At 42.1% G+C, this 261143-nt stretch overlaps 1 protein-coding gene across 1 annotated transcript; it reads left to right on the top strand.

Moving 5' to 3' along the window:
- The first annotated feature begins 20945 nt into the window (after window positions 1-20945).
- Window positions 20946-258571, top strand: LOC139368300 (cadherin-23-like). The gene is made up of 51 exons (XM_071107046.1): window positions 20946-21124; window positions 34136-34208; window positions 50003-50119; window positions 52957-53069; window positions 53265-53372; window positions 69209-69398; window positions 70348-70493; window positions 70901-71120; window positions 71493-71645; window positions 71849-71962; window positions 73093-73241; window positions 76708-76768; window positions 77323-77471; window positions 82423-82558; window positions 82919-83307; window positions 83600-83701; window positions 84108-84257; window positions 84371-84499; window positions 119340-119468; window positions 139346-139573; window positions 141251-141472; window positions 153932-154051; window positions 162446-162626; window positions 162899-163032; window positions 163225-163434; window positions 164448-164555; window positions 165319-165436; window positions 171688-171813; window positions 172074-172277; window positions 177130-177588; window positions 187628-187744; window positions 188025-188249; window positions 210116-210285; window positions 211145-211282; window positions 216679-216798; window positions 217963-218140; window positions 218490-218701; window positions 218997-219191; window positions 219389-219502; window positions 220477-220606; window positions 220808-221071; window positions 221184-221345; window positions 221696-221952; window positions 222098-222195; window positions 226142-226342; window positions 229718-229758; window positions 229908-229968; window positions 230195-230324; window positions 256544-256663; window positions 256853-256963; window positions 257381-258571. The coding sequence occupies exons 1-51, from the start codon at window positions 21089-21091 to the stop codon at window positions 257726-257728; spliced, it is 8166 nt and encodes a 2721-aa protein (XP_070963147.1). The 5' UTR covers window positions 20946-21088; the 3' UTR covers window positions 257729-258571.
- Window positions 258572-261143: the final 2572 nt, after the last annotated feature.

Below are 261143 nucleotides of genomic sequence, written 5' to 3'. Positions count from 1 at the left end.
TTCTGTGAAATCAAACTGTCCACTTAGGAAGCAACACTGATTGACAATACATTTCACATGCTGTTGTGCAAATTGAATAGACAACAGGTGGACATTATAGGCAATTAGCAAGACACCCCCAATAAAGGAGTGGTTCTGCAGGTGATAACCACAGACCACTTCTCAGTTCCTATGCTTCCTGGCTGATGTTTTGGTCACTTTTGAATGCTGGCGGTGCTGTCACTCTAGTGGTAGCATGAGACGGAGTCTACAACACACACAAGTGGCTCAGGTAGTGCAGCTCATCCAGGATGGCACATCAATGCGAGCTGTGGCAAGATGGTTTGCTGTGTCTGTCAGCGTAGTGTCCAGAGAATGGAGGCGCTACCAGGAGACAGGCCAGTACATCAGGAGACGTGGAGGAGGCCGTAGGAGGGCAACAACCCAGCAGCAGGACCGCTACCTCCGCCTTTGTGCAAGGAGGAGCAGGAGGAGCACTGCCAGAGCCCTGCAAAATGACCTCCAGCAGGCCACAAATGTGCATGTGTCTGCTCAAACGGTCAGAAACAGACTCCATGCGGGTGGTATGAGGGCCCGACGTCCACAGGTGGGGGTTGTGCTTACAGCCCAACACCGTGCAGGACGTTTGGCATTTGCCAGAGAACACCAAGATTGGCAAATTCGCCACTGGCGCCCTGTGCTCTTCACAGATGAAAGCAGGTTCACACTGAGCACATGTGACAGACGTGACAGTCTGGAGACGCCGTGGAGAACGTTCTGCTGCCTGCAACATCCTCCAGCATGACCGGTTTGGCGGTGGGTCAGTCATGGTGTGGGATGGCATTTCTTTGGGGGGCCGCACAGCCCTCCATGTGCTCGCCAGAGGTAGCCTGACTGCCATTAGATACCGAGATGAGATCCTCAGACCCCTTGTGAGACCATATGCTGGTGTGGTTGGCCCTGGGTTCCTCCTACTGCAAGACAATGCTAGACTGCATGTGGCTGGAGTGTGTCAGCAGTTCCTGCAAGAGGAAGATATTGATGCTATGGACTGGCCCACCCGTTCCCAAGACCTGAATCCAATTGAGCACATCTGGGACATCATGTCTCATCCACCAACGCCATGTTGCACCACAGACTGTCCAGGAGATGGCGGATGCTTTAGTCCAGGTCTGGGAGGAGATCCCTCAGGAGACCATCTGCCACCTCATCAGGAGCATGCCCAGGCGTTGTAGGGAGGTCATACAGGCACGTGGAGGCCACACACACTACTGAGCCTCATTTTGACTTGTTTTAAGGACATTACATCAAAGTTGGATCAGCTTGTAGTGTGGTTTTCACTTTAATTTAAGACTCCAAATCCAGACCTCCATGGGTTGATACATTTGATTTCCATTGATCATTTTTGTGTGATTTTGTTGTCAGCACATTCAACTATGTAAAGAAAAAATGATTTAATAGGAATATTTAATTCAGATCTAGGATGTGTTACTTTAGTGTTCCCTTTATTTTTTGAGCAGCGTACAGTATATACACACAAAGATGACAAATTTAATATGCTTTAATGGCATGAATAACAAGGTCAATGTTGACAAAGCAAAATAAAATAATATATATATATATATTTTTTTTTTCAATTCTAAACGTTGACCATTATTTTTTGTTTTTAAATATAGCTACTATTTTTATTGCTGTCAATGTTACTGTCATCTTTGTGTGTATCACTTTGCTTTGTCAACATTGACCTTGTTATTCATGCCATTAAAGCATATTCAATTTGGATATGAATTTCAATTTGAGAGAGAAAGATGGACTGCTCTGTTGGCTGCATCTTCGTCACAGCTGTGTGCTCTCCACCACACTGCTTGACAGATACTGGACATCTTTACTGGTGTGTATACGTGTGCTCCCACGCGTGCGTATGTTGGTATTGGTGCATTTTACGTAGTTGCGAAGCTATTGACTCTATATTACGGACATGATGGTGTGTGCATGTGCGTGTGAATTGCTGTTTGTGTGGAGGTGTTTAGATGTGTAGGGCCGGGAGGAGAGGGGATTGTCTGTGTTTGGAGGGTAGTGTCTGCTTGACAGCAGGCCTGGTAGACCATAATTGGTTTCCCTTTCCACAGAGCCCAGCAGAAAAGTAATTTTAGGAGCTCTGTAATTCAAATTCCAGGTCATATAAGCCATAAAAGCAACGCTCCTCGACCTGAGATGGTATGGCCTGATTATCTGTGTTCCTCTCTAACTCTCTGTCATCACTGAGTGGAAGCTTTCACCTCCAAATATTTTAAAAACCGACCTACACAAACGGAGGACGAAGAACTAGGAAGTGTGAATGTGAGATTTTATGCGTGAAAGACATTAGCGTTAGAGGAATGGTTCAACCATGACTGGAGATTATGTTGGAGGGTCTCGCTTGAGATGTTTGATTCTTTGAGGGGTAGATCAACTACGCAAATAGCAGGTGGATTTGTGTGGAGGAACCGCAAACACAATCACTTAGATGTATATATAGATGTTTATATCTTTATGTTTGAAGCCTGAAATGTGGCAAAAGGTCGCAAAGTTCAAGGGGGCCGAATACTTTCGCAAGGCACTGTATGTATCTCTACTGTGGTCAGACATTTGGCTGGAGGTTAGGAAGCTCAGATTCCATCTCATTTTGTGGGCAGTGTGCACATTCTCTCGATGGCCAGGTCTACCTATGACGACTTCTCTACATAGCAAGACTAGGCCACTAAGTCTGTACATAGTTAGTCACACTGGTCAGGTATTCTGCCACTGTGTAATCTCTGTTTTGGGCCATATAGCATTCCAATTTGCTCTGTTTTTTGGTTGATTCATTCCAGTGTGTCAAATAGTTATCTTTTTGCTTCATCATAATTTGGTTGGGTCTAATTGTGTTGCTGTCCTGGGGCTCTTAAATTCTCTCTATCTCTCTCTGTCACTCTCCCACCTTTCTAGACATCTATGTTGAGGTTTGATATGCTCTTAGCATGCTTGCCAACAAATAAAGGGTCAGAGAGAGAGAGAGCGAGAGAGAACTGAGAAAAGCACAATGTACAGACTCAGTGAACACGTTGGACATAGAGACCGGCCGTCACAAGCTGATCAGGCTACCCAGAGAGGACAGGCTGTGCACTCTGCCCCCAGAGAAAGTTTGAGATAGATCTGCATTTCCTCTTACACTGTGAGAAATATGCAGACATATGGGCAATTTTATTCCCCAAAACGTAAAACAGATACATGCCACACCCGTAGGGACAGCCTGTGGACCTGCCAACCAGAGCAATAACATTGCTACCTGTGTCTTTATCAATACTTAATTATTGTCCTCATTCATTGTTACTGTGTTGTCCTGTTAATCATTAAGGATAGTTTTTTTTCAATTATGTGCACACATAATCATAGAGCATGAGGGGCAATCTGCAATTCAAACAATAACAAAGCGGCTACCCGCCTCTGTTGTAGTAAATAGATGGGGACGGAGAAATTTAACCACTCATCTTCATAGAAAGAGCTATGGATGCAAGGACTGACAAACAATGATTTCAAAATTATAGTTTTAATAATGTTTTGAGGCTATACAGTGTTTGTTTACGATTGCATTGTTACAAACAATTGAGTAAAACAAGCTTATTTGGGGTTCTGGTGGGGTATGACAGTTGAACTAGGCTCACGAGGCATTTATAGTTATTAAAGTTATATATTCTACAAGAATCAATCGGTATAAGTCATTATTTTAAAAGCTCACAAATTGAAATAGCAATCACAGATGGCCCCTTTTAATAAAATCTAACAATGAAATAAATTGGGATTTTTTTCTCCTTACTTTTGAATTGAAAGTAGGAGTGGAGACTTAAATTAGAACTGACAGCATTTTAGCAACATCAAATCTGTTCATATACACCCCCAGGAAGAATATGAGATTTGTTTTTATTCTGACAAGTGAGCACTTAGATATGGTCATTTTCACATTTTCATAAATTCATAGAATGTTTGGGAATGACATATAGTATGGCATTTGTGAAAATTCTATAGCATTATAGTGGGAAAGCGGCCATGCGTTTGAGCAATTAATAGACAGTGCAGTAAATAAAACCTAATAAAAACATCTGTCTAGTCCAGGACCGGAGTCTTCACAGATGGGTGAGCCATAGTCAATCAGAGCTATAGTAGGCATTTATGCAAATAAGCCATTTGCCTCATGGGCCTTCCATAATTCACTTCGAACTGGACTGTGTTTTCAGGCAGTAGCAACAGCACAACGTTGCCAATAGAACGCATTAGCCAAAAGCCACAAAATACACCTGAATGGATTTCTGCAAATATGTAAATACCAGGGGAGGCTCTTACATTTGGGAACTTTACAGTCCTGTCTATTGATCAAACAACCATGAAAAGGTAGGCTCTCTCCCTCAGTTAGGCACATCAACAACAACAAGATCAACAACTAAAGCTATCCAGAGCGAGATGAGCCAAAATCTAAATAGGGAACATTAGATAAACTCTCTCAAACTTTTTCAGCGAGTTAGCCCTCAAAATTGCACTGATAAACAATGGAGGAATAGTAGCCTGCTCTTCCTACAGTTTACCTGCCAGTGCATGCTTGTCCCAACCCTCGTTTTGGCAACTGAATGGGAACTTGCCTGCCCGTCCATTTGATCGCTGCCAAATACATTTGATTGACAACTAAGGGTGCGTTCGTAAATTGCCTTCAGTGTGTCAGAGTGCGCTCTGCGTCGTTCGTAAATTCAGAGCATTGTCAGATTGTCTGTTCGTAAGCGCACACTGCACCATTGACACTGGATGCGCTGCTCTGGCGGAGGAGTAGGGTTGATCAACTAGCTAACCAAATGACACCTGCATCTCTAGCTGTAGCCACCGATAAACGATATGAGGGGGGAAAAAGTGTCACTCACCTACTTCTCCAATGACTTGACTGCGGTCAAATAATGACATGACATCCTCCCAACAGCTTAAGCTCTGTTTTTAGCTTGCTAAATAAATGTATATATAAATAGATAGGCTAGACTATTAGCCACATTATGACTGACTTGTGATCATTAACTTTGCTAGTATGATTGTATTGTAGCGACCCGCACAGACAGCTGTGTGTTGTGTTAGGCTAGTAGGTGGTTTTGTTGTACTTACCAGTACCCAGTGTTCACAGGGTCCGACATGCCAATCAACCTGCTATCTTCCAATCACGGGAATGCCTGGAATGTTCTGATGCCGGGCATCCTGGCGGTTGGCGGAGTGGCGTGGAAGTTAAGACCAGGTTTAGCCTTTGTTCTCTCTCTTTCGTCTGGGCTTCACAAGAGAAGGTCACGATTGGCTTGTGGGTTATCTTTCATTTATTTGGCGTGGGCTACGGCCAAACAGTAGCCTGTGTAAAGTTGGTTTAATAATCCGTCGATTCGTAAACTCAAACCTCTGTCTGGACAGTTGTTCCTTTATGATCTAGTCAGGCCATTACATTGGTGTCAGAAGTAAAAACGTTGATAAAAGTTAGTCAGCTAGCTAGCTAGCTGAATTATGTGGCTAGCTACCGCAGGTGAGAACGGGGGTTGAAAATGCTTAGAGGGAATAGAAAAGGGAAGGTAGGGAACGATTATGGCCAAGGAGGTGCACGTGCATGGATGTCGGAGGATCTGGCTGAGGAGCCCAGAGGCCGCTTGAGGGAGGACGTTAGAGTGATGGCGGCTGAAGCGGGCATGAGTCCTTCGTCGACTGTGTTTCGCGCGGATTCTAGTGGGTGGACCGAAGGGGTGACGTCGACCCGGCGGGGCGAGGAATCTGGGGCTCAGGATGTAAACAAACATGGCTTCGCCCAGTTACCGGCTGCGTCCGTATCTGTTAAGATTCCGGTAAGGCGGATTGGGAAGCTTTTCATGCTCAGTTTGAACTGTTAGCTCATTTTTGGGGGTGGTCGGGTGAAGAAAGGGCACTGCAGTTGGCTTTATGCCTCACGGATGAAGCTCTGGCCTGTTTGATATTGATTAGCCCCGAGGACAGACATGATTATGGTGCTTTATAGCGGGAGCACTGAGGAGGCGCTATGGACAGTTGTGTACAGCCCGGGCTACTGCGCTCCGAACTGAGTAATAGACGCAGGCAGCCGGTGGCTGGTGGCTGAATGAGGTAACCAGGAAGGACTCATACCCCATACCACGTATCGATGAGTCGCTGGACCTGGTTTAGGTGGTCCTCCTGGTTTTCCTCACTAGACCTCCGCAGTGGCTACTGACAGGTCACTCTCCCCAGTGGCCAGTGCCAAAGCTGCATTCTCCACTAACAGAGGACACTGGCAGTTCAAGGTCCTGTGCTTCGGCCTGTGCAACGTCCCAGCTACTTTTGAGCATTTGATGGACAGGGTGCTGGATGGCATCCCCCGACAGCAGTGTCTGGTATACCTCGACGACATCCTGGCCCATGGCAGCTCCTTCCAGTCAGCCCTGGGGGCGCTACGGCGTGTGCTGAAGAGGGTGGCTGCCGCCACTGTGAGTGGAGAGAGTGACGGGAGAGAGAGCTGTGTGCAGAGGAGGTCTGTGCCACAGTGTGTCGGGCGAGCGGGCCTGTCTGCTGTGAGCTGCAGACTGTCGACGTGGCTGAATGGGGGCAGCAGCAGCAGGGACGGGACACAGACCTACAGCCAGTGCTACAGTGGGTAGAGGCGCAGATGAGGCCACTATGGGAAGAGGTGACAGCGCTCTTACTCGCGACCAAAGGGTTGTGGTCAAAGTTTGAGAGACTGCAGCTGGCTGGTGGTGTGCTACAGCGGGCATGGAAGGAGTCAGCTATGGGAGAGGAGAGGTGGCAGGTGGTGGTCCCAAAAGCATTGTGGGAGGCTGTGCTTCAGAGTACTCATGGGGGGGTGGAGACTGGACACTTTGGGGTCACAAAAACACTCTGCCGCTCAGCCCACTCAGGGCTTTTACTGGGGGCAACACAAGAGGGATGTGGAGGACTTTTGTCGCCGCTGTGACAACTGCACAGTGAGAAAGGTCCCCCCAGGCCGCTCTCATGCTCAGCTCCAACAGTTCCCAGTGGGGGCACCCATGGAGAGGGTGGGAGTGGATGTAATTGGGCCGTTCCCCACCACAGACAGTGGAAACCGCTGGGTGCTGACGGCCATGGACTATTTCACAAAATGGCCTATTGCCAAAAAATATATTTTATTACTAAATTGTAAATAATGTAAAGAAACTATGTATAGCTTCCAAATATTTTTAAACTAGTATGTGGATGTCATGGACTGTCAGTGAATCTGAATTGGAGAGAGGTAACATTTCTTGGTCACATCCCTCAGCTATATACCAAACATGCTGTTTTTTATGTATATTTTTTTGCATTCACAGCTGCTTCACCAGAAAGTGTAAACACCCTACTTGCATAGTGGTGGTTTGATTTGCACCTTCTTGTTCTTCTACTTGTTTTGAGGGAATCCAATGCCACAGTCAAATGGCACCCTATTCACACAGCACTATGTAGGAAATTGGGTGTCATTTGGGATTCAGCCTTAGCGTTTTTAGGGGGTGTACTGTAGGACCATCCATTGAATATCCAGTGGGGTGTTATGCTTAAATGTGTTCCTTGGTCTGTCATGTGTCCCTGTGTGTGTCATTGTCACCCAAAGACTGCTGGTGCCTTTCCCTTCTCCTCTCTCTTCAATCTGCATACATGCATACAAACATTGAATAATATCACTTTCTTCCCTCTCCTCAGGCTATAGACGGTGACTTTGGCACGTTTGGGACAGTGCGGTATTACTTCAGTGATGAGCCTGACCAGTAAGACACACCTAAATACACAGACTGAGAAACCATATAAATGAACTCTCCTACCTTTTATCAAAGGGCATGATAGTATTTTTATTTAAATAAGTCTAATTTGTTAAATGCTGTGTATTGTTATTGTCCTGTCACATGCCTCTCCCCCAGGTTTTCATTGGACCCTGAGACAGGCTGGGTGCATCTGTGGGGCAATCTGGACTATGAGCTGATGCGTCGATTCACTCTGACCGTGCTGGCCCGGGACGGGGGTGGAGAGGAGACCACGGGCAGGCTGTGGGTCAACGTTCTGGATATCAATGACAACACACCCCTTTTCCAGAAGGAGGCCTACATGGGCTCACTGAGAGAGAACGAACAGGCCGCGCAACAGGTGGCCCGAGTCAGGGTAGGTGAAGACACACACATAAAACCACACAGACACACATAGACAGATGGACACAAGCACACACGGACACACACACATAGATAGACAGATAGACATAAACACACACACACACACCAGGGCAGGAGGAGGAGGGGGAGGTCTAAGTTGTGACACAAAGGATACACCCTGAGACCCATATCAAGTTGACTTTTGCTTTGATGTAATTTTTCTCTTCATTTTTACCCAAGCCGATTGCCCTCTTCGATTTCAGATACACAGTTTAAGTGGAGCTTGTCTATGTGTGTGTGCATGTGCGTGTGTGTGTGTGTGTGTGTGTACATGTGTCCATGCACACATACTGTGCCTTCGGAAAATATTCAGAACCCTTAACTTTATCTACATTTTGTTATGTTACAGCCTTATTCTAAAATTGATCACATAGTTGTTTTCCCTCATCAATCTACATACAATTCCCCATAATGACAAAGCAAAAACAGGTTTTCAGACATTTTTTCTAATTTATTACAAATAAAACCCGGAAATATCACAGTTTGTCCTTTAAAAGTTGCAGCTTGCGGCACCGGAGCTTGCGTGGTGCCGCGGAATCCTATGGCACATTATTTAAGTGCTAACCACTGGTACCATTAATGCTATTTAGTGCTAGTTTGACCACCAGAGAGCTTCTTTGAGAAGCATTTGATAGCCTTCAATAGTGTCTGTACTAGAGAATTGAGAAAAAAAAAACATTTTTGTAAGAACATAGTAGATGGGACAATTTTAATCATTTTTGCTCATTAATTGTATTAATATTATGGTGTTTCTATTCCAATTGTATAATTGTAGTCTAACCAATACAAAACGGAGATTCGGTCAAAATAAAAATGTCCAGTCACCATGCTTGTCTCAGAGCTGTGCAAAACGGAGCTAAATAGTTGTAGGCTATTGCTTCAAATCTTATTGCTTCTGACTTCAATATACTCTTTAAATAATTAAGACCTACAGCACTTTTAACAGCATATTACTCAACACTAGTGAGATTCAAGTTGCCTACAGTATATCGAAAAATCTGACATGACTCTCCGTCAATAATTACATATAGAGGATTGGAGGATATTTCTGTAATTCAGTGATTTGTGGCGGCAGGTAGCCAAGTGGTTAGAAATTTGGGCCAATAACCGAAAGGTTACTAAGATCGAATCCCCGAGCTGACAAGGTAAAAAACTGTTGTTCTGCCCCTGAACAAGGCAGTTAACCCACTGTTCCTAGGCCATCATTGTAAATAAGAATTTGTTCTTAACTGACTTGCCTAATTAAATAAAAAAATAGAATCAAAATTATTCCATAGTAATTTGTTATGGATCCTTAACTAAATAAACATCGGCATTTTGAAATACTATTTTTATAATTATTTTATTAACGAAAGCGGAAAGATGCCTCTCTTAGTTACATTGTTTTAGTTTGAATGTGCAGACTGGCACTAAGAACAGTGGGAACGTTTCCCTCGTCAGCGCTTTATTAGTGCAATTCCCCTTAAAGTGTTAAAGTGCTTCCCAGTGTGGCGGGACCCCCCCCCCCCCCCCCTTTCCCTTCCTCCTCCTCCCTTCCCCATGGGCTAGGTCTTGTCTTCTGTGCGCGGCTCTGCAGCCCATCCCATGCCCCCTGCTCTCGTGCCTTGAACCTCACGCACTTTCAGTGGATACAGCTGGAGATCTGCAAGGCAATCCCATTGTGCGCCACTCGGGAGCCATGACCAATATGACCAATATATAATCTCCTGCTAATAACAGGGTTAATAACATATCTGTGAGAATATCCAAGGGGCTTTTATATCATTCTAAATTAACAATAAAATTAATAATAATCGCTTTGTGTAAAAAATAATATTTTGGAGATGTTTTTGTTTTCAAATCACGTAAAATGAGCGAGAAAAGTGCCATTCTTGAACATGGGGTAAGACAATGTTACTAATTTGTAAATAAAGCCAGTTTGTTATTTCAAATGCTTTATTTATATTTTTAGAGGGGGAGAAACCAAAACCTACAGTCATCTCAGGGGTCTCCCAGTTGAGGCCAGCACAGGTATTGAACCAGCATCTGTAGCAACACAGCTTGTACGGCTATGCAGTGTCTTAGACCGTTGCACCATTCAGGCGCTGTACAATGTGATGGGTCAGGAGTGGGCTACACTAGAGCAAAATAATCCTAACACAATTAAATAATAAAAACTAGTGTAACAACAGTGTAACAACAGTTTTAGTAAGTAATACTGAAATTGTGCACAACTATCAGTTTCTATTTAGGTTTATGTCGCCCATTCATTGTCAGTTAGAGACACAAAAGCATAATCAGTGCTCTATCTCCCCCTTGCCCTGGTCTGTAGCAATGAAGTGGTGACGCAGGGTACAGTACTAAACCACAAATGACCTCTAAATACCGCAGCATAATCGCAAAACTTTTATAGGAGCAACCACTGGAAGTATTCAGACACTTTACTCAGTACTTTGTTGAAGCACCTTTGTCAGCGATTACTGCATTGAGTATTCTTGGGTATGACGCTGCAAGTTTGGCACATCTGTATGGGAGTTTTTCCCATTCTTTTCTGCAGATCCTTAAGCTCTGTCAGGTTGGATGGGGAGCGATGCTGCACAGCAATTTTCAGTTCTCTCCAGAGATGTTCGATTGGGTTCAATTCCGGGCTCTGGCTGGGCCACTCAAGGACATTCAGAGACTTCTGTGTTGTCTTGGCTGTGTGCTTAGGGTCGTGGTCCTGTTGGAAGGTCAACCTTCGCCCCAGTCCAAGGTCCTGAGCACTCTGGAGTATCCCACATCCCACAGCATGATGCTGCCACCACCATGCTTCACCGTAGGGATTGTTCCCGGTTTCCTCCAGATGTGGCTCTTGGCATTCAGGCCAAAGAGTTTGATCGTGGTTTCATATGACCAGAGAATCTTGTTTCTCGTGGTCTGAGAGTCCTTTAGGTGCCTTTTGGCAAACTCCAAGCATGCTGTCATGCACCTTTTACAAAGGAGTGGCTTCCGTCTGGCCACACTACCATAAAGGCCTGATTGTTGGAGTGCTGCAGAGATGGTTGTCCTTCTGGAAGGTTCTCCCATCTCCACAGAGGAACTCTAGAGCTCTGTCAGAGTGGCCATCGAATTTTTGGTCACCTCCCTGACCAAGGCCCTTCTCCCCCGATTGCTCAGTTTGGCCGGGCAGCCAGCTTGGTGGTGCCAAACTTCTTTCATTTAAGAATGATGGAGGCCACTGTGTTCTTAGGGACCTTCAATGCTGCAGACATATTTTGTAACATTCCCTAGATTTGTGCCCCGACACAATCCTGTTTCGGAGCTCTACGGACAATTCCTTAGACCTCATGGCTTGGATTTTGCTCTGACATGCACTCTTAATTGAACTGTGGGACCTAATATAGACTGGTGTGTGCCTTTTCAAATCATGTCCAATCATTTGAATTTACCCAAGGTGGACTCTAATCGAGTTGTAGAAACATCTCATGGATGATCAATGGAAACAGGATGTACCTGAGCCCAAATTCGAGTGTACATTTTCAGCCTATTCCCCATTTAGTGCTTTACCTTTGGGTCATCCTATTCCCTATTTAGTGCACTACTTTTGACCTTGGTTAAAAGTAGTGCACTAAATAGGGAGTAGGATAGCATGTTTCAGCTCAGCATGTTTCAGGGTCTCCCGCCGTGCTTTATTTGCCGTGTGTGTGTGTGTGTGTGTGTGTGTGTGTGTGTGTGTGTGTGTGTGTGTGTGTGTGTGTGTGTGTGTGTGTGTGCACGTGCGGGAATGTGTATGTGAGCTGGGACTGAACGGTCTATTTGCTGTATTTGATTAGACGGAGCTAACCTTAAACACTGGCTATTAATATGATGCCTGAGAGAAATAAGGAAGCCAGCAAGTGGAAATTGTGCGTGTCAGCGACTATGGATTTGCCAATGACCAGACACCTAAGCCTCTGAAAACCCTGGATCTAAGAGAGAGAGAGAGCAAGGGGTACTGTGAACCCAAAAGGAAAGGAGTGAGAGATGATGGGGAAGGGGATACTCTGACACAAAGCACACAAAATATTTTCTTCCTTTCAGCCCCACACACATAATCCCTTTCTCAGTACAAATAATGCCTTTTCTTTGCCTCCCAGAGTCTCTGTTTCCCTGCTTCCATCTCTCCTTTACTCTCCCTATCTTTTCCTCCTCCTCCTCTCTTTGTTTATCTTTCACCCCTCTCAGTTGGTTGGAGGGTTATGCCTTATCATAAAGTATTTGAAGAGAGAGTGAGCAAGAGAGCGAGAGAGAGGTGTGAAGGTGAGCAAGATAGATTAAGAGATATAGAGATGGGCCCTAGGAAGCTCCAATGACTGTTAATGCCTCAGGATTAATATTATATCCATTCCAGCTGTAGTTCTGAGTGTTATTGTTGTTTGGATTCATTTAGAATGGGACACAGAGAGAGAGAGAGAGAGAGAGAGAGATAGACACACACACACATTGGCATGGGACATTCACACTTCTGGCTGTTCTCTGTTTGCTCTGCTGCTTCGCTGGTGTACATTCAATATTAAATATGCAGTCCAGGATCTTAAGAACAACGTAACGTATAGTTCAGATTGGATTCCTAACATATCATGCGAATTGCACCCCAAAAAGTTGATGACGTAGTATACAATTTGATGGCATAGTACACATAAAACAGGGACCACTTTTGGCTTGTGAGCACCACTCTCAAAACTACTGGCTGAAATTATACAAAGTTTGAGAGTTCATCTTTAACACTGGTATGCTAATAATGGGCCTAAATTCTAATCTACCCAATAACACACTGACTGACAGCCTGCTGTCTTATCCACAGGCTTTAACACTGTAACACTGATACTGTACCATCTGTGCATCCAAACTCCTACAAACATTGTCTGTCTCATTCAAGTGTAATAATTTTATCGCTGACTCACTCACTCACTCACTCACTCACTCACTCACTCACTCACTCGTTCTCTACCTCCCTCTCCAAACCCCCTCGCCCTCTCCTCTCCACCGCTCCTCTTCCTCTATCCCCCCTCTCTTTTCCCCCTGTCAAATTGAAATAGAAACGGCTTTATTGGCATGACAAACATTGAGTAAATATTGCCAACACATCAATGTTACAACTGCACTTGAGTTAAATACATTGTAATAACAAAATTCTAAAAATAATAACTTGTAATCACTATCTTTCTCTCTCAGGCAACAGATGAGGACTCTCCCCCTAACAACTTCCTGACCTACACCATCACATCAGTGTCTGCGTTCCGTGGTTACTTCAGAATCACCATGGTGGAGGGCTACGCTGGTCAGCATACACACACAGGCACACGCATACACGCAAATAAACACACAGACACATGCACACATTGAATTTATATTTGTTTTGAGTAATCTCAATACCTTCAACAAAACCTTTACAAATTTATATTTTTGTCTGGCCATAATGCACATTTACATTTTACATTTTAGTCATTGTCCAAAGCGACATACACTTAGTGCATTTATCCTAAGATGTCTAGGTGGGACAACCACATATCTAGGCTTCCATCCAATTGGGACAGATTTTAATGTGAATACTCTAGATTCCTCATAAAGAAAATATGAAAATTTTCCCACTCGTGATGTATTTCCACCAAATTGATTTTCTTGTGGATAAAAATCAGTGCGTGATGATGTAGTGCACACAAAATGCAATTTTTCACTTACAGTGGGGCAAAAAAGTATTTAGTCAGCCACCAATTGTGCAAGTTCTCCCACTTAAAAAGACGAGAGAGGCCTGTAATTTTCATCATAGGTACACTTCAACTATGACAGACAAAATGAGAAAAATTCCAGAAAATCACATTGTAGGTCTGTTAATGAATTTATTTGCAAATTATGGTGGAAAATAAGTATTTTGCACAATTGGTGGCTGACTAAATACTTTTTTGCCCCACTGTAAGTTTTCATGTACCTAATAAAAATCTAAATTTCAATAGTTTTCCATCTCATTTTTAACTCTAACAATAGTTTTGTCACAACAACTTTTGCCTTAAATTTGTATTTACCTTTAGTTAACTAGGCAAGTCAGTTAGAACAAATTCTTATTTTCAATGACGGTCTAGGAACAGTGAGTTAACCTGTTGCGACGACCAAACCCGGATCCGGGATTCTATTTATAGACCTAAGCTCATTACCATAACGCAACGTTAACTATTCATGAAAATCGCAAATGAAATGAAATAAATATGCTAGCTCTCAAGCTTAGCCTTTTGTTAACAACACTGTCATCTCAGATTTTCAAAATATGCTTTTCAACCATAGGAAAACAATAATTTGTGTAACAGTAGCTAGCTAGCGTAGCATTTAGCGTTAGCATTAGCGTTAGCATTAGCGTTAGCATTTAGCAGGCAACTATCACAAAAACAAGTAAAGCCTTCAAATAAAATAACTTACCTTTGAAGAACTTCTGATGTTTTCAATGAGGAGACTCTCAGTTAGATAGCAGATGCTCCGTTTTTCCAAAAAGATTCTTTGTGTATTAGAAATAGCTCCGTTTTGTACATCACATTTGGCTACCAAAAAAAAAAAAAAAAAAAAAAAAAAAAAAAAAATTCAGCCCTCAAAATGCGAACTTTTTTCCAAATTAACTCCATAATATTGACTGAAACATGGCAAACGTGGTTTAGAATCAATCCTCAAGGTATTTTTCCACATATCTCTTCAATGATATATCCTTCGTGGAAGCCTGGTTTCTCCTTGCTCTCAAATGGAAAAATAATTGCACCTGGCTTTACGCTCCAATTTCGACGCAGGGACACCAGGCGGACACTTGGAAAATGTAGTCTCTTATGGTCAATCTTCCAATGATATGCCTACAAATACGTCACAATGCTGCTAACACTTTGGGGGAACGACAGAAAGTGTAGGCTCATTCCTTGCGCAATCACAGCCATATAAGGAGACAATGGAAAACAGAGCTTCAGAAATTCTGCTCATTTCCTGGTTGATGCATCATCTTGGTTTCGCCTGTAGAATGAGTTCTGGGGCACTTACAGACAATATCTTTGCAGATTCTGAAACTTCAGAGTGTTTTCTTTCAAAAACTGTCAAGAATATGCATAGTCGAGCATCTTTTCGTGACAAAATATCGCGCTTAAAACGGGAACGTTTTTTATCCAAAAATGAAATAGCGCCCCTAGAGATCAAAGAGGTTAACTACCTGTTCAGGGGCAGAATGACCTTGTCACCTCGGGGATTCGAACTTGTAACCTTTCGGTTACTAGTCCAATGCTCTAACCACTAGGCACAAATGTGCCTACTCTGTCTGGTCTTGGGTCTTATTCTGTAAGGGTCTTATTCTGTTGACATAATGATAGATTCTTGACTGCCATTGTGCGGGTATGATGAAATTATTGTCGATTAGAGTGAGAATATTTTTATTTGTCAAATGGCAGTCAAGAATCTATCATTATGTCAGCAGAATAAGACCCTCAATATTTATTGGAAAGGAGCATCAAGATCAAAGCGCACTTTCACCATCCTGTGAAGTTCATCTTATTTCATCTGTAGCCTAATAAACTGCTTGCTTTCCAAGTCATAGTGGGAGGACCACACACCATATCATTGCGTGACTCCAAGTGTAAGGGGTGCGTAATCAGTGGCAGGGAAGTCAGATGTATGAGAGCAGAACTTGGTTATAGCCAGAGCAGTTTAATAGCAAAACCCACGGCATAAAAATAACAAGAATAATTGGGTACAAAAACCTGTCACGCACCGAACAACACGTGCACAAGCACTTACAATAAACAATCCCACACAAAGACATGGGGGGAGCAGAGGGTTAAATACACAACAAATGATTGAGGGAATTAAAACCAGGTGTGAGGAAAAACAAGACAAAACACATGGAAAATGAAAAGTGGATGGAAACGTGGTTAGTGTAAGTACATTTTTCTTAAATAAAGCAGCTCTCAGCTTTGGGTTTTTTTTAAATACTATTTGAAGATGTTGGTTTTCGGAAGATGGGCAGGGACTCTGCTGTCCTAGCTTCAGGGGGAAGCTGGTTCCATCATTGGGGTGCACGGACAGAAAATAGTTTTCCCTGGGCTTAGTATGGTTGGGAGAGCCAAGAAACCAGAAGTGGCAGAACGGAGTACTCAGGTTGGGGTGTACGGTTTGAGCATAGCATGAAGGTAGGGTGGAGCAGTTCCTCTTGCTGCTCTGTAGTCAAGTACAGTGGTCGTGTAGTGGATGCAAGCTTTGATTGGAAGCTAGTAGATTGTGCAGAGGAGAGGAGTGACATGGAAGAACTTGGGAATGATGAACACCAGGTGGCTTGTGACGTTCTGGATAAGTTTTGGGTATCTCAGACGATACGAAAGAGAGGTTAAACAGGCTAGTAATAGGGGTTGCAACAATTTCGGCAGATAATTTTAAAAAGAGAGGGTCCAGATTGTCTAGCCCGGCTGATTTGTATGGTTCCAGGTTTTGCAGTTCTTTAAGAACATCAGCTATCTGGATTTGGGTGAAAGGGAAATGGGGCCGCTTGGGCGAGTTGCTGTGGGGAGTGCAGGGCTGTTGACCGGGCTAAGGGTAGCCAGGTGGAAAGCATGGTCAGCCTTACAAAAATGCCTTTTGAAATGCTCAATTATAGTGGATTTATCGTTGGTGACAGTGTTTCCTAGCCTCAGTGCAGTGGGCAGCTGGGAGGAGGTGCTCATATTCTCCATGGACTTTACAGTGTCCCAGAACTTTGAGTTTGTGCTACAGGATGCACATTTCTGCTTGAAAAAGCTAGCCTTAGCTTTCCTAACTGCCTGTGTATATTTGTTCCTGACTTCCCTGAAAAGTTGCATATCATGCTAATTCGATGCTATCATTCGATGCTATCAGGCTATTCAATGCTAATGCACAATGCCACAGGATGTGTTTGTGTTGGTCAAGGGCATTCAGGTCTGGAGAGAACCAAGGGCTATACTTGTTCCTGTTCTACACTTTTTGAAAGGAGCATGCTTTATTTATGATGGTGAGGAAGGCACTTTTAAAGAATGACCAGGCATCCTCTACTGACGGGATGAGGTCAATATCCTTCCAGGATACCTGGGCCAGGTCGATTAGGAAGGCCTGCATGCTGAAGTGTTTTAGGGAGCGTTTGACAGTGATGAGGGGTGGTCGTTTGACTGGAGACCCATTACGGATGCAGTCAATGAGGCAGTGATCGCTGAGATCTTGGTTGAAAATAGGTGTATTTGGAGGGCAAGTTGGTTATGATGATATCTATGAGTGTGCCCATGTTTACCAATTTGGTGTTGTACCTGGTGGGTTCATTGATCATTTGTGAGAGATTGAGGGCATCAAGCTTAGATTGTAGGATGGCCGGGGTGTTAAGCATGTCCCAGTTTAGGTCACCTAGCAGCACTAGCTCTGAAGATAGATGGGGGGCAATCAGTTCACATATGGTGTCCAGGCCACAGCTGGAGGCAGAGGGTGGTCTATAGCAAGTGGCAACGGTGAAAGACTTGTTTCTGGAAAGGTGGATTTTTAAAAGCAGAAGCTTGAATTGTTTGGGTACAGACCTGGATAGTAAGACAGAACTCTGCAGGGTATCTCTGCAGTAGATTGCATCACCGTCCCCTCTGGCAGTTCTCTCTTGTCGGAAAATGTTATAGTAAGGGATGTAAATTTCATGGTTTTTGGTGGTTTTCCTTAGCCAGGGTTCAGACACGGCTAGGACATCCGGGTTGGCAGAGTGTGCTAGGGCAGTGAATAAAACAAACTTAGGGAGGAGGCTTCTAATGTTAATATGCATGAAACCAAGGCTTTTATGGTTACAGAAGTCAGCAAATGATTGCGCCTGGGGAATGGGAGTGGAGCTAGGCACTGCAGGGCCTGGATTAACCTCCACATCACCAGAGGAACAGAGGAGGAGTATTATAAGGGTACGGCTAAAGGCTAAAATGACTGGTCATCTAGTATGTTCAGATCAGAGAGTAAAAGTAGCAGATTTTTGGGCACTGTAGAATAGATTCAAGACATAATGTACAGACAAAAAGGTATGGTAGGATGTGGATACAGTGAGGGTAAACCTGTGCATAGAGTGACGATGAAAGAGATATTGTCCCTAGAAATATCATTTAAACCAGGTGATGTCACCGCATGTGTGGTAGGTGGAACTAAGGTGTTAAATGAGGTGTACTGAGCAGTGCTAGAGGCTCTACAGTGAAATACGACAATAAATACTAACCAAAACAGCAATGGACAAGGCATATTGACATTAGCGAGAGGCATGCGTAGCCGAGTAATCATAGGAGTCCAGTGAGTGGCTTCAGGCAGCTTGCGGGCCGGGGCTAGCAAGCTAACAGAAGGGCCTTGGAAGGATGTCGTGACGGAAGAAAGTCTGTTGTGGCCCCCTCGTGCTATGACATCGGCAGACAGATCTGCAGGGCTCTGTGTGGTAAACAAGTCCAATTGGCAGAATAGGTATAGTTGCCAAAGAATTTGTCTGGTGGACCTCTTAAGCTAACAGTCCGCTGTGCTCTGGACAGCTAGCAGGCCGTGGCTAGCATGCTCGCGGGTGGGATTTCAGGGGCGAATCCCCATTGGGCGAATCATGTCGGTGTTCCAGTCGTGATGAGTCGGCGGGGGTCCAAGCCAGTTGGCAAAAAGAGGTGTTGTAGCCCAAGTAGTGGCTGGTGGACCTCTTTGGCTAGCCGGGAGATGGGGCTTGCAATGATAGCTCCAGGCTAATTGGTTATTGCTTCGGGACAGTGACGTTATCCAGGAGTGGCCACTAGCTAGCTGCGATGATCCAGGTGAAGAAAAAAAGGTTCAGAGCTTGTGGTAGGAATCCGGAGATATGGAGAAAAATAAGTCTGATTTGCTCTGGTTTGAGTCGCGCTGTTAGAGGTGGCTGATGACCACTAGCAGTGTCTAGCTGACTACTAGCTAGTTAGCTGGCTAGCATCTGTTGGGGTTTCCATTCAGGCGATGGTTCAGACGACGGATCAGCAGGGCTCCTCCGTATGGTGGGTATAGTAGCCAAAGTATGGTGCTGTACAACGTGAGCGGTCGGGAGTAGGCCTAGGCTACTAAGTGATTGCGAGTGAAGAGCAAACATGATGTGGAGTTCCAGAGCTCACAGGTGTGCCTGGCATGGATCTCATTCCGCTCCCTCTTCAACGCTTCATTCTCGCCCTGACTCGCTCCGACAATGACGAGTGACTCGCTGGACCAATACATCAGCTGTCGCACGTATCTCTGCCCTCAGAGAATGTTTCTCTTTCTGCTGGTCTGCCTTCAGTGACTTGAATCTCGGTCTTCAAAGTTTGAATCTGATCCATGTGCATCAGAACAAAATATTCCTAACATTTCCAAATAAAAATCTGATTGATTTATCAAGACTCGTCCCCATGCTCTGTCATTCAGTGATATTCCCATAGTAATTTGTTATGGATCCATCCAGATGTGGTTAGAAAACAGTGCATTTGGTGGGCTATGCAAAATAGATGAGAGAAGTGACATGCCTCACAAACATCCATTAATACATTTCAAGTCCCTAAACTCAGCAAGAGTCTATTTTCCTGCTGATAGTTGAAATAAACAACTGCATTTTGAAAGTGTTTTTATCATTATTTTATTAACGAAAGCATGTTGAAGCATGTTGATGAACAAATACTGTATGCTTTATCTGACATTGTGCAGGTTGCATAAGGTTTGGAGTTAGAAATGTAAAACTTTATAGTACTTAATACATTTTAAGTCGGGATGATTTGTTTCACACATCTAGCCGAGCTATTAGACTATCCTTTTGTAAAGGTATGACAAGTCTATTGTCCTGCTAATAGCCCATCATGGAAACGTTGTTTGCAGAATTCACAGCCTGCTGAACTTGTGAAAAACAAAATGCCTCCAGCTGTCTATCACTACTGTACATATAAACACACTGATTCAGACTCTCTAGTTCAACTGTAAATCATGGTGAACCCTGTACGCAGCACCAACTGTTAGGTTCTAAATAAACGGAGTAAAAACTGACGGACGACTAATAAAGCTGAAACCAAGTTTATTCACCCACTGTGTCACACAGCTGCATAAGACAAATACATGTTCCCACCAGCACAAGGATTTATACCCCCTTTAGGTGGAGTCGTCTCCTTTTCTCTAAACATTACATATTTGTTGCTAGGCAGGAAGTTATGTGATGTGGGTAATAAACTGTTTCTTCTCCTTTCATGAGACCTGACCTGACCTCGGCCCCCATTCTTCTCTAATCCACAGCTGTCCACCCTTATCAGTGACCGCAACCATGTGATTGCCTTTTCCCTTACTTAGTAACTCTCCAAGCTTATGGCTTCTGGTGTAGCATGTATTTCAAATTACAACCCAACACATTGTATAGAGAGAATAGGAGAGGTCCTAGTACCGAGTTCTGGGGGACACCTGTAGTGAGATAATGTTGTGCAGACACATATCGTCTCCACGAGCAGACAGCAGTTCACACACCAAGTAGGCTACTGGGAAGACAGCCACTTAAAGTAGATGGCCCTAGCTAGCAAAAAGACAGTACTAGGCAACAACAGATAAGACAGAAAGTATACTTATCACTCCAGGAGTCCTCTAGCTATAGATTGAAGCACATTCATTTTTATATTTGGCAATTAACATTATTAGCAGTTCTACATTAGGAGTTGTACATTGTTTTAATGTAACCAAAATATAAAGTTGCTATATTATCTCTATCTCTCTCTCTCTCGTCCTGTCCTCAGTGATCAGTGTGAACAGCCCTCTGGACTACGAGATGGTCCCTGAAGGAATGATCTACCTGACTGTGATGGCTAAAGACGGCGGGAACCCATCCCTTAACAGCAGTGTCTCTGTCACCGTCGAGCTGTTTGTCAGTACATCACCCAACTTTATGCTTTCTAATGGTTTCAACCAACACTCATGCATGCAACAATCATGTAGGTTTCATCCAACACTCACTGACTTCACTTTGAATTGATCTCAATCCTGTCATGTACTACTGTTGCAAACAGGTTAAGGATTAGCTATTTTTTTTCAATTTTCACCTAAAATGACATACCCAAATCTAACTGCCTGTAGCTCAGGCCCTGAAGCAAGGATATGCATATTCTTGGTACCATTTGAAGTTTATGGAAATATGAAAGGAATGTAGTAGTGTATATAACACAATAGAGCTGGTAAAAGATAATACAGGAAACCCTGTGTCTGTTCGAAAATGTAGGTGCCTGCCTTTTGCGACAAGCATGCCTTTTCCTTTTGGACAAAAATGATATGAATATTCACAGTTATTAAGTTATGAAAACTGGTTGTTTTGCAAATGTTGAACTTATAATATGGCTACTAATACTGGAAAAGCTAAATCACAGTCCAAGTATACAGATTTTACGATATTCTTGCAGAAAAATGTAATATGAATGCAAATGTCTCTTTCACGATTTGCCCATATGTACCTGGGTTACTTCACACTAAATGTCCTGTAGCTTGCTCATACTTCAAGTTAACCATCTGAAATGGACATACACTGCTCCCATCTTGTGGACATCATCGGAATTACAAGCAGAGTGATGGCTGGGAGAAAAAAAGGTTGTTTTTTTCTTTGTATTTTCTTCTACCAGATCTATTGTGTTATATTATCCTACATTCAATTCACATTTCCACAAACTTAAGTGTTTCCTTTCAAATGGTATCAAGAATATGCATATCCTTGCTTCAGGGCCTGAGCTATAGGCAGTTAGATTTGGGTATGTCATTGAGGCGAAAATTGAAAAAAAGGGAGCTATCCCTAAGAAGATAATTTCAACCAGGACATTTGTCGTATTATACACTTCTGAGAAAAGGGTGGTCCAGGAAGCCGATGTAATGTCTATGCTCACGTGGGCATGGCCACTGATTTAGTTAACTTTATGTGAAAACCCATATTTTCTCATTTAGAAGGTTAACATCACATTACATCTTTTCACAAATAGTTTCATGTTTAACTTCTCTGCGCACGGAACCCGCTAGCGGGCTGAAATTCCACAACATACGGTGATCGCTACATAAATAGTCATATTAAACATTCATTAAAATACAAGTGTCTCACATGTATCGAAAGCCTAGAATCTTGCTAATCAAACTGCGTTGTCAGATTTAAAAAAAAGATTTACTGCGAAAGAATACGATGTGATTATCTGAGCATAGAGCCAAAGAAACAATTTTAACCAGCACAGGCGTAACATAATCACAAACTGCATTCAAATAAATTGTTTACCTTTGACGATCTTCGTCTGTTTGCAATTCCAATGCTCATTGTTCCACAATGAATGACATTTTGTTTGATAAAATCCATTTTTATAGCCTAACACGAAACATTTTGTGAACCGCTTGTGTCGTGAATTCCGTCTCATTCCATTTTCGACGACACATTCCAGGTAAATAACCCACACAGAACGTGACTTTTCCATTCATGTTTGGTTTCACTGCAATCAACTGGTTTGTTTGTAACACAATCACGGGACGTATTGACTGAAAGAAACCGATTTGAAGAACAAGTCATGACATCATTGTGCACCAATGATTTGCCCGCTGTTTCGTTGATTGACTGTATTTTAACCCAATGACCACTGATCGTCTTGAAATCTAGCTGGGTAGATAGCCAATGAGCTGAGGTAAACGGCAATAGGTCATGTTTATGGTTTGCAAGACCAACCTATGTAGTAAGCTCCAGTTTAAAGAGAGTCATTCGCTATTGAAGTTTCATACCAGAAGGAGAAACACATATTACGCACTGCATTGTTTGGTAAACACGCAGATTCAGCTGTTTATATATCAATCAGTATGGCGACTAAGTCAGGGAAAGCTAAATCTAAGTCTAGATATACAGATGTACACACAATTTTAGAATACATTGATTGGGAAAGTGAGACAGAGATTGCTGTGGGACGATTCATTTAGCGATTGTGGAGGAATATTTTTTGAACGGGAGAGGACATCGTTTTGGACTGGTAAGTTCTTATCATGCTAATGCCCTTGTTTGAAATTAATAATATAAAATATTTGTGATTTTTTTATTTTTTATTTTAGAAGCAATATATAAACATGTAATGTCATGAAATGTGAGATGCGTGTGTCTGCCGCCCCACCCCAACCCACATGAAATAGCCTATTTGAGGCTGTTGAGGGGAGGGCAGGCCCACAACAATGGCCAAAGTGAAATGGAGACAGTAGATACAGCTGGTCTGTTGTAATATAATAAAGACAGTATATTTAGCTGGTCTGTCATAATATAATAGAGACAGTAGATCTAGCTGAAATGTCATAATATAAAAGAGACAGTAGATCTAGCAGGTCATAATAATATATTCAACCTTATGTCCCCTGTACTCTGTATATATATATATATGTTTATTATACCTGTTGATACAGGGCTCATATGTGAAACTATTCTAACTGAACATTTTCTTTCACAGTGACACTGTCAGCCCCCAGGGCCAAGGTTTCCGTCCCCCACTGAATCTGGTTCATCCAGCTCCTGCCACAAGTCGTGTTCATCTGCCCAAATGTATTTCTGCAGGCATGGATGTGCCTCAGGGCCAAAAGGTCACAGCATGGAGGCGTCGCTTTGTTCTTTGCAAAATTAAGTCCCCCATCCCCTGCGCCACATGCTTGGTGACCCTCTGCTTTACAGCAGAAGTGGGTGGGGTTATATCCTTTCTGTTTGGCCCTGTCCGGGTGTCTCATCGGATGGGGTAACAGTGTCCCCTGACCCCTCCTGTCTCAGCCTCCAGTACTTATGCTGCAGTAGTTTGTGTCGGGGGGCTAGGGTCAGTTTGTTATATCTGGAGTACTTCTTCTGTCTTATCCGGTGTCATGTGTCCTTTTTTTTCTCTTTTTTTTCCCACATTTTTTTTGTGGGGGGTGTGTTAGAATACCATTTTGGTATTTTTTATATAGTTATTTGTTTCAAAATGTATACCTTCACCAATTTGGCCACTTGGGTATATTTGGGCTACTTGTGTGGGACACCTGGGTGACTTCATGATAAATGTCATGTAAGCACACTCATTTTGGAAGTTATCATTCTGAAACTTTGCACAAGAACTGTTGCCCTCTTATATTTTTCACTGAAATTGTCTCCATCATCCTATCTGAATGTTTGTTTTATCTTGTTCATTTTAAAGATGATGATACAAAAATATAAATAAAAAACGTATGTTTTTTTTTTCATTGTTTTATCTAAACCATATCTATTGTGTTTTATTCTCCTACATTCAATTCACATTTACACAAACATCAGAGTGTTTTCTTTCAAATGGTACCAATAATATGCATATCCTTGGTTCTGTGCCTGAGCTACAGGCTGTTAGATTTGGGTATGTCTTCAGGCAGAAATTGCACAAAGTAGGGGGGTAGCTGTAAGAGGTTTTAATCACATACGTTTCACAATATTTAGATGTAAACCCCATAATTAACAAGTGTACACAACCAATGACACAGTAATGAGTGTTTCTTGTCCTTCATGAAATCACCAAATGAAACACATTCGTCATGACTGTCCCTTAAGTGTTGTTTAATTATTCAAGCTTTTGATGTTCAAAGGTTTCTCTGTGTTCAAGTTTATCCTCCAATCTTGAACACTACAGAGAATAGAGGCAGCGTATTTTATGACCGCCATAAAACAGCCGACTTCCTGCTCTCGCCATCTACGAGAGAGAGCGGACCCATTGTCACCTGATCCTTCAGATCGACACAAGAGAGTTATGACAACACTAACTGACAGGAACTGTCATTGCTAGTTGCAATGACTTACATTAACTCTTATATTTAACATTTGTAATTGTATTTATTATGGATCCCCATTAGCTGCTGCCATTAGCTACTCTTCCTGGGGTCCAGCAAAATTAAGGTAGTTATAATACATTAAGTGGGGGCAATTCAAATTTTCCTAAGTTTATCTTTATTTAACTAGGCAAATCAGTTAAGAACAAATTGTTATTTTCAATAGCCTAGGAACTGTGTGTTAACTGCCTGTTCAGGGGCAGAATGACAGATTTGTACCTTGTCAGCTCGGGGATTCGAACTTGCAACCTTTCAGTTACTAGTCCAACGCTCTAACCACTAGGCTACCCTTTCGCTCCTTTGTGGCACCTGACCACAATAATAGGGCCTGTAGGACCTGCCTTGTTGATAGAGTTGTTAAGAAGGCAGAAAAGGGGTTTATTATGGACAGACCTCTCCCCATTTTATTTACTGCATCAATTGTTTTTTAAAATGACAATTTACAACCCAGGGTTACTCCAAGCAGTTTAGTCTCCTCAACTTGCTCAATTTCAACATTATCCATTACATGATTTAGTTGAGGTTCAGGGTTTAGGGAATGATTTGTCCCAAATACAATGCTTTTCGTGTTTAACCTATTTCTTGCCACCTGTTCTGAAACAGACTGCAGATCTTTTGTTACGTTTTGCTGCGGTAGCTCACGTGTATAGTGTTCAGTCATTAGCATACATAGACTTTACTCAGAGCCAGTAAAGGTCCCGGTCTTTTGTAAATATTGAAAAAAGTAAGGGGCCTAGACACCTGCTTTGAGGAATGCCTGACTCTACCTAGATTATGTTGGAGAGGCTTCCATTACAGAACACCCTTTTGTTTAAGTGTCATTCTTGTTGAATGCCCTTCCCTATAAGCATGTTGAAAATCTGTTGTTCATTTTTTACTGTGATATAGAATTATAGAATGATATAACATTTCCTATTTTGTTGCATTACAACCTGTAATTTAACTTCTTGCTCCTACTTGAGACGCATATGTCCCAAGTAGGCACCTGGAAATGCAAATGCGCTACGCTAAATGCTAAATGTACTCGTTAAAACTCAAACCTTGATCAAAATTCACAAGCAGGGTATTAAATTAAAGCTACACTCGTTGTGAACCTAGCCAGCAAGTCAGATTTTTAAAATGCTTTTCGGCGAAAGCATCAGAAGCTATTATCTGATAGCATGCACCCCCCAAAATGCCAGCTCGACACGTAAACAACAGATTTTGCGATAGACGGCGCTACCCAAAACGCAGAAATAAAATATAAAACATTCATTACCTTAGACGAGCTTCTTTCTTGGCACTCCTATATGCCCCATAAACATCACTATTGGGTCTTTTTTTCGTTTAAATCGGTCCATATATACCCAAAATAGCTTTGTATAGAAGTAGTGTCATTCAGAAAAATTCATCGTTTTTAAACGCTGCGTAATTTTTTAAAATTAAAAAAGTCGACGATAAACTTTCACAAAACACTTCGAAATCCTTTTGTAATCCAACTTTAGGTATTAGTAAACGTTTATAATCTATCTAAATGATTACAGGGCGATGTCTCTTCAATAGGTCCTCACTTCAAAAACAATGCAATCTGATCTCTCCCTAAACTGCTTCCGGGTGAAGACTGGAAAACTTGGGGTCAGACAGATGGATTTTCCAACAATTAATTCGATTGAAAATTAGTACAATGGCGCCATCGTGCGGAATTTGTAGACGGTGCAGGCAAATTCCCATTAAATTCTGTTCTCCTTTAACAACTGGTGGAAGTGACTTATGGAAATTATTTTTTGCTTTCAGAGAGCAGTTTTTCTTGCGTTTTTCAATGAAACACACGCTCTGTTATAGTCACAGCCGTGATTTAACCAGTTTTATAAACTTCAGAGTGTTTTCTATCCACACATACTAATCATATGCATATACTATATTCCTGGCATGAGTAGCAGGACGCTGAAAAGTTGCGCGATTTTTAACAGAATGTTCGAAAAAGGAGGGGGTAGGATGAAGAGGTTTAAATGTACATTTATTTGGATTTCATGTAATGGACATACACAAAATAGTCCAAATTGGTGTAGTAAAATGAAAAAAATAGAAAAATGGAAAAGTGTTGTGTGCATATGTATTCACCCCCTTTGCTATGAAGCCCCTAAATAAGATCTGGGGCAAACAATTAGCAATTAGCATTTATTTACGTGTCACAGGATCTGAGTATATATACAGTGCCTTGCGAAAGTATTCGGCCCCCTTGAACTTTGCGACCTTTTGCCACATTTCAGGCTTCAAACATAAAGATATAAAACTGTATTTTTTTGTGAAGAATCAACAACAAGTGGGACACAATCATGAAGTGGAACGACATTTATTGGATATTTCAAACTTTGTTAACAAATCAAAAACTGAAAAATTGGGAGTGCAAAATTATTCAGCCCCCTTAAGTTAATACTTTGTAGCGCCACCTTTTGCTGCGATTACAGCTGTAAGTCGCTTGGGGTATGTCTCTATCAGTTTTGCACATCGAGAGACTGAACATTTTTCCCATTCCTCCTTGCAAAACAGCTCGAGCTCAGTGAGGTTGGATGGAGAGCATTTGTGAACAGCAGTTTTCAGTTCTTTCCACAGATTCTCGATTGGATTCAGGTCTGGACTTTGACTTGGCCATTCTAACACCTGGATATGTTTATTTTTGAACCATTCCATTGTAGATTTTGCTTTATGTTTTGGATCATTGTCTTGTTGGAAGAAAAAATCTCCTTCCCAGTCTCAGGTCTTTTGCAGACTCCATCAGGTTTTCTTCCAGAATGGTACTGTATTTGGCTCCATCCATCTTCCCATCAATTTTAACCATCTTCCCTGTCCCTGCTGAAGAAAAGCCGGCCCAAACCATGATGCTGCCACCACCATGTTTGACAGTGGGGATGGTGTGTTCAGCTGTGTTGCTTTTACGCCAAACATAACGTTTTGCATTGTTGCCAAAAAGTTCAATTTTGGTTTCATCTGACTAGAGCACTTTCTTCCACATGTTTGGTGTGTCTCCCAGGTGGCTTGTGGCAAACTTTAAACGACATTTGTTATGGATATCTTTAAGAAATGGCTTTCTTCTTGCCACTCTTCCATAAAGGCCAGATTTGTGCAATATACGACTGATTGTTGTCCTATGGACAGAGTCTCCCACCTCAGCTGTAGATCTCTGCAGTTCATCCAGAGTGATCATGGGCCTCTTGGCTGCATCTCTGATCAGTCTTCTCCGTGTATGAGCTGAAAGTTTAGAGGGACGGCCAGGTCTTGGTAGATTTGCACACCTCGGGACTGAGGCAGCTCGGGACTGAGGGGAAGCTCGAGAATGAGAGAAAGCTCGGGAGTGAGAGAAAGCTCGGGAGTGAGAGAAAGCTCGGGAGTGAGAGGAAGCTCGGGAGTGAGAGGAAGCTCGGAGTGAGAGGAAGCTCAGGAGTGAGAGGAAGCTCAGGCAGGTAGATAGATCTACCAGATCCTGGCTGGCTGGTGGTTTCAGCATATCCTGGCTGACTGGCAGATCCTGGCCGACTGGCAGTTCTGGCAGATCCCGGCTGACTGGCGGATCTGGAAGAGTCTGGTTGACTGGCAGATCTGGAAGAGTCTGGTTGACTGGCAGATCTGGAAGAGTCTGGTTGACTGGCAGATCTGGAAGAGTCTGGTTGACTGGCAGATCTGGAAGAGTCTGGTTGACTGGCAGATCTGGAAGAGTCTGGTTGACTGGCGGATCTGGAAGAGTCTGGCTGACTGGCGGATCTGGAAGAGTCTGGCTGACTGGCAGATCTGGAAGAGTCTGGCTGACTGGCGGATCCTGGCAGACTGAAAGATCTGGCTGCTCCATTCTGACTGGCGGCTCTGGCTGCTCCACGCTGACTGGCGGCTCTGGCTGCTCCATGTAGGCTGACAGCTCTGGCGGCTTCTTACAGACTGGCTGCTCCTTGCAGACTGGCAGCTCCTTACAGACTGGCAGCTCATTGCAGACTGGCAGCTCCTTGCAGACTGACAGCTCCGTGCAGACTGGCAGCTCCTTGCAGACTGGCTGCTCCATGCAGACTGACAGCTCTGGCTGCTCCATGCAGACTGACAGCTCTGGCTGCTCCATGCAGACTGACATCTCTGGCTGCTCCATGCAGACTGACAGCTCTGGCTGCTCCATGCAGACTGACAGCTCTGGCTGCTCCATGCAGACTGACAGCTCTGGCTGCTCCATGCAGGCTGGCAGCTCTGGCTGCGCTGAACAAGCGGGAGACTCCGGCAGCGCTGTAGAGGAGAAAGGCTCTGGCTGCGCTGAACAGGCGGGAGACTCCGGCAGCGCTGTAGAGGCGGAAGGCTCTGGCAGCGCTAAACAGGCGGGAGACTCCGGCAGCGCTGAAGAGGAGGAAGGCTCTGGCAGCGCTGAACAGGCGACGCGCACTGTAGGCCTGATGCGTGGTGCTGGCACTGGTGGTACTGGGCAGAGGACACGCACAGGAAGCCTGGTGCGGGGAGCTGCTACCGGAGGGCTGGGGTGTGGAGGTGGTACTGGGTAGACCGGACCGTGCAGGCGCACTGGAGCTCTTGACCACCGAGCCTGCCCAACCTTACCTGGTTGAATGCTCGCGGTCGCCCTGCCAGTGCGGCGAGGTGGAATAGCCCGCACTGGGCTATGCAGGCGAACCGGAGACACCGAGCGCAAGGCTGGTTCCATGTAAGCCGGCCCAAGGAGACGCACTGGGGACCAGATGCGTAGAGCCGGCTTCATGGCACTTGGCTCGATGCTCACTCTAGCCCGGCCAATACGCGGAGCTGGAATGTACCGCACCGGGCTATGCACCCGCACTGGAGACACCGTGTGCACCACAGCATAACACGGTGCCTGCCCGGTCTCTCTAGCCCCCCGGTAAGCACAGGGAGTTTGCGCAGGTCTCCTACCTGGCGTAGCCATACTCCCTGTTAGCCCCCCCCCCCCCAATACATTTTTGGGGCTGACTCTCGGGCTTCCGTCCGCGCCGCCGTGCTTGCTTTGCCAACTCCATTCTCCGATAACCTTCCGCGCACTGCTCCATCGAATCCCAGGCGGGCTCCGGCACTCTCCCTGGGTCGACCGCCCACCTGTCTATCTCCTCCCAAGAAGTATAGTCCATACTGTCCTCCTCTTTGGGCTGCTCCTGTTGCCTCTTCTCCTGCTGCACCTTTGGGCGGCTACACTCCCCTGGTTTAGCCCAGGGTCCTCTCCCGTCGAGGATTTCCTCCCATGTCCAGAAATCCTTATTGCGCATCTCCTCTTTGGGCTGCTCCTGCCTGTTGACACGCTGCTTGGTCCTTTTGTGGTGGGTGATTCTGTAACGGCTTTCTTCGGTAGAAGGAGAGTCGGACCAAAATGCAGCGTGTAGATTTCGATCCATGTTTAATAACACAACGTAAACACGAATCAATACAAAAACTACAAAACAATAAACGTAACGAAAACAGCCTAATTCTCGTGCTCATAAACACGGAACACGGACATAAGGACACTAAGGACAATCACCCACGACAAACTCAAAGAATATGGCTGCCTAAATATGGTTCCCAATCAGAGACAACGATAAACACCTGCCTCTGATTGAGAACCACTCCAGACAGCCATAGACTTTGCTAGATCACCCCACTAGCTGCAATCCCAATACACACACACCAAAACCCCAAGACAAAACACACCACAATACAAAAACCCCATGCCACACCCTGGCCTGACCCAATACATGAAGATAAACACAAAATACTTCGACCAGGGCGTGGCAGCTCCTCATTACACACCACAGAACAGCAACTATTGTCTAAATACTCAATATAGGAATCACTACAAAACATATTGTTTGACCTCCTATATTAGGCCCAGCCTTTGGAACTTTGGTTTTCATTGATATGGCTACTATATTATGATCACTACATCTGCTGGATTTGGATACTGCTTTTGAGCAGATTTCTGCAGCATTAGTAAAGATGTGATCAATACATGTGGATCATTTCATTCCTGTGCTATTTGTAAATAACCTGGTAGGTTGACTGATAAGCTGAACCAGGTTGCAAGCACTGGTTACATTTTGAAGCTTTTTCTTGAGTGGGCAGCTTGATGAAGGCCAGTATATATTTAGCTTATCCAGAAAATATACCTCTGATGATATCACATACATTATCAAGCATTTCACACATATTATCCAGATACTGACCGTTAGCACTTGGTCTATAGCAGCTTTCCACAAGAATGGGCTTTAGGTAAGGCAGGTGAAAATCTGTAGCCATATTTCTTCAATAGCATTTGATATGAGATCGTATCTAAGCTTTACAGGAATATGACTCTGAACATAAATGGCAACACCTCCACCATTGGCATTCCTGTATTTTCTGAAGATGTTGAAACCATGTATTACTGCCACTGAATCATCAGTTATTATCTAAGTGAGTTTCAGAGAGTCAGTATATGAATGTTATCTGTTACTAGCAAGTTATTAATTCCATGAACCTTGTTTTTTAGGCTACATATGTTAATGTGGGCTATATTTTTTACCTTTCTGAGAGATTTTAATGTTTTTTATTTGCTTTACTAGGAGGCTTATCAGAGGTATTAGACATGACAATTATATTTATGTTTGAGCTGAGCTGCACACAGTGGTCTTCCTACTAGGGCAAACATATTCCTACTCTGGTGAACTAGCATCAGTGCTAACATATAACTCAGGTTCATAGGTGCATGAGTACTGCATACAATAGCTGTAGGATTGGCAGAGGCTTTCAGGGGAGTTAGAGGGACATAAATTATGTTACTTCATTATGACAGCCAATGCCCCTGGGAAAATGTACATTTTCATGAGCACAGCAACACAATGGTAGGGATTATCTGGGTTGGGTCACTGACAAGTAACTTTTTCAACGCAACCTTGAAATGCGTGGACATGGTCCAGAAGCCAAGATGATTTGGATGGACTCTGTCATTCCTGTAGAGCGTCTACTGTTTCCATAAGGTGTCAAAGTTATCTATAAAAGTAATGCCAACAGAGCAACAGTAATCTTTTAGCCAGGTGTGTAATGCCAGTAGCTTGCTGAGTCTTTCACAGCCACAGCCCAGCAATGGTAACAGGCCTGAAATAATTGACCGCTTTTTGGAATCTTTCAGAGCTCAAATCAGTTCTTTATAATTCAGTTTTAGCAGTTCCGAGCTAGCCCCTATAATGTAGTTTGACCCCACATGGACTATGACAGCGTCAGTCCCCGGCAGTTGTTGTAGAATGGTAGGAAGCAGCCTTGTAATGTCCTGTATTCGTGCTCCAGGATAGCACATAGTTTCTCACCATAGAGCTGGTGATGACGACAGCAGGTGAAATGGCTGAGGAGGTCCGGCCGTTCTTTCGCCTCGAGTGGTTTAGAAGACCGATGGGAGGTGTGTCCCGGATTCTACGGCTGGACCCGAGCAAGCCGTAGAATCCATCGTGGCTAATGAAGGGGCCAGAGTCTTATACACCCTCACGATCCGATGAGGGGGAGCTCTGAAGATCTGAACCTGAGGTAGAAGCCACCGGAGATGGAGACAGAACAAAGGATGTAGGTACCTCAGGATCCGATGTCGAAGTGGAAGCCCCCAAGGATGAAGGTGCCGGAACCTCTGGATCCAGGGCGGCAAGATTTTTGAAGTCTGTATCCGGTCCGGCCTTCTCATCGCAAAGGATTGCCCCTATTGCCAAAGGCCGCTGCTTTCGAATTCCATTGCGAGTGACGTGCCTCCACGGCTGGTTGGTAGGGTCAAGAATAGGATCATCTACTAAGTCATCCAGAAGCAACCTACTAACTCCATTATCCAGGGAAGAGGGAGACATCTTCTGGGAAGGATCCCTGCAGAGCAGTGGCCAGTCGGCTGTGGAGAGACAAGACGGCGGTGACACTCCCACCAGACCAGAGCAGCATCCAGCTACTGGAGTAAGCAGCATCCAGCTACTGGAGTAAAAGAGAAAGAGAAAGTAGGCAGGCATAGATTCCCCAGTAGCTTGTGTAAGTTTGCCAGTTATTTAAATTCCCAAGATTAGTCCTCTGCAAGCAAACAGTTGTTACATTGAAAGCCCAGACGGTCGACATTGTCCTAGAATACAACAAAATAAACACAGCGCCTGCAGCGTTGAAAACGTTTGTTAGTTACCTCCATTTAAACTACAGGCTAGCTAGGCTGGCTGGGCTTCGGTGTCTCTGTTCTTGACAGGAAGTGTTGTAGAAACAAGCAGTACATTGCAGTGAGCCAAAACACCGGTCAAGAAGTTAGGGGGCATACTTCCTTACATAGAGAAACACATTAGAGAAAAACATATAGAAGTGTTTAACCCCGTACATAAACAGTTAATAAACCATAGCTACATAGACAATTAACCACAAACACTTTCATATCTGTCACTACAAAGCCCTGTGTGTGATGCTTCCACACAGTGATAACCCCACGTGGTCGTCGGTTTGTGTGTGTGTGTGACTCCCTCTCTTCCACTGAATGACAGACAGACAGACAGAGCGAAGGGGGATACTTAGTCAGTCGTACAACTGAATGCATTCAACTGAAATGTGTCTTCTGCATTTAACCCAACCCCTCTGAGTCAGAGAGGTGCGGGTGGCTGCCTTAATCGACATCCACGTCATCGGTGCCTGGGGATAGCCGAACAGCTCTGGACTTCACTCTCTCTGTGCATCTCATCACATGGATTCTCCCATTATGTCACATGCAGATGCTACTGCTGGGATTCATACCTCATCTTGTATCAGAGACTTTTCAAATAGATTAATACATAGTATACCTACACACTAACAAATACACACACAAACACTGTAAGCTAGGTGTCTAAATCCCTGCTGGTACAATATGTTGGTAATCAGAACCATAATAAAGAAACAGAGAAGTGTCACAGCAAAATATGAATGTCTGGATAAAGACACTATCCCTCTAGAATCTATACAGACCCCAGAGAGAACTACAATAAATCAACAACATCCTACTACTACTACTACTGAGCAAGAGACTCAGAATGCTAAAACAAATAGACTTCCACACAATACATATACACACAAAGAAACAGACTATATATCGTAATGCGTTTGTGTATTGTGTTTAAGTGTTATACTTTTTGTTGTATGTCTTTGCTCGCCTTCTCCCATAGGATGAGAATGACAACCCGCCAAAGTTCAGCAAGCCGTCCTACCTCGTCAAGATCCCTGAGAACATAATTGCAGGTGAGTTGGAGTTATATAAATATAATAACTTTATTAGGTAACAATTTATTATGACTACATATCCATAGTGCTTTTATTACACATATATAAGCATTTCATGAACGTATTTTAACAGATCCCAACCGCATTATTAAAGGTTAATGTATATCCATTGCATATCTATAGAGCAGTCATGCTATGCAATAGCTCATATTTAGGTATCTTAATTGGTGCATCATTACAATGACAGTGTAGTGTCATCATTATGGCTGTTCTCAAAATGTGTGCTTCTGCCATACCAGTGTTGGTGAATATGTGAAAAGATGTGGCTACACAGTAGTACTTACAATCTTTAACTCTGTAATTACAATGTTGTTAAAGGGACAATAATTTATTTACAATGTACTTACCCAGGAGCAAGCAACTTAATGTGAAGTGGAGTGACATTTTTAATTACTTTGTAGTTACAATGCAACAACCTTTGCAGAGACAATAGGCTAACCAGGAGAAATAAGGAAACAGGAGAAAACATTTCAGTGTGAATTTTCTTTAATTGATTTGACTCATATTCAAACCATTAAAATTAAATTCCCAATTTTGTCATGGTCTATGGACCCCCTGAAGTAGCCTTGGACACCCCCTGGCGTCCCCATGTATAAAACTCTAGTACCGCCTTTGCCTGCTGCATGACCCAGCTGCGCTTCAGCTTCAGCTCACAGAAAGATGGCCTGACATTTTCCTGTAGAAATTCTCTGATACAGAGCAGAATTTCTGGTTCCTTCTATTAAGGAAAGTCGTCCAGGTCCTGAGGCACCAAAGCATCCACACACCATCACACTACCACCACCATGCTTTACTGTTGGTATAAGGTTCTTAGTATGGAATACAGTGTTTGGTTTTCACCAGGCATAATGGGACGCATGTCATCCAAAAATATATATACGGTTGATTTGTGCATGATTTTTTTATTATGTTACTTGGATTGACGCACCGGTGCATCAATCAACTCTAGGGGGTTAAAGTCGTGTATAGTAACCCCAGGTGTAAAATAGTAAATAATGGCTATTTCTCAGAAAGTATTAAACTGTCAAGAGGAGTAAAAAAAGGTTGTCCACTATCAGCATATCTATTTATTATGGCCATCGCAATGTTCGCTATTAAAATCAGATCCAACAATAATATCAATGGGCCAGAAATCCAGGGCTTAAAAATAAAGGTGTCATTGTACGCTGATGATTCATTTTTCATTTAAAACTGACAATTTAATCCCTGCACATTCTCATAGAGGATCTAGATCATTTTTCTAACCTATCTGGATTATGCTCAATGCACAAAGCAGATGTCCTAACCGTGCACAAAGTAGATGTCCTAACCTACTTGCCAAAACTATAGTTTGTTAACAAGATATTGGTGGAGTGGTTGAACAAGTAGTATTAAGGACTCCAACCTAAGTGTATGTAAACTTGCGACTTCAACTGAATGTTATGTCAGAAAAAGTATGTTTTAAATTATTCTGTCTTTGTTAAAAACAAGTTGTCATTCAATAGGCTCTGATTAAATTTCCAATATCCTCACCATGGTGGAAATTCTGTAATTCTGTATTCTAAAATGTATTAAATAGTTGTGTTCCCCTCATCAATCTACACACAATACCCAATAATAACAAAGAAAAACATTTTTGGGAAGTTTTTGCAAATTAAATTCCAAAACTGAAATATCACATTTACATGCATGATGCTGCCACCTCCATGATTCACCATAGTGATGGTGCCAAGATACTCTTGTTTCTCATGGTCTGAGAGTATTTAGGTGCCTTTTTGCAAACTCCAAGCGGGCTGACATGTGCCTTTTACTGAGATGTGGCTTCCGTCTGGCCACTCTACCATAAAGGCCTGCTTGGTGGAGTGCTGCAGATCCAGTTCCGGTTGTCTTTCTGGAAGGTCATCCCATCTTCACACAGGAGCTCTGGAACCTTGTCAGAGTGACCACTGGGTTCTTGGTCAACTCCCTGACCAAGGCCCTTCTCCCCCGATTGCTCAGTTTGGCTGGGTGGCCAGATGTAGAAAAATTCTTGGTGGTTCCAAACTTCTTCCATTTAAGAATGATGGATGGCACTGTGTTCTTGGGGACCTTCAATGTTTGGTATCATGTTTGGTACCCTTCCCCAGATCTGTGCCTCGACACAATCCTGTCTCAGATCTCTACGGACAATTCCTTCGACCTCGTGGCTTGGTTTTTGCTCTGACATGCACTGTCAACTGTGGGACCTTATATAGACAGGTGTATGCCTTTCCAAATCATGTGCAATCACTTGAATTTACCACAGATGGACTCCAATCAAGTTGTAGAAGCGTATCAAGGATAAATATTTATGTAAAAGTATTTTTTTATTTAGTATTCAAAAAAATGAAAGTCCATTTTAGAATAAGGCTGTAATCTAACAAAATGTGGAAGAAGACAAGGGGTCTGAATGTCTTTCAAAGGCACTGTATATGCCATTTATTTGACGGTCCTACTGCATTCTGTCCACTATCAAGTATTTGTTTTACTTTTGGTGCCAACAAGAATGACAACAAGATAGTACCCAATAAAACTAGCTTGATTGAGCCTCCGCCATGTATATCTCTATAAGTCAGGATATTGAAGCCTCCATATTTGTACTAGTTCCAAAATATCCATAATATTCGTGATTTCCTTAACCCTCCTGCTGTGTTCTGGTCAAATTGGACCGATTTACAAGTTCTCTCTCTGAAAAATGTAGTTCATTTAATCTGATTGTCATAAAATTTGATGACTTTGTCTACACAGGGCATCTGAACACACAAAATACAGTTTGATGATTTTTATTACATTTTGGGTGTTTTATTTAACTTTTATACACCTGTAGTGTTCCCGGTCAATAATGACCAGTCATTAGAAATAAATGGGTGTGACTACAATTTGTGTATACAATTGAGTTCAGGCACATGCCCATTCATCAGATGGATACACTTGCTCTCCCAGACCCCCACATGCATGTGTGTTCGAGCACAATAACACACACACACACACACACACACACACACACACACACACACACACACACACACACACACACACACACACACACACCCCTCACCCCCCTTCTTGGCTTCCATGGCAACCGCCATGGGAACCTTTAGAATGGAATAGAATCTTTCCACCATGGGAACCACACCTTTTGGCATTCTCACAATCTATCGCCAAATTGTTTCAATAATATATAGAACTTATCTTGTAGCTCTGTTATATAAAGATTTTTTGAGGCCCAATTTATTCTGTGGCAGCACAATGACCAAACGATATACTGTATGTGAGGCTCTTATTATAAATATTTTATCATGACACTGGTGAGGAGGAGAGAGTACTTGTTAACCTCTAGCGTCGAGCAATCCCGTATCCGGGTCGTAATCATAGCCTCAAGCTCATTACCATAACGCAATGTTTCCTATTCATGAAAATCGCAAATTAAATGAAATAAATATATTGAAACACAAGCTTAGCCTTTTGTTAACAACACTGTCATCTCAGATTTTCAAAATATGCTTTAACCAAAGCTACACAAGCATTTGTGTAAGAGTATTGATAGCCTAGCATAGCATTAAGCCTAGCATTCAGCAGGCAACATTTTCACAAAAACAAGAAAAGCATTCAAATAAAATAATTTACCTTTGAATAACTTCGGATGTTTTCAATGACGAGACTCTCAGTTAGATAGCAAATGTTAATTTTTTCCAAAAATATTATTTGTGTAAGAGAAATAGCTCCGTTTTGTTCATCACGTTTGGCTAAGAAAAAAAAAGAAAATGCAGTCACTTACAACGCCAAACTTTTTTTCCAAATTAGCTCCATAATATCGACAGAAACAGAAAACGTGGTTTAGAATCAATCCTCAAGGTGTTTTTCACAATTCTATTCGATGAAAAATCATTCCTGGCAGTAGGTTTCTCATCAGAGCCAAACGGAAAAATACTGCAGCTGGAGATTACGCAATAATTGCGACGGAGGACACCAAGCGACCACCTGGTAAATGTAGTCTCTTATGGTCAATCTTCCAATGATATGCCTACAAATACGTCACAATGCTGCAGACACCTTGGGTAAAACGTGGAAAAGGTAAGCTGACTCCTAGCTCCATTGATTTCAGTAATCCACTCGCTCAACATGCAGACAAAGGAGTCCAAAAACCTACCACTAAACTTTGTTCAAACAAGTCAAACTATGTTTCTATTTAATCCTCAGGTATCCTAAAATGTAAATAAACTATAACATTTCATAAAGAAATAAGTATGTTCAATAGAAAAGTCAAATTAGTAAGCACGCGTCCTCTTCCTCGCTCGCCAACAAACTGATATTGTACCTGGAGTCTTTGTACAAACACTCAAAATTCTTGCTCGTTTTTGAAGAAACAAGCCTGAAACCTTAAACAGACTGTTGACATCTAGTGGAAGTCATAAGAATTGCCATCTCGGAGCTGGAATTGCATAGGATTATAAGAGCCTGGGACCTCAAAAACAAAATATTTCTGGTTGGTTTTTCTTTGGAATTTCACCTACCATATCAATTGTGTTATAGTCTAGCTCTAAGAAGTTAAACTTTGACATAAAGTAGTCTGTGATAAATAGCACAATATCCTGTTATGGATGATGCGAATTTTCACAGCTTTTTGTAAAAAATCGCTTAACATTTCAAAGTCCTGCTACTCATGCCAGGAATATAGTATATGCATATCTATGTGTGTATAGAAAACACTCTGAAGTCTCTAAAACTGGTTAAATCGGGTCTGTGGCTATAACAGAACTTGTTTAGGAGTAAAAATCCCTGGTAAAACTGTTTACCAAAAACACAAAAAAAGTATTCGTCCGCCATTCAATGTATTGTTTAAGGCGACAGAAAATATACGAATCCCCTGTAAACGCCTACAGCTTCCACACGATGTCGCCATTGCTGTCAATTTCTGACTCATTTATCCTGGTTACAACACGGATAGACCCCTCCTTTCTTGAGGCGCACCACAGTATGTTGTGAAACTGAAAAAATGGACGATGATTTCCAGACTTGCTGCTATCGAATACAGATCGCCTCGTGATCAATTTGATACATCATTAACGTTTATTAATACCTAAAGTTGGTTTAGAAAAGTCGTTTGAAGTGATTTGTAAAAGTTTATAGGCGACTTTTGTAATTTTAAAAAGTGACGTTGCGTCTTGTAAATGGGCTTTTTGCAGCATTAGACTGGCCTTCAGCAAATTACATTTTGGGTATACAATGACGGATTTAATCGGGAAAAAGACCCAATTGTGATGTTTATGGGACATATAGGAGTGCCAACAAAGAAGCTCGTCCAAGGTAATGAATGTTTTATATTTTATTTCTGTGTTTTGGGTAGCGCCGGCTACCGCAAAATCTGTTGTTTACGTGTCGTGCTGGTATTTTGGGGGGGTGCATGCTATCAGATAATAGCTTCTCATGCTTTCGCCGAAAAGCATTTTACAAATCTGACTTGGTGGCTAGATTCACAACGAGTGTAGCTTTAATTCAGTACCTTGCATGTGTATTTTTATGAAAGTTTGAGATTTATCGAGTACTATACTCGAGTACTATAGGTGGCGCTCTGAAATTTCCGCTGAGCTGTCCCTGTGCAGGGACCACCTCCGTAACAAGATATGTTCCATCTGAGTATTTGTTATTGTCAAAGTAATCTATACATTATGCTTTTTTTTTACTCATAAATGAGTTGTCAATGAGCTCAGGTCAATGAGGCCTACTGGCCATAAATAGCAATTAGAAGTTCAAAACTTGTAATGTTAACAAGAACTTAAGTTGATAAAAAGATCTAACACAACATTAGGTGATAATATATGTATTATTATGGATTTATAATCAGCTATAATGGGGCAGTCATTTTGGACTGGGAACACATCATTAATTAACATGAAAGTAACACAAAAGGAAGTGCATGAGGATGATAGTTCTTGAGTGGTTTCCTTTACGGTCCATTGAGTTATTTAAAACCGTATTATAATTTCCCACCATAATAATTGAGTCGATTATTGTTTGTAGGCTTGATAAATTGTTATATATATTTTTAAAGAAGCGTGGATCCTAATTTTTTGCACTGTATAGATTAATGAGCCAAATCTGTTTATGGTCCAATAACATAATTTAAAGGATCAATGTTCATTGCGGATCTGTTGTGACAAATTTCAGGTTTGGATCAAAATTGTTGTTAATTAATATCATCACCCCTTTTGAGTTATTTTGTCCATGGGAGAAGTATCTCCAAAGTTGTTGAATGAGTTTCCTGTAGTAAACAGTATATATTTATATTCCTTCTCTTTTAGCCAGGTAAATACTGATCCTCTTTTCTTATTATCTGCTAAGCCAGTACAATTATAACTGGCTATACTTATTTTACCACTTACCATAAAGAGATATACGTTTCAATTCTATTTATCCTAATATATAGTACCAGTCAAAAGTTTGGACACACCTACTCATTCAAGGGTTTTACTTTATTTCTACTATTTTCTACATTGTGGGAAAATAATGCAGACATCAAAACTATGAAATAACACATGAAATCATAAAGTAACCAAAAAAGTGTTTAAAAAATATTTGAGATTCTTCAAAGTAACCATCCTTTGCCTTGAGGACAGCTTTGCATTCTCTCAACCTGCTTCACCTGGAATGCTTTTACAACATTCTTGAAGGAGTTCCCACATATGCTGAGCACTTGTTGGCTGCTTTTCCATCACTCAGGGGTCCAACTCATCCCAAACCATCTCAACTGGGTTGAGGTTGGGTGATTGTGGAGGCAAGGTCATCTGATGCAACACTCCATCAATCTCCTTCTTGGTCAAATAGCCCCTACACAGCCTGGAGGTGTGTTGGGTCAATGTCCTGTTGAAAAACAAATGATAGTCCCACTAAGAACAAACCATATGGAATTGCGTATAGCTGCAGTATGTTGTGGTAGCAATGCTGGTTAAGTGTGCCTTACGTTCTAAATAAATCACTGTCAGTGTCACCAGCAAAGCACCCCCATACCATCACACTTCCTCCTCCATGCTTCACGATGGGAACCACACATGCAGAGATCCTCCATTCCCAAATTTGGGTTCATCAGACCAAAGGACAGATTTCCACCAATCTAATGTCCATTGCTCGTGTTTCTTTGCCCAAGCAAGTCTCTTCTTATTGATGTACTTTACTAGTGGTTTATATTCATAAATTCAACCATGAAGGCCTGATTCACACAGTCTCCTCTGAACGGTTGATGTTGAGATGTGTCTGTTACTTGAACTCCAACTGTGAAGCATTTATTTTGGGTGCAATCTGAGCTGCTGGTAACTCCAATGAACTTATCATCTGCAGCAGAGGTAACTTTGGGTCATCCTTTCCTGTGGCGATCCTCATGAGAGCCAGTTTCATCATAGCGCTTGATGGTTTTTCGACTGCACTTTCAACTTTAAAAGTTCTTGAAATGTTATGTATTGACTGACCTTCATGTCTTAAAATAAAGATGGACTGTCATTTCTCTTTGCTTATTTGAGCCGTTCTCGCCATAACATGGACTTGGTCTTTTAACAAATAAGGCTATCCTCTGTATACCACCCCTTCCTTGTCTGGTTGAGAGAAAGCCAAGACTGTGCAAAGTTGTCATCAAGGCAAAAGGTGGCTACTTTGAAAAATGAGGAAAATAGGGCAAATGGTGGTCACATCGGATACATACTGTATCTGTATTCCCAGTCATGTGAAATACATAGATTAGGGTGTAATGCATTTATTTCAATTGACTGATTTCCGCATATGAACTGTAACACACTAAAATCTTTGAAGTTGTTGCCTTTTGCGTTCATATTTTTGCTCAGTCTCTTATACAGTGAAAAGCTATTGCCGCTTCGGCGACATCATTTTGACTATTTTGACTAAAAAAAGTTTAAAATGTCAGATTTGATTAAACCCTGTTTCTGGTTGATGACAACAGCCACGTACATACGACAACAGGTTGTTAGAAAGGTATTGACACGGGTTATTATTATTAGGAATACAAGGCTGTTTGCGGATGCTATAGAAAGGCAGTCGACAACCGCTAAGGTTTCTAAAGGGTTTTTAACAATGTTATTTCATTATTTTAAGACATACGTTGCACCTTTGCACATTACAAACCTTTATAAACACAACAAGTCTTAACACAGTGGCGCTAGAGCAAATAACGCACATTTTACGGGTTCAAATCAAATCTCATTTGTCACATGCACCGAATACAACAGGTGTATACCTACAGTGAAATGTTTACTTACAAGCCCTTAACCAACAATGCAGTTTTAAGAAAAATAAGTGTTAAGTAAAAACCTGAGAAGTAAAAAAAATGGTACAAATAAAATGGTACAAATAATTAACGAGCAGCAGAAAAAAAACAATTGTGACGCTATATACGGGGGGTACCGGAACAGAGTCAATGTGCTGGGGCATTGGTTAGCTGAGGTAATTGAGGTAATATGTAAATGTAGGTATAGTTAAAGTGACTATGCATAGATGATAAACAGAGAGTAGCAGCAGTGTAAAAGGGGGGGGGGGCAAATAGTCTGGGTAGCCATTTGATTAGATGTTCAGGAGTCTTATGGCTTGGGGGTAGAAGCTGTTAAGAAGTCTTTTGGACCTAGACTTGGCGCTCCGATAACGCTTGCCATGTGGTAGCAGAGAGAACAGTCTATGATTAGGGAGTCTGGAGTCTTTGACAATTTTTAGGGCCTTCCTCTGACACTGCCTGGTTTACGGTCCTGGATGGCAGGAAGCTTGGCCCCACTGATGTACTGGGCCATACACACTACCCTCTGTTATGCCTTGCAGACGGAGGCCGAGCATGTGCCATACCAGGCAGTGATGCAACCAGTCAGGATGCTCTCGATAGTGCAGCTGTATAACTTTTTGAGGATCTGAGGACTCATGCAAAATATTTTCAGTCTCCTGAGGGGGAATAGGTTTTGTCGTGCCCTCTTAACGACTGTCTTGGTGTGTTTGGACCATTATAGTTTGTTGTTTATGTGGACACCAAGGAACTTGAAGCTCTCAACCTGCTCCACTACAGCCCTGTCGATGAGAATGGGGGCATGCTCAGTCCTCCTTTTCCTGTAGTGCACAATCATCTCATTTGTGTTGATCACGTTGAGGGAGAGGTTGTTGTTCTTGCACCACACGGCCAGGTCTCTGACCTCCTCCCTATAGGCTGTCTCATCATTGTTGGTGATCAGGCCTACCACTGTTGTGTCATCGGCAAACTTAATGATGGTGTTGGAGTCGTGCCTGGCCATGCGTTCATCAGTGAATAGGGAGTACAGGAGCGGACTGAGCACACACCCCTGAGGGGCCCCTGTTTTGAGGATCAACGTGGCAGATGAGTTGTTACCTACCCTTACCACCTTGGGGCGGCCCATCAGGAAGTCTAGGTTTCAGTTGCAGATGGAGGTGTTTAGGCCCATGTTCCTTAACTTAGTGATGCGTTTTGAGGGCACTATGGTGTTGAACTGTAGTCAATGAACAGCATTCTCACATAGGTGTTTGTTTTGTCCAGGTGGGAAAGGGCAGTGTGGAGTGCAATTGAGATTGTGTCATCTGTGGATCTTTTGGGACGGTATGCAAATTGGAGTGGGTCTTGGGTTTCTGGGAGTAGATGTAGATGTGAGCCATGACCAGCTTTTCAGCGTGAGTGTTACGGGGCAGTAGTCATTTAGGCAGGTTACCTTCACTTTCTTGGGCACAGGTGTGTCTTATAATGTATCTTTAAGTTACCAATAACCTCCATCACATCACGAGGATCAAATTAAAACATAGAAGGGAAATGTATCTTAATGTAATTCAAGGGATTTCCATACATTTTCTCAAATTCCTTTGACAGAGAGGAACCCACATTCATCAGAAAAATATTTAAATTCACATGAAATAACATCAGGATCACTCTAGGTCTTATTTCCAACAATACATTGAGATGAGATAGTTGAATATGCCTTTTTCTTACTCAACAGTTGATTGATGATTGTCCAAGTTGACGTTGTATTATTTAAGGATTCTTGGAATATGTTAGTAAAATATATTTTTATGGATATCCGAAGTAGGTGAGTACATTTGTGAGAAACATTTTATACAACTAGTTTTTTTTACTGAGGATTATTTAGACCGGTGGTAAACCAAGGTTTCCAGAACCCTTCCGCTGTTCTCATACATGGTTTAATTAAGGGTAAGCAGTGAAATACAGATTTGAAAGATGTGAGAAAAGTTTGGTAAGCAGACTCCACATCGGCTTGATTAGCAACATTTTCCGATGAAATATAATCAATCAACATCTTAAAGTGCTCACAATATTAAATATTCTACATGTAATGCTACTAATCATTCCCGTCTGTTCATTTCCAGCTGCTAAAAATAAGTGGAAAATTAGAAAGAGAACAAAAATGTCAGTATAAAGTATACCTATATTAGCCACATTATTCAAAGAATTTGTAAAAATATTGCCAGTAAGGGTGGCAGATGAACTGGTCACTGTTGTGGGCTTGCAGATGAGGGGATACAGATAGCTGGACTATAAAGTATTCAAAAAGTCAGATGCCAGTGAGTGGTTCACACTTTGCCAGTGAGTGGTTCTCACCTCTGTCCAGTATCTGTGTTCTTTTACACGTCATAATATTTTCATTTTATTGGCCAGTCAGAGACATGGCTTTTTCTTTGCAACTCTGCCTAGAAGGCCAGAATCCTGAAGTCACCTCTTCACTGTTGACGTTGAGACTGGTGTTTTGTGATTACTATTTAATGAAGCTGCCAGTTCATGCCAGCTGTTTAATGAAGCTGCCAGCTGTTTTCAGCAGTTTTCAGTTTTCAGCTTGCAAAATATTTTTCTAGTGATCAATTAGCCTTTTAAAATGATTAACTTGGATAAGCTAACACAACGTGCCATTGGAACACAGGCGTGATAGTTGCTGATAATGGGCCTCTGTACGTCTATGTAGATATTCCATTAAAAATCAGCCGTTTCCAGCTACAATAGTAATTTACAACATTGCAGTTCTGATCAATTTTATGTTATTTTAATGGACCAAAAATGTGCTTTTCTTTCAATAACAAGCACATTTCTAAGTGACCCGAAATACAATTAAACTCAGATTTTCACAATTCCTGACATTTAATCCTAATAAACATTCCCTGCATTAGGTCAATTAGGATCACCACTTTCTTTTAAGAGTGTGAAATGTAAGAATAACAGTAGAGAGAATGATTTATTTCAGCTTGTATTTATTTCATCACATTCCCAGTGGGTCAGAAGTTTACACACACTCAAATAGTATTTGGTAGCATTAAATTATTTTCCTTGGTCAAATGTTTCAGGTAGCCTTCCACAAGCTTCCCACAATAAGTTGGCTGAATTTTGGCCCATTCCTCCTGACAGAGCTGGTGTAACTGAGTCAGGTTTGTAGGCCTCCTTGCTCTCACACGCTTTTTCAGTTCTGCCCACACATTTTCTATGGGATTGAGGTCAGGGCTTTGTGATGGCCACCAGTACGTACAAAAATGATATGGTAATACAAGATTGAACCTTTCTGGCACAGGCGTTCCGCTAGCAACCTCGACCATATCCGGTGAAATTGCAGAGCGCGAAATTAAAATGACAGAAATAGAAATATTTAACATTCATGAAAATACAAGTGTCATACATCAAAATAAAGTTTAACTTCTTGTTTATCCAGCTGCTGTGTCGGATTTCAAAAAGGCTTTACGGCGAAATCAAACCATGCGATTATCTGAGGACAGCGCCCCGCACACAAAACCATGAAAAACATTTGTCAACCAGGCAGGTGCGTCACGAAAGTCAGAAATAGCGCTATAATAAAAGCCTTATCTTCTTCTGTTGGCACTCCAAAAGGTCCCAGCTACATCACAAATTGTCCTTTTGTTTGATAAAGTCCTTCTTTATCCTTCTTTATCTCTAAAACTCAGTTTAGCTGACGCGCTTCATTCAATAATCCAACAGTTTCCCTAATTCAAAATGTATACAAAATGAATCCCAAACGTTACCAATAAAATTCTCCATACAAGTCAAACAACGTTCATAATCAAGCCTCAGGTACCCTAATACGTAAATAAAGGATACAATTTAAGACGGGGAATTGGTATTGTCTTCATCGGAGATAAACAAAGAACATTCTCTCATCCACGCGCATGAAAACACTACAGCCAAAATGGGTGCCACTTAAAAAAACTAAAATTCTAGCTCATTTTTCCAAAAACAAGCCTGAAACTCTTTCTAAAGACTGTTGACATCTAGTGGAAGCCCTAGGAACTACAATCTGGGAGTATTTAGCCTCATAATAAACATGACAGCCATTGAAAACAGTGGTAGGCTGAATTTATTTTGGGGGGAGATGGTTTGTCCTCTGGGTTTCACCTGCCATATCAATTATGTTATACTCACAGACATTATTTTTACAGTTTTAGAAACTTTAGAGTGTTCTGTATCCAAATCTACCAATTATATGCATATCCTAGCCTGAGTAACAGGCAGTTTACTTTGGGCACGCTTTTCATCCTGATGTCAAAATACTGCCCCCTATCCCAAAGAGGTTTTAAAAGCACAGTCAACTCAGTGTATGTAAACGTCTGACCCACTGGAAGTGATACAGTGAATTATAAGTGAAATAATCTGTCTGTAAACTATTGTTGGAAAAATTACTTGTGTCATGCACAAAGTAGATGTCCTAACCATCTTGCCAAAACTATAGTTTTTAAAAAGATATTTGTGGAGTGGTTGAAAAACTAGTTTTAATGACTCCAACCTAAGTATATGTAAACTTCCGACTTCAACTCTATGTATCCTGTAGGTTCTAAACATGCCTTTTAATGACAGAAAAATGTGGAAGAAATGTTCCAGTATGCTTCAGTTTGAAACGTGTTTAAATGTCACTGGGCTATTGGCGCCACTTTTCTTTGTTACAATGGGTATCATGGCCAGACTCCCCTTCTCCTGAAATTCACATTCCTGGCTGTTAAAGATGGTTGTAAGAGTTGTAAAAGATGATCAGCTGATCGCCAGAGCATCTGTCTTTTGTCTCCTGACCTACCTCAGGGCCACTCAGAGTCCTAAAAGGAGAAAGGGAGAGCAGTTTATTTGTTAGAACACAAAGAACAAATAAACTCTCATGGACGGGGCTGTAGTGGAGCAGGTTGAGAGCTTCAAGTTCCTTGGCGTCCACAACACCAACAAACTAACATGGTTCAAGCTCACCAAGACAGTCGTGAAAATGGCACGACAAAACCTATTCCCCCTCAGGAGACTGAAAAGATTTGTCATGGGTCGTCAGATCCTCAAAAGGTTTTACAGCTGCACCATCGAAGGCATCCTGACGGGTTGTATCACTGCCTGGTATGGCAACAAGCTTCCTGCTATCCAGGACCTCTATACCAGGCGATGACAGAGGAAGGCCCTAAAAGTGGTCAAAGACTCCAGCCACCCTAGTCATAGACTGTTTTCCCTGCTACCGCACCGCAAGAGCGCCAAGTCTAGGTCCAAGAGGCTTCTAAACAGATTCTAACCCCAAGCCATAAGACTCCTGAACATCTAATCAAATGGCTACCCAGACTATTTGCATTGCCCATTCTCCTCTTCTACGCTGCTGCTACTCTCTGTTATTATCTATGCATAGTCACTTTCATAACTCTACCTAAATGTACATATTACCTCAATTACCTCGACACCGGTGCCCCCACACATTGACTCTGTACCGGTACCCCCTGTATATAGCCCAGCTATTGTTTTTTTTTTACTGCTGCTCTTTAATTATTTGTTATATTCACCTCTTACTTTTTTTGGTATGGGCTTGTAAGTTAGCATTTCACTGTTAGGGCTACACCTGTTGTATTCGGCGCATGTGACGAATATAACTTGATTTGGTTTTGATAGTCTCTAACAATGGGTGTCATTGTCCCAAAGGCAGGAAGGCAGGTGGTCTGCTTATCAGTATGCTTATCGTGGACAGATTTTGAACGGGGGAGGTTATACAGACACACCTGGTTCCCAATTTGATGATGGATGTCTTGCAGTGAGAGTCGATTGGATACAAACGGATTTACTTCAATCAGTTCAGTCAGTAGTCCCGATGATCTCTTCCAAATCTAGCTAGTTTATGCTTGTAGCTAGAAACTTCAGGGAGAATTTGAAACTTGTCTGTCCAAGTTGGGACTTGGGAGAGTGTTCAGAATAATTTGTTGGTTATTTTTAAAATCTAAACAGTAATGGCGTAGTTGCACATTTTCAGTGAAAATCACTACAATAAATGTGCTTTAGCTGTCACCCTGGCCTGATATTGGCTACACTATCTAGCTATTTCTCTCTACCAATATTGTATACACTATCTAGCTACTTCCCTCTCCTTAGCGAGAGTGAAGGACACTGTGCCCCGTGTTGTTGTGTTGCCGCAAGCTGGTTTCAAGATGGTTTCTACCAATATTACAAGTTATTTGTCGTGTAGGCTGCTAGCCTACTCAAAATGAAGTCAAGTGGGAAAGAACAAGTTGAACACGTTAGCTCCTGCTAACGACATGTGACAGCCTACAGCTGCCCGGTGGGAAGCAATTGCTGACCAGTGGGAAGAAACTCACGTTGGTAACCACCTCGATACAATACTGTTGCATGGATCATTTGCATTTATTTTGCAATGGATTGTCGTTACGTTAGCTAATTGACATGTTACGGTGACATCCAGATGGTGTCCAATACTACAAGTTATTTCACCCTCGCCCACCGAAATAATCATAATTTTATGTCATGAATGCATTACGTAGTCAAATTAAGCTGGGTTGTGTCTAAAAACTACCCTTCAAAAACCCTGCTTCCTCCATCCTCCAATGCGCTTTGGGATTGAGGCCAGGAGTGGTGGAAACAAAGACAATAAGTCACATTTTCAGACTGGTGTTACACTTAGGTCAATGGCTAAAACTGGGTGTCCATTCATTCCTTCCGTTCATTTCAAACAGCTTTGACATACTGTAGATCATTACAATGGCCTTGTACAATAGACTAGTTTAATGGCCAAACCTCACCCTATCACTTCTTATCGTTTACCTTGAGTTTCAATGATATTCCTTTCTTTGCTTTGGGTCGTTTTTTATGTTTTTTATGTCACAACTTGTATCCCCTCTTGTCTCATATTTTCTTATGTAGTTCTATATATTATTTTTGCATGTATTCAGAGTATACAATAGTTTTGTTTCCAATCACTGGATGAATTGAGATAAGTGACTATTCCCTCGTCCGCCAGAGCTGCTGCAGAGCTTGGCAAATGTGTCAGACACACACACACACACACACACACACACACACACACACACACACACACACACACACACACACACACACACACACACACACACACACACACATACACACACACACACACACATTGAAGTGCCAATTTGAAAGCAAAGTGGACTGTGGGGGTGGACCGTGGAGCTAACTTAACTAGCTAACCATGGGGCTCTGAACCTAGCCTCTCATCACCTTCCCTGGATATTTATCAGGGCTCTTCCATGCATGGATCATAATACCAAACAAGCTGCTGATAATCCACTAATCCATAAACCGACTCAGTGCCAGCTGAGTGTGAGAGAGTGGAGGTTGAAAGATGCCTCTCTCACTGATCCCCCCCTCTCTTTCACTCCTCATATACATTTGTACACCTGACTCTTGATATCCCTTCCTCTTTCTTCCCCTCTTTCTCACTCACTCCTTCACTCTCTCTCTTCCTCAGGGGCGACGGTTGTGTTTGTGAATGCCACTGATCTGGACGCCTCCCGGGAGTTTGGACAGGCCTCACTCATCTACTCCCTACAGGGCTCCTCCCAGTTCCGCCTCAACACACGCTCAGGTGAGTGTAACTTTGTGTTGGATATTGTGGTGATAAGGGTCAATGGGTTCCGGTGTCAACACCCCTCTCAGAAGTTTTGGTAACAGCTGTGAAATTGTTATTTCTGGTGAATTCTGAGGGGAAAATGTATCAAAAAATGTCCTGATAAATTGGTCAGTCACAACTGAAACCCCATATTTTTTCTATATTACTTAAAACCGTGTTCATAATGTTAACTGTTCAGAAAGTCACCACCACACTCCATCTTTACTTACATTTAAATAGATGGGTTGGCTGACAACGTCACAAAAACGTTGTGAGCGTTTCCATGGGGCAGTAGTCTGTGTGTTGTTGTGATTCTGGATGGCCAGATTGATAGCAAGAATGACAAGAAACTGCCATGTGGGGAATTGTACGTGGCTCGTTTCAGCTTGTTTCATATTGTTATTGATACCATGTCTTGTTTTGAGGTGTTTTTTTTATGTCAATGCTAATATGGCTAAGCTAGCTAACCAACAACTGTAACGATGTATTTGAGAGACAACAAGTGCTCATTGTGCAAATATATTCATGTCTGCAATAAACCTTGGAGACGAAATATGGCTTACAGTGGTCAAACATCTAAGCCAACCCCGTCTGTTTTGCCCCATAGTTGCGTACATCTCAGTTTTGTTGATAAACAATCAACCAGTATATGCCAAAACCCATTATTCTATTGGTGTACCCTTCACCACGCTTGGCTAGTAACTTGTATGGTCTTGAATAACTAATTTCTTATACGAAATTAACTTAAAAGGAGTCAAGGCAATCTGACTCCAGAAATGTCTTACTTGGTTACACAATTTAATTGCAGTATTAATTAATACAATACAATAATGAGTGAGAGTCAAAATATAACTCTTCAATATGGATCAAGCAATATACTTTAAAATAAACCAATCAGTATGGCATCATACAAAAAATACGTAGCAAAAAATGTGTCATTCACCATCAACCTTATACAAAGATAGTGGAACAGAAAGGGGTCAGATCTACAGTCTCAATTCACTTAAATGCACCAAATACATTTTGGGCATATTGTTTTCCTATCTTTGGTATCCAGCTTCACCTGGTGGATATGATATGATATATCATAATTCAATCTGCTTTGCGCCATTGTTAAGCACAGCCATGTCTTCTACCTCCATGACAACCAAATTAAATCCAAATTCAGGCAACAACATTTGCTATAGCAAATGGGCTACACTCAGCAAAGATGAGAAGTTGAACCGATAGTTCGAATCTGTGTGCGATATAAATTGCTGTGCAAAGTGCTTTACCAGACAGCCTTATAACTACAATTCCAAATTGTCACATGATGATCTGTTCTTCCTCTCCCTGTGCCTCAACATGGTTGTGCTCTCCCTCTCTCTACTGACTGTCTCTGACCCCTGCCATGACAACCAAATTAAATCAGAAGGCAGGCAACAACTGTTTTGTTATAGCACTTGGGCTACAGTCAGCAAAGATGAGGAGTTGAACAGATAGTGCCTTATTACATGTTAGTCCTCTGCCTGCCTCAACATGGGTGGTGCTCTCTCTATCACTCTTTCTATTGCCTATCTTTGAATCCTGCAATATGACCAAATACCATTATCATATGACAAAGATGGCTGGCCATAATAATGATGGGGTTAGCTTATTAACATGAATTAAATTCTGTTTTTCTTAGCTGAACTATTTATTTACTTTCTGGCAATAGGTATAGCTAGCTATCTGACTGCATAGTGCCAGTCTATTATGAATTGTAGAGTGTAGTGAGCTAGCTAGCTATGTAGCCATTCATTCATTTACTTAAAATCCTCTGCACTCCCCACAAAAATTGTATGTCCTGCACTTCCATCCTCATTTTATGAGGCATGTCTTACCTTGTTTCAAAGTAGCCTTGCCAAAATCAGGTCATAGAAATGTTAAGGGGATTTATTTTATAAACACTTCCTTACGCAATTGAAACCAGCATTTCTTTCATATTGTATTGGTTTTCAAATCAACATAATTTCATTGTCCAGCAGCTAAAGATGCAATCCTAGTCATATTAGCAACCCATGCTAATGTTTGCGTCTTTTAGATATCCCCTCTTTCTACATTTGTAACAGATGTTTTAATTTCTGTCACATAAAATCGCTCACATGTGCAGTGCGCTTTTTAGAACAGTGTGTTCCCGCTAATTGCATTATGGAATATCCGTGCATATCCTACTGCCGTGTGTGCATTTCTGCGCTTATAATATGAAGAAGTTAATCAACAATTTAAGCTAAAGGGTCTGATCTGTTGCATCAGCCTCATTGCTTTAAAAAAAAATAATGTAGTGGTTCTATGAATTTTGGATCCAGAGTCTGTTTTGAATCATCTCAGACAGGCGATTAATTTCGAGCCCTGTAGCTACATCTCCTCAGCTAACACTACAAAGAGAAAGAGAGAGAGAGCGTAGTGTGTGCTGCAGAACTGTTACTTCAGACCAAAGCAATGCATTGGCTGGCTGCCTCTGGGAACCGGGCGCAACCAAAAGCGGCAGGGGATCCGATCGTAAAATGAGGAACGGAGTCACTGTGGTGCAAAGCAATTAAGAACGTGCCATAAGCTCACTCCACAGCTAGCTTGAAATGTTGCGGATGGAGCCATCCAATCAGTACCTTTGGGTGGCTCAAACCGTTGGTCCGTTTGAGGAAGCAAAGCTGTTAGCAGAACACTTAACCCTGTTACACTAGAGAGCGAGTGTGTATGTTTGTATGTGACTAGTCATGCGCGTCTGTGTGTTTCTGTACATGCTGTGGTGTGTCTGATGTGTGTTTGACCTATGCATTACCTGTGCATTTCAGGAGAGATAACCACTACAGCCTTACTGGACAGAGAGCTGAAGTCAGAGTACATCCTGATTGTCAGAGCTGTGGATGGAGGGGTGGGGCCACTGCAAAAGACTGGCATTGCCACGGTAACCACCTCCATTCTCACAATCTTCATGCTTCTTATTGCTCTCAGATCATTTAGATGCTTCTCTCTCTCTTTCTCTCTCTTTTTCTCTCCCTTTCTGTCTCTCTCCATTTCTCTCTCTCTCCCCCTCTTCTCTATCTCGAAGACTTTAACTGAACTCAGAACAGTCATTAACCCTTTCTACTCCTCCCTCCAGGTGAACATCACCATCCTGGACATAAATGACAATTCCCCCATGTGGCGAGACGAGCCCTACCACGCCAACGTGGTGGAGATGAGCCCCATCGACACTGACGTCATCTCTGTGAGTTCAGCTTGCCTTGATCTTTGACATTTGATGCCCTGACCCCCAGAAATGAACTATGGCTTGTACAGTAGATATGAAGAAATTAGAAAGTTTTTTTTGTGGTGAGCAGATTCCATGAGACAGACAGACCGCTGCCTTGTCCATAGCAATTCAATTGAAAGTACGATTTTTCAACCACTTTACACTTTTTTTTGTGGATAGGATTTATTCCTGTTCTCTTTCATCTGTGGTTTGGCAGGTAGCCTAGTGGTTAGAGCGTTGGACTAGTAACCGCAAAGTTGCAAGATTGAATCCCTGAGCTGACAAGGTAAAAATATGTTGTTCTGCCCCTGAACAAGGCAGTTCCTAGGCTGTCATTGAAAATAAGAATTTGTTCGTAACTGACTTGCCTAGTTAATTGAAAGTAAATTGGAACCTTAAACAAATTTAAATTATTATACCTTTGATTGGATATGACTGCAGGGTATTTTGGAGGAAATAAATTGACTGTGCTGTACAATGTGTAGCCAGAGGAAACATACTAAATGGATAAGGGATAAAGAGACACTTCTACAGGTAGTGCAGAGTCTGCTGACAGACAAATAAATACTTGATACAGCCTAACCTACTGTGCTCGAACAGAAAGACGACAACTCAACTGTGAGACATACAATACAGGAGGTTTAGAATTTGGGGTCGAGTGACATTTCTACATGTAGTACATTTGGGTAACGGAAAGACTTGATTGCAGTGAGCATATGTTTACCTAACCCGCTATGTTCTGACACTAAGTGGAAAAATACAACAAGTGTCCAACAGTGCAAATTAACTCCTGGACATACAGTACCAGTCAAACATTTGGACACACCTACTCATTCAAGGGTCTTTCTTTATTTTAATATTTTCTACATTGTAGAATAATAGTGAAACCATCAAAATTATGTAACCAAAAAAGTGTTAAACAAATCAAAATATATTTCAGATTTTAGATTCTTCAAAGTAGCCACCCGTTGCCTTGATGACAGCTTTGCACACACTTGGCATTCTCTCAACCAGCTTCACCTGGAATGCTCTTCCAACAGTCTTGAATGAGTTCCCACATATGATGAGCACCTGTTGGCTGCTTTTCCATAACTCTGTTGTCCAACTCATCTCAAACCATCTCAATTGGGTGATTGTGGAGGCCAGGTCATCTGATGCATCACTCTTCTTCTTGGTCAAATAGCCCTTACACAGCCTGGAAGTGTGTTGGGTCATTGTCCTGTTGAAAAACTGAGGAAGCAAACCAGCATATCGCTGCAGAATCCTGTGGTAGCCATGTTGAATTCTAAATAAATCACTGGCAGTGTCACCAGCAAAGCACCCCCACACCATCACACCTCAACCTCCATGCTTCACGGTGGGAACCACACATGTGGAGATCATCCTACTCCTTGTCTCACAAAGACACAGTCAAATTTGGACTCATCAGACCAAAGGACAGATTTCCACTGGTCTAATGTCCATTGATGGTGTTTCTTGGCCAAAGCAAGTTTTTTATTCTTATTGGTGTCCTTTAGTAGTGGTTTCTTTGCAGCAAAAAGGCCGGATTCATGCAGTCTCCTCTGAAAAGTTGATGTTGAGATGTGTCTGTTACTTGAACTCCATGAAGCATTTATTTGGGCAGCAATCGGAGGTGTATTTAACTCTAATGAACTTATCCTCTGCAGCAGATGTAACTCTGGGTCCTCCTTTCCTGTGGCGTTCCTCATGAGAGCCAGTTTCATTATAGGGCTTGTATCACGCCCTGACCTTAGAGAGCCTTTTTTATGTCTCTTTTTGGTTTGGTCAGGGTGTGATTTGGGTGGGCATTCTATGTTTTTTTTTCAATGATTTGTGTTTCTATGTGTTGGCCGGGTATGGTCCTCAATCGGGGACAGCTGTCTATCGTTGTCTCTGATTGGGAATCATACTTAGGTAGCCCTTTTTCCCTCCTTTCAGTGTGGGTAGTTATCTTTGTTAGTGGCACTTAGCCCTGTAAGGGAACTTCCCCCCTGAAATTGACAAAAATGAATGGGAACATATTTGCACTGTAACAACAATATACAACAAACAACAATACAAACAACAAACAACAATATACACGGAGTATGCACGGTGTCCAATGCCATATGGCAAATGCCAAGTGTAACACTGCAAAATGAACATACTTTTGTAATATTTGATTATCATAATTTGTTTTTTGCTTGTCCATAAGGCATATGTTTTGTCCATTTGCAATATGATTTCATAGGTAGTCAAAAGTCACTTTTTGGGGGGCCAAATGACATAAGAAATGTCCAAATGCATTATGAAAGATTTGAAAGTGCCAAATCAGGATGTTATGCCCATTTGCCATGTTCCATCACAAATTTGACAAGCTCAAAAATACTGCAGAAATGCTAAATTGACTGGCCTGATGAACTCGGGATGGCCGGGCAGTGATAGTGGTTCCTCTCCATTGCTCGTGTTGATTTCATCATGTCCATTTGGTGATGTTTTTCACTGTTGAATCATATTGCAAATGCACTGTGCATTTGCACTGTGCAACCAAGGGTTCTGGTCCAGAAAGTGTGGTTCGGCCTCCAGTTACATCTGGGTCGAAGAGGAAAAGAGGGGAACAGACAACTAAAGCCCAACTCATTCCTTGTAAAAACAGATGAGAACAGTCTATGGTATATTGTTTGTTGTGTTATTTCTAAGTTGCACACGTAATTAGGTTACTGGAAAACAACATTATAACAATGCATTCTTGCTCTCAGATACGCCACTCTTGCATATAACAAGGCCACAAAGAATCATCTGGACCCAAGGGAGATGGACATGGAGTCCAAGAGGGGATGTATGTTCGAGCAGCCAGGGAACCCACTATGCCCGGTGGCATCACTGGAGAAATATCTATTGAAATGCCCGGAGAATGCCCTTACATTTTATCTCCACCCACTTCTACCCAAGATCTGCACTGCAGCGGGAACAGCTACATACACAAATCACAGCATCAGGACCACGACAGTCCAGAAACTGGCCAATTCTGGTTTGTAAGCAAGGGAGAATATGTCAGTGAGTGGGCATTGTTTGCGAAAGTTCGCTCCATAGCTTCTGGCGTCCGTCACTGACAGACAGAAAACGTTGGAGCAACATCCTGGCTGAAAACAAAGACAACACTGCAGCACCATCAACACCCAAAAGGCTGAAGCAAGGCAGCAGAAGTAGTAGCACAGACTCCAACAGATATTTCAACCAATGCACAATCCAGGGGAATGTACAGATAAATGTGACACACAATAAGTCGCTATAGCTATGTCAGCTGTGATGGATAACAAAGAGAGTGTATGGATTGATTTATCAATATCAGCTCAAATGAATGTCATGGATTGTCTTGACAAGAGAGCACATTTTCTCTGCCAGGCAAAGTCACGCATCATAAGCTCATTGTTATGGATATATTGAAATAAATCTAACTAGAAAACAGCTTAAACAAGTGCAAATGCAGCTATTTTGCTGATATTCTGGCTGCACTTTTTGACGTGAATGTAAATGAGCTGTAGTTGGCTAGCTAGCAAGGAAGGGATAAGAAAGTTGCCAGTCAGTATGGCAATGGAACATTTAGACCGAACGACTGGGTCGCGTTTATAGATGCAGGACAAAAAGACTGAACGACTGGGTCGCGTCCAAAGATACAGAACAAAAAGAACAAAAGATTGGGTCGTGTCTCCAGCATCCCTAGATTTGTGTCGGGACTATATTTTGTGGAAGGATGAAATAGTATGAATACATTTATCAAAATAACGTTTTTTTTTAAATTAAAATATGTTGAGCATTATTTTATGTTGGTAACCCATTGTATAAAAGTGATAATGATCGAGAAGCCGGTGTTTGTTGGATATATTGGCACATTATTATCCCTCCCTCATTGTCCTGCTGGTGTCTTTGGCAACGTGTTGTCACTGCTGAACACCTGATTGTCCATTATTATCAAGGTGCCGGTCAGTGTAATTAAGGGAGTCCGATTGCTAATTAAAATGTAGCCTGCAGTCAAATGCATTGCAAATTACCCTGCTGCTGGGCTGGTAGGGAAGAGAGGAACGTAATCACAGTGGAACGAGAGATGAAGAGAAAAAGAGACTGGTGGTTGGCAATGAAATGTTTATCTTTCTGCTTTTCCCTCTCTCTTCACCCCCTCCATTATGGTGGAACTGGAGAAAATAGAGAGATGGAGAGGAAGAGAAAGAGAACAAGTGGTAGTACAGTGGTTCTCTCTGTAAAAGTTGTGTCATACTGCAACACACCTTGCGGGCTGCAGCAGAATTCTATAAGACGTTATTTAATTGTCAGCCATTGTTGCTATTAATGCTACTTAGTGCTAGTTTGACCACCAGAGGCCATCTTTGAGAAACATTTGACTTTTTGTAGTGTTGACTGTACTAGAGCAGTGGTTTCCAAAAAAGTCCTGTACCCCTTCAAACATTCAACCTCCAGCTACATACCCACTCTAGCGCCAGGTCAGCGCACTCTCAAATGTTGTTTTTTGCCATCATCGTAAGTCTACCACACACACACATGTATTAAACATGAGAATGGGTGAGGTTGTCACAACCCGGCTCGTGGGAAGTGACAAAGCGCTCTTACAGGACCAGGGGACAAATAACAACATAATAATAATCAATAATTTTACTCTTTATTTAGCCATCTTACATATAACACCTTATGTGTTAATAAAAAAATATTGAATAACTCACCACAGGTTAATGAGAAGGGTGTGCTTGAAAGGATGCACATAAATCTGCAATGTTGTGTTGTAATGTCCTTGAAATGTCCTTGATTTAGAAAGAAAAGCACATTCTTTTGTCCATTAAATTAACATCAGATTGATCAGAAATACAGTGTTGTAGTGAGGTGCGTACTGGCGGCAGAGAAGTCAGGCGCAGGAGAGCGAAAACTGATTGACAACGGTGTCGTTTTAATATCCATAAACCACCGTCAACAGAACAATACATAAATGGGTCAAACAAAACCTGGTAAATACCAGCATACCGTGCATAAGCACTACAAGAAACAATTACCGACAAGGACATGAGGGGGAACAGAGGGTTAAATACACAACATGTAATTGATGGAATTGGAACCAGGTGTGATGGAAGACAAGACAAAATCAATAGAAAATGAAAAGTGGGTCAGCAGTGGCTAGAAGGTCGGTGACTTCAACCGCCGAACGCCATCCGAACAAGGAGAGGGACCAACTTCATCAGAAGTCGTGACAAGTGTAGACATTGTTAAGGTTGTAAATGACTATTGTAGCTGAAACGGCAGATTTTTAATAGAATATCTACAGTACATACAGAGGCCCATTATCAGCAACCATCACTCCTGTGTTCCAATGGCACGTTGTGTTAGCTAATCCAAGTTTAGAATTTTAAAAGGCTAATTTATCATTAGAAAACCATTTTGCAATTATGTTAGCATAGCTGAAAATGGTTGTGCTGATTAAAGATGCAATACAACTGGCCTTCTTTAGACTAGTTGAGTATCTGGATCATCTGCATTTGTGGGTTCGATTACAGGCTCAAAATGTCCAGATACAAAAACCTTTCTTCTGAAACTCGTCAGTCTATTCTTGTTCTTAGAAATATTCCATGCAAGAAATTACCAAGAAACTTAAGATCTCCTACAACGCTGTGGACTACTCCTTTCACAGAACAGCGCAAACTGGCCCTAACCGGAATAGAAAGAGGAATGGGAGGTCCGGTGCACAACTGAGCAAGAGGACAAGTGCATTAGAGTGTCTAGTTTGAGAAACAGACACCTCACAAGTCCTCAACTGGCAGCTTCATTAAATAGTACCCACAAAACATCGGTCTCAACGTCAACAGTGAAGAGGCGACTGGGATGCTGGCCTTCTAGGCAGAATTCCTCTTATCCAGTGTCTGTGTTTTTTGCCCATTTTAATATTTTATTTTTATTGGCCATTCTGAGATACGTATTTTTCTTTGCAACTCTGCTTAGAAGGCCAGCAACACGGAGTCGCCGCTTCACTGTTGACGCTGTGACTGATGTTTTGCGTGAGCAACTGCTTGCACACGCGTTGCCACTCCACTCTATCTCCCTGTCATGTCTTTTGCACCATCAGTACAGATACCAAAACATCTTGACCACCAAAATCCATTTGATGTCGCAAAGCTGTCCAGTACTTTAACAATATCCTCTCATGTTGTCCTGGTTTCCAGAAGAGGATGTCTTCCTTAGCCACTCTAATTGTAGGCTAACCAATACCCAAATGGAGATTCAGTGAAAATAAGATAAAAGACCAGTCCCCATGCTTATCTCAAATCAGCGCAAAACTGTATAGTTGACCACACACGGGTGAGCTATTGCTTCAAATCCTATTATAACAATTGGATGATGGCGGGCCAGAACATAATACGTATATAATATTAGCACAATTAATTGGCCTACACTACAAATGTAACATGTTTAACACATATGATTAGTTCATAATACATTCTAAGCATAGAACTTTCAGTGGCCTTCTCGCCCCATATAGGGGCCCGATGCAGAAACATTGAATCGTTAACTGCAAGCTGAACACACATCTTTTTTATGGACATGTTCTGTTACTTGAACGGGTTCAATCTGCAGTTACAAGGAACATGGAAACAGTCGTGGACAAGGTGGAGGAATTTGAGGCCTTTACTAGGAAGCTTGAGTTGTTCTATTTGGACTGTCACGCCCTGGTCTTAGTTATCTTTGTTTTCTTTATTATTTTGGTTAGGTCAGGGTGTGACATGGGGGATTTATGTGTTTTTTCTGGTCTAGGAGTTTTGTATGTTTATGGGGCTGGTCCCCTTTCTAGGTAGTTTTGTATGTCTATGGTTGCCTAGATTGGTTCTCAATTAGAGGCAGCTGTCTGTCATTGTCTCTGATTGGGAACCATATTTAGGCAGCCATGTTCTTTGGTATTTTGTGGGTGATTGTCTTCTGTCTTTGTGTCATTGCACCAGATAGGACTGTTTCGGGTTTCACATTTGTTGTTTTGTATTTTGTAGTGTTCTTGGTTATCGTCTATATTAAACATGTTGAACACTAACCATGCTGCATTTTGGTCCTCCTCTCCTTCAACGGAAGAAAACCGGTACAGAACCACTCACCAAAACAGGACCAAGCAGCATGGTGACAGGCAGCGGCAGGAAGAGCATCGCAATCAGGACTATTGGACTTGGGAGGAGATCCTAGACGGGAAAGGACCCTGGGCACAGCCAGGAGAATCTCGCCGCCCCAAAGAAGAGCTGGAGGCAGCTCGGCGGAGCGGATGGAAGCCCGAGAGTCAGACCCAAAAATTTGCCACCTACATGCACCAGCCCTCCGGTGGCAGCCCCCCGCACCAGGCTTCCTGTGCGTGTCCAGAGCCCAGTACTCCCTGTTCTTCCTCCCAGCACTCGCCCTGAGGTGCGTGTCCTTGGCCCAGTGCCGGCAGTCTCCCGCCTGTCCAGAGCTGCCAGAGTTTCCCGCCTGTCCAGAGCTGCCAGAGTCTCCCGCCTGTCCAGAGCTGCCAGAGTCTCCCGCCTGTCCAGAGCTGCCAGAGTCTCCCGCCTGTCCAGAGCTGCCAGAGTCTCCCGCCTGTCCAGAGCTGCCAGAGTCTCCCGCCTGTCCAGAGCTGCCAGAGTCTCCCGCCTGTCCAGAGCTGCCAGAGTCTCCCGCCTGTCCAGAGCTGCCAGAGTCTCCCGCCTGTCCAGAGCTGCCCGACTCCGCCAGAGCCGCCATTCAGCCAGGATCCGCCAGACCAGCCATTCAGCCTACGATGTGGCCCAGAAGTTAATTGACAGCATGTCAGGGCAGATTGCACAGGTCTTGAAAAAGAAGGATCAGCACTGCAAATATTCACTCTTTGCATCAACTTCATGTAATTGTCAATAAAAGCCTTAGACACTTATGAAATGCTTGTAATTATACTTCAGTATTCCATAGTAACATCTGACAAAAATATCTAAAGACACTGAAGCAGCAGACTTTGTGAAAACGTTTGGCCACGACTGTACGTACATAGGGAGGAAGTGAAGAGGAGAAAGACAAACAAAATTCAAATTTCCAACACCACCACTCGTTCTTTCCTCGCCTCTTTATCGTCGTTCCACGATGATGGATAAAGTGCTCAAATTAAAGACAGATACACATGGAGGGAGTGAAGAGAGGGAGAGCATCCAAGAAAGACTACTACAGTGGTTGCTCAACTAAAAGTTTTGAGATTTATGCTGCGGGACATATTATTCATTTGTGGTTAAGTACAGTGCTCTGTCACTGATTCACTGCTCCAGACCAGTGCAAGGGGGAGTTAGAACACTGATTATGCTTACTGGAAAATACAATACAAGAGGCAAGTGGAAGGGAGAAAACACAGCATTCAGAGGTCAAGACAGAGCTTGATAAATCAATGAGATTTTTATTTTCACTGAATCCCCATTTGTGTTTTGGTTAGACTACAATTACGGTGTGGAAATGTTAGGATTATTTTGCTCTTACTGTATCTGGTACTGTAGCCTACTCCCGGCCGGTCACGTTGAACAGAGCCATTATGGGCTATTAGCAGGACAATAGATACTTTGTGCAAGGAAATTGATCAGCATTAAAAACATTATAGATGGGGCCTCCCAAGTGGAGCAGTGGTCCAGTGCATCGGAGTGCAAACTGCATTACTACAGATGCTGGTTCAATACCCATGCCGGCTGCGATCAATGAGGCGACGGTAGGCTATTGGTTTCTCTCCCTCTAAAACAGAAATAAATTAACAAACTGACTTTATTTGCGAATTGGTAAAAACATCTCACCCCATGTTCAAGAATGGCCTTTTTCTCGCTCACTTTTGGTTATTTGAAAACATAACAATCTCCAAAATATAGTTGTTTTTTAATCAGTTGGATTTAGGGGGAGCTATTTAAATTTTTGGATGAAAAACTTTCCCGTTTTAACCTCTAGCGACGAGCAATCCCGAATCCGGGAGCGTAATCATAGCCTCAAGTGCATTACCATAATTTTCCTATTCATGAAAATCGCAAATGAAATGAAATAAATATATTCAAACACAAGCTTAGCCTTTTGTTAACAACACTGTCATCTCAGATTTTCAAAATATGCGTTACAGCCAACGCTAGACAAGCATTTGTGTAAGTTTAGCACGGCATAATGCTATGCTAGGCTGTGCTGGCAGCAGGCAACATTTTCACAAAAATAAGAAAAGCAACCAAATTAAATAATTTACCTTTGAAGAACTTCAGATGTTTTCACTCAGGAGACTCCCAGTTAGATAGCAAATGTTCCTTTTTTCCAGGCGAAAAACGTCATGTTTGTTCATCCTGCTTGGCTGAGAAATCGACAGAAAAATACTTCAACTATAATGCATTAGCATAACGCAACTTTTTCTAATTCATGAAAATCGCAAATGAAATGAAATAAATATATTGAAACACAAGCTTAGCCTTTTGTTAACAACATTGTTGGATGAAAAAAGTTCCCTATTTAAACAAGATATTTTGTCACGAAAAGATGCTTGACTATGCATATAATTGACAGCTTTGGAAAGAAGACACTCTGACGTTTCCAAAACTGCAAAGATATTGTCTGTGAGTGCCACATAATTGATGTTACAGATAAAAATCCAACAAGGAAGTGCCGCATTTTTTGAATCCGCCTCATGCCAATGACTCCATATATGGCTGTGAATGAGCTACGAATGAGCTTACATTTTCTACGTTTTCCCCAAGGTGCATTGTGACGTCTTTTTAGGCATTTCCCTTGAAGAATGGCTGTAAGGGACCATACAGTGCCTTGCGAAAGTATTCGGCCCCCTTGAACTTTGCGACCTTTTGCCACATTTCAGGCTTCAAACATAAAGATATAAAACTGTATTTTTTTTGTGAAGAATCAACAACAAGTGGGACACAATCATGAAGTGGAACGACATTTATTGGATATTTCAAACTTTTTTAACAAATCAAAAACTGAAAAATTGGGCGTGCAAAATTATTCAGCCCCTTTACTTTCAGTGCAGCAAACTCTCTCCAGAAGTTCAGTGAGGATCTCTGAATGATCCAATGTTGACCTAAATGACTAATGATGATAAATACAATCCACCTGTGTGTAATCAAGTCTCCGTATAAATGCACCTGCACTGTGATAGTCTCAGAGGTCCGTCAAAAGCGCAGAGAGCATCATGAAGAACAAGGAACACACCAGGCAGGTCCGAGATACTGTTGTGAAGAATTTTAAAGCCGGATTTGGATACAAAAAGATTTCCCAAGCTTTAAACATCCCAAGGAGCACTGTGCAAGCGATAATATTGAAATGGAAGGAGTATCAGACCACTGCAAATCTACCAAGACCTGGCCGTCCCTCTAAACTTTCAGCTCATACAAGGAGAAGACTGATCAGAGATGCAGCCAAGAGGCCCATGATCACTCTGGATGAACTGCAGAGATCTACAGCTGAGGTGGGAGACTCTGTCCATAGGACAACAATCAGTCGTATATTGCACAAATCTGGCCTTTATGGAAGAGTGGCAAGAAGAAAGCCATTTCTTAAAGATATCCATAAAAAGTGTTGTTTAAAGTTTGCCACAAGCCACCTGGGAGACACACCAAACATGTGGAAGAAGGTGCTCTGGTCAGATGAAACCAAAATTGAATTTTTTGGCAACAATGCAAAACGTTATGTTTGGCGTAAAAGCAACACAGCTGAACACACCATCCCCACTGTCAAACATGGTGGTGGCAGCATCATGGTTTGGGCCTGCTTTTCTTCAGCAGGGACAGGGAAGATGGTTAAAATTGATGGGAAGATGGATGGAGCCAAATACAGGACCATTCTGGAAGAAAACCTGATGGAGTCTGCAAAAGACCTGAGACTGGGACGGAGATTTGTCTTCCAACAAGACAATGATCCAAAACATAAAGCAAAATCTACAATGGAATGATTCAAAAATAAACATCCAGGTGTTAGAATGGCCAAGTCAAAGTCCAGACCTGAATCCAATCAAGAATCTGTGGAAAGAACTGAAAACTGCTGTTCACAAATGCTCTCCATCCAACCTCACTGAGCTCCAGCTGTTTTGCAAGGAGGAATGGGAAAAAATGTCAGTCTCTCGATGTGCAAAACTGATAGAGACGTACCCCAAGCGACTTACAGCTGTAATCGCAGCAAAAGGTGGCACTACAAAGTATTAACTTAAGGGGGCTGAATAATTTTGCACACCCAATTTTTCAGTTTTTGATTTGTTAAAAAAGTTTGAAATATCCAATAAATGTCGTTCCACTTCATGATTGTGTCCCACTTGTTGTTGATTCTTCACAAAAAAAATACAGTTTTATATCTTTATGTTTGAAGCCTGAAATGTGGCAAAAGGTCGCAAAGTTCAAGGGGGCCGAATACTTTCGCAAGGCACTGTAAGTGTTACATTTCTAACTCAAGACCTCATGCAACAAATAATATAACAAATAAAATAATACAACAAATATTGTGGTTAAACTTAAATATACTAATTGGTTTAAAAAACTTTATCAAAAACTTTATCAATCACGTGCAAACGCAATGATATCCTTGCGCATGCTGTAGTCTTCAAATAAGGTGGATATATTGTCCCTCAGCTGCTTGATGAAATCTTCCATCACTTCTGTGACAATGCTGCGGCCTGGTCCCTCTGCCTGTTGTTTCTTCAGTGTGCTGAAGTGCAGTAGCCTTCCAGATGACAAGTCCATGTAACGGTTTTCTTCCGTTGAATGAGAGGAGGACCAAAATGCAGCGTGGTTAGTGTTCAACATGTTTAATATAGACGATAACCGAGAAACAGTCCTATCTGGTGCAATGACACAAAGACAGAAGACAATCACCCACAAAATACCCAAAGAACATGGCTACCTAAATATGGTTCCCAATCAGAGACAACGACAGACAGCTGCCTCTTATTGAGAACCAAGCTAGGCAGCCATAGACATACAAAACTACCTAGGAAGGGGCCAGCCCCATAAACATACAAATCCCCTAGACCAGGCAAAACACATAAATCCCACATGTCACACCCTGACCTAACCAAAATAATAAAGAAAACAAAGATAACTAAGGCCAGGGCGTGACAGTACCCCCCCCCCCCCCCCCCAAAGGTGCGGACTCCCGGCCGCACACCTAAATCCATAGGGGAGGGTCTGGGTGGGTGTCTGTCCACGGTGGCGGCTCTGGCGCGGGACGTGGACCCCACTCCACCAGAGTCTTTGTCCGCTTTAGTCTCTTCCTAGGAACGGCGACCCTCGCCACCGACCTAGGATTGGCAACCCTACTAAAGGGCCCCACTCCACTAAACAAACTCCTCCGGACTGGGGGGCAGCTCAGGACTGAGGGGTAGCCCAGGACTGAGGGGTAGCCCAGGACTGAGGGGGAGGCCAGGACTGAGGGGTAGCTCAGGACTGAGAGGTAGCTCAGGACTGAGAGGTAGGTCAGGCTGGTTGATGGCTCTGGCAGCTCCTGGCTGACATAGATATTTTTGTCAGATGTTACTATGGAATAATGAAGTATAATTACAAGCATTTCATAAGTGTCAAAGGCATTTATTGACAATTACATGAAGTTGTTGCAAAGAGTGAATATTTGCAGTGTTGATCCTTCTTTTTCAAGACCTGTGCAATCTGCCCTGGCATGCTGTCAATTAACTTCTGGGCCACATCGTAGGCTGAATGGCTGGTCTGGCAGGCCATTCTTGCATAATCAATGCTTGGAGTTGTCAGAATTTGTGGGGTCTTGAGGATTGACCACAAGTTCCCATTGGGATTAAGGTCTGGGGAGCTTCCTGGCCATGGACCCAAAATATAGATGTTTTGTTCCCCGGGCCACTTAGTTATCACTTTTTCCTTATGGCAAGGTGCTCCATCATGCTAGAAAAGGCATTGTTCATCACCAAACTGTTCCTGGATGGTTGGGAGAAGTTGCTCTCGGAGGATGTGTTGGTACCATTCTTTATTCATGGCTGTATTCTTAGGCAAATTGTGAGTGAGCCCACTCCCTTGGCTGAGAAGCAACCCCACACATGAATGGTCTCAGGATGCTTTACTGTTGGCATGACACAGGACTGATGGTAGCACTCACCTTGTCTTCTCCGGACAAGCTTTTTACCGGATGCCCTAAACAATCGGAAAGGGGATTCACCAGAGAAAATTACTTTACCCCAGTCCTCAGCAGTCCAATCCCTGTACCCTTTGCAGAATATCAGTCTGTCTCTGATGTTTTTCCTGGAGAGAAGTAGCTTCTTTGCTGCCCTTCTTGACACCAGGCCATCCTCCAAAAGGTTTCGCCTCATTGTGCGTGCAGATGCACTCACACCTGCCTGCTGCCATTCCTGAGCAATCTCTGTACTGGTGGTGCCCCGATCCTGCAGCTGAATCAACTTTAGGAGACGGTCCAGGCGCTTGCTGGACTTTATTGGGCGCCCTGAAGCCTTCTTCAAAACAATTGAACCACTCTCCTTGAAGTTCTTGATGATCCGATACATGGTTGATTTAGGTGCAATCTTACTGGCAGCAATATCCTTGCCTGTGAAGCCTTTTTTGTGCAAAGCAATGATGACAGCATGTGTTTCCATGCAGGTAACCATGTTTGACAGAACAATGATTCCAAGCACCACCCTCCTTTTGAAGCTTCCAGACTGTTATTCAAACTCAACCAGCATGACAGAGTGATCTCCAGCCTTGTTCTCATCAACACTCACACCTGTGTTAATGAGAGAATCACTGACATGATGTCAGCTGGTCCTTTTGTGGCAAGGCTGAAATGCAGTGAAAATGTTTTTGGGGGATTCAGTTCATTTGCATGGCAAAGAGGGACTTTGCAATTAATTGCAATTCATCTAATCACTCTTTATAACATTCTGGACTATTTGCAAATTGCCATCATACAAACAGAGGCAGCAGACTTTTCCCTTTTGTTGGATGCACTTTTTCATAGTGTTGGATTTCCCTTACGTTGGTGCTCTGGCGGTACTCACCCTCGTCCCCCTTGCCCCCCCCCTCTGACCAAAGGGTTGATGTGTGCCACCTGCTGAGCGCAGTGAGCAGATGAATTTAGTCGCAGTGCCCTGGGGAAAGGCTAGAGCCCTACAACACACACACACACACACACACACACACACACACACACACACTCAGTCTGACGGTTTTCACCCCCCCTCCCACACACGTGCACACACATACTCACACACACAATTGGTCATCTAATCTCTATTGAGGTTACTTAACCTAATTAAAAAACAAAATTATATTTCCTGCTGATATCTATGTAAGTGGAGGCCACAGTTCAATAGACAAGGCTAATGTTATAATTGTATGTTCTCTCCTAAGACTTAGGTTGATTAATTTAAATGGACTTTGGGGCTACCTATGAATAAGTTTCCCCTCACCCTTAAATCTCCTTCCACTACTGTCCACTATTTTTTTCTTTCTCTTTTTCTCTCTCTCCCTCTCTCGCTCCTCTCTTTCTAATTGTTTTTATAATTCTTATGACGTGAATGATGTGCCCAAAGTAAACTGCCTGTTGCTCAGGCCCTGATGCCAGGATATGCATATAATTGGTAGCATTGGAAATAAAACACTTTGAAGTTTGTTGAAATGTTAAAATAATGTAGGAGAATATAACACAATACGTATGGTAGGAGAAAATCCAAAGAAAAACCAACCGGAATTGTTTTTTCTTTGAGAGACCATCCTCTTAGGGCATACTGGAAATAGCTCCCTGGATGCAATTCCTATGGCTTCCACAGGGTGGCAGAAGTCTATGTTCAAGGTTTCAGGCTTGTAACTACCAAAACTAATAAGAAATATCAGTTTTTGTACAGAGACAAAGTCTTGGAAATTTGTGTTTGTGCGCGCCATGAAGACAAGATGCACCTGCTAAAATTGGTTCCCTATTGAACATACTTATTTCCGTAAGAAATATTATAGTGTGATTACATGTTAGGGTATCTGAGGAGTGAGTAGAAACATATTTTGACTTGTTGAAACAAAGTTTTGGGGTAGATTTTCGGATTCCTTTCTCTGCATGTTGAACGAGTGGATTACTCAAATCGATGGCGCCAATTAAACTGACTTTTTGGGATATAAAGAAGGATATCTAACAAAATGACACTACATGTTATAGCTGGGACCTTTTGGATGACAAATCATAGGAAGATTTTCAAAATGTAAGTAAATATTTAATCGTTATTTGTGAATTTATGAAACCTGTGCAGGTGGAAAAATATTTTGAAGTGGGGCGCCGTCTTCAAACAATCGCATGACATGTTTTTGTTGTAATAGCTACTGTAAATCGGACAGTGCAGTTAGATTAACATGAATGTAAGCTTTCAACCGATAATAGACACTTATATGTACCTAAATGTTTAATATCCATCATTGTTATGATTATTTATTTGAATTGCACGCCCTCCAGTTTCACTGGAAGTTGTCCTGATAGCGGGATGCCTCGGCTTAATTAACCAATGTACGGCTCAGAGATGTCTATCTACCTAGTCCTTTAATAATTCAAGACCTGCAAAACCTTTGTTCCTCTATTGACCAATTAACTAGTTTCCAGCGTTTTCTTCGTCAGTGCGGTGAATAATTTATCAGCTCTTTAAAAAAATAATGCCGCAATCTCGGCCCAGCGTATACATTACCTATCACGTTAGATATTAGGTTGTTGTGCGGTGCTGGTGGTGATTGTCAGATTTTCCCCCACTAAGACTCATTCCTTCTTTCTTTCATCATTCCTCCTCTCTCCCCTCCCTCCTCCTTTCTATCATCTCCCTCCTCTCCCCCCATACATCCCTCCAGGTGCTAGCGATAGACCCAGATGTTGGGGACAATGGGACAGTGGTGTACAGCATCAGCCCAGAGAACCCCTTCTACACCATCAACAGCAGTACAGGCAAGATCAGGACCAGCGGGGCCGTGCTGGACAGAGAGAGGTCCAACCCAAAAGACAGCCTGCTCATGAGGACCATCATCGTGTCTGCTGTCGATCGTGAGTCCCACACCAGGCCAGAACTCTGCCTGTTGGTTGGTCGGTTGGTTTGTTGTTCTGTGTGTCTGGCTGGCTAGCTGTTTATCTGGGACTGAGACCGTGTGTGTGTGTGTGTGTGTGTGTGTGTGTGTGTGTGTGTGTGTGTGTGTGTGTGTGTGTGTGTGTGTGTGTGCGCGACTGTCTGGGGCTGAAGAGTCTGTCAGTCTCTCAGCCTGTACTATCTAAATTATAATGTGCGTTCATATATGAGTCTCTACTTTAAAGAGTAACTGCCCCAAAAAGCCACTTCTCATTTAGAAAAAGGCTTATGTGGCATCGATATGAGTCAGAAACATGTATTCTAATTTCAAAATTGACTACAAAGTTTAAATAGGATAATTTTGGTTATAAAGTCATTCTCGTCCAAAACTGAGATTTACGAAATGATAGGCAAAAATGCTATGTCAAGGAATGAAGGGAACCGTTTATTTCAATCAGGCCCAAATGCCCACAGCTGGCAGCACCAAAGTAATCATCAATTCGGAGTGCAGCTGCATGTGACCCGATCGTAATGACCATGGTCAATTTGGTTGACATTCGATATCCCCATGGGGCTATTAGGGACCATCAGTAAATTACACAATATTTTGAATGTCAATGGCTCCAAATTTATGTGACTTAAAAAACTCAAACCAACTATAAATTGTAGAAATTAAAATATTAAACGCATTTAATGTAGCCCCAAAAAAGTTAAATATGAACTTTGTCCCATTTACATTGGGTATTTTAATGATGGTCCCTAACTATCCCCAGGCTATCCAATGTCAAACCAATTTTGCCACGGTTGCACACCAGCCGGCTGAAGCTAAGTTGGCTATCACTAGCTAGTCTAGGCCACCTCTGGTAAAACTTTTATTGGAGTTTTGTGCTCCTGTAAATGCTGTGTTTGTACCTCTGGCGCCCACTCCAGTTGGCAGACCTCCACTGCGTTCCTCAGTCAGCACCACGGTGTACGTCAACTTGCTGGACCTTAATGACAATGATCCCATCTTCCTTAACCTGCCCTTTGTGGCCGAGGTGCCAGAGGGCCTGCCTAGTGGATCCTCTGTGTTCAAGGTCAGTACACCATTACAATATGTCATTAGAGTTAGATGCTTGTGTAATTGTATCAGATGAATCAGATGGAAGTGTGTGAGGGCTAATTGTTTCTTTGTTTCTGTTTTCCCCTGTCTGTCATGTCCTCCTCTCACTTCTATTCTCCCCACCACTTCCATATCTTTGTCCCGCTCTGTCCCCTCTATCTCTTATCCCCACATCTCATCTTACTCTTCCCCTCTCCCTTCTCCCCTTTCCTCTCCTTTCCTTTACTCTCCTATCCTTCCCTTCCATCCTTTCATCTGCTCCTCCTCCTCGCCTCTCTCCCTCTCCTCTTCCTTCCTCTCTCTCTTCTCTCTCTCTCTCTCCCTCTCCACTCCCTTCCTCCTCTCTCTCTCTCTCAATTCCTATCTCCTCTCCTTCATCAGATCCAGGTGGAGGACCCTGATCAGGAGGAGAATGGTATGGTTACCATGGGGCTACTGGTGGGCATCCCACGCGTTGATTTTTATCTCAACACCACCACAGGTGTGCTGTACTCAACGGCAACTCTGGACCGCGAGCGGATTAGCCTGTACCACCTGAGGATCGTGGCGTACGACCAAGGGCAGAACCCACGCACCTCCACCAGCACCCTTACCATCACAGGTTTGCAAGCATCAGGGCCTGTAATCACTTACTGTCTCAGAGTTTGTGTGCTGATCTAGGATCAGTTTTGCCCTTCAGATCATAATGACTAAGACAGGGGGGACCTGATCCTAAATCACCACTCCTACTTTGAGACGCTTTGTGAATACAGGTCATGGCTGGTCCAACATTCAAATTTTGCTTAGTATAGCACTACCTGCTGGTCAGAAGCATATATTTTAGAAGCGCTGGGAGAAGAATGACCATCTGTTAAATGTGTTGCTTGTCGTGTCTGCCTATTGAGCATGATAAAAGTTATTTTACAAGAGACAATGTGTCTCTCTGTCTCTCTTTGTCTGTCTGTCTGCTTGCCTGTCACTCTGTGTCCCTCAGTCCTAGATGCCAACGACGAGACCCCCACCTTCTTCCCCAAGGTGTACAACGTGTCCCTGCAGGAGAGCGTCGCCAGGGACCATGTGGTGGCTCGCCTCAACTGCTCCGACAATGACGCTGGCCTTAACGCCGAGCTCAGCTACTTCATCACAGGTCAGAGGTCAAACTAAGGCCATGGCAGACTGTGTGTGCGTGTGTGTGTGAGTGGTTGGGCAAGACGTAGAGTTGTATTATGTGAATGTGCTACTACTTGTTTATGTGTATGTGTGTGTGCATGCATTCATTCATGTGTATAAGTGAATAGCCGAGATATAGGTACATGTAATACTCCACCATCTGTGTGTTGTGTTCTGCAGGTGGTAACCAGGATGGTAAATTCAGTGTTGGCTTCAGAGATGGTGTGGTTCGGACTGTGGTTGGCTTGGACAGAGAGACACAGGCTACATACTCACTGGTCATAGAGGCTATCGGTAAGTCCTAGCCCGATAAGAGCATTTTTCATCTTTCTTTCTACTCTGTGTATTTAGACCTTTTGTACATCTGTGAGATTGAGAAGTGAGAAGTGATGCATGCAAGTCTTGTTGTGCAACGGTCTCTGTTCCTTTTTATAATCGTTAAACTATTGAAGTAAAGAAAGTCACACACTCCATGTGTAATCTCCCAGCAATTTGCAATTTCTCCCAGCAATGTACTTAGTGAAAAAGACAGTTGCTTTTCATGGTCTTATCAAAGAGAGACCAAGAAGGCTTGCATCCCACATGCCAACCTATTCCCTATTTAGTGCACTACTTTTGACCAGGGTACATAAAGCTCTAGTTAAAAGTAGTGGACTTTTCTATGGAATAGGATGTCATTTAGGATGCTGCCAACGTCTGAGGTTTCGTGTTGTTGCTGAAACTGTTGAGTTTATCTGAGTTGTTCTGGGATGACCATGTGTGTGCTGATAGGGCCGTTCAGACCCCTCACTGTGAGTATGTATTTAGAGGGGGGGGGGGGATTCAGAGAAGAGACTACTCATGTATACTTTGAGTATCCCACTGGTATGTTCTAAAAAATAGATATAAATGTCGTAAATAGACAAGATATTGAGTTTCTTAAACAAAGGTGCAGATGGAGCTATGTAATTAGAGGAGTTGGCTAGCCTTGCACATTTACTTTGTATGATGAGTAATTTGTGTAGGTAGGAGGCATATGTACTGGCCTAGACAATTTTACAGTAAATTAGATATGTGTAAATTAAGCTATAGTAAAGTGTTAGGAAGCAAGCCTGATTAACCAAACCACTAATCTTTCTGATAATACCAACAGATTTCATCACTTTTCTACAGACAAATTGAATATGATCTTTCCATGACAACTTTTCATCAATTGGAACTCAGAGGAATCTAGAGGATGTGACTTGCTCCATTTCATTCGCACCAATTGATTGGATTATAGTTAGTTTTACTTGCAAAGATTGCAAAGATCTTGACTTACTTACTTAATTAGTCCACTGTTGATACACATATTCAAAGTATGTTCACGACCAAGTTTCTCTCAAACTGACTGACATATACACACAGTGTTAGTTTTGTAATGTGTAAATGTGTGTATCCCTCAGACAATGGTCCAGCAGGCAGCAGGAGGACAGGCACAGCCACAGTGTTTGTAGAAGTACTGGACGTGAACGACAACAGACCCATCTTCCTCCAGAACAGCTACGAGACCAGCATACTGGAGAATGTCCCCATAGGATCCAGCATCCTGCAGGTACACAGCCAGGCTGGCACACACGCGGCTCATATATACACGTGCACATGATTGCAGGTACGCACGCACACACACTCATGCATGCATGCACACAGACACACACAAACACGTGCACACATAGACATACATATACACACAAGCATACACATGGTTACACACATGGATATACCTACACACACACACAATATTATGCACTTCAGGAAATCAAACTTGAGAAAGCTTTTAATTTTCTTAAACAAACTACATTTTAATACAATAAAATAATAACACAAACTGTTCTACACTCTTAGAAAAAAAGGTGCTATCTAGAACCTTAAAAGGTTCTTTGGGTGTCCCCATAGGATAACCCTTTGAATAACCCTTTTTGGTTCAAGGTAGAACCCTTTTGGTTCCATGTAAAACTCTATTTTGTTCCAGGTAGAACCCTTTCCACAGAGCGTTCAACTTGGAACCCAAAAAGTTTCTACTTGGGAACAATCGAATAACACTTTTTGAACCCTTTTTTTGTAAGATTGTAGCTAATACAACAATCAAAATGTACGAAACAATTCACATCATCCACCTAGGCTGTTATCCCTTTTGGAAGAACCTTGGGCTTGCACCTGCTTCTCTTGTCATTAACAACATGGCCCAAACAACCTTTACTCCACCAGTCCATGTGGTTATCTTGAAGTGGCGGTTTGATCAGAAGTTAGTGTCATTGTTTAGTTAGCAGTACATCCATGGACATGCAGGACTGTGGTCAAGTCTAAGTGCTTTGGTCAAGTTACAGTCAAAGCGGTCATCTCCATGACCGGGCCTGCATTCATCTCACGGTCAGAGCGTAGTCATATCTCTGTAACATAGTCAAACAGGCAGGGCATGGTAAGGTGGGTAAGCTGCTGTGGTCAGGTTGCTGTCTGGTTGGGGAGCAGTGGGTGCTGCACTGGGGCCTGCGCTGGGGCGGTCGTCTGAATGAGGAGGTGAACGACCGCTGTACAGAGCCCAGTCGCTTCCACAGCTTGAGCTGGGGCTCCGATGACAGAGAAGGCCCGCAGACCAGGGACTCGCCTGAACTACAACCCCAAACTGAGTCCTCCTCTGTCTGGGCTGACGACCCACAACACACGGCCAGGAAGATAGCACAGACAGCCAGGAGCAGGGAGAGGCCTAACACCACCATGATGGTCAGCAATGGGTTGTGAGGCTCTGATGGCAGGGGGGAGGAAGAGAGGGAGGTGGGCAGGCTGGATAGGTTGAAAAGTAGTGGTGATTTTGTAAAAGAAAGGGTGGAAGAGATGTTGACCGCTAGATCACTGGTGGTGTTCATAGTCGCCATGTTCTGGAATGGAGAGAAGTCATGACAAAGGAGGTTAGATGAGAAGTGTGTGGACATCTGTGTGTGTGGGTGCGGTCTGTGTGTGAGTGTGTGCGTGCGTGCGTGTACACCAGTCTCTTTCAGAGTGCCACAGCAGCTTTCTTAATATGGGAAGTCTTGCCTTATTGTCCAAGCTAAACCAAGCTGACTTAGGCTTTTTTAGGAGGGGTTATTACCATCATACCCTGAAGGATATGCAACACACACACACAAATGTCATAGTCTTTAATTCGGTAGAGACAACGCGTGCCTTGTCGGTTTAGGGGAAAACACATCGGGACGTGAAATTAGTTTTAAGACCAAATGCCAGCAAATCTGTGTGGAAAGGCCACTGGAGCAGCCATCATCTCGTTAGTCACCAACACCCAACACACACTCGCTCACACATTCACACTCAAACACACACTCTCAGACGCAAAATATTGAATACAAAATATATTACAGTATATGCACGTCCACAAACAAACCACAAACTCCAGAGAGTTCAGACATCTCTCACTGTCCAACATCCACTTACTCTCTCACACTGACTGTGACTCCATACTTAGATGCATGCACTGATACTGACCCAAACACACATTGTGGGCATAACACATATAAGCATATGTCAGCAAACACACATACAATTTACACACACACACACACACACACACACACACACACACACACACACACACACACACACACACACACACACACACACACACACACACACACACACACACACACACACACACACACACACACACTTTACCTTTTTCAGTCACATCCAGCATCTGTGAGTAAAACTTTTTCCTTTCTTCCACGTTCCTTTTCTCCCTCACACTGCTTTTTCAAGAGAGCGTTAGGGAATGCACAGAGAAGAAGAGGGGACAAGGGGGTAACAGGACAGTGGTCAAAACGTAGTCTCTTTGTTTTCCACTGGGAGAGCCTAAAACAATGGTCCATTTCCAACACCGTCTAAGAGCTTAGAAAATTATCTCCCAATACTAACACTGTAAATGCTTAAATTTACAACATCTGGGCTTAGTAACACAAACTGGGAAGCTATGCACCCCTTTTATAGCCAAAGTGGTGCAGTCCACTGTGTGATACCCTACTCATCAATCTGACCCTCTACTCTCTTGTCCCCCGTGTCACCCCTTCTCCCCCCCTTTCTCTTCTCCTCTAAATCTCTTTATAAAGCTAATGAAACTGAAACAGGGCCCCTCTTTTCACACAGGGAGCAAGAGAGAGAGGAAGGGTGGGTGGGTGCGTGGGTGCGTGGGTGGGTGGGTGGGTGGTTAGTTAGTGTGCGTGTGTGTGTGTGTGTTTGTGAACATGTTTTGTGTATGGGTGTGGGTGTGCATGCATGCTTGTGCACGCATCTGTCAAGGAATATCCACAGGTCCTACAAGCAGGGTAAGATCAGGGTCTGCTCAGTCTCATCATGCTTCAACATCTCTGTGCCTATTTTAGTTCAGAACTCCAGTCAGAAGTCATGGTTGGATTCAGTATATTCTACTCAGCTCAGCATGCCTCACTAGTTATCTCTGTTGAGCCATGCTGTCTCTGATGTGTTTTTGTCTTTGGCTGCTCTGGCTCCATGCCTGCCTTTCAGAGAGAGAGAGAACAAGAGAGGGGATGTAGACTGTTAGAGGGGGAGAGAGAGATGGGGTAGGGAGGGTGTGAGAGGGAGAAAGAGACAAGAAAGAGACGAAGAGAGTGAGTTAGGGAGATTGAGAGTGAGGGAGAGAGAAGTGAAAGAGAGAGAGAAAGGGAGAAAGAGGGAGAGAGAAGGGGGGAGAAAGAGAGAGACATCTCCATTGTGGACTCGTTGCCAGGGCCATGGTGCAGTTGTTGTGTCAACCATGGGACTACACAAAATTTGGAGGGGGTGGGGTGGGTCACTTACATATTAATATGTGTGTGTGTATATGAATGTCAGCATCTGTGTGTGTCTGTGTGCATGCCTGTGTTCGCGCACATGTATGTGTGTGTACATATGTGTAAATGTTTATGTACTGTAGCTATGTAGGCCTATTGGTGTGTGGTTTCAAGTCACTGTGGTTGTAAATGAGTATAATGGCTGCATATGTCTGTGCTATTAACATGTGTTTGTGTCTGCAGGTGCAGGCCACAGATTCAGACCAGGGGGAGAACGGCAGGGTTCTGTACAGGATCCTCTCTGGTGAGTACAACTTCTTCCATCCTTTTCCCAGTTGCCAGTTCACACCTACTCTCAGGCCTCACTGCACACAAACAACTAAACACAAAAGACTGTCAACATTGCAAGCTAATTATAACCTTCATGCATAATCATAACTTTATTTGTATAAGTTATACGGTATTAGATATTTAACTGCTCAATGACTCATTTGAAAGATGCAGTGTCAAGTGGGTAACACTTGATTTGGATAGATTCATTTTAAAATGTTGGTGATTCATTTTACAATGTTGGTGATATTCTAGTATTAATATTTGAATGTACTTTATATCAATACCCTCATGACCATCCTGCATGCAATCACTCTCAACCCCCAGCTAACCTCTCCATTTCTCCCTCTCTCACAACCCCTCCCTCTCTGTCTCTCTCTTCCCCTCTCTCTATCTCTCTCCCCCATCTCCCTCTCTCTCTCTCTCTGCCTCTCTCTCCACCCCCCCCCCCCCGCTCTCCCCCCACCCCAATCTCTCTCTCTCTGTTTCTATCTGTGTGTGTCTCCCTATCTCTCTCTGCATGTGTAGGCAACAGTAAGGGTCTGTTCAGAATTAATGAGCTGTCGGGGCTTGTGATGCGGGGCCAGAGGGCTCTTGACAGAGAGAGCAGCAGCTCCCACGTGCTGGAGGTGGAGGCCTACAACAGTGACCAGGGCAGGATGAGGAGCTCCGTACGGGTAAGGAGAGTAGGAGGGATGATGAGGGAGGAGATGGAGAGGGTGGACAGGGATCGATGAGAGACAACAATCAAGGGAGGGAGGGAGGGAGAGGGGACAGGGCTGGACATGGAGGTCTACAACAGTGACCAGGGCAGGATAATGAGCTGCGTGTAAGTGAGGAAGGGACAGGGGAGGGTAATGGGAGACTGGGGAGAGAACATAGGATGGGACAGGGCTGGAGGTGAGGAGCTCTATACTGTTGAGAAGGGAGAGGGACAAGGCAGGGGAAGGGAGAGGGGATAGGGCTGGAGGAGTCTTGGATCGTTCTACCAATTTGGTACCTTTTGAGAAGTGTAACTTGGTAAAAAAAAATGCCTGTGGAACTGGATCCTGGACTTCCTGACGGGCCGACCCCATGTGGTGAGAGTAGGTAACAACACCTCCGCCACACTGATCTTGAATACAGTGCCTTGCAAAAAATGTATTTGGATTTCATGTAATGTAACACAAAATAGTCTCAATCGGTAAAGTGAAATTAGATTTTTTATTTTTTTTTAAGGATGGAAAAGTGGTGCATTCATATGTATTCACCCCTTTGCCATGAAGCCCCAAAATAAGATCTGGTGCAACCAATTACCTTCAGAACTCACATAATTAGTTAAATAAAGTCCACCTGTGTGCAATCTAAGTGTCACATGATCTGTCACATGATCTCAGTACCTGTTCTGAAAGGCCGCAGAGTCAGCAACACCACTAAGCAAGGGGCACCACCAAGCAAGGGGCACCATGAAGACCAAGGAGCTCTCCAAACAGGTCAGGGAAAAAGTTGTGGAAATGTACAGATCTGGGATGGGTTATAAAAAAATATCTGAAACTTTGAACATCCCACGGAGCACCATTTAAATAATTGATTAAAACAATGGAAAGAATATGGCACCTCAACAAACCTGCTAAGAGAAGGCCACCCACCAAAACTCACAGACCAGGCAAGGAGGGCATTAATCGGAGAGGCAACAAAGAGACCAAAGATAAGCGGAGATTGGAGTATCTGTCCATAGGAGCACTTTAAGCCGTACACTCCACAGAGCTGGGCTTCACGGAAGAGTGACCAGAGAAATGCCATTGCTTAAAGAAAAAAATAAGCAAACATGTTTGGTGTTTGCCAAAAGAGGGAGACTCCCCAAACATATGGAAGAAGGTACACTGGTCAGACAAGACTAAAATTGAGCTTCATGGCCATCAAGAAAGACGCTATGTCTGGCGCAACCCCAACACCTCTCATCACCCCAAGACACCATCCCCACAATGAAGCATGGTGCGGGCAGCATCGTGCTGTGGGGATGTTTTTCATCGGCAGGGACTGAGAAACGGGTCAGAACTGAAGGAAACATGGATGGCACTAAATAAAGGATTTTTGAGGGGTACCTGTTTCAGTCTTCCAGAGATTTGAGACTGGGACTGAGGTTCACCTTCCAACAGGACAATGACCCTAAGCATACTGCTAAAGCAACTCTCATGTGGTTTAAGGGGAAACATTAAAATGTTTTGGAATGGCCTAGTCAAAGCCCAGACCTCAATCCAATTGAGAATCTGTGGTAGGACTTAAAGATTGCTGTACACCAGCGGAACCCATCCAACTTGAAGAAGCTGGAGCAGTTGTGCCTTGAAGAATGGGAAAAATGTCCCAGGGGCTAGATGTGCCAAGCTTATAGAGACATACCCCAAGAGACTTGTAGCTGTAATTGCTGCAATAGGTGGTCTACAAACTTTGGGGGGGGGGGGGGGGGGAATAGTTATGCCCGCTAAAGTTTTCTGTTTTTTTTGTCTTATTTCTTGATTGTTTCACAATAAAAAATATTTTGCATCTTCAAAGTGGTAGGCATATTGTGTAAATCAAATGCTACAAACCCACCCAAAATATATTTTCATTACAGATTGTAAGGCAACAAAATAGGAAAAATGCCAAGTGGGGTGAATACTTTTGCAAGCCACTGTATGGGGGACCCCCAGGGGTATGTGCTTAGCCCCCTCTTGTACTCCCTGTTTACCCCACAGCTGTGTGGCCACTCACGACTCTAACTCCATCATAAAGTTTGCTGATGACATAACGGTGTTAGGCCTGATCACTAACGGGAATAAGACAGCCTGTAGCCAATGTGTCAAACTCATTCCGTGGAGGGCCGAGTGTCTGCAGGTTTCACTCCTCTCTTGGCTTGATTGATAAAAAGGTCACTGATTAGTAAGGAACTCCCCCTCGTTTTCTAGGTCTTAATTGAAAGGAAAAAAACAGCAGAAACTTGGCCCTCCATGGAATGAGTTTGACATTCCTTGCCAACAGAGAGGAGGTCAGAGACCTGGCAGTGTGGTGCCAGGACAACAACCTCTAACTCAACGTCAGCAAGACCAAGGAGCAGATCGTGGACTACAGGAAACATGGGGGTGCACACCCCCATCCACATCGACAGGGACACAGTAGAGAGGGTGATGAGTTTCAAGTTCTTCTGTGTCCACATCACTGAGGACTTAACATGCACTCTCACACCAGCACAGTTATGAAGAAGGCACAGCAGTGCCTCTGCTCCCTCAAGAAGCTGAAACGATTTGGCATGGCCCTACAGATCTTCAGGAACTTTTACAACTGCACAATCGAGAGCATCCTGACTGGTTGTATCAGAATCTGGAATGGCAACTGCACCACCCAGTGCATCACTGGGGGCGAGTTCCCAGCCATCCAGGATGTACATGCCAGGCGGTGTCTGAGAAAGGCCCGGAAAATTGCTAAAGAGTCTTCTCCATGCTCCCAGAGTGGTCTTGTTAAGTGGAGTGTGCCAAAATATTTTTGCCCGATTCTTCCTTGACTAGACTACTGTTACACAAAATTCAAAAGGCAGGAAGGCACATTTCCACGTGACCAAATTCAACGTTTATTTACCGTTTTATAAACATCTATGTGCTTTTACAAAGAAAGAAAACATGTAGGGAATAAGTTTTATATGTATATATCCATAGCTACATCTATCGTAACTAGAATTGGATGATAATGGTGATCATATCAACTAGTTATCTTTTCCAACTGATTGATTGGTGGCGCAGTCCACTAAGACATTTGGTTCATAGTTCTGGTTGTGAATTCTAATCCCACATGGGGTAAATCCTTTATTTACAATATTCATCCCGTGAACACACACTTCTTATTCTGAAAGTGAAAGCATATCTGTGAGAGGGGTCTCCCTGGTAGTAGTTGTAGGTTTTTATACAGTACCCAAGACAAATTTTACCTATCGGAAAAATACCTACTGTGTAAATACTGCAATGTGGTTTGGATTTAATTGAGCCTCTAATTTTCCTTTTCACGATGGTTAATGCAGTTTTTTGCACCCCATGGGGGATTCAAATTTACACCGCAAGTGGCAATCGATGTCAGGAATTCAGCGCCTTATCACTGTGAACTAACTGTCTAGAGCTGTATTTGCTCGTGATCCATGTAAGTGTATTATTAGAGCATGCCTGCAAACTTCTGGTAAGTATAATTTAGTGATAAAGTGTTGGGATCAGGTGCAACAATGTTTTCCACCCCCATAATTAATATTTATTAATAAAAATGTACTGGGGGGGAGGGGCAGTTAAATCTCAAAACAAAATGCACCCCTCTCCCCAAAGTAGAAAATATTTTCACATGACCCTTCTCTTGCACTGTAAAATAAATGTAACCCCCCCCCTCATAGAATTAATTCAAAATTAACTCAAAATGTTTAAGACCACAAATAACAATAACTGTAGCGACCTTGTGTTTATAAACTTGGATATTGACTTTGCCACTACAGCATGCTATTGTGGCACATTCAATGCCACGCAGGGCTGCGGGTCAGAACGTTGAGGGTTTGCCGACCACCAAAGACGAGTTCGCTCTCCCTGCCTGTTTTATTACTTTGTGATCAGAGCCGGCTGGAGACAATGATCAGCTTGGGGGAAATCAGATATTCTACAGCCAGCGTCATCAATACACAAGGGATGTCGGCCAAATGAGACACATTGTATTTGGTACAAATCATTCCCTAAGTTCTCGACCTCAGCTGAATCAGCTGTTGAACAAGTTGAGGAGACTAAATTACTTGGTGTTACCTTAGATTGTAAACTGTCATGGTCAAAACATTTTGATTCAATGGTTGTAATGACAGGGAGAGATCAGTCTGTAATAAAGAGATGCCCTTCTTTTTTGACACCACTGTCCACAAAGCAAGTCGTGCTGGCTCTAGTTTTATCTTAAGGTATCTTGATTATATATATCATATATGGTCAAGTGCTGCATATGAAGACCTAGTTAAGCTGAAGCTGGCCCAGAACAGAGCCGCACATCTTGCTCTTCATTGTAATCAGAGGCCTAATATTAATACTATGCATGCCAGTCTCTCTTGGCTAAGAGTTGACCCTCTTAAAACAATTCCATATGTTAGCTTAGTAGAAACCCAGCCCCCGGCCCTTAGGTCTTTTTAAGGGCACTTGATTTAATATAACTGGCTTTTAAAATTCAATATTAGTGCTCAATTTCGTCTTAAAATATCAACGGGATGCAAAAGGCACTCATTTTGTGTAACAATAAAAGTGACCAAGGCAAGATGAGGAGCTCTGTACGGGTGAGGCGGGGAGAGGGAGGATATAAATATAGGGAATAGCGATAGAGGGGAGGGGAGTGGGGACATGGCAGAACATAGAAGATGAGACTGTAAGGGTCATACATAGGGCATGAAAAAGGAGAGAATGTGAGGTAGGATTTAGAAAATAACAGAGGAGAAGGTAGTGTATTGGGAGAGAAGAGGGTGTGGGACAGGACATACAGTATAGTGCTAGGGTAGAGTCTTTTGCAAAAGGGAAAGGGCTGTAGTGGGCAGTAAGGAGGACACCTGTGAGCATCTTGTGAGCAGTTGTCAAGCTACCCTCTGACTCCCAGTGTCTCTGTCTCCCACTACAGGTGATAGTGTATGTGGAGGATGCCAATGACGAGGCACCAGTGTTCACCCAGCAGCAGTACAACCGCCTGGGTCTGAGGGAGACCGCTGGCATTGGCACCTCTGTCATCGTAGTACGAGCTACAGACCCCGACACTGGTGAGTGTTGTAGTGTAACACGATGTACTATAGTACCCATAACCCTCTGTACAAGCTGGTTTTATTGATAATATATGCATTATAATGTACACTGTATATTGATAAGGAAACGGAACAACAATATGTTAGCTTTATTTACTAAAATAAAACAGAATATTCTGTATAGAGCATTATGGGTACTGTAGTACATAGATCGGTATGTGTAGCAATGCATGACTACATACTTAAAAAAATGTTTTTACATGTATCTTTTTTTGTCTTCTCTCTCTTGTTTTGCCTCCCTTTGCCCAACCTCCTTCCCTCTATGATTTCCCCTGTCTCTCCCACTCCTCCCCTCTATCCTGCCATTCCTTCATCCAGGTGACGGCGGGGCGGTGGCCTACGCCCTGGACTCCGGCTCCGACCGTAAGTTTGATGTGGATGTGAGCACGGGCCTGGTGACCACTGTAGACTATCTAGACTACGAGACCAAGACCAGCTACCTGATGAACGTGTCGGCTACCGACCAGGCGCCACCGTTCCACCGTGGCTTCTGCATGGTCTATGTGACCTTACTTAATGAGCTGGACGAGGCGGTGGCGTTCTTCTCTGCGGGCTACGAGGTGTCACTCCTGGAGAACATTGCCACAGGAACGGAGGTGGTGCAGGTGCAGGCACAGTCGGCGGACAACCTCAACCAGCTGTCGTATCGCTTTGACCCGGACACATCGCCAGCCGCCCTTGCCCTCTTCAAGATCGACAGTATCACGGTGAGTCGGTGGACAGCCTGGGGTGTAACACCGTATTAGCATGTCTCACTCTTATTGGACAGTTGGGTTAAGGTCAATTCCATTTCAATTCAGGAAGTAAAAAGCAAATCCAATTAGGATTTTCCCTTGAAAATATTCTTCTTGAATTGACATGGAATTTAAACCCAACCCTGTTGGATAATATACACTGCTCAGCATATATATTTAAAACTAGGATAAATCAGGTTGTTTGTTAATTTGTTTTACTCCTTTCTCCCTCTCTTGCTCTCTCCTTCTCCCTGTCCATCCCCAGGGCCGTATCACAGTCACAGGGCTGCTGGACAGGGAGAAGGGGGACCTCTACACCCTGACTGTAGTGGCTGACGATGGGGGACCCAAAAAAGACTCCACTGTGGTATGGCAGTCGCTTCTTTTTTTCTTAATTTCTTTTTCTTCTTATTTGGACAGTAGTTGCTTTCAATTCCCGGTTGTCAGGTCTCATCTGTTTTCAATAATAAACCGCGACACGATGTTGTTATCTGTTTTGTTGTAGAAATGGTCAGTTAATGACAATCTGTATTTTCACCTCGTTACTGCTATCTCATGGGGAAATTGCAGAAGGTAGGTGTTGCTTAGGATTACTGTTTTAATTCAAAGTTTTAATTCAAAGCTTAATGAAGTGTATGTATATGTCACAAAAGTATTTTTCTATTATTTTTCAAAAGCATACCATGTAAATCAAATTCAATTCAAAGTTTTGTAGCATCTTGGCCCTCTTGTCAATGCCAATCCCTCATTGGCTTTGTCTATACATGTGACAGGTGTCAATCACCATACAGGATGAGAATGACAACAGTCCAGAGTTTGATATCACATCTGATTCATTGGTGGAGATTCCAGAGAACACACCCATCGGGAAGAGAGTGGCTGTGGTGCTTGGGCGCGACAAAGATGCCGGGAAAAATGGACTGGTGAGGAGAGAGAGAGAGAAGAGAAGAGAGAGAGAGAGGGAGAAGCTCTTCACCTGCTCTCCCTGCTGTCTTTCAACTCACTCCATCCCCTCCTCTTTGTCTCGCTCTCTAAGGTGTACTTCAGGCTGGTGGCAGGGAACATGCAGGATGTGTTTGAGATCCGGACAGTGAATCACACCTATGGAGAGATCTACGTCAACTCCCCTCTGGACCGAGAGTCTGTTGACCGCTACCTGCTCAAGGTTAGACACATGGGTCAGATTCTATAACCATGTTTCCAAAGTCATACCATTTAAAAAAAAATCATGACAGCTCTGATGGAAACAGGCATTTCGGTACAATTTTGTAAATGCCGACAGATCATTTGTTCATTTGACGTGATCTTTTTGTGTTGGTAAAATTAATTATGCGAGAAATGCCGATGGAAATGCCTTTATGAGCAAATATTGATATGTTAGTCATCATATCACAAGAACCTTGGAGTCACGTGATGATATGGTGTGTGGTCCTCCCACTACGACTCTGGAAACCATGCAGTTTATTAGGCTACAGATTAAACCAATTACGATGACCTTCACAGGGTGGTGAAAGTGCATGGTGATCTTGATCATCTTTTCCGATAAATATTGAGGGTCTTATTCTGGTGACATGATGATCGATGCTTGATTACCATTTGACAAATACAAATATTCTTGCTCTTATCCATAATAATCTCATGTAGACTAGCCTACCCGCACAACCAGCACAGGCACTCCAGATTGAATTTAACTAGGCAAATTGGTTAAGAACAAATTCTTATTTACAAGGACAGCCCACTCCTTCCTCCCCATCAGGGTTTTGAAACCCGGTCTCCAATGTGCCCTGCCCACATGACACAGGGATTCTTTCGCTAAATAGCCCAGTACTGTACTGCCGACCGTCACATTGTACAGCGCCATATTTTCCGTTCCATCGTAACAGAAACCCAGAGAGTTTTTCTTGGAAGAGAAACACCATAATATTAATCAAATTAATTAAGCAAGTACCAGTCAAAAGTTCGGACACACCTACTCATTCCAGGGTTTCTCTTTGTTTTTACTATTTTATATATTGTAGAATAATAGTGAAGACATCACAACTATGAAATAACACATATGGAATCAGTTAAGAACACATCTTATTTAGAAGGACAGCCTACTCCTTCCTCTCCATCTGGGAATTGAACCCCAGTCTCCCACGTGCCCGAATTCTGTAGTACAGACATGGCCTCATGTAAGGAATTAGGCACTTTCGCATGTTTACTACAGTATGTATTGTAGGCTATGTTTACTTGTTGGACTGCACAATAGCCTAAAAACAAACGCAGGTGGCTTATAGTACTGTATTTTGTCATCAGCATCTTTATGCTTTCGTAATGACAAATCATATTTAAAAATGCAGATGTTGATTTAGTTATGGATCGGTAACGAATTACTATGGGAATAAATATAACTGATTTACAGAAATATTGGAACAAAGTTGTCTAATGAAGTTAAACAATTTACAATCCTTTTATGCTGTAGCCTATGACCGTCACGTTGTACAGAGCCATACTTTCCGTTCCATCCTAATGGAAACCCTGAGTATTTCGCTTTTCATGGAATAGAAACACCAGAATATTTATCAAATGAATTAAGCCAAATTTCTTAAAATCAATCCCATATACTATGTTATTTTAAAAAATGTTTGAAATTCTCTGGTAATGCCAATATGGAAGACTATCAAATAGGCTTCTCAAAGATGCCCTCTGGTGGTCAAACTAGCACTAACTCCCATTAACAGAAAAAAGGGCTGACAATTAGATAATGTGACACAGAATGCTGCATCAGCCTCAAGGTGTGCTGCAGTATGATGCAACTTTTAAAGGAGCATCCACTGTACCTGTACTGTAACTGCTAGCTGTTGACTAGAGCACACGTGTCAAGACCAGAGAAGGCATATTTGCTATTCAGCGCAACAGTTTTTATGACAAAACTTTCGGTAGAGTTGAAAATACAATGGAAACACATTGAAATACATGTATTCAGTGCATGATAACTTAAGCGGAAAAAGTACATTTTGTGTGCACTACGCATTTATCCACCAGTGGTGTTTCCAAAAAATGTAGTTTCACTTAAGTTTTCATGTCTTTATGCAGATTCTACAAAATTTGCATGACAATCTGTCGCCAATTAGATGGAAACCTAGCTATGAAGGCACAAGGTAGCAAAACATTATGTAGTGGAAAATGTAATGATAGCTTCTTATTAGACAACTTGAGATTGTCCCTTCCTGTTTGAGTCTATTTTCTTCCATTTCGTGCCTAATGAACGCTACCCCTTGCTGTTAAAATGCCACATTCTGGCTTCTCATATCACAATTATATGTGCTCAAGCTACATAGGATGAATATCAAATATTATTATAAGCATGTCAGCACATGAGCATGTTTTCATTTTGAAATGAATGTTTTGCCGGTGGGTGTGCATCCATACGTTGTGTACACATAACATACAGTAATCCCATTGCAGTGTACTGTATATCCATATGTTTATTAATACAAACATTGTTTTAAGCTGAAAAATATAGGAAATTCAAAGCTAATTTGACCTACGCAATAACATTGTTTTTCAGCATACGCAGCTTAGATACCTTCTAGAGGACAGTATGTTTATTGATCTACTGTACTTCAACAACAGATGTACTCACATTGGATTGGTTGATTAGGATTCCAAACTTCTCTCAAACCGCTTTATGCTCTTAGAGTAGATTTATCCCATTAACCTGTTATGGCTGCAATCCTGATATCGGGATCGATATGACAACTACCAGTGAAAATAGAGGGCGCCAAATTCAAACCAAAGAAATCTCATAATTACAATTCCTAAAACATACATGTCTTATATCATTTTAAAGCTATTCTCGTTGTTAATCCCACCAAAGTGTACGATTTCCAATAGGCTTTTCAGCGAAAGCACTACAAAAGATTATGTTAGGTCTCCACCAAACCACAATAAGCACAGCCATTTTCCAGCAAAATATAGCTATCACAAAAAGCATAAATAAAGATAAAATGAATCACTAACCTTGAATTATCTTCATCAGATGACACTCATAGGACTTCATGTTACACAATACATGCATGTTTTGTTTGATAAAGTTCATATTTACATTTAAATCTGAGTTTACATTGGCTATTTAGATTCACTAGTTCCAAAAACATCAAGTGATTTTGCATAGCCACATCGTTTCAACAGAAATACCCATCATAAATGTAGATGATAATACAAGTTATACACATGGAATTATGCATATACCTCTCCTCAATGCAACCGCTGTGTCAGATTTTTTTTTAAGTTCACAGAAAAAGCAACCCATGCAATAATCTGAGACGGCACTCAGAACAGTAGCCAAATTAGCCTCCATGTTGGAGTCAACATAAACCAGAAAATACATAAATGTTTCCTTACCTTTGATGAACTTCATCAGAATGCAGTCCTATAAATCCCAGGTCCACAATAAATGCTTGATTTGTTTGAAATGTCCAAAAGTTCCATAACAGTCAGTAGAAACATGTAAAACAATATACTGAATCAATCTTTAGAATGTTGTTTACACATATCTTGAATAACGTTCCAACCGGAGAATTAGAATGACTTCAGATGAGCGATGGAACGCAGGTCCTTCATCTGTGAACGCGCCTGGTGAAAACATGGTCCACTCATGGCTGTGGTGACTATTTCCTGTGTCAATCGACCTCCCTTCACATTAGTCATCAGACAAAGTTTTATTGACTGCTGACATCTAGTGGAAGGCGTAGGAAATCAAAACTTATCCATATCTCACTGTAATTTCAATGAGACAGGAAGTGGAATTTCTCAGGTTTTTGCCTGCTATATGAGTTCTGTTATACTCACATACATAATTCAAACAGTTTTAGAAACTTCAGAGTATGTTCTATCCAATACTAATGAAAATATGCAAATATTAGCAACTATGACTGAGGAGCAGGCCGTTTGATATGGGACCTTTCATCCAAGCTACTTTTCATCCAAGCTACTTTTTATGGCTAATGTACTTGGTAATGTAAACTTATTTTTGATGTAAGACACACATGCAATCTGGGAATCTTGACGTATACCCATTGGTTCTTGAAGGGGCAATCTAGACTTCAAAACAATAACAAACCCAACACTGTGCCACTCTTTCAGTCAAAAGCTGAGGAACATGGGTAATGAAATGTAACCACCTCAAATTCACCAATAGAGCTACGGATACAAAAAATACAATTTTAACCATATTCAGAGGCTAAACAGTGTTTATTTGTTTAAAATTAATTAATTGTACAAACAATTGAGTAGAACAAGCATACAGTGCCTTTGGAAAGTAAAGTGGATTGCGAAAGTATTCACCCCCTTGGCATTTTTCCTATTTTGTTGCCTTACAACCTGGAATTAAAATAAATATTTTTGGGGGTTTGAATCATTTGATTTACACAACATGCCTACCACTTTGAAGATGCAAAATCGTTTTCTTGTGAAACAAACAAGAACTAAGACAAAAAAACAGAAACCTTGAGCGTGCAAAAAGTCAATACTTTGTAGACCCACCCTTTGCAGCAATTACAGCTGCAAGTCTCTTGGGGTATGTCTCTTTAAGCTTGGCACATCTAGTCACTGGGATTTTTGCCCATCCTTCAAGACAAAACTGCTCCAACTCCTTCAAGTTGGATGGGTTCAGCTGGTGTACAGCACTCTTTAAGTCATACCAGAGATTCTCAATTCGATTGAGGAATGGGCTTTGACTAGGCCATTCAAAGACATTTAAATGTTTCCCCTTAAAACATGCGAGTGTTGCTTTAGCAGTATGCTTAGGGTCATTGTCCTGCTGGAAGGTGAACCTCCGTCCCAGTCTCAGATCTCTGGAAGACTGAAACAGGTATCCCTCAAGAATTTCCCTGTATTTAACGCCATCCATCATTTCTTCAATTCTGACCAGTTTCCCAGTCCCTGCAAATGAAAAATATTCCCACAGGATGATGCTGCCACCACCATACTTCACTGTGGGGATGGTGTTCTAGGGAGATGTGAGACGTTGGGTTTGCGCCAGACATAGCATTTTCCTTGATGGCCAAAAAGCTCAATTTTAGTCTCATCTGACCAGAGTACCTTCTTCCATATGTTTGGGGAGTCTCCCACATGCCTTTTGTCGAACACCAAACGTGTTTGCTTATTTTTTTCTTTAAGCAATGGTTTTTTTCTGGCCACTCTTCAGTAAAGCCCAGCTCTGTGGAGTGTAGTACGGCTTAGAATGGTTCTGTGGACAGATACTCCAATCCCCACTGTGGCGCTTTGCAGCTCCTTCGAGGTTATCTTTGGTCTCTTTGTTGCCTCTCTGATTAATGCTCTCCTTGCCTGGTCCGTGAGATTTGGTGGGCGGCCCTCTCTTGGCAGGTCTGTTGTGGTGCCATATTCTTTCCATTTTTTAATCATGGATTTAATGGTGCTCAGTAGGATGTTCAAAGTTTCTGATATTTTTTTATAACCCAACCCTGATCTGTACTTCTCCACAACTTTGTCCCTGACCTGTTTGGAGCACTCCTTGGTCTTCATGGTGCCGCTTGCTTGGTGGTTCCCCTTGCTTGGTAGTGCCCCTTGCTTAGTGGTGTTGCTGACTCTGCTGCCTTTCAGAACAGGTGTATATATACTGAGATCATGTGACAGATCATGTGACACTTAGATTGCACACAGGTGGACTTTATTTTACATATGCATATGCACCCACCACTTTTCTGTTTTTTTAGGGGGGGGATTTTTTGAAACAGGTATTTTTTTAAATTTCACTTCACCAATTTTTACTATTTTGTGTATGTCCATTAAATTATATCCAAATAAAAATCAATTTAAATTACAGGTTGTAATTCAACAAAAAAGGAAAAACTCCAAGGAGGATTAATTATTTTGCGAGACACCAATCAGACCCCTTGACGTTTTTCACATTTTGTTAGGTGACAGCCTTATTCTAAAATTGAAAACATGTTTTTTCCCCTCATCAATCTACACAGAATACCTTATAATGACAAAGCAAAAACAGGTTGTTAGAAATGTTTGCTAATTTATATAAGATATAAATGAAATATCACATTCGTATTACTTTTCAGGCCCTTTACTCAGTACTTTCTTGAAGCACCTTTGGCAGCAATTACATTCTCAAGTCTTCTTGGGTATGACGCTACAAACTTGGCACTCCCTATATTTGGGGAGTTTCTCCCATTCTTCTCTGCATATCCTCTCAAGCTCTGTTTGGTTTGGTGGCGAGCCTTGCTTCACAGCTATTTTCAGGTCTCTCCAGAGATGTTCAATCAGGTTCAAGTCCAGGCTCTGGCTGGGCCACTCAATGACATTCAGAGACTTGTCCCGATGCCACTGTTGCGTTGTCTTGGCAGTGTGCTTAGGGTCATTGTCCTTTTGGAAGGTGAACCTTCGCCCCAGTCTGAGTTCCCGAGAACTCTGGAACAGGTTTCATCAAGGATCTCTCTGTACTTCGCTCCGTTCATCTTTGGCTTGATCCTGACTAATCTCCCAGTCCCTTACACTTAAAAACACCCCCACAGCATGATGCTACCACCACCGTGCTTCACCGTACGAATGGTGCCATGTTTACTCCAGATGTGACGCTTGGCAATCTTGGTTTCATCAGACCAGAGAATCTTGTTTCTCATGGTCTGAGAGTCTTTAGCTGCCTTTTGGCAAACTCCAAGCAGGCTGTTTTACTGAGGAGTGGCTTCCATCTGGCAACTCTACCATAAAGGCCTGATTTGTGGAGTGCTGCAGAGATGGTTGTCCTTCTGGAAGGTTCTCCCATCTCCACAGAGAAACTCTAGAGCTCTGTCAGAGTGACCATCGGGTTCTTGGTCACCTCCCTGACCAAGGCCCTTCTCCCCCAATTGCTCAGTTTGGCCGTGCAGCCAGCACGTAGGAATAGTCTTGGTGGTGCCAAACTTCTTGCATTTAAGAATGATGGAGGCTGCTGTGTTCTTTGGGACCTTCAAATGCTGCAAAACATTTTTGGTATCCCTTCGCCAGATCTGTGCCTCGACACAATTCTGTCTCCGAGCTCAACGGAAAATTCCTTCGACTTCATGGCTTGGTTCTTTCTCTGACATGCACTGTCAATTGTTGGACCTTATCTTGACAGGTGTGTGCCTACCCAAATCATGTCCAATCAATTGGATTTACCACAGGTGGACTCTAATCAAGTTGTAGAAACATCTCAATGATGATCAATGGAAACAGGATGCACATGAGCCCAAATTTGAGTCTCATAACAAAGGGTCTGAATACTTATGTAAAAGATTTATGTTTTTTTATTTGTAATACATTTGAAAAATATTCTAAAAACCTGTTTTCACTTCGTGATTATGGGGTATTGTGTGAAGACTTCTGAGGATTGAAAATGATTTAATACATTTTAGATTAAGGCTGTAACGTAACAAAATGTGGAAAAATTCAAGGGGTCTGAATACTCACTGTATATTTTGGATTTATTTTGTATTTATTATATACAGTGCCTTACGAAAGTATTCGCCCGCCTTGAACTTTGCGACCTTTTGCCACATTTCAGGCTTCAAACATAAAGATATAAAACTGTATTTTTATGTGAAGAATCAACAACAAGTGGGACACAATCATGAAGTGGAACGACATTTATTGGATATTTCAAACTTTTTTAACAAATCAAAAACTGAAAAATTGGGCGTGCAAAATTATTCAGCCCCTTTACTTTCAGTGCAGCAAACTCTCTCCAAAGGTTCAGTGAGGATCTCTGAATAATCCAAAGTTGACCTAAATGACTAATGATGATAAATACAATCCACCTGTGTGTAATCAAGTCTCCGTATAAATGCACCTGCACTGTGATAGTCTCAGAGGTCCGTCAAAAGCGCAGAAGAACAAGGAACACACCAGGCAGGTCCGAGATACTGTTGCGAAGAAGTTTAAAGCCGGATTTGGATACAAAAAGATTTCCCAAGCTTTAAACATCCCAAGGAGCACTGTGCAAGCGATAATATTGAAATGGAAGGAGTATCAGACCACTGCAAATCTACCAAGACCTGGCCGTCCCTCTAAACTTTCAGCTCATACAAGGAGAAGACTGATCAGAGATGCAGCCAAGAGGCCCATGATCACTATGGATGAACTGCAGAGATCTACAGCTGAGGTGGGAGACTCTGTCCATAGGACAACAATCAGTCGTATATTGCACAAATCTGGCCTTTATGGAAGAGTGGCAAGAAGAAAGCCATTTCTTAAAGATATCCATAAAAAGTGTTGTTTAAAGTTTGCCACAAGCCACCTGGGAGACACACCAAACATGTGGAAGAAGGTGCTCTGGTCAGATGAAACCAAAATTGAACTTTCTGGCAACAATGCAAAACGTTATGTTTGGCGTAAAAGCAACACAGCTGAACACACCATCCCCACTGTCAAACATGGTGGTGGCAGCATCATGGTTTGGGCCTGCTTTTCTGCAGCAGGGACAGGGAAGATGGTTAAAATTGATGGGAAGATGGATGGAGCCAAATACAGTACCATTCTGGAAGAAAACCTGATGGAGTCTGCAAAAGACCTGAGACTGGGATGGAGATTTGTCTTCCAACAAGACAATGATCCAAAACATAAAGCAAAATCTACAATGGAATGGTTCAAAAATAAACATATCCAGGTGTTAGAATGGCCAAGTCAAAGTCCAGACCTGAATCCAATCGAGAATCTGTGGAAAGAACTGAAAACTGCTGTTCACAAATGCTCTCCTTCCAACCTCACTGAGCTCGAGCTGTTTTGCAAGGAGGAATGGGAAAACATTTCAGTCTCTCGATGTGCAAAACTGATAGAGACATACCCCAAGCGACTTACAGCTGTAATCGCAGCAAAAGGTGGCGCTACAAAGTATTAACTTAAGGGGGCTGAATAATTTTGCACGCCCAATTTTTCAGTTTTTGATTTGTTAAAAAAGTTTGAAATATCCAATAAATGTCGTTCCTCTTCATGATTGTGTCCCACTTGTTGTTGATTCTTCACAAAAAAAATACAGTTTTATATCTTTATGTTTGAAGCCTGAAATGTGGCAAAAGGTCGCAAAGTTCAAGGGGGCCGAATACTTTCGCAAGGCACTGTATACACATACAAAAGTTTTATAACACCCACTCAGTTTTTTCTATATTTTTACTATTTTCTACATTGTAGCTGGTTGAGAGAATGCCACAAGAGTGTGCAAAGCTGTCATCAAGGCAAAGGGTGGCTATTTGAAGAATCTCAAATATAACATATATTAGGGTTTGTTACTACCTGATTCCATACAGTATGTGTTATTTAATTGTTTTGATGTCATGGAAACGGAGGGGGCACAAGTTTGAACTGTGGGGCCCCATTTAGCCCTCTCGTGGAGCCGGGTACGCATCCAGATTGTTACTACCAATATTACAATCAATGTTTTGTGTAGTCTGCTGTTTTTCTCCAAATAAAATAGAGATGGGTGAAATCTATTGCCGGCGGCATGTGATAGGCTACAGCTGCGGGAAGCAACTGACTTTGGCATTCACACCTATGTGAAGATAGCCACAATAATGGAATTTGCAGTTCTCCTTCAAAATAAAGGTTCCCCATTGAAAGTGGAGCAAACAAATACAAATAGTGGAATCATGCCATATTTGGACTAGATAATACTAAACAAGGTTGGAATGTTGTTATATAAATTAAATAAAATACAAAAATTGGTTCAATTTACACAAAAAAAGAAAATAGCTATTCAAATTTTAGCAGCATAGCTCATATTAGGGAGCTTAGTTCCCTCCTGTACCTCTCCATTAATGTGATCAAGGAGGGCTGAGCATGCCCCCATTCTCATTGATGGGGATGTAGGGGAGCAGGTTGAAAGCTTTAAGTTCCTCAGTGTCCACATCACCAACAAACTATCATGGTCCAAACATACCAAGGCAGTCGTGAAGAGGGCACGACAACGCTTATTCCCCCTCAGGAGTGAAAGGATTTGACATGGGTCCCCAGATCCTCAAAAAGTACTACAGCTGCAGCATCGAGAGTATCCTGTCCATGTTGCATCACCGCCTTGTATGGCAACTGCTCGGGCCTCCGCCCACAAGGCGCTACAGAGGGTAGTGCGTACAGCCCAGTACATCACTGGGACCAAGCTTCCTGCCATCCAGGACCTCTATACCAGGCGGTGTCAGAGGAAGACCTTCAAATTTCCAAAGACTCCAGCCACCCTAGTCATAGATTTTTCTCTCTGCTACCACACTGCAAGCAGTACCGGAGTGACAAGTCTAGGTCCAAAAGGCTTCTTAACAGCTTCTATCCCCAGGCCATAAGATTGCTGAACAGCTAATCAAATGGCTACCCTGACTATTTGCGCTGCTTCTGCTCCTCGCTGTTTATTATCTATACATAGTCACTTTACCCCTACCTACATGTACATATTACCTCAATTACCTTGACTAACCTGTACCCCCCTCACATCGACTCAGTACCGGTACCCCCTGTATAGAGAGCCTCATTATAGTTTCTCTTTTATTTTTTACTTTAGTTTATTTAGTAAATATTTTCTTATTTTCCTTAAAACTGCATTGTTGGTTAAGGGCTTGTAAGTAATCATTTTACGGGATGCAATCAGAACAACAGCTTTCAGTTGTGATAGCATAATGCAAAAGGGTTTTCTAATGATCAATTCACCTTTTAAAATGATAAACTTGGATTAGCAAACACAACGTGCCATTGGAACACAGGAGTGATGGTTGCTGATTATAGGCCTCTACGCCTATGTAGACATTCCATTAAGAAATTTGCCATTTCCACCTACAATAGTCATGACCCCAAACTTTTGAACAGTAGTGTACAGCGGAGAACTATGCTCATGGAAATGTGAATTCTTTGCACATGGATGGCCGCTTATTCGAAATAATTGTAGTGTACATATTTATTTTTGTATGTCTTTGCTGTCTTTCCATTGAAAACACTTGATCCGTCTGGGGAGTATTGGATAGAAAGTCTCTGGTTTGTGTCGTGGAAATTTCCTCTATTTACCAACTCATGAGAGCAAACCACACACAAGTCGGAGTTAGTTATCACAAAGTCCATTTTTAATTATATGAGCTCTATCACAACCCTGTGACTCTCAGATCAATTCAGTGTCTATCAATGAATTCTCTGAGAGTCCCTTACACATTGCAGCTGAGATCCTTTAATAGCAAAAAACACACATAGTCAGACAGCATAGACATAATAAATCGTTCAGCTTTGTCTCCTAAACTATGTTATTTTCTCAAACTCAGAACCATAAACCAATCCTCCATATCAACAGGCATATATCAAATCCATCCTATCTTGACAAGATCACAGAGACACACTGACTGGCACACAGACAGTGTGTAGCCAAGAGATACACGCTTGACCTCTCCCCTCTCTCCGGCCCAAGCAACTTAGTCTTGACATAGAACAGATACTGCAACCCCGCCACAGTATTATACAAACATAACATTCTGATGAGAAGTAACTTATGATATGTATATATGATGAATATAACACATCTTACCTATGTTACCAATAAATTATGATTATTCCCCAACATTTGTCCCCCAGAGATCAAAGTATTTTTTAGTTGTAGCTCTGTTACATGGATATGTCAGATGTACCAATGGTCGTTTGATATGGAAAAGTCCTTTAGATTGGATCTTTCAGAGTGCCACCCGGTGGTTCTTGGTAATAACTTCAACAGCTACAGACGGAATATTTCTGTGTAGTCTTTATCTTCTTAACTCAAGAACATTTCAGTGTTTAAATGTGTATTAACCATTCATGACGTCCGGGTCACACCATTTGCCTGCTTGGTCTCTAGTTTTAAATAATTTCTCAGCCATGTAGCCACCGCTTCACGCTGTATGGGTCTAATGTAAATTTTGTCACGATTCATTTTTATGCATTCTGGGAAAAAGTGGCGTTCCCTCCTTTTTGTCGTAATGTCTGTGTTCACGTGGAAGTGGCCACTGACTTGGTTAAGACAGTTAGAAGGCTAACATCACATTACATCTTCTCACAAATAGTTTAATATTTAATCATACAAGTTTCACAACATCTAGATGTGAATGTGATTACTAGGAAATATACAGTGGGTCAAAAAAGTATTTAGTCAGCCACCAATTGTGCAAGTTCTCCCACTTAAAAAGATGAGAGAGGCATGTAATTTTCAAACAGAAGAATGAAAAAAAATCCGGAAAATCACATTGTAGGATTTTTTATGAATTTATTTGCAAATTATGGTGGAAAATAAGTATTTGGTCACCTTCAAACAAACAAGATTTCTGGCTTTAAGAGGCTCCTCTGTCCTCCACTCATTACCTGTATTAATGGCACCTGTTTGAACTTGTTATCAGTATAAAAGACACCTGTCCACAACCTAAAACAGTCACACTCCAAACTCCACTATGGCCAAGACCAAAGAGCAGTCAAAGGACACCAGAAACAAAATTGTAGACCTGAATCTGCAATAGGTAAGCAGCTTGGTTTGAAGAAATCAACTTTGGGAGCAATTATTAGGAAATGGAAGACATACAAGACCACTGATAATCTCGCCTGATCTGGGGCTCCACGCAAAATCTCACCCCGTGGGGTCAAAATGATCACAAGAACGGTGAGCAAAAATCCCAGAACCACACGGGAGGACCTAGTGAATGACCTGCAGAGAGCTGGGACCAAAGTAACGAAGCCTACCATCAGTAACACACTACGCTGCCAGGTACTCAAATCCTGCAGTGCCAGACGTGTCCCCCTGCTTAAGCCAATTCAAGTTTGAGTTTGTATTGTCTTTTTGCGTCCCTAATGGATTTACGGAGCTCGTACCTGCTTGCCTTGAACGGGTCACACGCCGCCGAGTCATCGGGGTTCCAGGGTTTTGGTTGGGGTATGTCCAGATTGTCATTGAGGGTAAAACGTCACCAACACATTTCTTAATGAAGCCTGTGACTGACAATGTATAGTCCTCAATGTTGCTAGATGAGTGCTGGTTGGGTGGATTAAAAAAAATAATCCAATCAGTATTCCTAAACAATCATACAGCATTGAGTCTGCCTCCTCTGTCCAGCACCTTACTAATCTTCTTTGTTGGTAACTTGCTGATTGTAGGCGGGGAGTAGGAACAAAGAGATGTGATCTGATTGGCCGAAGTGTGAGAGGGGAATGGCTTTGTGTATACATGGCCGATCATCTTTGTGGGGAAAGATTCATGTTGGTGATTACTTGGAGAAAATGTGTTTTAGACGGGCTTGGTTAACCTTTCTAGGGCAGGCGTTCTGCACGCGGAACCCCTCGACAACATTCCGCTGAAAAGGCAACGCATGAAATTCAAAAATATTTTTTAGAAATATGTAACTTTCACACATTAACAAGTCCAATACAGCAAATGAAAGATAAACATCTTGTTAATCTACTTATCATGTCCGATTTCAAAAATGCTTTACAGCGAAAGCACAACATATGATTATGTTAGGTCATAGCCAAGTCAAAATAACACACAGCCATTTTTCCAGCCAAAGATAGGAGTCACAAAAAGCAGAAATATAGATAAAATTAATCTCTAACCTTTGATGATCTTCATCAGATGACACTCATAGGACATCATGTTACACAATACATGTATGTTTTGTTAGATAATGTGCATATTGATATCCAACAATCTCAGTTTACATTGGCGCCTTATGGCCAGCAATGTTTTGATTCCAAAACATCCAGTGATTTTGCAGAAATACTCATAATAAATATTGATAAAAGATAAAACTGTTATTCACAGAATTAAAGATAGATGTCTCCTTAACTTTTTATGGCTGCAGGAGCAGTGTTGAGTAGTTTGGATGAAAAGGTGCCCATTGTAAACGGCCAGCTCCTCAGTCTCAGTTGCTAATATATGCATATTATTATTAGTATTGGATAGAAAACACTCTAACGTTTCCAAAACTGTCAAAATATTGTCTGTGAGTATAACAGAACTGATATTGCAGGCGAAACCCTGAGGAAAATCAAAACAGGAAGTGGCTTCTATTTTGAATGTTCCATGTTTCATAGCCTCCCTTTGCTCCATTTAAAGGGATATGAACTAGATTATTTTTCCTATCGCTTCCTGAAGGTGTCAAAAGTTTTCAGACATAGTTTCAGGCTTTTATTTTGAAAAATGAGCCAGAACGATAACATCGCGTCAAGTGGTCACATGGGTTTTGCCCGCGCAACAGAGTATGGATAGGTATTGCTTTTCCCTCTCCTACTGTGAAAGACATTTGCGGTTGATATATTAGCGATTATATATTTTAAAAACAACCTGAGGATTGATTATAAAAAACGTTTGACATGTTTCTGTAGACATTATGGAAACTATTTGGAATTTGTCTGCGTTGTCGTGATCACTCTTTCCTGTGGATTTCTGAACATAACGCAACAAACAAACGGAGGTATTTTGGATCTAAAAATAATCTTTATGGAACAAAAGGAACATTTGTTGTGTAACTGGGAGTCTCGTGAGTGAAAACATCTGAAGATCATCAAAGGTAAACAAATCATTTGATTGCTTTTCTGATTTTCGTGACCGAGCTACCTGATGCTAAGTGTACTTAATGTTTTATCGTGCGATTGATAAACTTTCGCTGTAAAGCATAATTTCAAAAACTGCACTTGTCATTTCATGAATATAAATATTTATAGTAATATTGTATGTGCAGCCATAACAAGTTAATGCAACCGCTGTGTCAGATTTAAAAAAAACTTTACGGAAAAAGCATAATCTGAGAACGGCGCTCAGAGCCCAATCCAGCCAGAGAAATATCCACCATTTTGGAGTCAACAGAAGTTAGAAATAACGCTATAAATTTTCACTTACCTTTGATGATCTTCATCAGAAGGAACTCCCAGGATTTCCAGTTCGACAATAAATTACTGATTTGTTCCATAAAGTTCCATAAAGTCCATCATTTATGTCCAAATAGCCACTTGTTTTTAGCGTGTTCAGCCCAGTAATCCATCTTCATGAGGTGCAGGCACTTCATCCAGACAAAAACTCGAAAAGTTCCGTTACAGTCCTTTAGAAACATGTCAAACGATGTATGGAATCAATCTTTAGGATGTTTTTAACATAAAACATCAATAACGTTCCAACCGGAGAATTCCTATATCTGAAGAGAAGCACTGGAACGAGAGGTAACTCTGTCGGGAGCGCGCGTCATGAGACCAAGGCACTATGCCAGACCACTGACTCAAACAGGTCTCATGAGCCCCTCCTTTATAGTAGAATCCTCATTCAAGTTTCTAAAGACGGTTGACATCTAGTGGAAGCCGTAGGAAGTGCAACTTGACGCCATAGACACTGTATATTTGGTAGGCCAAGCTTTGAGAAACTACAAACCTCAGATGTCCCACTTCCTGGTTGGACTTTTCTCAGGTTTTCGCCTGCCATATGAGTTCATAGACATCATTCAAACAGTTTTAGAAACTTCAGAGTGTTTTCTATCCAATACTACTAATAATATGCATATATTAGCATCTGGGACAGAGTAGGAGGCAGTTCACTCTGGGCACGCTATTTATCCAAAAGTGAAAATGCTGCCTCCTATCCCAAAAGAGTTAAAGTCACCCGGGACAATAAAAACTGCTTCCGGGCAAGAGGATTCTTGTACAAATTCTCGAGTGCCCCTTGGTGTTTGCTTGTGGCGGTATGTACACAGCTGTGATAATAACACACATGAATTCTATCGGCATATAGTGGGGAGGCAGTTCACTCTGGGCACGCTAATTATCCAAAAGTGAAAATGCTGCCCCCTATCCCAAAAGAGTTAAAGTCACCCGGGACAATAAAAACTGCTTCCGGGCAAGAGGATTCTTGTACAAATCCTTGAGTGCCACCTTGGTGTTTGCTTGTGGCGGTATGTACACAGCTGTGATAATAACACACATGAATTCTATCGGCATATAGTGGGGAGGCTCATGGTTCTCACCTCCTTCCATAGACTTACACAGTAATTATAACAACTTCTGGAGGACATCCTCCAGCCTATCAGAGCTCTTGCAGCATAACAGATGCTTGGCAAAGACACAACATTCCCTACATAAGGGACTCTTGTGGCAGCAAATGGACGGTCACTTACTAGACATCTGCGGGTGCTATTTAAATAGGCCGATGGCCTCAGGCCACCCCCCAAGGCCTGGTCTTCTGGGAAGTCAAAAAATAATGTTTCCAGGACACTCAGTTTTTGAGATATATATATGTAAACTTTTTTTTGCTGTAACGGGAATTCCACCAGATGGCAACTGACTGTATATGGCAAATGAACATTTCATAACCAAATGGACATGGCCGTTTCTCGTAAACGGAACAGACTTCAAAGACGAAACTCAGTGAGCACAGGGGTGGCTAAATGTACTTTTAACTCAGAGACAAGTTAGCGTCGAGGCCACAACGCTCCTAATGTACATTTTGTAGGATTAAAGGTCGAAAATGGCAATACTGAGCTAATTTGACCACTTCAGGTCAAATTATATAAACCTACTGTGAAAGGAAGAATAGAACCAGAAACGTATCTATCGTAGTTCATGAGAAATCATACATTTCATGATGCTAAAACATATTTTTTTGCTAAAACAAGTTTTATTTTGTTATAGATCCAGTTGAGGCGCGTTAAGGCGGGTTTTTGTGATTTTCTGTACTCACACACACACAGCCAAGATGGAGTGACACAGTGTGGGGCTTACAGACACACAGAGCCTGCAATAGTTACCGCCGTTCGAACCATCAAAGAACCATCAGACCTAGAACTCTGAAACTTTATATACCTGTTCTAAAGCTTATGTCGGGAGTGCACAATGAGTTATGTGGCTCTAAAAGGTTGAGAAACAGGCCGAGAAACAGCCTCGTCCATTTGCAATATCTTCAATTAATTTTTAACTTCTCAAAAATGACAACATTTAGAAAAGTCCAAGAATCACAAGACTAGGTGCATTGAAACCGCCTCAGCCCATAGAGACGGAACCTACAAGTTTCTGTCCGAAAGCTCTTTCAGGGACCCCATAGCAACGCTGGAAAAAGTGCATTTTCAGCACTAATTAACATCGCTGCTCGGGCCAAAACTCGGGATTCGGGGTCGCCTCAGCTAGGCCTACACATAATGTCAGAACTCGACCCACAGCTAGAACGTAACTGCGTGTTTTAACAGAAGGCGCTGTGAATTTAGGGCCGGCTCTGAAATATATGATTGTTGGCTTCTAAATGAGTTGGACAAAGTAGATTTGGTATCAGTATGTACAAGTATCTGTTTGGTGTCAGTATGATATCTTATTGACTGATGGATGGCTGACTTAATGGCTGACTATCCATTTCCAATAAGTTTAAATAGTGACTTACCATCACCAAGTGGACAGGCTGAAATCAACACTCAAAGTGTTGGCAAATGGCATCACCGTAGACCCTAGGTCGTGCCGAGTTTAACGAGTAGCCCCACTTGACCGTAGCTTGCTAGGTCTGACCGCAGCGACCGTGCAAATAGTATCAATCTGACATCAATGACAATCCATCAGGCCACTATTATGATTACCTGTGTTCATTTTAAGCTTCCTGGTAACATCGGAAGTTGTTAAATTGACCCTAAAATATTATTTTTTTCACTCAGTGAATAACAGTTAGTGAAAAACACTGCATTAAAAGTGTGCCTTAACTTTAGGTCATAGGGGCAGTATCTATTTCCAATAAGTTTAAAACAGTGATTTACCATCACCAAATGGACAGGCTGAAATCAACACCAACAAGAGATGGAGAGGAACCACTATCACTACTCGGCCATCCCAAGTTCAACGAGCCAGACAATTTGACATTTCAGCAATATATTAGGGAATGTCCAATTCGTGATGGTAAATGCCCATTGTAAAGTATTGCTAATGGACAGTGTACATTTCCAATACAGTTAATTTGGGATTTACCATCACGAATTGAACAGGCCCTAATGACATGCTGAAATCAACACCAACGAGCGATGGAGAGGAACCACTCTCATTGCTAGGCCATCTCGAGTTCAATGATCCAGACAATTGGGCATTTCAGCAATATATTAGAGCATGTGCAATTCATGACGGTAAATGCCCATTGTAACAGATTGCTAATGGACTGTGTCCAATACACATAATACATTGCCAGTCTTAACACGTTATAGTGCAGTTGGACAGTGTCCATTGCCAATATATAGCTATTTTACAGTGTCCATTACGTATATGCTATATTGTCAGTGTGAACATGCTCTTCTGAAAGTTGACAGTGTCCATTGCCAAGGACTTCCCATTATGAAATGAACATGCTGAATCAACACCAATGACACATTCTGACTTCCTATGATCAAACATAACAAATAGACCTTCTAGGCCTTATGGACAAACTCGCATAAAATAAGACAAATGTATGTTCATACGGTTCCTACATATGGAAGATTTTGAATATTTCACCCTTGAGACCTGACTTTCTGACCATTTCGCATATGAAATCCTACGGTGGAGCGCTCGACACCTTTTGGATTTTTGATTTATTACACCCAGCATTTGACATGTTCCGCTTCCAATATGTTTTTAACCAACTGCCACCCAATTGAGTAGTATTTGCGATTGTGTATATAGTTGGCCCAATGCCAATAAGATGCCATTAATTTTTGTCCATTTCATGGGGCTCGTCCCTTACCTGAAGTCTTTTGTGCAATTGAAGCCTTGCTCTGAGTTCACCAAGTTTATTTTCCAGCGATTGTCCAAAGAAAGCCATCAGAACGAATCCGTTAGGCAGGCATTTGATTTTTCAATTTCCTGTTTTTTCACAGGACCTCCTATGTGTGCACGCGCTTTGTCGTGGAACAGTTTCATTTAAATAATGTTTTTGTTTCTCAAATTCATTGTCACGTGATTAAATCATAAAAATCGGAATAAAACTTATACAAATCTAAAAGTTAAAATGCAGCTAATGCAGCTACAGAGTAGCATGGAACTCAGAGATAGCCTATAGGCCAATGTAGCTGTAGGCCTATAAAACTTCCATTGTCAGCTAAGTAAAATACATAGGCCTATAGCAAGGGGTGAAAGTAGATTTTATTTCTTCCTGGTATGAGAACTTGCAACATTGATTGTATCAACTAGCCTATTCCAGGACATCAGAGTTTCCCTTGCCAGGGAGCTCGGGGCAGACAGCTGTTTTTGCCTGGCTCATTTCACAGTGATTTCAGAGTCCCGCAATAAGAGCTACTATGCTAATATTTCTATAAACTATTCAGAATTGTAATCTGTTGGTGTCACTGGGTAAGCTGATATTCCATTTCATGGACCCAAGATCCACAGGTAAGGCTGTATATTGCAATACGAATGTCAATACATTATTTTGGTCACAGATGCCTCCCCCTAAAAAAACAACTAGTGGTGTGGATCAGGAAACCAGTCAGTTTCTGGTGTGACCACAAATTGCCTCATGCAATATAGTTCTCCTTCGCATAGAGTTGATCAGGCTGTTGATTGTGGCCTGTGGAATGTTCTCCCACACTTCTTCAATGGCTGTGCGAAGTTGCTGGATATTTGTGGGAATTGAAACACGCTGTTATACTCATCGATCCAGAGCATCCCAAATGTGCTCAATGGGTGGCATGTCTGGTGAGTATGTAGGCCATGGAAGAACTGGGATATTTTCAGCTTCCAGGAATTGTGTACAGATCCTTGCGACATGGGGCTGTGCATTATCATACTGAATAGTGGCGGTCAGTGCCGTTTAAGATGAGGACCATTTTTTTCATGAGCATGGTCTTATTTCTATTACAGGATATTAGATGACTCTCATTCATATTCCATTCACCCAGTTCAATGTAACAGCGATAGGTTTAGGCTACTACATGACACTACTATATTTGAGTACTGCATGATATTCGAATAAACCCTTTTTCCCTAGCCTATGAATGAAAGTTTACAACGTAGGTGCACAAAGGTCGAGAGACAAATTTGAAGTGACAGAAAGTGACACATGGACAGACAATACCGCCTTGCACACTCTTGCCTGCATCTAGCTGATATAGGCAGAATAAATACACCCCTGATTACATGTAAACCCAGTTCACTTTCATAGTAGCAACATTGTATTCCTTCTCGCATCTATGTGCTCTCCTCCTCCCTTCGCTTGTGGACTTCAATGCACAACACATCAGCTGTATGTGACCATGCGAAAAAACCTTTCCAAGCCAAACCGCTAGACACTGCCTACATTGTTGTCACCATATTGGCTAAAGTAACATCATAGTCAGCATAGCTAATAGAACTGATGCGTTAGTAAACCCACTAAAATCATGCAGTAACGTCACAGTGTACAGTCAGTAAGCAGTTACACCGGCGGGCCATGGTGGAAATAATACCAAAAGCTTACCTTGACTTGAAGAGAAGAGTTCCAGTGTTGTGTTGGAAAGTCATAGCCAGCTAGCTAACATAGCATCCATCTGTTTTAGCAGGGTGTTTCAGGAGGCTAAACTAGCTAGCTGCATTTGCTAGCTAAGTAAAACTGAAAAAATTAAATGACACTTTCTCTATTTCTCTCTTGCTTCACCTTCATTTTGGAAGAAATTAATTTCTTCCAAATTGTTCAACTATTTGTCTTTCTCTCTCTTTGAGTCAACCACTCACCACATTTTTTTACACTGCAGTGCGATCTAGCAGTAACTTATGCTTTCAGAACTATATTAATTATCTGATCCTTTGATTGGGTGGACAATACCCAAGCATCTGTTATGCTGCAAGAGCTCTGATAGGCTCTTTTTTTAACAACATTCTGACCTTTTTTGTAGCATTATTTAGTCCAAATATGGCATGATTGCAATGTTTTATCCGTTTGCATGACTTTCAATTGGGGACTTGTATTTGGAAGCACTTTCCACTATTGTGGCTAATCCTTATCGTGGCTCGCTTCTCATAGTTGTGAATGCCAAAGTCAGTTACTTCGCTGATTTTAATGGACAAGTTCGCTTTGCATGGCCCGGTGCCTTGGTTAGGCAGAGTTTGTAGATTTTAGACAATTCAATTGGTCCATAAGTTACTGTAATTCAATGTGTGCTTGTTATTTGTAACTCGACACAGCCCATTATACATTTTCTTTCGATAGTTCAATTTTGAATAAAAAATTACATACCTGAAGAACCAAACGATAATGTTACCTCAAAGTAGCTAACGTAAACTCACCCCATTCCGTACAAATGTGAGCAACAGTGACATTCAAACGAGGCTACAAAGAAAACTAATGAGACTGTAGCGACTGTGTTGACTTCAAAATCGGGGGTGTGAACTATGTTTCTATTCAAGTGTTGATCGACATGGTAATGGCTCTATCGTATTGGAGAAAAGTTGAAAAACGGACCTTCCATTACATCGTGACATATCATGCCATAACGTACAGCACACATAAAGCAAGTATTTCTGTCTTACAATCTCTCTTCACCAGGTGTAGAACTTCTCTCATCGTTTAAACACAAGAAATGGACATTGATGGGGTAAGGAGGGATACCAAGTCATTTTTTTGCGTCATCACTGTAAGCGATCGAGACTATCAAAAGACAGTGTTTACTTCTGAAGATCACTTTAGCGCCGCCCTAAAAACTCAATTCGACACAAACCTTCAAATAGGTATTTAATGACACATTATATAAACTCTTTATAGTGTTTTATTTACATTTTAGAGGCAATAAGGTGATAAGTTGGACAGATCGAGTGAAAAAAATTAGTTTTTCCATAAATCTCCTCTCCTTCTCACCATCACGCATTAGTTTCGCTTTCCCACCCGCAATTTTTAAAAAGACCCAAAGGAGCTCATTGCCTTCTTGAATCATGCAGAAACGGGCACGTGAAGGTCTCAGCGTGAATTATGTTGGAAAGGGGAGAAATTGTGCTTTACAATGGTATTGAAATTACAGTTGATCTGGAAGTATTATGTTTTTGGGGTGCTAAAATAAGGTCAATTGTACGGACCAAGGCCATGTACAAAAGTGAGTGAGGTTACGTTAGATGATTCATCCTGTGGCTCAAACTTAAACCCCCACCACGACAAGAAACCTAGCTACAGAGGAGCACCTCAATTTCCAAAAATTGGCTTGGATAAAGATTTGCCCCGAAGAAGATGTCAAGAGTTAAAAAAAAGGTAACTTTAATGTTGTTGTCTAACGTAATGTGCTAGCTAGCTGCAAAGTTTTAGCTACCGAGTTAGCTAGTTGCCGAGTTAGCTACCTAAATGGGAGAGACATTATGCTCAACAGTGGCAGTGAATTTGTGGATTTGAGTCAAGAGTAGCTAACGTTAGCTAGCTAGCCAGCCAGTCAGACATTTCTTGATTACATGATACCGCAGTGAATTTGTGGATTTGAGTCAAGAGTAGCTAACGTTAGCTAGTTAGCCAGCCAGTCAGACCTTTCTGATTACATTATACCGTACTGTATTATACATCAAAGGGCTGGAGAGGTCGTACCAATTCGAGAGGTCGTGTTGTTTTTTTATAAGCAAAAATTATCTATTTTCTTCCCTAGTGCACTACCTACAGGTAGTAAACAAGAAATTGCAGGTGCAATAAGTAATGTTATGGTCTTCTGATCTAATAATAGCAAGCTAGCTTGGTGAGATTAAGTCAGCTTTATTTTTTACCTTTATTTAACTAGGCAAGTTAGTTAAGAACAAATTCTTATTTTCAATGGCAGCCTAGGAACACTGGGTTAACTGCCGTGTTCAGGGACAAATCAAAGGATTTTGTACCAAGTCAGCTTGAGAATTTGAACTTGCACCTATTCGGTTACTAGTCCAAAACCCTAACCACTAGGCTACGCTGCCGCCGCATATATATAACTGCCATTATATCCATGGCAATCTTCTTAAAATGTGCCTTGCATAACCAGATTGCTGGATAAACTGCCATTTGAACTTACTCAGCCAGTTGTCCACTTTGTCAGGAAATTAGGACATTTTATAAAAAAAATATCCAAAAGAAAGCATTGTAGTTATCCTTATATATGAGCCATATTACAATTCCCAACAAGTGGGTTAACCCTATTGGCGCGATGCATATGGTGTAGGCCAGAGACATCGGTTCGGTTCGCTTCCCTGTCGTTTACTACAGAGAGAGACATTTTAAAATTGGTTTAATAATACTTTCCTGTGGATTATTTGTATCTAATTTATAACGGCATAAGGATGAAACTAAGTGGACAACAGGTAGAGTATGTTCTCATGAATGTATTCTACATTCTGACTTGTAGCCTAAAGGGACTGTTTAGTCATCCGGTATATACTGTACCTTCAGAAAGTATTCATAGCCTTAGACTTTTTCCACATTTTGTTGTGTTATAGCCTGAATTCAAAATGGATTAAAAAAAATGTAAATCACCCATCTAGACACAATACTCCATAATGACAAAGTGAAACCATGTTTTTAGAAATGTTTGCAAAGTTATTGAAAATTAAACACATATAATTTACATTTACAAGTATTCACAAGCCTGAGTCAATACTTTGAGGAAAGATCTTTGGTGGCGACTACAGCTTTGAGTCGACTTGGGTATGTCTATATCAGCTGTGCACATCTGGATTCTCTCATTCTTCCTTGCAGATTTTCTCAAGCTCTTCAAGTCTTTCAACATATTTTTGTGGGATTCAAGTCTGGTCTTTGGCTGGGCTACACAAGGACTTTCACATTCTTGTTCTGAAGCCATTCCAGCATTGCTTTGGCTGTATGCTTGAAGTCAAGCATACATGTAATTTTCACTATGAAGCAAGTTCTCGGCTCCATTTAGTTTTCTTCAGACATTGAGCTTTGCATTCAGGGCAAAGAGTTACATTTTTGTCTCATCAGACCACAGAATATTTGTCTCTCAGTCTTTCCCGTGCCTTTTTCCAAACTCCAGGTGTGCTGTCGTGTATTTTAACTCCAGAGTAGCTTCGGTCTGGCCATTCTCCCATAAATGGCCAGACCTGGCCAATCTCCCAGATTGGTGAAGGACTTTAGTGACTGTTGTCCTTCTGGCAGGTTCTCCCATCTCAGCCAAGGAACTCTGTAGTTCTGTCATAGGTGTCATTGGGTTCTTGATTACCTCCGTGACGGCAAGCTTTTGGAGACCACTGTGCTCTTGGAAACTTTTACCTCATCACAGATCTCGGAGATCTACAGACAGTTCCTTGGCATGAAGTCCAAATATTTTCTGATATGCACTTCTTATGTGGGTTTTGTGGCAGACTACATCCCAAAAAGGTGTATTACCTCCACCAACTGGACAGGGTTGAAAAAAAACAAGGTAAAGAATACCCATACATGATAGGGAAAACTAACTTAATTTTCCCCAAATAAAACAATATTAAACCACATTGACAAAATCAAAACCCCCAGTTGTTCCTACCTTCAAATCTCTATATCTCCCTTCTCAGGCTCTATGACCTGAGAGGGTGATATGGCTTGTGACAGTACTCCATGCAACTCCTCCGCCAAAAAGTTTTTCAGTCCCAGGAACTGTTACGCCGCATCCACAATGACATCTATCTGAACTTCTTCTCCACCTTGGCAGTGCCATTAATCACCATAGTTATAAAGGCCACAAAATCCATCTTATTAACCTTTACCATATCTGGGTCCTGCTGTTGAACGGCAACCCCTGCAGCCTTCAGTGAAGTCCTATCCACCACCATGGACTCTTCAGGAGTACCATTCGAACACAACCCTTTTAACAGCACCTGCTCTAGACAGACCTGACTTTTGCCACCTTTCACCCTTGTTGGGCAATACTAAGACTTGGCTTCATGGTTCCCACCACAATTGCAACTTGTCACATTTTCATCACTTTTAAAACACGACATGATCTTTTCCACAACATCTCGGCTTCTCCCTTCTGCAAACACTTGAAACATGTCCAAAAGCTTTACAATGATCACACTGCATTGATCTTGGGTCAAATGCCCTGACTCTGTAGTTTATTAATCCCAACTGCACTTGAGTAGGGAGAGATTCCAGATCAAAAAAACAAAAGAACCGAGACTCTCAATTTTTCTTCATTTGCCACACGATTCATCCGACGAGCATCAATCACTCTAGGAATATTTTTAATCTCTGCAACATCCCAGGAAATGGCAGATATTACCCCCTTGAGGGGTGCCCTGTTCTGAAAAGACAAAACAGAAGACTCCTTCCGATCCTCAGAAGAACAAAAAATCTAAACAAGCCCGCCTCTCGTGATCCTCACAACCTTCACCAAACCGACCACGCTCTCTATCAGTTTAGATATATCAAATGAATAGGGAAACCTAACTTAAAACTAATCATCTGCACCTCAATAACAAAACGTACTCCTACAAGATAAGAAGGGACATTCTTTTCACTGTATGCTACTTTTTCTATTCTTTTGGACAACATTCCAATTCTCCTTGAATCCCCGTCATTATATTTACGCTCTACACCAACTTCCACCATCTTTTCCATCATAACACCTCTGACATGCAACTGTCAACTGTGGGACCTTATAAAAACAGGTGTGTTTCTTTCTGAATCATGTCCAAACAATTTAATTGGCCACAGGTGGACTCCAGTCAAGTTGTAGCTATGTCTCAAGGATGATAAAAGGAATTTGGATGCACCTGAGCTCAATTTGGAGTGTCACAGAAAAGGGGTGTGAATAGTTTTTATGTAATCCATTTTGAAGTCAGGCTGTAACACAAAAAATGTGGAATAAGTAAAGGGATACGAATACTTTCTGAAGACACTGTATATGTTAGCGACGAGTGTGAACTCTGAGATGTCCACACTCGAAAGTGCAGTGGCTAGGTTTTAGGGAGCTTTGAATTAGAGGTCAATGCCATACTTAAGTTTGACATGCTGTTTCTGTTTGTGACAACACCCTGAAGTTTAATTTCTTCCCAGCTGTAGTGGTGTATTCATCTTTGCCCTGATCCACCATTGGCCCATACTTTGATTAAATACACATACAATAGCCTATTTAGGTTGTCATCTGTTGTTGTTTATCTATGTAGCTATATCTTTATGAAATGACCAGCAACCTTATTATTGTTATTATATTATTATCCTTCAAGTGCTCCACCTATGACGTCAGTGAAGAGTGACAATGTGTACAAACGCATCTTCAAGACAGTCAGCACAAGGGTAATTTGATAATACTTTGTATCAGACCATACAGACATGTGATAGACCACTCCTAGGAACACTGTTAGACAGTCACTTTGGTCTTGTCATTGCTCTTCGCAACATTATCATGCAACCCTGCCTTTAACCTCTGTTGCCTACCTGTGGTCCTAATGGGTTTTATATCTCCAGTGGAGGCTGGAGGCTGAGCCACCAAAGGACGGTGAAGACACAGGTTTGTGTTGTATTGTTCATATTGAATGTAGATGGGTAAAAGTCTATGCTCTTGCTATCAACAGTCTGAGCACTTTTGCATTGAGACAGGATTATAAATTGCTCAGATAGTAGACCTCAATAATTTTGATTATCGGACCAGGATCCAATTGTTGAATATACTTTATTTTTATGTATGAATATTCTAAAATAAAGAATAAAGGGGATTAGATGCAACTAGACCCAATACTCCTCAAAATGAGTCTTGGAAAGAAACAGGGTTTATGTGTAACCTACCATGTCTGACTCCCTGTTTTATTTGGTATTTCAGGAGATGGTGCTTTCAGAGAAGAGCCAGGGGCTGCAGGAGGCCATGAATTTGCATTGGATGTGGCAGGCTCAGCATGGTAAGCCAGAACTACAATCATAAGAATCAACATGTGTATATTTCAACTATGCCTGTCTATCCAGGTTTATTAAAAGCTGTTTTGCTGATGTCATCTGTGTACCATTAACAACTACAGGCTTGTAAATTAGCATTACAGTCCTCCTGCAACTGATGTTACCAATAGTTTTACCTGTCAGCGTAGGTCCCTACTGTAGGTCCTGAAAGTTATAACATTAGCTACATAGACAATTATTTAGCGAGCTAAATGTGACGAAAATACTTATATTTGGCTATACATTGCTTTGACCTAGCTGTTCAACTCTAGTCCTCAGTGCCTCGTTGGTGACACACTTTTCCTACTGCCCCTGCTAACACATCTAACTCCAATAGTCACCTATCACTGTCTTCAGTTTAGAATGCAATTTGTTTCATCATTTTTTTTTAACCCTTTTTATTAGTTTTATTTTGATAGTGATTACTGCACTGTTGCAATAGGGCTGGGGAGAAAGTGTGACAAACCAATGTTTACCTTGGGCTTAGCACATAAGGCTGGTGTTCATGTGTTAATTTCACACCGTTCAGTTATTAAAGTTGGTAATGTACACTGCCGTTCAAAAGTTTGGGCTCTCTTCACTGTTGACATTGGGACTGGTGTTTTGCGGGTACTATTTAATGAAACTGCCAGTTGAGGACTTGTGAGGGGTCTGTTTCTCAAACTAGACACACTAATGTACTTGTCCTCTTGCTCAGTTGTGCACCGGGGCTTCCCAGCGCCAGTTTGCGCTGTTCTGTGAAGGGAGTAATGCACAGCGTTGTATGAGATCTTCAGTTTCTTGGCAATTTCTCGCATGGAATAGCCTTAATTTCTCAGAACAAGAATAGACTGACGAATTTCAGAAGAAAGGTCTTTGTTTCTAGCCATTTTGAGCCTGTAATCGACCCCACAAATGCTGATGCTCCAGATACTCAACTCGTCTATGTAACGGCTTTCTTCTATCTCCTCTTCTGATGAAGAGGTAGAACAAGGATCGGACCAAAATGCAGCGTGTAGATTGCGATCCATGTTTTAATGAACAAATGTAAAACACGAATCAATACAAATACTACAAAATAAAGAACGTAATGAACGTAACGAAAACCTAAACAGCCTATCTGGTGAAAACACATAGACAGGAACAATCACCCACAAACACACAGTGAAACCCAGGCTACCTAAATATGGTTCCCAATCAGAGACAATGACGAACACCTGCCTCTGACTGAGAACCATATCAGGCTGAACATAGAAATAGACAAACAAGACATGAAACATAGAATACCCACTCAGATCACACCCTGACCAATCAAAACATAGAAAATACAAAGTAAACTATGGTCAGGGCGTGACAGTACCCCCCCCCCAAGGTGCGGACTCCGGCCGCAAAACCTGAACCTATAGGGGAGGGTCTGGGTGGGCATCTGTCCGCGGTGGCGGCTCTGGCGCTGGACGTGGACCCCACTCCATGACAGTTTTAATCCCCCTCCTAAACGTCCCTAAATAGGTTACCCACCACAATGATAATATGGGACAGAGGGACAGCTCGGGACAGAGGTAACTCGGGACAGATGGGTAGCTCAGCACTGAGAGGAAGCTCAGCACTGAGAAGAAGCTCAGCACTGAGAGGAAGCCCAGGCAGGTAGTAGAAACTACCAGAACCTGGCTGGCTGGCGGTTTCAGCAGATCCTGGTCGACTAGCAGATCTGGAAGAATCTGGTCGACTGGCAGATCTGAGAGAGTCTGGACGACTGGCAGATCTGGAAGAGTCTGGACGACTGGCAGATCTGGAAGAGTCTGGTCGACTGGCAGATCTGGAAGAGTCTGGTCGACTGGCAGATCTGGAAGAGTCTGGTCGACTGGCAGATCTGGAAGAGTCTGGACGACTGGCAGATCTGGAAGAGTCTGGACGACTGGCAGATCTGGAAGAGTCTGGACGACTGGCAGATCTGGAAGAGTCTGGACGACTGGCAGATCTGGAAGAGTCTGGACGACTGGCAGATCTGGAAGAGTCTGGACGACTGGCAGATCTGGAAGAGTCTGGACGACTGGCAGATCTGGAAGAGTCTGGTCGACTGGCAGCTCTGGAAGAGTCTGGTCGACTGGCAGCTCTGGAAGAGTCTGGTCGACTGGCAGCTCTGGCTGCTCCATGCTGACTGGCTGCTCCATGATGACTGGTAGCTCTGGCTGCTCCATGCTGACTGGCTGCTCCATGCTGACTGGCAGCTCTGGCTGCTCCATGCTGACTGGCTGCTCCATGCTGACTGGCAGCTCTGGCTGCTCCATGCTGACTGGCTGCTCTGGCTGCTCCATGCTGACTGGCTGCTCCATGCTGACTGGCTGCTCCATGCTGACTGGCGACCCTGGCTGCTCCATGCTGACTGGCGGCCCTGGCTGCTCCATGCTGACTGGCGGCCCTGGCTGCTCCATGCTGACTGGCGGCCCTGGCTGCTCCATGCTAACTGGCAGCTCTGGCGGCTCCTTGCAGACTGGCAGCTCTGGCGGCTCCTTGCAGACTGGCAGCTTTGGCGGCATCCTGCAGACAGGCAGCTCTGGCGGCTCCTTGCAGACTGGCAGCTCCATGCAGACTGGCAGCTCCATGCAGACTGGCAGCTCCTTGCAGACTGGCAGCTCCTTGCAGACTGGCAGCTCCTTGCAGACTGGCAGCTCCTTGCTAACTGGCAGCTCTAAGCTAACTGGCAGCTCTATGCTAACTGGCAGCTCTATGCTAACTGGCAGTTCTGAACAGGCGGGAGACTCCGGCAGCGCTGTAGAGGCGGAAAGCTCTGACAGCGCTAAACAGGCGGGAGACTCCGACAGCGCTGGAGAGGAGGAGGGCTCCGACAGCGCTGGACAGGCGAGGCGCACTGTAGGCCTGATGCGTGGTACTGGCACTGGTGGTACTGGGCCAAGGACACGCACAGGAAGCCTGGTGCGGGGAGCTGCTACCGGAGGGCTGGGGTGTGGAGGTGGTACTGGAAAAACCGGACCGTGCAGGCGCACTGGAGCTCTTGAGCACCGAGCCTGCCCAACCTTACCTGGTTGAATGCTCACGGTCGCCCTGCCAGTGCGGCGAGGTGGAATAGCCCGCACTGGGCTATGCAGGCGAACCGGAGACACCGAGCGCAAGGCTGGTGCCATGTAAGCCGGCCCAAGGAGACGCACTGGAGACCAGCTGCGTAGAGCCGGCTTCATGGCATTAGGCTCGACGCTCAATCTAGCCCGGCAGACACGCGGAGCTGGAATATACCGCACCGGGCTATGCACCCGCACTGGAGACACCGTGCGCACCACTGCATAACACGGTGCCTGTCCGGTCTCTCTAGCCCCCCGGTAAGCACAGGGAGTCTGCTCAGGTCTCCTACCTGGCATAGCCATACTCCCTGTTAGCCCCCCCCCAAGAAATTTTTGGGGCTGCCTCTCAGGCTTCCATCCGCGTCGCCGTGCTGCCTTCTCATACCAGCGCCTCTCTGCTTTCACCGCCTCCATTCTACGGTAACCCTCCTCGCACTGCTCCAGCGAATCCCAGGCGGGCTCCGGCACTCTCCCTGGGTCGGCCGCCCACCTGTCGATCTCCTCCCAAGTAGTATACTCCATACTGTACTCCTCCTTGGGCTGTTCCTGTTGTTTCTTCTCCCGCTGCACCTTAGTGCGGTTACACTCCCCTGGTTTAGCCCAGGGTCCTCTCCCGTCGAGGATTTCCTCCCATGTCCAGAAATCCTTATTGCGCTTCTCCTCGCGCTGCTCCTACCTGTTGACACGCTGCTTGGTCCGTTGGTGGTGGGTGATTCTGTAACGGCTTTCTTCTATCTCCTCTTCTGATGAAGAGGTAGAACAAGGATCGGACCAAAATGCAGCGTGTAGATTGCGATCCATGTTTTAATGAACAAATGTAAAACACGAATCAATACAAATACTACAAAATAAAGAACGTAATGAACGTAACGAAAACCTAAACAGCCTATCTGGTGAAAACACATAGACAGGAACAATCACCCACAAACACACAGTGAAACCCAGGCTACCTAAATATGGTTCCCAATCAGAGACAATGACGAACACCTGCCTCTGACTGAGAACCATATCAGGCTGAACATAGAAATAGACAAACAAGACATGAAACATAGAATACCCACTCAGATCACACCCTGACCAATCAAAACATAGAAAATACAAAGTAAACTATGGTCAGGGCGTGACAGTCTAAAGGACAGTTTTATTGATTCTTTAATCAGAACAACAGTTTTCAGCTGTGCTAACATAATTGGAAAAGGGTTTTCTAATGATCAATTAGACTTTTAAAATGATAAACTTGGATTAGCTAACGACATTGGAACACAGGAGTGATGGTTGCTGATAATGGGCTTCTGTACATCTATGTACATAGATATTCCTTTAAAAATCCTCCGTTTCCAGCTACAATAGTCGTTTACAACATTAACATTGTCTACACTGTATTTCTGATCAATTTTATGTTATTTCAATGAACAAAAAATTTGCTTTTCTTTTAAAAACAAGGACATTTCTAAGTGACCCCAAACTTTTGAATGGTAGTGTACATGCACGTGATAGGTGTCTCTCTCTCTCCGGTCAGGTTTTGTAGAGAAACAGGGATGTGGTGGTTGACGTCAGTGTGTCGCTGCGGCTCTGTGACTCGTTTGGGGACAGTCACAAGGACCGACGCTTTGCATATGACAGGTGAGATCAGCTGACCTTTTTCCCTCATGCGATTCATGGAATTAGTGCAGTGTAAAGAATTTATTGCCACCTGACTCTTCTCTCTGTTTGTATTTTCTTCCCTGTAGGTACCCCTGTTCTTCACAGTAGGATTAGGGTTACCTCACGGTTAACCTGCCCTCCATGAATAGTGGCTACCTGTAGTTCACTGCACAACTCTGCAGTTGGAGACAACCATGTATCTGAATAAAGCATGCATTTAACTTTTGTGGCCTCTGATATATTAACCCTCCTCTAAACCTGTTCAACTGCAAGTGATGTAGAAAACCCCTGAATGAAGTTATGCATAGAATAATGACAAGGATGTGCAGTAAGCCTGTTTTTAATGTTTTAAATGAAACATTTAATATATTATACCTTGCGACTCCTCAACCTCCAGGAACCCCTCGTAGTGCCAATCAGGAGAGAGGAATTTCCTCCTGGTGGAGCTGACAACACACACCGGCAGCACTACTTGGTTCCCTTCCCAGGGCCCACTCCAGGCACAGCCTGTATGCATCAAGGTGTAATTGTCCACAAATAACAAAACTAATATCTGTCAAGCACCATTAATAGCATGTAACCCAGCTGTACCATCATTGCCATTTCCAGTTGTAATATCTGGATCTGGGGGATTGCTAAAATGAATGGGTAGGATTATATGGGTAAAAATAAAAAGTGACATTCCTTCCAGGTAGACTACATCCTCCACACAAAAATGGAATGAACATGCCTCTATATACAACGCCATGGGTTTTTCAGACTGGTATTTGAGTAACGTTACATCAGTATGGGAATGTTTGTTTGGTAGCTGGCTATATTGTTTCATTACCTTTTTCACAATGTAGCTTTCTATTCGTATGGAAATTAATTAATGTAACATTAACTTGAGCTGGTGATATAAGTCAGCTACCTGGGTAGAACAAGTCTAGTTAGCTACTGTGGCTAGTTAGCTGGCTACTGCCATTCTAGTTGCCAACACTAGTTAGCTAGACTGGTTCTAGCTAAAGTTAGCTAACTTAGAAGCAGCAAATGAGTTTGTGAAAAAAGTAATGAGTTCAATGAAATAACTAACCTGATGGACATCTGTCCTCCCATTCCCTCTGGTCTGGGCTACCTACTACAGTTCTTATGTGGCACGTTGAAGAAGGTGGAAAGTATCCCTCTGTCCTTGTGGGGGCCAATGCGGGGTGGGCCTCACAATTTCTGCTAGCAGTCCCTGCCTCTGTGCACACTCCTGATAGCAGAGGCATTCCTCTGTGGCCATCACCGGTTGGAAAGGTAGCTATGGTTATACTACCTAGTTGTTGGTCGCTGGGAAAGAACGTTTAACTCTGGAACCTAGGTGCTAGCTAGAGACCTATCTACAACTAAAGCTAACAGAAACATAAAATTAAAGCGTTCTGGCCTTGAATTAAATTGTGAAAATCGCTGAGAATTTAACTAAATATATTGAGCGTCAATATTGTCAGGATTTTATCACTATGTAGTTAACTAATATCTTGTGCTGCTTCCTACTGGTTGCTAATGGTGCCAAGTAGTCAAGACAGGAGAACGAAGTCACAGCCCTGAACATAGATCAGATATATAACTAATCAAGGAATGCTGCATTCTCACTTTGACTTAGACTGTAAGATCTATAATCCTAATCATGTTTATCTTTCTCCTTATTAGCAATTGCCTTTGCCCTTGTAATTAGTTGGTTTTCCTTCATTTTTGAATAGGAAAGATATCAGATAAAATATTGGTTTTAATTACATCAACTACACCTTTCTTGAATATTGAAATGCAAGTGGTCGTAATTCATCTTTCTCAAAACACTAGCGAACGGATCACAGCACCATCTGATGACCATTTAGGGTATAGAGTTCTCAGCTGATGTGCCAAATTTTGTTCAGGAATATGGACTATTGAGAGGAAAAGGTAAATTTAACATGCATTGGCCAATCAAAGCCTAATAGTTCAAGTTCAAGTTTTATTTGTCACATGCACAAGTATGGAGAAATGCATAACTTCCAAGCCCTACCCAACAGTGCAGTAATCAATCTCAAATAGTATAACTAATAAATGGGTTAAAACAACTTTAACAAGATAGGAAGCCACAGTATATACAGGGTCAGGATAAAATTCAGGAGTAGCAAGATTAATAATAATAATAATATATATTAAACAGTATGGCAGAAGTATAAGTGGTGGGTGGGTGGGTGTGTGTGTGGGTTGAGTGTAAGTGAAAGTGTGTGGGTGTTAGTGTGAGTGTGTGCAAGAGTGTCAGTGTAGGGGTGATAGGTGACTGGTAGCAGGAATATATAAATACTTATGGTAATATACCAATGGTAATATTTACAGTGCATTCAGAAAGTATTCAGACCCCTTTGACTTTTTCCACAGTTGCATTACACATTTATTCCAAAATGGATTAAATTTAAAAAAAATCAGAAATCTACACACAATACTCCATAATGAAAGAGCAAAAAGTTGATTTGAATTTTTTTGCAAATGTATTAAAAACAGAAATACCTCATTTACATAAGTATTCAGACCCTTTGCTATGAGACACGAAATTGAGCTCAGGTGCATCCTGCTTCCGTTGATCATCCTTGAGATGTTTCTACAACTTGATTGGATTCCACATGTGGTAAATTCAATAGATTGGACATGATTTGGAAAGGCACACTCCTGTCTATATAAGGTCCCACGGTTGACAGTGCATGTCAGAGCAAAAACCAAGCCATGAGATTGAAGGAATTGTCTGTAGATCTCCGAGACAGGATTGTGGACTGGGAGACTAGTCAGGATGGATGGAGCAAAGTACAGAGAGATCCTTGATGAAAACTTGCTCCAGAGTGCTCGGGACCTCAGACTGGGCCGAGGCAACACAGGCGTGGCTTTGGGACAAGTCTCTGACTGTCCTTGAGTGGCCCAGCCAGAGCCTGGACTTGAAACCGATTGAACATCTCTGGGGAGACCTGAAAATAGCTGACGCGACGCTCCCCATCCAACCTGACAGTGCTTGAGGTGTGCCAAGCCTGTAGTGTCAAACCCAAGAAGACTCGAGGCTGTAATTGCTGCCAAAGGAGCTTGAACAGAGTCCTGAATAAACGGTCTGAATACTTAGGTAAATGTGATATTTCTGTTTTTATTTTTATAAACCTGTTTTTGCTTTGTCATTATGGGGTATTGTGTGTAGATTGATAAAGGGAAAAAACAATTGAATCATTTTTAGAATAAGGTTGTAACGTAACAAAATGTTGAGAAACGTTAAGGGATCTGAATACTTTCCGAATGCACTGTACATCTAAACAGAAGTAATAGTTACCAGTAACAGGATAAATAGATAGATACTTATGGTAATGGAAATCAATGATCAATGAACAGCAGCTTAGTGGTAGGAATAAATCTAAAACTATGGTTGCGTCTTACGCTGTCTGTCCGTCCGTCCGTCCGTCCGTCCGTCCGTCCGTCCGTCTGTCTGTCTGTCTTTGTGTGTGATTGACTGACTGACTGATGTGTGTGCATGTGTGTGTGTGTTATGACAGGTGCGTGCTATGGACAGCGGTGTGCCTCCCCGCTACAGAGACCTCCCTCTAATCATCAACATCCTGGACGTCAATGATAACACACCCGTCATTGAGAGACAGGTGGGCTACAATGTCAGTATCAGCGAGGTGAGTCACCCAATCACACACACATCAGTCAGTCAGCCAGTCAATCACATATCAGACACACATATGGAGATTAATTTGGGCCAAGAAAGAGCCTATGGTAGATACTGATACTGATCACCAAGTTACCTAACATCTTAGTAAGCAGCTAAGATACTGTCATATAATAACATGGATTGTCAATGGAGACACATTTTTTCTTAGGCGTCAAACTGCTGACATGTTCACATCATGTACTTGACACATGACATGTACACGTCATGTAGACATTGTGTTCACATGACACTTACACATTATGTGTCATATATAAATGTATTATCTGATAATTAATGTCTACATGTAAATGCTATCTTATACGCCCAGTCTTATGACTAAGTCCGACAAAGACAAGTTTGTATCAGGTTAGAAAAAGCATTAGCATATAATAAGAGAAACATGTTTAAACAGTAAAACACGGGATAGTATGACTAATGATGTAATTTTCCAAGACAACATCAAATTGGAAAAAATGAAGCACCCACCTAATTACCTAATTATCTTACCTTAAAAGATCTTATAAGACAACCCTATGCTTAGCATGACTAATGGACCGAGACATTTAATCAATTTAATTAAACTTAGCTAAATTAGGTATTTCACAAATAACTGTAACAACTTATATTTGAAATACTGTATAAGAAAAAAGATCAGACTAGTTGAGATGCAGCCACCACTCCTGTGTGAATCTCGGTCTATTTCTAAAATCAATATGGACAGTGCCCCATATTGAAAGTTGAGTCTGCTAATTTACTAACAACAAGAGGGCTTTGTTGGAGCCATATTTAAGAAATAAGGGGTAGACTTACCTGTTTGACAGATGCAATTATGCTATATTTAAGCAATAAGGCCAGAAGGGGTGTGGTATATGGCCAATATACCACGGCTAAGGGCTGTTTTTATGCGTGACCCAATGCAGAGTGCCTGGATACAACCCTTAGCCATGGTACAGTGGTTGCTCAACTAAAAGTGTTGCGATTATGCTGTGGGACTAATTTGTGGTTTAGTACGGTACCCTGCGTTACTACTTCATTGCCCCATACCAGCACAAGGGGGAGTTAGAGCAGTGATTATGCTTTTGGGTCCCAAGGCACTACTGTATCTCTAACTGACAATGAATGGGCAACATAAACCAAATATAAACTTCAAAATTGAATTTCAAATAACTGAATGATGTGGATGAAGAAGATGATTGAATTTTGAACAATAGTGTAAGAATTGCTATTCCTCTGTCCTGCACTCGCACACCCGTCAGTATTACTTACTAAAACTTACAAAAATGACTTACTAAGTTTTTTATTCTAAGAGAAACTTAGACTACAATTAGGGTGTGGAAATGTAAGGATTATTTTGCTCTTACTGTAGTACTGTAGCATACTCCCGACCGGTCACGTTGTACAGTGCCATTATGGGCTATTAGCAGGACAATATATACTTTGTGCAAGGAAATTGATCAGCATTAAAAACTTTGTGAATGGGGCCTCCCAAATGGCGCAGCAGTCTAAGACACTGCATCGCAGTGCAAACGGCGTTGCTACAGATGCTGGGTCGATACCTGTGCTGTCCGCGAATGGAAGACCCATAAGGCAACGGTGGGCTTTTGGTTTCTCTCCCTCTAAAAACATTAATATGTAATTCTAAATAACAAACTGGCTTTATTTACAAATTAGTAAGAATGTCGCACCCCATGTTCAAGAATAGCCTTTTTCTCGCTGACTTTAGGTTATTTGAAAACGAAATCATCTCCAATATATCATTATTTTTAAAACAACTATTATTGTTATTATTATTAATTAATTTGGAATTATATAAAAGCCCCTTAGATATTCTCACAGATCAGATTTTCACTAACGAAAAATGCCCCTTAGATATTAATTTAGAATCCTCCAATCCTCTAAATCTAATTATTGGCTGTGTGTCACGTCATCAATTTCTTTTTAAATGTACTGTAGGCGGCATGAGTCTCACTAGTGTTGAGTAATGTGCTGTTAAAAGTGGTGTAGGTCTTATTGATTTAAAAAGTTAGAAGCAATAGGATTTGAATGATAAAAAAAAACTGAATCTCTACCATTAGGGTGTGGAAATGTTATGCTCTTAGTACTGTAGCCTACTCCCTACCGTCACATTGTGCAGCGCCATATTTTCAAATCCATCCTCACGGAAACCCTGAGGGTTTAATTTTTTTCATTTTCTTGGAATAGAAACACAATAATATTAATCAAATTAACTAAGCTACATTTCTTAAAATCCCATATACTATGTTCTTACAAAAAAGAGTTACAAATTCTCTAGTACAGCCAATATTGAAGACGATCGAATGTTCCTCAAAGATGCCCTCTGGTGGTCAAACTAGCACTAACTAGCATTAATGGTAACAATGGCTGACAATTAAATAACATGCCATAGAATTATGTGGCAGCCCGCAAGGTGTGCTGCAGCATGGGAACTTGTTAGGGCTAGGGTCCTTTTTCCTCAATATCAGCCTGGCTGACGTGCCCAAATTAAACTGCCTCGCTCATGCCCGGTTTCCAGGATATGCATATAATTGGTACCATTGGAAGGAAAAAACTTTGAAGTTTGTAGAAATGTTAAAATAATGTAGGAGACTATAATACAGTAGATATGGTAGGAGAAAATCCAAAGAAATACAGGGAAATAAGTACAGGGAAATAATGAAATCCAGCTCGCAGTATGCAATTCCTTTGGCTTCCACAGGGTGTCAGCAGTCTATGTTCAAGGTTTCAGCCTTGTTTCTTCCAAAATGAGTAATAAATATGAGTTTTAGTACTGGGACACACTCTTGGAAAATCGTGTTTGGGCTCGCGATGAAGACAAGACGCACCTGCTAATAATGGTTTCCTATTGAACATACATCTTTCCGTAAGAAATATTATAGTTTGATTACATTTTAGGGTATCTGAGGAGTCAATATAAACATATTTTGACTTGTTTTAACAAAGTTTAGAGGTAGATTTTCAGATTCCTGTCTCTGAATCTTGAACGAATGGATTACTCAAATCAATGGTGCCAACTAAACTGACTTTTTGGGATATAAAGAAGGATTTTATATAACAAAACGACACTACATCTTATAGCTGGTACCCTTTGGATGACAAATCAGAGGAAGATTGTCAAAAAGTAAGCAAATATTTATTCGCTATTTGTGAATTTATGAAACCTGTGCTGGTGGAAAAATATTTTAATGTGGGGCGCCGCATGGCATGCTTTCGCTGTAATGGCTACTGTAAATCGAACAGCGCAGTTAGATTAACAAGAATAAGCATTCAACCGATAATAGACACTTGTATGTACATACATGTTTAATATCCATAATTTTTATGATTATTTGAATTGCGCGCCCTCCAGTTTCACCGGAAGTTGCTAGCGGAACACCTAGCCCTAAGAGAACCACTGTACAGTCGTGGCCAAAAGTTTTGAGAATGACACAAATATACATTTTCACCAAGTCTGCTGCCTCAGTTTGAATGATGGCAATTTATATATACTCCAGAATGCTATGAAGAGTGATCAGATGAATTGCAATTAATTGCAAAGTACCTCTTTGCCATGCAAATGAACTGAATCCCCCAAAAACATTTCCACTTCATTTCAGCCCTGCCACTAAAGGACGAGCTGACATCATGTCAGTGATTCTCTCATTAACACAGGTGTGAGTGTTGACGAGGACACGGCTGGACATCCCTATGTCATGCTGATTGAGTTTGAATAACAGACTGGAAGATTCAAAAGGGTGGTGCTTGGAATAATTGTTCTTCAAGTCAAATCAAATGTATTTATATAGCCCTTCATACATCAGCTGATATCTCAAAGTGCTGTACAGAAACCCAGCCTAAAATCCCAAACAGCAAGCAATGCAGGTGTAGAAGAACGGTGGCTAGGAAACACTCCCTAGAAAGGCCAAAACTTGAAAGAAACCTAGAGAGGAACCAGGCTATGAGGGGTGGCCAGTCCTCTTCTGGCTGTGCCGGGTGGAGATTATAACAGAACATTGCCAAGATGTTCAAATGTTCATAAATGACCAGCATGGTCAAATAATAATAATCACAGTAGTTGTCGAGGGTGCAGCAAGTCAGCACCTCAGGAGTAAATGTCAGTTGGCTTTTCATAGTCGATCATTAAGAGTACCTCTACCACTCCTGCTGTCTCTAGAGAGTTGAAAACAGCATGTTTGGGACAGGTAGCACGTCCGGTGAACAGGTCAGAATTCCATAGCCGCAGGCAGAACAGTTGAAACTGGAGCAGCAGCACGGTCAGGTGGACTGGGGACAGCAAGGAGTCCTCATGCCAGGTAGTCCTGAGGCATGGTCCTAGGGCTCAGGTCCTCCTCTGAGAGAGAGAAAGAGAGAATTAGAGAGAGCATACTTAAAATTCACACAGGACACCGGATAAGACAGGAGAAGTACTCCAGATATAACATACTGACCCTAGCCACCCGACACATAAACTACTGCGGCATAAATACTGGAGGCTGAGACAGGAGGGGTCAGGAGACACTGTGGCCCCATCTGATGATACCCCCGGACAGGGCCAAACAGGAAGGATATAACCCTACCCACTTTGCCAAAGCACAGCCCCCACACCACAAGAGGGATATCTTCAACCACCAACTTACCATCCTGAGACAAGGCCGAGTATAGCCCACAAAGATCTCCGCCACGGCACAACCCAAGGGGGGGCGCCAACCCAGACAGGAAGATCACATCAGTGACTCAACCCACTCAAGTGACGCACCCCTTCTAGGGACGGCATGAAAGAGCACCAGTAAGCCAGTGACTCAACCCCTGTAATATGGTTAGAGGCAGAGAATCCCAGTGGAAAGAGGGGAACCGGCCAGGCAGAGACAGCAAGGGAGGTTCGTTGCTCCAGAGCCTTTCCGTTCACCTTCACTCCTGGGTCAGACTACACTCAATCATATGACCCACTGAAGAGATGAGTCTTCAGTAAAGACTTAAAGGTTGAGACCATGTCTGCGTCTCTCACATGGATAGGCAGACCATTCCATAAAAATTGAGCTCTATAGGAGAAAGCCCTGCCTCCAGCTGTTTGCTTAGAAATTCTAGGGACAATTAGGAGGCCTGCGTCTTGTGACCGTAGCATACATGTAGGTGTGTACGGCAGGACCAAATCAGAGAGGTAGGTAGGAGCAAGCCCATGTAATGCTTTGTAGGTTAGCAGTAAAACCTTGAAATGTTCCCTTGCCTTAACAGGAAGCCAGTGTAGAGAGGCTAGCACTGGTGTAATATGATCGAATATTTTGGTTCTAGTCAGGATTCTAGCAGCGGTATTTAGCACTAACTGGAGGTTTTTTAGTGCTTTATCCGGGTAGCCGGAAAGTAGAGCATTGCAGTAGTCTAACCTAGCAGTAACAAAAGCATGGATTAATATTTCTGCATCATTTTTGGACAGAAAGTTTCTGATTTTTGCAATGTTACGTAGATGGAAAAAAGCTGTCCTGAAACAGTCTTGATATGTTTGTCAAAAGAGAGATCAGGGTCCAGAGTAACACCGAGGTTCTTCACAGTTTTATTTGAGATGACTGTACAACCATTAAGATTAATTGTCAGATTCAACAGAAGATCTCTTTGTTTCTTGCGACCTAGAACAAACATCTCTGTTTTGTCCGAGTTTAAGAGTAGAAAGTTTGCAGCCATCCACTTCCTTATGTCTGAAACACAGACTTCTAGCGAGGGCATTTTTGGGGCTTCACCATGTTTCATTGAAATGTACAGCTAGCTGTGTGTCCTCCGCATGGCAGTAAAAGTTAACGTTATGTTTTCGAATGACATCCCCAAAGGTAAAAATTTATAGTGAAAACAATAGTGTTCCTAAAACGGAACCTTGAGGAACACTGACATTTACAGTTGATTTGTCAGAGGACAATCATTCACAGAGACAAACCGATATCTTTCCGACAGATAATATCTAAACCAGGCCAGAACTTGTCCGTGTAGAACAATTTGGGTTTCCAATCTCTCCAAAAGAATGTGGTGATCGATGATATCAAAAGCAGCACTGAGGTCTAGGAGCACAAGGACAAATGCAGAGCCTCGGTCTGATGCCATTACAAGGTAATTTACCTTCACAAGTGCAGTCTCAGTGCTATGATGGGGTCTAAAACCAGACTGAAGCATTTCGTATACATTGTTTGTCTTCAGGAAGGAAGCGAGTTGCTGCGCAACAGCCTTTTCTAAAAATGTTGAGAGGAATGGAAGATTCGATATAGGCCGATTGTTTTTTATATTTTCTGGGTCAAGGTTTGGATTTTTCAAGAGAGGCTTTATTACTGCCACTTTTAGTGAGTTTGGTACACATCCGGTGGATAGAGAGCCGTTTATTATGTTCAACATAGGAGGGCCAAGCACAGGAAGCAGCTCTTTAAGTAGTTTAGTTGGAATAGGGTCCAGTATGCAACTTGAAGGTTTAGAGGCCATGTTTATTTTCATCATTGTGTCAAGACACATAGTACTAAAACACTTGAGTGTCTCTCTTGATTCTAGGTCCTGGCATAGTTGTGTGCAGACTCAGGACAACTGAGCTTTGAAGGAATACGCAGATTTAAAGAGGAGTCTGTAATTTGCTTTCTAATAATCATGATCTTTTCCATGAATTTATTACTGCTGAAGTGAATGCAATCCTCACTTGGGGAATGCTGTTTTTTAGTTAGCTTTGCAACAGTATCAAAAATAAATTTTGGATTGTTCTTATTTTCCTCAATTTAGTTGGAAAAATAGGATGATCGAGCAGCAGTGAGGGCTCTTCGATACTGCACGGTACTGTCTTTCCAAGCTAGTCGGAATGTTTCCAGTTTGGTGTGGCGCCATTTCCGTTCCAATTTCCTGGAAGCTTGCTTCAGAGCTCGGGTATTTTATGTATACCAAGGAGCTAGTTTGTTATGAGAAATATTTTTAGTTTTTAGGGGTGCAACTGCATCTAGGGTATTGCGCAACGTTAAATTGAGTTCCTCAGTTAGGTGGTTAACTGATTTTTGTCCTCTGACGTCCTTCGGTAGGCAGAGGGAGTCTGGAAGGGCATCAAGGAATCTTTGTGTTGTCTGAGAATTTATAGCACGACTTTTGATACTCCTTGGTTGGGGTCTGAGCAGATTATTTGTTGCAATTGCAAACGTAATAAAGTGGTGGTCCGATAGTCCAGGATTATGAGGAAAAACATTAAGATCCACAACATTTATTCCATGGGACAAAACTAAGTCCAGAGTATGACTGTGACAGTGAGTAGGTCCAGAGACATGTTGGACAAAACCCACTGAGTTGATGATGGCTCCGAAAGCCTTTTGGAGTGGGTCTGTGGACTTTTCCATGTGAATATTAAAGTCACCAAAAATTAGAATATTATCTGCTATGACTACAAGGTCCGATAGGAATTCAGGGAACTCAATGAGGAACGCTGTATATGGCCCAGGAGGCCTGTATACAGTAGCTATAAAAAGTGATTGAGTAGGCTGCATAGATTTCATGACTAGAAGCTCAAAAGACGAAAACATAATTTTTTTTGCCAATTTTAATTTGCTATCGTAAATTTTAGCAACATCTCCGCCTTTGCGGGATGCACTGGGGATATGGTCACTAGTGTAACCAGGTGGTGAGGCCTCATTTAACACAGTAAATTCATCAGGTTTAAGCCATGTTTCAGTCAGGCCAATCACATCGAGATTATGATCAGTGATAAGTTAATTGACTATAACTGCCTTTGAACTTAGGGATCTAACATTAAGTAGCCCTATTTTGAGATGTGAGGTATCACGATCTCTTTCAATAATGGCATGAATGGAGGAGGTCTTTACCCTAGTGAGATTGCTAAGGCGAACACCGCCATGTTTCGTTTTTCCCAACATAGGTCAAGGCACAGACACGGCCTCAATGGGGATAGCTGAGCTGACTACACTGACTGTGCTAGTGGCAGACTCCACTAGGGTGGAGCTAGAGGAGTTAGATCCATGTCTATGTTGGTAGATAAGATGAGAGCACCCCTCCAAATAGGATGGAGTCCGTCACTCCTCAGCAGGCCAGGCTTGGTTCTGTTTGTGGGTGAGTCCCAGAAAGAGGGCCAATTATCAACAAATTCTATCTTTTGTGAGGGGCAGAAAACGGTTTTCAACGAGTGATTTCGTTGTGAGACTCTGCTGTAGAGCTCATCACTCCCCCTAACTGGGAGGGGACCAGAGACCCCTGTCAACCATGGTAACCATGCAAGGAAACACATGCCGTGATCATTGCTTTGCAAAAAAAGGGCATCACAGGCACAGATATTGCTGCCAGTAAGATTGCACCTAAATCAGTAAGATTGCACCTAAATCAACCATTTATCGGATCATCAAGAACTTCAAGGAGAGCAGTTCAACTGTTGTGAAGAAGGCTTCAGGGCGCCCAATAAAGTCCAGCAAGCGCCAGGACCGTCTCCTAAAGTTGATTCAGCTGCGGGATCGGGGCACCACCAGTACAGAGCTTGCTCAGGAATGGCAGCAGGCAGGTGTGAGTGCATCTGCACGCACAGTGAGGCGAAGACTTTTGGAGGATGGCTTGGTGTCAAGAAGGGCAGCAAAGAAGCCACTTCTCTCCAGGAAAAACATCAGGGACAGACTGATATTCTGCCAAAAGTCATTTTCTCTGATGAATCCCCTTTCCGATTGTTTGGGGCATCCGGAAAAAAGCTTGTCCGGAGAAGACAAGGTGCGCGCTACCATCAGTCCTGTGTCATGCCAACAGTAAATCATCCTGAGACTATTCATGTGTGGGGTTGCTTCTCAGCCAAGGGAGTGGGCTCACTCACAATTGTGCCTAAGAACACAGCCATGAATAAAGAATGGTACCAAAACATCCTCCGAGAGCAACTTCTCCCAACCATCCAGAAACAGTTTGGTGACGAACAATGCCTTTTCCAGCATGATGGAGCACCTTGCCATAAGGAGAAAGTGATAACTAAGTGGCACAGGGAACAAAACATCGATATTTTTGGTCCATGGCCAGGAAACTCCCCAGACATTAATCCCATTGAGAACTTGTGGTCAATCCTCAAGAGGCGGGTGGACAAACAAAAACCCACAAATTCTGACAAACTCCAAGCATTGATTATGCAAGAATGGGATGCCTTCAGTCAGGATGTGGCCCAGAAGTTATTTGACAGCATGCCAGGGCAGATTGCAGAGGTCTTGAAAAATAAGGGTCAACACTGCAAATATTAACTTCTTGGTGACAGGGGGCAGTATTTTCACGTCCGGATGAAATGCATGCCCAGATTCAACTGCCTGCTACTCATCCCCAGAAGATAAGATATGCATATTATTAGTATATTTGGATAGAAAACACTCTGAACTTTCTAAAACTGTTTGAATCATGTCTGTGAGTTTAACATAACTGATGTAGCAGGTGAAACCCAGAGGAAAAAACATTTAGATTTTTTACATTTTTTAGGTCACTCTCTTTTCAATTGTTTTCATTGGGAATCCAGATTTCTAAGGGACCTTCTTGCAGTTCCTACCGCTTCCACTGGATGTCACCAGTCTTTAGAAATTGGTTGAGGTTTTTCCTTTGTGTAATGAAGAAGTAGCCCTGTTCAAAACGAGGGTCACTTCAAGTGTACTGTTAGATGTTAGCATGACCAGAAAGGTAGTGTCAGTTTGTTTTCTTCCTGTATTGAACAAAGATTATCCCGTCTTCAATTTTATTGATTATTTACTTTAAAAAATACCTAAAGTGTATAACAAAAGTAGTTTGAATGTTTTGGCAAAGTTAACAGGTAACTTTTGAGATATTTTGTAGTCACGATGCGCAAGTTGGTACCGGTGTTTTTCTGGATCAAAAGCGCCAAATAAATTGACATTTTGGATATATATCGATGCAATTAATCGAACAAAAATACCATTTGTGATGTTTATGGGACATATTGGAGTGCCAACAAAAGAAGCTCGTCAAAGGTAAGGCATGATTTATATTTTTATCTTTGTGTTTTGTGTCACGCCTGTAGGGTTGAAATATGTTTTCTCTCTTTGTTTACGGAGGTGCTACTCTCAGATAATAGCATCGTTTGCTTTCACCGAAAATCCATTTTGAAATCTGACATGTTGGCTGGATTCACAACACGTGTAGCTTTAATTTGGTATCTTACATGTGTGATTTCATCAAGTTTGATTTTTATAGTAATTTATTTGAATTTGGCGCTCTGCATTTTCACTGGCTTTTGGCCAGGTGTGGCGCTCATGTCCCAGAGTTAATGGGTTTTTATAGTTAAGACATGTAGGCCTAATTTAACATAGAAATGCTTTACCGTTAACCTCTCTGAAACACAAATACCGGATCCGATATAATTGTCATCAGCAACGCTGAATAGCATAGCGCCACAGTCAAATAATATTACTAGAAAATGTGCAATATTGCAAAACACAGTTTAGCCTTTTTTTAATCCAACTGTCATCTCAGATTTTGAAATTATGCTTTACAGCGAAAGCAATACAAGCGTGTGTAAGTTTATCGATCGCTCGACAAAACAATAAGTACACTTAGCATCAGGTAACTTGGTCACGAAAATCAGAAAAGTAATCTAATTAATCGTTTACCTTTCATGATATTCGGATGTTTTCACTCACGAGACTCCCAGTTAGACAACAAATGTTCCTTTTGTTCCATAAAGATATTTTTTATATCAAAATACCTCCGTTAGTTTGGTGCGTTATGCCCAGCAATCCACCGGAAAGAGCGGTCACGACAACGCAGACAAGAATTCCAAATTATATCCATAATGTCCACAGAAACATGTCAGACGTTTTTTATAATCAATCCTCAGGGTGTTTTTCAAATATCTATTCGATAATATATCAACCGGGACAGTTGGCTTTTCACTAGGACCGGGAGTAACAATGGCCGCCTTTCTCTTTTGTGCACAATTCACTCTGAGAGCCCCCACCTATCCACTTACGCAATGTGGTCGTTCACGCTCATTCTTCAAAATAAAAGCCTGAAACTATGTCTGAAGACTGTTGACACCTTTAGGAAGCGATAGGAAAAGGAATCTGGTTGATATCCCTTTAATTTGAGCAATGGGAGGCTATGGAACATGGAGTTTTCAAAATAGAAGCCACTTCCTGGTTTGATTTTTCTCAGGGTTTCGCCTGCAATATCAGTTCTGTTATACTCACAGACAATATTTTGACAGTTTTGGAAACTTTAGAGTGTTTTTTATCCTATATGCATATTCTAGCATCTGGTCCTGAGAAATAGGCCGTTTACTTTGGGAAAGTTATTTTTCCAAACATAAAAATAGTACCCCCTAGCTTCAAGATGTTAAATGTGTCATGAACACAAACAGTCATGAGGTTTCATCTAGTTGTCAAACAAATCCCTTCAAAAAGTAGGTTAACTTGGTTCCATGAGCATTTTTGTCTAATCCAAAATAAGTCCAGCATCCGGACAGTGCTCTGTGCACACACCATTTGATTGGAAAGGAACATCTATTAAACACCATAAGTGAAATGACCTTCAGCCCAGAAAGTTACATGTATTCATGGATGTAAAGGTAAATCAGGCTTCCCAAAAAATGTTAACAATAAAAAAGAAACAAACGTAAACAATTATTTCTCATTAGTGTCTATCCGTATTTCATCATTTTCATTCAATTCGTAAAGAGGGGTTAACTGTCAATTAAAAACTGGGGTTACGGGGGACCTTTGATGTGATCAGGGGAGACTGTCCCTATTGCAGGAAATAACAACAATTATAAACTGCGTGGTTCGATCCTTGAATGCTGATTGGCTGACAGCCATTGTATATCAGATTGTATACCATGGGTATGACAAAACATGTATTATTACCTCTCTAATTACGTCAGTAACCAGTTTATAATAGCAATAAGGCACCTCAGGGGTTTGTGGTATATGGCCAATATACAGTCGTGTCTAAAAGTTTTGAGAATGACACAAATATTAATTTCCACAAAGTTTGCTGCTTCAGTGTCTTTAGATATTTTTGTCAGATGTTACTATGGAATACTGAAGTATAATTACAAGTATTTCATAAGTGTCAAAGGCTTTTATTGACAATTACATGAAGTTGATGCAAAGAGTTAACTTCTCTGGGATATGTGGGACAGTAGCGTCCCACCTCGCCAACAGCCAGTGAAATTGCAGGACACCAAATAAAAAAAAAAAGAAATCCCATAATTAAAATTCCTCAAAGATAGAAGTGTTATACACCATTTTAAAGATGAACTTCTTGTAAATCCAGCCACAGTGTCCGATTTCAGAAAAGCTTTACGGTGAAAGCACACCAAACGATTATGTTAGGTCAGCATCTAGTCACAGAAAACCATACAGCCATTTTCCAGCCAAGGAGAGGGCTCACAGAAGTCAGAAATATCGATTAACTTAATCACTAACCTTTGATGATCTTCATCAGATGGCACTCACAGGACTTCATGTTACACAATAAATGTGTGTTTTATTCAATAAAGTTAATCTTTATGTCAAAAAACCTCATTTGAAATTGGAGTGTTATGTTCAGAAATGCATTGTCTCAAACAAACATCCGGTGAAAGTGCAGAGAACCACATCAAATTACAGAAATACTCATAATTAACATTGATAAAAGATACAAGTGTTAAGCATGGAATTATAGATAAACTTCTCCTTAATGCAACCCCTGTGTCAGATTTCAAAAAGGCTTTATGGCGAAAGCACACCTTGCGATTATGTTAGGCCAGCACCTAGCCACAAAAACATACAGCCATTTTCCAAAGAAGGAGAGGTGTCAGAAAAGTCAGAAATAGCGTTAGAAATATTCACTTACCTTTGATTATCTAGATCGGAATGCACTCCCAGGAATCCCAGTTCCACAATAAATGTTTGTTTTGTTAGATAAAGTCCATAATTTATGTTCAAATACCTCCTATTTGTTTGCGCGTTTAGCCCAGTAATCCAAATGCTCAATGTGCGATCGCTTAGTTCCGGCGAAAAATTTAAAAAGTTATATTACAGTTTGTAAAAACATGTCAAACGATGTATAGACTCGATCTTTAGGATGTTTTTATCATAAATCTTCACTAATGTTTCAACCTGACAATTCCTTTGTCTTTAGAAATTAAAAGGAACGAAGCTACCTCTCGTGGCCATGCGCATGATTTAGCTCATGGCATACTGCCAGACACCTGACTCAAACAGCACTCATTTGTTCCCCCTTTACAGTAGAAACAAGGTTCTAAAGACTGTTAACATCTAGTGGAAGCCTTAGGAAGTGCAATATGACCACAAAGACACTGATAGGCAAATACTTGAAAACCTACAAACCTCAGATTTCCCACTTCCTTGTTGGATTTTGTCTCTGTTTTTTACATGCCATATGAGTTCTGTTATACTCACAGACATCATTCAAACAGTTTTAGAAACTTCCGAGTCTTTTCTATCCAAGTTTACTAAATATATGCATATTCTAGCTTTTAGGCCTGAGCAGCAGGCAGTTTACTATGGGACCCTTATTATCCAAGCTACACAATACTGCCCCCCAGTCCAAAATATGTTTAATTTATGGTTTATTTGAACAGGGAAATGTACCAAACCTAAGCTTAAGCATTTAATGCGTGGAACTATCATAATTATATTTATTAAATCCACCTTGCATCGATTAACTTCTTATGGGCAGGTAGGACGGTAGTGTCCCACCTGGCCAAATTGCAGATCGCGAAATTCAAAAGACAGTATTATAAATATTTAACTTTCATAAAATCACAAGTGTAATACATCAAAATAAAGCTTAACTTCTTGTTAATCCAGACGCTGTGTCATATTTCAAAAAGGCTTTACGGCGAAAGCAAACCATGCAATTACCTGAGGACAGCGCCCCACATACAAACACATGAAAAACATATTTCAACCAGGCAGGTGCGACACAAAAGTCAGAAATAGCGATGTAAAAAATGCCTTACCTTTGAAGATCTTCTTCTGTTGACACTTCTTAAGCTCCCAGTTACATCACAAATGGTCCTTTTGTTTGATAATGTCATTCTTTATATCCGTAAAAACTCAGTTTAGCTGGCGCGCTTCAGTCAATAATCCACCCAGTTTCCCTCCATCTAAATGCATACAAAATTAATCCCAAACGTTACTAATAAACTTTTCCAAACAAGTCAAACAACATTTCTAATCAAACCTTAGGTACCCTAATACGTAAATAAACGATACAATTTAAGACGGCGAATCGTTATTGTCTTTATCGGAGAAAAATAATAAAGAACGAGCTCTCTTCCACGTGCTTGGAAACACTACAGCCAAAATGGGAGCCGCCTAAGAAACACTACAATTTCCGGGTCATTTTTCTAAAAACAAGCCTGAAACTCTTTCTAAAGATTGTTGACATCTAGTGGAAGCCCTAGGAACTGCAATCTGGGCCTTATAATAAAAGTGAAAGCCATTGAAAATAATGGTAGGCTGAAATTTGTTTTTTTGGCGATGGTTTGTACTCGGGGTTTCGCCTGCCATATCAGTTATGTTATATTCACAGACATAATTGTAACAGTTTTAGAAACGTTAGAGTGGTTTCTATCCAAATCTACCAATTATATGCATATTCTAGCTTCTGGCCCTGAGTAACAGGCAGGTCACTTTGGGCACGCTTTTCATCCGGACGTCAAAATACTGCCCCCTACCCAAGAGAGGTTAAAATTCAAAATTCTAATCTGGGTCTGTGCCCCACATTGGCCACCTCATTTAAAATGTTCTGGTCAAATGTTTGCCACTGATGTGAAAGTTAAATTACACAAAATAATATAAGTTTAAATATATCCATGACATATAAACAGTAAAAAAAAGAAACGTCCCTTTTTCAGAACCTTGCCTTTCAAAGATAATGCGGAAAATCCAAATAACTTCACAGATCTTCATCGAAAAGGGTTTAAACACTGTTTCCCATGCTTGTTCAATGAACCACAAACAATTAATGAACATGCACCTGTGGAACGATCGTTAAGACATAAACAGCTTACAGACGGTAGGCAATTAAGGTCACAGTTATGAAAACTTAGGACACTAAAGAGGCCTTTCTAAACACCAAAAGAACAATGCCCTGGGTCCCTGCTCATCTATGTGAACATGCCTTAGGCATGCTGCAAGGAGGCATGAGGACTGCAGATGTGGCCAGGCCAATAAATTGCAATGTCCGTACTGTGAGACGCCTAAGACAGCGCTACAGGGAGACAGGACGGACAGCTGATCATCCTCACAGTGGCAGACCATGTGTAACAACACCTGCACAGGATCGGTACATCCGAACATCACCCCTACAGGTACAGGATGGCAACAACAACTGCCCGAGTTACACAAGGAATGCGTAGTCCCTCCATCAGTGCTCAGACTGTCCGCAATAGGCTGAGAGAGGCTGGACTGAGGGCTTGTAGGCCTGTTGTAAGGCAGGTCCTCACCATACATCGCTGGCAACAACGTCGCCTATGGGCACAAACCCACCGTCGCTGGACCAGACAGGACTGGCACAAAGTGCTCTTCACTGACGAGTCGCTGTTTTGTCTCACAAGGGGTGATGGTCGGATTCGAGTTTATTGTCGAAGGAACGAGCGTTACACCTAGGCCTGTACTCTAGAGTGGGATTGATTTGGAGGTGGAGGGTCCATCATGGTCTGGGGCAGTGTGTCACAGCATCATCATTGCAGGCAATCTCAACGCTGTGCGTTACAGGGAAGACATCCTCCTCCCTCATGTGGTACCCTTCCTGCAGGCTCATCCTGACATGATCCTCAGCATGACAATGCCACCAGCCATACTGCTTGTTCTGTGCGTGATTTCCTGCGAGACAAGAATCTCAGTGTTCTGCCATTGCCAGCAAAGAGCCCGGATCTCAATTCCATTGAGCATGTCTGGGACCTGTTGGATTGTAGGGTGAGAGCTAAGGCCATTCCCCCCAGAAATGTCTGGGAACTTGCAGGTGTCTTGGTAGAAGAGTTGGGTAACATCCCACATCAAGAACTGGCAAATCTGGTGCAGTCCATGAGGAGGAGATGCACTGCAGTACTTAATGCAGCTGGTGGCTACACCAGATACTGGCTGTTACTTTTGATTTTTGACCCGCCCTTTGTTCAGGGACACATTATTCCATTTATGTTAGTCACATGTCTGTGGAACTTGTTCAGTTTATGTCTCAGTTGTTGAATCTTGTTATGTTCATACAATTATTTACACGTGTTAAGTTTGCTGGAAAATAAACGCAGTTGACAGTGAGGGGACGTTTCAATTTTTGCTGAGTTTACAGGAGAATTGACAATTGAATAAAATATAAAAAATTATAATATTATGTTGAGACGGAGCCGCCACTCGTGCATGTATCGCTAAAATCAATCGGAGGTAAAATATTTCAACCTAGGTATAAAGTGATCTATAAAAATTTTCAACTCCATGATGCTTTATGTTAAAAACTACCTGAAAAATACACAAGAAATACACGACTCCGATGCACATTTGTTTCGTTGGACATTCTTCTGGCCCGGCGAATATAAGCTCTGGAAAAAATACCTACAGGGGGAAAAAACAAGGTTTTACTTGGTTTTGTTACAGAGAAAACAATCAAGCATTTTATCTGGCCAGTTTACTTTCAAATGCAGAGATAGACTTAGTTAATTAGTCTATATGTCTAGCTACATACAGGTATAGATTTACATTGACCTACCTCTATATTTCAACATAGCATACTGTATATAGGCTATATAAAAACCATGCAAATAAGTGTATGAACTTACATTTATTCTCTCTGGTAGCCTAGGCTACTGTGTACTATCCCTGCATCATATTGCATAGGCTATTGAGCCTATGTGGAACAAGAAATACACGACTCCGTGGATTGGACAATTCAAAGAATTCAATCCCTTTTGTTTCAATATGAACCCTTTTCTTTTACAGGTTAATATGTTTTATGTTAATATATTTTCCACTAGTTTTAGGCTGGGTTTCTGTACAGCACCTTGAGATATCAGCTGATGTACGAAGGGCTATATAAATACATTTGAATTGATGTGATTTATTGATACATGCATGGATGGAGAACATGCATCTATTTGCTTAAGCCCTACTTGTCCTTGGCAAACATGATCAAAAAATGATAATCAAATCATGGCAAAACCATCTGTGTGATAATGAATTCAGTGCATCATTGTCTATCAATATCGTAAATAGGCCTATGCTTTCCATAAGACCACAGTAAATGCACAATCAGCTTATACTCCCATGGGTAGGCCTATATGGTACAACATTTTGTTAAAAAGTGGGGTTAGAATGGTTTTAATTGTCTTTTTTTTTTTGTAATGTCAAAGTAGATTTTTTTATTTATTTTTATTTTTAAAAACTAATGGAAAATATAACATGCTTGTATATTAGCCTACTAAAAGTTTCCTTACAGGAAAATACACAGCGATTTCTATGAAATTCAATCTGAAAGAGAGAAACTCTCATTTGGGCTTTTCTGATCCGCGGATCTGACCCATTAGTATCTCCCCTGGAGTTGGTAGTGGTTCTCTAAATGGCAGAGAACATGTGGTAAAACCCCTTGCATCTTTGAAGTTTAGACAGTAACAGGAGCCTAATATTTGGGACAGTAACTGAAGTCTGGACACTGACAGTAAGGCCTCACATGAAGCCTATTATAATATTAACTTCTTTAGAATTAACTGTTTCTTGCAGTAAAATGACAGACCAAATGTTAATTTGTCACACACACAAGTCAGTCAATCAATCACATACTCAATTACACACACACACACACACACACACACACACACACACACACACACACACACACACACACACACACACACACACACACACACACACACACACACACACACACACACACAGCTCTCAATTATTCACATGTTCACCCACAGACAACTAATGTAAGTAAGAGTTAAACTTAAAAAAAAAACGTTTGTCTGTGTTTGCTTCAATTTAATCTTATCTGAACGGGATGTCCAACTGTGTTTTTAAAAGGTAATTAACTGTTGCTGAAAACACAAATTAGTTAAAATACCACCAATCTACTGGAAATGTAGATAAAGTACTACACTGAACAAAAATCTAAATGCAACAATTTACAGTTCATATAAGGAAATCAGCCAATTGAAATAAATTCCTTAATCTATGGATTTCACATAACTGGGAATACAGATATGCACCTGTTAGTCACAGATACCTTAAAAAAAAATATGGGGGTTGATCAGAAAATCAGTCAGTACCTGGTGTGACCACCATTTACCTCATGCAGCCCGACACTTCTCCTTCGCATAGACTGTTGATTGTGGCCTGTGGAATGTTATCCCACTCCTCTTCAATGGCTGTGTGATGTTGCTGGATATTGGCGGGAACGGGAACATGCTGTCGTGCACGTCGATCCAGAGCATCCCAAATATGCTCAATGGGTGACATGTTTAGTGAGTATGCAGGCCATGGAAGAACTGCAAAATGTTCAGCTTCCCGGAATTGCGACATGAGGCCTTGCATTATCATGCTGAAACATGAGGTGGTGGCGGCGGATGAATGGCATGACAGTGGGCCTCGGATCTCTGTGCATTCAAATTGCCATCGATAAAATGCAATTGTGTTCCTTTTCTGTAGCTTATGCCTGTCCATACCACAACCCCACCGCCTTCATGGGACACTCTTTTCATAACGTTGACATCAGCAAACCGCTCGCCCACACGACTCCACACACGCTGTCTGCCATCTGCCCTGTACAGTTGAAACCGGGATTAATCCGTGAGGAACACACATCTCCAGTCTGCCAGTGGCCATCGAAGGTGAGCACTTACCCACTGAAGTCAGTCACGATGCCACGATGCCAGCTGAACTGTTGTCAAGTCAAGAACCTGGTGAGGGTGACGAGCACACAGATGAGCTTCACTGAGACGATTTCTGACAGTTTTTGCAGAAATTCTTCGGTTGTGCATACCCACAGTTTCATCAGCTGTCTGAATGGCTGGTCTCAGTCGATCCCGCAGGTGAAGAAGCTGGATGTGGACATCCTGGGCTGATGTGGTTATACATGGTCAGAGGTTGTGAGGCCGGTTGGACGTACTGCCAAATTCTCTAAAACGACATTGAAGGCTTCTTATGGTAGAGAAACTAACATTACATTCTCTGGCAACAGCTCTGGTGTACATTCCTGCAGTCAGCATGTCAATTGCACGCTCCCTCATCACTTGAGAAATCTGTGGCATTGTATTGTGTGTCAAAACTGCACCTTTTAGAGTGGTCTTTTATTGTCCCCAGGACAAGGTGCACCTGTGTAATGATCATGCTGTTTCATGCTTCTTGATATGCCACACCTGTCAGGTGCATGGATTATCTTGGCAAAGAAGAAATGCTTACTAACAGGGATGTAAACAACATTTGAGAACAACATTTTAAAGAAATAAGGAAATAATATTTTTGTGCATATGGAAGATTTCTGGGATATTTTATTTCAGTTCATGAAACACTTTACACCAACACTTTACATGTTGCATTTATATTTTTGTTCAGTGTAGTTGAACTACATGTAGTGGAGCTACTCCCCAACACTTGTAGGTTCGATCCCTTCAACCAACTTTTGCCCATTCTGTTCCCCTACCCTTTCTAACCTCTCATGCTGTACTGCCTGAATACAAGCCCCCAATGAATGGAGAGTGGAATTACACTCTGTTTTAAAAACAAATATTTGCTGTACATAGAAAAGATAGTGTATTACTCACAGGATGTTGATAAGTTATTGTCTGTCTGTCTGCGTCTGTCTGTCTGTCTGTCTGTCTGTCTGTCTGTCTGTCTGTCTGTCTGTCTGTCTGTCTGTTAGAATGTGGGAGGCGGTACGTCCGTCCTGCGCGTGGTGGCCACAGACCGTGACATCGGGCCCAACGCCATGCTCTTCTACTACATCACCTCAGGTAACAAGGATCTCACCTTCCGGATGGACCGCATGACCGGTGAGATGGTGACACGACCATCCCCACCGGACCGCGAGCGCCAGCAGGAGTACCGGCTGATCATGATGGTGGAGGACGACGGCACGCCGTCACTATCGGTGAGTCGGAGAGCAGGGTTATTTCGGGATCAAAAAGAAACTTAGGTGGTGAGCACGACAGGAGGCGTGGTAATGAGCGCGGTCGGCCGTTGGTGTGGCTACATTTTAGAGATTTTTTGGGGGGCCCTTATCTTGGCACTGTCGATGTTGTTTTGAATTTTGACCCTAATTCCCTGCAATTCTACGAATTTCTCCATGTAACAAAAACATTTTGGGGGCAGTTTAAAAGCTAATTTCACGCCACAAATTTCTTGTTACCAAACTATAGTTTTGACATCTACTTTGTGCATGACACAAGTCATTTTTCCAACAATTGTTTACAGACAGATTGTTTCACTTATAATTTACTGTATCACAATTCCCGTTTGTCAGAAGTTTACATACACTAAGTTGACTGTGGCTTTAAACAGCTTGGAAAATTCCAGAAAATGATGTGATGGCTTTAGAAGCTTCTGATAGGCTAATTGACATCATTTTTGTCAATTGGAGGTGTACGTGTGGATGTATTTCAAGGCATACCATCAAACTCAGTGCCTCTTTGCTTGACATCATGAGGAAATCAAAAGAAATCCAAGACCTCAGAAAAAAAATTGTAGACATCCACAATTCTGGTTGATCCTTGGGATTTCCAAACGCCTGAAGGTCCCGCGTTCATCTATACAAACAATAGAACGCAAGTATAAACACCATGGGACCACGCAGCCGTCATACCGCTCAGGAAGGAGACGTACATTTTGGAGAAATATCCTCTGGTCTGATGAAACAGAAATTGATCTGTTTGGCCATAATGACCATCATTATGTTTGGAGGAAAAAGTGGGAGGCTTGCAAGCCGAAGAACACCATCCCAACCGTAAAGCACGGGTGTGGCAGCATGTTGAGATGTGTCTGTTACTTGAACTCTGTGAAGCATTTATTTCAGCTGAAATTTCTGAGGCTGGTATCTCTTATGAACTCATCCTCTGCAGCAGTAACTTTGGGTCTTCCTTTCCTGTGGCGGTCCTCATGAGAGCCAGTTTCATCATAGTGCTTGGTAGTTTTTGCGACTGCACTTGAAGAAACTTTAAAAGTTCTTGAAATTTTCCAAATTGACTTACCTTCATGTCTTAAAGTACTGATGGACTGCCATTTCTCTTTGCTTATTTGAGCTGTTCTTGCCATAATATGGACTTGGTCTTTTACCAAATAGGGCTATATTCTGTGTACCATCCTTACCTTGTCACAACACAACTGATTGGGTCAAACACATTAAAGAAGGAAATACATTCCACAAATTAACTTTTAACAAGGCACACCTTTTAATTGAAATGCATTCCAGGTGATTACCTCATGAAGCTAGTTGAGAGAATGCCAAGAGTGTGCAACGCTATCATCAAGGCAAAGGGTGGCTACTTTGAAGAACCTCAAATATAAAATACTTTTTTCGTTACTACATGATTCCATATGTGTTATTCTATTGTTTTGATGTCTTCACTATTATTCTACAATGTAGAAAATAGTTAAAATAAAGAAAAACCATTGAATGAGTAGGTTTGTCCAACTTTTTGATTGGTACTCTAGATCTTTTAAAAATTGAGTATCAAAATTATTAGTGTGCTGGAGTTGATTTTTTATTCAATAATGTACAGTTTGTGCCCTCAGCATGCTTTTTCTACACCCTTTTCTGTCTCATCACCAGTCATCGACTACCATCTACGTGCGTATAGTGGATGAGAACGACAACGCGCCAGAGTTTCCAGAGGAAGAGTATGTGACGGTGCTGAGCGAGGGACCCAACACCGTGGGTGCCATTATTGCCACGGTAACCGCCATCGACCCAGACGAGGGCCTCAATGGCACCCTGCGATATGCCATCGACCACGGAAACCTGGACATCACCTTCCACATCAATCACACTACCGTAAGAATATGGACAGATATTTTACTCTGATACCTAACCTACTTTGTTCTGTGCAGACCTTGGTTTTTCTACTATTTGAAAACCCTTCAGATAGTTTAGCTGTGATTGATTGCGCTTTCCTTGCGCATTCAAAGAAATAGAAAAATCAAATTAAATGTTATTCATCGGCATGTTCCGAATACAACAGATCTAGACTTAACCATGAAATGCATGTCTATGAGCCCTTCCCAATGATGCAGAGTTTAAAAAAAATAATAATAAAAAGAAAAGTTGTAACACAAGGAATAAAATACACAAGAATGGAGCTATATACAGGGAGTGCTATATACCAGATCAATGTGCAGGAGTATGAGGTAGTTGAGTTAGATTTATACAACGGTTGGTTGTAATCCTGAATGCTTATTGGTTAAAACAGCATTCCAGCTGATTTCTCTTCCACATTTACCACCAGCTAAATCTATGACGTTAAAATACCTATTAACTCTATTCCATGTGACTACGCAATCCACTGTCACATCAGCCCAGCCAGGTAATTTATAAATTTGATCTCCACTATAAAAAGCATCTAGACATAATCTCACATTTCTTTTAGACTAAAGTTTAGTTTTCAATAACGGAGATTTGTATAAACCTTGCTGTCTGTCTCTCCGGCATTTGCAACATTGTTTCGATATTGAAATTCAATCCCCAGCTTTCCCATAGTAATGAACGTGTTGGGAGTCGGGATGAGACAGACAGGTAGGCATCTTTTCTCAGTTAGCTGAAATCATGAATCAGCATAATGTTTATGGATATATACAAATAACTATCAATAGAAAACAGGTCAAATGAAGTGCAGCTAGTTTGAAGTCTTTTCGGCTTCAGTTTGAAGTGATTGTGTTAGCTGTGTTTCTGGATAGATCTTCTGAACAACAATGTCCTGAAGAGAGAGCATGTTTTCTACACCAGGCAAAATCACGCCTCAATTAGCTCATTGTTATGGGTTTATCCAGTTAAATGTCAGTAGAAAACAGCTGCACTGTTTGACGTTACTGTAAGTTAGCCGTAGTTGGCTAGCTAGCAAGCAAGAGATAAAAACGTTGCCAGCCAGTTTGGCAATGGAACATTTAGAATGAACGACTGGGTTGTTCCAAAGATACAGAACAAAAAGACTGAATGACTGGGTTGAGTCTCTGGCAACCAAACCAATAGAATGAATGACCAGCCGGCTTGGGTAGCAACTCTATATTTGTGTCTGGACTGTATCTTGTGGAAGGATGAAATAGTATGAATAAATTCATCAAAATAAAATTAATGAAAATATGTAAATAATTATTTGAATATGTTGGTAACCCGTTGTATAAAAGTGATAACATTGTGTCAATATGTCCCCCAAACACTGGCTTCTCAGGCATTATCCCTTATAGGGATAGCCCCCTTTTTTTTACATTTTTGCCTAAATGACATACCCAAATCTAACTGCCTGTAGCTGAGGCCCTGAGGCAAGGATATGCATATTCTTGGTAGCATTTGAAAGGAAACACTTTGAGGATTTTGGAAATGTGAATTGAATGTAATATTGAATTGAATACAACACATTTGATTTGGTAGAAGAAAATACAAAGAAAAAACCAACCGGTCTTTTTCTACCATCATCTTTGAAATGCAAGAGAAAGGTTCTAGCCAGTTCTAGCCATCACTCTGGTTGTAATTCCGATAGTGTCCACAAGATGGCAGCAGTGTATGTGCAAAGTTGATGGATGGATAACTTGAAGTATGAGTGAACTACAAGACTTTTAGTGTGAAGTCCCCAGGTACATTTGGGCAAATCGTGAAGGAGCCATTCGCATTCATATTACATTTTTCTTCAAGAATATCGTCAAATCTGTATACTTTGATTTAGCTCTCCAAGTGTTAGTAGCCATATTATAAGTTCAACATTTGCTAAATAACCAGTTCATTACCAGTTCATAACTTCATAAATCTGAATATCGTTATAATTTTTGTCCAAAATGAAAAGGCCTGCTGTCGTACAAGGTTAGTAGCTACATTTTATGACATCTGCATGGTTTCCGGATACTCCCGTAAATCCCAGCTCATTGGCTATCTAGCTAGCTTTGTTTGACCCCGATTAGCGCTTATTTGACAAAGATACAATCATTCAAGTGATGACCGCCCGCTTCATCGGCGTACCATGAAGGCGTCGCTCTCTGACCAAATATGGTGTCCTATAGGATATACTACACCCCTAATGATATAGTGAAGTCTTGTTACCTTCTAGGATCTCCTAGGAATAAATACAAACGTGATTTGACTCATTGAAACAATATTTAGGGTGATATTTTCACAGTTTCCTTTCTTTGCAAATTGAACGAGTGTAATGGTTGTTGTCTGGAGATAGAGAGGACCAAAGTGAGGCTTGGTTAGCGTTCATCTTTTTAATGGAAAACTGAACACTTCAAAAACACAAAACAACAAAGTGACAAACGAAACAGTTCTATCTGGTGCAGACACACAAAGACTGAAAATAACCACTCACAAACTCCAATAGAAAATAGGCAGAACGTGACGAGTGTCTTTGCAAATTGAATAAGTGGAAATACAAAAACGATCGTGCATGCTATATGGACCTTTTTAGGACATGAAAAAGGATTTTATCGAACAAAACAACACCATGTTATTTCTGGGACCCTATCTCTCAGCCCCCTCTTGTACTCCCTGTTCACCAATAACTGTGTAGCGACACACGTCCCCATCTTAATCATCAAGCTTGCTGACGACACAACAACGATGACCAACAAATTGGAAGCCAATTCTAGATTTAAGATTGGATTGGAGATGCTTAGTGTGAGTCTGGAAGGAGAGTTTACAGTCTAGCCAGAAACCTAGGTATTTGTAGTTGTCCACATATTCTAAGTCAGAACCGTCCAGAGTAGTGATGCTAGTCGGGCGGGGGGGTGTGGGCAGCAATCGGTTGAAGAGCATGCACTTAGTTTTACGAGAATTTAAAAGCAGTTGGAGGCCTCGGAAGGAGTGTTGTATGGCATTGAAGCTTGTTTGGAGGGTTGTTGACAGTGTCCAAAGAAGGACCAGATGTATACAGAATGGTGTCATCTGCGTAGAGGTGGATCAGAGAGTCACCAGCAGCGAGAGCGACATCATTGATGTATACAGAGAAATGAGTCGGCCCGGGAATTGAACCCTGTGGCACGCCATAGAGACTGCCGGAGGTCCGGACAATTTGTCACACTGAACTCGATCTGAGAAGTAGTTGGTGAACCAGGCGAGGCAGTCATTTGAGAAGCCAAGGCTATTGAGTCTGCCGATAAGAGCACAGTGTTTGACAGAGTCGAAAACCTTGGCCAGGCCGATGAAGAAGGTTGCACAGTACTGTCTTTTGTCGATTGCAGTTATGATATCGTTTAGGACCTTAAGCGTGGCTGAGGTGCACCCATGACCAGCTTGGTAACCAGATTGCATAGTGGAGTAGGTACGGTGGGATTTGAAATGGTCGGTGATCTGTTTGTTTATTGGGATCGGTGTCCCGCTTGCGTGCAGCTACGACAACATCCGGTGAAATTGCCGAAATTCAAAATACAAAAATCGTAATATTAAAAATTCATGAAAATACAAGTTGTCAGATTTCAAAAAGGCTTTACGGCGAAAAAATACCATGAGATTATCTGAGGACAGCGCCCCACATCAAAATACTTTTTCAAAACAGCACAGGCGTCACAAAATCTCAAATAGCGATAAAATAAATCACTTACCACTTAGATCTTCCTCCTTTTGCAAGGGTCCCTTGCTTGTTCGATAAAGTCCCTCTTAATTTCCAAAAAACAACTTTGTAAAGACTGTTGACATCTATTTGTTTTTCCTATAGGCTAGCATTGAAATGACATGTGACCTCAAAAACACATTTTCTGGATGGATTTTCCCGAGTAGGGGTAGCCAGGTGGAAAGCATGGCCAATGATCAATTATCCTAGATTTATCGGTGGTGACAATGTTTCCTATCCTCAGTGCAGTGGGCAGCTGGGAGGAGGTGCTCTTATTCTTCATGGACTTTACAGTGTCCCAAAACTTTTTGGAAATTGTGCTACAGGATGCAAATGTATGTTTGAAAAAGCTAGCCGTAGCTTTCCTAACTGCCTGTGTATATTGGTTCCTGACTTCCCTGAAAAGTTGCATATCGAGGGGGCTATTCGATGCTAATGCAGAATGCAACAGGATATTTTTTGTGCTGGTCAAGGGCAGTCAAGTCTGGGATGAACCAAGAGCTATATTTGTTCTTAGTTCTACATTTTGTTGAATGGGGCATGCTTATTTAAGATGGAAGGGAAAGCACTTTTAAAGAGCAATCAGCTATCCTTTACTGACGGGATAAGGTCAATATCCTTCCTGGATACCCGGGCCAGGTCGATTAGAAAGGCCTGCTCGCTGAAGTTTGACAGTGATGAGGGGTGGTCATTTCACCGTGGATTACGCATGCGATGCCACCCATTACGCACGCAGGCAATGCGGCAATGATTGCTGAGATCCTGGTTGAAGACAGCAGAGGTGTATTTAGAGGGCAAGTTGATCAGGATGATATCTAAGAGGGTGCCCATGGTTACAGATTTGTAGTTGTACCTGGTAATTTGTGTGAGATTGAGGGCATCTAGCTTAGATTGTAGGACAGCCGGGGTGTTAAGCATGTCCCAGTTTAGGTCACAGGAGCTCTGAAGATAGATGGGGGCAATCAATTCACATATGGTGCCCAGGGCACAGCTGGGGGCTGAAGGTGGTCTATAACAAGCGGCAGTGGTGAGACACTTGTTTCTGGAAAGGTGCATTTCTTTAAGTAGAAGCTTGAACTGTTTGGGCACAGACCTGGACAGCATGACAGAACTCTGCAGGCTGTCTATGCAGTAGATTGAACTCCACCCCCTTTGGCAGTTCTATCTTGGCAGAAAATGTTATAGTTAGGGATGGAAATTTCTGGATTTTTGGTGGACTTTCTAAGCCAGGATTCAGACACGGCTAGGACATCCAGGTTGGCAGAGTGTGCTAAAGCATTGTATAAAACAAGCTTAGGGAAGAGGCTTCTAATGTTAACATGCATGAAACCAAGGCTTTTGCGGTTACAGAAGTCAACAAATGAGAGTGCCTGGGGAATGGGAGTGGAGCTAGGCGCAGCAGGGCCTGGATTAACCTCTACATCACCAGAGAAACAGAGGAGGAGTAGGATAAGTGTACGTCTAAAGGCTATAAGAACTGGTCGTCTAGTGCGTTCGGAAAACAGAGAGTAAAAGGAGCAGGTTTCTGGGCACGGAAGAATAGATTCAAGGCATGATGTACAGACAAGGCTAGGACGTGAATACAGTGGAGGTAAACCTAGACATTGAGTGACGATGAGAGAGGTTTTGTCTCTAGAGACACCATTTAAACCAGGTAAGGTCACCGCATGTGTGGGAGATGGAACAAAAGGGCTAGCTAAGGTATATTGAGCATGTCTGGAGGCTCTACAGTGAAATAAGACAATAATCACTAACCAAAACAGCAATGGACAAAGCATAATGACATAAGGGAGAGGCATGCGTAGCCGAGTGATCATAGAGTCCAGTGAGTAGCTAGGCGAGCTGGAGACACGGCGATTCAGACAGCTAGCGGGCCGGGGCTAGCAGAAGGGCCTTAGGGGTACGTCGCGATGGAAGCGTCTGTTGAAACCCCCTCGGACGGTTACGTCATCAGACCAGTCGTGATGGATCGTCGGGGCTCCATGTAAAGGGGTCCAGGCCATTTGGCAAAATAGGTATTGGCTGATGGACCGCTTCAGCTAGCCGGGAGATGGGCCTAGCTCAGGGCTAACTGTTGCTTGCTTCGGGACAGAGACGTTAGCCAGGAGTAGCCACTCGGATAGCAGCTAGCTAGCTGCGATGATCAAGGTGAAAAGGTTCAGGCTTGCGATAGGAATCCGGAGATATGGTAGAGAAAATGCAGTCCGATATGCTCTGGGTTGAATCACGCTGTGCAGACTGGCAGGGGTTGACCGGGCTGAGGCTAGCTGATGACCACTAGCAGTGGCTAACTGACAACTAACTAGTAGCTAGGCTAGTTAGCTGGCTAGCTTCTGTTGGGGGTTCTGGTTCTAAAGTATAAAAAATAGCAGATCCATACCATATTGGTTGAGGTGGGTTGCAGAAGAGTATTTTGAAATTGAGGTTAAAAAAAATATATATATATATACGAAGATAAAAATATGTATACGACAAGACAAAGTCAAAGACGTCTGATTGCTACACCATCTTGGATTGTTACGTAATGAATTAAATGTAGTTAATTGATTTGATACGACACCTGTGACTGATTTGTTAAACTCCTCAATGCTGTAGGATGAATCCAGGAACATTACCCAGTCTGTACTAGAAAAACAGTCTTGTAGTCTCGTGTCTGCTTCATCTGATCGCTTTTGTATTGGTACTTCCTGTTTGAGCTTGTTGTTTGTTAACAGGAAGCAGGAAAATAGAGTCATGGTCAGATTTGCCGAAGGACGAGGGAGGGCCTTATGCATTTCTGGGGGTGGAATATAAGTGGTCTAAAGTTTTAGAAGCCATAGTAGCGCAGGAGATGTGTTGGTAGAAGTGAGGTAGAACGGTTTTAAGTCTCCCGGCATTAGTCTCGTTCACCAGAAATGCTGCTTCTGGGTGAGAGGTTTCTTGTTTGTTTATGGCCCAATACAGTTTGTTGACTGCCAAAGTGGTGGAGTGATGTATACAGCAGTGATGATTACGGATGAAAACTCTCTTGGTATTCTATATCAGGTGAGCAAAAGCTTGAGATTTGCTTCGCACTGGAAGTAGCGCACCAGTTGTTGTTTATAAAGAGACATAGCCCTCTCCTTTTGGACTTGCCAGAGGCTGCCTTCGTCCGATCGTGTCGCTGCATGGAGAAACCACTGAGTCCTACGTACATATAATCATCCAGCCACGTCTCTGCAAGGCATATAATATTACAGATTTTCAAGTCTCTGATAGGAGACTCTGGAACGAAGCTCATCCATCTTTTTCTCAAGTGACTGGACATTTGCTGGTCGATATTATCTTAGTCTCAATCTCATCAGGATGCCGGCACGTCTCATGTGTCTACGCCTGCAGTGCTTTGGTAGTCCATGAAACAAAGGAATGGGGTCCGGTATGAACAAGGGAACAGCTGAGTTGGTGTTAAAGTCGGATTTGAAATTGAAATCAAGGTTAATAATAAATGTTGATCTGATGTCCAGAAGTATTTGGCGGTCATACAGTGGCAAGAAAAAGTATGTCAACCCTTTGGAATTATCTGGATTTCTGCATAAATTGGCCATAACATTTGATCTGATCTTCATCTATGTCACAACACTAGACAAACACAGTCTGCTTAAGCTAATAACACACAAACAATTATATGTTTTCATGTCTTTATTGAACACACTGTGTAAACATTCACAGTGTAGGGTGGAAAAAATATGTGAACCCTTGCATTTAATAACTGGTTGACCTCCTTTGGCAGCAGTAAAGTTAACCAAACGTTTTCTGCAGTTGCGGATCAGACCTGCACAACGGTCAGGAGGAATTTTGAACCATTCGTATTTACAAAATTGTTTCAGTTCAGCAATATTCTTAGGTTATCTGGTGTGAACCGCTCTCGAGGTCATGCCACAGCATTTTAAATCGGGTTGAGGTCAGGAATCTGACTGGGTCACTCCAGAAGGTGTATTTCCTTCTGTTGAAGCCAATCTTTGTTGATTGACCTCTGTGTTTTGGTTCGTTGTCCTATTGCGTCACCCGACTTCTGTTGAGCTTCAATTGGCGGACATATAAATAAGATCTGGTGCAACCAATTACCTTCAGAAGTCACACAATTAGTTAAATAAAGTTCACCTGTGTGCAATCTAAGTGTCACATGATCTGTAAAATGATCTTAGTATATATACACAAATCAAATTGATTTATATAGCCTTTCTTACATCAGCTGATATATCAAAGTGGTGTACTGAAACCCAGCCTAAAACCCCAAGCAATGCAGGTGTAGAAGCACCTACACCTGTTCTGAAAGGCCCCAGAATCTGCAACACCACGTAGCAAGGGGCACCATGAAGGAGCTCTCCAAACAGGGACAGAGTTGTGGAGAAGTACAGATCAGGGTTGGTTTATAAAAACAATATCAGAAACTTTGAACATCCCACGGAGCACCGTTCAATCCATTATACATTTTTTTTAACAAAATGGCACCACAACAAACCTGCCAAGAGAGGGCCGCCATCAAAAACTCACTGACCAGACAAGGAGGGCATTAATCAGAGAGGCAACAAAGAGACCAATGATAACCCTGAAGGAGCCGCAAAGCTCCACAGCGGGGATTGGAGTATCTGTCCATAGAAGCACTGTAAGCCGTACACCCCACAGAGCTGGGTTTACGGAAGAGTGTCCAGAAAAAAAGTAATTGCTTCAAATCAAATCAAATGTTATTTGTCACATGCGCCGAATACAACAGTTAAAGGCTTATTTATGAGCCCCTAACCGACAGTGCAGTTTAAAAAAATATGGATAAGAATAAGAGATAAAAGTAACAAGTAATTAAAGAGAAGCAGTAAAAAATAACAATATATACAGGGGGTGCCGGTACAGAGTCAATGTTCGGGGACACCGGTTAGTTGAGGTAGTATGTACATGTAGGTAGAGTGACTATGCATAGATGACAACAGAGCGTGGCAGTGGTGTGGAGGGATGAGGGCAATTGTGAATAGTCTGGGTAACCATTTGACTAGATGTTCAGGAGTCTTATGGCTTTGGAGTAGAAGCTGTTTAGAAGCCTCTTGGACCTAGAATTGGCGCTCCGGTACCGCTTACCGTGTGGTAGCATAGAGAACAGTCTATGACTAGGGTGGCTGGAGTCTTTGAAAATGTTCAGGGCCTCCCTCTGACACCGCCTGGTATAGAGGTCTGGGCCATTCACTCTACCCTCTGTGTGCCATGCGGTCAGAGGACAAGCAGTTGCCATACCAGGCAGTGATGCAACCAGTGCTCTCGATGGTGCAGCTGTAGAATCTTTTGAGGATCTGAGGGCCTATGCCAAATCATTGCAGTCTCCTGGGGGGGAATAGGTTTTGTCGTACCCGCTTCACAACTGTCACGGTGTGTTTGGACCATGTTAGTTTGTTGGTGATATGGACACAAAGGAGCTTGAAGCTCTCAACCTGCTCCACTGCAGCCCCGTCGATGAGAATGGGGCATGCTCGGTCCTCTTTTTCCTGTAGTCCACAATCATCTCCTTTGTCTTGATCAGAAAAAATAAGAAAACAAAAAAATAAGCAAACACATTTGGTGTTCGCCAAAAGGCAATGTGGGAGACTCCCCAAACATATGGAAGATGGTTTTCTGGTCAGATGGGACTAAAATTGAGCTTTTTGGCCATCAAGAAAAACACTATGTCTGGCGCAAACCCATAACCTTTCATCACTCCGAGAACAACATCCCCAATAGTGAAGCATTGTCGTGGCAGCATCATGCTGTGGGGATGTTTTTCAACGGCAGGGACTGGGAAACTGGTCAGAATTGAAGGAATGATGGATGGCGCTAAATACAGGGAAATTCTTGAGGGAAACCTGTTTCAGTCTTCCAGAGATTTGAGACTGGGACGGAGGTTCACCTTCCAGCAGGACAATGACCCTAATCATACTAATAAAGCAAAACTCGAGTGGTTTAAGGGGACACATTAAATGTCTTGGAATGGCCTAGTCAAAGCCCAGACCTCAATCCAGTGTAGAATCTGTGGTAGGACTTAAAGATTGCTGTACACCAGCAGGAACCCATCCAACTTGAAGGAGATGGAGCAGTTCTCCTTTGAAGAATGGTCAAAAATTTCAGTGGCTATATTTGCCAAGCTTATAGAGACATACACCAAAAGACTTGCAGCTGTGTTTGCTGCAAAAGGTGGATCTACAAAGTATTGACTTTCAGGGGGGTGAATAGTTATGGACGCTCAAGTTCAGTTTTTTTCCTTATTTCTTGTTTGTTTCACAATAAAACATATTTAGCATCTTCAAAGTGGTAGGAATATTTTGTAAAACAAATGATACAAACCCCCCAAAAATCTATTTTAATTCCAGGTTGTAAGGCTAGAAAATAGGAACAATGCCAAGGGTGGGAGAACACTTCCGCTAGCCATTATAGCCTTTGATTCTCCTGCAAAATGTCTTGATAAACTTGGGAATATATTTTTCTGTTGATTATAGCACGGTTTCCAGACCCTGAGCAAGCAAATCAGCCCCAAACCATGATGCTCTCTCCACCATACTTTACAGTTGGGATGAGATTTTGATGTTGGTGTGTTGTGCCTTTTTTTCTCCACACATAGGGTTGTTGTGTTCCTTCCAAACAACTCAACTTTAGTTGTATCTGTCCACAGAACATTTTGCCTTAAGCGCTGTGGAATATCCAGGTGCTTTTTTGGACAGCAGTGGCTTCTTCTGTGGTGTCCTCCCATTAACACCATTCTTGTTTAGTGTTTTACGTATCGTAGACTCTTCAACAGAGATGTTAGCATATTCCAGAGATTTCTGACACTCTAGGATTCTTCTGAAACTCATTGAGCATTCTGCACTGTGGTCTTGCAGTCGTCTTTGCAGAACGGCCATTCCTAGGGAGAATAGCAACAGTGCTGAACGTTATAGACAATTTGTCCTACTGTGGACTGATGAACATCAAGGTTTTTAGAGATGCTTTTCTAACCCTTTCCAGCATTGTGCAAATCAACAATTCTTAATCTTAGGTCTTCTAAGATCTCTTTTGTTCGAAGCATTGTTCACATTCTTGTGAATAGCAAACTCTAATTTTGTGAGTGTTTTTGTTTGGCAGGGCAGCTCTAACCAACACCTCCAATTTCTTCTCATTGATTGGACTCCAATGTTAGCTGACTCCTGACTCAAATTAGCTTTTGGAGAAGTCATTAGCCTAGGGGTTCACATACTTTTTCCTATCTACACTGTGAATGTTTAAATTATGTTTTCAAAATAGACAAGAAAAACACAATTTGTGTGTTTTTAGTTTAAGCACACTATGTTTGTCTATTGTTGTGACCAAGATGAAGATCAGTTTAAATGTTATGACTAACTCATGCAGAAATACAGGTCATTCCAAAGGGTTCACATACTTTTTCTTGCCACTGTATGTGATAATAGTATGAACTTTCTGTAAAAAATTTTTTAGATAAACCAAACAAAAACTCACTTTCCCATCGGCCCATCTTTTAGTATCAGAATTGTTGCAGAAGTGCTAACTCTGCCCATCAGGGACACTAGGCAGGTTAAAACCTGTTAAGGTATAGGGGGCAGCATTTTCACTTTTGGATAAATAGCGTGCCCAATTTCAACTTCCTGCTACTCATGCCAGGAATATATGATATGCATATGATTAGTAGGTGTGGATAGAAAACACTCTGAAGTTTCTAAAACTGTTTCAATCATGTCTGTGACTATAACAGAACTTATGTAGCAGGCAAAACCCAGAGGACTAACTGTTCAGATTATTATTTTTTTGCCTCTGACCGTTCCTTCTGTTGTCTTTGCCAAGGGATATTTGATAGGGACCATTTTACAGTTCCTAAGACTTCCACTGGATGTCACCAGTCTTTGGAATTTGGTTGAGGTTAATCATTTGTGCAACGAAGAAGAAGCACATCCTGGAACAAGGTTACACTGTTGAGTGTTGCGCAAGACGAAAAAAGGAGCATGGTTTGTTTAGATTGCCCAGTCTACAATTTGATCGATTATTAACGTTTAAAAAATACCTAAAGTTGTATTACAAAAGTAGTCTGAATTATTTTGGCAAAGTTTATAGGCAACTTTTGAAATGTTTTGTAGTGACGTTGTGTTTTGGTAAGCTGTTTTTTTCTGGATCAAACGTGCTTTATAAATGGACATTTTGGGTATACATGGACGGAATTAATCGAAAAAAAAGGACCAATTGTGATGTTTATGGGACATATTGGAGTACCAACAAAAGAAGCTCGTCAAAGGTAATGCATATTTTATATTTTATTTAAGCGTTTTGTGTAGCGCCTGCTACGCTAGCTCTTTTGTTTACTACTGGTTCAGATGGGTGCACACTATCAGATAATAGCTTCTTATGCTTTCGCCGAAAAGCATTTTTTAAATCTGAGATGTTGACTGGATTCACAATGAGTGTAGCTTTAATTGAGTATCTTACATGTGTGATTTAATGAAATTTTGAATTGTATAACATTTTATTTGAATCTGGCTAGCGCTCTGCATTTCCCCAGGGAATTGGCCAGTTGAGACGCTAGCGTCTCCCTATCCTCAAGAGCAGCCGCTCAAAGTATTTGAAAGATTTCAAGTAGTATTTGAACCCAGGTCTGGTACTATGTGTAGGATGTGAGTGTACAGTATTTAGAATAGCATTGAGTGTTAAAGTATTTGTCTTTTTGTGCATGTGTATGTGTCCAGGGACGGATTGTTGCAGTGAAGGAGCTGGACTTTGAGATCAGCAATGGACACTACACACTTATCGTCACAGCAACGGACCAGTGTCCTATCCATGCCCTCCGCCTGACTTCCAGCACCACGGTGATGACAATGACACACACATACACACACTACATGACATTAACTCTTTTTACACTGCATGTTCATCATAACATGCAGTTATAATTTAATTGTTTTATCAAGGTAATTTACTTATAAATCAGCCTCTTTAAAGCCATTCGCATTGCAACAGTTGGCTGATAGCCACGCTTCCCAGCTTGACTTGAGTTTGCCTTTGAAGACTCTGGGGTATTGGGTTTCATATCCACAGCTGGGAAGTCCTACCTGCACTTTCCTTCACTGGTTGGACTGTCCGTCAATTCAGTTTTACTATATCTAGTTTAATTAAAAAAAACGTGAACATTATTTGTCGATGTGAAACAAAACCACATTGTGTTCATCACAGACAGACAACTTTTATAGGAGATGAAAGCTAAGATCGTAACGAATTCATAGAATGGCTAACCAACTGAGTTTCAGTAGGGGAGGGAAACAAGAATGAATGAAAGCCGTGAACCATAAATAATGTACATTTGTGCTAACCATGTTATATGATAATTTATTACAGTAATAAGGCAGCTGAAATCTTTTAGGATGTAATTTGTAAAGTTGATTGTAAATGGTATGTACAGTGCCTTGCGAAAGTATTCGGCCCCATTGAACTTTGCGACCCTTTGCCACATTTCAGGCTTCAAACATAAAGATATAAAACTGTATTTTTTTGTGAAGAATCAACAACAAGTGGGACACAATCATGAAGTGGAACGACATTTATTGGATATTTCAAACTTTTTTAACAAATCAAAAACTGAAAAATTGGCGTGCACAATTATTCAGCCCCCTTAAGTTAATACTTTGTAGCGCCACCTTTTGCTGCGATTACAGCTGTAAGTCGCTTGGGGTATGTCTCTATCAGTTTTGCACATCGAGAGACTGAAATTTTTTCCCATTCCTCCTTGCAAAACAGCTCGAGCTCAGTGAGGTTGGATGGAGAGCATTTGTGAACAGCAGTTTTCAGGTCTTTCCACAGATTCTCGATTGGATTCAGGTCTGGACTTTAACTTGGCCATTCTAACACCTGGATATGTTTATTTTTGAACCATTCCATTGTAGATTTTGCTTTATGTTTTGGATCATTGTCTTGTTGGAAGACAAATCTCCGTCCCAGTCTCAGGTCTTTTGCAGACTCCATCAGGTTTTCTTCCAGAATGGTCCTGTATTTGGCTCCATCCATCTTCCCATCAATTTTAACCATCTTCCCTGTCCCTGCTGAAGAAAAGCAGGCCCAAACCATGATGCTGCCACCACCATATTTGACAGTGGGGATGGTGTTTTCAGCTGTGTTGCTTTTACGCCAAACATAACGTTTTGCATTGTTGCCAAAAAGTTCAATTTTGGTTTCATCTGACCAGAGCACCTTCTTCCACATGTTTGGTGTGTCTCCCAGGTGGCTTGTGGCAAACTTTAAACAACACTTTTTATGGATATCTTTAAGAAATGGCTTTCTTGCCACTCTTCCATAAAGGCCAGATTTGTGCAATATACGACTGATTGTTGTCCTATGGACAGAGTCTCCCACCTCAGCTGTAGATCTCTGCAGTTCATCCAGAGTGATCATGGGCCTCTTGGCTGCATCTCTGATCAGTCTTCTCCTTGTATGAGCTGAAAGTTTAGAGGGACGGCCAGGTCTTGGTAGATTTGCAGTGGTCTGATACTCCTTCCATTTCAATATTATCGCTTGCACAGTGCTCCTTGGGATGTTTAAAGCTTGGGAAATCTTTTTGTATCCAAATCCGGCTTTAAACTTCTTCACAACAGTATCTCGGACCTGCCTGGTGTGTTCCTTGTTCTTCATGATGCTCTTTGCGCTGCCCAATTTTTCCGTTTTTGATTTGTTAAAAAAGTTTGAAATATCCAATAAATGTCGTTCCACTTCATGATTGTTTCCCACTTGTTGTTGATTCTTCACAAAAAAATTCAGTTTTATATCTTTATGTTTGAAGCCTGAAATGTGGCAAAAGGTCGCAAAGTTCAAGGGGGCCGAATACTTTCGCAAGGCACTGTATATTATCATAAAAAATATTCAGGCCCTATTCACTCATTTTTCAGGAATAGGGTCTATCATATTTTCATAAGATTTACTATTTTTCATACTATTTACTGGATCTTTTGATTTGAAAAAGCTAACCATCTGAGATTTCTAGCAGTATGCAGCATTACTAGGTACTGTTCATGGCCCTCTCATGATAATTGTTTTATTCTGGCATTGGAATCATCCTATTATTCCTAACAGGTTAATGTAGTTTATACACAGGCGTTTTTGTTTAGTCAAATTAATGACCACAAAAATGCTTTCCAAAAAGTTAACTATCCCTTTAATCACATCATAAACATCAAATCAAATGTTATTTGTCACATGCGCCAAATACAACCTTACAGTGAAATGCTTACAAGCCCTTAACTAGCAATGCTTTAAGAAGTTTTAAGAAAAAAATGATCAATAGAAAATAAAAGTAACAAATAATTTAACAGCAGCAGTAAAATAACAAGCAAGGCTGTATACAGGGGGTACAAAGTCAATGTGCGGGGACATCGGTTAGTCGAGGTAATTGAAGTAATATGTACATGTAGGTAGAGATAAAGTGACTATGCATGGATTATAAACAGAGAGTAGCAGCAGCGTAAAAGAGGGGTCTGTGTAGCCCTTTGATTAGCTGTTCATGAGTCTTATGGCTTGGGGGTAGAAGCTTGGGGGTAGAAGCCTTTTGGACCCAGACTTGGCGCTCCGGTACCACTTGCCGTGCAGTAGCAGAGAGAACAGTCTAAGACTAGGGTGGCTGGAGTCTTTGACTATTTTTAGGGCCTTCCTCTGACACAGCCTGCTGGTATAGAGGTCCTGGATGGCAGGAAGCTTGGCCCCAGTGATGTACTGGGCCATTCTCACAACCCTCTTTAGAGCCTTGCGTTCAGAGGACGAGCAGTTGCCATACCAGGCAGTGATGCAGTGATGCTCTCGATGTTGCAGCTGTAGAACCTTTTGAGGATCTGGTGACCCATGCCAAATGTTTTCAGTCTCCTGAGGGGGAAGAGGCTTTGTCTTCACGGCTGTCCTAGTGTGTTTGGACCATGATAGTTTGTTGGTGATGTGGACACCAAGGAACTTGACACTCTCAACCTGTTCTACTTCAGCCCCGTCGATGAGAATGGGGGCGTGCTCGGTCCTCCTTTTCCTGTAGTCCACAATCATCTCCTTTGTCTTGATCACGTTGAGGGAGAAAATGTTGTCCTGGCACCACACGGAAAGGTCTATGACCTTCTCCCTATAGGCTGTCTCATCGTTGTTGCTGACCAGGCCTACCACTGTTGTGTCATCAGCAAACTTGATGGTAGTGTTGGAGTCGTGCGTGGCCATGTAGTCATGAGTGAACAGGGAGTACAAGAGGGAACTGAGCACGCATCCCTGAAGGGCCCACGTGTGAGGATCAGCATGGCGGATGTGTTGTTCCCTACCCTTACCACCTGGGGGCAGCCCATCAAGAAGTCAAATCAAATCAAATTTATTTATATAGCCCTTCGTACATCAGCTGATATCTCAAAGTGCTGTACAGAAACCCAGCCTAAAACCCCAAACAGCAAGCAATGCAGGTGTAGAAGCACGATGGCTAGGAAAAACTCCCTAGAAAGGCCAAAACCTAGGAAGAAACCTAGAGAGGAACCAGGCTATGTGGGGTGGCCAGTCCTCTTCTGGCTGTGCCGGGTGGAGATGATAACAGAACATGGCCAAGATGTTCAAATGTTCATAAATGACCAGCATGGTCGAATAATAATAAGGCAGAACAGTTGAAACTGGAGCAGCAGCACGGCCAGGTGGACTGGGGACAGCAAGGAGTCATCATGTCAGGTAGTCATGGGGCATGGTCCTAGGGCTCAAGTCCTCCGAGAGAGAGAAGGAGAGAAGTCCAGGTTCCAATTGCAGAGGTAGGGTCCCTAGCTTCGCAATGATCTTTGAGGGCACTCAGCTGTAACTCAATGAATAGCCTTCTCACATAGGTGTTATTTTTGTCCAGGTGGGGAAGGGCAGTGTTGACTGCAGTAGAGTTGCATCATCTGTGGATCTATTAGGGCAGTATGCAAATTGGAGAGGGTCTAGTGTTTCTGGGATAATGGTGTTGATGTGAGCCATGATCAGCCTTTCAAAGCACTTCATGGCTACAGATGTGAGTGCTACAGGTCAGCAGTCATTTAGGCAGGCTACCTTAGTTTTCTTGGGCACAGGGATTATGTTGGTCTGCTTGAAACATGTTGGTGTTACAGACTCAGTCAGGGACTGGTTGAAAATGTCTGTGAAGACACTTGCCAGTTGGTCAGCGCATGCTCGCAGTACACATAGTGGTAATCTGTCTGATCCTTCGGCCTTGTGAATGTTGACCTGTTTAAACTTCTTACTCACATTGGCGTGATCACACAGTCATCCGGAACAGCTGGTGCTCCCATGCATGTTTAAGTGTTAGTTACCTCGAAGCGAGCATAGAAGTAATTTAGCTCGTCTGGTAGGTTCGTGTCACTTGGCAGCTTGCGGCTGTGCTTCCCTTTGTAGTCTGTAATGGTTTGCAATCCCATGTCGATTTCTATGGGCTCAAGCATTGTTCATGACACAAACGGTTTACTCTTGCTGGTGAAGCGAAAATGTTATAGGTTCAAAGCATATTTCCTGCAATTCTACACATTTTATCATAGGGTGCAGAGAACATTTTGCAGTTTTAAACTAATTTTCATGGACAAGTTGATCTGGGCATTTCTGACAAGTTATAAATAACTCTCTAAGGTATGACTGGCATGACAAAAGGAAAACAATTTCAGCTATTTCTACTATCACAATTTTAGAGCAAGTTGAAAGCCGAACTGAGTCCCAACCCCCCCAAAATAATAATAATAATACTATACAGTCGAAGTCGGAAGTTTCCATACACTTAGGTTGGAGTCATTAAAACTTGTTTTTCAACCACTACAATTGGACGTGTACCTGTGGATGTATTTCAAGGCCTACCTTCAAACTCAGTGCCTCTTTGCTTGACATCATGGGAAACTCAAAGGAAAGCAGCAAAGATCTCATAAAAACCATTGGAGACCTCCACAAGTCTGGTTTATCCTTGGGAGAAATTTCCAAACACCTGAAAGTACCACGTTCATCTGTACAAACAATAGTACGCAAGTATAAACACCATGGGACCATGCAGCCGTCATACCTGTCACGGATTTCCTCCTTTTCGTCTGAAGAGGTGTATCAAGGATCGGACCAATACGCAGCGTGGTAAGCGTTCGTCATTTTAATGGAAAAACCAAACACTACAAAACAACAAAGTGACAACCGTGAAGCTAATGAACAATCGTGCTGACACAAACATTACACACAGACAATCACCCACAACCCACAATGACAAAACAGGCTACCTAATTGGTTCCCAATCAGAGACAACAACTAACACCTGCCTCTGATTGAGAACCATATCAGGCCAAACACAGAAACAGACAAACTAGACATACAACATAGAATTATAAAACCTGAACCTAGGAAGCCTCCTAGGAACGGCGACCCTCGCTGCCAACCTAGGACTGGCAACCCTACTAAAGGGCCCCACTGGACTGAGGGGCAGCTCCGGACTGAGGTGCAGCAACGGACTGAGGGGCAGCTCCGGACTGAGGGGCAGCTCCGGACTGAAGGGCAGCTCCGGACTGGCCGACGGCTCTGGCGGCTCCTGGCTGGCTGACGGCTCTGGCGGCTCCTGGCTGGCTGACGGCTCTGGCGGCTCCTGGCTGACTGGCAGCTCTGGCGGCTCCTGGCTGACTGGTGGCTCCTGGCTGACTGGCCGCTCCTGGCGGCTCTGGCGGCCCAGGACAGACTGGCGGCTCAGGACAGACTGGTGGCTCTGGACAGACGGGAGACTCTGGCGGCTCTGGACAGATGGGAGACTCTATCGGCTCAGGACAGAATGGCGGCTCTGACAGCTCAGGACAGACTGGCGGCTCTGACGGCGCTGGACAGACGGGCGGCTCAGGCGGAGCTGGACAGACGGGAGCACCTGTAGGGAGGAGACAGAGAAACAGCCTGGGGAGACCTCCAGGAGGCTTGGTGTTAGGAGGAGCCACCTGAAGAACCGGGCTGTGGGGAGCACTGGAGCTCTGGTGCTTAGCCTTGGCACCACTCCCCCAGGCTGGATAACTACTCTAGCCCGGACCCTCCAGAGTGCAGGCACAGGTTGAACCGGGCTGTGGGTAAGCACTGGAGATCTAGTGCCTACTACTCCACTGCCACATTTGGGAGTGGAGTAGTAGGCTCCACTACAATAATAAAAGCAATTGGTATTTGTTTATATTGTGACAAACAGCCTTGGCTGTATAGTTGCCAAGGGAACAGTGTCACTGCAGTGGCGATGGACGGTGTCCAGTCACTATGACCCATTGACCATCGGGATTTGCCCGGCACGAGCAGAGACACAGCACGCAGAGCCAGCGCAGGATACCCTGGACCGAAACGGCGTACTGGCTGGATGCCCACACTCGCATGACACTTTCGGGTGGCTGCCCTATAGCGCACCGGGCTATGGGCACGTACTGGTGACAACGTGCGCTTAACCGCATAACACGGTGCCTGACCAGTAACGCGCTGCTTATAATAAGCACGAGGAGTGAGCTCAGGTCTGCTACCTGGCTTAGCCACACTCTCCGTGTGCCCCCTCCCAAAAACATTTGGGGGGCTGCCTCTCGTACCTGTCGCGCTGCCGTGCTGTCTCCTCATATCGCCCCTGCTCAGCTTTCGCTGCCTCCAGTTCTGCTTTGGGGCGGCGATATTCCCCAGCCTGTGCCCAGGGTCCTTCTCCGTTTAAAATCTCTTCCCATGTCCAGGAGTCCTGAAATTCCGGCCGCTGCTGCTGTCCGTTACCATGCCGCTTGGTCCTTTTGTGGTGGGTGATTCTGTCACGATCGTCGTATGGAGTAGACCAAAGCGCAGCGTGGTTAGAATACATTCTTCTTTATTTAATGAAGAACACGAAGAACACTTAAACAAAACACGAATAAGACGAACGTGACCGCTATATAAAAAATGTGCTAACATGCAACATAACATAGACAATCACCCACAACCCACAATGACAAAACAGGCTACCTAAATATGGTTCCCAATCAGAGACAACGACTAACACCTGCCTCTAATTGACAACCATATCAGGCCAAACACAGAAACAGACAAACTAGACATACAACATAGAATGTCCACTCAGATCACACCCTGACCAAACAAAACCTATAAACATACAAAGCAAACTATGGTCAGGGCGTGACAATACCGCTCTGGAAGGACACCCGTTCTGTCTCCTAGAGATGAACGTACTTTCGTGCGAAAAGTGCAAATCAATCCCAGAACAACAGCAACGAACTTTGTGAAGATGCTGGAGGAAACAGGTACAAAAGTATCTATATCCACAGTAAAACGAGTCTTATATCAACGTAACCTGAAAGGCCGCTCAGCAAGGAAGAAGCCACTGCTCCAAAACCACCATAAAAAAAGCCAGACTATGGTTTGCAACTGCACATAGGGACAAAGATCGTACTTTTTGGAGAAATGTCCTCTGGTCTGATGAAATAAAATAGAACTGTTTGACCATAATGACCATCGTTATGTTTGGAGGAAAAAGTGGGAAGCTTGCAAGCCGAAGAACACCATCCCAACCGTGAAGCACGGGGGTGGCAGCATCATGTTGTGGGGGCGCTTTGCTGCAGGAGGTACTGGTGCACTTCACAAAATAGATGTTATCATGAGGGAGGGAAATCATTTGGGTATATTAAAGCAACATCTCAAGACATCAGTCAGGAAGTTAAAGCTTGTTCGCAAATTGGTCTTCCAAATAGACAATGACCTCAAGCATACGTCCAAAGTGGTGTCAAAATGGCTTAAGGACAACAAAGTCAAGCTATTAGAGTGGCCATCACAAAATCCTGACCTCAATTCTATAGAAAATGTGTGGGCAGAACTGAAAAATCATGCGTGAGCAAGGAGGCCTACAAACCTGACTCAGTTACACCAGCTCGGTCAGGAGGAATGGCCAATACTAATTGAGTGTATGTAAACTTCTGACCCACTGGGAGTGTGCTGAAATAAATAAAAGCTGAATTGAATAATTCTCTATACTATTATTCTGATATTTCACAATCTTAAAATAAAGGGGCTATCCTAACAGACATGGATTTTTTACTAGGATTAAATGTCAGGAATTGTGAAAAACTGAGTTTAAATGTATTTGGCTAAGGTGTATGTAAACTTCCGACTTCAACTGTATATGGACCCCCGATCCCACCCTGCCGACCCCCACAGTTCAGGAACCACTGTTGTAGACCATAAAGATCTCTATTCAGGTTGTTTCCACCGGTCTTTTCCAGGTGTTGGTGAATGTCCTGGATGTGAACGATGTGACCCCCACCTTCACCAAGCCCTATGAGGGGCCCTTTGAGATAACAGAGGGCCAGCCGGGGCCTCGGGTCTGGACCCTCAAGGCCATCGACCAGGACTCTGGGCTCAACGGCAAAGTGGAGTACAGCATCACTGCCGGAGACCCCCAGAGTGAGTAGGGTGTTTGTGTGTGTGTGTGTGTCTTTGTGGGGGAGGGGGTGGGGTATATATGCAGGTGAGCTACTATCCATGTGTGTGTGTGTGTGTGTGTGTGTGTGTGTGTGTGTGTGTGTGTGTGTGTGTGTGTGTGTGTGTGTGTGTGTGTGTGTGTGTGTGTGTGTGTGTGTGTGGGTGTGCATGTGTGCGTGTGTGTGTGTTTGCAGTATAAGGCTAGTAACAAACTAATCATGCTTCCCCTCTCTTGCTCTCTCTTTCTCTGTTAGATGAGTTTGTGGTATCTCCAGTGGAGGGAGAGCTGCGTGTGAGGAGAGATGTGGAGCTGGACAGAGAGACCACACCCTTCTACAACATCACTGTCATGGCCAAAGACCTGGGCAACCCACCACGCTTCAGCATGGTATGTTCATACACATGTTCACAGAAACACAAACACGTACAGACATGCACTGATCCTGTGGTGCTTCCTGCTAAAATGCTCAGACACTTATATGAACACAACACATGTGTGCGTCCACACACAAACACACACACACACACATACACACTAAGACCAAGTGTGACACTATCCTGTGTCCTCTCCATCTCCCAGGTGGTGGTGGGTGTCCATGTGCTGGACATCAATGACAACGACCCCATGCTGTTGAACCTGCCCCACAACACCAGTGTGAGAGAGGGGGCGTCCATCCACACCTTGGTGACCACGGTCCAAGCACGGGACATGGACAGTGGACGCAATGCCCTGCTCACCTACAACATCACTGCCGGAAACCACGATGGAGCTTTCTACATCAATGACACTGTGAGAGAGAGAGACAGAGAGAGAGAGAGAGAGAGAGAGAGAGAGAGAGAGAGAGAGGGACAGGAAGGGAGGGGGAGAAATGGAGGGAGTAAAAGGGGCAGAAAGGATAGAGAAGTGAGAAGAAGGGCTTGTCCTGAAAATGTAGACAAAATAAATTGATAAAAAGTCAGAAGCTAGGTATCCATCCAATTGGTGACAGATTTTCATGCAAATATTCTAAAATCCCCCAAAAAATAAGAAAATATGCTAATTTTCTCTCCAGTGGTTTCCACCAAGTGGAAATGTTGCGGATGAAAATCAGCGTGTGATAACATAGTGCATACAAAATGTAATTTTTCACTTAATTTTTCATGTACCAAATAAAAATTGAGAGTTTGGTGTGTTTCCATCACATTTTGGGGCAGCAGGTAGCCTAGTGGTTAGAGTGTTGGGCTAGTAACCGAAAGGTTGCTAGATCAAAACCCCGAGCTGACAAGGTAAAAAAAAGTCTGTCTTCAGGCCCTGAACAAGGCAGTTAACCCACTGTTCCTAGGACGTCATTGTAAATAATAGTTTTTAACTGATTTGCCTAGTTAAATAAAGGATAAAAAAATAACAATCGTTTTTTCACAATTAAATAGCAAATGTGCCTACTCTGGTCTTGGCATGTGCGCTCTAGCCAACAGCTCGCAGATACAGTGCTGGTAGGCTGTGTGGGTTGACTAGTCTACATGATTAGATTATTATGGATGAGAGCGAGAACTTTACAGACACAAAAAGATGCCACCATGTAGAACAAACAAATGATCTGTCGCCATTTATTAAATTGTACCAAACTTCCTTTTTCCATCTCTGCTGTCGTGATTATTTTAAATATATACGGTATGACTTAAAAACTCACATAAAAACTGTGGATGGAAACGTGGTTATAGAGAGACATTGAAAAGAGAAGGATATGGTATAATTGATAAGTCAGGTCTATCCTCCATCTTGTGCGTAATCACTCCCCCATGATCTCTCTATCCCCCTCTCAGACAGGGATGGTGCAGGTGAACAGGCCTCTGGACAGAGAAAGGGTGGGGGAGTACAGACTGACCATCACTGTTAAAGACAACCCTGAGAATCCCCGCATCGCTCGCCGGGTACTGCTCCGCACACACTCTCACACTCACTCACTCTCAAATAAGTCAGGACTGATACTGGACCACTCAGGAACCACTCAACACCTCTTGGAAAGCCATTCTGGTGTGTTTTTTGCATTAACATTAACGTCCTGCTGAAAAATAAAGGGTGAGGTTGAGGTTCTCAGAAGACTGAGGCGGGTTTTCCTCCAACCTTTTACCTGGGCTTTGCTCTTTTCATTTTTAGTTTGATCCTGACAAACTTCCCAGGCCCTGTCGTTGACAAGCATACCCCTAACATGATGCTGCCGCCACAATACTTAAATTCAGACAGTTTCACTCATGGCTGTATTGTATTGGATTTGACCCAAACCTGTCGTTTTTAATTTAGGTCAAAAAGTGTGTTTCTTTGCCGTGTTGTCTTGCAGTGTCACTAAACGGCCTTGCTGCAAACAATGGATGACTTGGAGTGGATTTTTAACACATGCTTCCTTCTTTACACTTTATCATACAGGCCAGTAATGTGGAGTGAATGCAATGTTGTTGATCCTCTGTATTTTCCAGTATTGTGATATGGATTTTTGTCCATATTGCCCAGCTCTACATAGATGGAATTATTCAATGGCACACAAGTGCCTCTCAAATATTGCATGGAATGACAGCTATTTGCTTTTTGATTGAGAACATTTCTCACCTTGTTCCCTGCCCCTTCGTCCTATCCTACCCAATTCACCCCTCCCTCCCCAATCTATCACTCTCTCCCTCCGTCCATCCCTTTCTCTAGGACTCAGACATGCTGGTGATCACAGTTCTGGATGATAATGACAACAGGCCCATATTCACACAGACCAGCTACCGGGCTGAGATCACTGAGAACTCCCCCTCAGGTACCAACCTCACTGGTGTGTTTTTCTGACTTTCTCTCTGTATCTGTCACTCGGTGCGTTTGGTTGGCTGGCGGGGGAACTGTCTTGACTGTCTGGCTAGCTTGCTGGAGGACTACAGGGCTGGCTGAGATTTTGTGTCATTGATCTATACACATTACCCCATAACGTCAAAGTGAAATTTTGTTTTTAGATTTTTTTACAGTAGAGACTTCATCATGAGTCTAGCATACGGGGTATGGGGTACGTGAGAGACATACAAGGGTCAAGGCAGCAGCAAAGATTCCACATGAGCCTTTGCCCAAGTCAAATTGTGCACAGCTCCCGAGGAGGAGACAGTGCCAGGTGTCCAGGTGCATAAAGAACAACCCAAGACACCTATGTCACCTACAAGCAGTGTTTTTGTGGGAAGTGTGTCAAGCAAAGGAAAGTGGCAAAGATGTGTCAACTGCTAGGACAAGGGCTAACCGATAAATGAAATCCAACGGATGACATTGCGTGAAAATGCAGACCGTGTAAGCATGAGCAGACAATAATTTACTATTTTTGACTGTTGTAATAATCGACGCATGTAATGCCATTATTGCTTTGTGCTGATTTTCACAATTTATCAAGCACTCTTGACGCATAAAATGATTTTAGGTTACTGTTTCCCTCATTTCATTGTATTTGCTGACTGTATGTCTTCGTGGTTGGGGAATTTAAAAAAAACATATATATATATATATATATAAATAGTAAAAAATAAAGAAAAACCCTTGAATGAGTAGCAGTGTCCAAACTTTTGACCGGTACTATATATATATATACAGGAAGCTACAAATCAACACATATCCTCATTGGGGTATGCTGTTACAGAATCCTGAGTTTTAAGTCCTTACGTTAAGAATTGACTGATTTACACAGGGTTGAATGCACTATGTCTATCAAACTGCAGGCAGGGTATGGGTAAACACTTTTAGGGGCATTTTAACCACTTCCGGTTGGTCCAGGAAGCTCAGAATCAACACAGGTAGACCTCATAGTGGCCTGATGGACTGGTACCGAAGACAGGTTCATACGGCATTCATAACCCATATAGACTTCAGGTTGAAATTAGGGGTGCAGGCAATGTATTCCTATGGGGAGAGATGACACTGTAATCTGTGAGATCAAAAAACACTGTTTTACTGTTAAGGGTTAATGCCACACGGTCAAGGTTAGGCTTGCACGGATCGGGAGGACCTTAGGAACATTCATGTGGTGGAATTTTTCTTCTCACCTAAACGGTTCTCTCACTGTCACTCAAAAGCAAATGACATTGTGGGGCAGGCTTCATTTTGGGCCTACTTTTCTAATGGTCGTTGCGCTTAGACCGAGCGAGCTACGGTCAAGCGGGATAGCTCGTTGAACTCAGCACAGTCTGGAGACTATGGTGATGCCATTTTTTGTGTTGATTTCAGAATGCCATTTTGGTGATGGTCCCTCTCCGTTTAAACATATTGCAAATGCACAAAAGTCAACTAGCAAGTCAGTGTCCATCAGTCAATTAGATGTCATTATGACACCAAACCCACTTTTTACTACTCATTTAGAAGCCAACTATCACATATGTCAGAGCAGTCCCATAATTCACAGCGCCTTTAGTTTAAAACATAATAAAAAGGTAAAACACATAGTTACGTTCTAGCTGCGGGTCCAGTTCGGACATTATGTGAAGTCCTATGTGAGGCGACCCCGAATCCCGAGTTTCGGCTCGATAGGTCATTTGGTGTCCGAGAAAAACCCTAATTGGTGCTGAAAATCCACTTTTTTCCATGCCTTGCTACGGGGTCCTTGAACGAGCTATCGGACAGAAACGTTGGGGTCTGTCTCTATGGGCCGAGCCGGTTTCAATGCACCTAGCCTTGCGTCTCTGAGACTTTTCTAAACGTCGTCATTTTCGTAATGGTCAAAATGAATTGAAGGTATTGCAAATGTACGAGGCTGTTTCTCGGTCCGAGAACCGTCTAGAGCCACGTAACTCACCACGCACCATCGACCGGAGGTCTAGAACAGGTTTCTAAAGTTTCGGAACTCTAGGTCTGACGGTTCTTTTTTAGCTCCAACAAAGCTAACTATTGCAGCCACTGTCTGTCTCTACGCACCCCAATACGTCCCTCCATTCAAGTTGTGTTTTAGTGTGATTTTTTTTTCCTTTGAATTTTTTGGGGAAAAATGACTGATTTACAGTTCATGGGGGTTGCCTAATCACATATATGAAGTTTTGGACAGATCAGACTTTTTTAACCCTTTGAAACAGCCCCTGAGACACCAATTATGGCACTTCCGGTTGGCACAGGAAGCTATAAATCACCACATATCCTCATTGGGGTATGCTGTTACAGAATCCTGAGTTTTAAGTCTTTACGTTAACAACTGAGTTATTTACGGAGGGTTTAGTATATGTGTGTTATTTCAGAAAATCATAGAAAATCACAGAAATCTCGCAGAGCTCCGCAGCACACTTTAAAAAGATTCGTATGAACACCCTGCAACTGGATCTGTAACCGTTGAAAAAAAAAAACGCCTATTTGTGACCATCGCCAAGTTGTCATTGTTCCGTTTCTCTTAAATGACGATAGATAAATGGCTGGTTCTTTTTTTATTGACACCGGAGGCTCCTTGACTTTGACCTGAAGTGGAAAAATAATTTCTCTATTTCCATTTAGGACCTTTAATCCCAGAAAAACGGCCATAACTCAAAAACCGTCGAGGCCTAGACGCCATCTTGTTCGGGGCCAACTGCCCATTATGCCAAACCTACGCTCACCAAGTTTCGGCTTCGAAATATTTTCCGTTTTCGAGATAAGGCCCCGTCGTGATTCGTGATGTTTTGCCAAATTGCCATATGATTCCGTATGCCCTCTTGTGGGAAATTCCGGGATAGCGGAAAAACGGTCAAAAACTTGTTTATTTTATAAAACGGAAACCGAATGTCCGACAAAGTTCATTTGATGACTTCCCGGTAGGTCTGGCCCTACCGCACGGCCCGACGCCGACCGCGAATTTTACAAACGATTTCGGACGTCTAGTAAGGGACCGTACATTTGCAATATGGACTTTCTCACTGATCATACACGAAATGCCGAAATGTTCCCTTAAGGTATGAAAGGTTCAGTTTTTAAAAATGTAGTAACCAGAAACGTGTTAAATATATTTTAGGTTCTTCAAAGTTTGCCTTGATGATAGCTGTGCACACTCTTTACATGCGCTCTTTGCATTCTCTCAACCAGCTTCACCTGGAATGCTTTTTTAACAGTCTTGAAGGGGTTCCCACATATGCTGAGCACTTGTTGGCTGCTTTTCCTTTGATCTGCGGTCCAACTCATCCCATACCATCTCAATTGGTTTGAGGTCGGGTGATTGTGGAGGCCAGGTCATCTGATGCAGCACTCCATCACTCTCCTTCTTGGTCAAATAGCCCTTACACAGCCTGGAGGTCTGTTGGATTATTGTCCTCTTGAAAACAAATCACAGTCCAACTAAGAGCAAACCTGATGGGATACCGTATAGCTGCAGAATGCTGTGGTAGCCATCCATGCTGGTTAAGTGTGCCTTGAATTCTAAATAAATCAGACAGTGTCACCAGCAAGCACCCCCACACCATCACACCACCTCCTCCATGCTTTATGGTGGGATCCACCCACACATGCAAAGGTCATCCGTTCACCTACTCTGCGTCTCACAAAGACAAAGCGGTTGGAACCAAAAATCTCAAATTTGGACTTATCAGACTAAAGTACATTTCCACCGGTCTAATGCCCATTGCTCCTGTTTCTTGTCCCAAGCAAGTCTCTTCTTCTTATTGTTGTCCTTTAGTAGTGCTTTCTTTGCAGCAATTCGACCATGGAGGCCTGATTCACTCAGTCTCTGATTAGTTGATGTTCAGATGTGTTTGTCACTTGAACTCTGAAGCATTTATTTGGGGCTGCAATTACTGAGGCTGGAAACTCAACGTATCCTCTGCAGCAGAGGTAACTCTGGGTCTTCGTTTCCTGTGGCGGACCTCGTGAGAGACAGTTTCATCATTGGGCTTGATGGTTTTTGCGACTGCAATTTTCTGTGTTGACTGACCTTCATGTCTTATGGACTCTTGTTGATCTTTGTTTATTTGAGCTGCTCTCGCCATAATAAGAACTTGGTATTTTACCAAATAGGGCTATCTTCTGTCTACCACCCCTACTTTGTCACAACACAACTGACTGGCTCAAACACATTAAGAAGGAAATTCGTTTTTAACAAGGCACACCTGTTAATTGAAATGCATTCCATGAAGCTGGTTGAGAGAATGCCAATGCCAGTGTTCAAAGCTGTCATCAAGGCAACGAGTGGTTACTTTGAAGAATCTCAAATATAAAGTATATTTTGATTTGTTTAATACTTTTTTGGTTACGACATGATTCCATATGTGTTATTTCATAGTTTATTCTACAATGTAGAAAACAGTAAAACAAATAAAAACCCTTGAAAGAGTTGGTGTGTCCAAACTTTTGACTGGTACTGTATATATATCAGTGCCTTGCGAAAGTATTCGGCCCCCTTGAACTTTGCAACCTTTTGCCACATTTCAGGCTTCAAACATAAAGATATAAAACTGTATTTTTGTTGGTGAAGAATCAACAACAAGTGGAACACAATCATGAAGTGGAACGATATTTATTGGATATTTCAAACTTTTTTAACAAATCAAAAACTGAAAAATTGGGCGTGCAAAATTATTCAGCCCCCTTAAGTTAATACTTTGTAGCGCCACCTTTTGCTGCAATTACAGCTGTAAGTCGATTGGGGTATGTCTCTATCAGTTTTGCACATCTAGTGACTGACATTTTTTCCCATTCCTCCTTGCAAAACAGCTCGAGCTCAGTGAGGTTGGATGGAGAGCATTTGTGAACAGCAGTTTTCAGTTCTTTCCACAGATTCTCGATTGGATTCAGGTCTGGACTTTGACTTGGCCATTCTAACACCTGGATATGTTTATTTTTGAACCATTCCATTGTAGACTTTGCTTTATGTTTTGGATCATTGTCTTGTTGGAAGACAAATCTCCGTCCCAGTCTCAGGTCTTTTGCAGACTCCATCAGGTTTTCTTCCAGAATGGTCCTGTATTTGGCTCCATCCATCTTCCCATCAATTTTAACCATCTTCCCTGTCCCTGCTGAAGAAAAGCAGGCCCAAACCATGATGCTGCCACCACCATGTTTGACAGTGGGGATGGTGTGTTCAGGGTGATGAGCTGTGTTGCTTTTACGCCAAACATAACGTTTTGCATTGTTGCCAAAAAGTTCAATTTTGGTTTCATCTGACCAGAGCACCTTCTTCCACATGTTTGGTGTGTCTCCCAGGTGGCTTGTGGCAAACTTTAAACTACACTTTTTATGGATATCTTTAAGAAATGGCTTTCTTCTTGCCACTCTTCCATAAAGGCCAGATTTGTGCAATATACGACTGATTGTTGTCCTATGGACAGAGTCTCCCACCTCAGCTGTAGATCTCTGCAGTTCATCCAGAGTGATCATGGGCCTCTTGGCTGCATCTCTGATCAGTCTTCTCCTTGTATGAGCTGAAAGTTTAGAGGGACGGCCAGGTCTTGGTAGATTTGCAGTGGTCTGATACTCCTTCCATTTCAATATTATCACTTGCACAGTGCTCCTTGGGATGTTTAAAGCTTGGGAAATCTTTTTGTATCCAAATCTTCTTCACAACAGTATCTCGGACCTGCCTGGTGTGTTCCTTGTTCTTCATGATGCTCTCTGCGCTTTTAACGGACCTCTGAGACTATCACAGTGCAGGTGCATTTATACGGAGACTTGATTACACACAGGTGGATTGTATTTATCATCATTAGTCATTTAGGTCAACATTGGATCATTCAGAGATCCTCACTGAACTTCTGGAGAGAGTTTGCTGAACTGAAAGTAAAGGGGCTGAATAATTTTGCACGCCCAATTTTTCAGTTTTTGATTTGTTAAAAAAGTTTGAAATATCCAATAAATGTCGTTCCACTTCATGATTGTGTCCCACTTGTTGTTGATTCTTCACAAAAAAATACAGTTTTATATCTTTATGTTTGAAGCCTGAAATGTGGCAAAAGGTCGCAAAGTTCCAGGGGGCCGAATACTTTCGCAAGGCACTTTATCAACCATTCTTGCCCTTCCCTCCTCAACTCTTGTATTTAAACTTTCCTCTCTCAATCTGCCATCCTACACATCACCCTTTCTCCCCCTATCCATTCCTCCATCCTCTCTCAGGCAGTGCTGTGTCAGTGTTGAATGGACCAGTGTTGGCTGAGGACAAAGACATTGGGCCCAATGCTGTGGTCAGGTACCGTCTGCTGGGAACAAGACTGGACCTCTTCACTGTGGACTCTGATACAGGTCTGACACGCACGCACACACATACACACATACTCACATAATGGTCACTTAATCACACACCAATAATACATACACACTCAAACACATACACACACTCTCACTCACAACCCCACACACATATCATTAATCATAATTTTCAAGTCAAATCACATTTTATTTGTCACATTCTTCGTAGACAACAGGTGCAGACTAACAGTGACATGCTTACTTCATCACCAATTATCCTACTGCCTGTACCTCTCCCCTGTTCCCCCCTGCAGGTGTAGTTCGTGTGCGACAGAAGGCTCTGTTGGACCGCGAGGCGTTTGTGGAGCCGCGGGTGGAGCTGCTCCTGGTGGGGGAGGATGTGGGAGGACTCAACAGCAGCGTGCCCCTCACTGTGACAATCATGGACCAGAACGACAACCCTCCTGTCTTTAACCCCCCCAGCCTCACTGTGCACCTCCCTGAGAACAGCCCCACTGGTGAGTGTGTTGATGGGTGGGTGGATGGATGGTGGTGTGTGTGGGTTGGTTATTCAACCCCTATGGGGACCTAAAGTCCTCCAAAGTCCCAACAAAGATAGTAAAAGAAGAAAATGTCTCTCTCATGGGGACATTTCCTGCTTCCCCTTGAGGACAAAGGCTATTTTAAATTTAGGGGTTAGGATTTTGGGTTTTGGTTACAGGTTAAGGTTAGGGTTATGTTGTCGTTCTGGGTTAGGTTCAGAGTTAGGGGTTAGGGAAAATATGATTTTGAATGGCAATACATTTTAGGTCCCCACAAGGATAGAAGAACACAACATGTGTATGTGTGTATGTGTGTCTGTGTGACTATGCATGCATTCATGCATGTGTATGTACGTGCATGCATGCATGTAAATAAACTCAGCAGAAAAACTGTTAACTGCGTTTTTCCCCCCAGCAAACTTAACATGTGTAAATATTTGTATGAACATAACACGTTTCAACAACTGAGACATAAACTGAACAAGTTCACAGATATCTGACTAACAGAAATTGAATAATGTGTCCCAGAACAAAGGGGGGGGGGGTCAAAATCAAAAGTAACAGTCAGTATCTGGTGTGGGCACCAGCTGCATTAAGTACTGCAGTGCATTTCATCCTCATGGACTGCACCAGATTTGCCAGTTCTTGCTGTGGGATGTTACCCAACTCTTCCACCAAGACACCTGCAAGGTCCCAGGCATTTCTGGGGGGAATGGCCCTAGCTCTCACCCTCCAATTCAACAGGTCCCAGACGTGCTTAATGGGATTGAGATCGTGCTCTTCGCTGGCCATTGCAGAACACTGACATTCCTGTCTTGCAGGAAATCACACACAGAACAAGCAGTATGGCTAGTGGCATTGTCATGCTGAGGATCATGTCAGGACGAGCCTGCAGGAAGGGTACCACATGAGGGAGGAGGATGTCTTCCCTGTAACGCACAGCATTGAGATTGCCTGCAATGACAACAAGCTCAGTCCGATGATGCTGTGACACACCGTCCCAGACCATGACGGATCAACCACCTCCAAATCGATCCCGCTCTAGAGTACAGGCCTCGGTGTAACACTCATTCCTTCGACAACAAACGTGAATCCAACCATCACCCCTGGTGAGACAAAACAATGACTCGTCAGTGAAGAGCTCTTTTTGCCAGTCCTGTTTGGTCCAGTGACGGTGGGTTTGTACCCATAGGCGACGTTGTTGCCGGTGATGTATGGTGAGGACCTGCCTTACAACAGGCCTACAAGCCCTCTGTCCAGCCTCTCTCAGCCTATTGCGGACAGTCTGAACACTGATGGAGGGATTGTGCGTTGCTGGTTGTAACTCGGAAAGTTGTTGTTGCCATCCTGTACCTGTAGGGGTGATGTTCGGATGTACTGATCCTGTACAGGTGTTGTTACACATGGTCTGCCACTGCGTGGAAGATCGGCTGTCTGTCCTGTCTCCCTGTAGCACTGTCTTAGGAATCTCACTGTACGGACATTGCAATTTATTGCCCTGGCCACATCTGCAGTCCTCATGCTTCCTTGCAGCATGCTCACACAGATGAGCAGGGACCCTGGGCCTCTTTCTTTTGGTGTTTTTCAGAGTCAGTAGAAAGGCCTCTCTAGTGTCCTAAGTTTTAATAACTGTGACTTTAATTGCCTACTGTCTGTAAGCTGTTTATGTCTTAAAGACCATTCCACAGGTGCATGTACATTAATTGTTTATGGTTCATTGAACAAACATGGGAAACAGAGTTTAAACCCGTTACAATGAAGATCTGTGAAGTTATTTGGATTTTTATGAATTATCTTTGAAAGACAGGGTCCTGAAAAAGGGCAGTTTTTTGTTGTTGTTGCTGATTTTACAAATTACACTAATCATCCCAAGTCACAGATATATAGAGATACTCTACCGTACTCTACCGGGATTTTTTTCTAAGGTACTCTACCGGGATTTTCCATGCACCGGCAGAACAGAGACGCTACCTTGGGTAAGATGAGGGTTGGTGGTGTGTGTCTTTTTGTCAATAACAGCTGGTGTACGATGTCTAATATTAAAGAAGTCTCGAGGTATTGCTCACCTGAGGTAGAGTACCTTATGATAAGCTGTAGACCACACTATCTACCAAGACAGTTCTCATCTGTATTATTAGTATCCTTCTATTTACCACCACAAAACGAAGCTGGCACTAAGACCGCTCTCAACCAATTCTATAAGGCCATAAGCAAACAAGAAAATGCTCACCCAGAAGTGGCGCTCCTAGGGGCCGGGGATTTTAATGCAGGCAAACTTACATCAGTTTGACCAAATTTTTACCAGCATGTCACATATGCAACCAGGGAAAAAAATCCTAGACCACCTTTACTCCACACACAGATATGCATACAAAGCTCTCTTTCGCCCTCCATTTGGCAGATCTGACCAAAATTCTATCCTCCTGATTCCTGCTTACAAGCAAAAACTGAAGCAGGAAGTAGCAGTGACTCTCTCAATACGGAAGTGGTCAGATGAAGCGGATGCTACACTACAGGACAGTTTTACTAGCACAGACTGGAATACAGTTGTCGGAAGTTTACATACATTTAAACTCAGTTTTTCACAATTCCTGACATTCAATTTGAGTAGATATTCCCTGATTTAGGTCAGTTAGGATCACCACTTTATTTTAAGAATGTGAAATGTCAGAATAATAACTTCTGACTCACATTCCCAGTGAGTCAGAAGTTTACATATGACACAGTTACAGATGACACAATCTCAATCGCACTCCACACTGCCCTTTCTCACCTGGACAAAATGAACATGGACAAAATGAACAACATTCCATGTTGTCTGTAGCTTGTGAGGTGTGGAAACACTTTGTTGCTTTTATTAATTTTGTCTTGTTGCTTTTTGTCCTATGTTGCTCTGCGTGTGCTCACTGCTCAATGATTGTCTATATTGTAATTGTTTTTAATAACCTGCCCAAGGAATGCAGTTGAAAATTAGCCGGCTGGCTAAAACCGGCACTTTTACTGAAACGTTGATTAATGTGCACTGTCCCTGTAAAAATAAAATAAACTCAAATTCAAACACCTATGTGAGAATGCTGTTCATTGACTACAGCTCAGCGTTCAATACCATAGTGTCCACGAAGCTCATCACTAAGCTAAGGACTCTTGGACTAAACACCTCCCTCTGCAACTGGATCCTGGACTTTCTGACGGGCCACCCCCAGGTGGTAAGAGTAGGCAACAACACATCTGCCACGCTGATTCTCAGTCCCCTCCTGTATTTCCTGTTCACCCACGACTGTGTGGCCAAACACGACGCCAACACCATCATTAAGTTTGCTGTTGACAACAGTGGTAGGCCTGATCACCGACAATGATGAAATGTCCTATAGGGAGGAGGTCAGATAACTGGCAGTGTGGTGCCAGGACAACAACCTCTTCTTCAATGTGATCAAGACAAAGGCGCTGATCGTGGACTACAGGAAAAGGCAGGCCGAACAGGCCCCCATTAACTTCGACGGGGCTGTAGTGGAGCGGGTAGAGAGTTTCAAGTTCCTTGGTGTCCACATCACCAACAAACTCTCATGGTCCAAACATACCAAGACAGTCGTGAAGAGGGCACGACAAAACCTTTTCCCCCTCAGGAGCCTGAAAAGATTTGGCATGGGTCCCCAGTTCCTCAAAAGGTTCTACAGCTGCACCATCGAGAGCATCGTGACCGGTTGCATCACCGCCTGGTATGGCAAATGCTCGGCATCTGATCGTAAGGTGCTACAGAGGGTAATACGAATGGCCCAGTACATTCCTGGGGCCAAGCGTCCTATATAGTAGGCTGTGTCAGAGGAAAGCCCATAAAATTGTCAGAGACTCCAGTCACCCAAATTATAGACTGTTTTCTCTGCTACCGCACGGCAAGCGGTACCGGAGCACCAAGTCTAGGACCAAAAGGCTCCTCAACAGCTTCTACCCTCAAGTCATAAGACTGCTGAACAATTCATAAAATCGCCACCGGTTAATTTACATTGACCCCCTCCCTTTTGTACACTGCTGCTACTCGCTGTTTGTTTGTTACCTAGTCACTTCGCCCCCACCTACATGTACAAATTACCTCAACTAGCCTGTACCCCCATACACTGACTCTGTACCGGTGCCCCATGTAATAGCCTTGTTATGTTATTCTTATTATGTTACTTTTTATTATTACTTTTTGTTTTAGTCTGCTTGGTAAATATTTTCTTCTTTTTGAACTGCACTGTTGGTTAAGAGCTTGTAAGTAAGCATTTCACGGTAAAGTCTACATTTGTTCTATTCGGCGCATGTGACAAATAAAGTTTGATTTGATACATCCCCAAATACATTCATTGCTACATAGATTTTTTGACTTTTTAATGAATGATATATACCCATTGATTCTTGAGAATATAACTTAGAAATGCCTCAGGCTTAGTTCAACTGTCGTACTCCATCAGAACGCAAAATATAAGCTTGTTTTACTCCATTTTTTGTAAACAATGTAATTGTAAATAAATACTGTATAGCCTCAAACTATACTTTCTGTATCATGGATGGTAAATCCTTGCATCCATAGCTCTTTCTATTTGAGAGTGGTTACATTTCTCCAGTCCCAACTGTGTATTGAAACAGTGGCGGGGTGCCGCTTTGTTATTTTTTGAGCTGCAGATTTCCCTTTTAAGCCTAGTCCTACACAAAAAAAATCTATTTAAATGGAGATTCTCCACTGAACATATTTTTAGTTCAGGACTAGGCTTAATCTATGTCTGGGAAACATGCCCCTTGTGTTCAATCCTAACCTCTGTGTCCTCTATTCTTTCGTTTCTCTCTGTTCTAGGTGTGGTGGTGACCCAGCTGTCTGCCAGTGACGCTGATTCAGGCTCTAATGCCTGGCTGCTTTACCGGCTGGAGAGCGGTGCCCAGGACCGCTTCGTAGTTGACTCCCTCTCTGGTGCCGTCCTGGTGGGAAACTCCACCCTTGACCGCGAGGAGCGTGGCTCCTACCGCCTGGTTGTCGTGGCTACTGACCGTGGCACACCCTCATTGTCGGGCACGGCCACCCTGTCGGTCATCCTGGATGATGTCAACGACTCACGACCACGTTTCCTGGAACCCGTGACAACTATTAACATAAACGAGTCTACACCACCGGGTGTGGTGGTGGCAACGCTCGCGGCAAAGGACCCTGACCTACGACCACGGCTGGAATATTACATAATCTCTGTGGAGGCGAAGGATGATGGAAATAACCCTGTTGTTGGGCTGCAAGAGTCATTCGGCATCGATTTCCACACGGGTTAGTAGTCAACAGACACAATCATGTTTAGTATTGTATCTTTACTGAGTTGCCTGTCAGATTGTGTGGATGTTTTGTAAATAGGTGTATACGTGGCGCCTGAACAATGTCGCAAATGGAGCAGCTGCACTTTCAAAATAGTATGTTTTTGCACCCCCACTTTTTTCCCCCAGAAAAGTATCGTGATCTATTGAGTAATTTGTCATTTTCAATGATAAGTAATGTTTTGAGCTAGTCTGTATTGAAATAGATCATTCAATTTTATATAATTTTATATAATTAACAGATTGTAGTTGAGCTTACACACAAAAAACAAACTAATTGGAATTCGTGGCAAAGAGGTCTAAGGCACTGTATCTGAGTGCTAGTGGTGTCACTACAGACCCTGGTTCGATTGCAGGCTGTATCACAACCAGCCATGATTGGGAGTCCCATAGGGCGGCGCACAATTGGCCCAGTGTCATCTGGGTGGGCCGTAATTGTAAATAAGAATTTGTTGTTAACTGACATGTCCTGCGCGCACAAGCTCCCGTTAGGCCTACAGAAATACATCTAACGGATGGGATAAAAAATTATGTTCGTTGCCAATTGATGACAGTTTTATCACAAATTAAAAATGGCTAGTTGATTGAAGTAGGGAATTATGTGTTCCAGCAATGAGCTGCAGTTTTGGAATAATTGCATCTGGTCGATTTTCTTGCGAACACCTAGTGCCATTTAGAATTGGTTAGCCTAGTGCTATGCTATAACCCCCCTAAACATAGATAGGTTCCACATTAAGCATATGCAAAAACATTTGTTTGATAAAGACAAAGAGCATATTTTCAACAGAATCATTAAGCCTCCTCACCAAACAGATGTTGTGGCCGTAATTCATCACCATACAGTGTTCAATATGGAATTGTCCATTTAGAACATTCCAAAGAACAGGCAGAATAAACTAAATCGAATGACTGTATATCGAAAAGAAGACAGTTGTCTGTTGTTTGTAACCCTGAAATATTTTTTTAAACTCACAAAATTGAGCCGCGTTTCAAATGATCAGTCTTTGAGAATTACTGTTCCAGACGCGAGACCCACTGCAAACTTTTTTCATTTGGAAAAATATTCTGTTCTATTTTATTATGTTTTGTACTATAAAATAGGTGTGTCTTGACTGTGATAAGGGTTTGGGCAATAAGAGCGTCTTGCTTGCTAAATTACCAAAACAAGTCTATGCCATTGTACAGCCATAGGCTTCCACAAGCAAGCAACACTGCTAAGGTTACTGACTTTTTGAAGATTGTAATTCCAGCAATTCATGCTGAAGTGAGATTTTCCCCGTAAATGAAATTTGGCACACCGGTTGAGAACTCAATACCCTAAATGGTCAGCAGATGGCGCCGTGATCCACTAATTAGATGACAGATGATAACAACAGAGAGTAGCAGCAGTGTAAAAGAGGGGGGAACAATGCAAATATTCTGGGTAGCCATTTGATTAGATGTTCAGGAGTCTTATGGTTAGAAGCTGTTTAGAAACCTCTTGGACCTAGACTTGGCACTCCAGTACCGCTTGCCATGCGGTAGCAGAAAGAACAGTCTATGACTAGGGTGGCTGGAGTCTTTGAACATTTTTAGAGCCTTCCTCTGACATCGCCTGGTACAGAAGTCCTGGATGGCAGGAAGCTTGGCCCCAGCGATGTACTGAGCTGTACACACTACCCTCTGTAGTGCCTTGCCGTCGGAGGCTGAGCAGTTGCCATACCAGGCAGTAATGCAACCAGTCAAGATGCTCTCGATGGTACAGCTGTAGAACCTTTTGAGGATCCATGCCAAATCTTTTCTCCTCCTGAGGGGGAATCTGTTTTGTTGTGCCCTCTTCACGACAGAACAGATTATATGGGATTGATTAAAATTTGTTTGTAAACTATTAGAAATGTAGCTTAAAACCTCTTTGGGATAAGGGGCAGCATTTTCACTTTTGGATAAATAGCGTGCCCAATTTCAACTTCCTGCTACTCATGCCAAGAATATAAGATCTGCATATTATTAGTAGATTTGGATATAAAACACTCTGACGTTTCTAAAACTGTTTCAATCATGTCTGTGAATATAACATAACTTATGTAGCAGGCAAAGCCCCGAGGATTAACCATTCGGAATTATTTATTTTTGAGGTCACTGTCTGGTCAATGAGTTCTCATGGGGAAACGATATTTCTTAGGCACTTGTTTGCATCCGCTTCCACTGGATGTCACCAGTCTTTGGAATTTCGTTGAGGTTATTCCTTTGTGCAATGAAGAAGTACGACCATCTTGGAAAAGGGTAACGCTGTTGAGAGTTGCGCAAGACTTGAAAAGTAGCGTTAGTTTCCTCTCGTCCTCTATTGAAAACAGATAGACCCGTCTTCAATGTGATCGATTATTAATGTTTAAAAATACCTAAAGTTGTATTACAAAAGTATTTTGAAATGTTTTGGCAAAGTTTACAGGTAACTTTTGAGATATTTTGTAGTGACTTTGCGCAAATTGGAAGCTGTTTTTTTTCTGGATCAAACGCGCCAAATAAATTGACATTTTGGATATATATGGATGGAATTAAACGAACAAAAGGACCATTTGTGATGTTTATAGGACATATTGGAGTGCCAACAAAAGAAGCTCGTCAAAGGTAAGGCATGATTTATATATTATTTCTGCGTTTTGTGTAGCGCCTGCAGCGTTGAAATATGCTACTCTCTTTGTTTACTGTTGTGCTATCATCATCTTATGCTTTTGCTGAAAAGCCTTTTATATTTATTTGAATTTGCCGCTCTGCATTTTCCCTGGCTTGTGGCCAAGTGAGATGCGACTGTCCCCCTATCCTAGAGAGTTTAATTAAATTGATCAATATTATTGTGTTTCTCTTCCAAGAAAAACTAGAATGCATTTTACAGTAGCCTATGTAGGCCTCAGGGTTTCCATTCGGAAAATATGGCATTGTATAACGTGACCGGTCTGGATTAGGCCTAGACTACTAAGCGACTGCGAGTGAAGAGCAAACTAATCCTAACATTTCCACACCGTAATTGTAGGCTAACCAATACCCAAACGGAGATTCAGTGAAAATAAAATGTGATTGATTAATCAAGACCTGTCCCCATGCTTGTCTAATGCAGCACAAAATGGTCCTTAATAAGTTGACCAAATGCAGGTAGACTATTGCTTAAAATCCTATTATAACAATTGGATGACTTTGGGTGTTTCAGTAAGCAACAATTTGTTGCATTCAATTGCATTAGCCTACTTTATTCCAATATTTCTGTCATTCAATTATATTTATTCCCATAATAATTCGTTATGGATCCATCGCGATGTGGTTAGAAAACAGTGCATTTGATGGGCTATGCAAAAGAGATGGGAGAAGTGACATGCCTCACAAACATCCATTAATACATTTAAAGTCCTTAAACTCAGCAAGAGTCTATTGTCCTGCTGATAGCCCATCAAGGGTGGATGGCTTATTTTGTTTTCCAATTTATTGGAAAGGCTGCTAAACCATTTATACTTGGCCCACAAAATTGTTGCATACTTACAGTACAGTGCACTTTTACTCCATTCTCTACCCGACACTCTACCAATGCCACCAGATTGTTCTGTAATAGGGGGCCTGTGATCTGTGGTCTGTGATATTGAGTTAGAAATGTAAATCTTTAGAGTACATTGAAAGTTTGCTCTTTTTTGCCTATTAGGCTACACTTTACAATAGAGCTCAACACAGACTGGCCGCAGCATCTATCAGCAGTCTAAACTGTGGCAGAAATTGTTGGAGTTTTCAGACCATGCCGAGCTATTAGACTATCCTTTTGTAAATTAATGGAGGTGTGAATGTTTCATTCAGTATCTCTCCTATTGCGCTAGAGTCCTGCATCAGGCAAAAAAAAAAATCAGCTGGTGGGTGGTCCCGGGGTTGAGAGAGAACTTGGGTAAATACAATGGCGCAATTACGCTTGACATGTGGACTGACAATTTTGGAAAAATAGGATTCTTGTGCCTGACAGCATATTACATAATGAAGAGTGGCTGTTATCCACCACGGAGTGGGACAGTGCAGCACAAAACTGCAAATAAAATAAGGCCAGCTATTATGAAAGAATACTTGTGGATCTTGTTGATTTCCTCTATCACTTCAAGAGGCCTACTGTCCACCTGGCAATTGTGTGGTTCCAAAGGATAAAGCGTCACCTTCAGATGGATGTGCGGTTTCAGAGAGAAGCCAGCTGCGAGCCTGCGACCAGGCATGGTGGAAGACATCGTTTTCCTGCACAGCAATTTGAAGAAATCCAGTGATGAATGGACTGATTTTGAAGTTATTGTTTTAGTATATTTATTTGTTGTCTAATATTAGAAGGCAACTTAAAACCTCTTAAGGATCCGCCCCTTTAAAAAAAAAATATCTTCCTGAAATGACATACTAAAATCTAACTGCCTGTAGCTCAGGCCCTGAAGCAAGGATATGCATATTCTTGGTACCATTTGATGAGAAACACTTTGAAGTTTGTGGAAATGTGAAAAGAATGTAGGAGAATATAACACAATAGATCTGGTAAAAGATAACACAAAAAAACAACCAACCGTTCTTTTGTATTCTTATTTGTACCATAATCTTTGAAATGCAAGAGAAAGGCCATAATGTATTATTCTCGCCCCTGGTGCGATACACATTTTGGCCACTAGACAACAGCAGTGTATGTGCAAAGTTTTAGACTGATCCAAAGAACCATTACATTCTGTTAAAAATGTATCAAGACTGCCCAAATATGTCTAATTTGTTAATTAATAACACTTTATGTTCAGAATTGTGCACTCTCCTCAAACAATAGAATGGTATTATTTCTCTGTAATAGCTACTGTAAATTGGACAGTTCAGTTAGATTAACACGAATTTAAGCTTTCTGCCAATATCAGATATGTCTATGTCCTGGGAAATGTTCTTGTTACTTACAACCTCATGCTAATCGCATTAGTCTACGTTAGCTCAACCGTCCCATGGAAGGGACACTGATTCCGAACAAGTTTTTAAAGCAATTTGACTTGTCAATGTGCCACATTGCATTGTGAAAACATACAGTGGGGACATACACTGCCGATTTTGCAGGTTTTCCTACTTAAAAAGCATGTAGAGGTCTGTAATTATTATCATAGGTACACTTCATCTGTGAGAGACGGAATCTAAAACAAAAATCCAGAAAATCACATTGTATGATTTTTTGCATTTTATTGCATGACATAAGTATTTGATCACCTACCAACCAGTAAGAATTCCGGCTCTCACAGACCTGTTCGTTTTTCTTTAACCTCTAGCACTTAGCCATCCCGGATCCGGGAGCGTGAATACAGACTCAAGCTCATTACCATAACGCAACGTTAACTATTCATGAAAATCGCAAATGAAATGAAATAAATATGCCATCTCTCAAGCTTAGCCTTTTGTAAACAACACTGTCATCTCAGATTTTCAAAATATGCTTCTCAACCATAGGAAAACAATCATTTGTGTAACAGTAGCTAGCTAGCGTAGCATTTAGCGTTAGCATTAGCGTTAGCATCCAGCAGGCAACATTTCAACAAAAAACAAGAAAAGCCTTCAAATAAAATAATTTACCTTTGAAGAACTTCGGATGTTTTCAATGAGGAGACTCAGTTAGATAGCAAATGCTCAGTTTTTCAAAAAAGATTCTTTGTGTATTAGAAATAGCTCCGTTTTGTACATCACATTTGGCTACCAAAAAAAAACGAAAATTCAGTCCTCAAAACGCGAACTTTTTTCCAAATTAACTCCATAATATCGACTGAAAACATGGCAAACATTGTTTAGAATCAATCCTCAAGGTGTTTTTCACATATCTCTTCGATGATATATCGTTCGTGGAAGCCTGGTTTCTCCTCTCTATCAAATGGAAAAATACTTGCACCTGGCGTTGCGCACCAATTTCGACGCAAAGACAAAAAAAGCAAAGACAAAGGCAAAGACAAGAAAGCTGTGTAAGGACATCAGGGATAAAATTGTAGACCTGCACAAGGCTGGGATGGGCTACAGGACAATAAGGCAAGCAGCTTGGTGAGAAGGCAACAACTGTTGGCGCAATTATTAGAAAATGGAAGAAGTTCAAGATGACGGTCATTCACCCTCGGTCTGGGGCTCCATGCAATATCTCACCTCGTGGGGCATCAATGATCATGAGGAAGGTGACGGATCAGCCCAGAACTACACGGCAGGACCTGGTCAATGACCTGAAGAGAGCTGGGACCACAGTCTCAAAGAAAACCATTAGTAACACACTACGCCGTAATGGATTAAAATCCCCCTGCTCAAGCCAGCGCATGTCCAGGCCCGTCTGAAGTTTGCCAATGACCATCTGGATGATCGAGAGGAGGAATGGGAGAAGGTCATGTGGTCTGATGAGTCAAAAATAGAGCTTTTTGGCCGTGTTTGGAGGAAGAAGAAGGATGAGTACAACCTCAAGAACACCATCCCACCATGGACATGGAAACATCATTCTTTGGGGATGCTTTTCTGCAAAGGGGACAGGACGACTGCATCGTATTGAGGGGAGGATGGATGGGGCCATGTATCACAAGATCTTGGCCAACAACCTCCTTCCCTCAGTAAGAGCATTGAAGATGGGTCGGGGCATGAAAACGACCCAAAACACACAGCCAGGGCAACTAAGGAGTGGCTCCGTAAGAAGCATCTCAAGGTCCTGGAGTGGCCTAGCCAGTCTCCAGACCTGAACCCAATAGAAAATCTTTGGAGGGAGCTGAAAGTCCTATTGTACAGCGACAGCCCCGAAACATGAAGGATCTTGAGAAGGTCTGTATGGAGGATTGGGCCAAAATCCCTGCTGCGGTGTGTGCAAACCTGGTCAAGAACTACAGGAAACATATGATCTCTGTAATTGCAAACAAAGGGTTCTGTACCAAATATTAAGTTCTGCTTTTCTGATGTATCAAATACTTATGTCATGCAATAAAATTCTAATTCATTACTTACAAATCATACAATGTGATTTTCTGGATTCCAGATTTTTTTCTGGATTCCGTCTCTCACAGTTGAAGTGAACCTATGATAAAAATTACAGGCATCTACGTGCTTTGTAAGTAGGAAAACCTGCAAATCGGCAGTGTATCAAATACATGTTCTCCTGGCTAAAAATAAACCATTCCATTAATTAAGAACAGATATATATATCTGTTTTTAATTCATGGAATGGTTTATTTTTGGCCAAATGTTGAATAGACATGCAGACTGATAAATACAGGAAACAGGATCTGGGTCTGGGAAGGTGTGATGTCGTTGATGTTTGTATGTGTATGCTTTGTATTGCATCAAAATATAAAATGACAAGCAACACACATCTGGTTATCATTATGAATAGGATTTATTTGATTTATTTTGTTTACATTCTTCATTGTAACCACAATGTCACAAATAAATGAACACACACAAGATGAGCGGATTACCTTGGTCAAAACAATTATATTTTAAAGACTATCAGAAAGAATGTTGGTACTTATTTATTTTGATCCAAAGCCACGAATGAGTGAGTCACTTTACGCTGACAAATATAGCTTTATGCTGCGAAATTGCCTACTACATAGGCCAAGCCTGAACAAATATATTAAATTGCTTAAATACACTAGTAAAATTCACAAATAAATATAGTAGATCAGGTCTTGAAAATATGGGCAACCTTTTTCCCCTCCCTATCCTTGCTGGACTCTTTCATTCAGTTTCTTCTTCACATCAACAAATAAGGACTCAATGTTTCAGAAACTCACTTCATATAGAGGAGCTATCACTCTTTCACACTGTGGTAAATAAAGCCAGTTTGTTATTTAGAATTATTTCTTTCTGTTTTGAGAGGGAGAGAAACCAAAAGCCTGCCGTGCCTAATTGTTAGTATACCTTAGCCCCACCCATCTCTTTAAGGGTCACATGGGAGGCCATGTACTTAACAACCAAAGATTTCAAGATGAATGGCTGGTTTATACTACAGGTGTGTTTGTAAATTCAATCTGGAGTGTGCTCAGAGTGGGCTCTGGGCATTCATAAACTCAGAGCGTTGTTAGACGCTCTGGTGGAAGACTAGGTTTGATCTGAGCATTCTGACCTAACAACAGCAGTCAAGCACCAAAACTAACTGGCTAATGTTGAATAACTTGCTAGCTACTTCCAGACACGAAGAAGAAAACAGCTCACACTGACCATTTTACTCGTCCTAGCAGAGCTTGTTTGGCTGTGTTGATGTTATCAAGTAGCATTGGTGACTGTAACTGTGCTACTGGCAACAATTGAAATACTATTTTTTTGCCAACTTTTACTGACACCGGTCATATTCAATTGTGTTGAGAATTCGTAAATTCGTCAGTTATTTTGCGCTCTGGCACCCACAGACACTAGTGCTCTGAAATCAGAGAATTTATCCAGAGCTAATTTACCAGCTATGTCTATCGACAGTTGTCACAGTGACATCATGAACATTCTATTGAAATGGTTAATTGCGTAGTGGAGTTTTTTGTTTAGACATGTAGCTAGCTAGTTAAACAATGAGCCATAATAATGGCTCTGAGATACAAGTCATTTTACTACACAGATAATACACATAATGTTAGCTAGCGAGCCAGCCAGCTAACGTTAGCTAGATTGCTAACAGTACACTTGAAATGAAATAGTACACTTGAAATAAAAATGACTTTCTGACAAAATCAGAAATGTGTAATATCAGAAAATGTAGCTAGCTAGACTATCTTACCCAAATTCATGGATGGACGCTTCTCCCTGTCACGGATGCCATCATTTCCCTTAGATTGAAGACGTAATCCAGAGACAGGTATTTTATATAATAGCCTTCTGTGTGTTCTCTTTTCGACTCCCTATGCATATTTGCAATCAAACGCCAGAATTTTCTCCATCTCCTTAACTATCATATTCTAATTCCACTGGGCATTCCACAGATTTCAAAACTTGGTCCTCCATAAAGTGGAGAGCAACCCTTTTGCAGTTCCACTACGGGATATTGTTCAATAAAGCTACTTTAGAAAGGATTACCTACACATAATGACCGGCTCATGTTATACACAGAAGCATGCTACATGGCAGACCAATCTGAACTCATCTCTCGGCATGTCCAGCCTACCCATTATCTCAGTCAATCATGGCTAGCGGGAAGGTTCCTGACTTTTTCCTTGGCTAAACCAACTAGGCTCGTAATTTAATAATTGTATTTGTATTTGCAGATGGCATGCACGTTTGTTATTAAGGTATAATCTGTGTCCGGGATAACCTCCCCATAATGTTTAAATTAGTGCAATGGCATGATGTCTTACATGAAAAAACAAGTTTACATGACCAAGTACATTAATGGGGTAAATCTACTCTGAGGTTGTTTTTAGGCTGTTTCAGAGGTTTAATTCTTAATCAACAATGTTCAACAAACATCTTTTGTTGAAGTTCAGTAGATCAATAAAGCTACAGTACACTAGCAGTAGTCAAGCTGCTTATACTGAAGAAACTTGTTAGTGCATGGGTCAAATTAGCTTTAGAATTTCTAATATTTCACTTAAAATGTACTTTTTTGTATAGATTTTTTATTGACTGAATGTATATTCAATTGGGATGTGTTATCTGTAATGGTTATAATAAATTAGTTGCGCACTGTTGGCATATAGGCCTAGATGAAGAAAAAGTTCTCGACTTCAGTATAATTTATTGTGGCAGAACCTATTTTTTTTTTGTTTATTCTGTTCATAAATATGGATTCCCTTGTGATGAAACAGCGCGGATTTGCAGGATTATATGTATTTTTTGCACCCCCACTTTCAGACAGGCACCCATGGTATACAGTTTAAGTCAACTGTATGTAAACTGTGTGTGTGTGTGTCTGTGCATGCGTGTGTCTGTGCCTGCGTGTGTCTGTGCCTGCGTGTGTCTGTCTGTGCGTGTGTGTGTGTGTGTCTGTGTTATATGCTTGTATATGTGAACTGTGAATGTGTGCCTGTGCATGTGTGTTCCCACAGGTGCTGTGTTTGTGCGTAACCCACTCAACAGAGAGCTGGTGGCCACCTTTGAGATTCTTGTGTCGGTGCATGACAACGCCAGTGATGTCATCGACATGTCAGTCAGCGTACCTAATGGTGAGTCTTCATCTAAAATCACCCTAATTCTATTTTTTTTAAGAATTGTTTGGTATTTCATCACCTTTTTGTGGCCCTATATGTCTCTCAAGATTCAACACTTTGTCAAACAGAAGTAGGAATTGACTTACTGCAGCTCATGATAAAACCAAGCATACTTACCTTACAAACAAACCTCAATCAGTACAATAGACTCAAAATAGGTTGAACGACAATGCTCTTAATCTCTCCTGTCTCATTACAATAATAACCCTCTCAATTACCGCTCAACCATTAACAGCGAGACTGATAGTGAACGTGCTGGATGTGAATGACAACGCCCCGCGGTTCCGACCCTTTGGAGTGGCCAACTTCTCAGAGAAGATTCTGGAAGGCGCTCAGCCAGGCACCACTCTGCTGTCCGTGTCAGCTGTGGACCCAGACAAAGGCCCTAACGGACAGGTCATCTACCAGCTGCTACACCTGCCCAGAGGGGACTACCTCAGACTGGAGGACCCATCAACTGGTATAACACACACACACACACACACACACACACACACACACACACACACACACACACACACACACACACACACAAATCTCAATCAAAAAGGGCACATCATAACTTTTTAAGACACACACATTTGATTTACTATGTAACCGGAACAACAGAAATTGTACCCCTTGTAAAATTGTACCCCTTTTCTCCAACACCCTACTCAACAAATTGGATGCAGTCTATCACAGTGCCATCCATACATTTTGTCACCAAAGCCCCATATACTACCCACCACTGCAACCTGTACGCTCTCGTTGGCTGGCCCTCGCTTCATACTCGTCGCCAAAACCACTGGCTCCAGGTCATCTGCAAAACCCTGCTAGGTAAAATCCCCCCTTATCTCAGCTCGCTGGTCACCATAGCATCACCCACCTGCAGCACGTGCTCCAGCAGGTATATCTCTCTGGTCACCCCCAAAATCAATTCTTTCTTTGGCTGCCTCTCCTTCCAGTTCTCTGCTGCCAATGACTGGAACGAACTACAGAAATCTCTGAAACTGGAAACACTTATCTTCCTCACTAGCTTTAAGCACCAGCTGTCAGAGCAACTCACAGATCACTGCACCTGGACATAGCCCGTCTATAAATAGCCGAAACAACTCTCTCTTCCCCTACTGTATTTATTTATTTTGCACCCCAGTATTTTTACTTTGCACACTCAAATCTACCATTCCAGTGTTTTAATTGCTATATTGTAATTACTTCGCCACCATGGCCTATTTATCTCACCTCATTTGCTCACTTGGTTTAATATACTTATTTTTCTACTGTATTATTGACTTTATGCTTGTTTTGCTCCATGTGTAACTCTGTGATGTTATATGTGTCGAACTGCTTTGCTTTATCTTGGCCAGGTCGCAGTTGTAAATGAGAACTTGTTCTCAACTTGCCTACCTAGTTAAATAAAGGTTAAATATTTTTTTTTAAATATATATAACCACCTGGTACGGCAACTGCACCGCCCACAACCGCAGGGCTCTCCAGAGGGTGGTGCGGTCTGCACAACGCATCAATGGGGCAAACAACCTGCCCTCCAGGACACCTACAGCACCCGATGTCACAGGAAGGCCAAAAAGATCATCAAGGACAACAATCACCTGAGTCACTGCCTGTTCACCCCGCTACCACCCAGAAGGCGGGGCCAGTACAGGTGCATGAACGCTGGGCCCGAGAGACTGAAAAACAGCTTCTATCTCAAGGCCATCAGACTGTTAAACAGCCATCACTAGCAGAAAGAGGCTGCTGCCTACATGCAGACTTGAAATAATCGGCCACTTTAATAAATGGAACACTAGTCACCTAAATAATGTCACTTTAACCATTTTTACATATTTTGCATTACTCATCTCATGTGACTATACTGTATTCTATACTATATATTGCATCTTAGACTATGCTGCTCTGTCATTGCTCATCCATATATTTATATATTTTTTTATTCTTATTCCATTCCTTATTCCATTAGCTATTTGTTGTGGAATTGTTAGATATTGCTGCACTGTTGGAACTAAATGCACAAGCATTTCACTACACTCGCAATAACATCTGCTAACCATGTGTATGTGACCAATAAAATGTGATTAGATTTGTTTCTTCTTCGATCCAATACGTATTATGGTACAATTCGGCTCAGTTGTAATCCAGATATGTTAGAGGAATTATCTAGATCCTCTATGAGGCTGTGCAGGGATCCAAAGTATGGATGTAAAAGAAAACATGAGTCGTCAGCGTACAATGACACCTTTGTTTTTAAGCCCTGGATTTCTATCCCCTTGATATTATATCTAATTTCAATAGCTAACATTTCAATGGCCATTGTAGTGGCTTCCTTTCGTCTTTACCATAGCCACTGCCCAAGCCTGAAGCGGGGTTGTTTGGTACGCATACAGTCCACACTCAAGGTTTCCAAACAGCCAAACATTCAATGACATCCAAGGATATGGTGCAACAAAAATGTTTATTCTTCTTATATCTAACAAATAAATGATTCTCCAATCAACTTAAAGCATAGAATACTTGATATGGAAAATACATATTATGACCTGTCTGTATGTCTGTATGGTCAAAAAACTATACCGCTCCCGCATCTAGCAAGGACTCCCTCCCCCGAAGGCCCAACTTCCTGCCTTTATCCTAACACACTTACCACAATACAATGAATGGGCAAGAGGGGGGGGGGGGCAAAAACTGAATTACACTAACAAATGAATATATCTCAATCAGGTAAATATAAATCATAAAGGTACGTACCTAATATTTCATCATGTACATAAATATTTCATATATTTACCCAAATATACATTGAGCTCAGTATGTTCAGTCTTTTATACAAATATGTCCAAATCGGCTCTAACATACCGGCCCCTAATTGTTGACTGCACTGAATGCACAACAATTACTTAATATTCAAACGTAGAGCCAACACACAAAACATTCTATACCAGAGCACTATTACAGTTCATAGCTATATACAAATATACAAGGTGCCATATAGGAAAATAGTCCATAGATCTCAGTCTGATATTAAGTGGAAAAGTGTTCAACTTCCAAAAATGTCAAGAGTTTGACGTCCAAAAATGTATGACTATGACATCAAAGAATGTAAGAGTACGACATCAACGAATCAGAGGTGCACGTGATTCTAAGATGGACCACTGTGTGTGTGTGTGTGTGTCACTCCGTCACCTCAAGGAGCAGACAGAGTTTATTGATAGGTCTCTGTAAAATATTGGTCTTAGTCTTAACCATGACGCTCCGTACAAGACCTTTGGCCCCTGGCAAAGCCTCCACCACACGCCCCATTAGCCAAGATTTCCTTGCGGCGGTGTCATCGACGATGACCACAAGATCACCAGGACTGAAGTTTCTCTTAGTTTTGTTCCACTTGTTCCACTCCTGCATAAGTGGAAGATACTCCCTGATCCATCTCTTCCAGAAGAGGTCAGTGATATATTGTACTTGCTTCCATCTCCTTCATGAGTATAGGTCGCTTCTCTGGAATAGCTTTCAGATGAAGCAGATGGTTCGGAGTCAGGGGTTCTAGATCATTAGGGTCATTTGTTACAGTAGTGATTGGTCTGTCGTTCATAATCGCCTCAACTTCACACAAGGCTGTCTGCAAAGCCTCATCATCCAGCTCTTTAAGGACTGAATAGAGGATATTTTTCACCAGTCGGATCAACCTCTCCCATACCCCCCCATGGTGGGCTCCAGAGGGAGGGTTGAATGACCATGTCACTCCTTCCTTCAGTAATTCATTTTGAATCTTGTTGTGATCCAGCTCTTTCAGAGCTTCTCCTAGCTCTCTGTGTGTTCCAACAAAGTTGGTGCCATTGTCTGTTCTGATACTTGTTACTGGGCCCCTTCGACAGATGAACCTGGGCAGGGCATTGATGCAGGAATCAGTATCCAGATAACTAGCAACTTCTAGATGGACAGCTCGACTCACAAGGCAAGTAAAGATCACACCATACCGATTCACATGAACGCGGCCTCGCTTCACCTCTATGGGGCCGAAGTAATCTATGCCCACATGGGTGAAAGGCGGCAGATCAGGTGACACCCGATCTTGTGGAAGGTCGGCCATCTTCTGTTCTCCAGCTCTAGCTTGCATCCGCCTGCAGAAGACATAGCTCTTAAGGATCTTCCTTGCTAAGGAGTTGGCACAGGGTATCCAATATCGCTGGCGAAGTCTAGAAAGCATGTGACCTCTCCCAGAGTGGCCAACCTGCTCATGGATGTGGTGTAAGATCAGTCTGGAGATGTAGGAGTCTTTGGGGAGGATCATAGGATTCTTTAGTTACGTAGGCATAGCAGCTTTGCTTATAACCTTCCCCCTACTCTCAGAATGCCATTGTCAACAATTGGATCAAGTTTTCCTGTTTTCCTTTCACAACTAGTGCAATCTCTTGTTTAAAGTGGTGTTGTTGCTCAAATCGAACGATGACCTTTTCTGCTTCATCTAGGTCATCCACAGACAGACTTTCTTTTCCAAACATCAGTTTGAACTTGTCGATTTGTTCCTTCAGTGAGTTTGTCAGACTCTGATCTGATCTTGGATCAGTTTGAGAGAGAATTTTCCTTTTCTGGCTTAACTGTAGAAGACGTTTCTTCAGTTTCAGCATCCAGGCAACTGCTTTCTTCAAGCTGTTCCATGTTGAATAGTACTCAATCAGTTTGCTGGTTGGACTATTTTCTTCCACACTTGTACTGTTTACGATTACGTCTTTTCTCACCTTTGGATCATCCGGAGGGATGGAGCTAAGCTCCTCGGGAACTTTCGGCCATTGAGTTTCTGGTTACTCCGGGAATTCTGGTCCTTTGCGCCATCTCTTTGAGTTCAGGAACATTTCAACATGTAATCCTCTTGAGGCATCATCGGCTGGGTTGTGTTTTGGAGTTCAAATACCTCCACTGTTTTGCTTTCGATAGGTCCCGGATCATAGCAACCCTATTAGCCACAAAGGTATGGAATCTCTTGGTATCATTGCGGATGTATTTTAGCGCAGACTGGCTGTCCGTCCAAAAAGTTGACTCCTCAAGTTCAATCTGGAGCTCCAACCTTAACATCCTGTCCACTCGCCAATGTTGCTGCAGCAAGTTCCAGTCTGGGGATTGTCATCTGCTTGTCATCTGCTTGAGTGGAGTCACCCTTGATTTCCCCAGTATGAATGCAATGTGAACCTTTTCCATACCGTTTGTGAACCTAAGGTAGCTTGCCGTGCCATAACCTTGTTCACCTACATCACCGAAGTGATGCAGCTGTGCAGTCTTGACTTGACCAAAGTTCTCAGGCATCATACACCTGTCTATCTGGAATCTGGAGAGCTGGTCCAGCTCTGAGAGCCATCTCTGCCATGAAATAGAGTGTTCTTCAGGGATGACTTCGTCCCATCCACACTTTAGCTTGCAGAGCACTTGAAGAATTTCCTTTGCCTTTAATACAAATGGGGCGAGGAAACCTAATGGATCATAAATAGAGCTGACAGTTGAGAGAAAACCTCTTCTTTTAAGGGGTCTGTTCTTGACAGTGACTCGGAAGGTAAACGCATCACTTTCAATGTTCCATCGGATTCCAAGTGCTCTTTCAACAGGCAGCTTTTCTCTGTCCAGATCCAGTACTTTTATCTGCTTGGCTTTGTGTTCATCAGGGATAGAAACCAGCACAGTGCGGCTGTTGCTGACCCACTTGGTCAATTTGAACCCACCCTGAGAGCACACATCCCTGAGGTTTTTTTGTGAGAGCTATGGCTTGTTCTTCTGTGGCCACTGACTTGAGGCAGTCATCAACATAGAAGTTGGACTTGACTGTTTGAATCACCTCTTCATCGTACCTCTCACAGTTGTCTTCTGCAGTCTTTCGCAGTGCAAAGTTTGCACAACTTGGAGAGGATATAGCACCGAAAAGATGAACCGTCATTCTGTACTCCTCCAATCTTTTGTTAGTATCACCGTCCGGCCACCATAGGAATCACAGGAAGTCTAAGTAATCTTCATGGACACGTACTTGATGGAACATTCCTTCGATGTCTGCCATCATGGCAATGTGCTCTTGCCGAAATCTTAGCAAAACTCCTATAAGCGTGTTTGCCAGGTCAGGGCCTTGAAGGAGTTCACTGTTAAGAGATGTACCTTCATAGGATGATGAACAGTCAAACACCACTCGTATTCCTTTGTGCTTATGGTGAACGCCATGGTGTGGTATGTACCATACCTTGCTTTTCTCTCTGAGGAGCTGCTCTTGTGGTACCTTCTCGGCGTAACCTTTTGTTATCATCTCTTCCATGAAGCCTTTGTACTCTGCAGCGTAACCTTTGTCCTTCTTGAACTTCCTGATAATATTTAGAGCCCGCTGCTTTGCCATGTCACGATTGTTTGGCAGGACTACATATTTTTTGCCAAAGGGCAACGGTAAGTAGTAGTGATGGTCTTTGAGGGTTATGAAGCTTGATACGATCTCCATAAACCTACGATCCTCAGTTGACATCTCACTTTTCTCTTCATACCCTCTCTCAGGGAAGTCATGGTTGTACTGATTTACAAGAAGAACCCCCAGGTCGGCCATTGAGATACGATTGGCCATCACCGTAGGATGCCCAGATTCTTCTGCCATGGTACAACTGTTAACCTCTAGCGTCGAGCAATCCCGTATCCGGGAGCGTAATCATAGCCTCAAGCTCATTACCATTACTAACTTAACGTTAACTATTCATGAAAATCGCAAATGAAATGAAAGAAATATATTCACTCACAAGCTTAGCCTTTTGTTGACAACAATGTCATCTCAGATTTTCAAAATATGCTTTTCAACCATAGCTACACAAGCATTTGTGTAAGAGTATTGATAGCTAGCATAGCATTAAGCCTAGCATTCAGCAGGCAACATTTTCACAAAAACAAGGAAAGCATTCAAATTAAATAATTTACCTTTGAAGAACTTCGGATGTTTTCAATGAGGAGACTCTCAGTTAGATAGCAAATGTTCATTTTTTCCAAAAATATTATTTGTGTAGGAGAAATCGCTCCGTTTTGTTCATCACGTTTGGCCAAGAAAAAACCCTGAAAATTCAGTCATTACAACGCCAAACTTTTTTCCAAATTAACTCCATAATATCGACAGAAACATGGCAAACGTTGTTTAGAATCAATCCTCAAGGTGTTTTTCACATATCTATTCAATGATAAATCATTCGTGGCAGTTGGGTTTCTCCTCAGTAGCATATGGAAAAGTACTGCAGGTGGAGATTACGCAATAATTGTGACGGAGGACACCAAGCGACCACCTGGTAAATGTAGTGTCTATGGTCAATCTTCCAATGATATGCCTACAAATACGTCACAATGCTGCAGACACCTTGGGGAAACGACAGAAAGTGTAAGCTCATTCGTGGCCCATTCACAGCCATATAAGGAGTCATTGGAACACAGCGCTTTCAAAATCTGGGGCACTTCCTGTTTGAAATTTCATCTTGGTTTCGCCTGTATCATCAGTTCTGTGTCACTCACAGACAATACATTTGCAGTTTTGGAAACGTCAGAGTATTTTCTTTCCAAAGCTGTCAATTATATGCATAGTCGAGCATCTTTACATGACAAAATATCTTGTTTAAAACGGGAACGTTTTTCATCCAAAAATTAAAATAGCGCCCCCTATATCCAATAAGTTAAGAGGACCGTTCATCACCCATCCAAAGAGGGTTTTCACTGCATACCTTGCCTTGACTATTTATGATTTTCCAGGGTTCCATTGCCTTTGGAGCATTTACGCCAATCAGGAGTTCGACGTCGGCGTCAATTTCCTTCAACTGAACCTCTTTCAGGTATGGCCACCTTTTGAGATCTTTCTGAGTGGGAATATTCTCTCTTGTCACTGGGATCTTATTTTGGGTTTAGACCTTTGGTAATGCAAGAAATGTGTCACCTTCCACATTGCCATTCTCTAATCCAGATATCTCAAAGCTCTTGGTAGGACTCTCCTGCCCCATTGTGCGTAGCAGAATTTCAGTCTCACTGCCTTTAGCTTGCAACTGCCTCATGAGTCTCTCCGTACAAAATGTTGCTGAGCTACCAGAATCAAGAAATGTATAGGAAGCAGACTTGCTTCCATTTGCAATCTTTACTTGAACTGGCACCATCGCAAGTGCACAATCTGTATCGGCCCCGGTATCTTCACCAGCTTCCAGTGAAACAAGAGCACTGCTGACAGTCTCTTCCCGCTTTACTGCTACACCCCTCTTATCTGCCTTCAGAGATCTAAATCTCTCTCTTCCTTCAATGTGCAGGATAGTGGGGTGCTTTCTTTGACATTTCTGACAGGTCATCCTTCTTTTACATTATTTGCTTAAGTGTCCTCTCATCAAACAGCCAAAACAAAGGCCTTTTGATCTCAGAAACTCAACCTTGGCTTCGTGTGGCTGTGCCTTCACCTGTTGGCAGTCGACCAGGAAATGCTCACCAGCGCAAAATACACGAGATACTGGGAGCATCAGAAGGGTAGGTGCCTGGTTTCTTGACTTTGAATGTTTGTGACACTGAAAAATCTGCCACTACATCTACTGCAGTGGCAAAGCTGCTTCCCCTACTCTTGGATTTGAACTGCTGTTTAAAGTCAGCTTCTGTTTTGGTTTAAAAAAAACGTTTTGTTGGTCAGGGGATCTTGGATATCTCCGTACAACGGATCCTGCAGTATTTTGGCCTGTTTTTCCATGGATGTCACAAGGTCACTGAACTGGGCCCTCAGGTGGCTTCTCTCTAAAATATCACATGCCATAGACCTCCATTTTCCCCTTAATTTGTAGGGAAGTTTTGACATTATCAACTTTATGTTGGAGGGAAGATTAAGCTCTTCCATGTTCTGTAGGTCTTGCATAGTGTTAGAGTGCATAGCCACCCAGTCCCTTTCCATGTATGTTTATCCAGTTCCAAGCATTTTCCAAGTAAGCAGTGGTGACTGATTTCATTGCCAAAGTGTTCCTTTAACAACCTCTTAGCCTCTGCATAGCCTCTTCTGGCTTCCATATGCAGACAACCACGGACCAGATCCTTGGACTGACCAGAGGTGTACTGCTCCAGGTAATAGAGCCTATCCTGGTGACTGCTTGTCTTATCTTCTATACCATGCTCAAATGCATGCATAAATGGCCTAAAGTTTAGAGGATCACCGTCAAACATAGGTATCTCCCTAACAGGGAGTGTGGCCTGTTTGTGCTGTAGTACAAGGAGGTCAGCAATTTCATTCTGCCTTTGCATGACAGTAGAGAGGTTATCATGGCTGGTATTATGGCTGATACCCGCAGTGTTGATTCTGTGTTGATTGCTAGACCTTGTTGGCTGCTGAAGTGTGTGGTTTATGACCGTTTTCTGAATAGGTTTTGATGGCTTTGTGGTCGGTTGTTGTAAAACTCTTTGTAGTGGGGTCTTTGGAACTGCACATAATGCAGCAAACTCAACAGGTGATGGTTCAGGTTCCTTATAGACCTCGGGTTCCTGGTTCTCAAAATAAGAGTTTATTTCATCTTCTTGGCTTAGAAAATGGGCTGCCACAGCATGGGATTGAGAAGTTGACTCAACACTCTCCAGAACCTTCAGTTTGGCATTATATGCTGCTATGACCGTTTCCAGTGCCATTTTTTCCATCCTAACATTCAGTTGAGCTTTCTATTGTTCCAGTTGAGCTTTCTGTTGCTCCAGTTGAGCTTTCTGTTGTTCCAGTTGATCTTTCTCCAGTTTCAATGCATGCTTGTCCTGTAATGATGCTTGGCGAGCTAAAGCTACTAGTTCTGCCTCAGCTTTTAGGCGTGCAGAGGACACTGAGGAAGCAGTCTTAGAATACTTTGTTTTACTTGATGGTTTTGACACATTGGAAATGCTGTCGTGTGGTTCAATGAGCGTTTGTGGCTCGATTTCAGCTTTTTTCCATATTTCCACCTCTTTCAGGAAATGTTCATAAGTTCTCATTCTTGGTTGATAATAGTTAATGCTCTCCTGTTCGTGTTCCTCCTCTGTGACCAGCTCTAGCACAGAAGCATGAGCATTCTTAAAGTCATTGAGAACAGCATGAAATGCATCAAGACTCTCATCCATAGTTTCAATGTTTCCTCCATCAAACATTCCAATTAAAAGCACATTTGCGCTTCCATAATATGCATGATCAAACGATCGCATTGAACACGGCAGCTCATTCATTCGCAGTGGTTACTCACGGCTGGCGAATTCTAGGAGTACAAATCCTTCCAAGCGAGCTGTCCTTACGATCAGAATGCAATTACAAATAGTACAATATCCAGCATGTGTCCGAACCGGAGATTTCCTTCCGATAGTAATCCTTCACTGAGTTTTTTGACTTGAGTGTAGTGGTTTCCTTTAGTCTTTACCATAGCCACTGCCCAAGCCTGAAGTGGGGTTGTTTGGTACGCATACAGTCCACACTCAAGGTTTCCAAACGGCCAAACATTCAATGACATCCAAGGATATGGTGCAACAAAAATGTTTATTCTTCTTATATCTAACAAATAAATGATTCTCCAATCAACTTAAAGCATAGAATACTCTATATGGAAAATACATATTATGACCTGTCTGTATGGTCAAAAAACTATACCGCTCCCGCATCTAGCAAGGACTCCCTCCCCCGAAGGCCCAACTTCCTGCCTTTATCCTAACACACTTACCACAATACAATGAATGGGCAAGAGGGGGGTGGACAAAAACTGAGTTACACTAACAAATGAATATATCTCATTCAGGAAAATATAAATCATAAAGGTACATACCTAATATTTCATCATGTACATTAATATTTCATATATTTACCCAAATATACATTGAGCTCAGTATGTTCACTCTTTTATACAAATATGTCCAAATCGGCTCTAACAGCCATTATAAATACATATGCTGATAGAGGAAAACCTTGTTTCACTCCTCTTGATAGTTTTATACTTTCTGAGAAGTAGCCATTAATAACTATTGTACAACTGGGGTTACTATACATAGATTTATTCCAAGTCAGAATCAGGCAGGTACAGGACAATCGCTAGGTCAAGGCAGGCAAGAAAACCAAAAACTAGAGCACAGGAAACACAGGCACACGCTGGTAGAACTTGATGGGACAAGGCGAACTGGCAACAGACAAACAGAAAATGCAGGTATAAATACACAGGAGATAATGGGGACAAATGGCTGTGAGACAGGGGTTATTTCTAGATACATGGAAAGTGGGATGTATACGGAGAGTGCGGGGCAACAGACGGCGAACAGCAGAGGGCCTAAGGATCTTAGCGATAGGGAAAGGTCCGATAATACGGGGGAACATTTTTCTGGACTCCACCCGGAGGGGAAGATCCCAAGATGGTAACAGGGAGCTGGGGTCTGGTGGAAGTCTGCCTGTTGTTGATACCTGGAGGTGGTCTTGAGAAGAGCGACCCGGGCTCTCTTCCAGATACGGCAACAGCAATGGATTATTATCTGGGCAGAGGCTATGCTGACCTCTTTCTCTTGGAAAAGCGGGGGCTGATATCCCAGGGAACTCTCAAAGGGTGAGAGACCTGTAGCAGTACAGGGAAGGATGTTGCGGGCATATTCCACCCAAACAAGTTGCTGGTTCCAGGTGGTGGGATTGGTGGAGACGAGGCAAAGAAGAGTCGTCTCCAGGTCCTGTTTGGCTTGCTCCGACTGGCCGTTAGACTGGAGGACAAGAACCAGAGGACAAGCTGGCCAACGACCCAATGAAGGTGACCTTCCAGAAGACCTTCCAAAACCGGGACGAGAACTGAGGACTTGCCATCGGAGATCATGTAAACCGGAAGTCCATGGATCTGGAAGACGTTCTGCACCATGAGCTGGGCCGTCTCCTTAGCTGAGGGCAACTTAGGAAGGGAATAATAGCTTTGGAAAACCTGTCCACCATCGTACAGATGGTAGTGTTGCCAGAGGAGGTCAGCCGGAGCTTTCTGCGGAGTCTTGTTCTGTGCACACACAGTACAGTTGGCAACGAACACAGAGACGTCAGGAACCATGGTGGGCCACCAAAAACGTTGTTGGACGAAAGCCAAGGTCTGACAGGAGCCAGTATGACGGGTGAGTTTCAAGGAATGTACCCATTCCAGAACAGGAGCATAGGCAGAGTCCGGGATAAACATCTGGTTAGCCGAGAGTCTGTGCCTTGCGGACCAGACTCTCGATTCCCCAGATGATAGCAGTCGCTAGACAAGAAGTGTAGGGAGGATGGTCTCTGGATCCGATGGTGTAGTAGTGTGGCTGTACAGGCTTCACATTCTTCGACCCCGGGCGGTAGGAGATTAAATGAAATGGAAATGAGTAAATAACAGGGCCCATCTCGCCTGTCTGGAGTTGAGGCGCTTGGCAGTGCGGAGATATTCCAGGTTCTTATGTCCATCCACACCAAGAATGGTTGTTCCACCCCTTCTAACCAGTGCCTCCACTCCGACGCCATCTTGACATCGAGTAAGACCATATGAACGGAACCTTGGGAGAGGTGAGTGCAGACAAGGGGGAATCAAGGGTGCTGTAACCCCAAACGAAACGACGGTGGAAATCGACAAATCCCAGGAAACGTTGCAATTGCACTCGATGTGGGTTGAGGCCATTCCACCACCACTCTCACCTTGTCAGGGTCCATCTGAATGTTCCCTGCAGTGAGCGATGGAACTCACATTTCTACACGTTCACGAAAGTCTGGTTCTCCAGGAGACGCTGGAGGACCTGGCGAACATGAAGGACGTGCTCTTGAGCTGACCTGGAATAAATGAGGTTGTTGTCGAGGTAAACAAACACAAACCGATTAAACATGTCTCAGAGCACACCATTGACCAGGGCATGGAACACTGCGGGAGTGTTGATCAGTCCGAACAGAATCACCAGGTACTCATAGTGCCTGGTAACCGTGTTAAAATAAGTCTTCCACTCATCTCCTTCCCGTATCTGAACCAGATGGTAGGCGTTCCAAAGGTTCAACTTGTTGAAGATGATTTCCCCCTGGAGAGGCTCGAAAGCTGAGGAGATGAGTGGCAGCGGGAAACGGTTTTTAACCGAGACCACGGAAGTTGATACACGGATGCAGGGTCTAGTCCTTCTTTTCCACAAAGAAGAACCCTGCCAATCAATCAATAATATAATAATTATTTTAGCAAAAATGTTTATTTTTAATTTACAATCTGTATAAACTATGAGAATAGAAATGTTCAATACTTTTGTGAAGCATCACTGCACAGTTGAAAAATATATGGCAAATAGAAATCCAAAACGGATGATGTTGAGAGATAGTTGGGAGGAGCTGAAGGGTTAGACAAATAACAAGATAACCAATGTAAAACATATGGGGTCTGTAAAATGTATATAGGTTCAGAAATGTTGTGCAATAGCAATAGAAATAGAGAAAGGACTAAAAGCAAACAAAATATAACTATCATAAAATAGATTGTCTGTAAAATGTGTATAATATATATAAACTGAAGGTAGAAGCCTAAGTGTTATTGTTTATCAGTTATATGTCTATATAGGTATGTGTGTGTATGTATGTCTATATAGGTATGTATACAGTGGGGCAAAAAAGTATTTAGTCAGCCACCAATTGTGCAAGTTCTCCCACTTAAAAAGATGAGAGAGGCCTGTAATTTTCATCATAGGTACACTTCAACTATGACAGAAAAATGAGAAAAAAATCCAGAAAATCACATTGTAGGATTTTTTATGACTTTATTTGCAAATTATGGTGGAAAATAAGTAAAGCAAGCAAGATTTCTGGCTCTCACAGACCTGTAACTTCTTCTTTAAGAGGCTCCTCTGTCCTCCACTCATTACATGTATTAATGGCACCTGTTTGAACATGTTATCAATATAAAATACACCTATCCACAACCTCAAACAGTCACATTCCAAACTGCACTATGGCCAAGACCAAAGAGCTCTCAAAGTACACCAGAAACAAAATTGTAGACCTGCACCACGCTGGGAAGACTGAATCTGCAATAGGTAAGCAGCTTGGTTTGAAGAAATCAACTGTGGGAGCAATTATTAGGAAATGGAAGACATACAAGACCACTGATAATCTCACTCGATCTGCTCCACGCAAGATCTCACCCCATGGGGTCAAAATGATCACAAGAACGGTGAGCAAAAATCTCAGAACCACATGGGGGGACCTAGTGAATGACCTGCAGAGAGCTGGGACCAAAATAACAAAGCCTACCTACCAGTAACACACTACGCCGCCAGGGTCTCAACTCCTGCAGTGCCAGACGTGTCCCCCTGCTTAAGCCAGTACATGTCCAGGCCCGTCTGAAGTTTGCTAGCGAGCATTTGGATGATCCAGAAGAAGATTGGGAGAATGTCATGTGATCAGATGAAACCAAAATATAACTTTTTGGTAAAAACTCAACTCGTCGTGTTTGGAGGACAAAGAATGCTGAGTTGCAGCCAAAGAACACCATACCTACTGTGAAGCATGGGGGTGGAAACATCATGCTTTGGGGCTGTTTTTCTGCAAAGGGACCAGGACGACTGATCCGTGTAATGGAAAGAATGAATGGGGCTATGTATCGTGAGATTTTGAGTGAAAACCTCCTTCCATCAGCAAGGGCATTGAAGATTAAATGTGGCTGGGTCTTTCAGCATGACAATGATCCCAAACACACCGCCCGGGCAACGAAGGAATGGCTTCGTAAGAAGCATTTCAAGGTCCTGAAGTGGCCTAGCCAGTCTCCAGATCTCAACCCCATAGAAAATCTTTGGAGGGAGTTGAAAGTCCGTGTTGCCCAGCAACAGCCCCAAAACATCACTCTTCTAGAGGAGCTCTGCATGGAGGAATGGGCCAAAATGCCAGCAACAGTGTGTGAAAACCTTGTGAAGACTTACAGAAAACATTTGACCTCTGTCATTGCCAACAAAGGGTATATAACAAAGTATTGAGATAAACTTTTGTTATTGACCAAATACTTATTTTCCACCATAATTTGCTAATAAATTCATTAAAAATCCTACAATGTGATTTTCTGGATTTTTTTCTCATTTTGTCTGTCATAGTTGAAGTGTACCTATGATGAAAATTACAGGCCTCTCTCATCTTTTTAAGTAGGAGAACTTGCACAATTGGTGGCTGACTAAATACTTTTTTGCCCCACTGTATGTGTATATGTATTCATGCGTGTATGTATATGGATATATATATTTACCAAAAAATATATATGGGGGATTGGAAATGATGCAATGAAGCAACATTCTTTCCGCAATATTAAGCTGATCCTCCTCTAAAAAAAAGAAAAAAGAAAGAAGAACTCTGCATTGGGGGGCTGGGTGGGAGATTGATGCATAATCCCTGCAGCGAGAGAGTACTCCATCACTTTTGTCTCCCGATCCGACAGGCAATAAAGTCGCCCCCAAGGCAGTGCGGGGCACCGGAGAAGGTAGTCATAGGGCAGATGCGGCTTGGGGGGGGGCGGATGTGGTTTGAGATGTGGCTCGAGGCAGAGTTGAAAACCTCCTGTAAATCCTGGTATCTGCGAGAACGGCGGTGATATCCATGGTTTTCCCCAAGCCAGCAGGGAGACGTCCCGGAGAAGGTTGCGCCGTCTTCATACAATGTGCATGGAAAAACTGGCTCCAACCCATGATGGACCCCGTAGCCCAGTCAATAAGGGGATTGTGCCACTGGAGCCATGAAACCCCAAAACCATGGATACGTGAAGGAATTCGAGGAGCAGACACTACATGGATTCACTGTGGTTGCACCAGGGTAGTATCCATAAAGCTTTCATCGGCCCCGGAGTCAATGAGCACTCGGATGGATTTGGACTGGCCTCACCACAACAGGGTAGCATAGAGGGGTTTACAAGTAGTAAGGGATTGGAAACTCCCAGTACAGCTCACCAGTGTGCTCGTACCTACTAATGAGCCTGGTCTTTTAATTTTACCTTTATTTTACTAGGCAAGTCAGTTAAGAACAAATTCTTATTTTCAATGACGGCCTAGGAACAGTGGGTTAACTGCCTGTTCAGGGGCAGAACGACAGATTTGTACCTTGTCAGCTCGGGGATTTGAACTTGCAACCTTTCGATTACTAGTCCAACGCTCTAACCACTAGGCTACCCTGCCGCCCTTTTTAACGGGCAGGTAGATAAGAAAAGTCCCGTAGCTCCACAATACAGGCAGCTCTTGGTGTTTAGTCTGCGTAAGTGCTCAGCAGGAGATCATATATCCTTGACCAGTTGCATGGGCACCAGAGGAAGCGAGTCGGCTGCCCTCTGTGATTCCCGAGAGAACTCGAGTGACATCGGATTAACTCGGAAATGTAGACTTCAGGGATTTCTGGGATTCCTCGTGGGCGACAGGGAACAAACTCCTTTCCCTCCTACGTTCCCGTAGCCGCCAATTGATCCGGATGGTCAAGTCTATGAGGGTCCATGGGCAGCTCCCGGGCTGTGAGCTCATCTTTAATTACCTCCGATAATCAGTGAAGGAACATGTCGAACAGGGCTTCCGGGTTCCAGGCACTCTCAGCCACCAACATGCAAAAATCCACTGCGTAGTCTGCCACACTACGGGAGTCTTGACATAGCTGGGGCAGCTTACGAGCAGCCTCTATCTCAGACAACAGAGAATCAAAGACTTTTACGTACCTCCGCCACAAACTCCTCCAGACTGACGCAAACGGAGGACTGTTGCTCACACACCGACATAGCCCTCCCAGACATCAGCGTTATATCGTCGAGCAGTCCGAGGGGAACGAAGAATGCTACAGCTCGAAAGATGAGGGAGCACTGGGAGAGAAAGGCCCGGAAGGTTCCAGAATCTCTAACGGAGTTCTCCGGAGGTGGTAAGCGAGGTTCTTTGGACACCGGGGTAGGCTGGGAAGAAGCGCTGCTGGTGGCGGGGTTGCTGAGAGTCTGGGGGTTTACTGTTGAGGCTTACTGCCTAGTAGGTAATAGTCAGAATTGCTCCAGTAATGTATTGAATGCATGGTCATGGCATTCTGCCAGGGTATGGAGTCCCTCCATAAGGCATTGCAGTATCTCCTTGTTGTATTCCAATAGTGGCTCCTTGGAAGGAGACAGCATTGTGGAGCGGGTCTGAGTCTGCTGGGCCAGCCGTGGTCAGTTCATACTATCAGGACTCATGCTAAGACCCAGATGCAGACACAGTAGGCAGATAGTATGAGTCTCAGAGTTTATTATAGTTAAAGGGGCAGGCAAAAGGTAAATCAAGGCAGGCAAAGGGTCATAATCCAAATCAGAGTCAGGCACGTACTGGACCACAGGCGGTAGGTCAAGTCAGGCAAGGGTCAGAACTGGAAGACTAAGAAAAACCAAAACTAGAGCACAGAAAACAGGGGAACACGCTGGTAGGACTTGACGGGATAAGATGAACTGGCAACTGAAAACGCAGGTATAAATACACAGGACATAATAGGGACAAATGGGAGACATCTGGTGGGGAGTGGAGACAAGCAGAAAGACAGGTGAAACAGATCAGGGTGTGACACTAGGCCCGGTTTCCCACAATTTTCATAGGGGTCTATTGTTTCCAGTACTTCTCTTATATTATCTCCAATGTATCATCCCATGTGAAAACACTTGTCTGATAAGGATGAATAACATCCGACAATACTTTTGTAATTCTATGCGCTATGCATTTTACTATAATTTTTACATCACACTTTTGCATCTGAAGTGTAAGGGGCCTCCAGTCCTTTAGGCGGACTGGAGCTTTATATTTTCCACCTGGGTCCTGTTTTAATAATAGTGAAATCAGACCTTCTTGCTGAGTATCTGATAGTGTAACATTTTTATAGTAGTGGTATAAATATGCTAATAACGGAACTCTGGGTACATGGACAAATATTTGATATACCTCAACTGGTATGCCATCCAGCCCTGGAATTTTCCCGAACTTAAAGTCTTTAATTGCATCAAGAAGTTCCTCTGTAATTTGGCCTTCACATGAGTCTTTCTGTACAGCTGTCAATTATACACTATTAATAAAAACATCCTTACAATTAACTTCAGTTAGTGGAGATGGAGGAGACTAAAATGAAAACATGTGCTTAAAGTAATTTTCTTTCTCTTTCAAAATATAATTTGGTGAATCATGGAGGACTGTCATTTCTAACACATTTTTGGGAGTTATTTATGGTAGCAAATCTATGTTAATGATAAGAAAATAATTTGGTGCATTTTCACCCATATTCCATCCAGTTTCTTTATTTTTATAATAACTTACACAAAATCTTTCTTGAATAAGTTCCATCAGTTCTTTTTGTTTATCCTAACTTATTCTGTGCCTCTATGGTTCAGTTTTTATTGGTATCTACCTGTCTCTAAATGCACATTTGAAAGTGTCCCATACAATAAGGGGATCTGCTCTACCTACACAACCGTTCAAAAGTTTGGGGTAATTTAGAAATGTCCTTGTTTTTGAAAGAAAAGCACATTTTTTGTCCATTAAAATAACATCAAATTGATCAGAAATACAGTGTAGACATTGTTAATGTTGTAAATGACTATTGAAATGACTGATTTTATATCTACATAGGCGAATATCTACATAGGCGTACAGATGCCCATTATCAGCAACCATCACTCCTGTGTTCCAATGGCACGCTGTGTTAACTAATCCAAGTTTATCATTTTAAAAGGCTAATTGATCATTTTAAAACCCTTTTGCAATTATGTTAGCACAGCTGAAAAGTGTTGTCCTGATTAGAGAAGCAGCGCTGTGTACTACTCCCTTCAGAGAACAGCGCATACTGTCTCTAACCAGAATTGAAAGAGGAGTGGGGAGGCCTTGGTACACAACTGAGCAAGAGGACATGTACATTAGAGTGTCTAGTTTGAGAAGCAGACACCTCACAAGTCCTCAACTGGCAGCTTCAATAAATAGTATCCTCAAAACACCAGTCTCAACATCAACATCTTGTTGATGTCTAAAGACGGACAGTTTTATTGCTTCTTTAATCAGCACAACAATTTTCAGCTGTGCTAACATAGTTGCAAAAGGGTTTTCTAATAATGGCTAACTGCAAAAACGGAGCAGTTAGCTATGCACTTCAACAGTTGCGCAGTTAATGCCCAACAAACTGTCGCTTTTCAGCTTTTATAGAGAAGCACATCCTTTTTGTATTTACGGCAGTCAACAGATAGTGTGTAAAAATCAATTAGTTGTCTGTGCAGATTTTTGATAGAACTTGGTTGACAGGCTGAGTGCTCAACCGTTTAACTGCATTCACAATAGCAAAACACTATAATGTGCTCCTTTCTGCAAGTTTCCATACATTCATACTTTCTGTAGATAGCAAACCCATGGGATGTCACATGAATGACCTTAGCTATACGCCCAGTCTTATGATTAAGTCCCACAAAGACAAGTTTGTATCAGTTTAGAAAAAACACTAGCATATAACAAGAGACAATTCTTTAAAAAGTAAAACACTGGATAGCATGACTAATTCTGTAATTTTCCACGATATCTGGCTTCACCATCATCAACTCATCTAACTCTAGTGAGTTGCCAGAAGCACCAGTCTCCGACATGTTGTGAAGGAACTTTCCGAAGCTGGCTTCATCACCATCAAAATCAATGTCTTTGTTTTGTCTACCTAATTGTTATGTCTACTTAAATGTTTTCTCATTATCTGCAGGCCTATGCAACTCAGCTTTTATCTGTGAATGTATAGCCTACCAGATGAAATTAACAAATTTAAAAATATACCCTTCATATACTATAGTATTAGTAGTACTATAGTATTCATATACCCCGACATGTACTGAGAATATGGCTGCCATATCATTTTGTAGTGTCATATAAAGAAAATATAGCGCAGAATCCTCAATCTCTAATTAATGGCTTTGAATGTAGCCAATACACTACAGAAAAAGAAACACTTATCTATGGTCTATGTATTTACAGTAGCTACTGTGTATCATGTAAAATCAATTTCATATTGAACCCACTAACAGTGGCAGAGTTGAAATTCACAGAAATGCACCCAGATGTGTTGTGATATTCAATTTGCCACACGCTTTGTAAACAACAATCAGTGAAATGCTTAATTACGGACACTTACCAGCAATGCAGAGAAAGAAAATAGAGAATTAATAGAAAAGTAAAACACTTCATAATAAAAGTAATAATAGATACACAATGTGTAAATGATAAGGGGTATCAGTATGAGGTGATGTGCAAGATTACGAGGTAATTGAGGTAGATATGTACATATAACTAGGAATAAAGAGACAGATAGTAAACAGTACCAGCAGCATACTGTATGTGATGAGTCAAAAATGTTGGTACAAAAAGGGTCAATGCAGGTAGTCCGGGTAGCTATTTGGTTAACTATTTAACTAACTATTTAGCAGTCTTATGGCTGTTCAGGGTCCTGATGGTTCCAGACATGGTGTATTGGTACCGCTTGCTGTGCGGTAACAGAGAGAATTGTCTACGACAGGGTTCTCCAACCCTGTTCCTGGAGAACTACCCTACTGTGGGATTCTGTTCCAACCGCAGTTGAAACTAACCTGATTCTTCTTATCAACCACCTAATTATTAGAATTATGAACGCTAGATTAGGATTGGAGTGAAAACCTACAAAACGGTAGCTCTCCAGGAACAGGGTTGGAGACCCCTGGTCTATGACTTGGGTGGCTGGAGTCTTTGACAATTTTTAGGGCCTTCCTCTGACACCGCCTGGTATAGAGGTACTAGATGGCAGGGAGCTCAGCCCAAGTGATATACTGGGCCATATGCACTACCCTCTGTAGCGCCTTGCAGTCGGATGCCAAGCAGTTGCCATACCAAGTGGTGATGCAGCCAGTCAAGATGTTCTCAATGGTGTATATGTAGAAATTTTAGGATCTGAGGGCCCATGACAAATCTTTTCAGGATCCTGAGGGAGAATAGGCATTGTTGTGCCATCTTCCCGACTCTGTTGGTGTGTTTGGACTATGATAGGTCCTAAGTGATGAGGAAACCGAGGAATTTGAAGGTCTCAACCCGCTCCACTTCAGCCCCGTTGATGTGAATTGGGGCGTGACAATTGAGGGAGAGGTTGTTGTCCTGGCACCACACTTCCATGTCTCTGACCACCTCCCTTTAGGCTATCTCATCGTTGACAGTAATCAGGCCTACCACTGTCGTGTCATTGGCAATCTTAATGACGGTATTGGAGTAGTACGCGGCGATGCATTCACGGGTAAACAGGGAGTACAGGAGGGGGGCATGCACCCCTGAGGTGCCCCTGTGTTGAGGGTCAGCATGACGGATATGTTGTTGACGATCCAGTTGCAGAGGGAGGTGTTCATCCCAGGGTTAGTAATGAGCTTGGACGGCACTATGGTGTTGAATGCTGAGCTGTAATCAATTAATATAATTTTAATTTATGTGTTCCTTTTGTCCAAGTGGGAAAGGGAAGTGTGGAGTGCAATATAATTTGCGTGATCTGTGGGTCTTTTGGGGTGGTATGCGAATTGGAGTGGGTCCAGGGTGTCTGGGATGATGGTGTTGATGTGAGCCATGACCAGCCTTTCAAAGCATTTCATGGCTACAGATGTGAGTGCTACGGGGTGATAGTAATTTAGACAGGTTACCTTGGCGTTCTTGGGCACATGGATTAGAGTAGTACAGTAGATATTACAGACTGGGTCAGGGATAGGGTTAGGGTTAGCTGGTCTGTTAGACTCATTTCACTGGGCAGCTCACGGCTGAGTTGCCCTCTGTAATCCGTGATAGTTTGTAAACCCTGTCATGTCCCGACGAGTGTCACAGCCGTTGTGGTAGGATTCGATCTTAGTCCTGTATTGATGCTTTGCCTGTTTGATGGTTCATCAGAGGGCATAGCGGAATTTCTTATAAGCGTTCGGGTTAGTGTCCCGCTCCTTGAAAGTGGCAGCTCGAGCCTTTAGCTCAATGTGGATGTTGCCTGTAGTTGAACAGGTGACATGCTGGTAGAAATGAGGTATAATGGATTTCAGTTTTCCTGAATTAAAATAATCAGCCACTAGGAGTGCCACCTCTTAAGAGGTTAACAAAGAGACACACACCACCCCCTTGAGTTTACCCGACGCTGCTGTTCTGTCCTGCCGATGCATAGAAAAACTAGTTAGTTGTATATTATCCATGTCCTTGTTCAGCCAAGTTTCTGAGAAACATAGGATATTGCAGTTCTTCAGGTCCCGCTAATAGTAATGTCTCGAACACACCCACACCCACACACACACATAATGGAGCCCAAGCCTGTAATGAGCCTTTATAAGCAAACATCATTCATTCTATTAGTATATTTATGATGAGAAATGTTGTGGTAACCATTGTGTTGTTGTGCAGGTAAGATCGTAGCCTACCGGACGGTGGACTTTGAGCAGGTGCAGTGGCTGAACTTCACAGTGAGAGCCCAGGACCACGGCAGTCCACCCAAAGTGGCTGAGCTTCCTGTCTACCTGCGTATAGTAGATGTCAATGATAACAACCCTATCTTTACACAACCCTCTTACCAGGTACCAAAAATACTGGTTCATAACATACACTGCAAAATGCTTCACCATTAGTAGTACTCACTTGATATCATTTCTATTGTGATGGTCTGAGTTTCAGCACTCGTCTTGTTTTTGTTGTTGCCACTGTTTACTGTGACTGCCCCATCCCCTTTTTTGTCCTCTTTTTGTTTTCTGTAAAATATATTGTAACATGTATTTGTGAAATGAATGTTGATTTAATTTGATTAGTCAAGACATCAAAGTGACATTTGTATTTGTATTTATTATGGATCCCATTAGATGCTGCCAAGGCAGCAGCTAATCTTCCTGGGGTCCAGCAAAATTAAGACAATTTTTTTAAAACATTACAAAACATTTACAACAGATTTTACAACATAATAAGTGTGTGCCCGCAGGCTCCTACTCTACTAACACATGTCTGTGTTGCTTCCCAGTCCCCGCTTTTCCATAAGGTGTATTTTTATCTGTTTTTTTTTCATCAAATTTTACTGCTTGCATGAGTTACTTGATGTGGAATAGAGTTCCATGTAGTCATGGCTCTATGTAGTACTGTGCGCCTCCCATAGTCTGTTCTGGACTTGGGGACTGTGAAGAGACCTCTGTTGACATGTCTTGTGGAGTTTGCGTGGGTGTCCGAGCTGTGTGCCAGTAATTCAAACATGTCAATACTTCTCACAAATACAAGTAGTGATGAATTCAATCTCTCTTCCACTTTGAGGCAGGAGAGATTGACAAGCATAAAATAATTTAACTCTCTGTGTACATCCAAGGGCCAGCCTTGCTGCCCTGTTCTGAGCCAATTACATCAAGGTGTTCAGTTTGTGTGTGTGTCTGTGTGTATGATGATGTCCCTTTGCAGAAGCCAGTGTTTGAGGATGTTGACTTGGGCACGGTCATAGTGAGAGTCAGAGCCACAGATGCAGACTCTGGCCTCTTCTCTGTCATCGAGTACAGCCTAGTAGATGGAGAGGGCAAGTTTGGCATCACTCCCTCCACTGTGAGTTCTAAAACACACACACACTTTGTAGTGCATGAAGTGGACTTCACTTTTTTTCTTCACGTATCAATGCACTTCACAAATTGTTGCTGACACTCATTTTTCAGTGATAGTACTGTTTATATTTAGGAGCCTGAACTTTTAAGCCAATATTCTATAAGAAGTACCAGTACTCAAACAGTAGAGTGCTGTTACTCAGTACCGGTGTGCACCTGTCCAATCCAAGCACTGCACTTACGTACAAACACACATACATACACACACACAAACACAGACACACATACACACACACAAAACACTCTCCTCTCTTTCATTTTCACTCTCTCTTGTACTCTTTCTCTTTCAAAGAAAATGAACTAACTCATCTAAGTTGACGTATTACACAACTAATGAAGGAGGAGTTCAGAAGGCTAAAAATAACTGTTTGTCTGTACACACTGAAGATTAATTGGGAGGCGATAAATAATAATAACGGAGTGGCTATACATACCAATGGAGGTTTGTGACTTGAACATTTAGGAGGATGGGAGATCCACGATATAGGCATGGAATGCACAGAGATGACAAAGCGTGTTTAAAAAATCGTCAAAACGAATTACTTTAAACTAAAGCATTTAAAGCATTTAAAGACTCCCGAGTGGCGCAGCAGTCTGAGGCGTAGCATTTCAGTGCTAGTGGCACTATAGACCCTGGTTCGATTCCAGGCTGTATCACAAAAGGCCGTGATTTGGCGTCCCATAGGGTCGTCCGGGTTAGGGTGTGGCCGGGGTAGGCCGTCATTGTAAATAATAATTTGTTCTTAACTGACTTGCCTAGTTAAATAAAAAAATACATGTATAGTACAATATTATGGGGAATGAGAGGGCTACTTACAGAGTGTTGGGAATGGATCAGTGATTGACGCATGAGTTGAGGTGTTCGGAGGCTTGACTTCAGTGCAGGACAGGGGTTGAGATGTTCATATTAAATATAATTTATTTTGGGATATCACTTGAAAGTATTCATTAAAACGCTGGTCCGAGCTGGTGGAACCTTGATGGTAAAAACAATAACACATATAATTAGGCTTCAGTGCAGGACAGGCTCATCATGGATGAATGGTGTTGGAGAAGAGCTCAACTCTTCCACTGAGGGCAAGACAGGATTTGACTGAGAAGACAAAAAACAATAACACAATACACTACACAGTTAGAAAAAGGAGCTAATAATGAGTTAGTCCAAGCAAGGAGTAAAAACATTGATGTGTAATAATATGATTGTGTTTGTGTGTGTGATTGACTCTGCAGTACAATATCAACAAAATCAATATCAACAATATAAAAAATAAAACAATTAGAAACTCCTCTCTCTCTTTCTCTCTCTTCAGACTAGTAATGAGATAAAATTGATAGGGGTACTCACAGTGCTTGGAGAGGAAACATTCAACGTGCCAGTGGATGAGTGGGCACATGAGACGTGGCTATAGTTCATGTCAGGAGAGAGTTAACAATGGTAGCGGAGTGGAGTGGTGATCACCATTCCATTACAGGTGCAGTAGGTTTGGGCAATGAGTTTCTCCATGAAGTTAAATTAAATCTCATAATTCACAAAGTCAAACAGACTGTGAATCTCGCCCACTTGACACATCAAAGTAGCCCAAGAAACGTTCCTGAATAAAATCATCCACATACAGTGCCTTGCGAAAGTATTCGGCCCCCTTGAACTTTGCGACCTTTTGACACATTTCAGGCTTCAAACATAAAGATATAAAACTGTATTTTTTTGTGAAGAGTCAACAAATCAAATCAAATCAAATCAAATCAAATTTTATTTGTCACATACACATGGTTAGCAGATGTTAATGCGAGTGTAGCGAAATGCTTGTGCTTCTAGTTCCGACAATGCAGTAATAACAAGTAATCTAACTAACAATTCCAAAACTACTGTCTTGTACACAGTGTAAGGGGATAAAGAATATGTACATAAGGATATATGAATGAGTGATGGTACAGAGCAGCATAGGCAAGATACAGTAGATGGTATCGGGTACAGTATGTACAAATGAGATGAGTATGTAAACAAAGTGGCATAGTATAGTATAAAGTGGCTAGTGATACATGTATTACATAAGGATACCGTCGATGATATAGAGTACAGTATATACGTATGCGTATGAGATGAATAATGTAGGGTAAGTAACATTTATATAAGGTAGCATTGTTTAAAGTGGCTAGTGATATATTTACATCATTTCCCATCAATTCCCATTATTAAAGTGGCTGGAGTTGAGTCAGTGTCAGTGTGTTGGCAGCAGCCACTCAGTGTTAGTGGTGGCTGTTTAACAGTCTGATGGCCTTGAGATAGAAGCTGTTTTTCAGTCTCTCGGTCCCAGCTTTGATGCACCTGTACTGACCTCGCCTTCTGGATGATAGCGGGGTGAACAGGCAGTGGCTCGGGTGGTTGATGTCCTTGATGATCTTTATGGCCTTCCTGTGACATCGGGTGGTGTAGGTGTCCTGGAGGGCAGGTAGTTTGCCCCCGGTGATGCGTTGTGCAGACCTCACTACCCTCTGGAGAGCCTTACGGTTGAGGGCGGTGCAGTTGCCATACCAGGCGGTGATACAGCCCGCCAGGATGCTCTCGATTGTGCATCTGTAGAAGTTTGTGAGTGCTTTTGGTGACAAGCCGAATTTCTTCAGCCTCCTGAGGTTGAAGAGGCGCTGCTGCGCCTTCTTCACGATGCTGTCTGTGTGAGTGGACCAATTCAGTTTGTCTGTGATGTGTATGCCGAGGAACTTAAAACTTGCTACCCTCTCCACTACTGTTCCATCGATGTGGATAGGGGGGTGTTCCCTCTGCTGTTTCCTGAAGTCCACAATCATCTCCTTAGTTTTGTTGACGTTGAGTGTGAGGTTGTTTTCCTGACACCACACTACAAGTGGGACACAATCATAAAGTGGAACGACATTTATTGGATATTTCAAACTTTAAAAAAAAATCAAAAACTGAAAAATTGGGCGTGCAAAATTATTCAGCCCCCTTAAGTTAATACTTTGTAGCGCCACCTTTTGCTGTGATTACAGCTGTAAGTCGCTTGGGGTATGTCTCGATCAGTTTTGCACATCGAGAGACTGACATTTTTTCCCATTCCTCCTTGCAAAACAGCTCGAGCTCAGTGAGGTTGGATGGAGAGCATTTGTGAACAGCAGTTTTCAGTTCTTTCCACAGATTCTCGATTGGATTCAGGTCTGGACTTTGACTTGGCCATTCTAACACCTGGATATGTTTATTTTTGAACCATTTCATTGTAGATTTTGCTTTATGTTTTGGATCATTGTCTTGTTGGAAGACAAATCTCCGTCCCAGTCTCAGGTCTTTTGCAGACTCCATCAGGTTTTCTTCCAGAATGGTCCTGTATTTGGCTCCATCCATCTTCCCATCAATTTTAACCATCTTCCCTGTCCCTGCTGAAGAAAAGCAGGCCCAAACCATGATGCTGCCACCACCATGTTTGACAGTGGGGATGGTGTGTTCAGGGTGATGAGCTGTGTTGCTTTTACGCCAAACATAACGTTTTGCATTGTTGCCAAAAAGTTCAATTTTGGTTTCATCTGACCAGAGCACCTTCTTCCACATGTTTGGTGTGTCTCCCAGGTGGCTTGTGGCAAACTTTAAACAACACTTTTTATGGATATCTTTAAGAAATGGCTTTCTTCTTGCCACTCTTCCATAATGGCCAGATTTGTGCAATATACGACTGATTGTTGTCCTATGGACAGAGTCTCCCACCTCAGCTGTAGATCTCTGCAGTTCATCCAGAGTGATCATGGGCCTCTTGGCTGCATCTCTGATCAGTCTTCTCCTTGTATGAGCTGAAAGTTTAGAGGGACAGCCAGGTCTTGGTAGATTTGCAGTGGTCTGATACTCCTTCCATTTCAATATTATCGCTTGCACAGTGCTCCTTGGGATGTTCAAAGCTTGGGAAATCTTTTTGTATCCAAATCCGGCTTTAAACTTCTTCACAACAGTATCTCGGACCTGCCTGGTGTGTTCCTTGTTCTTCATGATGCTCTCTGCGCTTTTGACGGACCTCTGAGACTATCACAGTGCAGGTGCATTTATACGGAGACTTGATTACACACAGGTGGATTGTATTTATCATCATTAGTCATTTAGGTCAACATTGGATCATTCAGAGATCCTCACTGAACTTCTGGAAAGAGTTTGCTGCACTGAAAGTAAAGGGGCTGAATCATTTTGCACGCCCAATTTTTCAGTTTTTGATTTGTTAAAAAAGTTTGAAATATCCAATAAATGTCGTTCCACTTCATGATTGTGTCCCACTTGTTGTTGATTCTTCACAAAAACATACAGTTTTATATCTTTATGTTTGAAGCCTGAAATGTGGAAAAAGGTCGCAAAGTTCAAGGGGGGCGAATACTTTCGCAAGGCACTGTACCTGACGATAACTGACAACTGCAAGCAGACTGGTGGCACCATACAATATGTGGCATAACTATGGCACCCGGCTCTGCAAAACGATCTCTCCCATTGTCAGACTCTTTTTACCAGCCGGAAACACGCTCAGCTGCCTAGAACGTTTGGCTGCCCAGAGGTGGCATGTGTCAAAACAACAACTGAATGTCTGACAGTCTGACAATGCATGATGGTCGTTAGAATGGTATTGGTTTGAGGAAATTGTACGTGTGTGTGACACCTGTTTGAACGAGTGTATTAGACCCACCCCCCCACACACACACCTGCATACACACACAACCGACCTGTCTATACCTATGTACTGCATGTAACCACACAGACTTGGATGAAATATCTTATCTGAGTCCGTGTGGTTCCTCCTTCTCAACCAAATCTGTGGCACAACCTCTTCCAGGTCCTAATAGGCCTACTTATGGTTATTATGTGCTAAAAGAGAAAGGATGTCCTTGTTATTAGGCCAATTATAAGGTATAGATTCACAAGTCACCTATCTGCAGGCATTTCAATGGTGGTGAGCACAGCAACAGGGAGCCAGGGAAACATGCAGTTTACCAAATCCCCTGCTTTAATCTTGAAATATAACTGTGACTTAATTTTAAAAAATCTACTTTATTCTCAATATAAAATGTCACGTTTATTCTCTAAATATTGCCACTATTCTCTAAATATTGCCACTTTATTCTCTAAATATTGCCAATTTATTCTAAAAATGTAATTCAGACTTTATTTTCAAAATATTCCCACTATTCTCAGTGTTGACAATTTAAAATAAACTTTTCCAAATACCACCACCATCACTGTTTATTTAATTTTTTAACTTCACTTGCTCCTAATACTCTTCCGTAGTTTACTACACCTCCTGGCCCGTTCACTGTACTTTATTTTAATAATAATATTTCTCCTCCTCCTTCTCTTCTCAGGGTGACATCTACATTCTGTCTCCACTGGACAGAGAGACTAAAGACCACTTCACCCTGACAGCCATCGCTAGGGACAACCCTGGCGGCAGCCCCAACAACCGACGAGAGAACTCTGTTCAGGTGGGATTCATACTGTAGTAGAACATAAGTAAACTTATCTGAATGCACTGACAGTAAGTCACTCTGGATAAGAGTGTCTGTTAAATGACTAAAATGTGAATGTAAATGTACACTACCATTCAAAAGTTTGGGGTCACTTAGAAATGTCCTTGTTTTTGAAAGAAAAGCACATTTTTTTGTCCATTAAAATAAGATCAAATTGATCAGAAATGCAGTGTAGACATTGTTAATGTTGTAAATGACTATTGTAGCTGGAAATGGCAGGTCTTTTATTAAATATCTACATAGACGTACAGAGGCCGATTATCAGCAACCATCACTCCTGTGTTCCAATGGCACGTTGTGTTAGCTAATCCAATATTATAATTTTAAAAGGCTAATTTATCATTAGAAACCCCCTTTCCAATTATGTTAGCACAGCTGAAAATTGTTGTGCTGATTAAAGAAGCAATACAACTGGCCTTCTTTACGCTAGTTGAGTATCTGGAGCATCAGCATTTGTGGGTTCGATTAAAGGCTCAAAATGGCCAGAAACAAAGAACTTTCTTCTGAAACTCGTCAGTCTATTCTTGTTCTGAGAAATATTCCATGCGAGAAATTGCCAAGAAACTGAAGATCTCATACAACGCTGTGTACTACTCCCTTCACAGAATAGTGCAAACTGTCTCTAACCAGAATAGAAAGAGGAGTGGGAGGCCCCGGAGTACAACTGAGCAAGAGGACAAGTATATTAGAGTGTCTAGTTTGAGAAACAGACACCTCACAAGTCCTCAACTGGCAGCTTCATTAAATAGTACCATCAAAACACCAGTCTCAATGTCAACGGTGAAGAGGCGACTCCGGGATGCTGGCCTTCTAGGCAGAGTTCCTATGTCCAGTGTCTGTGTTCTTTTTCCCATCTTAATCTTTTCTTTTTATTGGCCAGTCTGAGATATGGCTTTTTCTTTGCAACTCTGCCTAGAAGGCCAGCATCCATCCAACATTTCTAAGTGACCCCAAACTTTTGAACGGTAGTTTACATTCAAAATATATCACAGCATTGGTAGTATGTTTATTATGATCCCTGTGGGGCCTGACACCACAACATTGGTATTGCTTGCGCCAGCCACACTCTTACTAACTGATCTACACAGGACCACATAATATTTTTTTCGTCTCTCTCAGGTCTTGGTGACCGTTCTGGATGTGAATGACTTCCGTCCGCGTTTCTCAGAGCGGGCCTTTGAGACCAGTGTATTTGAGAACGAGCCCAGTGGGACGTCTGTGATCACACTGACTGCCACTGACTTGGACGAGGGGCAGAACGGCCTGCTCTCTTACAGCATGCAGGGCCCGGGGGCAGGTTGGAGCCCTACACACACACTCACACAAACACACACACACACACACACACACACACACACACACACACACACACACACACACACACACACACACACACACACACACACACACACACACTGAGAGGCTTTTGTTCCAGCCCAGCATTAACACCTCTAATTCAACATGTTATGATCTTCATGACCAATTGATTAGTTGAATCAAGTGTGTTAGTGCTGGGCTAGAACAAAATCCTGTATGCCCACTGTTTAACATTTACATGTTTGGTCTCAATTTCTCCCTGCCTCTGATTAACTGCTGGTTACATTCTCTCACTATTTTCTCTCTCTCCCTCTCTATGGTGTTGTCAGATGCCTTCTCTCTGGATGCTGACACAGGTCTGGTGCGTTCTCTCCGTCTGCTGCAGTCCTTTGAGCACTTTAACTTGACGGTGGTGGCTACAGACCAGGGAAGACCACCCCTCTGGGGCACCGCCACCTTACACATCATCATCATAGACGTCAACGACAACAGGCCCATGTTCGTCAGGCCCACCAACGGCACCATCATGCACATCATGGAGGTGTGTGTGTGTGTGTGTGTGTGTGTGTGTGTGTGTGTGTGTGTGTGTGTGTGTGTGTGTGTGTGTGTGTGTGTGTGTGTGTGTGTGTGTGTGTTGGTGGCACTACAGTATGGTGTTTGTTAGTGGTCCCTAGCGGGATAGTAATAATTGAAGAACATATTAATTATTTTTGGGCATGTACTGTACGAATGTGTTGCTCCACTACACACACACATTGCTACTGTAAAATTTTCTGCAGTTGCATACAAACAGAATATCTAAAATCTCAGTAATGTGTCTGTCCTCCCCCTTGTAGGAGCAGCCCCCAGGCCTGCTGGTGTATGAGGTGTTTGCGACAGATGGGGATGAAGGGGTGAATGGAGAGGTGCGCTATGCCTTCCTCCAGACAGGAGCTGGGAACAGAGACTGGGATAACTTCCACATTGATGCTATTACAGGAGTCATCACCACCGCCATCAAACTGGACCGAGAGAAGCAAGCCCTGCACAGTGTGAGTGGAGTGACTGGGCCCAATTCTAACTTGAGATATGCACTTGTAGCTAGCGACAACTTGAATCATACGTGTACCTTCATGTCAATGGGAGATATGCATTCAAGTTTAATGTAGGCCTGCCGGATTTCATGTCAGGATTCAGCCCAGACAGGAATGTGTGTATGTGTATTGTTTATGTATGTTCTGTCCCTCAGCTGATTGTTGTGGCCTATGACCTGGGTCAGCCCGTGCCTTATGAGACCACCCAGCCCTTACAGGTTGCGCTGTTGGACATTGATGACAACGAGCCTGTCTTCTTTAAGCCCCCGGTGAGTGGAGGAGAGTTAGGGAGCTGGGCGGTGTCTCATGCAAGGAAGATGTCAGTCTGGGCGGTGTCTCATGCATGGAAGATTCCCGCCAGTCTGCCCTAATTCAGACTCATCTTATTGCAATGAAACATAGCCCTGGACTCCTCAGCTATAAGTATAACTCTGGGTTTATACCTTACCATTTGATACCTTACCATAATATTTTTTCTATACCAAGTATTTTTATGTTTCTTTTGTGTGATCAAACCACCTTTTTAAATCTCTAGATATTTGATGTTTGTCTGTGATTAGGGTTGTGTTTTATTTGGTAGTTTTTTGTACTGTGTTTGTATATTAGTCAATAGCTTTCCTTATACCTAGCGCTAACATGTGTCCTTTGTCCTGATCTTGTCCACATTCTGATTGTGCCCACAATTTAAGAAAAATGCCAACAGATGGTATTACAATGTGTCTCATATCTGTCCATTGTGTCCGCATTCTGGCCACATGTTACTGATCCCTCCCTGTATGCAAATTATTTGGCAGCTGTTATTTCAAAATAGTATTTATTTATTCTAAGACCCAAATTGATGCCATATGTAAATGGTGCCACCTGTCAATCATTTTAGAAGGCAGGATTATGATGTTTTAAATGGTTTCACTGTCCAGATCCATCTACAGGACACTTCTAAGACATCCAGATATAAAGCGTGCCTGACTACCTCCGGAGGTGGTCTGGAAGATATGATCACAATCGGATCACAATGCGTCTTTTAATCTTCTACACCTGTCTGAAAATGTGGGCATAATCTGAAAGTGGAAATGATCAGGACAGAAGATGCATGTTAGAACCAAGTATAAACAAGGCTAATGTCTCTGTTTCATATGTGTGACGATTTTGTCTTACATCTGGGCCATGTATCTCTGTGTGTGTGTGTGTGTGCTCATCTATCTGTCTGTGTGTCTGTGTGTCTGTCTCTCTGTCTGACTCTCAGCGAGGCAGCCTGCCGTATCAGACTCTGTCTGTGGCAGAGCACTCTACTCCAGGGACAGTAGTGGGTAACGTGACAGGAGCTGTGGACGCAGATGAAGGCTCAAACGCTGTAGTCTACTTCTTCATAGCAGGTCTGTGGAGAGGACAACACAACACTACGCTACACAAACAGACACAAATAAACACACTGATTCATCCACACCGGACAATCCAGAAATATCAGTACATTAGTACTAATACGGAATAATTAAATATATTTTTGGTTGCTGCATGTTGGTGCTGCTGTCTGTTGAATATGAACATAACACTGATTTCCAATCGTGCCCTTATAGGGGGAGATACTGAAGGTAACTTTGGCCTGAGCCCAGGGGGCGTACTGAAGGTGAAGAAGGATCTGGATCGTGAGGACATCTCAGTGTACTCCATCATCATCAAGGCCTCCAGCCACAGAAACTGGGCTCCTGCTAGGGGTCAAAGGTCAGCCTGGGGAAGAGCACTTGACCCCAGCCGTGACCCAACCCTGCAGGAGATCAGAATCTACCTGGAGGACATCAACGACCAGCCACCACACTTCACCAAGCTAGAGTACACTACAGGTACAGTACATAAACTGTGGGAGGGGTAAATGTGTGTGTGTGTTGAGGTTGTGTGTCTATGTGCATTCTCTCACTTTTATTCCCCCTCTCTCTATCTCTTTCTCTCTCTCAGGTGTGGCTGCTGATGCCAAGGTAGGCTCAGATCTGATTCGGGTACAGGCCATAGACAACGATGTAGGGAACAACAGTCTGGTGCTGTACCATGTTCTGTCCATCCGCTACATTAAGTTCCAGTCCAATGACACTGAGGACATAGGAAACAGCTTCATCATAGGTCAGTCACTGCCTACTGCCAAGCATGACTATTATCTCCTCTGTGTTTGTATAGTATCCCTTGTTAATCCTTGATAACCAATGTTAGAATCAATTCAATTTCATTTCAGAATTGAGGAGATTAATTTAATTGAAAAGGAATTGGCCCCTGGCATGTTGTTAACCTTCTCTGCCTATTGATAACCAAGGTTGGGATCAATTCTATTTCAATCAAGGTGATGAATTGACTAAATAATTTAAATGGAATTGGGCTCCAACAATGTTGATAACCTATAGGGGATATATGTTTCAATTCTAAATATTGATTTGAATCACAGTGAAATTGACCCTGAACCTGTTGATAACCCTTAGGAGAGACAGATGGGATCATCCGTACCTATGACCTGTTCACGGCATACGACCCGGGCTACTTCGTGGTGGAGGTGTTGGCACGGGACCTGGCGGGCCACAGTGACATCGCCATGGTGGGCATCTACATCCTGCGGGACGACCAGCGGGTGAAGATCGTCATCAACGAGATACCAGAGCGGGTACGACAGTTCCAGGAGGAGTTTATCAACCTGCTGTCCAACATCACCGGAGCCATAGTCAACACGGACGATGTGCAGGTAGGTAAGGGTGTGAGGGATGTGTGAGTGTGTGTGCATGTGTGTGCAAGTGTGTGCGTGTGTGCATGCATGTGTATAAAATTACGTATGAAATGTGTATCTCCCAGAACCCCCTTTGTCATTCTCTTCTTCTGTTTCTGCTCAGTTCCACGTGGACAAGAAGGGCAGAGTGAACTTTGCCCAGACAGATGTGCTCATACACGTGGTCAACAAGCACACCAACCGCATCCTGGATGTGGAAAAGTCAGTTGCTGCCTGGCAGTATAGTTTATTATCATGTTATTACCTATAGAAATATAATTACTAGAACGGACAGTCCCCATTCCCATATTTAGAACCAAGTAAAAACTCACGGACGATTAGTAATGCTCAAACCAAGTCTATTCACCCACTGGGTCATATAGCTGCATAAGACAAAAACATGTTTCCAAACAAAGACAAAACACCCTGATTTAGTCATATCACAGTTTACCTATTTGCTTATGGTTTTGCCTACACCCAGTGACATGCTTTTTAAATTATATGAACAAAAAATAATAAATTTCATTAGGAATGGCAAACAAGACAAAATTAAAAGGGCATAGTTATATAACCAATATGAATTTGGAGGGCAGAAATGATTACATATTAAAGCATTAGACCTCTCACTAAAGGTATCAGTCATACAAAGTTGTACTTAAATCCAAACTGGTTCTCTAGTAGATTGTTGGGAATGTGTCACCCCATGTTCAAGAATGGCCTTTTTCACTTTATTCAGATTACAACTGCTCACTTTCGGTTGTTTGAAAAGGAAATATTCTCCAAAATATAGTTATTTTTCAAACAAGCCTTAGAAAGTTGGTTGCAATTTCAGTTTAATCCACCTGAAAAGACAAAACAAATAATACAACAAATAGTGTGGTTAAACTCAAATATACTAATTGAGAAAAAAAAAACATTTTTCGATGAAATGTTTAAAAAAAGTATAATTTTGTGAACTATATCATAAATAGGACTTGTGGAGTTATGTCACACATGCAGCTAACACAGACATATGGAAATGTCTGCTCTACCCAAAATACAACCAACTAATTGCATCATTGTCTGTCGGCCCTACATAAATGGTTAAAGAAAAGTGTGATAAATAAAAACATATACCAATTTCATTTTAAGGACCAAAACATTGACAGCTGTGCCATATAAATTGCAAAATAGTTGGGAAAAATTGCAAAATAGTTGGGAAGAGATTTTCGATGTACCCATTCCATGGCACATGGTTTATGAATTGACACGCAAAACACCACCAGATTCAAAACTTCACATTTTTCAATTTAAATTACTACACAAAATTCTTGCAAACAATAGAATGTTATATATATATGGGGGATACAATCTTCCCAGCTCTGCCGATTTTGCTGTGAGGAAGCAGAGTCATTAGATAATGTATTTTGGTACTGTCTATATGTAGCTCGTTTTTGGTCACAGGTCCAGGAATGGCTGAAGAATTGCGACATTTGCCTAGAACTAACGCTGCAGATAGCAATATTGTGTGATTTGAAAAGCCATAGTCAATCAATCAATAATATAATAATTATTTTAGCAAACATTTTTCTCTTTAATTCACAATCCAAAATGGATGGTGTTAAGAGATAGATGGGAGGGGTTGAATGGAGCTGAAGGGTGGGGCAAATAACAAGATAACCAATGTAAAACATACGGGGTTTGTAAAATGTATATAGGTTCAGAAATGTTGAGAAATAGCACAGTTACAAAAAGAAATCAAACTGGATGGACATCAGAAATAGAGGAAGGACTAAAAACAAACTAAATCTAACTATGGTAAAATAGATTGTGTCTGTAAAATGTGTATAATATGTAAAAACTGAACGTAGAAGCCTACGTGTCATTGTATATTAGTTTACTCCAATTGGGGAAGGGTGGTAAGGTTTGCGGGAAATGATACAGGTATATTAAAAATTAAAAATAAATTAAAAAGTATGTACAATGGGGCAAAAAAGTATTTAGTCAGCCACCAATTGTGCAAGTTCTCCCACTTAAAAAGATGAGAGAGGCCTGTAATGTTCATCATAGGTACACTTCAGCTATGAGAGACAAAATGAGAAAAGAAAATAAAGAAAATCACATTGTAGGATTTTTTATGAATTTATTTGCAATTTATGGTGGAAAATAAGCATTTGGTCAATAACAAAAGTGTATCTCAACACTTTGTTATATACCCTTTGTTGGCAATGACAGAGGTTAAACGTTTTCTGTAAGTCTTCACAAGGTTTTCACACACTGTTGCTGGTATTTTGGCCCATTCCTCCATGCAGATTTCCTCTAGAGCAGTGATGTTTTGGGGCTGTTGCTGGGCAACACGGACTATCAACTCCCTCCAACGATTTTCTATGGGGTTGAGATCTGGAGACTGGCTAGGCCACACCAGGACCTTGAAATGCTTCTTACGAAGCCACTCCTTCGTTGCCCGGGCGGTGTGTTTGGGATCATTGTCATGCTGAAAGACCCAGCCACGTTTAATCTTCAATGCCCTTGCTGATGGAAGGAGATTTTCACTCAAAATCTCACGATACATGGCCTCATTCATTCTTTCCTTTACACGGATCAGTCGTTCTGGTCCCTTTGCAGAAAAACAGCCCCAAAGCATGATGTTTCCACCCCCATGCTTCACAGTAGGTATGGTGTTCTTTGGATGCAACTCAGCATTCTTTGTCCTCCAAACACGACGAGTTGAGTTTTTACCAAAACTTTCTATTTTGGTTTTATCTGACCATATGACTTTCTCCCAATCTTCTTTTGGATCATCCAAATGCTCTCTAGCAAACTTCAGACGGGCCTGGACATGTACTGGCTTAAGCAGGGGGACACGTCTGGCACTGCAGGATTTGAGTCCCTGGCGGTGTAGTGTGTTACTGATGGTAGGCTTTGTTACTTTGGTCCCAGCTGTCTGCAGGTCATTCACTAGGTCCCCCCGTGTGGTTCTGGGATTTTTGCTCACCGTTCTTGTGATCATTTTGACCCCACGGGGTGAGATCTTGCGTGGAGTCCCAGATTGAGTGAGATTATCAGTGGTCTTGTATGTCTTCCATTTCCTAATAATTGCTCCCACAGTTGATTTCTTCAAACCAAGCTGCTTACCTATTGCAGATTCAGTCTTCCCAGCCTGGTGCAGGTCTACAATTTTGTTTCTGGTGTACTTTGAAAGCTCTTTGGTCTTGGCCATAGTGGAGTTTGGAGTGTGACTGTCTGAGGTTGTGGACAGGTGTCTTTTATACTGATAACAAGTTCAAACAGGTGCCATTAATACAGGTAACAAGTGGAGGACAGAGGAGCCTCTTAAAGAAGAAGTTACAGGTCTGTGAGAGCCAGAAATCTTGCTTGTTTGTAGATGACCAAATACTTATTTTCCACCATAATTTGCAAATTAATTAATTAAAAATCCTACAATGTGATTTTCTGGATTTGTATTTCTATTTTTTTCTGTCATAGTTGAAGTGTACCTATGTTGAAAATGACAGGCCTCTCTCATCTTTTTAAGTGTGAGAACTTGCACAATTGGTGGCTGACTAAATACTTTTTTGCCCCACTGTATGTGTATATATTTTTACCAAAAAAAGACATGGGGGATTGGAAATGTTGCAGACAATTACATTGATGGAAGCAACAATCTTTTCGCAATATTAAGCTGATCCACCCTTAATAAAAATAAAAATAAATATGTACAATAAAAATAAATAAAATATATGTTTCCACCAGCCCCAGTATATATATTCCATTTGGGTGTGGTGTCCTCCTTCCCTCTATACATTACATCTTTATTGCTATGCAGGAAGTCAAGTGATGCGGCCAGTAAACTGTTCCTAAATGTGACCTGACCTCGACCCCATTCCTCACTAAACCACCTCTCTCCAACCTTATCAGTGACTGCAACAATGTGATTGCCTTTCCTTTACACAGTACATTCCAAGCTTAATTGCCACACCATAAACATTCCTCCTACAGATAACCATTAACTTCTGGTGTAGAAACCAGACTATGGCACTCATTATTTCAAGTTTAGGAGTCAGAACCCATCATAGTAATTATATTTCTATGTCATGACATTGTTACTACACAAAAAACATGTTGTATAAGTATACTCCTCTTTGTGCTGAGCCCATTGTCTCCCCTTCCCTGGTCTTGTGATGGACAGGGTGATTCAGATGATTGATGAGAACAAGGAACAGCTGAAGAACCTTTTCAGGAATTACAACATCCTGGATGTCCAGCCTGCCGTCAGCGGGAGAGCACCTGATGACCTCACTACGCTACAGATGGCCATCATTATCTTAGCTGTGTTGCTCTTCTTGGCAGCCATGTCATTCATCTTCATGAACTGGTACTATCGCACAGTGTAAGAGCCTCCCACTGTTATTCAAATCAAATTATATTTGTAACATATCACAATTAATGTAGAATTTACAGTGAAATGCTAGCTAACTAGCCCTTCCCAACAATGCAGAGTTAAAGAAAAAAAGTACAATTGTAACACAAGAGGAATCAAATAAAATACACAGGATTGGCGCTACAGTTGAAGTCTAAAGTTTACATACCCTTAGGTTGGAGTCATTAAAACTCGTTTTTCAACCACTCAACAAATTTCTTGTTAACAAACAATAGTTTAGGCAAGTCGGTTAGGACATCTACTTTGTGGATGACACCAGTAATTGTTCCAATAATTGTTAACAGACAGATTATTTCATTTATAATTCACTGTGTCACAATTCCAGTGGGTCAGAAATTGACACCAAATCAAATTTTATTGGTCATGCACACATGGTTAGCAGTTGTTAATGCGAGTGTAGTGAAATGCTTGTGCTTCTAGTTCCGACCGTGGAGTAATATCTAACAAATAATCTAACAATTTCACAACGACTACCTTATACCAGAAGTTAATGGTTATCACACAAGTGTAAAGGAATGAATAAGAATATGTACATTAAATATATGGATGAGCGATGGCCGAACGGCATAGGCAAGATGCAGTAGATGGTATAGAGTACAGTATATACATATGAGATGAGTCATGTAGGATATGTAAACATTATGTAAAGTGGCATTGATTAAAGTGACTTGTGATATATTTTTTACATCCAATTTTTAAAGTGGCTAGAGATTTGGGTCAGTATGTTATTAGCAGCTTCTCAATGTTAGTGATAGCTGTTTAACAGTCTGATGGCCCTGTACTGACCTCGCATTCTGGATGATAGCGGGGTGAACAGGCAGTTGCTCGGGTGGTTGTTGTCCTTGAAGATCGGTTTTGCCTTCTTGTGGCATCGAGTGGTGTAGGTGTCCTGGAGGGCAGGTAGTTTGCCCCCGGTGATGCGTTGTGCAGACCTCACTACCCTCTGGAGAGCCTTACGGTTGTGGGCTATAAACAGCTTGGAAAATTCCATAAAATGATGTCATGGCTTTAGAAGAATCTGATAGGCTAATTGACATCAATTGAGTCAATTGGAGGTGTACCTGTGGATGTATTTCAATGCCTACCATCAAACTCGTTCATCTGTACAAACAATAGTATGCAAGTATAAACACCATGGGACCAAGCAGCCATCATACTGCTTGTGCAAATCAATCCCAGAACAACAGCAAAGGATCTTGTAAAGATGCTGGAGGAGACAGGTACATAAGTACCTATATCCACAGTAAAACGAGTCCTACTCGTTTGGCCATAATGACCATCGTTATGTTTGGAGAAAAAAGGGGGATGTTTGCAAGCCCGAAGAACACCATCCCAACTGTGAAGTACGGGGGTGGCAGAATCATGTTGTCAGGGTGCTTTGCTGCAGGAGGGACTGGTGCACCTCACAAAATAGATTGCATCATGAGAAAGGGAAATTATGTGGATATATTGAAGCAACATCTCAAGACATCACCAAGTTAAAGCTTGGTCGCAAATGGGTCTTCCAAATGGACAATGACCCCAAGCATACGTCAAAAGTTGTGGCAAAATGGCTTAAGGACAACAAAGTCAAGCTATTGGAGTGGCCATCACAAAGGCCTGACCTCAATCCCATAGAAAATTTGTGGGCAGAACTGAAAAAGCGTGTGTGAGCAAGGAGGCCTTACAAACCTGACTCCGTTACACCAGCTCGGTCAGGAGGAACGGGCCAAAATTCAACCAATTTATTGTGGGAAGCTTATGGAAGGCTACCCAAAATGTTTGACCCAAGTTAAACAATTTAAAGGCAATGCTACCAAATACTAATTGTGTAAACTTCTGACCCACTGGGAATGTGATGAAAGAAATAAAAGCTGAAATAAATCATTCTCTCTACTATTATTCTGACATTTCACTTTCTTGAAATAAAGTGGTGATCCTAACTGACCCAAGACAGTGCATTTTTACCCGGATTAAATGTCAGGAATTGTGAAAAACTGAGTTTAAATGTATTTGGCTAAGATGTATGTAAACTTCCGACTTCAACTGTATATACAGGGATTACCAGTACAAATCAATGTGCAGAGGTATGAAGTATTTGATGTAGATACTGCATGTACATGACGGCAGGGTTAAGTGTCTAGTCATCAGGATAAATAATAAGAGTAAAATAAATAACAAAGTCGCAGCAGCAATTGTTGAGTGTAAAAGTGTGTGTGTGTGTAATATGTATGTATGTGTGTTTGTGTTGTGTTGGTCTGCGTGTGTGTGTGTGTAATGTGTGTGTGGGCGTATGTAGTGTGCATGAATGTGTGTGGCTTTTGTGTGGGAGTGTCAATGTATATGGTTTGTATAGTCTAGTGAGTGTACGTGGGGTCAGCGCAAGATAGTCAATTAATGGTACTCAAACTATCTAGGAGTCTGGTAGTCTTATCGCTTGGAGGTAGAAGGTGTCTTGGAGCCCGTTGTTCCGAGAGCCGATGCTCCGGTACAGTTTTCCAGACGGTAGCAGAATGAACAGTCTATGGCTTGGGTGGCTGGAGTCTTTAGCAATTTTTGGGGACTTCTTCTGACACCGCCTGATATAGAGGTCCTGGATTGCATTGAGCTCGGCCCCAGTGATATACTGGGCTGTTCGCACCACCCTCTGTCACCCTTTCACCCTCATTGTCAAACATAGCATACTGATCCACTTTAACTTATACAATCCAATAAGCTTACTCATACTTAACCACTTCATTTTACAATATGTTCTTGTGTATCTAAGTATGGATTGCTCTTTCAGTTCATCTCTATGGTCCTGGTCAGTTCCTGGATGGGAGACCAGATGCTGCTGGAAGTGGTGTTGGAGGGCCAGTATGAGGCACTCTTTCCTCTGTTCTAAAAAAAATATATCCCAATGCCCCAGGGCAGTGATTGGGGACACTGCCCTGTGTAGAGTGCAGTCTTTCGGATGGGATGTTAAACGGGTGTCCTGACTCTCTGATCCCATGGCACTTATCGTAAGAGTAGGGGTGTTAACCCCGGTATCCTGGCTAAATTCCCAATCTGGCCCTCAAACCATCACGGTCACCTAATAATCCCCAGTTTACAATTGGCTCATTCATCCCCTCCTCTCCCCTGTAACTATTCCCCAGGTCGTTGCTGCAAATGAGAAGGTGTTCTCAGTCAACTTACCTGGTACAATAGCGGATAAATAAAATAAATAAATATATAAACATGTTTTTCATGTCAATGGAATTTGTAATGGTGTTACTTCAAACTGTCTATGATAGATACTTTGACATGGCTATGTCAGCATGTTGAACGTCTCACCACCTGTCTGTGTGTTTTTCTATGCTACAGACACAAGAGGAAGCTGAAAGCCATTGTAGCAGGATCCACAGGTGAGAGACAGCACCGAGGGGAAAGTCCCTGCAAGCCTAACAGCAGGATGTGGCGAACTATGGACTAGTTTGACTAGCTGTGTGTGTGTGTGTGTGTGTGTGTGCGTGATTGTAATTCATAATTCACCTGTTTATCTTCTGTCTTCCAGGGAAGCAAGGTCTCATGGACATCCTGGATTTGCCCAACACCAATAAATACTCATTTGAGGGGTGAGACAATAGATTACAGTGTTTATGCATTTTAAAACCTACACTACTTTATTGCACTTGACTCATGTCATTGATATGATGTATGTGTGGGCATATTCCTTTTGCAGGATCACAGATACATGCAGTGCTGATCTTAAATATCTGACAGTTGTGTATACAATATTTAATAAGACTGATGAAGTGTTAGCTGGGTAAGGTTATAGCTAAGACTGTTGTTGACTCTCAGGGCCAACCCTGTGTGGCTAGACCCGTTCTGTCGGAACCTGGAGCTAGCTGCCCAAGCAGAGCATGAAGACGACCTGCCGGAAAACCTCAGTGAGATCACTGACCTGTGGAACAGCCCCGTGCCTACTCACGTGAGTACAGCTATTAAACAGCGGCGGTCGGTGCCGTTTAAGATTTCATTCATATTCCATTTTAACATTGATAGGTTTAGGCTACTACATGATACTCAACTTGTCCCTACAACCTAGCCTATGAATGAAAGTTTACAACCTGGTGCACACATGTTGAGAGAAAATGTTGAGGTGACAAATGGACAGGCAGTGACACAATCATAAGTCCAACAGTTGCAAACAATAATTTTTATTAGACATATTCAGGTATGTTTATCGCCATTTCGTTCCATTTGCTTCCATTTGAGAAATGTCTTTCAACAGAATTGGCGGAATGAATACAGCCATATTGTATTCCTTCTCGCATCTATGCACTCTCCTCCTCTTACCTTTTCCCTTCGCTTGTGGACTTCAATGCACAACACATCAGCTGTATGAGACCAGGTGAAAAAACCTTTCCAAGCAAAACCATATTATGACCGCTAAACACAGCCTACATCGTTGTCACCATACTTGCTATTTGTAACGTCATAGTTAACATAGCTAATAGACCTAATGCTTTAGTAAACACGCTACAATCATGCAGTCATGATAGAGTCAGTAAGCAGTTTAGCAGTTACACCGGCGGGCCTTATTGGCAAAACATTTGTTTAAAACTGTTCAACTATTGTCTCTTTCTCTCTTTGAGTCAACTACCCACCACATTATATGCACTACAGTGCTAGCTAGCTGTAGCTTATGCTTTAAGTACTATATTTATTATCTGATCCTTTGATTGGGTGGACAACATGTCAGTTCATGCTGCAAGAGCTCTGATAGGTTGGAGGACATCCTCTGGAAGTTGTCATAGTTACTGTATAAGTCTATGTAGCGGAGGAGAACCATGAGCCTCCCAGGTTTTCTACTTGAAGTCAATATACCCAGAGGACAGATAGCTGTTCTCCGGTTACACCAGTTACACTACTAACTTTAATAATGTTTTACCATTTTTATTTATATGAAATTCACTGAAGAGGATGGTCCTCCCCATCCTCCATTGTTCATGCATTTCTATGAGTACACCCAGCAAACCACAATTGGTTCTGTGAAAGCTCCCAGAACATTCATTAGGTTGTGAAAAATGTTCTCCTAACACAAAAACTGTCCAGCCGTGCTGATGATTACGCAATGTTTGTATAAAACTTTTGCCATGTTGCTAGAACGTTCCCAGAACACATTTAGTCTGTTCTTTAAAGGTTCCCAGAATGTTTCTTTAGGTTGTGGGAACAGTCTGGTGGAAACACTGCGGGGACATCACAAAATAATCTGTCAACTTGTACGAATGATTGTGCAATGTTTGCATAAGGGCGCAAAAACATTCCCCTTATGTTACAAGAACATTCCCAGAGCACATTTGTTATGTTCTTTAAAAGTTCCTAAAACATGTATTTAGGTTGTGGGAACCTTGTGTGGATATGACAAGATTTTGTTTCCAAAAACACTAAAACTGTCCAGTTGTGCTAACATTCAGATAATGTTTGTATCAGGGTGCACAAAACATTCCTTCGATGTTGCAAGAATGTTGACAGAACAGCCTTTCTAAGTTATTTAAAGGTTCCCAGAACATTTCATTTGGTTGTGGGAGAAGTGTGGGTACATTACAAGATATACATGTAGGTTCCCAAAGCACAAAATATGCTCAGTTGTGATGACATTCATACAATGTTTAAGTTACTTTGCACAGGGCATTCCCTTAATATTTTCACATCCAAATATCTCTAGCGGTCCCCACAGCGTGAGTTTTTTTTACGAGCGTGATGTCAGAATGCGCTCAATGATCCAACATTTGATTGTCACGCAACAGGACAGTTAACCCATGCTGCCCTCAAACCAATTAGCTTCCTGCTAATTATCTATGTTTCAACTTGTCAATTTCAAATTATTTTCAACCAACCGTATTAATTTCAAACAACGGTTTGAAATGAGGTGCGTTCCACCTACTCATTAATTCACAAAGAAGTAGGCATGCTATTTTAATTTAAGATGAATATTAGCTAGCTGAGCCGGACAAAGTTCTCTCTTTGATGAGAGCCCAAGCACTCCCCCATTGTTTCCCCAGGTCAAGTATGCAAGCATTTACGCATCTCCAGTCAGAACCTTCCCGAATGTTTTACCCCTGGTGCATTTTCCGGCTGGCGCCCCCATTGCCTTCATTGCTGTTTTCCTTACTAATAACTATTTTGGACATTTGTGTGTCCCTATCAAAGTAAGTGGCGTGCTTTATTATGTTAGCATAATAGTTTCTGTATATCGTGTTATGTTGTTTCTTCTGTAGCACACCTTATGTAGCTATATATGGAACATAAAGTATTCTGTGTGTATTCCTATATAACCATGGACACGCAAGGTACTAATTCCATAACCTTTATGGTTTTATACTCAATTGTGCTTATGTAGCTAGCAACATTCTTGTATTAGCTTCTGTTGTATCCTTTGAATCTGCCCAGGCTTCATCATGACCATGGCCTGTGTATTAATTTGGCTTGTTTAGCATAGCCCTTCTCTGCACTGCCCTGCCCCCTTTTGGAGCTCTTCAGATACTGTTTCTTACTGTGTCTTATATCATTCATATTTATGATTTTGTGAATTCAAATGATTACTTCATTTTAATATTGTTTTATTGCTATATCCTGATATTGCATTGTAATTACTAATAATTCCACTTTATTCTGTACTTTCAGAAACCACACACACAAACTGTATTGAATATTATTTGCCAACATCATAACTCGAATTGGACTTCTTTCTTGCCAAAGAAAGAGGCCAGCTTTTGTATGCTGGCAACATACTCTTTGAACTGCACAACATTTTACTGGGAGAGAAAACAACAAGAAAAGACATAGGCCTATATTTAATGGTTGTCTATTTTATTGAAGTATTGGTAGTGCTGAACAGAAAAAAATAAAAACAAGTTTTACTAGAGGGAAAAAAAGAACAAGAAAAGACTGACAACTCATTAATATGCATAACCCATATTTCAATATTCAGTGATTGAACAATAAAAACTGCATTCCCACCCCCCACCCCTTGAGCAGCAGTTTGGGGGACTTGCCGTGCATTGAGGCGTAGGGGATTGTCTGCAGCCCCAAGTTGATGAACGCCGAAGGGTGTGATGCTCCTCCAGCAACTTTCTCATGAGGTTCTCTTTGTGCTATTGGTAGGTAATCACCTTACCTATGGGGGAGAGGGAGTGGGGAGGAAGAGGGAGTGGTGAGGATGATGAGGGGGTAGGTGGATGAGATATTGTAAATTTAATTGCATTTTGGAACTGTATGTGATTTGTATGTCAAATTACAAAAACATAGTTCCGTAATCGTCTCACCTGTTAGCTGGTGGTGAACTATGTGGTCATTGAGGACAGCATTGTCGATTAGGTGGAAAACATATGTTTTCAGAGCACATTCCACAAAGCTGTTTATCATGTCCGCCTTATCCAATGCCCCCATTTTTAGGTTATAGTCAAGCACGCAGTCTGGTTTGATCTTTCTCTCTCCCGTCTGGTGGTCCAACTTCCCAGTGGCCAACATGATTGCTGTATGGACAGTGGAGAAGACACGGATGTCTCGTTTGTCATGCCACTTTAGTGCCAGCTGTTGACTGTTCTCCTTGAACTCCACCTCTGCATCTTCCTGCTTCCGAATGCCGGCATCCCCTTCCTGTTCAACTGGATTGTGCCACAGGCCCATGTGCTGTTGGAGAGCAGATGCTGGAAGAGTGTGGGACTGCTGTACCAACTGTCCACATACCAAGTGTGGCCCTTCTCAAAATGAGGAGCCAGCATTGTTATCACCTCATAATGTAGGATGTCAGTGTTGGACCCAGAGTAGTCTTAATGTCCTGGACAAATCCTGTCTTCATGTCGCATATAATAAAGAACTTGACCCCAAAGTTGTGCCTTTGTAGTTTATTTATTTTATTTTTTATTTTTACAGGGACAGTGCACATTAATCAACGTTTCAGTAAAAGTGCCGGTTTTAGCCAGCCGGCTAATTTTCAACCGCAGTCCCTGGGCAGGTTATTAAAAACAATTACAATATAGACAATAGCAGCATAAAACAAGCAAGACATAGCAACATAGGACAAGCAAGACATAGCATACAGACAGAGCAACATAGGACAAGCAAGACGTAGCATACAGACAGAGCAACATAAAACAAAAAGCAGCAAGACAAAATTCATAAAAGCAACAAAGTGTTTCCACACCTCACAAGCTACAGACAACAGACAACATGGAAGGCGGCAACACACAGCTAGGGACCATGTTCACAAATCTGATTGACCTTTAGCCATGTCTTCAAGCATTTTGTGAAAGTGTGATATGTGGTGCAGTTATGTGTCTGATGGCAGTGTATTCCAGACATGGGAAGCTCTCACAGAGAATGCATTTACTAAAGGTGCTTTTCCTTAGGGGAACTGTACAGTCACCTCTCATGGCAGACCTTGTGGATCTGCTGCCATATGTCTGGGTTTTCTGTTTAACAAAAATATTGAGTGGAGGGGGAGCCAGGCCATTAAGGATCTTGAATACAAGACATGCGTCGGTGTATTGCACAAGATTTTCCCAACTCAAGAGCTCATGCTTTCTAAGGATGTGACAATGATGATGGCTATTGGGCTTCCTATCAAGCACTTTGAGAGCCTGTTTGTAGACAGACTGAATAGGTTTTAATGTTGTACAGCAAGCTTGGGCCCAACTAGTCAAGCAGTATGTTAAGTGGAGGAGTATCATAGATTTGAAGTACAGTTTTGCTACCTCTGTAGTCAAACAATTTCATATAAATCGGAAATTAGCTAGGTTGAATTTGGTTGTTTGAATTACCTTTTTCACATGCTTTTTAAAAGAGAGGTTGGAATCAAGTATGATGCCAAGGTACTTAAAATCGGATACCACCTGAAGCTTCTCCCCTGACACATAGACATCTGGCTCAGTAGCATCTGTTGCCCTCTTTGTGAAGAACATGCAAACAGTTTTTTTCACATTGAGATGCAAACACGAGTCACTGAGCCACTTTGTAACCTGGACCATTACAGTAGTGAGTTCTTGTGCAGCTTGTTGTTTGCTCTTTGCATGCACATATATCACTGTATCATCTGCATACATTTGAACTTCAGACCCAGTACAGACAGAAAGCAGATCATTAATGTACAGGCTGAACAGGAGGGGCCCCAGTATTGACCCTTGGGGCACGCCCACATCATAGCTACGAGTGGGCGACAGCTCATTGCTCACTCTGACACACTGAGTTCTGCCTTCAAGGTATGATTTCATCCATCTCAAGGCATCAGGGGAAAAGTTGAACTTGGACAATTTTGTGATGAGAATCTCATGGTTAACAGTATCAAAAGCCTTCCTTAGGTCCAGAAACACAGCCCCAACAGCACCCCCTTTGTCCATCTTGGACTTCACATTTTCCAGAAGAAAGCAGTTGGCCGTTTCTGTGGAGTGTTTCGCTCTGAAGCCAAACTGCATGGAGTGTAATGTGAAGGGGCTGTTGTTGAGGTGGGCAATCAGTTGTTCTGCTACACACTTTTCAACAACCTTTGACACCACAGGTAGTATGCTAATGGGCCTGTAGTTACTCACGTCAGCAGGGTCACCTGATTTAAAGATGGCCGTTATTATGGCCGACTTCCATACCCTTGGAAACACACCGAGACCAATAGATGTGTTGGTGACCTTAGTAATGGTGCCAATGAGTGACTCTTTGTAGTTTTTAAGAAAGGTAGAGTCCATCCCAAACACATCTTTGGCTTTAGAGTTCTTTAGTGAGCTAATCACCTTGTTCACCTTTGACTCAGAAACCTCCCTTATGATGAAGACAGGTTGAGTGTCATTCACTAGCACTGAGCCCAAGAAACAAGTGGAGGGGTTCTGTGTCAGTACCCTGACAGAGTCAATAAAGTAGGAATTGAAGGCTATTGCTATTTCGACTGCATCCTGTGTTAGATTGTTATTCACCATGATTTCTAGTCTTTTTGCAGTGTTACTATGGTCTTTCCCTGTTAACATTTTTAGATTCTCCCATACCAATTTAGAATTTCCCTTTGCTTCACCAATTATGTTAATAAAAAAGTTTGCCTTGGCCTGTCTGATTTCTTTCATCACCTTATTTCTCAACATGGTAAACCTACATCTGTCATGCTCTAATTTAGATTTTAGGGCTATTTTTAGAGCATAATCTCGTTCTTTCATCAATTTCCAGATTTCTCCATTTAGCCAAGGAAGAGTGCTCTTTTGGCCAGGTTTGGATTTGATTTTCTTTAGGAAGCCATTTATTGTAGTCTGGATTGTGGATAGAAAAACCTGACTATCAGCTTCCACGTCTGTATAGGACAAGAGATCATTCCAGTTTATTCCCTTAATTGCTTTTTCAAAATAGTTTAATTCACTCTTAGGTATTCTGAGTTGATCCGGCTTTCTAACAGTAGAGAGGTTAAACCTGCTCTTAGACAGCTTTCTGGCTATAAGTGTCAGATTATGATCAGACAGCCCAGTAACCATATTGAATGATTTAGTCACTCTCTCTGGTTTATTACTGAACACCAAAACAATCTGTGTTTTAGAGCAACAAGTCACCCTGGTTGGCCCTTTAACTAGCTGTGTAAGGTCAAAGGTATTAGTGATCCGTTTGAGGGTTTTCCTACAACACTTGTCTTCATAATTAATGTTAAAATCTCCCATTAAGATGACCTCTTTCCCAAAATCACATTCCCTAAGCATGGTATTAACACATTGAAAAAAGTTACATTTTCTGTGTTTTCTGACGGCTGGGTTTAGGCCGTTTTGTTTCGTTTTGATTAGGGGCAGTTCGGTAGCGCAATTAACAATCCCTCCCGCCTGCACTGGATGCGGGGAACTAATTAAAATAGCTTGCGTACCAGAAACAGAGTCAGGGATCGCATATAGCGACTCTGGTATGTTTGAAGAGTCAAAATACCAGAGTACCAAAATACCAATACCAAAATGTAGGGAATGTATTTACGGAATGCCAGCCTTCTCTCCATAACATCAGGGTCGTGTCACTGCATAGGTCCTTGTATGGCACAAAGACCCTACAAAATGCTAATGTAAGCTGGTAAGAACATTTATTATTTTGTGTAATTTAGGTTGGCAACAGCATTGTTGATGAAATGCAGGCATCGCAGCAGAACTAGGAAGCAGTCTTGGGGAAAGAGTTTGGCAAAGAAGGGAGTTGCAAACATAGGATCCGTGCGCCAGTTTTCCCTTAAGGAGTTCATCAAGAAGGTGTACATTTAACTAATTGTGGTTGTCACACATTTAGCGAGTTTCCCCTGATTCTCTCTTCTCCTGTAGTTCCAAGGCATAGCAATTGGTCTCCTCCACTATGTTTCCCACCAGCTCCTCTGTCAGAAACAGCTTGAAGCACTAAGCCTCAGAGGGAGATGGCAAGGGGCTCACTCCAGACTGGGACTGGGACTCAATAGCAGGGCCAGGAAGGGTGAAATGGCTGGCGGCCTTGCAACTATCTCAGACCCTCCGTACTTCACCCACTGTTTGTCTGCCTCCATCACCACCAGCATCTTCAGAGGGACTTTGTCGGTGGGAAAGGGGTCCTCAGATTAAGGGTTCTCAATGGCCAATAGGTTGCGAGCAGCTCTCTACTGTCAGAACCTGATACTTCACTTTCATACTCGGCCTCATTTCAAAATGTACAAAATCTCCAGAATTTTTATCTACCTTTCCAATTACTTTTAGAGTTTGGGATTAATTTGATTAACCTCTTTGATCTCTAGGGGCGCTATTTCATTTTTGGATAAAAAACGTTCCCGTTTTAAGCGCGATATTTTGTCACGAAAAGATGCTCGACTATGCATATTCTTGACAGTTTTTGAAAGAAAACACTCTGAAGTTTCAGAATCTGCAAAGATATTGTCTGTAAGTGCCCCAGAACTCATTCTACAGGCGAAACCAAGATGATGCATCAACCAGGAAATGATCAGAATTTCTGAAGCTCTGTTTTCCATTGTCTCCTTATATGGCTGTGATTGCGCAAGGAATGAGCCTACACTTTCTGTCGTTCCCCCAAAGTGTTAGCAGCATTGTGACGTATTTGTAGGCATATCATTGGAAGATTGACCATAAGAGACTACATTTTCCAAGTGTCCGCCTGGTGTCCCTGCGTCGAAATTGGAGCGTAAAGCCAGGTGCAATTATTTTTCCATTTGAGAGCAAGGAGAAACCAGGCTTCCACGAAGGATATATCATTGAAGAGATATGTGGAAAAACACCTTGAGGATTGATTCTAAACCACGTTTGCCATGTTTCAGTCGATATTATGGAGTTAATTTGGAAAAAAGTTCGCGTTTTGAGGGCTGAATTTTCGTTTTTTTTTTTTTTTTTTTGGTAGCCAAATGTGATGTACAAAACGGAGCTATTTCTAATACACAAAGAATCTTTTTGGAAAAACGGAGCATCTGCTATCTAACTGAGAGTCTCCTCATTGAAAACATCAGAAGTTCTTCAAAGGTAAGTTATTTTATTTGAAGGCTTTACTTGTTTTTGTGATAGTTGCCTGCTAAATGCTAACGCTAATGCTAACGCTAATGCTAACGCTAAATGCTACGCTAGCTAGCTACTGTTACACAAATGATTGTTTTCCTATGGTTGAAAAGCATATTTTGAAAATCTGAGATGACAGTGTTGTTAACAAAAGGCTAAGCTTGAGAGCTAGCATATTTATTTCATTTCATTTGCGATTTTCATGAATAGTTAACGTTGCGTTATGGTAATGAGCTTAGGTCTATAAATAGAATCCCGGATCCGGGTTTGGTCGTCGCAACAGGTTAATATTGCGGTGTTTCTATTCCAAGGAAAACAAAAAAAACTCTTATTTTCCATTGGGATTGAACAGAACATATGGCGCTGTACAATGTGACGGTCGGGAGTACAGTACTGGGTTATTTAGCGAAAGAATCCAGTGTCCTGCAGGCACGCGGGAGACTGGGGTTCAATTCCCCAACAGGGAGGAAGGAGTAGGCTGTCCTTATAAATAAGTATTTGTTCTTAACCAACTTGCCTAGTTAAATAAACGTTACACTAAAAGCATAACATTTCAACACCCTAATTTTCTAATTCTAGTCTAACCTATACCCAAATGGAGATTCAGTTAAAATATACATCTCATTGATTTATCAAGACCTGTCCCCATGCTTGCCTCAGAGTAGCGCAAAACAGTGCTAAAATAGTTGTAGGCTATTGCTCCAAATCATATATCTTCTAATTTCAATATGCTCTTTAAATAAATACCACTTTTAACAGCACATTACTCAACACTAGTGAGACTCATGTCACCTAGGTAGGCCTACAGTATATCGGAAAAATATGACTTGACTCTCCGCCAAGTATTTTTATCATTATTTTATTAATGAAAGCACAAAGATGCCATTATTAGTTATATTGTTTTAGTTTGAACATGCAGACTGGCACTAACAACAGAACATCTGGAACGTTTCCCTAGTCAGAGCCATTATTAGTGCAATGCCGCTTAAAGTGTTGCCAGTGTGGCAGGGTGGGGGTCCACCCCCTCCCCTTCCTCCTCCTCGCGTACCCATGAGCTAGGTCTGTCTTCTGTGCGCGGCTCTGCGGCCCATCCCCTGCCCTCGTGCGCTTTCAGTGGATATTGGAACTACAAGGCAGTCCCTTTGTGTGCCACTCGGGAGCCATGACCAATCTGACTAAAATATATATTGTTACTAATTTGTAAATAAAGCCAGTTTGTTATTTACAGTTATTTATTTCTGTTTTTAGAGAGAGAAAAAACCTACAGTCATCTCATGGGTCTCCCAGTCGAGGCAGGCGTACATCTATGCAGTGACTTAGATCGTTGCGCCACTCGGGCACTGTACATGACTGGTCGGGAGTGGTGTACAGTACTACAGTAAGAGCAAAATAATCCTTTCAAAATAAAATAATAAAAACAGTGTAACAACAGTTTTAGTAAGTAATGCTGAAGTCGTGCACATTTATCCATTTATATTTTGGTTTATGTCACCCATTCATTGTCAGTTAGAGACACAGCAGGACCCAAAAGCACAATCAGTGCTCTAACTTCCCCTTGCCCTGGTCTGGAGCAATAAAGTGGTGACGCAGGGTACCATACTGAACCACAAATGACCTCTAAGTCCCGCAGTGTAAGTTCGCAACTTACCAGCTATGTGTGGAGCCATGTTTGTTGACATCATACAATGCATTGTGTGTGTCACGTAAACGTCTGTCAGACCAAAGATGTTATAACAAAATGAGGTGAAAGGATGGTTCAATCGTCTTTTGATTAAACCTCCGGAAGTGAATGATGGGATTTGAATGATGGTAGGCGACACACCTTCAACATGTATACTGCAAACAGACCCAACTCATCTTGTCACCCTTTCCCATCTTTGGTTTACATGGAAAAACAAAAATTGCAGCTCACACAAACTTTACCACTGTAGGATTACGTTTGACTTTCATAAAGTATTTGACTTAATTACAGTGCGTTCGGAAGGTATTCAGACCTCTTGACTTATCTACATTTTGTTACGTTACAGCCTTATTCTAAAATTGATTAAATAGTTTTCCCCCCTTATCAATCGACACACAATACGCCATAATGACAAAGCAAAAACAGGTTTTTAGAAATGTATAAAAAAACTACTGAAATATCAGTTTTCAGATCCTTTACTCAGTACGGCAGGGGGACGGCAGGGTAGCCTAGTGGTTAGAGCGTTGGACTAGTAACCGGAAGGTTGCAAGTTCAAACCCCCGAGCTGACAAGGTACAAATCTGTCGTTCTCCCGCTGAACAGGCAGTTAACCCACTGTTCCTAGGCTGTCATTGAAAATAAGAATTTGTTCTTAACTGACTTTTCCTAGTTAAATAAAGGTAAATAAATAAAAAACTTTGTTGAAGTACCTTCTTAGGTATTAAAAACCATCACCATGCTTCACCGTAGCTGCCATCACCATGCTTCACCGTAGGGATGGTGCCAGGTTTCCTCCAGACATGACGCTTGGCATTCAGGCCAAAGAGTTCGATCTTGGTTTCATCCGATTAGATGAACTCTGGAGCTCTGTCAGAGTGACCATTGGGCTCTTCGTCGCCTGACCAAGGCCCTTCTCCTCAACAGACGGACAGCTCTAGGAAGAGTCTTGGTACTTCTTCCATTTTAGAATGATGGAGGCCACTGTGTTCCTGGGGACCTTCAATGCTGAAGAAATGTTTTGGTACCCTTCCCTAGGGGAGTTCTACAGACAATTCCTTCAACCTCATGGCTTGGTGTTTGCTCTGACATGCACATTCAACTGTGGGACCTTATATAAGCAGGTGTGTGCCTTGCCAAATCATGTCCAATCAATTTAATTTACCACAGGTGGACTCTAATCAAATTGTAGAAAGGATGATCAATGGAAACAGGAGCTGAATTTCTAGTGTCACAGCAACATTTTTTCAAATGAACTGTTTTCTCTTTGTCATTATGGAGTATTGTGTGTAGATTTATAAGGAAAACATTTAATTTCATCCATTTTAGAACAAGGCTGTAAAGTAACAAAATGTGCAAAAAATCAAGGGGTCTGAGTACTTTGAATGCACTGCATTTCGATCACTGGTCATGTAATGAATTGTAAATAGTAATGCTATTAGCTAATTCACATTATGGTTTTTATCAGCCAAGAGGTAGTTAAATATGATGGCTTGTGTTAGCTCACTCTTTCATCACTTAGCATTAGAACTAATATAGCCTACGTTATTTGATTTGGATGGGAATTGTGTCATGCTGTTACTACTTCTGTGAATGTCTGAACATTGCATCTAACAATGAACTGCTCACATTGAGGATATGATGTTGTAAAAGCTGTGTTTGCGCAAAATGTCTCTGTGAAAAAACAGTGTGGCTAGCTGAAATGCTGACTTTTGCGTCAATTATAACTAAATGTTCTAATGAATTGTTCACACCAGTTCACACCAATCACACCAGTTTGAGCGTACGCTGCAGGGACCACTGTAGAATTATCACACCTGTGTGTTCATACGCGTCAAAGAGTTAATGTTGACAGAACACCTGGTCTAAGTTCTTTAAAGGTAACCAGAAAATGTAATTAATTTACGGAAGCTGTCTGGAATGTTGCAAGAATAGTATTACATATTGTACTTAAGAGGTTGCACAGAACATTCCCACAAGTCAGTTTTATGACGTTCATAGCATATTTGTTTTAGTTTAACATAATATTCCATTGATTCACACGTCATTAATTTTACCTTAAAATCAGTCTTACGGATGCAACAGTCTTAAGGATGCAAGAGGTGCTCAGATAAAAACAAAGAAAAGTGTGAATTCTCAAATAAGCAACACTTGAAAATACAATAGAATTATACCAAAATGAAGGAATATAGCCAGTAAACGTAAGCAGTTACAATCAGTCACTCTTATTTAGAAAAATGCATCCTATAGAAATGTATAGAACCCTATACATAATTTATTTTCAGATTAGCTCATCAAAAGTACATGTACAGAACTGAACACAACCTCACTGTAGGAATATGTGGACATCACTACTGATGGAACTATATTTTAAATGATTGTGTCAGGTCAGGTCTTCGTAACAACCTTTAACTTTTAAACATAAATTAACAAAATGCATAAGGCATCCCTGTCCTTTGGCTTGCTGGGTTTAAACTGTCATTACTTGAAGTTGAAGAATTTGCAGGCCATCTTCAGTTAAAGCTAGTTCTCATAGTTTCTGAAATCTAGCCTTACTCTCCCGGGGCTGAAAACAAGTCCTGCAATACTGAACAGCCTTATAGAGGCAGCTGTTCAGCACCACCGAAAGTTTTGAGCAACTGTTATGACAGTGTTAATCAGTTGCATTTAGAGTAACACCATACAGATATGGTATGGAACATACACAGTCTAATTTCTGAGCAGTTAATCAACTAACTACTATAGACCAAGAAAGTCACTGATGATGTGCAGAATTTGTCTTGCATGTTGTGTAATCTGAATACTGGAAGGTTGTTGACAATGTAGGCACTGATGCTGTACTCACCAAAACAGGTGTATGTGAAAGACAAATACATGCACTAATGAATCAGTAATAAGAGCCATTATAATAGCCTGAAGTTTGGGAAAGTTCTCAAAGGAAAACCTGTGTCATATCTAATGTTTTTGAAAATATTAGAAACACTGCTGTACGGTGTTTTTGAAAGCATACACTAAATTGTTAATCCAACATAGTCTAGATTAGAAATTATAACGATAACATCCATAGTTATGTAGGGCGACCAACCGCGACACTCGATTTGTTCCATTTTCTTGACTACCAGCGGAGCTAGCTGGTAAATCCAGCTCTTGGCAAAACCCAGTCCGGAAAATAACGAAAACATATTTTTCCTGAGAAAAGCCTTCAATGCAGTTATTTGCTATTCTTTCAGTTAAATTATGCCCTCCAGTTCTGATATAACTGCTTCAACATAGACCTCCCCAAAAGCAGCCATTGTTGTTATGATTTTCGACTTTGACTACAGGCGCTTCTCATTGTTGTCATCAATTAAACCACCCCCACAGATTATCAGAGGACCCTGATTGGTCTGGCCGTATGGTGGAAGGAGGGGAGGGGCTCAAATGGTTTCAATCTGGTCGTGGCCAGACTGTATCCGTGTAGTGAAACAGAATGTAAGCTTGCAAGATCAGGGGGCTAGGATATTCTATCAACGTCCCACCATCAGTTCTCAGGACATCAGCTGATGGTCCTAAAGAAACGTTCTCCCCCTAAAAAAATGGCATCATTACAACATCACGCCATGTTACTGTTGCCGGGCCTATCAAGGCCATGATTGGTGAACCACTGGGACAGACACAGTGCTTTTAACAGTGTTTTGAATGTACATATTTGACATACAATATTACATTGTACGTCAAGTCTCTGTTTTGGACTGTTTCGTTCCATAACCTCTTTGGCCGGATCTGGTACCTCTTGTGGCATGAAAAATTATTTTCACTTTTTGCAGTGTAAAAGTTATAATATTTGAGACCAACGCGTAGCCGTATCTCTCACAGAGCTACAATGAGATTCACTTTCTTTCTGTGATCTCTCTCTGCTCTGATAGACATGAGCCTGCAACTCTCATCTCTCCAGCGTTGCACTTCATTTATTTCCTTATAGAATCATAGCCGTGCGTAGGGTTCTGGAGGAGCTGCAGTATACCCTGATAAATTGAAATACATTTGCCAAAGTTATAGCATCTGTTACTTCTGATAAATTGGCGCTGCAGTGGATAGCAGCCATTTGACGGGCTCCTGACCAATTCTGCTATTTTGTGTGTTTTTTTTACGCTGATCTTAACTTCTTTTGTACATAATGTCTCCGCCATAATTTACTATGACCGAAAACAGCTTCTGGAGATGAGAACAGCGATCACTAACCTCGATTTGGATGGCAGCTCTGGAGTCGGCAGCTCTGGACGTTCTGCTTACTCTGGACCAGGCCCTAATCCCCGGGACTCAAAAGAGGAAGTGACGGCGCAAAAGAAGCAGACGAGCCGGCCTCCTGACGAGTTGGCATGCAAATAAACCGCCTCTACCCTCCGTTCTGTTGGAGAACTTAGTCACTAGAGAAAAAAAACTGGACGATCTCCATTCGAGACTATGCTATGAATGGGACCTGAAGAACTGTAATATTCTAATGGCTCAACGAGGACATGGATAATATACGTCTCGCTAGCTTTTCCATGCATCGTCAAGACAGGTCGGCAGCCTCGGGTAAGATGAGGGGGGAGGGGCGTGTCTCTGTTAACAACACCTGGTGAGCGATCTCTAATGTAAAGGAAGTCTCAACTTTTTGCTCGCCTGAGTTAGAATACCTCATGATAAGCTCCAGGCCATACTATTTATGAAGAGAGTTTTCATCTATATTTTTCGTAGCTGTCTATTTACCACCACAAACCGATGCTGGCACTAACACCGCACTCAACGAGCTGTATAGGACCATAAGCAAACAAGAAAAGGCGCTTCTTGTGGCCAGTGATTTTAATGCAGGGTAACTGAAATTAGTTTTACCTCATTTTTACCAGCATGTCACTTGTACAACTAGAGGCGATGCAATTAGAGATGACTTTTACTCTACACACAGAAACGCATACAAGGCTCTCCCTCACAATCCCTTTCGCAAATTTGACCATAACGCTATCTTCCTGATCCCTGCTTACAAGCAAAAACTCAAACAGGAAGCACCAGTGACACGCTTAATACGGAAGTGGTCCGATGAAGCGGATGCTAAGCTACAGGACTGTTTCACTTGCACAGACTGGAATATGTTCCAGGATCCATCTGATTACATTGCGGAGTTAACCACATCTGGGTCATTCTATCAAAATGGTAGCTTTTTTGAACAGCCAACTTTTACAAATGTTTATTATTTTTTTTATCAAAACTTAGTCAGATAATAGTTAACCGCTTAACATTATAAATCAAAATAAGACAGTTTAACATATTTGTACTACATTACATAAAAAATGCTTGTGCTGCCTTTTTGTCACTGGTGTTACCGATATTTTAGATGACAATTCAGGCTTTCTAGAAGATCATTTCAGTCTTTAATTTGCATATATAATCAAAGAGAGAAAAGGTTAATGATAATGCTAAGAAATTGTTTGGATTAATAATAATTCATTTTAAACATGCAGTTCTTTTCTGACATTTTCCCATTTATACTATTGTTTTTTATTGTAACATTAGAAATAATTGAGGTTGAGTCATCAAAATGGCATCATCATATCCTTGAAATGTTTACTAATGAATTTAGCAACAGTTGGATAGATACAACAAACATATTAAATTAAATTGGGAGACTGATGCCAGAACACCAATATGCCATACAGTAATACCAGTGACGCAATGTAACACCAGTGACACAATGTGAAACCAATGACAAACATAAGATTATTTCAAACAAATTTTATCAATTTATTAGTAATACTTTAATTTACAAATAATTTCAGATTTCATAAAATGGGTTGATTTAATATGAACAATAAAATGAGAGTTATTGGTCAAAGATTAAGACAAAAGATGAAGCCTATTGACTAAAATGTGTCTTTCATAACACAACATTGTCATACAAACATATAAAACATGTCCACTAAAACACTAACATTGAACATGAACTAAAATTGTTTTCCTAACCACACTGATACGAACATTTTGTATGCAGTAAAACATGTTCATGGAATTTGTATTGTTCTTCACTTTTACTTCAGATATGTTTGCCATGTTATTGTGTCGCGTCCATCTCTTATCATCTCTGAGCCAATCTCCATTGCTTTCTAGCTACTGACGTCTTCTTCACTAGTAGCCAGTTCACATCTGCCATTTTCAGAGGCAGGTGCTCCTCCAACTACTTCCAGATACTGTGGCAAATTTGAACTGATCTTTTGTTCACTGTCAGCAACTCTGGCATCAGACAAACAATCTGGTCATCCCCATACCAGTTGATATCATCTCTTGGTCTTGGCCAGTAGAACTTGTTGACACCATTCCTGTGCGTGCACTTTACTTTTACATTATGTTCTTCAACCTCAAGTATAATGCCAGGGTATGGTTGTTCGTCGAAGTTCACAATACACCACTGTCCACTGTGATGAGACTCGATGACATCTGGACAAAGTGGAACTGAGGTATCCAGATCGATGACATCTGATTGATGTTTAGGTGAGAGATCACGGCCATTAGCCGGCATTATCAGGAGGGTGACTTCTTGGAGTCCATAACATGGGCAATCCCACATGCCTTCCGCTGCTTGGCAGAGACAACTTATGTCTCTATATTTTAGGATGCCAGGTGTGATACTTACAACCTGGTGCATTCGCATGGTTCCTTTCAAACATCTTCTGTGCCTTTCTTTCCACATCTTCCTCGCTGACATAAAGGAACTGTATTTCACTGCCGGAGTCCCTCAACTCCTGGTAGAAAGACATTGCATCCGTTATGTCTCTCACGTGGCGGAACAAGAGGTCGGCCGACCTCTTTAATGAACCCCCCACTTCATCCGGAGTGGATGGGTGAGTCAACACTGTTGTTCCTGCTCTCAATCTCTCTCTGTGTTTTGCCTGTCTGACCCGACATTTTCTTCGATCCTGTGTTTTTTCCCTTTCTGTGAGATCCTTCACTCTTCTTCAAATCTCTAAATCCTTTAAGTAAATCTGGTATTTTTGTTTAAGGTAGGCAGCTCTGAGGTGTGGGTCAGCATCCCTTCTTAAATTGTAAATAAATCACTTAATCATGCAATTCATCCAATTTTCTTTCTTACTATAAACTGTATAACACCAGTGACAGATCTTAAGTTCTCGCATGGAATTACCAAGTTAATCATCAAATTGTTAACATATGAAGAGAGAGTGTATACTCACCATGTGCTTTTCAAAACAGTCCCATCTCCAATGAACCTTTTACCCAGGAAGAATTTGTCAAGGATGTTGCATATTTTCAAAGTGATGGTTTTTATACATTTTAACACCAGTGACATGAAATTGAGGGACAGCTATTACTTGTAAATTATTTGTAATATTTATTTGATATTTTAGTTTTTTAAGTAGTCCAAACTATAATACTTTCCTATGAAATTTAAACTCAAAAATGTCACTAAACCATGACTCCTGACCCGAGAGACAAGACAATTTTATGGTACTGACCGTGCACAACAATATATTTAAAAAATAGTTTGCAATATAACGGTCTTACATATGTTTTATTAATAATAAAACACTTAAATTAAAACCAAAAAAACATATTTTCTGTCATTATCTCACACTTTTAAGTGTTTTTCCTGGTGATTAAGGCCGGAACAGGAAAGCCACCCTTTTCGTAGAATGATCTGGCTTTCTTAACAAGTGCGTCAATGACGTTGTACCCACAGGGACTGTACTTACATATCCCAACCAAAAGACATTGATTACAGGCTAAATCCACACTGAGCTAAAGGCTAGAGCTGCTGCTTTCAAGGAATCCCGCTATGACCTCCAACAAGCCATCAAAGAGGCATCAAAGCATCAATACAGGACTAAGATCAAATCATACTACGCTGGCTCTGAATCTCGTCAGATGTGGCAGGGCTTGCAAACTATCACGGATTACAAAGGGAAACCCAGCCTCGAGATGCCCAGTGACGTGAGCCTACCAGACGAGCTAAAAGCCTTCTATTCTCACTTCGAGTTAAGCAACACTGAACCATGCATGATAGCCCCAGATGTTCCAGACAATTGTGTGATCTCGCTCTCCATAGCCGATGTGAGAAGACATTTAAACAGGTTAACATTTACAAGCTCACAGGGCCAGACGAATTACCAGAGCATGCGTTGACCAGCTGTCATGTGTGTTCACTGACATTTACAACCTCTACCTGACCAAGACTGTAATATCTACATGTTTCAAGCAGACCACAATAGTCCCTGTGCCTAAGAATGCCAAGGTAACCTGTCTAAATGACTATCGCTCAATAGCACTTACAATTGTAGCCATGAAATTATTTAAAAGGCCATCATCCCAGACACCCTGGACCCACTCCAATTTGCATACCGCCCCATCAGATCCACACGCAATCTCTACTGCACTATCCCACCTGGACAAGAGGAACACCTATGTGAGAATGCTTTTCATCGACTGCTATAGTCACAATAGTGTCGAAGCTCATCAGTAAGCTCAGGACCCTGGGACTGAACATAAGTATACTAACAACATAACAATGGTAGGCCTGATCCCCGAAGACAATGCAACAGCCTATAGGGAGGAGGTCAGTGAGGTCATCATCGTCAACTAGACAAAGGAGCTGATCGTGGACTACAGGAAATGGAGGGCAGAGCACGCCCCCATCCACATCAACAGGGCTCTAGTGGAGCAGGTTGAAAGCTTCAAATTTCTCGGGGGCCACATCACCAAGGAATTAACATGGTCCACACACACCAACACAGTTGTGAAGAAGGCAAGACAACACCTCTTCCTCCTCAGGATGCTGAAAAGTTCTATAGCTGCACCATTCAGAGCATCGTGACTGGCTGCATCACCATTTGGTATGGCAACTTGTTGGCATCCGACTGCAAACTCTACAGAAGGTAGTGCGTACGGCCCAGTACACATCATTGGGGCCGAGCTCCCTGCCATCCAGGACCTCTATTCCAGCTGGTGTCAGAGGAAGGCCCTAAAAATTGTCAAAGACTCCAGCCACCCCAGTCATAGACTGTTCTCTTTGCTACCTCATGGCAAGTTTACCGATAAACCAAGTCTGGAACCAACAGGGCTCTGAACAGCTTCTACCCCCAAGCCATAAGACTGCCAAATAGTTATCCAAATAGCTACCTGGACTATCTGCATTGACCATTTTTGCACACTATTGGCTCATCACGCTGATTGCTACTGTTTATTATCTATCTTGTTGACTAGACACTTTACTCTTATCTACTGTATATGTACATATCTACCTCAATTACCTCGTACCCCTGCTCATCAACTCGGTACTGGTACCCTGTGTATGTAGTCGTTAATCATTGTGTATTTATTCCTTGTTTTATTATTTTTCTCTCTGCATTGCTGGGAAGGGCCAGTAAGTAAGCATTTCATTGTTGTTTACGAAGCATAACATTTAATAACATTTGATTTGATAATCAGATAAGAGGATGGGCTGCATCAAAATGAATGAATAGCGGGAAAGAACACAATTGCGCATTAGATGACCTTGTCTTTTCCAACTAGCACTGACTTTGCTGATATTTATTGAGGAAAAATGTACTTACAATGACTATGATATGTGGTTGTCTGACCTCGCTATTTTAAGATGAATGCACTAACTGTAAATCACTCTGGATTAAAGCTAAATGACTAAAATGTAAATGTATGTCATTGTGGCATTGATTCTGATAGAAACACACAGTACCTAGAACATGGTTGCCATATTCTCAGAATATTAGAAATGTGTATATTAACAGTAGCATACTTTCTCTCATTTGCCATTTTAGCAATGATGTTGCCAGTGTTTGGTTCTAATTTTCAAATCCAAACCTTTCACCAGTTATACCAAAACAATACACAACACAGAGATCCATCTCCATGTTTTAATGTGGAAACAAATATAAAAATCACGTGGGACAAATCACGAAACACAATATATTAAAGGGGAAATCTGCAGTTGCTACATCCTTTTTGAGTTTGTTATATCTGGAGTACTTCTCCTGTCTTATCCAGTGTCCTGTGTGAATTTAAGTATGCTCTCTAATTATCTCTTTCTCTCGGAGGACCTGAGCCCTAGGACCATGCTTCAGGACTACCTAGCATGATGACTCCTTGCTGTCCCCCGTCCACCTGGCCGTGCTGCTGCTCCAGTTTCAACTGTTCTGCCTGCGGCTATGGAATCCTGACCTGTTCACCGGATGTGCTACCTGTCCCAGACCTGCTGTTTTCAACTCTCTAGAGACAGCAGGAGTGGTAGAGATACTCTTAATGATCGGCTATGAAAAGCCAACTGACATTTTCTCCTGAGGTGCTGACTTGCTGCACCCTCGACAACTACTTTGATTATTATTATTTGACCATGTTGGTCATTTATAAACATTTTAACATCTTGCCATGTTCTGTTATAATCTCCACCCGGCACAGCCAGAAGAGGACTGGCCACCCCTCATATAGCCTGGTTCCTCTCTAGGTTTCTTCCTAGGTTTTGGCCTTTCTAGGGAGTTTTTCCTAGCCACCGTGCTTCTACACCTGCATTGCTTGCTGTTTGGGGTTTTAGGCAGGGTTTCTGTACAGCACTTTGAGATATCAGCTGATGTACGAAGGGCTATGTAAATAAATTTCATTTGATTTGTGAAATTTTTAAATGAACAATGTAATGACGGTATGTGGTGTGGATTTCAAGAAGACGATGGAGAGATGCTCAACTATATCAAATTAATTAACTACTGACAGTTTATGAGATAGTGGAAATGTGGTAATAATTTCAATATAAGTGGCAATCCTACAGGTGAGCATATTTCAATGAGAAACTGTTTTTTTATTTGATCAGTTAGGGGTGTTGTATCTATTGCCAAATAATGACAACGACTTATAGTACTTAGAACATGAGAGTAGTGCGACTCCCCTAGCAGGTCTCAAACCCATTGACGAATGCCATATGCACTATCCCAATATGGGATATCCCTAGGGCATATGCTTATTGGGCAAGTATAGTTAGACACTGTTGAGAAGCAAACCCTAAACCCTTCTTGCTAGGCAGATCTGAAACTACTGGATACTGTAGGTATAAGGTGAATGCACTTTGTACTTTTAACAGAGCTGAGATTTACTTCAGTCAAGAAAAACAATTTTATTGACCATAGTGATTCAGGGGTAACATTAAAACAGGGTTTTAATGCCCCACCAACATCAGAGAAGTATACAAAAAGCCCTAAAATTGCTTTAAATAAGTCAATCAAATCAATAAACTGACACTAACATGGTGACATAACAGAAAGCTCAGAATGCTGTGAACCAAGAGGTTCTGAGTTCAAATCCCAGGGGAGTACATGCTGAATAATAATTATATAAATGAACATGCACAATGTAATCATGTATGTCAAATATGTATGTTGAAAACACTGTTTAAAACATTGTTTGTGTGTGAATGTCCCTAAAATTGCCAACAAACAAAGAGCTGTGAATGGATCAGTGGTTCACCAATCAGAGCCTAAAATGGGCATGGCCACAGTAACAGGGGGAGATGTGCAATGATAAACAATTAGGTGTTTTCTTCTAGACTGTTTCTTTGGGACCATCAGGTGATGTCTGATACCCAGGAATGTTCTTGCAAAGTTCCCATGAAGCGTCTCTAGAACATCAATATCGTATATTCGTAGAAAATGGCAACCATGTATGTTTGGTGGGACGTTGATAGAATATTATCCTAACCCACAGAAAACTGGACACAGGAATGTTCTTACAACGTTCCCATGAAACATGCCTAGAACATTAATATTGAATATTCTGAGAAAATTTGAATCATGTTCTGGGTAAGTCCTGTTTTACTTTAAAGGAATGGTCTCTTGGAAACAGTCCTTATATGTAACTGTAACATTCCTATGAAAACCTAATGAGACTCTTAAGGGAACATTCTCTAAAGTTGTGGAAGCGTTTGTTGTTAGCTGGGACTACACAGGAAAAATGATACACAAGTGAATCTCTCCTCTGGCCTAGCCAGGTATTATGCTACTAACACTGTATACTTGTATTTACGGTAGCGTCCCACCTGGCCAACATCCGGAGTGCCAAATTCAAATTAAATTACTATAAATATTAAACTTTCATGAAATCACAAGTGCAATACTTCACAATAAAGCTTAACTTGTTAATCCAGCCAAGGTGTCAGATTTTTAAAATGCTTTACGGCAAAAGCAAACCATGCGATTATCTGAGGACAGCGTCCAGCACACAAATGCATGACAAATAATTTTCAACCGGGGAGCTGCGACACGAAAGTCAGAAATAGTGATATAATATATGCCTGACCTTTGAAGATCTTCTTCTGTTGGCACTCCAAAAGGTCTCAGTTACATTACAAATTGTTATTTTGTTCGATAAATTTCTTCTTTATATCCATAAAAACTCAGTTTAGCTTGCGCGCTTCAGTCAATAATCCACTCGATTTCCATCGGTCAAAATGCATACAAAATTAATCCCAAACGTTACCAATAAATTTATCCAAACAAGTCAATCAACATTTATAATCAATCCTTAGGTACCCTAATACGCAAATAAACAATACAATATAAGACAGAGAATTGTTATTGTCTTTACCGGAGATAAACAAAAAGAACGCGCTCTCTCGGCCATGCGCATGGAAACACTACAGACAAAATGCGAGCCCTTAGAAAAACGACTTCTTCTCCCTCATTTACCCCCCAAAACAGCCCGAAACTCTTTCTAAAGACTGTTGACATCCAGTGGAAGCCCTAGGAAATGCAATCGGGCACGACTGTAAAAGTGCCAGCCTTTTCCTACTTACAAAGCATGTAATCTGTAATTTTTATCATAGGTGCACTTCAACTGTGAGAGACGGAATCTCAAACAAAAATCCAGAAAATCACATTGTATGATTTTTAAATAATAAATTTGCAATTTATTGCATGACATAAGTATTTGATCACCAACCAACCAGTAAGAATTCCAGCTCTCACAGACCTGTTCGTTTTTCTTTAACATCTTAAGGTATCGGGGGCAGCGTTTTCACTTTTGGATAAATAGCGTGCCCAATTTCAACTTCCTGCTACTCATGCCAAGAATTTAAGATATACATAGTATTAGTAGATTTGGATAGAAAACACTCTGAAGTTTCTAAAACGGTTTGAATCATGTCTGTGAGTATAACAGAACTTATGTAGCAGGCAAAACCCCGAGGACGAACCGTTCCGAATTGTATATTTTTTTAGGTCTCTGTCTGTTCAGTGAGTTAGGTTTTGTTCAGTGAGATCTCGTTGGAAAACGATATTTCTTAGGCACTGGTTTTCAGTTCCGCTTCCACTGGATGTCACCAGTCTTTGGAATTTGGTTGAGGTTATTCCTTTGTGCAATGAGGAAGTACGACCATCTAGGAAATGGGTAACACTGTTGAGAGTTGCGCAAGACTTGAAAAGTAGCGTTAGTTTCCTCTTGTCCTCTATTGAAAACAGATTGAACTGTCTTCAATTTGATCGATTATTAACGTTTAAAAATAACTAAAGTTGTATTACAAAAGTAGGTTGAAATGTTTTGGCAAAGTTTATAGGCAACTTTGGAGATATTTTGTAGTGACGTTGCGCAATTTGGAAGCTGTTTTTTTCTGGATCAAACGTGCCAAATAAATTTACATTTTGGATATATATGGACAGAATTAATTGAACAAAAGGACCAATTGTGATGTTTATGGGACATATTGGAGTGCCGACAAAAGAAGCTTGTCAAAGGTAAGGCATGTTTTATATTTTATTTATGCGTTTTGTGTAGTGCCTGGAGGGTTGAAATATGCTACTCTCTTTGTTTACTATTGTGCTATCATCAGATAGCTTATTATGCTTTCGCCGAAAAGCCTTTTTAAAAACTGACTTGTTGGCTGGATTCACAACAAGTGTAGCTTTAATTTAGTATCTTGCATGTGTGATTTAATGAAAGTTTGATTTTCATATGATTTTATTTGAATTTGCCGCACTGCATTTTCCCTGGCTTTTGGCCAAGTGGGACGCAAAGCGTCCCCTTTACCATAAGAAGTTAAGAAGCCCTCCTGTTCTCCACTCATTACCTGTATTAACTGCACCTGTTTGAACTCGTTACCTGTATAAAAGACACCTGTCCACACACTCAATCAAACAGACTCCAACCTCTCCACAATGGCCAAGACCAGAGAGCAGTGTAAGGACATCAGGGATAACATTGTAGACCTGCACAAGGCTGGGATGGGCTACAGGACAAAAGGCAAGCAGCTTGGTGAGAAGGCAACAACTGTGTTTCTACACCGGGATTGCTTGTTTGGGGTTTTCGGCTGGGTTTCTGTACAGCACTTTGAGACATCAGCTGATGTACGAAGGGCTATATAAATAAATTTGATTTGATTTGTTGGCGCAATTATTAGAAAATGGAAGAAGTTCAAGATGACGGTCAATCACCCTCGGTCTAGGGCTCCATGCAAGATCTCACCTCGTGGGGTATCAATGATCATGAGGAAGGTGAGGGATCAGCCCAGAACTACACGGCAGGACTTGGCCAATGACCTGAAGAGAGCTGGGACCACAGTCTCAAAGAAAACCATTAGTAACACACTACACCATCATGGATTAAAATCCTGCCGCGCACGCAACGTCCCCCTGCTCAAGCCAGCGCATTTCCAGGCCCGTCTGAAGTTTGCCAATGACCATCTGGATGATCCAGAGGAGGAATGGGAGAAGGTCAGGTGGTCTGATGAGACAAAAATAGAGCTTTTTGGTCTAAACTCCACTCGTTGTGTTTGGAGGAAGAAGAAGGATGAGTACAACCCCAAGAACACCATCCCAACCGTGAAGCATGGAGGTGGAAACATCATTCGTTGGGGATGCTTTTCTGCAAAGGGGACAGGACGACTGCACCGTATTGAGGGGAGGATGGACGGGGCCATGTATCACAAGATCTTGGCCAACAACCTCCTTCCCTCATTAAGAGCATTGAAGATGGGTCGTGGCTGGGTCTTCCAGCATGACAACGACCCGAAACACACAGCCAGGGCAACTAAGGAGTGGCTCTGTAAGAAGCATCTCAAGGTTGTGGAGTGGCCTAGCCAGTCTCCAGACCTGAACCCAATAGAAAATCTTTGGAGGGAGCTGAAAGTCCGTATTGCCCAGCGACAGCCCCGGAACCTGAAGGATCTGGAGAAGGTCTGTATGGAGGAGTGGGCCAAAATCCCTGCTGCAGTGTGTGCAAACCTGGTCAAGAACTACAGGAAACGTATGATCTCTGTAATTGCAAACAAAGGTTTCTGTACCAAATATTAATTTCTACTTTTCTGATGTATCAAATACTTATGTCATGCAATAAAATGCAAATTAACTACTTAAAAATCATAAAATGTGATTTTCTGGATTTTTGTTTTAGATTCCGTCTCACAGTTGAAGTGTGCCTATGATAAAAATTACAGACATGCTTTGTAAGTTGGAAAACCTGCAAAATCGGCAGTGTATCAAATACTTGTTCTCCCCACTGTATCTACAATACAAAATCCATGTGTACGTGTGTGTATAATGCGTATGTTTTCGTATGTGTGTAGGCATGTGTCTGTACCTATGTTTGTGTTGCTTCACAGTCCCCACTGTATATAGTCCTAGGGAAGATGACACCACATTTTGTCTCAGGTTTACATGAGCTCCAGTTAGTCATCATGGCTCCGCCCTCCGAGTGACCCTCAGGCAGTGATTCAGTCAAATCACTGTCAACACGCGCACTGCACTTGACTTTAAAGGTAACTTACACTTGAGTTGACATCCACAGCGTTTACCGTGTATGCAATCTCAGCGAACATCATGGAAATCGCCTGCATGTCGACAGTACAGTACACATTTGATTGAATCCCAGCCAAAGTCAGCTCTGGATCTCTGTGTCTCTCGTATCACCAGTGCTGCCCTCCTAGGCCAGGCATTTGTCTTTCACTGATCTGTGTGTGTGTGTGTGTGTGTGTATTACACCTTGCAGGGAACATTTGGCCGCAAGCCTCAGGCCAAGCCTGAGGATGACCGTTACCTGAGAGCAGCCATCCAGGAGTATGACAACATCGCCAAGCTGGGCCAGATCATGAGGGAGGGGCCCGTTAAGGTAAGGGACACACAAACACACAATATGTCCTCTCAGGTGGCAGTGACCACACATTCCTGTTGGGAACTAATATTTCTGCTTGTAAAACAACCATTGGTTTTGAGGTGCTGTGCAGTAATCTAAACATATTGGGACGGTGAATGTGATTTTGATTGACTGTGATTGTGACCCTAACTGCTGTCCTATTAGGGCACATTGCTCAATGTGGTTCTGGACGACTACCTGAGGCTCAAAAAGCTCTTTGCAGCCAGACTGGTCACCAAGTCGACTAGCCAAGGCGACCAATCGTCAGTCACAGAGGTGGGACGTGAGAAGAAGCAGGTCCAATCCTGTTGCTGTGTGCTGTCCTGCTCCCTGCCACCGCCATTGGAGGGCGCTATATCACTCCTCTGTTTTCCCCACTGGCGCTTCTCCGTCTCACTGCCTCTGCTTGCATGACTCCTGTAGGCCACTGCCACCCCACTCTACTGCTCTATAGGATGTTGCCACCGACTGCTAGTGCTAACTGCTGTTTTTCCCCTCAGAATTCCTTTCAGGCTCATTTCTGACTGCTGCACCTTTTCAACATTATTGCATCTGACTTTCAATGTTACTTAATTTCAATGAGACAATTGGTGCTGCTTTTTTGATTATTCCCCAACTTCCTTCAACCCTCTACCCTTTAATATAATCTGCCTATTCCTCTCTTCCATGTCTCTACCTTCTTTCCTCTCCCAGCTGATCCAGAGTGACCTGGATGATGACGAGGATGAGCGAGTGGGCATGGGTGGCAGCTGGGGTACGCTGCGCTTCAAACACAAGCTCCCCGTGGAGATGAGGGGACCCGACGGCGTGCACGTTGTTCACGGCAGCATGGGCACGCTCCTGACCTCTGACCTCAACAGTCTGCCTGAGGACAACCAGCTGGCCCTGGCGCGCTCCATGGAGGCGCTTAACGCCACCGACAGGGGGCTGTACACCGAGCGCAATGCCCGTACTGAGTCGGCCAAGTCCACGCCGCTGCACCACAACAACAAGGTCGATAACACACTGTCCGAGAGCCCGCTGGAGATCACAGAGTTATGACTAGCCTCGCTGGTCTGAGAAGATCCACCACTGAGTGAAGTGTCCTCCTGTCCCCCTGACTCTTCCTCTATCCTCTCCTCATAGACTGAGTGTCAGACACTGACCACTGTGACCAGTATACAGCCAGGAGAGATTTGGGAAAGCGGGCAGAGGGCCAGGGGTTGGAGGAGGTGGAGTGTGTATAGTCTGGGAACTTCAAATGCCAGTGAAGATCTTTGTGAGCCATGGAAGGTATGTGTAAGGGATTTTAATTTCATTTAATGCCTGATGGTGGATCAAATGCATAGGCCTGTGTGTCAATTGAAGACCTGGAACATAAAATAGCAAAGCAAACTGAAAGACTAAGATAAAACATTTTGATAAATAGGACATTATGGCCAGCTTGTCTCTTGCAGGATATAATTTGGTCTCTTACAGATTCAGCTAAGATCCAGGTGCCCAGCTAAGAACATTCCCACACTTTTAGAGAACATTCCCTTAAGAGTCTCATTAGATCATTATCCAGTCGTGTAAAGTACTTAAGTAAAAATACTTGAAAGTACTACTTAAGTCATTTTTGGGGGATATCTGTACTTTACTTTTAATTTTCTTTAGGAATGTAGTGAAGTTAAAGTATGTATTTTTTGCTCCATACATTCTCCCTGACTTCCAAAAGTACATTACATTTTGAATGCTTATCAGGACAGGAAAATGGTCTAATTCACACAATTATATCAAGAGAACATCCCTGGTCATTCCTACTGCCTCTGATCTGACTAAACACATGCTTTATTTGTAAATGATGTCTGAGTGTTGGAGCGTGCCCCTGGCTATCCGCATATTTAAAAAAAAAAAATTAAAAAAGGTGCCGTCTGGTTTGCTTAATGTAAGGAATTTGAAATGTTTTAGTATTTACTTTTGGCACTTACAGTAAGTATATTTTAGCAATTACATTTACTTTTGATACTTAACTATATTTAAAACCTAATTATTTTAGACTTTTACTCAAGTAGGATGTTGCTGGGTGATTTTCACTTTTACTTGAGTCATGTTCTATTAAGGTATCTTTACTTTAACTCAAGTATGACATTTGGGTACTTTTTCCACCACTGCCATTACCTAATGTTTTCATAGGACTGTTCCAGTGAAGACTGTTTTATTCCCTTAATGTCAAACATAACTTTCCCAGAACGTAGTTAGCATGTTCTCAGAATATTCAATATGAATGTTCAAGACACATTCATTGGGAATGTAGCAAGGACATTCCTGTGTCCAGTTTTCTGAGGGTTAGAATATTCAATCAACGTCCCACCAAACATACACAGAGCATGGTTGCCATGTTTTCAGAATATCTAATATTATAATACGCTAATTATTCTAAACTGCAGAAGGGACTACTCCTACAATTTTTTTTTCTTTTTTCTTCATTTTCAGGCTCTAAAGAAGCATGCCGTCCTTTTACATCCGGTAGACCACTTTATATTAAGCTGGGTTTTGGTTTTTCAGTTTTTGTGTTTGGAATGGCACGGATACTATTGTGTCATGTTAATGACATTACGGCATAATTTCGCTCCTCCTCCAGCCCAATAAAAGGGACCCCTGACCCATCTAAAAGTAATTCGTAGTCAATGACAGAAAGCATCCACAGGCCTCTACAGGATGTCCTGGCATTGCAGGAGAGGAGGCTGCATGAGGCGTTAGATAAGCCAGGTAATTTACAGAAAGTATTCATACCCCTTGATTTATTCCACATTTTGTTTTGTTACAGCCTGAATTCAAAATGGATTCATTGGATTTTTTATCTCTCACCAACTACACACAAGTCCTGATAATGACAAAGTGCAAACATTTTTTTTAAATTTTTTGCAAATTTGTTGAAATTGAAATACAGAAATACAGTACCAGTCATTTACTCATTCAAGAGTTTTTATTTTTATTATTTTCTACATTGTAGAATAATAGTGAAGACATCAAAACTAGGAAATAACACATATTGAATCATGTAGTATCCAAAAAAGTGTTAAACAAATGTAAATATATTTTATATTTGAGATTCTTCAACGTAGCCACCCTTTGCCTTGATGACAGCTTTGCACACTCTTGGAATTATCTTAACCAGCTTCATGAGGTAGTTACCTGGAATGCATTTCAATTAACAGGTGTGCCTTGTTAAAGTTAATTTGTCCGTCTTAATGCATTTGAGCCAATTAGTTGTGTTGTGACAAGGTAGGGGTGGTATACAGAAGATAGCCCTATTTGGTAAAAGACCAAGTCCATATTATGGCAATAGCAGCTCAAATAAGCAAAGAGAAACAACAATCCATCATTACTTCAAGACATGAATGTCAGTCATTGCCGAAAATTTCAAGAACTTTCTTCAAGTGCAGTCGCAAATACCATCAAGCGCTATGATGAAACTGGCTCTCCTAAAGACCACCACAGAAAGGAAGACCCAGAGTTACTTCTGCTGCAGAGTTAACTGCACCTCAGATTTTAGCCCAAATAAATGCTTCACAGAGTTCAAGTAAAAGACATATCTCAACATCAATTGTTCAGAGAAGACTGCGTGAATCAGGCCTTCATGGTCGAATTGCTGCAAAAGAAACCACTACTAAAGGACACCAATAATAAGAAGAGACTTGCTTGGGCCAAGAAATACGAACAATGGACATTAGACCGGTGGAAATCTGACATTAGACTGGTGGAAATCTGTCGTTTCATCTGATGAATCCAAATTTGAGATTTGTGGTTAAACCGCCGTGTCTTTATGAGACACAGAGTAGGTGAACGGATCATTTCTGCATGTGTGGTTCCCACCGTGAAGCATGGAGGAAGTGTGATGGTGCTTTGCTGGTGACACTGTCAGTGATTTATGTAGAATTCAAGGCACACTGAACCAGTATGGCTACCATAGCATTCTGCAGCGATACGCCAACCCATCTGGTTTGAGCTTAGTGGGACTATACTTTTTTTTTCTCAACTGGATAATAACCCAAAACACACATCCAGGCTGTGTAAGGGCTATTTGACCTAGAAGGAAAGTGATGAAGGGCCACATCAGATGACCTGGCCTCCACAATTACCCCAACTCAATTGAGATGGTTTGGGATGAGTTGCACCGCAGCCAACAAGTGCTCAGCATATGTAGGAACTCCTTCAAGACTGTTGGAAAAGCATTCCTCATGAAGCTGTTTGAGAGAATGCCAAGAGTGTGCAGAGCTGTCATCAAGGCAGTGTGGCTACTTTGAAGTGCTTTTTACATTGGATAAAAGCAGACACAGAACTATTAAATGGTATATCATACACTGCATTTGAGGAACAACGGGAAAGTAAATCTGCTTTGAAAGCTAATACATTTGTATTCTCACTTATGAGAAACGTCCTAACAGCAGCAGTCAAGCACCCAAGCTAAGTTGTCACAATGACATTCTATAAA

The sequence above is a fragment of the Oncorhynchus clarkii genome, chromosome 16 (genome assembly GCF_045791955.1).
Source record: "Oncorhynchus clarkii lewisi isolate Uvic-CL-2024 chromosome 16, UVic_Ocla_1.0, whole genome shotgun sequence".
In the NCBI taxonomy this organism is placed as follows: Eukaryota; Metazoa; Chordata; class Actinopteri; order Salmoniformes; family Salmonidae; genus Oncorhynchus; species Oncorhynchus clarkii.
Note: the sequence above shows the minus strand (reverse complement) of the source record. Positions and strands in the feature narration are given on the sequence as shown.

Coding starts and splice junctions, on each gene's coding strand:
- LOC139368300 (XM_071107046.1), top strand. CDS start 21,089: ATGGTTTCAACCAACACTCATGCATGCAACAATCAT. Junction 21,125..34,135: donor CTCATGCATGCAACAATCAT/GTAGGTTTCATC, acceptor CTTCTCCCATAG/GATGAGAATGACAACCCGCC. Junction 172,278..177,129: donor CCCTGAGAACAGCCCCACTG/GTGAGTGTGTTG, acceptor TCTCTGTTCTAG/GTGTGGTGGTGACCCAGCTG.